Raw genomic sequence first — 287,516 nt, 5'->3', positions numbered from 1 at the left:
AGGAGGGAGCAGATCCTGCGCGGAGCCGTTGCTTTGTTCAGCAGATAAAGTACTCCGCCGGTACCGTGTGTACCCCGGTGCGAGCGAGCGGCCGGCTACTTTCTGCAAGTGATGGATGGGGATTTAGATGCCGTTTTGTTGTAGCAGCGCTGAAAAGGCGCCGAGTCGTTTGCTGTCCACCCTAGGCTGGGGAGAGGAGCTGAGCCAGGAAATCTTAATGTTCTTCTGGGTGCTAATTCCAACTCTTAATCAAGATCTGATTATCAAAAAGGAAGGCAGGACGTAAAAATGCTATAAAGATTGAAAATTGTTCACTCTCGCCCATAATTCACGCTGCAAATGTGTCCATTATGACATCCAGTAGAGCAGGAGAATTGTGATGTTGTTGCAAGATTCTGTGCAGCGGACTCCTGCCAATTCTGGCGAATAACCTGGGTCCGTGGGCTAGCTCTGTGACACGGGGGTACTCTCGTTCTCTTTCTGCTTCCTCAGAAACACGGGATAGCTGAGGAACAGTAAAAGCTAATTAAAAATAGTTAATAGGTCAATCACACTCGGTCTTATATTTATCTAATGCGGAACAGTGATTCTTTAGTGAAGTAGCTTTGAGGTATTACCGGAGCCAAGAAAATGAATCAGACGTTTAATGGAGATGTGGAAACGGAAATTTCTTGTAAGACTACAAAACTGTAAGCCAATAATACACTAAAATATAATTAAATTATCATTAAAATTCCACGCACGAAACGCCACTCTCTGTGTCCTCTCTCACTGGGCGACAAAACCGAGGCAAAGCCGGCCAGAAAACGTTTCGGGAGCCGGCACTTTTGGTACCGCTCAGCGGCTCGTCTGCAGCCTTGCCCCGGCGCGCCCGGCTCCGGCGGCAGCCCAAGCGAAAGGCGTCGCTGCGTGGTGACCGGGCTGCGGACCCCCGCAGTGAAATGTCCCCGGGGGCTGCTCCGGCACCCCCAGGAGACCTTCTCCTTTGCCTCTTTTGGCCTGAACGGCCCCCCGAGGGCTGGCCCTGGGAGCTGGTGGGGGGCTCAGGGGGCAATGCGGCGGTGGTGCCGCACAGCTCGGGAGGCGCCGTGCTCGGGTGCAGACCTCCGGGGAGCACCGTACGCTGCACGGACACCCCCGTTTCTTTCTTACCACGGGGGCAGCAAGCGTTCGGGCTTCCCGAAGGACAGCCCTCCCTGCCTCCACTCCGTGCCGAGGACAGCCGGGGGGCTTGGTGGAGACGCCGGCCTCAGAGTGACACCGCTCTGCGTTACTCGCTCAGCCCGACTGCGCCGGGGTCGGTTCTGTGGGCAGCACTCTCACGCTGCCAGCCGGGGACAGATCCTGAGACCTGTGCCCTCCCCGGTGCTCCGCGTCACTCCTGAGGACGCGTCGCTGTCGCTTTGCTGTTGTGGCGCCGTGCTCCCCGCATCGCGGCCGGAGCAGTGCTCCCATTTGTGCCGAAGCGCATCCAGAATAACCGAGGCAGGAATCTGCACCGGGGGCTGAGGTTTTGGTGAGACCTAGAGGAAGCGAAACCTGCTCCTTGCCATTTGCGACAAGCGTGCAAGGAGCGTCCCGGGGGGGGTCCTTCATGGCCGCCGCTGCCTCAGTGTTTCTTTTCTTAAACGCGGTGCAGAAATATTTTCCATATCCTGAGTCGGGCAAAATGTTTTTCTCCTTTCTGGAGCGTGGAAGATGTTTGGTGCTGCAGTAGAATAGTTACTTTTACTTTTTGTTTCTTATCGTTGGTCCGGACTGACCCCTGCTGGGGGAAAGCCAGGAAGCTAGGATTAAAAGAGAAGCCGTGTCCTCAGTCCGCAGCGTACGAAGGGTTTCTCGGCACTTTCCTGTTTGTGTGCTCCTGCCTGGTGCCACTGGGCAGCGCCGGTAGCCGGTAGGCGCTGCGGGGTACACAGAAAACTTCTTCCCCTTGGTGGGCTTGCAGGCGCCAGGGCCCGTCCTCTCCGTTCACTGAAAGAAGAGGGCGTAGCCAGGGGCTGCTGCTGGCTGTGCCCACATTGGCCCATGGCATGGTCACATCGGAGTGACCCGCTCCGCATCCAGGTGGCATTGGGGACCCTAATGGGGATGGGGTGCACACAGAGGGTTAGGCCCAGACACTGGGGCTCGGCTGGAGCAGTGCTCTGGATTGGTGATTGTGCCTGGTCCTCATTTACCATCTGGCCCCCTAAAAGCAAGCCAAAGTGGGAGCAAAGCCTCAGTACAAACAATGGTTTTGTAAATTTATTATGAAAAACAGTTATGTATTAACAAAAAAGTAAATAAATAAATAAATAAATACTGTATTGGTACCGGCCTAGGAAACCACTGCAGAAACCTGCGGGTAACAGTCATGCAGACTCATATGCATCGTGGAACACGTGTATAAGAGCCCTGGTATTCGGCCTCTGCCATTTCTCTTTGTTCAGGTGCTATGTTCCCAAGTTAACTTTGGTCACTTTGCATTGCAGTTCATTGTGCAGAAGGTCCAGTCACAGGGCAAGCATGCATGCGAGGCACAGGTAGAGGATGGAGGCACCAACACAGGCCCTGCAGGAGGCACCGGGTGTCCCCCTGCAGGCCAGCCACCCCCCAGGCATGTTCCCCACCACCACGCCACACGGGTCTGGACACAGCTCCAGAGTTCATGTCTGTGCTGCCTCCATGCAGATTACCAGGTACGCGTCAGGGCAAAAACTAATGTCTGACTGTACTTTGGATTCACGTTAACAACAAAACTATATGGAAATTTGACTGGCGTTGCTGGAGCTTTTGTGCAGTTTGTTTCACTCTGTGAGGAAAATGAGTGTACAGTAGGCCGTCTCTGGGCATCGATCTTTACACAGCCCCCATGGAAATCAGCAGAGAGAGCTCTGCTTAGAAATTGTTGGCACAGGGTTGTCCGGTGTCAGGGAACTGGAAATCGTTAAATTGATGACCTAAATTGGGACGGGGGAATGGGGGGGGGGGGGGGGGGAGGGGGAGGGCGGGAGAAAGCAGCAGCAGCAGCTATCGTTATGTGCATATTTTTATGATTTTTAGAAAATCATATTTCAGCATTTTCCATCACATCAAAGGCTGATGGAGCTGCATTGATTAGAACATTCAAACTAAATCAAAAAGAAAATTACTCGCAGCAGCAGACTCTGTAACGTTACTTTTGTGTGTGTTGTTTTTTGTTGTCTTTTAAGAAAAGATTGTGCTTCCTTCGTTAAGCAGCACCAGCTGCTTCCAGTGGCGGGAGGACACCCCCCGGCTCCATGGGGCCGGTGGAGCTGCAGGGCTGCTGCCCCGTCCTTGTTCTCGCAGCTCCACCTAGCGAGCTTTCACCAGCCGCTCTGCTCTTGGCTCGTGTGGTTCCGTCTCTGGTTTTCCAAGTTCAGAGTCCTGCGTTTTCACTGCCTTTAATGTGTGCTGCGCACGGACTTCTCTGGTGAAGCTTTTACTTCCCCCTCGGTGTTATAAATCATCTCTGGTCTGGAGGTGAGCTGTGAGAGCCGGCTCCTGACCGCCTGTGGTCGTTAGAGGTCCCAGGGTGCTTTTTGCAACAATAACGTAGTTAATTCTTCTGCCTGGCCATGCTCCAGCTCCGGCACCCCCCTGCCTCTCTTCCCACCCTGTTCGGCTCCCATCGGGCCACATCTTTACTGGAGTGCAGCAATTTTACCCCAGAAAGGCTACTGTAAAGGGGATATGTTACATCACGGGATGTTGTACACGGTGCATCGTGTGGGCATCTACTACTATCTCTGTACCCTGCATGCAAGGGAGGATTTAAGGGAGGATGCAGCCCTATTGGTGTAACCCTGCATAAGGTGGTTCTCCTGCCCTGTGCCAGCAGGAGCTGCTGTGCCACAAGGCAAGGGGCAAGAGCTCTTGCTCCTGGCCAGGGCAGGGGTGGCAGGGGTGCAGCATCGCTTCCCCAAGCCTTACTGGAGTTGCAGGAGGCAGCTGCTGCCCTCATCCCTGTGACATGGGGCACCATCCAGCCCTGCAGACCCCGGGGCACCCTATCAGCCCCAATGGCTGCATCTACGTTTGTTATGGAGGCCAGATCTGTGCTGCAGATGTGTGATGGGGAAGGCAGAGGGAACACTGGGGGGCTTGGGAGCTGCCAACAGAGACAGGGAGACGGATGTTCTGATTGCTCTGTAATAAGACAGATCTTAGCAGAGAAGGGTTGTTCCGTGTTTTGTGTTTTCTCCTGTACTAAAAAGCCTGTTGCCAGAAGGAGCACTTTCCTACCCCACCTCAGTTTGCAGTGGCATTGCCAACAGTTCTTGGGATACAATATGCTTCTGTGCCCTGCCGCGCAGAGAAATCTGCTATTTGGTACACATTTGTTGGTGACCTCTACTGGCTCCTGCTTCTCTTCACCTTCATCCTTTCCTTCTCATTTCTCATCACCACTGGTGTCAGTAGCAGTCATGTTCTGCAGATGGCACGAGCTGCTCACCATACCCACGGTATCTGCACACAGGTTATCGATGCCTTCCTGTTGTGAGATAGCTTCTGCCACTGACAACTTTGGTTAGCTCTCATGGTGGCGTGAGGGATGCCATACAGAAAGCACCTTCTGAGTGTGTGGGTACAGCAGCTGGCTGAAAGAGTCTTCTCGTGCTGGCAACTGGTGGGTCTCAGGTGGTGCCTTTACTTTGCAATTGCATGGAAAAAACCCTGCATCGGAGAGTTCATGAGCTGGAAAGTACAGTTCTGGACTCATTCTCTTGTCTGGGCTCTGCAGTGCAGGCTGCAGGTATGTGGGCAGCTGTCCTGCATGACAGCAGAAGTGGTAGGAAGCCATTTGGCATGGTGGCCCTCCATCCATATCCAGCTCTCACTCTTCCTGCCTGAGGACCAGCTGTGTTGGCCAGGGCCCCTGAGGGAGCTGGAAAAGTTTGGGGGCAGAGCCAGTGCTGCCCCAGGGCAGCCTGCACCCCATCCTTTGGAGGGGGCCCACTCCTCCTCCCCCCTCAGCTTGGAGCAAGGCCTGATCGGTGCCTGCTTCCCCGGCCCGCTTTGCAGGTGGAGCGCCCTGCAGAAGCTGTGTTCAGGATAGAGCGCTTTCCCACAAATGCCTCTCCAGAAGATAAGGCAAAGAGGTAGACAGCTTGCAGCCAGTTGTCCCTGCATGCTGGTGACTTGTGGGGCATAGAAGTGGGGTCAGGAGCAGGAGTGCTGTGGTGTCATGATGACATAAGTCATTAGTCAGGATTTGCTGAGGGGCTTTCTACCCCAATCCTGGCAACTCAACACAGAAGAGCCCTCAGGTCTCTGTCTTTGTAGTTTGCATTCTGTTTTCATGGCTGTTTGGGGTGAGGCGCTTCTCTCAGTCCATACCCTCCTAGTAAACAGCTCAGGGTCCTATATAGTGTGGTTCCATTTCACAGGGTCTGGAGAAAGGTGACAAAGATAGCAAAGGCGTAACTGGTTAATAATTGCTAGTGTTTTTTTATGACTATGCCATTGGAAGATTACTGCCAGGAAACTCCCAGAAGTGCGTGTGTAGGAGCACTGTTGTGAAGCACAGAATGTGCATAGATCTGAGAACTGCCACAGCAAAATGGCAGCAAACCAGGACTTTATAGGGCCGCCTTTCCAGATCAGGAGTTTTTGTCATTTTTTTATCATTTGCCTTAGTTGCATCCTGCTGACTGCTTGCCACTTATAATATACACTCTGAGCATGCCATAAGGTTCTCTCTGTCCCTGAGATAAGGTAGTAAGATGATATTGCTGGCAAAAGAGGGTGATATTTCACAAACTGCTGAAAATGAATGCTGATACACCTCCTCATACCCTGCATCAACCTTTCCTTTCCTTTTCAACTGAAAAGTAATAGGGTGGGCAGTACTGAAGTTCAAATAAATGAGATGGCGTAAAGCTTTGGGAAAGGAGGATGAGAAGGACAGGACAAAATCAAGTGCCAGAGAGCACAGACAAGCACGAGCTGTGCTTGGTGCTCTGCAAATCCAGCAAACGGTAACCAGTTCATGTGGAAGTGCCGTGCTGGCCAGAGGGCGGGAGAAGCTGCTGCCAAAACTGTAGAACTGCTTTTCCCTTGGTGTAAGAAAGAGGCAAAACACTGCTGGAACCAGGGCCTCAGCTGCTACCCGGCACGGGAGGCAGCGTGTCTGCTGCAACCAGAAGTGGTGCCGGCTGCTCGCCACGTGCTGAGAGAGGCTGTGCCTCCAGTGCTTGGCTACACAAAGAGAAGCTGCGTGCCTGGGCAGAGGCTGAGAAGATGTAGGTGGCCTACCAAAAACACATCGAGTGAACTTTCTCCAAAGGCTTCAGGCTGAACTCAGCAGCAAACAGCTCTTTCCATCCGTGCTACATTTCATGGGCCAGCTCCTCTGGCAGGTATCTGTGGGCTGTGCCCCAAGTCCCTTCCCGACCAGCCCACGACTGCCCACAACAGTCTCCCCGGTCTCCACCCGGCTGCAGCTCCTTCACACTGCTCCCCATCACCTCACTCCTGTCTTTCCTCTTCTCTGTTTGCAGGAGGCAGCCCTGCCAGCAGTGCAGCGAGCCCAGGGCAGCATTCCCAGCTGGTAAATCACAGTATTCCAGACAGATGTTTGCATTAAAAGACCAAATCCGCATGGATCATGCAGCCTGCAGTGCACGTGACGTCACACAGGAAGGGAATGTTGCAAACACATGGCATGTTCAGGTGGCCGCAGCAAGCACATTCAAGAATTAATCTCCTAGGAAAACAGCAGCAGCTTGCCAGACACCCACCACGTCTGAAGCATTGTTTGGGAGCAAGAAATAGCATCCCAGGGATTATGGTATCGAGGAGAGATCAAGAATACCCATGTAATTGTGCAGTGCTCCGCCACCTGGACCAAACAGAAGGCCACAGCAGGTAAAGGTGTCAGCAGACAGATTTTGCATGGTGGTCAACAGGCACTGTTTCTCAGACTTTGATGCTCAATTTGGAAATACTGTGGCCAGTTTGTTCCATTCTGTTATGTTTTTGTTTGTTTGTTTGTTTGGCATACAAGTGTCCTACTTTATAAAGTTCAAGTGTGCAAGCACCAAGCAAGTAACTCAGTCACAAATACTGGGGACTATGATGCTTTTATGTCACACTAGCAAACGTAAAATGTTACTAGGCATGTTAGCTAAACCCAAAAGAACAATGTGGTGCTGTCAGTGGATTTAAATTACTCAAATATGGACAATTCTATTCAGGAGGCCTTGGCAAAATGTCGCTGTCTGTCGACAAACATTCATGACAGCATTAGAGCTCATACTGCATTAATTCAGAGGAAAGAAAAAGACTCTTGTTTTGTGTTGGTTTTGGAGGAGGTGGATTCACCTGAGAGCACATAGGTTGTGTAACAGCCAGCTTCTGACCTGGAATTCGGCTTCCAGCACTTCCTGAGCACCCCGGCACAGGTGCAGCACTCCCACCCGCGATCCCCAGCCCCATGGTTTGGTCCTTGGTCGCGTCAGGGGAGCGCGTGGCAGCAGTGGCTGTGGCCTTGTGGTTCGGAGATCAAATGCTTAGCAGAATCGGAGGCTGGTGTGTGAAATGCTGCTCTCCGCATTTCTCTAGCTTAGGGGTATCTCTCTGTAATGATCTAGGAATAGGGCAAGATTGTAAATTGTAAAAGCATCTTACAGTACTGTTCAAAATTACTGTGACCTGGGGGGATACCGTGCTGTTTGCCAACATTGTCTGACATAGCTGTCGATGCTGTATCAACATTTTCCACGTCCCATGTTCTATGCATAAGTAGGAATGTATCTCAGAAAGACAAAAGCTGCAAACAACTTCCGTTTCCAAGACTGCCAGCGATAGGGCTCCCTTGTGTGAAGCATGCAGATGCATAGATGTTAAAAGCAGGCACTCTGAGCCCAGCGACTTCTGTTCCTCAGCCTCATGGCCAGCTGGGGATGGGTTTGCTCAGGCTGCTTTCGCTGCAGCAGGAAGGGAGCTGATCTGCTCCACTTCTCTCCTGCAACAGGGGCTCGCTGATGGTGTGCAGAGGATACAGCAGCCCCGTGCCAGCTTTGCTTTCTGCTGGGTGCCCGAGCACGGCTTACGCACGTGTTTCAGCACAGGGCTTATACAAGTGTTTTGATGCAGGGACTTGAGCGTTGTGCCTGCCTGCAGAGAACTCCCCCTTCTGCGTACGGGACGAGGTGCACGGTGGGGAGCCGCGTGGTATGGGTGAGCGGGGCAGGCATGGCCCACAAAGGGCCTAAACATTTGGGAAACATTCACATTCCAGGTAAAGCGGGTAATTACCCCAGGGGAACCTGAGCAGCAGGGTGTTGCTTGGCGCTTCCCGCCCGACCAGTCCAACCAGCTGTGACTCAGAGCACCCAAGGGCTCCGGGAATGCACACAGGGCAGCAGGAGAGGCTCTGCTCCCAGCCTGCTCTCACAGCCCCAGCCCCATGGGGCTCCTGGGGCCCAAGGCCGTGCCGTGGTATAGCCTGACAGCCTCGACAGTGCTCCCTCAGCCCCGCACACCAGGCACTCCGTGGGTGAAGGTGTATGGGACCTGCATGGGCACCCGGTTCGGAGGTAAGCGGGGCCAGGCTCTGCCTGCTCCCTGCGGCACCTGCTCTGTGTCCCTAATTCCCCGGCCCGTCGTGGCCCTGCCCATGGGACTGCTCACGCCCTCACCCCACTGTCACCAGTTGCTCAGGTGCTCCCTCTCTTCCTTCTCCCAAAGCGCCCTGACTCATCTCGCCCTCGCGCTGACAGACTGAGTGCCTGGCCTTCTCCCTCTCGGGGCCCACCTCTTGGCGCTGCTTCCCCTCGCTATCCCAGCTTCTCCTCCCCCGGCCCTTTCCCTGCCGCTCAGGGCCGAGGGGGACACCGCCATCCCCCCGGGTACCACCCACAGGCCGATCGCTGCCGGGCCGCAGGGAGGCGCGGCCCCGCGCGTTGCTCGGTGCCGCGCCCCGCTCCGTCCCGCTCCGCCCAGCGGCGGGGCCGCGCCGGGCCGGGCCGGGCCGGGCGCACCTGGGTGAGGCAGCGGGACGCGAACGGTGCTGGACGGGGTCCCCGCGCCGGGCTCCCCCGCTCCCCGACATGGCGGCCCGGCGGCGGCGGTGGCGGGCGGCCCCCGAAGAGGACGGCAAGGAGGAGGAGGAGGAGAAGGAGGAAGGCAGCGACCAGGTGAGGGCGCGGCGGGGCCGTTGGGGCCGGCCCGTGCCATGGTAACGGCCGCCGGGGCGGGGGGGAGCGCAGGCAGCAGCCGGGTGTTGTGGGTGGTGTGTCCCTCAGGGCCCTGGCGCTGCTCGGCCACCTCGGCAGAAGCCGTGCCTCGGCCATTCCAGAGCCAGCCCCCAAAAAAGGGCTCTGCTGCTGTATCGGAAGCAAGAATACTTGTTAAACACCAACGCAATCGCTCCCAAATGTGTACTTGCTGAAGGCACTGCCAGTGCTGTTGGACACGGACAGCCCCTTCCAGGCCAGGAGGCTCCTTGGTGTGTCGGTCCGGCACCCTCTGGGTGTCTGCTCGAGATGTTGCACAGAGCTGCCACGGCCACGGCCTCGGGGCTGCAGCATGGCTCGCGGGTGACAGTGAGGATTTATTTTCTGTATTAAGCTGTCTGTAGTGCCCTTGGCCGGCTGGAAAGATAAGCCAGCTTTCTGTGCTGAGTATTCTATAGGTCGCACTTTGGGTCTCTTTTAAATAAGAGGACTTGGGTAAAGTGTACAGTAGGGGATCTGATGGGAAGTATTTGGACATCAGGACTCACAGATGCCTCACTATACATATCCATAGATGCTTTTCTGTCTGTTCTGCCTCTCACTTCTTTCCGACATGTGAATAGTGAGTTTTCCTTTGGCTGTGTGCAGATCACTGGTTTTGCATTGCAATTGCATGTTTGGGCCCAAAACTCGCACCTTCCTCTGCAGCTGCTCAGGATAGCTGCGATGCAGTCCATTTCCACTGGTTCCTACATCACAGCTGAGAAACATGACCCTTTCCCACACTTAAAACAGAGCAGAAAACTTCGATGTCTCCTTCCGCATGGAAACTGCTCAGTACTTATGCAACTGTTGCTGAGCCGATTCATTCAGTATTCCAGATAGGTAAAAGGGACATGCTTGAAAGCACCTTGTTTGCCAAGGTAGAGAAGTGCTTTGTGTTTGCGCAAGAGCTCCAAGAACTCTGAGTATGTCGGGAGGTTTTTTATCTCTTGGACTTTTAGTTGCTGTTTTCAGTAAGCTGATACTGTTCTTGTTATGCTTACTAGGTCCAGAGATGCTCATTTCCTCGTGAATTTAAGTAAACTTCTTTGGTTTTGTATGAACATGGTGTGCCCTTTGTGAAGCTTCTTCCTGATGTCCCAGGCTCCACATGGCTGTGTCCTCAGCTGCTCACAACCCTGCCAAGCTGATGGCTGCAGAATTCCTGTTGGCCTGCTTTTGCCCTGTGGATCTTGGCGATTTCATGAGTTTGTTGTTGCTTTGTGTTGTGCTACAGTGTGCAGGAGAGATCTCGAGGTCTTTCCTGTCCTATTTGCTGCCGCGTGCCTGGCATGCTTTTACTAACAATGTCAACATACCTTCATGAGTACTCTGCTGCCCAGAGACACAATTTGCTGTTAAAATACTTGGAGTTGCATGAAAATCCTGATGGCAGTGTTGGTTAGAGTGGAACATTAGAGTCTGTCACAAATAACTTCAGTTTGTTTGGCAGTGTTGGAAGAACCAGAAAAATTTACCTATGTTACTTTCACAGATAACCAAAGGGCTGAATATTTCCAAAACTGTAACTTTGTGGAAGTGGTGGTGAATGAGAACTGCTGTAGGTAGAAAAGGATGTGAAGGTTTAAGTCTGTGATTACATGTGAACAATTCTGAAGCTGTTTTTTTTTGTGTTTTTTTTTTTTTTTTTGGGGGGGTGGTGGTGGTACATTTTTTAACAGCTTGGAAAACAAGGTTTTGTCATTCAGGATCTTCTGATACTTTGATAGCCTGATTTCAGAGGAAGGTATCAAGGTACATCTCATTAAATATGCTCCAAGGTGCTCTCACTGAACTATTGACTTCAGTGTAACACGTGAGGTAGAGACTGCTGGAGAAGAAAACTAAAATAACCCTTATACTGGTAAAATAACAATAACTAAATTATTTTGCTTTAACATTTTTTCCCCCCACGTAAGTTGTTGGAAAATGTCTGTCTTGATTTCCTCTTAACATAGGTGATGGTGTATTGTCTGAGGAAAACGTATTAGCAGTCTACCTGTGAGTTTGTTACTGTGTCCTGGAAAAAATCCAGTACTAACAGAATATTGCAAATGCCTTAGTAACAAGAACAATTTTTGTGCATGGTTTGCTCAGCACGTGATAATTGCAGTGAAGAATGTGTGGTATGGAATGGCAATTAAAATATGTTCTTTTAGAGGATGATATGCTGACAGATCTGGGGTTTTTATGCATGACACATGGCTGTATTTTTGTAGGTGCTGGAAAGCAAGCAGAAATCCATGTGGAAGCTTAATTCCTGGTCAGACCTCCTGCTGGGGAGGCACAGTCTCCTGACTGTTTGAGGCCCTCCTTTTTAAGGCCAACTATTTGTAAAATTATTTAGCCAAATTAGCTTAAGGATGGAAGGCTTGCCTTTTTTTTAGGAACATGACGTCAAAACAAACCCCTACAACTAAACACACCTTCATTTTGGGGTAGCTGACGAATTCTGGAAACCGATGAGGATTGTAGTGTCAGTTACATGTGTTTGTTATGTGCTGAGCTTGTGGTAGCGACCAAGGAACTGTCAGGTTTGCCTTCTTCCCTGTACTCATCAGGCCTGCATCATCTCAGCCTTGTTGGTCTTGTCCTTTTTAAGCTGATCAGATGGGTTCTTTGGAAGGAGCATGAGCCTTCAAATGAAGAGAAGCGTAAGGTGTCTTAGTCATTAACAGAGTGCAACTTGGGCTGGTTTTGCTTAACCCTGGCAAAATGTGCAAATGGGTACCCACAGCATGAAAACCATAGCTTTTCATCTGTCATCCCTCACACATAGAGGCTGTTACAGTGTGTTCTGCTTGGCCTAATCCCAGACCTAGTGAATGGAAGGAAGAGGTGCTGGGTTTTATACTGAGCTCCAAAACTGCATCTACAAGGTCAAACTGAAATTGCAAGACTGATGTAGATTTTTTTTTTCCTTTGTGAGGGCTTTTGTAGTGATTACGTTAGCATTTACTGCTGCAGTGATTGTTGTTATTCCTGGCTGTAAACTGAAATGTTTATAATCGATCATATAACTAAGAAAACAAATAATAAGAGCTTGTCCACCAGTGATGGGGTTATTACAGGACTTTTTATGCTAGAGATGACAATTAGTTAGCTTTTAGTCAACAGCTTCCTCTTTGGCCTCTGACTTGGCAAATTAAAAGCCTTATTCAGGAAATGTTTGTGGCTATTATAGCATGAAATGGAAAATCAAGTGCTCAGGGTCATTGTTGAGGTAAGGTGCAGAGGTAAGTCTAAGATACAGTTCATGGTTTATCCCCCACTAGTTGTTTTAGCAAATGAAAGCTAAAAAAATGGCAAACAGATGCAGCCATATAAAGCTTGAAGTCTGCATCAGCCCAAGTCCTTGTAGCAGCAGCAAACTACTGTGAAATACATCTCAGGTGAACACAGGAAGACTCCTTCTTTAAGGGGTTCGGGTGCTCTGAGAAATACCACAACTGAGGTGCTAGAATTGAGAAATCTAAAAAATTGGTTCTCATTAGGAGCATAAGTGAAAATTGTATTACATGTCAGAGGAATAAAACTAAGCATATGTATTTTGACTGTTTAAACAGCAATGGAGTATGGAACCATGTGCAGCAATACTGAAAGCCTGACATGCATCAAAAGACTTGGGGTTTTCCTTAGTTCTCCATGATTAACGGAGAGAACACCTCTGCTATGCACAAGCAAGGATTAATATTAAAGACTCTAAGTCGTGATCTTAGGGCCAGGATTACTGCCCATTATCTGCAGTCAAGTAGTGTCCTCTAGCTCTGTACAAATAGCTTTTTGTACTCAGGTGCAGATTGTAGTGGTTGGAATGTGACTTTGCAAAAGGCCTGTGGCTTTTTTTTTTCTTTTTTTTCTTTTTTTTCTCATAATGTCTGTAGTTGATTTCCTAAGGAATAGTACTACAGCACTGGAAGAAAACATCTGAATACTAAGGCTACAAGCACATGAATCCCTGTTTGGTTACTTGCATTTTCGACAGCCTCCCTGAGGCCTGGGCCACACTTGCAGTACACTGATGCCCATTAATTACAGGCCACGTCCGGGTGCTGGGCTTGCCAGGTAGGCCGGGGCCACGCCTGCAGCACCCTGGCCAGCTCCTGCCACCACCCAGCTGTGGGCCAGGCCCCTGAGCCCACCAGGCCCCCGACCCAAACCTCTCCTGGTTCAGCCTGCTGCTGGGCAAACTTTGGGACACAGCCTTGGTCATGGACGCTGGGGGTTGGCAGGCCTTGTCTTTTTGGTGTAGGTCACTCCCAGAGGTCGTCAGCTGTTGAGGCTGTGATTACGTTCAAGCCCAGCTTCCCAAAGGCCAGCAGATTAAGAGGAAAGGCTGAAGGCTATAAAGAGAGTAACCCTGCAATGGCTTGGACTGTAGACCTTATTAGTTTTGTGGTGTTTTAATGTGGGGTTGGAGGTATGTTTGCTCTCTTCCAAAATGCCAAAAATATTCAAAACTTGGGAAGAAAATAATAGTATTAAGGACAAGTTGGAAACAAAAGCTGACCTGTTTGTGGAAATAGGTTGAGGATAAACAAGCAAAGAAAACAGCCCACAGGGATCTGGGATCAGGAGGCTGGAAAGAGAGAAAGAGTTAGAAACCGCAGTACAGCACTGGTGGAAAAGGTTTCGAGTACAGTTCATAGAATCACAGAATATCCCGAGTTGGAAGGGACCCATAAGGATCATTGAATCCAACTTCTGGCTCCATCCAGGTCTACCCAAAAATTCAGATCGTATGACTAAGTGCACAGTCCAAACACTTCTTGAACTCCGACAGGCTTGGTGCCGTGACTACATCCCTGGGGAGACATCCCACAATGATGTCAGCCAGCTCTCTAAGCACCCTGGGATGAATCCCATCCGGACCCATAGACTTGTATGGATCCAGGTGGAGCGGCAAATCCCACATACATTCAGGGTCGGTTGGGCATTTATCATTCCCACGGTCATGGTCCCCCAGCTTAGGGCACCCAGGGTCCTGAAGCACATCGTCAGCGTTGAAGACGGAGGCAAAGAAGGCATTAAACGTCTCTGCTTTGCCTAAGTCCTTGTCTGTGAAGTGACCTTCCCCATCAAGTAGCGGACCTATGTTTTCTCTGGTCCTCCTTTTTCTATTCACATATTTAAAAGGTCACTTTTTATTGTCTCCCACAGACCTGGCCAGCTTCACTTCCAATTGGGCTTTGGCCGCACAAATTTTCTCCCTACAAACACGAACAGCATCCCTGTATTCCTTCCATGTTGCCTGACCCTGCTTCCAGCAGCTGTACACTTTCTTTTTCTGCCTAAGCTCCAGAAGAAGATCCCTGGTCAGCCAAGTTGCTTCATGGTCCCCAGAGCCGTTAGGAGCTGATGAAGCTGGGTATGTAGGTTGGGCTGGAGGCTGTTTGGGATGGTGAGGAGTTGAGGCAAGCCCAGGAGGTCATGAGGAAGCCCAGCCCTTGCCAAAGCCAGATGCAGAGCCAGAGACAGCTCTGCTGCTCCCTGCTGTGCCACGGCTGAGCAGCCTTCCAACTGCTTAGAGTTAAGCATTTGGTCACATAAGGATGAAGTAAATTAGCACGTTTAGTAAATTCTACTGAGGGGAGAAAAAAAATGTTGCCAGTTCACTCTCACTGTTGGTGAGAATTTGTACACTAGACTGCCTATTTTGCTCTTTGCTATGCTGAAAGTTCAGTCTAGGTGTTTTCCTGAGTGGTCATGAGTGAATGGTGAAGAAACAACGTCATGCTGGGGTCATACCAAGAGATTATTCTGAATAATACTGTGTCCATAGCATATCTGGTCACTTTATAGTTTGTTCTTGGATCATGTATTTTCAAGCTGGAGGGATCAAGTCCCCCACATAGACATATATGAGACTGTCACAGCAACCTCTTCTTGCTCTGGAATGGGACTGTTTTGTCAGGTACTCCATTTAGTTTCTTCATGCAACACGACCAGAAGAGCCTTGACCTTCTTCCATAGAAGATGAGTTGAAATGAAGGTGAGGGAGTATGTTAGAGAGTTGGGGATTTTTGTTAAACCCATATTTTATGTCACTTGTGGTATTGCTGAGAACATAGATCCTTATGCTTATGTAGGTGGGTAGAAAGAGTGCTGAGGGTGTGAAGTGCCCTTGCACATGGCAGGTCATGTTACAGCATCTGAATACTGGCCTTAGAAGACATGTCAATACAGTATTTACATGTCATATTTACATGTCAATACAGCGTTACTGCAGTATTTACAGTTTGAGTACTACATCATAGTTGTCTTGGCTTGAGGAACTGATAATTCCTGCATCACCTTATAAGACATAAGCTTGTGACTAAATACTGTTTTATGAAATAACTAATATTATTGCATGTTGAGTTCGTTTAGTTTGTTTTGCCTTTTTTTTTTTTTTTGTGGACATAGGAACCAGATTTGATTGAAAGACTTGATGATTTGGATCTCACAAATGATTTAGATGTTCCGGATGTTCCTCCATCAATAGACAGCACTCCAGAAATCCTCAGAAGGGCTTTGTCAGGCTTGTCTGCCAGGTATAGTAAAACAAACAAGCTCTCATATTTGAGAGCTGCTGACTAAAATTATTACTGATTGTATTGAGGTTTTAATTTTTGTTTGATCTACATGAAAATTAAAGGCTAAATTTTTATTTGATATCATGATTGATATGTTTATGCTTCAGCCCGTTTAGTGTATTTTTTTTTTTGCATAGGACCTGAAGATTGCCCATGTGAGTATTTCTAAATGAATTGCCACAGTGTTTAGCTACAGTTTAGATAAACATTTGTGGTGGTTCAGTCTACGTATCCACAGATAACAAGATCAACAGATATTCCTTTACCTGGCAAAACAGTGGCTTTGCTAACACAGGCAGTCAGCAATCCCCTGGTTTTGTCTGCCAGTCCTCAAAGACTTCTATGCTTTTTTCCTGGCAGCCTTTCTTTCATGGGTAAGCCTTTACATGGCTGGTTCCCCATGGCTCCTGCTGTGAAATGCTCCCTGGGGATCATGATGTATTTTCACAGCACCTTTAAGGAGGGGCTGATGCATTAGATGGCAAATGAAGGCATTTTGTGGGGAGGAGAGGGATGAGGGAAGAGGAAAGATGGCTCACTTGGCTTTCTTTATTGTGTCCCCTCGTGAGGTGGCCAGCTGCTTGGTTCTGTGTTTCTTGCTATGTGTCTTATTAAGCAAGATGCCTGGTCTTCCTGCTGATTCCCATCTACTTGAGTCTTTGGTTAGGGAAGGAAGTGGTCATTATATTCAATTCTAACTGGTTACTTTTTATTCTCTTTTTTCTTGACAGGTGGAAGAACTGGTGGATTCGTGGAATTCTAACTCTAGCTATGATTTCTGTGTTTTTTCTGATAATATACATGGGATCTTTCATGCTGATGCTTCTGGTAAGTTTGTTTAAAATCTTCTATTGTGCAAGAGTTACTTCATCTCCTTGTCATGCATAAGAAATAGGTGGAAGTCAAGTGCAGACATTACAGAAAGAGCATTTTGTCTCTTAATTCGATAAATAGAAGTATTCTTGAAAAATTGGAAGAGTTCTCAATTGGACCTTGTGGATGAAGGCCTTCTCAGCTACTTAAATTAGGTAGGAATTAAACAAACAAGTTGAACAGTTCTTTACATTGAAGCTTATGAGATTAATCTCATCCATTTGCTTGGCTCGTTCCCACTACCTTCTCATACCCTCTTTAAGACTTGTTTGAAATACACAGAAGGAGAGTTCCATTTTTCAGGCTGAGTAAAGCAGGCAGCTCTTGTCTGCTGGCAGGGCCTGGCTCTAAAAGACTTTCCTCACTCATGCTCTGTTAATTCCTTGCTTCTCTCCAGGGCTTTCTAGGGTTTATCCATAGAATGGAGATAGGTGCCTGTCCAAGGTGCAGAGATAAAATGTTTTTCTAGGTCATGAATTGAACAAATATCATCATAACATTCATACACACTGCATACTACCTCTTTCCATCATTTTTATGGCTGGTATTCTCAGTGAGTAATGGTTTAACTATTTTTTCCAGTCATGACAAGCAACAAGCAGGGATGTGGCGTCTAAAACACTGAAATTAATGCTTGTGAGTAGCTGCTTTGATTTTTCACTAAATTTGCAAAATAGTCTAAATCTTTTTTTTTTTTTTTCCATGCCTACTCTGAAACACTCTTGGACAGTAATGTCTTGAGATACTGGAATGCTTGTTCACCAGTATTATGGCCTGTATTAGAGTCCCTGTCTAAGTGAGTCTAGTTTGTATTTCCTGTTGTCAGAAGAATGACACAACAAGCTTGTAATTCACAGTTTCATTGGTGGACGATGTCTTTGAGTGTATGAAAAAACAACAAAACAAAGCTTCATTACAGTGTAGGTCATTGTAGAGGCATTTTTTTCACATCCTTTTTTTAGTATAACACTTCCAGAATGAGAACTGGAGCACAAAGGAACTAATCAATTTGCAATTCAATTTGGTGTATTCATAGTATGCTCCAAGATTGCAGTCATGGGCAAAGCTGCCGGGAGATGAACCAAAAAGCTAGTATAGAATTAATATAGAACTCTTCCTTTTGACTATAAAACAAAACTCAGGATGGTTCTCTAATATAGTCAACTGTTTCTCAATTTGACATTTGTTGCCATGTAAAAAGGAATGGAGGAATAAAACAGTTCTGCTCGTGAATGATTTTATTTCACTGGAATCACATAACTTAAATTGTCATAACTTTTGTTGTGCCAAAACCAAATCTTAATACTGGGATGGAAAATGTTTGGAGACTTGTGGGCAGGGAAGTCCAGCTAAGATGGGAAGAGAAGCCGTAAGACTTGTCTCAGAGGTTGGGAACATACTTTACATTTGTCTGGAGGTAACAAGCACAAGTTTCCATGCCTTCATCCCCAAATGTCCTTTTCCACTTTAAGGCGCAATCCTTTACTGTTGCTGTTGTGTGTAGCATTTGGGTTTATAATGTAGACAAATCAGAAGAGAGAGCATGAGATGGACAGACGTCAAAGTTAACTCGCTAAGGTGGTGTAATACCCTATAGGCTGTGGTTACGTGTTGAGCAAGGTGAAATGTGTTCATGAGTGCATGTGCTAAGAGAAATCCTGCAAAGCCTGGTGTGATGACGTGCATGGTTGGTGTGGGTAGGTTCATCCTCCAACCTCTGCACAGGATTACTGCTGACCCATGTTTGGAAATATGTGGTATTGGGGCAAGGTGATCTCCTTGGTGACTACGGCTTAGGCGAACTGGTCGAGACCTTCAGAGCCCATCAGCTCACAGGACACACTTACAGACTTGCACAGACAAGCACAACACTGGTGAGATGACAAACAATATGGAGGCTGTGCAGGGTGTGACGTTTGGACCTGCGCTAGGTGAGCAGTGCCTCTTCTCGTCAGTGCTAATTAGCAGCACATACTTACCCTTAATGAGGCTCTTGCAAATGGAAGACCTGGCTGTCCAAGTTGTGTTGCAGAATCCATTTTTTTTTCCACTGGACTTTGAAAATTTTGCTTAAATTGAAAAATAAAATGTAACCAAAAGTAGTAGGAGAGCCTGCTCTTTACAGGAAACGATTTTTACTTCCTGCTGCCAAAGTGCTTTGGTGAGGAAAAGTCAGGAGCTTTCCCTTATTTCTGGAGGGATTTCTTGCAGCTAGCCCAGTGTGCCTTTTCTCAACAACTGTACTTTCCTGTGTTCTTGCTTGGAAGCTGCCTCCTTTCTGTATGGAATTTGAATTCAGAATAATTTTTTCCCCTTAATGCAGGTTGCAGTACTCCGCACAGCCTTCAAGAAACAACTATAGTGTATCTACATAGCTTTTTTCTTTTCATTTTAGGTCTTGAGCATCCAAGTGAAGTGTTTCCATGAGATCATTACTATAGGTTACAGAGTCTATCACTCCTATGATTTACCATGGTTTAGATCCCTCAGCTGGTGAGTAGCAAACAAGACCATCAATAAGCAGAGATTTGAAATTTAAGTCTTTCCGTTCTTTGTATCCTGTCGTGGTGCAAGGATAGCTTTGTAGATTGTGTGCACATGGAAAACTTGACATCGGTTTCTACTACAGGATTTCTCTAACTGTGTGCATGCGTGTATACTTGAAGTCAGAACTGAGCATCTGAAAGCTACCTAAAAATGTGCATAGCCAAATAATCACATGATCGGTATTATCTGAACAGCTTTGGCTTTTTTTTGCATTTACCTTCGTGTAAGAAAATAACCGAATAGGTACTTTGAAGTGTTCCTTTTCACGCATAAGTAACTAAAATCATCATGTACAAGTTGTAAATCCTCATTCGTTTTGCATTTAATCGCAATCACAGGAGTGAATAAATAAAGAGGTGTCGAGGGATCTTTTGATAGCCAGAAGATATAATTAATGTTACTGGCAAATCCCAGATAGTTGTGACAATGCCCTGCTTATGCAGGGCTCTGTAGGGCCGGGGAAATGATCTCTACTTCTGAGTTCTGGGAGGAGAGATGAAGGCTTTTGATCAGAGGGAGCGTTATGGGAAGATATTGGGCACGTGGTGTCTCTAAGGTTCTTGAGGACATGATTGTTCAGACCTAACCTATTTTATTTTTCTGTTTGTTTGTTCAATTAATTGAAGTGATCCAAGGTACTCCCTGCCTCTTGTCACATTGCTTCTTCACTTTTAGAAGCAATTTTACTGTGAAATATCAATTTGTTCTGTCAGCTCTCTGTACAAGCTAGTTGATTCTCTTTGCTCAGTCCTGGGTTATCAGCAGGACTTGTCTATCGTCTGTATTATTCTGTGGCTTCTGGATCTATCGCTGCAGCAGAATCAGGTATGAATGACTGCGGTCCTGCCAAAATTCTTAGAGGATGTGCACTGTACCGCTTTGTCTGCTTTGGCATTTAACCACAGTCACCTGCATACATGGAGCTCAAAATAAACTTTTCTGTTGCCACGCTAGTTAAAATCAAAGTTCTGTTCAGTTGAATATTTTGGTGCTGAGACTACATATTAGGCCATTTCAGTGAGGTAGGAGAATCTCGTTATTAATCGGAACTTCAACTGTCAGGCGTAGTTAGAGATGTGAAGCCTTGCAGTTAGATTGAACATCAATGAGGGGGAGAAAATGAGTACTGATTTTCATAAACACATGCAGAGATCCAGCACATCTTGAATCACAAGTTTTTAGTTTCTCTGGCTGACTTCGATAAAAAGCTGAAGAGTGCAATGCCTGGCAGGGTGCATCTCATTCAGGTTTTGGATTTCCTATTTATCAGTTTTTTTTTGGAGTGCTGCCTTGGCGTTTGAGGATCCTTTCATGGCTTTCCTCTAGCAAGCTAAGTAACTGGAGTCATATTAAAACTTGTAACAGAATTATTTGCATGCTAGCTGTCATGACTGAAAAGAACCTTTCTTCTCTTGAAAAATCTTTCAAAAAGAGATATCTGAAGGTGACGTTTCACCTCTGTCAAACTGGGGGTTTGGATGTACTCCCTCCAGTTAGCTTTGAAAAAGTTGTAGAATGGCTGCATTAGTAGTTTGTTGATAGAATTTAACCCCATAAGATTATTGTTTGGGGAAGAAAGCCAAAAGGTGAAGGGCACAGCAGGGTGGAGTAGAAGATGCAGCTATAATGCTTTAAGGCGAGAATCTTCAGGCCAGATGACAAATGTCATGTTGGATTCTGATCCCCAAGTTCACTGCAGGTGAAAACTGTCCCATGAACTCAGAAGTTTTGTTCCTCAAGTAATTCTCCTCTCCCCTTCTCTGTGGCAGAAATCATTTTTATAACACAGGAAAAGAATATACCCAATTGCTTTTCCAATTATAGACGATGCAAGATACTTGTTCTGTACTTTGAGAATATCTCAAAAGGACTTGCCCAAGTGTGGAGCACAAGTAGTTCTGTATGAAAGGATTTCTGCAACATCTGTTTTTCTAGTGTGGTTGCTGTAGAAGAAATAAACAAAAAAGCTTGCTAAAAGTGAAAGACTGGAATTGTACTTGCATTTTGTTTCCATTGTGAACCTTTTCCACTTTCCACTTTTCGAGTTTTCTTTTTGTGTGTCAGGTGGGGGGGAGATTTTTTTGTTTGTTTGTTTGTTTGTTTTTAATGAATGACACAACTGTGTATTACCTTGTTAAAGTAACAGCTGCCTCTTGTCTGTTTCAGGTACTTTTTGCTGTGTGTCAACTACTTTTTTTACGGGGAAACTGTGGCTGATTACTTTGGTACATTTGTTCAGAGAAGAGAACAGCTTCAGTTCCTAATTCGTTACCACAGGTTTATATCTTTTGCACTCTATCTGGCAGGTAAGTGAAGGAAATGGCAGAAATGGAAGAACAGTGTGCTGCATTTGTTTCTGTGCTTGTTTGTTTTGCTATGTTTTTAAGAAAAAGCTTCTTAGCTTTTTCTACTCTGTTACTCTTTTTCTGGTGCTGTTGGAGGAAATTTACACTTTTATCATCAAAATATGAGTATAAATTTTGCATTCACCTAGAAGAAGGTAGTAGTCTAAAAAACAGTTGATGATTGTTGGAAGGTTGAGCTAATAGTACTCGTTAAGAGTCAACGTGAATTAATTTTGATGGCAGAAGTATTTGGGTTCAGTACCTGAATGTATCAAGAGTATTTTGTCAGTTTGTGGAAACGGCTTATATGTGTCATTACTGTGATGGGTTAATGCTTTATTGTGTAAGTGTTCTGCCAGGGCTTCAGCAATAAGGTGTGCGATTATATTGTAAAGTGCTTATTCAAAAGGCCTCAGACTTTATTTTGTCTGTGAGATACTCTTTTGCTTGCCTCATGGATAAATTTTCCTCCCAGTCCAGGGAAACAGTTCTTTAACAGCCTCCTTCCTGTCTCTGTGAACAAGTAAATGCAGTCCATGCTGCTTTCAGGAACGCAGTATTAATGTTACTTTAGCCTTAAAAGTAATCAGCTGAAGACTCAGGTTGACCTAAGAGATGGGGAAACTGCCACACTGCAAGTATTTGTAAAATAGATGAAGAAACCTGATCTTCATAAAGAACATTGTCTACTGCTACTGCTTTGTAAACCAGACAAAAATTCTACTCCATGCTTAGATCACAAACTAGCAACCAGCCTTGCAAGACAAGACCTGACCTTTTCCAGCCAGCTTCTCCCCGAGGGACCTAACACAACTAATGCTCATGGCTGCTGAAAGGACAAGGAGGGGGAGAGCAGGCAGCAGCCACGTACCCAGTGGGAGGCCAGGGGTCCTGCGGGTGGCCACCAGTCTCTCTCCTGCAGGGCGCTGTCGTAGGGAAGGCCGGGACCCCGCATGCCCCCCGAGCTGAGGGGCAATACGTCTTCCTGGAATCTGCTCTCTCTAGCACCCATGCCTCAAGGTGCTGTTGCCTGCAGCTGTGTGCCTCTCTGGGGTAGGGGTGGTGAGCTGGTGTTCACCTTCAGGTTATTTCCTGTTTGTCATTCAAATCAAGTTTGTTGGCCTGGCTTTGGGGACCTTTTAAAGGCGATGGTCTCGTCCGCTAAAATTGATGTCCATGATGTGACCTTGTAAGTAATGAAATGGATGCTTCCTACTGATGTCAATTAAATCTTCTGCTCTAATGAGAAGAATTCTCTACCTGTGGTTACCAAACAGAAGTAGGTGCTCCAAACAGGCAGGTTGGAGACTGCTTCAAGGGAAGAGAATTATTGGTGTATGGTGGTTCAGTGTAATTACACATTCAGTAGTACAAACTACGCTTGCTTTGTTTTACAGGCTTCTGCATGTTTGTTTTGAGCTTAGTGAAGAAACACTACCGTCTGCAGTTTTACATGGTGTGTATTACCCGCTTTGCCCTGGTCAGTTGTGTACATATATCACTAGAAAGGGTCATGTCCTTATGTTCATAAAATACCTTGGAAGGTGGGGGTGTGCAACCAAGTGATGTTGGGCTGTTGGGTGTCTCTACCTATACCTTGGGGCTTCTTATCGTCTCACAAAGCAGTCTCTCACTGTATAAGAGCTGCGATTTGCGAGGCCCTGTACACACTGTGACACTGCTCCTGTAGTGGCAGGTGGACAAGGGAGAGGCTCCCGCTGAGTGCGTGCACCTTCCATGCAGGTTGGAAGCCAGACACATTCGGCACGGGGTGGGACATGGTTCTGGTGTCTCGAGCACCTCTTTGTAGAGGCTCTGTTGCAGTGCTAGGAAGGAAACCTGACCTGAACACCTGCACAGGAGATGGATTCTGTGACACTTAACAGTGGTTCTGGCCCTGTGCTGTGCCCCAATAGATCATTCTTGTCCTGTAAGAAACCAGTGTTTCTGACTCCCAAATTTGATTAAAAATAGGAATGATCAGAAGCAACAGTAAAACAGTAATGCAGTATGACTTGTCTTTAAAGAACTTGAGTGGTCAGGGTGTTGCGCAACCTTAAAGATTACTTAAAGGTCAGTGGCTACAGTTAACCCCTTTGTTTCTACAGGGCCTTAGGTGACACTTTACCACTGCGGGTCCCTCATTTTGGACTAGAACTTAGCTGAGCAGTATAGCATTAAAAAATAACAAAAGTTATACTCAGAAAGGATTTACCCTATTTGTGGGAGAAGTTGCTTCACTGGGGGGAGATGCAGCTTTTTTGGGGGAGGTGGTTTTGCTTTTGTAATCAGCAAAGCACGTATCTTTGAATTGGCACAAGGTAATTATATTTATTTTCCCCGATATCCCTCTCTTCCTTCCCCTCCTTGCCTCCCCCCCCGGCCCTCCCCGGAAAAGGGAGGGCGAACAAATGTAGTCAGTCATTTAACATTGTGATTGTCCAGAAAGCATTAAGGTGTGACTACAGAAGAATTTCAGTAGAACAGAGGGAACCTTTTTTTGAGGGGGGAACAGGGGACGGACAGTTTGGACTGAAGAGGAGTAGCCATTTGGTTTGACTTGGTTTTCCAATTCCACTGTATGATTAATACATGTTTTGCTGCAGAGATGCTTTAGTTAACTAGCAGGTAATATTTTCAGGAAGCTTGAGTCAGTTCTTGCACCTGCTTTCAGACTCTTCAGGTTTCTTAACTGCAAGTAGATGCTGGCTGCCATAGGAAAACACACCTGATAAGGAAATTTAAAGAAGTAGGACATCCTGAGTATTAACTAGCACAGCCATTGTGTGCTTGAGTTCAGTGTTGCCTGGAAAAATGACCAGGTCTTGATCTGTGAGTGTTTGGAAAGCAATATGTAATGTAGAAGCTTTAATAGTAGACTGTTTGGAAACCACTTTACTGCATACTGCTGCTACAGAATAAACACTAGGTACACAGAGTAGTGTTGGTGAAATTGACAGTTGAAATGGCCATGCCCATAAAAATTAACACTTAGTTTTCACTAATCCTGAGAAATTCCATCTTTCCTAAGAGGACTGGTATTCTATCATGATATCCACATCTGTGTAACATGACTCTTTCATGAGTTCTTCATTGCCATTTTATTGTTACAGTTCTAACTTGTCTTTTATGTATGTGTACGCAGAATATCACATTGCTTATGTTTCTTTGCTGCTTTCATGCTGAAGGTATAAGTCTCACTAAATTGGATGTTAAACTGCACATTCAAAAATTCCAGGTAAAGGAAAGTGATGGGGAAACCTTTTAAAGTTTCGGTCCTTGCTTCTGAAAGCCAGCTAACTTGTGATGTACTGTATGCATGCATCTCTTGCCTTACCGCTAGAGCTGGTCTACTTGTGAGCTTCTCAGGGCTCCTCTAGCTGACGTGCCAGTATTGATGGAGGTGTACTGATCAGTGTTTTCACTAACTGTTGTGTTGTTGCATTGTTAACAGTTCGCATGGACTCATGTCACTTTGCTGATCACTGTAACTCAATCTCATCTAGTCATCCAAAATCTCTTTGAAGGCATGATCTGGTAAGGGAAAAGTAACAAACTAATTTGTAACTCTATTGCATTGAAAGGTTGGCTCTGTTACATAGCAGATCTAGTTAGGGAATAACCATGAGAGCAGTTGAAGCTGCACCGAGTAAGGAGCATCCATGCTTAGTTGGAGGGGGAGTCGGAGGTGGTGGGAGCAGTGACGTAAAGGGTACAGGGCAGTGGGCAGAAACCCCTTAAGCTTGATAGGCAGCCACAAGTATGGTAGTTTCAAACGACTGCTTCATTTATGTGCAAGGATCAGGGTTAATCCCAAGTATGGTCAACTATCTCCCATGGCATTTGGTGAAGACAGGAACATGCAGCAGTTCCTTTTCAGCTGCTTGGGAGCTTCAGATTCCACAGTCCTACTGAAATGGGACCATTTAATTTGGAAGATCAAATCTGGTTTCAGGAGTCCAGCTTGAGACCTTCTTTCCAGAAGGTTTCAAGGACATGAAATCCTCAGAGGTTAAAAACAACACACTGGGGATTTTTAAAAGTAACTCGAAATGTGTTCTCTTCTGTTTTTAGCGAGCAAGCAGAATAGTTCCAGCAAGTGAAGTGGCAGGTATCGGTGGTCTTAAACCACGTCTTGTCCGTATGAAATTCAGGTGAAATGATAGCAAAGACTACCCTTTCTTGCTAACTAATGGTAGTCTCCAAGACCAAGATGTATATTGAGAAAGGGAGAAGTGTTTTTCTTAATTTTGTATGTACAGGTAAAGTCAGTTGACCTAAAAAAAAAAAATAAAATCCTCCAGAATGTAAATCTTGACTGTTGTTTGGTTGTCCTAATGCCTCACTTCCCACTACGTATTAAATTCTGATGATGCAGTTAAACTTGATGACTTTAAAACTTCTCCCTTAACGAGATGTCATGTTTTTGCACCCTACACCTCTTTAGGGAGAGTGTAAATTGCGAGTTGAGACAGAAAGAAGAACATGGAAGGTAGTGTGTACTTCAAAGGACATAATACTGCATGTGTTCCTTGTTCTTTTCTCGACAAGGAAGATCATTACAGAAAAGACATGCTCACAGTTAAAAAGAAAAAAAAAGCCTTTGACAGAGTTTGTATGAACAAATTCTTTTCATGCTGAACTTGCACGTATGTAAAACACTGAACCTAGTTTTTGAGCTACCTGCCTATTTCTTATTAGCATTTCTGCTACTATTGCACCAGACAATTTGGCAGATGGTCACAGAATCTGACTCCAATCTTATTAATACATTTCTGCTTTGAAAAGGGAAAAAGAGGTTAACACGTTTTAGTAGCAAATTCAGATGATGTTTACATGCAGAGACCACTTAAAAAGCTAACACAGGCTGCTGCAAACTGACAAGAGCAAGAAAAGGAAAATATTTTTTCTTTTTTTAAATGTAGGTATCATTGAACTTTATAAGGGATTTGCTTGCTTTGATGTTACCAGTAACATTAACATGTTTATTTCTGTTGATTTCTTTTTAAGTGGTACTAGTCTTCAAGTCTGATAGAAAAAGCCAACCTGTTGACATTTTAAGCTTGTGCTAAAATGAAATTATAAATTGAACTACCGTGGATCTCTACCAGTCTGTATTGGCTGAACACGAACATCAGTATAGCTCAATATGTTGCTTATGGGGGAACTAGGTGAACATATAATGAAACATAATTGTTTCTAAATATTAGATAAAAATTCCCAACCAAAAATGCTGCTGTGTCGATTAAAAGTTATTTCTGTTCTCTCTTTAGGTTCAGGAACCTTCTACCCCCTCCCCCTTCTGAAACTTTCTGTGCATCTTTCTCTAGGTTTCTGGTGCCCATTTCAAGTGTGATCTGCAATGATATTGCCGCTTACATCTTTGGATTCTTCTTTGGCAGAACTCCATTAATTAAGGTATGTACTTGACTCAGTAACAGGTTCTTACAGTTCACAGCATTTTTGATACTTGTTCAAAATTATGTTTATAGAGGTCAGTAGTTTCAGCTGTACTGCATGTTAGACATTTGCTAGAAAACATCATTTATCTGGTTTCTAGGGATTTTTAAGTGCAAAGTGGGATTACTGTGAATGTAATATCAATGTAGTATGATAAAGTTGCAGTCTGTTACATTGTTAACTGTTGCTGCTTTATTTTTGGATTGCACATGCAGGTTAAACTGCATACTTCTTCAAAAACTGTTGCTTGAAATAAGGCTTTATGTAATGTATACCTGTTCCTCATCTGGTCTCATTAACGTAGCATTGAGAAGGGCTTAAGCAGTAATCTTCCAATTTTGGTAGTATTTGCAAGACCCTATGGAAAGATACGAATTTTTATTTTCATGTCCTTGCAATGTTAACTTTGGTGTATTTGGTTGGATTTGATAATAAACTGCTCCCAAATAGGAAGCCTGATGGAATTTGATGAAGAAAACAGCTTGCTATGCTGGTCTCTCTATGCTTGCATTTAGATGCTGTGTTTTTTTGCCCATCTTAAGTAGGGAGCAAGCATCTCCCAAGGACTGTCCAACCTTGGCACATTCCCTGACTGCCCCGGGACAGCTGCTGGCTCTGCTTTTCCATCTACAGTGCTCAGAGATTGCAGCCAGTGACATTCAGTGTTTGACACTTGCACATGCTCACAAGTAGGAGCTTATTGCAAGCAAGGTCCAGGTGTTTTTTTTAAAAAAAGAAGTTCAGTGATGCAATTGATGCAGCTCGCTCTCTCTCTTGTGCCTAGCTGTCTCCCAAAAAGACCTGGGAAGGGTTCATTGGAGGTGGCATCTCCACAGTTGTATTTGGATTTATTGTAAGTAACAACACAACTTTTCTTGCATAGGTTCATATGGAATAGCTCAGTAAATAGAATCATTCAGGTTGGAGAAGACCTTCAAGATCATCACATCCAACCTCACCTACTGGATCCCATCACTAAGCCTTCTTCCCTAGTACCACATCCATACAGCTCTGAAATATCCCCAGGGATGGGGACCCCACCACTTCCTTGGGCAGCCCATTCCAGGGCTTGACCACCCTCTCTGTGAAGAAATTCTTCCTAATGTCCAATTTAAACCTCTCCAGTGCAACTTGAGGCTGTTGCCTTGCATCCTAACACATAATGTCATTTCTCCTGACAGAATGCCCATGGGTTTAGACGGGTGCTTTACGCCAATGGTATGCATAGAAGAAAGCAGCAACATAAAATAATTGCTTTTATATGTAACCTATCAACAAGATCAGTGGAACTTGTAGGTGCACAACTCTGCAGTACCAGTAGTTCAAGACTGAATGGAGAAGTGAACTCTAAAGAAATAATGAGTAGTTAACGCTTGGGAATATTACAGTGCAGAAATATGCACTAGATACGAGCCTGAGAGATAGGAAAAGAAAAACAAGATGGGAAATGGTTGCTAAGGGCATTGAAGGTCGGCATCTGCCTCCCTTGTTGAGGCATTCTCCAACCTAAAAAGAGGGCTGATTTTACTCCATTAACATTTACTCCATTTACTCCAAGATAATAAAGCCTTCAATTACAGTATGATTTTTGACTGTATCGACTAATGCATATTTGACGAGTTGTTCTTCTGCTTTCCAGTTTTCCTATTTCTTGGCTCAGCATCAGTACTTTGTCTGCCCAGTGGAATATAAGAGTGAAATAAATAGATTTGTGACAGAGTGTGAACCTTTGGAGCTCTTCCAGATGAAGAAGTATTCGGTGCCACTATTGCTTCGGTCTGTGTTGGGATGGGTAAGAAAAAAAAATCAAGGTTTTAATTAAAATCAGAATTATAATTCCCAGCTTGAAAATTTTTATAAAAACTTTTTAGAAAAGTACATGAACGTGGGTAGGTCTTGAGGGATAAGAACTGAATTGACACTGTGAGCTTCTCTTGCTCGCATGGGGAGGAGGTCATCAGGGAAAGGCATTGCTGAAGCCACACGAGGAAACATCTCTGTGTCCTCATTGCCAGTATTTGTGCAGAAAGTGGACGATGCTGTTCACTGTACTGCATGTCACTCAGGTAAGCTGTTAGGATCTTGTGGAAAATTGGCAAAGGCCTGAGTTAGCAGTAAGGTTGAGTACTTGCATTAGTAGAACTTGATTCCATTTGCAGTGAGTGTGCAGCTGCAGTTAGGATAGGACTTGTGCTTGTAACGGAGTCGCCAACCCTTTTCTGTGCATGCAGCCTGCACGTTCTGGCAAGAGACACATTGAATCTTCACCTGACAGGATCTGAACCATCACTCCTCCTGCTGGGGAAAGCACTGCTGCCTGAGTCACATGCATGGGGGGGACTCTCACAGGTACAGACCCGATAGAAATGCATGCGGACTGTTTTTCATATCTACATATATAAAAATTTGTCACCTATACAAATAAATGATTCATTATATAGTTATTTCTATGTACACACACAGCCACCTCCTCACCCACTCACAGACAGATATCCCCACATGGAGGGGCACACACTTCTATACAGACACATGCATCTATACACCCACAGACCCCCACATGCAGCTCCACCCATCCAGACATATACAGATCTACCACGCACAACCAGATGCCTATCCATGTGCATAAACGTGTGCACATACATACACATGCATCCCCCAGATATAAATACACTCACCTCACGTATATATACTTATGCAAATACATGCACAGATGCACACCCATGCCCATACACACACATACACCCACATGCACACACTTAGCAGCATATATATACATCTATACAGACACATGTGCATGCCCACACATGTGCACAGATGCACACCCCCCATGCACATTTATCTTTCCTTGAAGGCAAAGAGGAGGTGACTGCGATGAACACAGAACAGGAACGGCTGGCACATGCCTTCTGCATCACTCCCCTGCTCTGCTGCCTCAGCACAGAGAGCAAGTAGACAGTGCTGAGCAAGACACTGGGTTTTGCTTACTTTTACATGGGTAGAACACGTAGTGAGAAAAGTTCACAGGTAACAGGAAGGCAGAAACGGGAAATTATTGCTGCTGTCTGCAAAAACTGAGGACTGCAAATAATTAATGGCTGCAGGTGGTACTTAAAAAAAGGCAAGACTGCATCTGGAAGGAGTTCTGATATATTCATGCTGAATGAGTATACCATTGCTTCAGGAACTGTGGCGTTGATGGCAAATGTAAAAAGTTTTCGTTTGTTTGTTTGTTTTTGCATAAAGTCAGTGTGTAGTCTGGATTGAGAGAAGTCTCATTCTGTCCAGGTGCATGTGTCGATCTGCTCGAGGGTAGGAAGGCTCTGCAGGAGGATCTGGATAGGCTGGACCGATGGGCTGAGGCCAACTGTATGAAGTTCAACAAGGCCAAGTGCCGGGTCCTGCACTTGGGGCACAACAACCCCAAGCAGAGCTACGGGCTGGGAGATGAGTGGTTGGAAAGCTGCCTGGCAGAGAAGGACCTGGGAGTATTGGTAGATAGTCAGCTGAATATGAGCCAGCAGTGTGCTCAGGTGGCCAAGAAGGCCAACAGCATCCTGGCTTGTATAAGAAGCAGTGTGGCCAGCAGGTCTAGGGAAGTGATTGTCCCCCTGTACTCGGCTCTGGTGAGGCCACACCTCGAGTACTGTGTTCAGTTTTGGGCCCCTCACTACAAGAAGGACATGGAGGTGCTGTAGAGAGTCCAGAGAAGGGCAATGAAGCTGGTGAGGGGTCTGGAGAACAAGTCTTATGAGGAGCGGCTGAGGGAGCTGGGGTTGTTTAGCCTGGAGAAGAGGAGGCTCAGGGACAACCTTATTGCTCTCTATAGGTACCTTAAAGGAGGCTGTAGTGAGGTAGGGATTGGTCTATTCTCCGATGTGCCTGGTGACAGGATGAGGGGGAATGGGCTAAAGTTGCACCAGGGGAGGTTTAGGTTGGATATTAGGAGGAATTTCTTTACTGAAAGGGTTGTTAGGCATTGGAATGGGCTGCCCAGGGAAGTGGTTGAGTCACCATCCCTGGAGGTCTTTAAATTTAACGTTTAGATTTAGAGCTTAGTGATATGGTTTAGTGAAGGACTTGTTAGTGTTAGGTCAGAGGTTGGACTCGGTGATCTTGGAGGTCTCTTCCAACCTAGACGATTCTGTGATTCAGTTTCATTATACATTTTGGTAAGGGAGGAGAAGGGAACAGTTAGCTCTGCGATAGTCTGGTAGGGAGATGTCAATTAGCCCCTAAAGTAGATGCAAGTCTGCACTTTGCGAGTAGTATTGCTAATCTGTAAGAGGCCTTTTGAGAACAGAATTGGTTTTAGCAATACTTACAGGAAGTCAAAATCATTCCAGAAGGTAGTCAGTGTTGCTTGTAATGCAGATTGGAAATGTAAGGTTCAGGGATTTTCAGCTCCAGGCGGTGTATATTGAGAATTGCCAGGTGAGGTGTGCTCAAGGTTGCAGCCTGTGCCATTGACTTGAAAGGGCCCAAAACGAAATTGCAAAATAAAATAAAATAAAATAAATGCTTACCTTGATTATCATCTTTGGCAATGAGTACCTGTTCTCCTTCCTGATAATTAAGTCTCTTATCCCTAAAAACTGTAATAGATCAAAAGAAATTTCAAGTCTGTGGACGGAATGAGGGGGACAATAGATAGTTAAATGTAAAACAAAAACATTAACAGAGGTTAAACTTTTATCTCCCATTATTGCCCTACGTACGCACGGTGCTAGTATTGCAGACTTGAGCAAAATTCCTGTCTGTCTCGTGAGAGCACTTGAAAGGAGCAACTGTGACAGTTGAATGGCATGACAGTGACCAGTGCCTGGGGAGCACTGGGTCACCTGGTCTTCAGAAACATCGTTGGATTAGTGGAAAGCTCCTTTCTTTATAGGAAATGGAGCTGGAAAAGCAGAGTTGGGGAAGATTAGGCTGGGGAAGATAACATTCCTTATGATTAACTAAGGGCTTGGCTGAAAAGTATTATTTTGTATTAGGAAAGGGTGAAGCTTTGTGGAAATTTACTCTGTACCAGCCCAATTGTCAAATACTTGAGCTGAAACATGCCTAGAATGAAACATAATGAAATATCTTGCTTATTATTTTTCACGTAGGAAACGGTGAATATGTACCCATTCCAGATGCACAGCATTGCCCTGTCAACATTTGCATCCCTAATTGGGCCATTTGGAGGATTCTTCGCCAGTGGATTTAAAAGAGCTTTCAAAATCAAGGTGCGTCATCACTTCTGTAAGCTGGCTGTGTTTTGGTTGTCTCTTTGAATGAGAGTGCTTGTTCTGTTGGTTGTTTTTGTTTGTTTGTTTGTTTCATTTATTGAGTGCAGTACCTAGTCTTTCTAGGAAGATCTTTGAGCTGTTTTTTAGCATCAGTAGCAGCACTTTGTTTTATCAGATATAGGTATATTGTTCCCGTTTCTTTTTTATTTTATTTTTGCATTGCGGTTGATAATTACTCTTCTCAGTCATGCTGCTAAAGTGATTGGGATGAACAAGATGTGAGATAATTACACTTGACACGTGTAGCAACCTGTAGATAACTGCTGACAGCAGTTTGCCCTTCAAATTATGGCTGGCTGTGTTTTACCAACAGAGTCTGTGCTGTATGCAGATGCTGACGTGTCAGGCTCACCTGGGCATGAGTGTCAGGCTGCTTTTGCCAATGCAGCGCTGCCTTGTACAAGAACGTGTACTGGCAAATGATGTGATGTGCTAACCTCTGTTTATTGCAAGGTGTGTGCTGTCGCTTGTGGCAGTAGTGTCCCTGGCTGGCATTAAGTGCAGCTGGAGTATGGGAAGAGGGCAGCCCCAAATTTTCTCCTGACCTCCTTTATGTCTTGGTAGGACTGCTGTAATTCTTAACTTGTTGCTTGTTGCTCTTGTTCCCTGTGTCCACTGGTTTTGGCATGTGCTTTGCACAGAAGCATACAAATAAACCTCTGTTTGTGCTGAACTCCCATACATGTGTTTGTACTCGATCCTTTTCCTTACGTTGGTCCAAGCAGCTTGTCCAGCAGTTCGCTGGCTACAGCCTTGCGCTCTGTCATGTCTGTTAGCCACAGCAGCAAGGGAACACTGGTGTGAAGAAGGGCTTTTTTGGGGGAAAATGATACTTCTGAAAAGCAGCAGTTTCAGTACAACACACTGCAGCCAAAGGGCCATCATAGGGACAGGGATATTGTGTGGTTGTTATTAAAGGCGGCACGTGCATGCAGTCCATGCCTGCTGGAGCAGCACAAGCACAGGGCTTGTATCTATTGCTGGCAGCCAGCTCACCTGACAAAGGTCCAGAAGTGAGCATGAATGACACCAAGGGTGTGTGAGGGCACTTGACTAATAATAAAGCCGTTGTACAGACAAGGTCGGGTAACACAAAGCTGGTGTACTGACTATTGTTTTCATCCAAGTATTATTATTATTTTTCATACAAGTGATTTATTAATGACAAGGCTTTGTGATGCTGTTCAATGTATTTGTATTGCTTGTGCGCATCACGGCTTTTAATTAACGTTACCAAGAAGCCAGTGACAAAACTAGCAGGTGAATGGGCCGCACAACTTGTGAAGCCAGTGGGAGACAGTGGAAAGAGTTCTCAAGTTACCACTTGGCTGGAAGCAAGTAGATACTCCTTGGAAGTAAGTGCTTCAGTACCAGCTGCCAGTAGACAGTGCAAGAAAAGCCTTAAAGAGGAAAATCAGACCCTGAAGAGGCAAGAAACGACAACCATTAGCTTGAGATGGTTGCCTCAAAATGGAATCAAGTATGTGTAGACTTGAATGCTACATCTTGCTTCCTTTTTTTTTTTTTTTTTTGTCTCATCCCTTGACAAACCTTTGCAGTTAAAAACTTCTTTAGCAAGGAGGCTCTTTCTAACTTTATGCTCAATGCAGTAAAACCATAGCTTAATTATGGCCTTAAAACACTGCTGTGAAGTGACGCTTGATGAGTGTGTTTCATCTGAATCAGTTAACATGATTTTTTTTCTCCCTGTCCTTCACACCCAAAAGGATTTTGCAGACACAATCCCTGGGCACGGTGGCATAATGGATCGCTTTGATTGTCAGTATTTGATGGCCACTTTTGTTCACGTCTACATCACCAGTTTCATAAGGTATTGAATTTTTGAAAATCAAAATACATACACTTGGATAGGAGCAGTACTGCTGTGTTGCAGTCTGAGTTGTGTTCTGCACCATTATAATAGCAGAGTTTGTTCCTAAATCTGTTCTATGCAATGACTTCAAATACAGAACCATTAAGAATGCACATTTGTGTGCACGTGTAAGATTAGTGTAATGTTCAAGCTATGCCCAGGGTGTTAACAGTGACGTGTGTAACCCAAGTACCAACAAGTTTTTGTGTTGCAGCCTTGTACAAGTTCTGCTGGAATTTACTGATAGGGTGGTATCAGGATGGGGTTCTGGCAGGAGGGTTGTTTGCTGTAACATCTGCTTACTGTTTTTTGCTTCCTGAAGAGCCTCTATATTGAGGATGCAGTTTTTCCCACAAGCTTCAGTATTTCTCAGTGGCTGGACTTGAGGTTTTCTGTTGGAGAGGCTATCTTTTTACTGTGGGTAAAAAGAGTAGATGACTTATTAAAAACATTGCTCATCATCTCACACCAGCTTTCAAGAAGAAATTGTGGGAATGACAATTGTATTGAAATCGTTTTAGTTCCCAGGGAAAGGATAACCAAGGTAAGGGACTGGAGGTAGCCAAACTCATACATGCCCTTAGTTTTGTAAATACATTTGAGTAAATAATCATGAGATAACTAAGTTACAGATTCTTTGCCTCATGTTTGGTCCATTGTAAAAGTACACTGTAAATAAGTGGCTGAAAATGGGGCTGATGTGTTCCTGTCATTTAGAGGAGTATAGTTTATTTGGTGGGTTTCTTTCCTGACTTGGACCATTTTCCTTTTAGTTGGTAGTATACAGCTTATCTAGCAATGGATATTAAACTAAAAAAGACCTTTTGATGAAGAATGTGAATACAGTAAGAAAGAATAAATCAGCCAATCTTCTTTGTCATAAACCTTCTTAATATCCCCATTTGACAGAACATACAAGCAATGCTTTTCTCTTTTTGTTCGTATTCGGCTAAGGAGAGTGCTTTCCCAGTGATGCTTGGCCATGCATCCTGAGGGGATGGTTAGAGCAGAAAATATCCATACTTTAGTATCCCCCCAAAAAACGGGAAGGCATTGCTTGTGCAGCAGGGGGAAAATGGAAGGCTATCTAAAAGCTTCTTTAGAGCTGCTGCTCATCAGAAAAACTTTTCATTGACAGAGGTCCAAATCCCAGCAAACTACTGAAGCAGCTGTTGGTCCTTCAGCCAGAGCAACAACTAAATGTGTATAAAACCCTGAAATCTCATCTTGTTGAAAAAGGGATCCTGCAGCCATCTTTGAGAGGATAGTCTGTCAAAATGAAGCACAATGTGAAAACTCTGTTTAGAAGCTGTCTGTGGAAAAGCACTATAAATGTGCACAAAGATGGTACCTGAAGGAAGAATACTTCATGGTCTGGAAGAGGTGAATGCTTCTTTCCTGAAAGGAACATGAATGCTGTGACTTTCTATGAGGAAACAGAAGATCTGTTACTCCTAAAATAATTAAACAGCTTGCAAAGTAACAGTACTTATGTTATGTATTTTATTTCCTGCAGTGGATGGTAGCAGGCCTTTCTCAGCACCCAGCCTGACAAGATTTGTATTTTAAAAAGCTAACCTTCCTTTTTAAATTGTCCTGGATGAGAACAGTAAGACCACACTCAAAATAAGCTATATATCCAGCAAATTTTATTGAAAATTTTAAAATCACTGGTTGTTTTTGATGACTTCTTTAATATTTTATGCTTTAGCAATACTTTTTTAGTGTTAAGTGGTTGCTGAAGTGAAAACATAGGTGAGGCTGGCAGTCGATCATTTATCTAGCCAGGTGCTGAAGTCACAATTGGCCAGAAAATACACGTTTGCCTGTTCAAAACAGTCCTTACAGACTGCACTATGAGGCTTCCTGTATTTACTAAGTCACTACGAAGGTTAAACTTAACTGTGTTTTTAACTAATCAGCTTTCGTATGAAACTGTTTCATCCTTTCAAAAGGGAAGTATCTTTACTGAAGTACAGCTGAGCTGATTGGGCTGCAGAGCTGCTTTTTTTTTTTTTTTAATGAATGTTATGGATTATAAACAAGTGTGTACATCCAGGACTAACAGTTACCGAACAATGGAATCCTTTAACCGTTTAAACAGAGTGAGATGAATTTGGAGTTTAAGATCTTGGTTTCTAGAGGATCGTCTGTGTCTGAAGACATAATTTCAAGCCTTACTCCTTGTGCCTCTTTACTACTGTGTAGAATGGGGATTTTTTTCTCTTTTAAAAGCACTTTGAAGTCCTGTTTTATTAATATGTTACTGAGTGAAGACAGAAACTTTTATCTCATGGATGTGCATGGTGCAAGACAGGATGCATGGTTATTCTTTTGCATGTTACTATTTACCAAGAATCTTCAAGCAAGCCTGGGCAACACCATAGGAATTTGAATGGAGAATTTTTAAAGGAAGCAGTTATTCTGTAGACTTGATGGGACAGATGAGGAAAGCTGATACTCTGCATTTCTCAGTCCTAGTTGTTTCCTAACTTATTTTATCACATGATAAGTCTTAATGCAAATTAATTTTTTTTGAGACAATGAAAATGATTCCTTTATAAACAAAAAGCACAAATGCCAATTTGGTTTTGGTATACTGTAATTTGATTCAATATAATTTTTCAACCAACTGTAAATAAGTTTCTAATGCAGTGAACATACTAATGCTACATGTGTCTGTATGTGTGTGTATATATATATAGCATTAATAGATGTGTGTATATAAATATATATTAAAGGTGAAAAATTTTAATGGTTGGTGGTGCCTGAGAATAAAATCATGGAGAAAATAACTAGGATTCATGATAGGCTCTATCTATAATTTTGAGACTGGTTCTGTTGAATACAATGCATATGAATCCATCGCACGCTCTGTTTTGCACTTAGGCCACAGCACCATGTGTACAGCACGTGTGTGGAGAAGCACTCCTGCACGTGGCTATGAAATGGAAATCTGGCTCCAGAGTAATCCCTGCTGATGTCAGGTGTCTGACAGAAGTAATTTTTTTATGGCACTTCCTACAGTTGACCTGGGGGCAGCAGGACTATGTTGAAGGAACACTCTGAAACAGGTCGGCTCTTAAAAATGTTGTAAGCTGCTTGTCCATCAATGGCCAAGTCGCTTGGGCTGTTAATTGGAAGGGACTGCATTTTGTACCTTCCCCCAGAAGGGAAGCATAGCCGGAGGTTAAAAGATGGCACAGCCAGGAAGAATAACATGTGGAAAGGTGCTTGAAAAAGAAGGGAGAGATAAAGGGTGTGTGCATCAGTGAGGATGACCCAAGTAGCATACCTTGAAAATAAACTTGTCAATGAGACTTTGGTTGTGCACGGGGCTCTCGGAGTTGCTTATGAAAAAAGCACAGCCTTATTGGAGCCGGTATATCTTTATCCTGTGTTTAAATAGTAAAATAAAAAAACAGAGAGAATATATATTGAAAGGTATTTGTTGTTTCTAAAACTTGAACTTTCTAGTGTAATTTTATAGCATGTATAATAAGGAAGTTAAATTGATTTGAGCATTTAATACAACAGACCATTTGAAAGCTATCTTTTTGCACAGTAGAAGGTACAACACAACAATTCTGCTGTTCAGTATTAAAATGAAGAAGGGATCACTTCTGAACTCATTCATCACTTTTTGTAGAAAGAATAATAGCATTCTGCTGGCTTAGGCTTTGTAAATACAACTCAGCAGGAACTGTCACTGTGAAGTGATAACTACATTTGCTTGCTACGAAACATGTTTATCCCAGTTGTTACTTTTGCTAGTCCAAGCACTACAACGTGATCAACAGGACAGTTTAACTTTTGCACCAGTGATTCTTTTCTCCTGTACTTCTGTTACAAGTTGCTGTAATTACCTATTGAGCAAAAAAATGTATATTTGTAAATACTGTAAATGTTTTGAGCATATAATGTCTGTTTTAGTTTGTTGAATCTTTCATTGAAGCAGGCATTGTAAAAATAAAACTGGAATACAAATCTTCTCATGTTGTATTGTTTCATTGGTTTCTATGCAGAGCAGGTAGCAATCTCTTAACAAAAATGTATTCTTCCTTGCAGTTGCGTTCTCAACAATGAAGGCAGCAAACAATTTCCTATTTATTTGTCTTCAAGACTTGGGGCTGTCCTAGGCAATTACTGCAGGCACTTTCTATGATGCACCTCTTGCCCAAGCACATGCCAACTTGCCGTCTCTTCCCACAGGTACCCAGTTTAATGCAGCGTCCTTTCCTCCCAAGCATGTGACATGCAAGGCACGCTCCTGCCTGGCTACTGCGGTGAGCTGTACCTGACAAAAGGGGAACATGATGCTGTCACTGCTCTCTAGGCTCACTTTCCTCAACGTAGGAAACATTGCTGCCTTTGGTCTCTGAAGGCTACTAGTGAGATGCTGGAAGAGGCCGCCACAGGCAACGAGGACAGATACTGGCTCCCTTGGTCCCCCTCCCTGCAGTTTCCAAACACTAGTAGAGGCCACTGGCTCAGCTGGAGAAAAGACACAGCAGGGATGGGCCACGTGCTGCTCGATGGGCAAGCTGTGCTGGCCCGAGCACAGTGTGACATCTTCCAGTCTGTGCTCCAGCACCATGTCACTGGGCAAGGCTGCTCTGGGCAGCCACCATGCCTTTCTGGCTCTGCTCCCAGCTCCTGAAAATAAATGGGAGAGAACGGAGGGTGCAGCAGCAGGAGGACTACAGATCATTTCCAGGGAGGACTTGGATAGCTCTGTCCACTCCGCAACATTCTGCTTTGGCAAATACAAACAGTGTTGCAGTTTCTTGGGTGGCAGGGCTTGTGAAATTGTCCTGTTTTGAATCCCCCTTCCCATGTGTTACTCCCTGTGTGGCTGGAACATGCTGCTGAGCTTGCACAGTGTGTGAGGATGAGGGGATGGCAGCTGGTGGTTGTCATTCTGTTGTCTTGTTGCTGCCTTTTTCAGTCCTGGATCCAAGGCCTTTCACCTGCAGACTCACCATGTGTCCATGAGTGCCTTCTCCCACATGGAGGGGACGACAGGGGCTTCAGTTCAGAGGGGCACAGCTCTGTTTCCATCCACAGTCTGAGCTTGATCCAGCCCCTCTTTGTCTTTAGTCTGTCCTGCCTCCACTGCAGGTGGTCCCTGGAAGCATCTCTCCCCCTCCCCCCCACTGTCTGAATGTTGTTCTTGTCTGTTACTTGCACAGAAAAAAAATGAAATTTTTACCTTTGACAGACAGAAACCTTTCAAGAAAGTGTGTGCGCGCTCACAGAACAAAGGTGACTTGGCTCACAATGATGGCCAAGCTGGTTAGTACAGGTTTTTGAGTCATAGAATACCCTGAGTTAGAAGGGCCCCACATGGATTATCCATGTCCTGAAAGAGATGAACTGAAATCGGTTCTGCCTGAGGCACTAGCTGAGTTCCACCAAAACAGTACTCAGTGCTGGCCTGCTCCTCGAGAGGACAAGGTTCAAGATGCTGAATGGACACTTGAAATTGTGCTACATGGAGGCAGATGAGAGGAGTTGCTTGCAGGGACAGCAGCACAGCAAAGCAGCCTGACAGAACAGGTAATCCTTTTTTGTGCATTTTTGGCAGGAGGAATTAATTGTTTTTTTGTCTGTTTGTTTGTTTTCATTTTGACCTGTGTTGTCCTGACACAACAATAAGCCTTATTTCACACAGTCTCTTTATCCAGATTAAACAAGAACCTGCAAAAAGTTAAGGTACAATTGCTTTTTCTCAGTTATAAAATAGAAATTCAATTCCATGTTTTAGCCATTTCAAACTGTACAAACTTAGATATAGTCCTGTAGCTGACAAGATTCCAGAAGCAGGCTGCAATGTTGGTGACACCCACAGAGGCATGCTGCTGAACACCACAGGAACTGTGATCTGTTCGCCGCCCAGATTGCACCCTGCATTCTGAATACTGGTACTTGTTAGGCAAAGTTCTGCAACACATCTTGCTCTCTAAAGGAACAGGTGAGAAAATCTCCTAATATTAGAGTTTATTTAGGACTTTGACAAGAACAGACACAGCCCTTGCAAGGGAATATGAAAAGGCAACATATTCTCATAGGGAAATAAAACTGTGAAACATCAGCCCAGTTTAAGTACCAGCAATTTGCTTACACATAATGTTCTGCAGTCATCTGAAGGGAGAAAAAACAACAACAACAACACTTGTGACTTGGTTTTATCTTGCCAACTTGCAGCTCTTTGCTGTGCAGTTCTCATAGCACCAAGACTCAAGCAGCCCAGAACTCCTGCGGGAGCCTGGCCACACTCACTCCAGCTGCGAGACTCGCAGAACGCCACTGCCAGCACAGGCACAGCTGCTCCCGCACCCTTCTCCTCCACCCTGGTTCTCAAAGCAGGCAAGGCAGCCTGAGGCTGGGTACCCAGCCCCTCAGGGGCAAGAGCAGGGGGCCCAGACCTCACTGTCAAGGTCCACAGCTGCCACCACCATCTCTCACATTTGTCCACTTGTTTGCTTTTCCCCTCCTAAGGGGCACAAGGGAAAGATGTGGGTTTGCAGCAGCAGTTTGCTGACTTCAATGGCCACTGCTGTCAGGGAAAGCAGCCAGGCCACCACTCAGATGTGACCCTGTTTTGAACTAATCCCACCTGCAGCTCTTAGAATAAGAGGGCACATTTTTCATTTCTGCTGTTAGCACTCTGCTCTTTGATCACAGGAAAAGAAATACTTGTGATATCTGGCAAGCGTTGAGCACACCTTTAAAGAAAACACAGTGAGAGCTCTAATTGCCCAATCATGGCTTTTATTAACCACCTAACGATGGCTAATCACTGGGGCTTGTTTGTATTTGAAGGGTGTGTGTGACTTCATGCACTTTAACCTCATTTCTGGTGTGACAAACTGTCATACCCAGCAAATATATGATAGCGCAACATACTGAGAAGCAATTGCCATCAGACTCTGTACCATGCTGTGTCCAGCTTCACTGAAACGTTTCAGAGCCTGACTATAAAGTCAGAAGAAAATTCTGTTAAAAAAATTGTAGGCAAGGTCCTCTCTTACTGCCAGTGACTAAGATGAAGGCAAGGCTCTGCTCAGTTGTCTCATATTTGTTTTGAAGATGAAAATCGAGATGAAATGCAGCATATCTGCATTTAATCAGTGCCTAATTGTGCACTACCTTTTCTTTATGCAGCATCATTCAGGCTATCACACCCCTGCACAGCTTGAACTAGAAGCTTTAGTTTACCTCACCTACCAAGTTGCAATCTGAGCCACATAGACAATTTGTCACATCCACATGGCTGAGGATGAGCTGAAAGCTATGGAAGGCTAGAAGAGCACTCAGCGTTCCTTACATACCTGCTCTGGTCATATACTTTTGTTGCTGTCTGGCTACAGTCACTATTGGGCACACAACAGCTGAATCCTTGGTCAGCATAAGTACAGCCATCTTTATCGCTTACCTTCCTTCCGCTGTCTAACTGTTCCTCATTTTTAGGCTCAGTTCATAAGACTCAAACATCCACAGCAGGGGCAGATTAAATAAATGTCTGTCACTTCCAAGCAACTCTGCCTTGTGGACCTATCTGCACAACTTTGTGGCCACCACTCTGTCTGCAATATATGTACAGCTTTCATTAACTGTTGCTTATTTGTTTGTCTGTTTTAACAAAACAAACCATCCCATCAAAAGAAATATTTTTTTTTCTTCTTCTGTAAGCATTTTAGGCAGTATCCATGCAGAGCAGCTGGACCCAGAATCATGTTTGGGCTCTGTACAGCATTCTCAGCAGGACCACGTGTGCCATTAGCAATCCTTTGTTATTTGTAAGGCAATGTGCTGCTGGGTAGCCCACTGAGCTGCTCACAGACCTCACCTGTGTAATGTCCCAGCAGATCATTTGCAGATCTTGGTTCAGTCTTCCAAGGCAAGAAGTTTCCAAAGAGGAAAATATCTGTGGTCAGGTGCACTTACCAGGGACTTGGGGAGACCACACAGTTGAGTGTGCTTGTTTACAATGTGATGGTGAAGATGAGCAGATCACCAACCATGCAAATGACACATGCACAGTAGAGGGGAGCAACCTAAAAAGTTGGAAAAGTTATTTAGGACAGGGAGCCACACTAAAGCAGGATGTAGGTGGCCTATAACCGTGTCTCTTGCTCTTTTCCTGAGGTACAGTGGGATTGCAAGTTAGCTGGGGGTAGTATTTGTAGTGGTACTGTTTTTTTCTTTTTTTCTTGTTTGTTTAAGAAAATGACACCTGCAGCAGAATGTCTGGTTTCTAGCTGCAGGAGTAGAATATGCAGGGTGCACAAAATAAGCCTTCTGCTTTACTCAACTTGTTTGGGGTGTCCAGTCTGCTCTGAAGCACAATACTACAAGAGACATGCAGAATGTGTTCTTTACAGGGAATTAGGATGATGTGAGGAAGATTTAAAGCTGAAGTCTAGAGAAGCTTGTCAGAGAGCCTGATAAGGTCATAAGAGCCTGCCCGGGGAAGATAGGGCTTGACAGTGGGAACTGAAGTAAGACTTTTGTAAAGGGCTATTACAAAGAGGAGGGTATGAGATGAGCAGGGTTGTAATTAGTTAGGACAAGAATGCCATGTCAGTTCAACAGTAAGTCACAGCTTGAGCAAACCCTCAGCTAGCCTAGAACATGAAAGCAGATGCAGAGAGGCAGCTGCGGGTGGGCAGGCAGTATGAGAGAGGAGCCTCGTGCTCCCACCAGTTCCCTTGCAAATGACACAGCAGGAGGGACCTGCCTCTTGTGTGGCACACCTCACTGCCCAGCCAGCAGCCGCCTTGTCACAGGTATGGCACAAGTCATGCTGCTAGCAGAAGAGGTAGTGCAAACAGAGTAGCCTAAAAGATGCTTTATTGCACTGAGGCCACCTGAAGTGTCAGTAGCCAAAAACAAGAAGCTGTTCAGTGTCAGGGTATAGCATGGAAAATCCATGTTGAGGACTGGGAACTCCAAGGACTGGGACTCTGTGCCCCAGGGTGGCCTTAGCAAGATGGTGAAGCTGCCTGCTGATCTGTGCTGAAGACAGTTACAGCCTCTTCCCTCAGGCTGTCTTAGATTATGATAGACCCAATGTATGTGAGGGGTGGGGGGCTTAAAAATAGAGGCGGTAAGATTGAACCAGTCTGCAACAGAACTTCATGTTATCATTTTCTTTCTGTGAGTTTGGGCTCTCATTTTCTTTGGGGCTTCAGGAAAAACACAAGAAAACAAGGTACGAGAAAATCATGCAGATTTCTAGAAACACTTACTCGGTGACACAAAATAATCCAGTAAAAGCCACTCAGCAGTTTTGAGCATTATGATCTTCTTCCCTGATCTGAAAAGAGGTGACACTGACAATCTGTGCATTAGCAGGTATCACAAGACTGACATTTCTGTCACTACTTCACTCTCTCGTCCTCACCCCCTTCTCCATGGTATGTGCCTGAGACATTGACTGCCAGCAGAAGGATCCTAGGCCAATGTCTGCTATCAGTGCTGTGCATGACCTGCTCGTTGTGTGGCATGCTTTTGATCCAAAGAACTGGGCAGAACAAGTTTCACACAGCTGTTCTTATTTTTATTTTTTTAACTGTAACTTTTTGTACTTGCTTACAAGTACATGCAAGGAAAGCGGCAAAAAGAATGGCAACAAGGGATGGCCTGAGAGGACTCACCCATTTAGCTACCCCTGTTCTCCAAAAACATCAGCCTGTGGTGTAAACTCTGTGGTAAATCCTACAGAAATCACGTTTTTGTCTGGTGCTCAGACACGAGTGCTAACGCTTCCCTTATTTCTTTGTCATGCCTGCATACAACCCTAGTGAATACAGGGCACCTGCATGCGTCTGCTCACCAGGCTGGGGAGCCCAGGTCTGTGGAGGGAGAGCAGTAAGGGCACACAGTTCCTAGCCTTTTTTTTTTTTTTGTCAGGAAAATATCATCTATTTCCTCCAAAAAAGCCCTTCAGAGTGTTGGGTTTGTGCCCATGACACGTGGGGCACACTGCTCCTTATGGGCAAGCCTAATTAGGCTTCTCTGTGTGCTTGTGGTGGCTTATTTACAAGCCCTATAGCATTGAGAAGCTTCACTGAGCATTGCTTTTGGTGATTTACATTTGAGTGAAGCTGTTTTCAAAATTGGATTTGAATTGGATTTGAAATTGGATTTGAATAGGATTTGAACAGTTGTTTCCTGGAGAGAAGACATGCAAATGAAGTCAAGTAAGCACCTAGGGCAGAGCTTCTGGCAGGGACGTGCTCCACCTCGGGCCTGTTGGCATTTGTGAGGTCAGCAGGCACTTCTGCTCCATCCGTGTGGGCAGCAGCAGGTGCCTGGGCTGGGCTGTGATGCGGTGGAGGACCTCACCTGTGAGCAACAGCTGCTGGGGAGGGGAAGAGCTTTGGGAGCTGCCAGATTGTCAAAACACTGGGGATGGTGGCATTTGGAGCTTAAAAATAAATAAGTAAATAAATAAATAAATAAATAAATAAATAAAGGTCTCACATTAATCAAGTGTACTTCCAGGAGTGTGTTCAGCATTCTCCCTTCAAAAGAAATGCTTTATAAACTTGCTGCTGGATCAAATACATGCTGTAACTTTTATTTCAAGACCTGACCTGGAAAATCTGCAAACATTATATAAATTATATAATTATATACATTTCTTTTGCAACAATCAATGTCTTGAAACCAGATGCTAGAGCAGAGATAGAGAGGGAAAAAAAACTTGGATTGATGGTGTAGGGTATGTGCCTTTGTAACACTGGATCTTCTCTTCTTTGAACCACTGTTTATGCAGTTTCCCTATAAACTTTTTTCTACCTTTTTTTTTTTTTCCAAACCAGAAGCACCTGGAAAGCTGTTGCATTGCAATCAAGCTCAGGAAATCAGAACACATAAAAAAGAGGCTGCTCAAGGACACTGCCCTAAGCAGAGCTGTAGGCCACCTGGGCTAGAGGGCCTACATCCATGCCTGTGAGGCTTGCTGGGCTGCAGCACAGCACCTCTATAGGAGCTGTTGTGGGAGTGTGGCTCCTCCACTGCTTGCTCCCTAAGAGCAACCTTCCTGTGCAAGGGTGGCTGAATGGTGGTGGGATACCTTGTTGAGGACCATCAAGCAGTGACATGGATGATAGCCAGAAAGGACAGCTTCTTCCAGATGAAGTTGTGCTTTGGTGGACTCTAACTTTCACTGGGGAGAAGCCCCTTGAGAGAAGAAATATCTTCAGGAATGCCAGGATTACCATCAGGTAATTTCCAAAATACATGTAGGAACTAGGTGCTTGAGAAAGGGGAGCTGGCTAAGGCAGTTCCAGATATTCTCATTTTAGAGATGCCCTACATTTCTAGACTCTTTACCTTGGGACACAATACAGTGGTTTTTGCCACTCCAACTTACAAATCTGTTGTGGTACCTGCTGATGATGAGAGAGAAGACTCCTGTCTGTTTAGAGCCAAGCAGGGATCATTATTTTCTTAAGTCATGGGAGAGGAGCAGCAATGCAGCTATCACTTCCTTTTCACTCTGGCACACAGGGGTTAGAGCAGCAGGTCTCCTTACTGTTGGACAGGCTGCTTCTGTACTGTGTCGGGAGCGAGACCCTCGTCATCTTCCACAGGGGCTGTTTGTAGCAGAAATCCTCTGGTCAGAGATGCAGGGAGAAGGAAATTGGACATCTAATTAGTCCACAAGCCAAGGCATTCCACTCCAAAGGTCTGCGTGTCAGTCTCAGCTCCCAGTGCCATTTCTGTGTAGAGAGTCCCTCCCCAAAGCAAACAGGTTTTCTTCCTCGTTTCTGGGGAAAGCTGGCATCAGCAGAGCGTGCAGCAGAACCTGTGTGCCCAGGACCTCCAGAGGAGAGGATGTGCAAGGCCTGGTAGGCATGTTCGATGTGTTTGGGATGAGGGCAGAGCTGAATGCTGATCCTTGGGCTGCTGGGGGAACCCAGGTGTTGAGTATTCCCAGACACAGAAGCTGATGATGCTGGGGAGCTTTAATGTGAAGGTCTGTAGGCATTTATCTTCTCAAAAACCTTTGGGGTTAGTTCGAGGCCAAGTGGGAATCCTGGAGAACACAGATCTGAATTTATACATTTAAAGCCCTGTCAACCTTTCTGCTTATCTGAGAAAAAGCAACTGGGAAGATACTTTGAGAACCTGGCTTTTCAAACATGCAACAGAGGCTGCTAACTTGAGCTTGCACGTTAACTTAATCTGGCTTAATCTAAAACATCAAGTAGATCTCCAAGCCTTCAGTTGAGCTTGATGGCTTTTCTTTTAAGTGTTTTTATATCTTGATGGTTGAGCAAAGTGGCTGAATTGCCACCATACAAGCAATAGAACTTATAGGCTAAATGCACACAGTAAATAGGAAAAAAAGTTTTACTGTATGGGCTCCAAATGATCTACAGAGTGATTCTTGTACAACTTTTCCCAAGAGTGAACGACTTTCCTCCTCCCTGCAAAGATGCATTTCTGAAAAAGTTTCAAACTAGCTAATTTCAGATTTAAGCAAAAATAGGAAGACAGTTTACTGAAGGGAATGGAGGTAAGGGGGAAGCATTTCCTTCAGCTTGCATCTATCCTAACCTCTTCTAATAGCAAATGTACTTTAAAGAGCAGAAAGTAAACTTGCCCTTCCCCTGCTCTGTCGTGAACTGACAAAATCTAGTCATTATGCAGCCAGTGTAACTTGACATTACAGAAGTATATATTTATAGACATTTCATATCCCAAGACAAACACAACTGATTTGTGTAAAAGAAGCCAGGAGTCTGACTCTGAGTAGGAGCTCTCAAGCCTAAGAATGTAGCTGGCTGGGACACAAGTCTCTGCTCTAGTCATAAAACCAGAAGATCATTGCTAACGCAAGAAAGTAGTGGTAGATAACCCTACCTCTGCTAGAGTGGCACCGACACCAGTGCTAAGCTGTAGGTGTCAGCATATTTGACCTCACTTTAAAATGAGGATGATTCCCTCCAATGCTTTGGCTGGAAATGAACCTGTTACTGGTCTCCTATGTTCTTGTAAACAACTTGTCAGTGTCAAGGCTATCATACTAAACTCATCTAATGTAGACTGAATATAATCCCGCCCCCTTATGGCTTTTAAACAGAGACAGAAAGAGAACAGACAAAAAATAGCTTGTCCTATGCTGCTGCTTATGAGCATTTTTCAGCAGAGACTTGCATATAGCTTTCCAACACTACTACCTGTTGATGCAGATGGAGTTGCCTATAGCCACCAAATTAAAAACTGTAAATCTCTAGGATAAAGCTTTAAATGCTTTTTTATTTACGGTCTGTAGCAACTCACATAGCACAAGTTCAGAGTAAAGCATTTGTCAGAATCAGACAAGGTCCTTTTGTGTACCTCATGTCTGCTTTTGAATTAGTATAGATATTTGGCATGTTTTTAACACAAGGATGATTTATTCACAATGGCACAATAACACTAATTTCAGACAAATTTTTCTAGTTTGTGCTTGTTTGGTTTGGTTGGGTTTTGTGGCTGGAGCATCTATATACCTCTAGCATGTGGAAGAGGTCCCAGCTGCCTGATAATTTGAATTCTCCTAGGCTAAAAATTTTGAAAGCCTCCTTTTACGAGAGATTTAATTGAGAGCAATCTTGTCCATTCTTTACCACTCCTGCCCCTTCTCCCTTCGGAAGGTCCAATTACAACTAAAAAATAAAAAAGGAATATTGGCCAAGAAATGTTATGTTTTTTCTAATTGTCTCACTTAAGAATTAGCTGTTTTTAACTGTGCTGTAGCCAGAAATTACTTTGAATGTATACACTTACTCCTATGCTTGAAGCCTTCACTAGGTAAGAGATGATGCTCTGTTGTAGCTCTGGTGCCCAAGTGTAACTGCTGACTGTAGACCCAGTCTGCACTAAGTTCCATTGTGACAGTGAAGAAAAGAAAAATAAAAAAAAATTGCTACTGCCATTAACTTATCGCTGTTACACTAGTAGCAAGCTCCAGCAAACAGTGATCGTGAATCACCAGCATCAGGGGTGAAAAACAGCAAAACTAAGTTTTTGCTACATTCTCAGGTTTAAGGACTTGCAGTCACTGGGGTTGTAAGCGTGACTAGCCATAAGCAAAACCAGAGGGAAGCTGCAGTGATTTTGTTTTCCTCCATTGCCAGATGAAGGTATCTGGAATGTGCAGATGTTGAAAGCCTAAGGAAAGCAAGTTTTAAGAGGTAGGAAGCCAGTGTAATTGAGCTATATTTCTTTAAACATGTAGTCCTTGACACAGGCAGGCTAAGTCCATTACATTGCAATGGTGTGGTAGGCTTCACTGGAAGCAGCATCAAGTTGTGATTTGCTCTTGTTCTTTGGTGTCAGATGATAAACACCACATCAGTACACCAAAAGAGAAATAGTTTAAACATAATTAACTTGAGCTAACACTGAAACTCCTGGGAACAGGATGCTATTAAATGTTCAGAGATTTTTAACTTGCATTTATCAGGGATATGATAATACTGTTTGAATGAAGGCTTCTTAATTAAACTTGACCTAGGTGACAATACAGTTGGGTTATTAATACTATTCGCTTGAACTGTGGTTCTAATATACTTTGAGTGGAGACTGCCTAAACTATTGCTTTTCTAAGGGTTAATATAGCCACTAATTTTTATAAATGCTGTACAACTTTTCTATTGCTTGATTCTGATTCTCACATTCCTGTTCCAGTAATTATTTTCTCTTTTTTAGAAAAATGCATTATAAATCAAGTGTATTGGTATCTTTCACGTCTATCTAACCATATAAGGATTATTTTATACTCATATGCCTTTTACATATAGCTTGTGAGGATAGCTTTTTTTTTTTTAATTACATTTAAAAACACATACTGTTGCAAAAATCCCTGTTTCTAAGCTTCTCAGCAAGGTAAAGAAAACTGAGAAATGACACTTCAACCCGGATCATGAGACAGTAACACCTGAATACAATATTTTAAGAGAGAATTATTGCCTGGGTTAGCAAATTGGATACATTTTGATAGTTGAAATTAAACCTACTTCTGTTTGTCTGCCTGTTCTGCCTGCTCCTGCTGCCTTTAGAATAGGGCCTTTCCTTCAGAGACCAGAAGGAAGGAGTGGATGGAGTTTGGTTGTGCAGCTGCCTCCAGAAGCAGCTACTTGCTGCTTCAGAGCAGACATCCATGACCTCCTCTTATTTGTGGTCAGGTCCCCTCTAGAAAACTGTCTGTAACATGCAGCCCTAATGCAGGATCTGCCTGTTCAGTTGTGAAACAGTGAAGAAATACTTATTGTGGTTCAAAGGGCATTATAAAAAAGCCTCAAAATGGAAGCCTGTAGCAAGAAGATGGTTTTATCTTACAATTTCTTCCTGGATGTTAGTTTCTGGAGGTGGTGCTCAGGGGTTGGAGCTGCTCTGAAGCAGCCCAGGGGATGGTTTTGCAGAGTGCATGCACCTAGTGGCCCCCAAGAGACATGTGCACCTGATCCAACACCCTGAGGCCTGCCCTGCAGCAGCCTTTCCTGGCATCAGGGCTGTTCTCTTCTGGGGGGGTGGGGCTAAGGACAGGTGCTTGCAAGGAGGCCCTCCAGGGCCACCAGAGGACTGCAGCCTCCCTGCTTGTGTAATTGGAGGCTACAGAAGGCCAGATGGGAAGGGGGAAAACCCATGTGCACTTGTCTGAGCTTCTCAGAAGCCTGTTCGGGAAAGGCTGCTTTTCCTATATTACAGCCAGTGGAAGGAAAAAAGCTAAGTCCCAGAAAGAAAGCAGCAAGCTGGACAGCATGCTTGGCCCTAGTCTGCTGTGCTGTCTTAAAAGATTAAACCCTGACCTTGAAGCAACTCTGTGGTGCTTTGGCATATAAGGTCCACAGAGTCTGTTCTCAGAAAAATGCTTAACTATTAGGGGATGAAACAACACCCAAGTCCTTCTGAAGAAGTCAGCTAAGACTCTATTCAAGACATGAGAGTACAATACTTAAATTAGCTAGGTTCACAACCCAAAAAAAGGAAACGAGGGAAAGATGATACATTGCCAGAATTAGCTGTTTACCATGCCAAGTACATTTCAAATGTATGACTCGTCTAGGTGCAACAACTTGAAATTCAAGTAATCTATTCAGTTCTCACATGTTTTTCACAAGAGGATGTAAATATTCTGCAAATTTGGGCAGAACTACTTTCTCAACTGGCTATTTTTGCTGTAGATCAAGCTAAAAATAGCTGTTGGTATATTTAGGGAGGGTGCATGAGAGATGGAACAGCAAATGAATGTGGTTGTACAAAACAGACAACTTGGAGATCTGTTACACTGATTTGTACTGTTCCTGTGTATCAGTTGGCTGTGCTAGGCCCGAGGAACAAACCCACAACATTGCCATAGGTGTTTGACCTATTCAAACACAGCAATGACACTCTTCAGGCCACTTCAATTTTTTCTAAACTTATAAAACATTCTCCCTTCCAAAAAGCTATGTGTTCCTCACCAGACCAAGCTCTTCCCATCCAATGCTTTCCTGTGCAACCTACCTCAAAAAATGCCCTTTTCCAGACTCTCAGATGCAATGTCTATTGTTCCAAATCACTGTTCCTGTGCAGAAAAGTCTGTGAGATAGACAGGTGGTGGTGGCTGTGGCAGGGCACTCTGAACTCTGTGGCACCTGTATGAGCCTGGGTCTCTTCAGCGGGTGGCTGAGGAGAGGCTCCCCCGATGCGGTGCATTAGATGGCTGCTCTTGCCAGGTGGACAGGGCAGGCTGCTCTGAAGACACCTGGAGGGTTATCAGGCAAGGTCAGAGAAGCGAAATGGTCTGGGAGAAGGCAGAAAAGCGGGCTCTGACTATGAAGCTGAAACCAAGTAGGTTTGTGCAATCTAAGCAAGATGAGCCATTTAACATCATGGCTGGTGCGGATAAGGTGCTGAGGTGCTGCCTGGGTTGATGGCAATGTTTCAGTGTGCTGAGGGTACAGTGTGGCCACGCTGGCATCATCCTGGAGCTTGTGAAAAAGTCATGTTCTGAAGGCTGCTTTATGTGTGGCTGCTACTGGCAACAGGACATCTGGGAACCATGTGAAAACTGTAAGATGGTGGAAATGTGGTACGTGCAAATAATGTGAATTGCTCTGTAAGCCTCTACAAACAGAGATGAAAACTCCTACATGGTAGAGATCATCCCTGCGTGTCTCAGTAAGGAGTTGAGCATTACAGTGCAAGCCAGTGCTTAAACTAATGCAAAAAATATCAACGTTATTTCTGGAGAGATCGAGTCACCTTCCAATTTTAGGTAAATTTGATCAGGGGTTTGTACAGGAGAGAAAAGGAGATGGAATGGCATTGGCAGGTCACAAAACACAATTCCATACATCAGGTACAACTATACCATAAGGTCCTGTTGACACTGAAATCTCGCCTTGAATTTAGAAGCTGTTTGACTGCTGGAAAATTGACAGTGGCATATGATTGCTTCCTCAGTATTACAAGGTATGCGAGCCAACATGAGTTGAGTTCTGTTATGTCTTTCCCTCTATTTTAAGACAGTCACAGAGGGAAAGACAAAACCTGTAAATTACAAGTATACTGATTTTTGGGGGGAATTAAGCTTCCAATTTAAAGTTGCATTGTTCATGTTCCCCATGTTAGTCTAATACTAACATTGTACCATGACTTTGGTCCTTAGTATAAATTCTGCTGTGAGTTGAGTATTTACTTTAGTTTTGCTTTGTGCTTGTTTTTCTAGTAGAATCTGGTTCAAGGTATTGGACCAATGCTTAAACCTGTAATCAGGTGTTTGAGAAGGAGCTGTGACGCCCAGGTGAGAGGAAATTAGAAGATAAGCATCTATAACTAGCTAGCTTGGATAGTGGAGTTGAAGACCAACACGTTACCCTGTGGTCCTTATTGCCGAGTGAAAATGATTCTTGAAAATGCTGGATAATTACTGCAACAGCTGTATCTGCACATGTTACTTCTTACCTTTTCTGCTTTGATGCGAAGAGCTGAGCAGGTCAGACCTCTTTGCCTAAAAAGATTGTTTTTTTAGCGGGGAATAAATAATTTCCTTGCAGCACCTTTCTTTAGCTGACATGGCAATAGCACAGCAGAAACATTGTCCTTACAGGTCCACATCAGTAACCTTTAGAAGCAATTGGATGTGATGTTCATTACTTTCCTTATAGATAATACTCCTTTGCCTCCTTTACTTCCTGTGTCTCCTCGAAACTGTAACCTCTTTGACTTGTGTTCTGAATACTTCCATTAGGCACCTAAGAGAGGTTTGTTTTTAAGCTCTGTTGGCCACTTCGCTTCCCAGTTACCAAAACGCAGATCTTAGAGGAATTGCTCTTAGCTTGGTTTTGACAGTCAGCAATTTTTCCTGTTGATGACTTGACAAGTGTACACTGCCATGCCTTTCTAATTGGTGCCTGAAAACGGAAATTAAGTAAGTTGCGGGGCTTGTGGTTTCCTCTCTTTGGAGAGAACAAGAGGAAATGATGAAGAGAAAGATCATTTGTTGAGAGTCAAGATTTACCCTTCAAATGAGGCAACACCAGCAGGAGGAGCTTGTGGGAAGAACCTGTTTTTCAGATTTCATTTGATCTTTTGAGAGAAAAAGGTTGGTTCATGCAGTGACATGGAACATCTAATAAAACTCAGGACTATTTTCCTGTCAGAGGTCCCTCAAATTCTGAAGAGTTTTACAGTGAGTTTCTTGCTACTGATAATATACAAAATTATATGGTCTTTTGAGGAAGAAAGGATTGCATGATGGAAGAGGAGGAGAAAGGCAAACATGTGGTGATTGACATGGGAACCACTGTGTGCTTTTTGATCATTTGATTTTAAAAAAAATGCATGGAAAATGTTGTCTTTCCAGACAAGTCTTATTTTCAGAAACATTATGAATTAGCAATAAAAAAGCCATGTGTTGGCTACAGAATAAAATCAGGAGTGCATGTACATCTGGCCAGGCAGCATTCAAACCCCCTCACTCATCAGAGTTGCATGGCTGTTTTGATCAGCCAAGTGAATCAAGCCTTAGTTTTTTCTCTGCTTCGGAGTATAGTATTGTAAACTTTGTGACTGAGATCATGTGTTTATTTTCAAACCCCTACATTTTACATAGGACAGTTGTGATCAGGTGTTTAGAAAAGAACTAATTGTTTTAGGTGGTATTTTTGTATAGAAAATATAAAGAATAAGCCTTAGGAAGCTGGGACCCAAGCACTGATCTGGGGACAGTTATGCATGCCACTAAGACATGTAATTGTGTGTGGTTTCTTCAAGAAGTGCTGGGTAAATATTGATTTCACTTACCAAAAAACTTTTTACCAAAAGCGAGTTGACCTGTTTGTCAGAATGGTGAAACTGTATCAAGCCGAGAGTGACTTGCTTCCTCTTGCAACTGAAGATATCATTTTTGCATATTTAAAGGAACATATCCATCAACAACGTCTGTCTGTATGTTAACATAATTATCAGTCTGCATAACTTAATGAAAAGTTAAATCATATATGGAAACTGCAACACAAATTATCATTAAATCTGTTACCCAGCCCTGCAATGGAGGTTGTGTGAGTACTCTGAGAGATGATTGCATACTGGTAGCTAGAATGTTCAGGGAAACTAATTGGGGTCGTAATGAAATCCCATGGAATTTTGGAAGCAGGGCCCAGAGGATATCAAATAGAGCCATTTGAAAAGTACCAAGAAATCTGCGTTTACAAATAGCACAGTGTTTTGTTGTTCATGAGATCACACAAATATACTGCTGACTGTAGCTTATATGTATTAAAATTTCACCTTTCTAGACACTGGATACTATATCTACATTTAAACTTGGTATTTTTAGGAGTCTATATATTGAGAAAGTGGGAAGAGTGTTTAAGTAGAGATGTGGATCCTGTACAGTGGACTGAAGCCTTCTCATGAATCCTGTATGCACTCTACTCACCTTTCACATGGATTCCCTTAGCCACCTAGCTATCTGCTACATAAAATGATCATCTACTGGTGCAATAATCAAAGGCTCAGATACCAAGGCATCCCTCTGGATCACCTATCAAAGGTGATAACTTTTTTTTTCTACTTGGAGACTGAAAACATACAGAAAATAACTTCTGTTTGAAAGGAAATGCTCTTTCAAGACTGCAACTTGAAGGGAGATTGACAGTGCAGTTTGCAGTTAACAAGGCTGCCACAGGCACTGACAAGATTTTTCATTGTTGTCTAAAACTATCTTTATATGACATGGCTAATAATATTAGAAAAGCTTCAAGTTCTGTGATTTGTTCACGGACAGGGAACTGCCAAAGAAATTACTGCTTCTCTACAGGAAGCTATGTATGCATCTAAAAGATCCAGACTTTGTCTACGTATCCACAAGCAATTCTGATGGTGTTGACAGAAAGCAACTTCTTTGTTCTTCCAATGCTGCGTTAGTAATAGGAGGACCTGGCTCCATTTTTAATAAAAACTTAATTTTATAGGAACAAATGTGTATGCAATGGCTGTAAATAACCTGTGGCTAGAAATTAAATTGGAAGAAGTTTTGAAACATGGAAAAAGTTTTGAAACATCCTTAAGCAGTCACATCAACCTTCGCGTAGCTCACCAAGAATCCTTTTATTTTGTATAGAATTTTGGTAATTCAGCTAAAGGGTTAACTTGGCTTGTTATTTCCAAAGGGTATAGTAAATAATATTGAGTAAAAAGTATTTTTTTAAATAACATATTGTGGGAGTGTGGCCATGGGGATCGACAAGCCCCATGGTTGGTGATAACATCAGGCTCTTAACAATGAGGCCGTGAGGAATGTAAAGAGTTTAGAGGGAACGAAGAAGGGTGATTCAGGAGATGCCTTGCTGTCTCGGACTGCTTGTTCTCCAGCCGTTAAGACATGGAAGTCGCTGAGTGTTTGCTGTTGCCAGGCAAAGTTGTTGACCAATGAATACTTAGTGGAAAAGTACTGCTGTAGAGCGAATGGTATAAGAAGGGAGCCTGTCCTCAATAGAAGAGTTGAAGTTATGTCATCAATAAAGGAGTAGCAGTTACTGATCCTAAAGAACCCTGGTCTCCGTGTGGTCTTTGCGCATCAACATATTCCTGGTCACTTAGCTATCCACTCTTTGCAAGCTTTAAAAACAGTCACCGTGTGATGTAGGAAATGAGCGTGTTCTAAAAGTGTTCTGTCTCAGGATTTTATGCACACTGTTAGCAAAATTCTGCTGTGTAGAACAGCCAGTGAGAAACAGCCTGTGGTGGTCTCACTGCAAACGATCAATTGCCCGTAATAACAGTGAGGAGTCTGTATGGACTTGGCTAATAGGCGTCAACTAGTGGTCTGCAGTTAGGCATAACAAAAACTGGTGATGTCAGAAGTTGTTTGATTGCACCAATTCCTCACTTCAAGAGAGATGGTAAGCACTGAGTTCTGATAAATTGGATGCTTTAGTTGAAGTAGCAGAGCACATTTTAAGGCAGGCGTTACAAGAAAGACCCTTTAGTTATAGTTTTAGAAATAGCTTTTCTGAGCTTGTAAATATTCCTTCTCTTTGTTATGCAAAGGTGTATATACTAAATGCTTTGGAAGACTCTTCGTCAGGCTGCAGGGTCTGTAGATTACTCAGCACACTTGAAGGCATTCTAGCAGTAGAGCATCTTCCTGGGAAATAGATGATGGTGTGGGAGCTTGTTTATGGGGAAGAGTGGATTGCATGCCTGTGGTTTTGTGACTGCTTTGTTCCAAAAATGACACATTTTTAAGAAATAAATTATGTAACTTACCTCACTTGGTTGTCTTCCAGTGGGAAGCTGACTTGCAGGCTGGAATTTTCCTGAGCCCTGGTCAAGGAAGAAAAAAAATGTAAGTTCATAGAAAGAGCATCTTTATCTCTGCTACTTCTAGAATTGAAAAGTGTATGTTTTTGTATTTGATCAGTCACTTCAATCTCCCTGAACTGCCATTATGGTTTTCTGTGAAAGCTGACAAAAATAAAAATATCACAGACGAAAATAACATTCCCTCATGCTAAGTGTGTAACGTCTCAGTATGTATTTGGCACATCCTTTGAGGCTGTATCAACAACAGTCAGAAACAGGCTGGTGTAAGAGCCAAACCATAAAAATGAACAGTTTAGGTGCCTTGTCCTGTGTCTTCCAGGACCTCTGACATGTACTGACTGAAAGAGATTCCACAATGCTCATAAAGTAAAACAATCATTGCACAGCTTCTAGTACGTACTGTCAAGGTCAAAGTCAGTTCTGCTAAACAAGCAAACTAAAACAAAAACCCACATGAAATTCTTGTTCTGTTGAAATTTGTCACAAAACCTGATAGTGAAGAGCAGATTTTTGTTTTTTTTTCAAATGTAATGTACTGTTTCTAAGTCTCTTCTGATGCACAGCAGTAAAAGGTGTACATAAGGCATTTGTGGTATAAAAGAGCATCATGCAATCTTTTGGTGTGAAAATGAACATCTAGCTGAAAACTGTGTATGTTCTTGGGCCCAAGGGACGTTGTCTCTGATTATTCTTGCTAAAATCTCCTGCCTTAAAGACTACATTAATACTTAATGATATTTCTCTTTTGGGCAGACCATCATACAGTATATTTTTCAACCTCTATGTTATGACATTTGGTGTATGCCTTAACAAGAAAGTCTTTGCTATGCTGCACAGAATGGTAACACCTTTTAATAACAAAAAGAAAACCTGAGGTCTGTAGGACCAACACAGCAGTGTTTATAGGATTGCAAGTGATGCATACCATGAAGACAAACTTCACTTTTCCCCGAGGCACCAGGTGGCAGCATTTTCCTTCACACAGTGTGATCTCATCCTCTCAGATTCGCTCTTTCTGGGATCATCACCCTTTGAGGCTGTGGAAGCCACAAAGACCTCCACGGAACCAGATATTATCTATAATCACCTGCTTTCATTGTAGCTATGGGGCCACATTGATGTGGCCTGAAAACAATACAGACCTTTTGGCTGTGCAGGCCTGACAGTCAATAGGAATCAGAAGCATACATGCACTTTAAAAATAACATACAGTAAATCTGTTTCCAAGCTCTACATTTTGCATACCTTCAGAATATTAAGTAGCATTCATGTTGATTTCCTTTTAGCTACCAGCTCTTTCCCATACACATGCATGTACAATGTAATTCTTATGTTCTTTTCTATCAATGCTGTATTCTTCAAATTTTCCAATAATGTTTTCATTGTACACCAGTTATGCATCACTATGCTCGTAAATTCTGTAGCAAACCCTCCCCGGTAATCTGAGGCAGGAGCTGAGGAGGAATTGCTGTAGTTCAGAACTTTGCAACCTATGCTTGCTTCTACAGTTACAGACATGGAGTGAAGTTTTGTGGGATGGGAATTCTTTAGTCACACAGTCCGTGGTTCTCCTTTTTCCCTTCATCCCCATGTTTTTGCTTATAAATCTAATGCTGCCTTTGCAGTGTGTTTTTGTCATAGAAGAAAAATCATTAAGGTCAACTGTAACAAGTTGTACTCATAAGTCACCAACCTTGAACTATGAACCTGTAGCACCATGTGTATTCACTTGAGCTGTATGACTCTAAACCTTCAACAGACAATAGAAAAGAAAGGGTATTTATCCAAAAAGGGGATGGATTGTAGAGGCCCAGAGGTTAAGGGAGGAGTAGCCCTGTTTTTTCATTAGTCTGCTGTCACTCCTTGGGGTTGCTGGTGTATCTGCTGTGATTAGTAAGTCTGCTAGTGCTTTACAAATGCTATGAGCTCAACAGTAGACTGTGTGCAGATTGTTTAATTTATGGACTTCTGACAAGCAGCCAATCATTTTTCTAAAGAACATACGCAACAAGGGATTTTTTACTTTTACAAATTTCAGCCAAATTCAGTATGAGTGTCATAGGACAGGGCCTGGATGGTAGACCATCTGCAACTCCACCCTTTCTCTTCTTAGTTAATACCAAAATTATCTATAAACAGAAAGGAGGGAGGGAGGAGCATTTCTCAAAGCTAGTCATGAGAACCCTGTATGATGAACACATTAAGCCGCGTAATCTGGAAATCAGTCCTAGATTCTTCTGTTAAAATATTCTAACAAAAGGGTGAAATTCCCTCAGTATTCGTGTACTTTGTCACGCCAATTTCCTTCCAGTTCTGGATTTGCCTGTCCATTGGTTTCAGCTAATATATGTCAACAAGACAGATTTAACTTGGCTGCCCAAGATGTACAAAATAAATGCAATACAACGACGTTGGAATCTCACTTGAAAGCTGAGCAGAATTTCGTCACTTAAAGATGACTGTACACGTATGACCTCTAATAAAGAGGAAAATGACCTTCTAATAAAGGAGGAAAATTAAATACCTCTCTACAGTTCATAATGATTAATGGAAACCCTTGCACACAGTTGCTTTGCAAAATGGAAAAATAAATACTTTTTGTCTAATTATACCACTGTAATTACTAGCACCTTCTCAGAGAAAGGAAAGCAGTTAGCCAAGATGAGCTTTGTGAGAGGAGAGGAGATACTGAGAAGGTTTACAAAAAAAAAGTCTGATATCACTCAGCATGGATTATTACAGCTTGCCATTATTTATTTTGGAATTGTGACAATTGACCAAAACATAAGGACTATAAATAGAAATGCAAGTAATATTAAGTACATGAGAAGAAAAAAGTGATATAATTTGGCACGCAGCGAATCTTTTATCTGGCATACAGCTGTCTTTGCAACTCCCATTGCTCTTTTGGAGTATTTTTTGTGACTTCCCACTAAGGTACCTCTGCTGGTAGAGACTTAGGAACAGCACCATCTTTGTGAGCTTTGTTTCTTACTCAGTGGAGCTGGCTAAGATAGATGGTGTTAATCCTTTACATATGAAAGATGCAAGTATCCTCCTACACATACATTAGAGAGATTTGTTTGTTTTGTGATGGGTAAGCGCTATATATTGTTCACAGGCTCTATCTTGCATAGTAAGTGAAATTACTGTCGAAACAAGCTGATTAAATCTGTGATTTCCCCTTGCTGCAGTCCAGAATGAAGATATACTCAAGGGGGGAAATAGTCTGGCAGTATGCATAGTATATTAGCTTAAAGATTTTCATGGCACACTAATGAAGGAGATTTTTTTTTTTTTTAAGGCTTGTAAGGAAACATCCATGTTGTTTCCATGTACTGAGATACTGTCCTTGGAAGTATTGTAGTAGCAACACTGCCAACTTTCAGCTTGGCCTTCCCTCAAGGCAGGGGAATGGGGTTGGTCTGACATTTGATAGAATATAACTAGATATAGGGACACTTTTCCTTGTGTGTGTATATGATGCATGCCATATATGGGGAGCATCCTCAAAATGCATGCCCTGCAAACAAAACCTTAGTGTTAGATTTTGATCCTCATTTTCCATTCCTATTCTGTAACATTTATCATATGGCATTAGCTAACCCTATTTTTCAAGGAAAGCAGTGACAGTTACTAATTGTATAGAATGTGGGAAAACGAGGCTGAAGAGAACAGTTGCATAGAGAGAAAAGTGGTTGGGGAAGAGGTTAAAAAGATGTTCCCCAAAAGTGGGGAGAAGAAGGCATTTAGTTAGCAGGGACAAAACATGATATACATGGTATAACCCCCTCACCTCCCCTTTTTTTCCTAGGAACTGAACAATAACAAGTGTCTAAGAGTTTCTGCCACTAGGACTTACTGATATACTATGCTTAATTTCTCTCAGTGCTTATTGTTTGTTGGTTAGCTTGAGCCAAGCCCATACAGGCATTGCAAAGAACCAGTGGTTTCTGTTCCAACCCAAATCATTAGCCCAGGCAGGTGTCCTGAGTTGACCTAAATTTTGCTCCTGTCAACACAATGAATTTAGGGTTGTCCAAATACACCTTTACCAAGTAAAGGCAGAATTGTATAGGCAAGGAGGTTATTAATTTCTTCTTGCTTACTTTGTTTATCAGTTCGGGGAAGTGGTTTTCGTTTTGTTTCTTTGTTTAGGATAATACTTATATCTTCAGTGAGCGCAGGTTTTGTCTCCTTAGGAGCTGAATTACAGCTTGCCTCATCTCGGACATCCATGAGTCTTAAACATAGACCTCCTGTACGTAGACAGAAATGGGATGATTTCCACTGGACAGCAGTGAGTGAAAATGTTAAGTGGAATTGTATTTTTTATGTTACTTGTTAGAAAAGGAAGATGGGGTAAATGGTGTTTACTCAATCAGTCCTCAGGTATAACAGAGTACCCAGTTCCACTTAAGTCATGATAGCAGAGGTAAGAGGCAATTCTCCTGGTTCCTTGTGATTGTTTACCCATAAACCGCAAAGGTCTGTGGTGGTTGGCGTGTTATTTCTTGCTGCTTTTAACCCTGGAGCTAGATTCACCAAGCTGCTACTTAATCCCTTCTGTGAGGACTCCAAGATGAGGCCACTAAGATGATCAGAGGGCTGGAGCACCTCTCCTATGAAGAAAGGTTGAGGGAACTGGGCTTATTTAGCTTGGAGAAGGCTCTGGGGAGACCTCATTGCGGCTTTCCAGTACTTGAAGGGAGTGGATGAACAGGAGGGGGAATGCCTGTTTACATGTGTTGATAGTGATAGGACAAGGGGGAATGGTTTTAAACTAAGATGGGGAGATTTAGGTTAGAAATTAGGAGAAAGTTTTTCACTCAGAGGGTGGTGAGGCACTGGAACAGGTTGCCCAGAGAGGTTGTGGATGCCCCATCCCTGGAGGCATTCAAGGCCAGGCTGGATGTGGCTCTGGACAGCCTGCTCTAATGGTTGGCAACCCTGTCCAGAGCAGGGGGGTTGAAACTAGATGATCTTTAAGGTCCTTTTCAACCCAACTTTTCAATTGTCCTTTTAAACGGACAATTTGTCTAGCTGGCACAAAGGAGTCCTTCAGCTCAAGGGATTTAACCAAACTTCTGGCTTAATTAGGAAAAGATTAACTATGTCTATGTTTAAACATCTGAATCATATGGATAAAATATTTCCTCTGTTGCACTGCTCAAATGTACAATCCCTTTTGTGTACCACAGCAGGGACACTCAGCGGACCTTCACTCAGTGGACATACGACCAAAGACTAAGGGAAAGCGCCTCAGCCCCAAATAAAAGTGGACTTCTTTCTGTCTTATGTTTACCTGTTTACTTCTCTTCAGGTGACATGCAGGCTCCTCCCTTGAGGCAGGCGCCTCTCCTCTATACGTCAGGCTGCTGGGCGCCGGTAACGGGCAGAGGAGGGCGGGGGCAGCCCTGAGGAGAGGGGGAAGAAGAAAGGCACAAGGAGCGGCGGGTGTCTGCCAGGAGGAGCAGGATTTTTGTCTGAGGAGGGGGGAGGCACATAACTCTCCGCCTGACTCCACGGGACCCTGAAACTGCTAAAAGTCAAACTAATAGCCCACAAGTACATTGAAAAAAAACAACTGCAACCCAGAGAGAGCGCGGGGACAGCGTCAGGGCGGTGCGTTGCCGCCCAGCCGAGGGAAGAGGGGGCGGCGGGCTGCTCCGTGAGGCGTCGCTCCCTCCGCCCGCCATTACCGAACCCCCCTGCTGGGCCGGTCCGGCCGGGGCAAACCCAACCACGGGAGCGGCGGCGGCCGCAGCCAGCCAGAAGGAGGAGGAGGAGCTGAGGGCGGGAGGGAGGAGGCAGCGCTGGCAGCCGTGCGGGGAGGGGGCACTCGGTGCCGTGGAGAAGGAGAAGGACTAAGATGGCCACCAGCCGCCACGGGGAGCGGCCCCGCTCCCTCCCCGCCTTGCTCGGCCCGGCCCGGTCTTGATGGGGCCGCGACGACCCCGGCCCCAGTACGCTGCAGCGGTGCCTCCCGCCGGAGCCCGCCTGGGCCTCAGCGGGGGAGCCGCCCTCTGGGCCCGGCCCGCGGCCCTTCGCGCCGCGCCGTGAGCGAGATCAGCTGCGGAGACAAGAGGAGGGGCTGCCCGCTGCTCCCTCCCCGCCCCGGCGGGCAGGGCCGGGCCTCCCGGAGCCCCCCGCCGCCCGGTGAGTGCCTGCCGCTGCCCGGGCCCCGCCGCTTTGTTGTGCCGCCGCCGGCCCCTCCGGGGGCTCCCCGCCACCTGCCGGCTCATTCGGCCCGGCCGCAGGCCGTGGCGGCCGCCCGCTCCCCGGGGATGCCGGGGCGCAGGTAGCCTCGGCCCCCGATTGTTGCCGCTGCGCGGGCTGTGCCCCCTGCTCCCAGCCCCCGGCCCCTTTTCGTTTCATTTTTATTGTCGTGTTCCCTGCCCGCTGGGCTGAGGGAGGCGCGCGGGGGTCTCCGGCGGGGCACCGGCCTGCGGGGCCCTGAAGGGAGCTCGACGGCGGCGCCGGGCCGCTCCGGCGGCCTTTGTTGTGCCGGGGGGCGGCGGGCCTTCCCCCTCGTTTTATTTTAATTTATTTATCTGAAGGCCGTCTCTGACCCCTGCACCGGGGTGCGACAGTCGGAGCCCCCAGCGGCCGGCTGTGGGTACCGGGGGCCTGTGAGGGGCTGAGGGGCCGGCTGTCCTCCTGAGCGTGGCGTTTGTTCACCCCTCAGGGAGATCCGCATAGTTGGTGAGGTTTGCCTGGAGCCCGCTTGGTAACTTTGGGTGCCGAGTCCCCGCATGGTGTTCACCTTGAAAGATTAGGACTGTGGTTTCCTGCTGTGGTTGTGGGTGACAGTGTAGAGAGAGGCAGATGTAGATAAAAAACAGCGCGGAGAGCTAAATGTGTTTCTTTTGACCTGTAGTTTATGAATGGCCCAAATGCAATGTTTTGGTTAATGAGAAAGACTCCCAAGGATTCTGCTGGGGACCTGTTTGTTCTGGGCTTTTTTTTTACTGATTGAGTTTTGGTTATTTGTCATTGTAAGATTCTGACGAGGTATCTGCATACTAGAAGATTAATTTTTACATGGAAAATGGTAGGTTTCCTCTTAGGAGAAGTCAATTTTGCACATTGCATTAAATAGGAATGATTGGCTAACTTGTAAACTCTGCTATAGCTGTGTCACCACATGCCCGTGCATGTCCCTGTGCCCATTAGAAGTGTGCGACAGACCTCCCTAGTGACAGTTTCCAAAAAGTGGTGGTTGGAGAGAGTTCATCACCTAAGCTGCCCCATAGCAGCTGTACAGCTATGTGAGGTTTCTGCATTCACGGCCTCCTATGAATCTAGGCTGGTTCTGCAGAAAGCCAACATGATGGCATCTGTGGCACTTTTTGGTGATGTGCCAGATAATGCAAGCAGTGGTACCTTGAGGTTGATTATGTGTAGAGACTGTACAGTTTGCGTGAACTGGTGTTTCTGCGGTATTTCTCGCATCCTATGTAATTCTGGTAGACTTGTAGCATTAGAAAATATGAAACGGGTTTATTGCTACCTGAATTGGCCAATTGCCATAAGACAAGTAACTCCTTACTTATGTTTTTAGGCTACAGACAGGTATGTTTATAAATGCAAATACTTTGTGGAATTCCTGGCTTTCGTACTAGAAATGTACAGCTGTGTTAATACAGCATTTTGCTTAGTGTTCCTGATAAAGAAGTGCTGGTAATCTAATTTTGGGTGCAGATTTGGACCAGGAGTGGGAATCTCTGCACTCCTGTGCTGTGGATCTGTTTAGTTCCATTAGAGCCAGCTCTGCAATACTGGATAATGTTGATAGTAAAATATTTGGGGTAGAAGAATGCCGGAAATACCTAAGGTGCTAGAGCAGACTATCTGTCAGTGAATGGTGTTCCATAGTTTGGTATGTCTTGGCCAGAAGCTGGACCTGTTTGTTTGCTTTTCCCAGTTGCCACTTTTAGCTGATAAGCCTGGAGTAAAAGTGTTGTGTGGTTTGGGTTATATGGCTACAGTTACATTGCAGTTCTTAGTAAGCTGGTGACATACTCAACTCAAATTGAAGCAAGGTCAGCATAGTGGTGCTGTGATACTTAGTATCTTCAGCACACATTTAAAAATGTATTACAGCATTTCTGTCTCAAGGTTTAAGTGAGAGTTCATCTTTCTAGGAGACTGTTTACTCTCTTGCAGCTTTGCACATCAAGATCAGCCACTCTAGAGTATTGTGTTGTATCACTACTGTGGAAAGGAAGCACTCTCGTCTCTTGCTTTGAGAACACCAATGAGAAGGTACTAATAAAAAAAAAATCTTAATATTTTCAACCTGGAAATAACAAATGTAACTTAGGAAGCTGCGTTATGTTGTTTCATCTTGCTGCCTGTATCAGCTGAGAAGGTACCCTAACATCCTTCTGGGTAGGTATGAAAGCCTGGCTGTTTAGCTCTGTGTTACTGGAGCGCAACTGTCAGAAATAGCATACGCGGCAAACTTGTCTTGGGGATGCACGGATGCGTGTTGTTATTGGAAGACTTTAGCAACTTATTTCACATCTGCAAGCCTCCCTTTAACTATTTCCTAGTTTTCTGCAAGGGTAAAAATTCTGAGATGCTTACTGTGCAGAGAACATGATGAGCGTGGGTTAGATGTTCTGCTTACTGTTTGAAATGCTCAGGACTGTCATGAGACTTCAGTAATTTTGGAGATCCAGCTGTGTTTCACCTCCCGGACATTGACATTAAGTGTTTTGTAGGGTTGGCTCACGGGGTTTTACTTGAGTTTCTGAAGGTACGCTAAGCAGAGTTTTGCAAAGAAAAGCCAGTAGTGTGTCCCTTGTTGTAAAATTCCTGCAGGGCTAATGTGCAGACGCTGATGAGCAGTTTTTTTCCTGTTTGTAAGTGATTTGAAGTTCCTATTGCAAAATACTGGAAATATTGGCTCAGCACTGGCCTCTGACTTACAGGACTTCCTGCTCTAAGGAAGTCTTATATCATTTGTCCAAAATAAACATATTTTTGAGAGGAGGAGGGGGGATTACTGTTTACTGTGAGAAACTGTCTATCTTGTTCTTAATGTACCTCCCAGTGCTCACCTTTCTGACAATTAGAACTGTTGAAGCGTCTTTTTACAATGTTATCATAACAAAATTTGCATTTTGCAATGGCAAATTGAACCTGTTATTGGTCCATAGTACAGCTTCCATGTATGTGTGTGGGGAAGAAAATTGATTTCTGCACAGCTTTATAATAAAGCTTTTAATTTCACCAGTTTGCTCATTTTTTTCTAATTTTTTTTTCTTTTTTATTTTTTTGGGTTGTTGCTAACAGCAGTAGTAAAGCATTTGAAATGTCCGGCTTGTGACAAATACTTACAGTGTTCATTGCTTTGAATTGTTGGCAATGCTGATTTTTTTACAGAAAATACTTGCTTTCAGAAAATATATTCTGAAGGAACTACAACTTTGGTCATAACTAAACCTTTGCATATCACACTCGTGTAGGACTGGCGCATCTCCTTGAAGAGGCTTCATTAACTTTGTACTCTGTTTTGCAGTTTTCATCTTGAAATAAATATTTGCACTCTTGTATCGCTACTTGACTTCTTTTTGACATTTTATGTCCTGTTGCTTGGCCATTCACACCTTGTTCAGTAGGATAATACATGACATAATTATAAGGCTCCTATAAATACTTGTCTGTGGGGCAACTGATTAAAACAATATAGATGGCGCCGTTTCCTGCATTCCTGTTTGACTCTGTGCAAAAGCATCTGGTGCCATATGAAATTCTACATGAAATTCTGCTAGCCACTTGTCTCTCTTTATCTGTAGTCATCGGTGTGGGCTTGAGAGCAGCATCTTGGCTCAGGTGGTAGTGCAGGGATGACCCCACAAACTTTGCAAGACTGGATACGCTTTGGGTGGCCAGGTCTTTCACGCATGTGTCTGGCAAAGACCCTATGTTTTGCTTTGCAGTACGTCAAGCTTTTGCTTGTTGGTTGTGTCCCCTGTTCTCCTGTGGTGTTACAGCTCAGTGTGTACACCACCTTTCTTGACACTTGCGGATAATGGAGTACATGCAGGCTGTCTGCGGTTGGGTCACCTGTCAGATGAGGGGGACAATGATTTAAGCGAAGCTAGAAGATCTGTAGTGTAGTTGTTGCATATCTTTCTTGATCTGTAATCTAAATTATACTGTATCAGAGCTTTAGAGGTGAAGGATGAATGGCAAATAGCGTATAAAAACTGTTGGGTTAGTACTGTAACATTTTCTGATTAGAAATGTTATTTAAACCTGTTGTGTTTTAGAGTCGTGTAATAAAAAAGAATTTTTTACGAGTGGTGAAAGGGGAATGACCTTCATGTGCACGTGGACTACGATTGGATTATCTGAAGCGTTAAACCACATAACCGTGAGCTGCAGGAGCTGGGCTTTTCTGCTTGGTCTTTGACCTAGCCAAGGGGTACTGGAGGGCTGTTGGACATTGCGTCCCTCCCAGCTCAGTGTGCCTCCTATTCCTGAGGGCTCTGGTTAATCAGAAGCCTCCCTCTAGAAGCTGCTAGAAAAGTGGACTCAATGACGGCAGCTGGTGGGGAGGCTGCACCTTCGCTCAGGTGTTGCTCTCCATCAGGGAAGGGGCTCACACTGATGGGGTTTGTGGCCCACACCCTGGCTTGCAGAAGAGGGGCAAAGCTCAGCTTTGTCCAGTGCCTGCTGAGAAGGAAGAACAGGTCTCACTCCTTTTTCTATGGAATTTGCTCAATATTGTCTGGGAGATGTGGTTTTGTGTTTGTTGTTTTTCCTCAAGTCTTTTGTGACTGATGGTTTCATACACATCTTGTTTTCTGTCACAGACAGCATTGGGGCAAAATTTCCTGATTTCTGTTCTGAGTAGAAGTGTGTAATTTTTATTTATTTATTTATTTATTTAAATTGTGCTGGTGTTCTTGGAGTCTTGATAACAGCAGGGAACCTTTTTTTTAATTTTTTTTTCCCAACATGTCAAGCAACGTTGAGTGTGGAAGTAGGACTGTCCATATTGAGATTTGGAGGGGAAAAAAGCTTGGCATTTAGGTGAAATTGGATTGCTCCCATGTGAGCTACACATCATCTTTTAGGTTCTTTTAAGGGAAAATAGCTTTGGTTGTTTTTTTAGTTTTGGCGTTTCATCAATGTCCTGTGCAGGATTTCTGCCTGTCTTATGCATGTGACTACAAATGTTCTTGTCATATTGCAGAGTAGGAACAAATTGCAGAACTTGCTGTCGCATGTGTAAAAAGGGTCTTTCTGATGTTTTGAAAGCAACAGTGTGCTGTTGTGCTTGGAAAGAGTAAATGCATACAAGAAATGAACGATGGGTTAATTCTGAGTGGTATGAAAGCACATTGCTTTAAATTTGGGGGTAAACATTAAGGAATATAGAAGCAAGGTATGACATGAATGCATCTCAATTACGGCAACGAGACATGCATGTATAGTTCTTGTACTTCTGCAAATATTGTTATTTAAATGCCATGCATCTTATTACAACACAACAAGGAAAAAGCTCTGAGCAGAGTGTCTAACTTAGTGTGTAGACAATAATAAATTTGAAAACAAGTCAAAGAAGTGGATTTTCCAGATATTCTTATTTCATCTCTTTCTCACTTGCTCTAGAGAAACTACATATGACGCTAGAAGTATCTAAGAGTCCAACTCTTTCAGATTGGATGAGTATATAGCAGTTGTATGCCTAACTTAAGGTTCTTATTTCAATTGTTCTACTAATACTAATTTAGAGAAGTCAGACCCTTTAGAGCTTTCTTTTGCTTAATTTTTTCCCAGCAACTTACTAGAATAATTCCATAGCTGGTGGAAGAAGTTGTTCCCTTTCTTGAATCATCCATTTCCTCTCCAATGGACATAGCAGCTTTTGTTTTGCATCTGTCTGAAGCTTTGTGGTGAAAGGTTTCAGAGCAGGGGGAGAATTACCAATATCAGTGCTTAATTCAAAGCTGCTGTGACAAATTAGCCAATGTATAAAGGCAAAACCTTCAGCACTGATCATTTTGTAGTAAAGTCTCAGGTACATGTCTAGCAGTGGAATAGATTCCTGCATCATTCTCTGATGTTTTTTAGGGTTCTTTGCTTTTGGGAAAGTGACTGGAGTAAGAACGTGGATCAGGAGCTCTTGAGCAAAATGTTTTCTGGCTTCATCTTGCACTGCAGGCAGTGGTATCACAATACATTAAGTATTAGAGGGTACAACTTATTTTTTATCCCTGGGTAGTTCTACCTGGATTGTCTTGTTGTTATATCTCTTCCAATATCGCTTTGCCAGATGGACTGTGGGTGCAAATGAATCATGCTTTATGTTCTTAAATTTCCAGATGTATTATTTTTCCAGTGAAGTCGTTACAAATCTTGTTATAATTCAAAGCAGATTAAATTGGTTTGTGTGAAGCAGTAGCTGGCGGTGTGTTTCTGAAGAAGGTGGGCTGAATTTGAACGCCACTGTGAGAAATAGATGTTGCTTGCTGCCCTCAGCTCTTTCCAAGAACCAAAATGTAAGCTAACAGATGAGCTGTATTAGAAGGGAGGGAGTTGGTACAGCAGGAGTTTTCTAAAGTTTGTGCTTGGTTACTTGGCACCGTAAGTGTATCCCTTACTTAAGTAAGCTGACATTGTGGAAAGAGGAAGAAAATTTGCCGGGCTAAGAGAATGCTCAGGGTGTCCAGAAATGACATGGTATTAAAAAAAGAAAAAAAAATGTAAAAAACAAACAACAACAACAAAAAAGAACACATACCTAGAGACTGCATGTGCTTTTCAATCAAAAAGAAGACAAAATATCGACTTGTCTTGGTAGGAGAAATTTATAAGAAGAGATTTCGAGTGCTTGGATGATGGAAAATGCCAGAAGGGAGAAGGACTGTTTAGAATACCTGAAGGGGGTACAGCTAAGATAAATCAAGTAGAAGTGTGCTTGGCAGAATCCGTCTCTGTTCCTGTCTGAGATTTTTTTAGACTGGTTTGCAGTACTGCTGTTTGAGTTGTTCATAGTAGGTGTTCTGTACTGCGCTGGTGGAAGCTCTTTTTGCTTTTGGCTTTATTCAGAGAGTCTTTCAGTGGCCATGCTGGTTTACACCGCTCCTGCACCCTGAGTGCAGAAAACTGGCGAGGGCGATTGTTACTGTATCATGCTCAGAAGTTATCCTTATTTTTTGCAGAAATGAAACAAAGCGGATGTCTGAGGATAGCCAGGAGAGTAATGGGAATAAGGAGCTGGGAATTTTCAGTTCCCTCAGGCTGCATACTGTAAGCCCGGTTATCTGTTCAAGTTGTCTTACTGTTGAACCAGGGCCTCACTGTTCTGACAGTGGAATAATCTTATAAGACCTTTCTTCTTCCCCTGTTTGTTTTAGTGCCAAAACCTGTTGAAACTTGATGGAATGGGAGAGGGTGGGCTTTAGTGTTCTGACTTGGGAACAGGAAAAAAGACGGCTTTCACTGCAAGCTGATAATAATAGAACAGCCACTCTCTACTGTTTCTGCACCAAGACTCACCTCCGTACCATTCAGAGTGCCACTTGTGGTCTTAGGCCTCCTCTCTGCAACTGTGTTCTTGCCAGGAGTTATTTATTTCTAATGGCATTTTATGGAGGTCCTCAGGTCTTCATTAGAGAGCCAGGGATGAGATCAAGGCCCTGCTTTGTATTTGCATGAGTGCACGCAGTATAGAATGTACTGCATGGTAGAATGATAAACAAAGCACATGGAGTGCATTTCTTAATGTAAAAGTTTAGCCTTTTGATGTCCTCTGGTTTGCTAACCTAAGAGTTGGTACGTCGTGGTGCAGACCCTAAGTTGTGAGATTTGCTTAAGCAGTGGCTTTTAAAGCATCGCAAACATGGAATAAGTTACTTTCCTTTTTGTCTTTTGAGACTTGAGCATGCAGTTTGCAAGTTTTCCCCGCAACCCTGAGGGCTAAAACAGATTTGGTATATTCTCATGGCAAAATGCTGTTGGGCTGTGGCACTTATGAGATTTAGAAGGATATGGTCAGAGCTGGCAATGGTCTTGTTACCACTGGTTTCCCATCTGAGAAAGTAACGGAGAAGTGAAATTCATTTTATTGGGGAGTTTCTTTGGGTTTGCAGAAGAAAGTGTGTATCTTTGAACAGACAAAAGTAAACAGTCTTTATAAACAGTGACATGGAATAGGCGTATAAATAGTTTAGGTAATGTATCACAGTTTAAATGCTTGTACTTGAGTCAGTAGTTCTGCAGTGAGCTACCACAGAAACGTAAAAACCAAGTGGATATGATCTAAGAGGATGCTAATTTGCTTGTTAATTAGCTTTGCAAAAGTTTCTTTTCACAGCTCTGAGTGGTGGAGGATAAGGTAGTGAAGAATGTTTAATTTAGGATTTCAGCGGGTCATGAGGTAACCAGGGAGTCTCTTTCCTAGCTTTTCAGTGTTACAGAGTTGAAAAGTAGAGCGGCAAGGCTTGTTACTCTGACCATAGTAACTTTTGGAGACAGAAATATTTTGCTTTCAGTTTCTTACCAGGAACGTAACCATGTTTCTAGCGGTGTTGGATCAGGGTTAAAAAGAAAACTATTTCCTTGCTGTCTGTTAGAAATCCTTTGCAATTTCACTGGGGATACCTCCACACTTAAGGAGAAAGAAGTCTGGATATGCTTGTGTTAGAACTGGATTTCCTTGTTCTTTTGCCTAGGCTCTTGGTGTGAATTATCAGAGCCTAGTGGTCAGTTAAACCACCGACAGCTATAACCCAATTTTATTTCAGTGAAACACGTGTATATGTATGTGCATCAAATGCACACAATGATCTGATTTTTTTTTTTTAATGAAAGCAGAGGAGGTGTATGTATTTACAAATCACATCCTTGGAAGAACACTTTCAATCAAACTGTGTGTGTCTTTAAATTGTTTTTCTTTTTAAAATGAGATCTGGACAGCATTTCATCACAATAGTTGATGTTTCTCTTGTAGCTCGGATTTGGCATACAACATAGCAAGATGAGGCCTTAGCTTCCTGTGGCACAGGCAGAACCAATTTGAAAGATGAAGGCTGTCCTCGTCTTTCCCGCCCATGCTCTCTTACATCATTGCCTAGAAAAGTGGAGGAATGAGGCTGAACTTGCAGCCTGTGGGTTTCTATAAGGACAAACATTTCAAATGAAAAAGATAAAAGCCAGTAACAGTACAACACACAAGAATGAGCTTATCTCAATTGTTTAAAAAAAAAAAAAAAGTGGTAGTACCTTTAGTAGCTGTTCATTTTGAGAGGATTTCAGATCAGGTCTGTCCCCTTGCTTTATGCTGAGGGTTGTGGTGGAGAAGTGGAGACACTTAAGTGGAGACCTGCTTGTGGTCTGCCTTTTGTAGCAGTCTGCTCTGAATGCTGCCTTTGAGTAGGAAGGAGGGGAAATTCCCATGCCTCAAACAGTTCAGGGTCCCTGTTGATGAACGTGTTTTTTTGCTTTGGGTTCATTTTCCAGTAGCTCCATGTTAGGTTACCACAGAAGTTAACCTGCCTGTGAAACTATTATGATAAAGGACCCAATGTTGTGTCCAAAACCAGAAAGTATCCCTTGTTCTCTAGTTCTACGTAGTCTATGAGAGAAGGGATGTTGCTTTTAGGAGCTTTATTGAAAAAGTGTCTGCACGGCTGTTTCTGTGCATAGTAGTACTAAGTGGCACCAGATTCTGCTCCAGTTTGACACTGTTTCTTTGTGTGTGTGAAGAGAGAGAGGGATGTAGGCAGTTTTTGTATTGTTATTTCTCTTTCACAGGTGGCCTTTATAAAGTTGTCCTTAAAAGTGTGTTTAAAGAGGTACAGTGAACTTCTTGCTGCCTCCAAAAATGCACTTAGAGATAATATTTTGTCTTGGGCATTGTCCAAAATGCATGACAAACCACTATTTTTTTTAAGAGTCCTATTTTCTCTTTTAATCTAAAATTTATTTTGCTCCGTTGTTCTGAGAGGATCTCTGCAGTATCTCTGGGTATCAGGAATGTGGTGAAGGGTTTATTCTGGCATCAGCAATGGGGTAAGATTTTCCCTCAACAGACTAAGCTCTGCTGTGTTTGAATGCTGGTCTTTATTATGTGCTTGGATGAAGGGCTTGACTTCATCGCATTTTACCTGTGGCAGCTTCCACGCACTAGACAAATTTTGACTGGGAGGCGTAGTCCTGCTTGGAGCAGGCTGTTTGCTGGGGTATTGTAGCTGAGCTTTTAGGGACTGCCGGCCCCACTCTTTAGAGCTAGTGAGAAGTGACGGTGGTGGTGGGTGTGAGGGAAACTTTTTCTTTGTTTTAAGTAGCAGATGAAGATGGGGATCTTTCAGGTGGACTGCAAAGGTCTTTGGCAGTTAGGTGTGTGTGTGGGGGTCACTTGTTTTTTCATACTTTTTTTTAAAATGATAGTAAAGGTAGCAAGACACTTTGTTGTTTGATGGGTTTCGGAATACCGGATGTTGTACTGTAACTGTATGTCATCGTGGGACCTATGACTGATCTATGGTTAGCCTTGTGCTGCGGCTGCTCTTCAGAAAGCTCTGTCTTGACAGTGAGAGCGAGCAAGTAGCTGTGTGGTGTCTGTGACACCCCAGCCCTGGCTAAGGTAAGCCTCACTGTAAGCTAGCACAGCATATGAAGGGCTCGTACCTCTGAGGGGGAAGGAGGTTGCCTTTGTGAATTTAAGCAAATAAACTATAAACTATGTGTCCTTTGACCCTTTTACTTTGCTCAGGGTTTACGCTCATAGGGATGAGCATGTAGTTAATCGGTAAGGGGGCGGAGGCTCAATCAGGAACTCTTGGACTTGACTGAAAGTTGAATATTAACTTCAAAAATAGGAATAGGAACATGGGTCAGAATTCATACCTGCTTGTTGAAGCATTCAATTGCATTTGGCAAAATCAGTCTCTGAATAACCCAGGTTTCTAGAAGAGCTCTATTGCTCAGGATTTATGGGTGATCTTGGTAGCTCGGAAGATAAAAAAGCACAGTTGGTACACAGCAGCATTTCCGTGTTCATATATGAAAACTATTCTCCAGCACTTTCTGTAGACAAATAGCTTTTTTTCCTGGTCTACATGAATAGAAAATGGAGGCCTGAGAAAGACCTTTATTCTTTGTCTGTTCATTTCCCACTAATACAAGTATTGCTACCATTTACATATACTGGGCAAGAGGGGTTTGTGTACAGATACACTGAAAAATTTTGTAAAATTGTCCTTTTTGTTCTTTCTCTTGTGTTAATGACTATTGACATGGCCACGACCAGTTTGCTAGTTAACAAGTAAAATCTAGCAATCAAAAGTAAAAATGGTAGAAAAAATCCTTTCTCATGATGCCCCCCACCCCCCCTTTCCATTTCTTTGGTTATTTATGATTAAGTATTTTTGTAGGAACTGAACAAAAATGCAGAGTGGCAAGCAAATGCTAAGGCTGTAGGATTCTCTTTTCATGTCTGTCAGTTGATTGTAACTCTGAGCACTTGGTTAAAAATGCAGTTTACTGTTTCCCTCCAACTCTCTCATCAAGTACTGTCAGAATAAAGCTTAGACAGACTGAAGTGTCAATAGAGAAGAACGGCATTGCTTTAGTGCTCAGAAACATACTTTTCCAGGCTTTGCACGTCAAGGAAATAATACAGTATGGTATGCTGTTAGTCTGACAGTGGCCACTAGCAGGTGGTTCACAGGATCGAGGAAGGACAGCTTTTGTGGCTGATAAATGAAATTGTTTGTCCGCAGGGGAAGCTGCTGCCTAAGCAACCTGTCTCCTCAACACATGAGGATTTATAGTTGTTTTTAAAGCTGTTGATTGGAGGTATGGCAGCATTCATTGTGTCCAGTAAAAGAGTAATGCTTTTCCCTAATGATAGCAAACTCTGCAAAAGCGGTAGTGAGTTTCATTACACATGTTTATTCTGATTTATCCTTCCTGCTTTCCATTTTCAGTGTCTCCCTCTTCTATTTATGAACTGGCAATCTATGGCAGGATACATCTGTACGTGATTTTGTGTGTTGTGTTAATGCCACTTCAGTCTGTCTCTTACAGAGACATCCTGGTTGTCTCTTCTTCCCTTTTTTTTTTTTTTTTTATTTCTGTGCTCAAGTATTCTGATGTCAGTAAGATTCTCATTCTTCTCTATACTGTTTGTAATGAATCTTCCTGAGATAGGATTCCCAAAATGTAACAGTATTTTAAACAGGGCTGGGAAGAAGAAGATGGCTAAATTTCAGGGTTGGCGGCTGGCTCATGCTAAAAATAGAATGCTGTCTCAAAATATATCCTACTTAATAGCTTATTCTTATTTTCTGCTGTTTGTTGTGCAAGGCCTCAATCTACATCTCGAAGTCTTAGGTCTGCGTCTTGAAGAATAATTAGCTCAGCGTAAGTTACATGTTTTTCAATAAAATGACTTGGAAAAGGGAGATGGGAAGGGACCAAGAACATGTTAAGTTCCAGAGAAGGAGGAAAAATGTGTAGTGGAGCAGTATCATTGAAATGTATGACATCTTTTCATTCTGTGTATTGTCATTTCCTAGATGAAAACAACTGGCGTATGAAGGATCTGGCACTTCAGTGGTTTTGGGATCATTGTAATAGTTTTCATAGCAAGAAATCTTTCCACATAAACAGTAAGACATCACTGCACTGCTTCCAACGTCTTTCAGTGGAATCCAAGTGTCTTTTTTAGGATGTAGCGCGCTTAGTTACTCTGTGCTAGGGAGAAGCCTTGCGTGGCGAGTGGTATGTTCTCTGGCTGATCATCACTCTCCTAAGGATCTTATTCCGAGACTGACAGTGAGTTTGCTTACCTTCCACGGCTTGTAATAGCACTCTCCGACACGTTTGAGAGCCCTGTGCTATATGGGTATGGTCTGCACACAGAGAAGCTACCCCAGCCTCTTTTGAACTTTGTTTTGGCCTTCAATAATAAACCTTCCTTTCAACGATTTAAAAAAAAATCTTAAAAAATAATTAAAAAAAAAATCAAAAAGCAACACCCCCCACACCTACCACATTTAAGTGATAGGTAGTCGTTATTTGTGTTTTACGTGCCCTCTTCAGCTTGGCATCTTGTATAAGGCGTGACCTTCAGGTGTCTGAGAAGCCTGCCAGCGCTGTGGTGCTCAGGGTAACATTTCTTGCCTGCTCTGAGTCCCCCTCAGGCGCCCCTTGGGGACACCTCCTGCCGTATCCAAGGCCACGTCACTCGCCTTGGTTGTCCTGTTGTAGTTGGCATTTGATGCTGGCTGACCCCTTCTTTCTGCTCTGGTTCTTCACCCTCAGCCGTGAACTTGGCTGTGCTAAAATGTAGGATACTAGAAGGTGCCTTGTTAACCAAGAAACCCCAATAACTTTATCAGTTTGCAGCCAGTTACCACTTGTTTTTCCTGTGTATTCATCCAGGTAACTCAGTGTACTGCATGAGTTATTGTCTTCTCCTAGTTTATTGTTTGCATTAGCTTATTGACCTGATGTGCCTTTCATGTGATTGAAGGGAAGCTGCTGAGCTGAAGATGGCAGTTTAATGATGCCGAGCAGGGCATACCAGCTTGAGTAGTCAATGAGCACACCCATGGTAGGAGACCAAGTTTGTCTCAAGCCAAAAAATTTAATGATGTGGATGAGATAGCAAATAAAAATGTCTTCAAGAAAGAAGTCTGTAAAATCTAAGTTAAAACAGCTTGTCTAAGCAATAATATTGTAGTCACCTACAACTTTGTCTCAAAAAGGTTGACGTTTCCTAAGTTGCTACATGGCAGGCAAGGACTCCAGGTATTTGTTAGTATTTGGAAATTTAAGCACAACAGACAGTTGTGGAATATGAGGTCCCCTTAGTACTGAAACAAAGCGTTTCTCTTCCACTCTGCTCATTGTGTTGTCGCCAAGGCAGGGAGCTGGCAGTGGGAGAAGAGCGGTGCCATTTGTGCAGGAGCAGCTCTTGGAAGGCTGTTTACAGAGACTGTGCCAGTGCCCTGAGAGCCAAAGAAAACGGTGTTGCGATTTCATGCAATATTCCTTTTTTTTTTTTTCTCACCCCATTTCACTCTAGAAAATAGTAGTAGTTGGCCCCATTTGGACTTGCACAGAGCTTTTGCCTCCTGCTATTTCATCAGAGGAAAATGCTTTGGAATTGGGGAAGGGGATGTTTGTTGTACACCTCTGATGTTCCTCAGTCAGCCTGAGTTATTTCTCCTGCTCTTGTTTCCTCTGTTCATCTCACTGGTCAGTGATGTCCTGCCCCTTGTTCCCTTCTTCCCAGTCCTTCTTGGGCACATATTGCTGGATTGTAGAGTAACTGTTCTCTCTGATAGAGGAGCAGGTGCTGTCTGAACACGCACTCTACTACATCGACGTTATTTTAAGCTGTTCAGTTGCTTCCCAGTGGTGTGCCGGCATGTCTGGACAGGCAGGGCAAAAGGGACTGTGTCAGCTTGCCAAGAGGAAGAGAAGTCAGCCTCTGCCTCACAGTTAATGTTTTTCTTGTGGCATGTGCCCCTCAAGTCTGCCATGTGTGGTACTGTTTGTCCTGGGAATGCTTGAAATAAAGCAAAAGCATTTTTTTACTTCCATTTTTTGTTTTGTTCAGATATTCTGCTCTTTCAAAAAGCTTAGCTCACAATAGGGGAATCAAGCAAGGGAGAGAGTGTGTTTGTGTGCTTCTGTCTTGGTTTGTCAGGGAGTTCATTTGTCTTTCCTGCTGTTTTTTTTTTTTTGTCTGTTTTTGTCATAATCTCAATTGTATGGCCTTCCTGATCTGCCCTTAAAAGAAATATTTTTTTCAAAACTTCTGTGGACTTTCTAGATGTCTGTTGGTGATACAGTATATTGGGCTTCAGTTTTAAAGCAAATGGACTAGATTAATGCCAAAATATTGGTTGGAACAAGATTGCTGTGGAGATATTTCTTTGGTCTCCTCCTGGAAATGCTTCAGAGGAGGGGAGAAACCACTGACAACAGCATGGGGGTGATGGGCTGAGCCCCTGCTCAATGCTCTTTACCACTCCCAGCCCCACCTTTTTAATATGGACATTTTGTTAATTATCACTAGACAGCAAAGCGAAAATACAGTGAGCATTAGGTTCTTTTTGTTCTGAATTGTTTCTGATGATTTGTGTTTATCCAACTGTGGGATAGCATTGACGTTATAAATAATACATTTTTTCTAAAACTGAACTCTTTTGCCCTTAGATTTATTTCAGAGTATATGCATGGAAAAGTAAATTGTCATCAGTATAATAGTTACAGACGAAAAGAATTTGGATCGACTCCCTTTTGCCCATAGGTTGGATGATCAGTAAGTTCAAGAAGTTCACTTTTATACTAGGTAGATAAGTCCTGATTTTGTTTCTTTGGGTTACTTGCTTAAATCATTGTAATGGGGATGATGTAAGAATGAAAGACATCGAGGCCCTGGAGCATGCCCAGAGAAAGGCAACAAAACTGTTGAGGGGTCTGGAGCACAAGTCTTATGAGGAGTGGCTGAGGGAGCTGGGATATAGTCTGGAGAAGAGGAGGCTCAGGGGAGACCTCATTGCACTCTACAACTTCCTGAAGGGAGGTTGTGATGAGGAGGGGGTCAGGCTTTCTTCCAGATAACTAATGATAGGACTTGAGGAAATGGCCACAAGTTGCGCCTGGGGAGATTTAGATTAGATATCAGGAAAAACTTTTTCTCTCAAAGAGCGGTCAGGTGCTGGAACGGCCTGCCCAGGGAGGTGGTGGTGTCATCGCCCCTCGTAGTGTTCAAGAAGCGCCTGGACAAGGTGCTACGAGATATGATTTAGTAGCTTAGTGGGTAGTATTGGTGACAGGAGGACGGTTGGACTAGATGATCCTGTCGGTCCTTTCCAACCTTGTGTTTCTATGATTCTGTGAAAGTTTTATGTTTGTTTATTTTGTTGGGCAGGGGAGTAATGGTTGAGCCTTGACAAGTTTTGGAAATAATACATTCATGTTTGTGGTGTTCTTAGGCCAAAACAAAGTAAGCTTTGGGATTTCCTAGAATATGCTACTGAGAAAGCTGGCAAAAGCCTTTCAGTGGTTTAAAGGGGAAAAAAGCATTTTTTCATCTCTCCTTCATTGCTTTATGCTAGTGCCACTTTATTTTTGGGGACCTCTTTCTGTGCTAAACTTTAGGGTTACAAAGCAAGAAGAATTGGAATTGAACATGTGCGTTTGAGCTTCTAGTGATTTAAGTAGATGAGTTTTCTGGACCTGTGCATCCTCAAACTTGTAGTCTGTCTTCTCCTTCATGTCTTCCAGATGTTTCTCCTTTTATTCTTCTGGATACATAACTTGCCATCTCAAATTTATCTTCCTTCTATGTAATTGATAATGGCTGTGCTTACAATTACTCTGCATTTTTTTCTCTCCTCTCTGGTTTGCTCCTTTCTCTCTATCCCCTTCACAGAAGGAGATTTTTAATTGACTTGGGAACCTTTTTAGGACACAGAACAGGTCTTGACTATATTTTTAAAGTCTAAGGACAAATTAACCTTATATTTAAAAAGCAGTAACACCAGTGGCTTAGGAGGGGCTTTGTGGTGAGTTTAAGTTAGTTTTCTGCCCATTATTCGTTTAAAAATGGTAGTTGAAGAGTTGTGGGATTTAATATCTGATAGTGGGTTACTGAGTTTAAAGAAACAGCTCATAAACTAAACCAGACAGGGCATGCATCATCTCATCTAGCCTAGAGTACCTAGTTGTCCAAAATCAAGACAGATGTTGAGGATGGCCCTATAGCGCTGGGAAGAAGTAATGGCATTCTGCACGTACTCAAAACCAGCATCTAAGGGAATGGCAATCAAGATCGTAGTTGCATAGGGCTGTTGAGTTGGAAATTATCAACTACAGAACAACCCTTGACACCTAAAAAGTGAGTCATTTAAGTTAATGGTCTTTCAGATGTGTACTCTTATTAGTAAGCTGTGTATTTTCATATAAACTATTTTCCTGTGGGTTAGGAAGTGGGTAATGCAACAATACTGAAAGCTTAGCTGTGAGATTTTCGACTGACTTGTTTTTTCATGTTCAGGTAACTGTCTCGTAAGTGAATTTATGAAGCGTGTCAGCTTTTGAGCATTGGAGTCCTAGAGCACTACTGCTCCGGGTGCTCCCACCCCCCCCCCCCCCCCAAAAAAAAAAAAAAAGAAAGAAAGAAAGAGGAGCAAGAGAAGACAGAGCTTATCAGATCTTCCTGTTTTTGTCCACATTTTATCATGCTTCAGATGGCACTAGCTGTTCCAGTGGCACTAGTGTTAGTGCACGGAACTGTTTTAAGAGTGGGCTGGAGCTGCTTTGCTCTTCACATGTGTGGAACGGCTGCCCTGGCTGCTGCCTAAGTCCTGGAAGTGGGAAGTGTCCGAGGTGTTTGCCAGGAGGGGAGCGAGGGGACTGCAGATCCTGTTGGTGCAAGGGGCACTGGGTGCAGAACAGGTCTTTAACCAAAATTCCAAGTTGTTCTGGAAGCATTAGGGAAGATAAGTGGCTTATTTAATTCACAGCCAAGATATTATAGGTAAAGCTATGCTGCTTTGTAGTGTATTCATGATAAGAGGCTTTAAGGATTGGTTTGTTGCCAGCTGCAGCAATCCACTATATGAAGAAAAAGCCAAGTTCTAAGTGAGCTACTCCCTGCTATGGTGCTGGTTGCTGCTGAAATGTCTCCAAGGCATGGTCACTGCCTCTGAAACTGTAGCTGGTCAGGATAGTCTGCACCAGGTGTAGCAGCAACAACCAGAGAGTTGCGTGGCAGAGAGGTGGCTTGCTTTTTGCTGCTGTGTCCGTTACATGAAGTTAGGAGACGCTTTGGGAGGGGAGAGAACTTGCAGACTACTAGTTACCTTGTAATGGAATTATTTTGGTAGACACACTCAGCTTTGATGTGCAGGCTGTTGGGTCAGAGAAGGAGCTGCTGAGCTACCTCCTGTGAGCACCAGTCCCCATCTTCTCCAGCTCCTATTCGGGGCTGCTACACAAGGTCAGGTGCCATGCATGAGCGCCTTGCAGAGCACTCCCAGGAACGGGACCGAGCCCTTTCTGTACTGTGAGCAGTGCAGTGAGCCGTCGGGAGAGTGGGGTTGGAGGGAAGTGAGGGAGAGCCTTTCCCTGAGGATTCGCTGAAGCAAAATAAGGACAGTCCAGCCAAACAGACCATCATAGTACACCACTGACTCACCTCGAGCAAACAAGTTTAAGTTGATTTGTGTTCTGGAAGTGCAGAGAGGAAGATTTACAGGCATGGCTTGTAGTCGACAGCCATATGTTTAGAGAGGCCTTAGCTTAACTTCCATTTCTCCTTACTTGGTGATGAAGTGAAAGTGGAGTGAATGTGGAGATGGTTTGGCTGGAAGCGGGGTGTTCTCTGTAATCAGCATAGTCTCTGGGCAGTTGGCATGCTGGCAGTCCTTCTTCCTTTTACGTGTCATCCTGTGTCTCCCAAAGAGCCTGTCCGTGTCTGCTCTTTTGAGACGAGCTTGAATAGCATCTCTACCACTTTCCTGATGCCTGTGATTCTTGCTGGTAGTCATCCTTGCTGAACAGAGGCTGTTGCCTGGGGTTTTAGCGATGAGCAGACTAGCAAATGATTGTGCTCTCTTTGCACAGTCAGAGAATTCTGCAATATTAGGGCACAAACTAGAAGATAACAACAGGACATGAAATGGCTGAGAAAACCTCCTCAGCATCTTTGTCGTGGGTTTTTACTTTTTCTGAAGTGCCGTGGGGTCTCTGAGTTATATCTGGATGGCTCTCAGGGTTTGGCAGCAATGACACCTATTCTCATATCCAAAGAAGTTCAAGAATATCGCTGCATCATGTCTTTGCTGACTCTGCAATGCAGCAGTGTTGGGCTGTGAGCCCAAACCACAGTGGTAAGATGTAAACCTTCTGACCCAGAAGTAGGAAGAACCAAATGGACAAGACTGAGAGGAGAGGATAGATGATCATAGAGAAATGCAGATTTTGGAAGGGGAGATAAAACTTGTATTCTTTTGGTCCCAGTCCTTAACAAGAGACCAGTAATTAGGCCAGAATTATCTTCATTGATTTAGTGCTGGCAAGCTAAAAGTCTACTGCCTTTTAATCAGCATGCAGCATATTCAGGGTCTTTCACACTTGAGGCAAACCTCTCTTTCATTCTGTGTGTAGTGCCACAGTGTACAGGTCTGTACAACACACAATCAGTCAGGAAAACCTCTGCTCTGGTCATTTTTTGGCGATGTGTGCTTCCTCTTAAGCTGTTTCATCTCTGTTATGAACATTTTGCCACTTGTGCTGTAAGTATCTGCACAATATCCACCTATGGAACAACAGGTGTGTTAACGTTTGGGATTTTTCAGAAGCTTGATTCCAGTGCAAATGTCACAATAGGCACAGAATTCACAGAGTTCTGTGGTGACAGGGCAGGTCTTGTTCCATGCAGCCTAGCCTTGCATACAGCTTTCTGCAGCATGAACGTGTCTTGCAAGAGTAGGGCTAGAAAAGCCAGTGGTAAATTCTTGTGGCTTGGCAGTGGCATTAGGAGATGTTTTTAGGGAAAAGGAGGTATTTTTAGTAAGGAGTAACATGGAATTTAATGGTTTATGCTCAAGTAAGCTAAAAAAATAGCATTTGAAACTACAGAGGCCCCTATCTTGAGTAGTATTTAACATGTGGTAATTGATTTATTTGGCACTGCGCACTGAAAGGATTTATTGGTTGCTTATTTGTTTCCCTAATAAGAAGAGGGGTGGACATTGTATAACTTCTCAGGCAGCACGGATTATGCAACTGGTCCTGTTATTGTGGAGCCCAAGTCCTTCCTACTCCCTGGGCACCAGCTGCTTGTGTTCTGGCTGCGCCTTGTGTTTTTTTCTTTGCTTTAATCATCATCATCTCCCCCCGTAGCCTAGTGCTTTGGTGAACTCGTTATGTTCTTGCTTGTGTTGCTGTTTCCAGCTCTCCCCAGTGTCAGTGACAGTGTCTCATTTGGGTTTATTCTTCAGTTCAGTATGCTGCAAAATGCAACTGCCCTTGCATATTATTCAAACTACAAAATGTATAGAGAAATTTATTTTTTCATGAGAGACAGAATCGCTTGATACTTTATAGAAATATTTAAAATAAATAAATAAAGGCATTTGCTTTGATCCAAGTCAAGTTTTACTGCAAACGGCCTTTGCCTAAGCAAAGGTCAAAAGTTACGACTTCCTGTTTTCATGAAATTAAAATGAAGTAAATAGCTGTTTGTTTTTTTTTTTTTAATCCTTCAGAGGATGAGCCTGGGAGATAATTTGATTTTCAACATCTCTCTCCCCTGCCCCACTTCAGAACACCAAACAATGTACAGTAGTACTGTGCATAAGATGTGGCAGTTGTAAATCTCATGCTTTTACAGCTGGGTGATCACACTGCGGTGTAATAAAGGCAATGCAACCATTGCAGTACAATAACATGCTAAGTGAATTGAGAAGGTGCTGTAAATCTCACCCTATTTGCACTTGATTTTCAGTTCACAGTTTTATGTCATACTGCTTCTGTTTTGAGGTTGCGCAGAGTTGGAGTGCCCATGGGTGGGTTGTGTTGGTCTGTGATGAGTGCTGGGACACGTGCCCGTACGGTGTGGGCTGGTGGGACCAGAGGCCCTTGTAACCCATCGTGCCAGACTCCACTTACAGACCAACAGAGCATGTATGGTCCCGATAGGGGAGAAAAAATGGTACATCTGTGATAGCGCTTGAGTTGCTATATTTCTATAGCAAATGTGATCCATATCAGTCATAAATCACCTCTAGCACTTAATGTCCTAGGCCAGGGAGTAATTTGGGCGTAAAGGCTTTAAAGACATTTTTGAGATGGCAAGTGTTTTGCTAAGGAGTTACGTAGACTGCTCAGGGTGTGTTTTATTGCTCAGTGTCTGTACCATGGATGAGTATTTGAGTAGATGACAAATTGTCTTAGGATTTGCACAAGTGCTGCCACTCAGGGAATGGTGGTCCTCTTGGCCTGAGCTGTCTTGTTGGAATTGCTGAAAGTATGATTCAGTCTGCTTTAGAGATACCCTATGTACAGAAGACATTCTCTTTTGAGACTGCAAGATTCGATGTGTGACGTCCATTCAATCCTTTCCACTTGTACTTCCACCCCCAAATCTCTCATGGCAGAAACATCAGTTTCAGCTTTCTATCTTTTGCTTCTCAAGAAGGGTCTTGTTCAGCTGTGTGAGTTCAATCCATTTTTTATGGCCATGTGTCACTTGAATATTCCATTATTTCTGTAGTTGTTGAAGACTGTGTTGGAACTCGCACCTCAACCCCACAATTCCGGCACCATAAGTCCAGTTGTATTATTGTTATAAAATTTATTTAATTTGAAACAGTAATGGAAGGAATTTTAAAATCAGTCTTTAACTTACTTGATGGCTCATAAAGACCTGCTACAAAGTGTGGTCTTATGGTCCTGTACAAAGCATCTTTGTGGCAAATTTGTTTATACGGTGTTTACAGCTAACAAAAACTCCTGAAGGACAGTGAAATGGAAGTTGGTATGTGTGGTTTCATTTGGACTAGAGATGCATGTCAGATATACTTTAAAATAAAATAGTTCAGAAACTTGCATAAGAACCTCACTGAAATAAAAAGTAATATTTTTTCCATTAAAATTTCAAGTTGAGTGACTTAAAAGGAGTCTCTGTCTGTCTTGTCTGTGGCAAGAGGAAAGGATGATTATTTGAAACAAGATGTTGCGATAGGGTTTGTTTTGTGCCTCCATGTGTCTGCTTTTACCTGTGGTTCTTGGTAATGCTCCCCAGTAAGGATTTAACCACTATACAGCAGTTTTAATGAATACAACAAAGCATGCATAATTTTGAGAGCGCAACTCTTTGGTCATGGTGGTGTACTTCATGAGGTCTGATATGGAATAGTAACTTAGTTTTTTCCTTTTTATACTGAGTCCAAAATAGTCAGCAGTTGAGACAGAAATCTTAGAAGTTGAGCAATTCAGGAGGAAGTGGCTTCTTGGTTGCCTTGGAGAATGGATTTTTTTTTTTTTGTTCTTTAAATCTGTTGGTTTCTTTTCCAAGCTGTAATTGTCAAAATCTTTGCTTTTTCCCGACCCTTAGTGTGCTGTTGAGTTTGATTATTAGAGGTTTTATTTTCTGTTGAAGGCAATTAAAAGGGTATTTGTACACGGCCTTCTGACAAGTTGCAGGTAAGGATTAGCACCGATTTTGGGGTGTAAGGGACATTGGAAATGAAGAGCAGGTTATTCCATGCTCAGTAATCTTTATTGATCGGTCTGTCATGGAGTGTGGTTCAAATTTGGTACATAACTAACTACAAAGAACATATCCATAATGTTAATTATCTTAAAAGAGGGACTGAACTAAAGTATTAATCCATTGCATCTTCACTCTTGTAAATCTCACTCGTATTACCAGTTAAGTAGACATTAGAATAATTTTTTATCAGAGTAGTACTTAATCATGCTACTTAAAGCTGGTTTCCACTTCATATATGATCAAGAACAAAACCAAAGTGGTGATGTTTCATTGCAAAAGAGACAAAGAATTTTTTTTCATTTGTTAAATACTGCAGATGGGTAGTAGAGAAGGAAATTGTTAAAGAAGGAAAAGGATTGGGGCTCACAGATTAAGGAGGAACAGATTCTCCAAAATACATTTCATGGATGTTGAGTAAGAATACATTAAGGGGAAGGAACTGTATCGCCAAGTCAGCTGCTGCATTCCTCTCCTGAAGAGTTAGTTGTTCCCTCTCCTTCCATCAGCAAAAAAAAAAAAAAAAAAAAAAAAAAAAAAAAGAAATAATGCAGAGGGGAGTCCCCCAGCCAACCAAAGCAAAACTTCAGGCCCAAACTTGAAGTTCACACATACACAAACCCCCTAACTGCAAATCCTGTAATGACTAATTAAGATGTTGTTACTCTGTGTCTGTGTTAACAGGGAGAACTGTATAACAGTGGAAATGTTGAGCTGTTGTTGAACAGTGGAAAGTCGAACTGTTCATCTGCTGGTACATTTCTCTTAACATTTCTCTTGGTGATGACCATGCAGACCTCTCAAGTAGTGAGGTTAGTGGATGTCGGAAGAGAGATAGCAATTCCAGGTTGGAAGGTAATGTTTTCTTGACTTGGGTCGTTCAGTGCTGTTATTTTTTTTCTGTATGTCAAAATGTACCTATTTGAAACCATTTGTGTCTGAAATGTACTTCCTGCTGAATCTCTTTTTAGAGATCTTGTGTTTTGAAGCAAAGATTTTAATTCACCCATATTTTGTTATGCCATACATGTCTGAAATCTTGGCAGAACATGTTTTCTTGGTATGGAATATATGCTTTAACAGAAATAAAATATTGGAAACTAAATGTTATCTGCGTTCTTGTGCTTTGCACTTTTTAGGATTGCTAGGCAATATATATTGAGTTACACAGAGAACAGGGGAATAAAAATGGGTATTTTTTTACTGGTCTGAATCTGATCCAAGGTAATAATGATCAGAAATGTGCGTTATAACTTGGGCAAGGAATCTCTCTTTTATAACAGCTCAGAGGAAATGGGAGAAGGCCGCCAGTGAATGAAATGAGGAACATGAGGAACGGAGGGCTTGTCAGGGGGAGGCAGTAAGGAAAGTTGGTTTGAAATTTGAATATGAATTTAATGTCATGAGATCCACTGTGTGGAGACTCTTTTATAAATGCACATGGTTAAAATTTAGTTGCAGTGCCTGAACAAATCAAAGCCCAGCATCTCAGCTTTCTTTTGGGCTGTCCCAATTGGGAAGTGAAGTACTTCTCAGAAATTTAGACTACCACATTCAGACGACTGAGTGCTACTTTGCATAAAAGAAGGAAGAAGCACGTTGTACAGAAATTCTATAGAATTTCTGTAGATGACTTTCAGAGCAACTCCACATAGACTCTTACTTGGCTTTAGGCCTTGATTGGTGGTACCTTAATTTCCTTCGGTTGAAGGAAAAGGCAAAATAAATACAAAATAAAGTGAGTGCCAGTAATGAGTAGCATGGGTAGATCTGACTCTCCCCAAAAGGCAGTAGGAGTCTTATGCTCAACTTGAGGGTTGCTAAGTGAAAAGACGACCTTCTCCCTTGGACGCTCCTCTGATTTTACACTGTAGGCTCAGGCAGTCACTGGAGTATTTAGTATTGCTTCAGTGTGGCAATGCTTGTTGGGAAACTGAAGCCTTGTGTAGCTGCACAAGTGCTTTTGAAACCAAAGCTGACGATTTCTGGTGTAGCGTGTGGTAGAACAAGTAAGTAAACCTTTATTTTTAGGATTTATGTGTATCATCACCCTCGGCTTGCTCAGTTGCAGCCATTTCTACACCTAGTTCTGTGAAGCAATGTTGAACAGTAGCGTATACATGAACATTTACATATGTGATGATGAGTGGTCAGGCTGTTCATTGCCTTGACTCTGAGCTGGCAAAACTAGCAAAACAAGGTGTGACCTTCCAAGAAGAGTAGCATTTTATTTAGCAGCGAGGAAACAACTTATTGAATATATGCACTTAAAAGCTTCTAGTCTAAACAACTTTTAAGGGCATATATTCCAAGAAGCTTCTAGTCTAAGGTCACTGACCAGAAAGGCCTGTCTCGCAGACCAGCAACCCAGCCTCCTCTGCAAAGCTATTCCTTCTCCCCAGGATCACCTGGGTAAGGGCTGTGTGGCACCAAACCAACTGCTCCATACTGTGACTGATGTGAAGCCTTATTCTGGACTTTTGGGTGAGGATGCTGATTACAGGATGCCTGTAGGTTAGTGCTGCTGGCCTGGAAGCACAGCTGCCTTTCCATTATCTATGGGGCAGTTGATCCCCATTGCAGATGGACAGAAACACACATTCACAAATGTAAGAGCTAACGTTATGAAAGGTCAGCTCTTGCCTCTCTTCCCTTAGGAAAATGTTTCCTCAAGCACAGTGCCATGCAGTGTCTGTTGTCACGGGCACCTCACCAGGACAGCTGCTTTGGGGCAGTACCCGGAACTTGACCTGATTCTGGGTGTGACCACTGAGATGCTGCTGTGCCACAGTCTCCACGTTTCTTGTTCAGGAGGGGCTGCTAGTACAGGGCAAGATGTCGCCCCCACACCGGTGTCACACGTTTCGATGTTGTGCAGAAAAACCTGTCGGGGGACTGATGTGCTGCCAGGCACAGCAGCTGGAATGGCTCTTGAAGAACTTGCTTGAATCTTCTGGGGCTGCATGCAAGTCAAGTGTAAAAAACCCTCCTAGGCAGGGGATCTGCATGCTTGGAGTGCCTGTCCTCTGCCCTTTGTGTCCTGCCATATGTTCTCTTTGTTTTCCTCTTCATGTCTGCCATTTACTGCAGACCTATGTCAGCTGGTCTGGCCCCCAAGCACCTGTCTGGGTAGAAAAATGTCTACTGGTAGAAAGATTGGTTATGGTTCCTCCTAAAAACTGACAGAATGGGTAGGAAGCTGAAGGCTATTATCACAGCTGGAAGAAATTATGAAGCTGAGAGATTTTGAAAACAGGGCAATAAGTCAAATGACTTTGCACCTTGAATTCCAGACTCAGGGAATGAGACCCACTATCTACATAGCAGTGGGGAAGAGACAATCTCAAAATGGTTCAAGTTAACCAACCTTGGCAGGTCCATGGTCACAGCTCCTGCTTGTGGCTGGGCCAGCTGTGCGAGGGGACCGGGTTGTGCAGGGCATTGCAACCTCCGAGGCTGGAGACAGCACTGCTTTGCAGGGCCGCATCCTCATGAAGAGAGTTTCTCCTTACACTCAGTTTTAACCTCTTTTCAAATAATGCCTGTTGTCTCTCGTTCTCCCACCATGTGTTGCAGTGAAAAGCGTAGCTCCATCTTTGGTTTGCCAGCAGCCTGGGGCTTTTTAATATAGGTCAGCCTTCAGTCCTGTTAGGAGATGGTAACTGTGTGATTAATTAAAAGTAAATAAAAACTAATATGAGTTTGCAATGAATGGCTGGGATGGTATAGCGATATATTGATTACATTATGTAATATAACACCACTGAGTGTAACTATATTGAGCAAACTAGCATGTTGACACTAATTAAGAGGGAAAATCTTTATTTACGTTTGTGTGTACTATTTGGAGCAACTTAAACACTTATTACTAAAACAAAGAAAAACTTCCCCACTTTGATCCAAGGCATTTTAATATAGCACTTAAAATTGTGTTACCACTGTTCAAATACCATCAAGTTAGTTTCTGAAATCCAAAGGCCTGCCAGAGCATCTGTCCTCAGGGGAGACACCTGACCTTTGGATTTCAGAAATTTAGATACCAGCAATTCAGATAACCAGGGTTTGTCTCTGTATCCACAAGGCTTATATATAAATTCCTGTAGAGAGCTAAGGGATTAGTAAGGCATTAGCTTTCTGAAATAAAGAGAGAATCCCTCCCTACTTCACTAGTCTGTTTCAGATTTGATGAAGGAAAATGTTAGCACGTTGAAGATTTATCTTATTCTTTCATACACAAGATAATAACACAGACTTGCTATTTGAATGTATATTTGATTGATCTAATTAAGGACCTGTCTACGGATATCTGGTCAACTCCCAGTATGTACGTCACTAATCTTTATTTCAGAAGAGATGACCACTGCAGAAAGCTTGACTGTCCTTAGCCTCTGGGAGAGACACAGGGATAGATGAGAGGCACTTGACTGAAGCTGCACCGAAGTAAATTATAACTAGGGCCAAAATGAACAGCGTGAGGCTAGTAAAACGCTGGAGCATGCATCTCGGAGAGGTAGCACATCTTGGAGATGCTCAGAACTCACCTGGACATGGCTCTGAGCACCCTGATCTAAGCTGACCTGTATGAGGGTTAAACCATATGACCTTCATAGATGCCTTCCAACCTATATTGTTCTGTACTTAAGCATAAAAAATATCCAATATTTCCATAATATGAATCAGTGCTCTAACTTTAAGACCTAATTACTGAATTTGAAAACCTCTTCATAAAAAGATAATGCTTACTTAATGCATTGTAATTAATTTTATTTTAATGTTACAAGTGATGTGCAAGTCAGTTGAACATGTCTATATAGGGAGCATCTGGTGGTGATTTTTTAAATACTGACAGATTCTGCATTATTTATTCAAGAAGCACATTTCTTGTTAATAAGAGCAGAAGACAGTTGATGAGTGCTGGTGGATAAATGCATCCTTGGCAGAGTTTTGTAAATTGGGGATCAAACACAGTACATGAAAATATTCTGAAGACAACTTGAAATTAATTTCAATAACTTATTTAAATGTACAAGTTTTTGATGGTTCATTTTGAGGGGAAATTAGCATTTATTTCCGTTTGGATCAGTGTGTAAAAGTAGATATTATCAAAGCATGTAAATTTAATTAGGAAGTAATTAAAGAGCAATGGAACTTAAAGTGTACACTAAAATTTTCTTGTTTCTTTTTTCCAGTGTAATTTTGGCCTTGGCTTATCATAAATGCTCAACTTAGGAAGCGTTTCTTCTTTCCAGTGGCACAGAAATGAGGAACTGCATCAGATCTTCCTGACTCTTCCAAATGACTGTGCTAATACTGAAGCTAGACTCGAGGTCTCCAACAGAACTTGCTTATGTTGAACAAGACTGGGTTTGCTTCCTTGACTTTAATCATCTTGCTTTAAAAAACAATCTGAGTTGATGGTGCTGAACTGCTTGTCAAGTCTACCTTGTGCCAAACTGCTCAAGTTTTTCTGCCTCTGTGTATAGGATGCTTCTAGAGGAGACATCAACACAGCTGCAATTCAGCAGTTTCTGTAAGGCAATGGCTCCTTTTAGTGAACTCATTGGCACTTCACATTTATCTTTGCAGGGCTTTAGAGTGTTGAGACGAATCTAGCTGAAGCAAAACCTGTAGAAGGCTAGAATTTTTCTGGTAAGACATGACTGTTGTTGCAAAGGCATAGAAGGTCACAGTGCCTGTCTGGCTGCAAGAATACCATCTCGAGAGAGTTCTGTATTTTAATGGCTTTTAGCTCTTGGGTGGCTTCAGTGGCAAGGAGCGATGCTTAGCAGTTGTATCTAGTAAGGTAGCTGTAATCATTGGTTGTTATGACTCCTTTTGTTGGAGTCCTCCTGTCTGCGTGGAGTTTGGAGGTGTCTGTGTTTTGAGGGCTGGCACTGGGTTTGGCATGTTGACGCAGGGTGGAATATCTTGCTTTTTTTCCCCTTCTAGAAACCATCAGTTGTTGGCAATGTAGTCATACAGCAGAGGCATTGGTAACGTAGATTACTACATTTAAGATCTTCCCCCTACACCCACAGAAAGCAGTGTTTTAGGTGGTGGTGGTTAGCTGAGGGGTGTAGGGTTGTTGCCTGCCCCAGCTGGTATCATTTTTGTTGTATTCCCCACTTTCTGAGCTGTGTTATGCTTGCTTTTGGAAAGAGCAAGTGTAACACCAAGCTATGGAGGCATGTTCTCTTTTAAGTTGAAGATGAATAGAGTAATTTTGGGTAAGAAATGTTTAACCAGTCTGTGGTGACAAATGTCAATAGACTCCTGTGACACTTTTGCTGTTTCCTGATGTGAACCTGTAGGCTGGACCTGCGAGAAGTTGAACTGTTTGCCTTGATGCATTTTCCTCCTTCAGCGTGGAAGATAGTTTCCTGACGCAACTGGGTAGTGAGTCTACCAGGGGAGGTGCCCCTCTGGACCTTCTGTTCACAGAGAAGGACTGCTGGGAGATGTGGTGGTCAGGAGCTGTCTTGGGCAGAGTGACCACGAAATGGTAGAGTTCCCTATTCTTGGCGAAGTCAGGAGGGTGACCAGTAAAACCGCTGTCTTGGACTTCCAGAGGGCAGACTTTGAGGTATTCAGGACAGTGGTTGACAGAGTCCCTTGGGAGGCAGTCCAGAAGGGCAGAGGAGTCCAGGAAGGCTGGGCACTCTTCAGATCATAAAGGGTCAGGAGCAGTCTGTCCCCACATGCCCAAAGATGAGCCGGCGTGGAAGCAGACAGGCCTGGCTGAACAGAGAGTTGTGGCTAGAGCTTTGGAAAAAAAAGAGGGTTTACGATCTTTGGAAAAGAGGGCAGGCCACTCAGAAGGATTATAAGGATGTTGTAAGGATGAGTAGGGACAAAATTAGAAAGGCCAATGCTCATCTGGAGTTCAATCTGGCTACTGCTGTTAAAGATAACAAAAAATGTTTTTATAAATACATCAGCACCAAAAGGAGGACTAAGGAGAATCTCCATCCTTTACTGGATGCAGAGGGAAACTTAGTTAAGAGAGATGAGGAAAAGGCTGAGGTGCTTAATGCCTTCTTTGCCTCAGTCTTTAGCAGCAAAACCAGTTGTTCTCTGGATACCCAGCCCCCTGAGCTGATGGAAGGGGGTGGGGAGCAGGATGTTGCCCTCACAATTCACGAGGAAATGGTTGGCGACCTGCTACAGCACTTGGATGTACGCAAGTCAATGGGGCCGGATGGGATCCACCTGAGGGTACTGAGAGAACTGGCGGAGGAGCTGGCCAAGCTGCTTTCCATCATTTATCGGCAGTCCTGGCTATCAGGGGAGGTCCCAGTCGACTGGTGGCTAGCAAACGTGATGCCCATCTACAAGAAGGGTCGGAGGGTAGACCCAGGGAACTATAGGCCTGTTAGTTTGACTTCAGTGCCAGGGAAGCTCATAGAGCAGATTATCTTGAGTGTCATCACGCGGCACTTGCAGGGCAACCAGGAGATCAGGCCCAGTCAGCATGGGTTTATGAAAGGCAGGTCCTGCTTGACGAACCTGATCTCTTCTTCTATGACAAAGTGGCGCGGTTGGTGGATGAGAGAAAGGCTGTGGATGTGGTTTACCTTGACTTCAGTAAGGCTTTTGACACTGTTTCCCACAGCATTCTCCTCAAAAAATTGGCTGCCCTTGGCTTGGACTGGCATACGCTTCGTTGGGTTAGAAACTGGCTGGGTAGCCGGGCCCAAAGAGTTGTGGTGAATGGAGATAAATCCAGTTGGAGGCCGGTCACTAGTGGAGTCCCCCCAGGGCTCAGTACTGGGGCCAGTTCTCTTCAATATCTTCATCGATGGTCTGGAGGAGGGGACCAAATGCACCCTCAGTAAGTTTGTAGACAGCAGACACCAAGTTAGGTGCACATGTTGATCTGCTCGAGGGTAGGAAGGCTCTGCAGGAGGATCTGGATAGGCTGGACCGATGGGCTGAGGCCAACTGTATGAAGTTCAACAAGGCCAAGTGCCGGGTCCTGCACTTGGGGCACAACAACCCCGAGCAGAGCTACAGGCTGGGAGATGAGTGGTTGGAAAGCTGCCTGGCAGAGAAGGACCTGGGAGTATTGGTAGATAGTCAGCTGAATATGAGCCAGCAGTGTGCTCAGGTGGCCAAGAAGGCCAACAGCATCCTGGCTTGCATAAGAAGCAGTGTGGCCAGCAGGGCTGGGGAAGTGATTGTCCCCCTGTACTCGGCTCTGGTGAGGCCGCACCTCGAGTACTGTGTTCAGTTTTGGGCCCCTCACTACAGGAAGGACATGGAGGTGCTGGAGTGTGTCCAGAGAAGGGCAACAAAGCTGATGAGGGGTCTGGCAAACAAGTCTTATGAGGAGCGGCTGAGGGAGGTAGGATTGTTCAGCCTGGAAAAGAGAAGGCTCGGGGTGACCTTATCGCACTCTACAGGTACCTTAAAGGAGGCTGTAGCAAGGTGGGGGTTGGTCTATTCTCCCACATGCCTGGTGACAGGACAGGGGGGAATGGGCTAAAGTTGTGGCAGGGGAGGTTTAGGTTGGATATTAGGAAGAACTTCTTTACTGAAAGGGTTGTTAGGCATTGGAATGGGCTGCCCAGGGAAGTGGTTGAGTCACCATCCCTGGAGGTCTTTAAAAGACATTTAGATTTAGAGCTTAGTGATATGGTTTAGTGAAGGACTTGTTAGTGTTAGGTCATAGGTTGGACTCGGTGGTCTTGGAAGTCTCTTCCAACCTAGGTGATTCTGTGATTCAGAGATCTTTTTTGAGCAGGGGAAGCTTAATGGAGTCTTAGTTTGGAAGTATGTATTCATTTGGAAGTATGGCTAGAGTGCAAACACTTGGGTTTAAAAACAAAAAGCCAAACACTGTAGTAATACCTAGGTACTTTCTTTTCCTGACAGAGGTTGGTTTAGCAGCAGTAGTGAATAAAAAAAACGTGAAGAAAGAGGGCTTTGGAGGGAGCCAGGGACTGAACTGTTCTGTTATTTATCTAACACAGCTGACCTTCTTATGGGCTTTTAAGGTCTATTCTTTCCCAGAGGGAAATATCTGAAACTTTCAACTTAATCCTGCTATTAAAATAAACGTAGCTGGAGTTACATAGGGAAGGTGATGTTCACATTCATATCCCTTCTCTCAAATTCTGTGTACAGCACAAAAATATTGTTACGTAATTTATTTCTCATCGTTAAAGAAGTTGAGAATTAGGATACTGGCTCTGGCTGGCAGCGCACGGTCCTGACCTCTCGCCTCATCTGACTGAAGATGCACTTTACATTGTGGTGCATCTGAAAGTGTGCCAGTGGTCCACCATGTGAAGGAGTGAGTGCTGAATGTGCATATCCGCTATAATGGGCAAGTTGGATTTACATCAGATGTGATCCCTGTCTTCACTTTGGTTTCTTCCAGTCAGAAGCAGATCTTTATCTCTGTCGGACAAGGAGTACTAGCACTCAAGTGCTATATTTAATTTCTATCAGCAGCTGATTTAGGCTTCAATATCAATGCCTTGTTAAGCTTTTGCTGAAACACTTTGTTTATGTGTAATAAAACATTTCTCTGACGTAACATGTAAGTCATTTGTGTAACTTGGCAGAACATGGAAATAGGCAGAAAAAGACTGTTGAGATCTGAATCAGTTTCTCTTGAGTGCCTGTAGTGTGTAACAGAAGAAATTTGATGCTTTCTTAGTTTTATATTGTATGGTACGTAACCACTTGATAAACTAAACCTACCTTTTCCACAGAGAAAGATTCACAAAATATCTTAAGTGAGGGGAATGCAGCTAAGCTGGAAACCTGTGTGGTGTTTGTATTTATTTATTTGTTTTAGAAGTGAGAGGGAAACATGAGTGGATTTTGTGGTGTTATTTGCTCCATTTACTTCTTTCCAGGAACCAAATGATTTGAGATTGCTGAGATTTTTTATTCAGATCTTTTTGTGGGATATCTGGTGAGGGAAGCAAGCAAATTGTATTTTATTTGTGAAACTTCAGAAATAGTGTCTAGAAAGCACTGAGATGTTTAGTCTAAATAAAAATAGAAACACAACTAAAACTCGGGGTAGAATATTTAGTGGGGTGCCAGAGCACAAATGTTTTGTGTCTCAGCAAGCCAAGTACTTAAATGAACAAGGAGAAGGAAGTAGTGGCTGCTTAGAGAAATTATCCAAATCAGAAATTGACTCTGTATCATGAAAAATGGGTTTATGCTTATCGCCATCAATTCTGGAGAGCAATGTTTGGAAGTGCAGCAGTTCAAGTTCAATTTTCTATACACCTTGCTTTAACAAAAGGTAAGATGTTTGTAACAAAAATTGCGTTTACTGTAATGCATGCTGACCCGACGTATTGCCTGGTTTAAATAAATAAATAAATTTATTCCTCTGCTGCAGGTGGGGGGAATAATCCTGCATAATAATTGTAATCCTACATAATGTGTAATAATCCTTCATAATAATTCAGACTATATATATAAACTCTTCAAGGAATGCCCATAGATCAGGACTCTTCTGAAAAATAAAATACCTGTTAAATTTGGTGATAATAACTGTGAAGTGTCGGTTGTGGTTTTATCAGTTATGCTCAAGCTGGCCACCCTAATATTATGTTTTGGCAAGACAGTTGAAAATGTGTTAACCCTTTGAACTTAAAGGAAGCACTTCAGTGCAGCAGGGAGCTCTATGTAAGGCTGGTGTGGGAGTGGAGGTGTTTTTAGTGACTCAAGCTTTTTTTCTGAATGGAACTTCATGTCTGGAAAACAATGGACATGCTTGCTGCCAGGGTTCAGTGGTGGGTCATGAAAATTAAGTGGCTGAGAGTCAGGACATAGTTATGGGGCTTCTCAGTTGTCTTGGTGTCTGCTGACTCACACGCTGCGTATGTGTACATAAGTGCAGATGTGTTCTGGTGGATGAGGCATCATTAAGGTATTTGTTTTGCACAGCAGGTGGAGACGTGGTGGCACTTGGCAATACCCTTTGCTCGTCACTTAGTTTTTCATGATGTAATGGCTATTTATACAATTCTGAAATAGTTATGAGAAGGCACCTAGTGCCAAATGGCTACCTTGGTTGTTTGCTATGCTCCTCTGCCCTTTTGGGTTTCAGCAACCTCTGGGACACCTGGGGTCTGCAGCTGAGCAGGCTGCTGGCTGGAAAGCGAGGTGCCGCCTGTCTGCTCACCGCCTGCCTAGCAGGACACAGCCTGGAGCAGCCTGAGTTCACCTTCCTGTCCTGCGCCCCAGCTGTGGAGGAGGGTGCATGGGATGGTCGACAGGGAGAGCAACCGTGCTGCCCCTGGTGTGCCCACTATGTGGTCAGAGGTGGTGTGCTCCACATGTGGGGTCAGGAGGGTGAGCACAGGCCTCTTGGCTGAGTGCCCTAACTATCTGGTAAGACAGGTCAGCTTGGGTCTTGCCTGTTTGGAGAACACACATCCTTCAAAAACAAAGAGGATAGGTTTTCTTTTCTGCACTTGATGTGCCATTAGATTTCCCAGAGGTGTTCATCCTTTGCAGAGGTGGTTTCATCAAGTGGGAAGTAACCAAGTTCGGCCATGCTGTTGAGACTGGAAAGAAATGGTTCTAATTTCTCAGAATTTGCAGCATGGTTCCTGTCCAAGCGTAGTACAGTTGGAGGACCCGTTCGGACTCTGCTCTCCATGTTGTGGGATGCTTCTGAGCCTGCTGCATCATTTCGGTGGGGAAGCGAGGAGCCTGATGTGGCTTGAACTCTGCTAGGCACTTGCAGAGCATCACTGTTTGTGACTAGGAGGCTGAAAAACGAGCTCTTCAGTTACTTGGCTTAGTTACCTTTCATCTGCTGATGTCACCATTCTGGCATACTCAAGGTTGAAAAGTTTCTGAGCCACCTTGCTCCTCTTCTTTTGTTGTTGTTGTAAAATACATGGGGTGTACACCCAGTACGTTGGCTTTGGACACATTTTTGGTAATTCTGCTGATGACAACAGAGAGAATTTGAGCTTGGCCAGTGCTCAAAATGAATTGATGTAATTAAAGGAGGAGTGGTTTACTTTTGGCACTGAGGAAGGCATTTAGCTCTTGTAAACAACGTTTACACAGCCTCTCCTGCCCCATTCTAATGAGTTTTGGGACTGCAGGTCAGAGCAGTTTCATTTTGTGATGAACTGTTTCTCAAGCCATTCTGGCCCTGATGAACTTATACTATGGAAGCAGGGTGAGTGTAGGGGAGTCAAGATTTAAAGAGAGAAAATATTCCATGTGTACGAGGGAAATATTCATAAACTGGGCAGCTTGGTTCTCACAGACCCAGTTGGAAGACTGGTTCCCTAGTGCTCTCACAAGATTTCTTCTTATTTCTGTTACACCAAGTAAGCAATGCATATGGAAGGGGGGTAGAAGCTGTCTCCATGCTTTCACTTCCTAACAGTGTTTTTTTCTTTTTTTAAATAAACTTAAGCTGGAGGAATTGCTGATACTGTCCTTTGATTTCTGCTCAAATAAGCTTGTGGTTTTTGAGTACTAGTAGTATAACTGGTCATTTGAGATTTGCCGATATAGTAAGTGTTAATTAAAGCTGGCCTAATTGTAGTCTGGTCTGATTTGGAGCCAATACAGGAGATTTGCTTTGTCTGTATTTCAAAATCCGTGGTTTTGAACCTAAGAGGTTATTTGTGATTATACTAAAGTTCTTGAGAGCGAAATGCAGTTGAAGGTGTAATAGAAACTGCAGTGAAGTATCTGTGCTGAGATTTATTGCTGACCCAGTCCCAGTAACTGTTCCTGTGACAAAAGGGCCAATTGTTTATACTGCTAGTTTAAATACTTACATGGTTCTGTGGAGGTAAAAATAAAATTGCTCGCCTTATTTCTTGCATGCCAGAGTTTTGCAGTCCAATTTCTAGGTTCACACTTGATGCGCACGCACTGTTTGGTGCAGGCTGTCGAGTTGATGTTTCTCCTACAAACAGTTGCAAGATGGTGACATATAAGTGAGCGGTGGCATGACAGGTAGAAGGAAAAGAGGGAGGCCTTCCCTCTTTTAACAAGGCCAGGATACTGTTGGGTGGTTCTGTGGATGTCCAATTCTCCCTGGGCCTGGTGTGAGCCTGGCCTTTGGCACTGGCGAAGAAGCATCCGAGAGAACTGCGTGGACCAGGGGCATGGATGCAGTAATGCACATGAGGCCAGGTTCTGCAGTATCTGCTGGCCTTAGTTTATCAGGAGAGCACGTAGAAGCAGCAGACGTGACAGCTGGGTTGAAAGGATGGCATCCGCTTTGCATATTCACACCCTGATTTCTGGGAGGTTTGAGCATTGCAGAGGCTGGGTGTTTGGAAAGCCACAGGGTACTTGCTTTGAGCTGAACTGTGTTGGAGAAATGTGGATAGTATTTAATGTAGTTCATAGTCCATAACAGAAAAAGGTTATGTCAAACAGCAGCTGTTTTGCTGGAGCTGACCTCCTGAAATGGTAACTGTAAGTGGCTGCCCTGTGGCTGTGAACAGGAGATGCAGATGATCTGAAGCCGTGAGGATGCTGTTGAGCGTGCTTGTTGGGTGAGCGCGTGCAGTGCCTGAAATGCATCCCACTGGAAATTAAACTCATAAGCTTGGCTTCCTGTTCGGTGGGTGGTTGCCACTATCTTTTCCTAATCTGTTCTTCCACTTTCCTAGATTAAAGTACGAGTGCCCTTTTGAAAGCTAGGCTTTACTCAGCAAGCAAGGGCTTCAAGTCTTACCTGGAAATAAACCCAGTTCAAAAACTCCCAAGAGTCCCAAGTGGTGCTCCCTTCCCATCCTAGGAGTAGCAGGGGTTTTATGGGCATGGAGGATTAAGTTAGAAGAGAACTGACTGGTTTGGCTGTCGATGCTGAACTCTTGGGCCTGCTAGCAAGTTAATTTAGTTTTTGGATGCATACAAGTGTTGTAACAAAACATGTAGTTATTAAGCATTACAAGATTTCTTCAAGCAAGGAGTCACATTAATGCCACCTCTCTTGCAAAGCCTTTCTAAGGTACAGTGATAGTGTGCTTGCTTCTTCTGACTTCTGTTTTTTCCCCTATAATCTTCCCTGTTATTTTTACTATACAAAATAAAATTCACAACATAGATTTTTTTAAAAATTATTATTATTATTATCAAGTTTTCCTTGTTGATTTAGGATATGTCTGTATTGTATATTATATCATAATGTAGAAACACCTGTGCTACTGATGCCAAACATGGCAGATTAGGAATCACAGGTGAAATAAGTTTGCTATCACATAGCTAGTTAACCAAGGCACAGGTACCTAGCTATTTGCCAGGTGCAACAGCAAATAAAGCTATATTTGCTGCCTCTATCAACTGACTTGGGCTAGCTGGAGCATCTCAATGTGATTGCTTGCTGGAACCACACAGGAAGGAGTTGAGACTCTCTGTCCATTGCTGGTTTGTGTGCACCCACTTGTAAAATCCAAGATTACCCAATAAGCATTTTATAACTCTGCAAAATGAGGCAGAAAAACTAGGAAAGGCAAGGGAAAGTCAGTCGAGTTCAGTAGTGTCACATATGCTCAGTTTAGTTCCTGTTCCCTTCCTATAATGATGAGGAATCACCTAGTTGCTCAGAAGGGTGCTCTTGCTGATCAGTGGCTGTTGCATTACTTACTGGCCTTGTTATTGACAGGAACTCTTTCAGCAGTTTGTGTGCTTTGAATGTCTCAGATGAAACTGGGATGATAACGCTTGTGTCAGTTTTTTGTTTGCTATAGTTTCTTTTCCAGGAGTTACTTAAACATTTCTTAGCTTTGTGAAACTGCAGTTGTTCGAGGAGCAACTAATCTTTGATTTCAAAATGGCAGAGCTCTGATTTCTTTGGCATATTTGTATTCTAACCTGTTTTCATCTTACTTTCTCTAGTGAACAAAGAGCTTTGGTGTTGAAGAGAAACCTCAGAAAGGAATGGGCGCTGTTCTCCTGAAGCTGTTTGCCCTGATCCCAGAAATGCTGTAGAGGTTAGTGATGGCAATGTTTAAGTGCTTCCATGAAAATTGGCTTTAGATTTGTAATTGTCACACTCTTCAACATGTTCTGTATGAACCAATTTATTTTGCCTGTCATAGAAACAGAGTTAATATAGGCATAATTTGAATGCTGATGGTTTAAAGTTGCTCTACTCAATCAAAATTAAGGTTTTTGTTGATTTGTGTAGAAGTCTTTGCATGTGTTTGGTTGATGTGAGTTGCTTGATGTTTGTTGTAGCACAGTAAGTCAGGCACTGTCTGAAACCTAGGTATATTTAGCTGAGTGAGTTAGATGGCCTCTTTTTCCCATGTCCTTTTTCATTTATGGTACTTTGCTGTCCTTTAGTAATTACAGAAAGCATTGAAACCTACTATTGAATGGAGGTGGTCATTAACTTAAAAATGATGCATTTTAATTTGAGGATTCTGGAAATCACAGAGATGCACACATGGAAGTCAAGGAATTTTCTTCTTGTGTCAGAGCAGAAGGCAGGTACCATGCAGTGGGCAGCTTCTCCTGCCTGCTTGCCAGGGCTGCCTCCTTCCATTTGTGCTGTGCAATACAGCTCAAGCAGTTTGTTTCGACTCCTGAAGCCGTGGGCACACTGCTGCTGCAGCCTTGCTTCTCCTTTTGCATTTCTGCATGCACGGTCCAGAACCCAGACTGCTGCCCAGCGGCTGCTGGAGGGTCAGGAAGGATGGAACCAGGGGAGAGAAGCACTGCGTGGGGTGGTCATGGTACGTGTGTTTCTTTGTTTTGCTGAGGATGTATGTGTGAGGGGAAAAAATGATTTAAGCATCCTTTTTGCTAGGTTGCTGTAGAAGTTGTCAGGGCTTCCCTCAGCATCTTATGCCTTTTTGCCCATAGGATGTTGACCTAACGTTTGTTGATTGGCAGTAGTTCACTTTGTCACAGAACAAAAACATAACACCAGGGAGGAATGATTGTATTGTTACAGAGCTTTCATAGAATAAGATAGAAAACGTGGAGGTTGCTATTTGGGATGGGGACGGAGAAGTCTGGCATGCTGCTTTGTCCTAACCTCCCAGTGATGGAAAGGGACGTTTGCATGCCATGCTTCTGCATACGCAGCACATGTTGCACAGTTGTCAGTTTTTGCTGAAAGATGGATTTACTGATTGCCTTTGAGGTAAGCAGCAATATTTCACATTGCATCAATAATTTTTGCTACTGATGGATTAATGCCTGAAAGACCATTTGGCGCGTTCCTGTCTATTGGTGCTGCCATAATCTTTTATGGATGTGAAGTGCAGCTAGGGGATAATTATCTCTATTGAGGTTAATCCCATGGAGATGATGCTCTCTGGTTCTGTAATCCCTGCTGGTCTGTTTGTCATTTTGGAATATGTCTCTCTCTGGTATCCTTACAAAAGTTTTCCTAGCAAAACTGCAAATTAAGTTAGACTGCAGACACCTTGTGCGCTAGAGGGACAATTGGAAGAGTGAGGATGCTGTGCATGATCTGTGCCACATCTTGTGTCCCCAGTAGAAGGTATGGGAGGAGCTACTATTGATAAGCAATAGTCTGTGCAGGGTGAGCTTTAGGCAGTCCCTGGGTAAGTCTTTATGTCCAGTTAGTTAAAACGATCTGGAAGCACAGTGAACCTAGCTTGAGAGTTTTTGTGGTTTCATTATAACACAAAAATCTGCCTGGGAGAAATCGCTAAGGCATGTTGCTGTAGGTGCAGCAATAACTATTCCAAGTTCTATGAGGCCAAACTCTGACGTGTGGCAATTTTTCCACGTGAAATAACAACAAAACATGGTATAACATCTCACTGTATTGCAGTTTTAGATTGAGAGTTTGTTAGAAATCATGTTCGTTCTTTGGCGTTGCTAAGAGGTCACCTGTAGGAGAAGGAAAAAGAAAAAGGAAAAAAAAGCCATCAACTCTACTACTTGTGTGACAGGTGACAGAAGTGCCAGCAAGGGACTGCAGCTCTCTGCTTTGTGCCATAGCCCTCTTCTCCTGATCCATAATAATCCAAGTACCTCCTGTGGCACAGATGGATATCCAGTGACTGGAAGAGTGTTTTCAGGAAGCTGTGGCTTTAGTGCTAATTTACTTTCTGTACCTGAGGTTATTACTGGAGGAATGAGCAGGTAAAGTGGGGAGACATTACGTGAGTAAACATATTGATATGTGCATTTCTCTGGGAAATAATAACACCTGAATTAATAATTTTTTTATTAAAAAGTGCAAAAATTGTCAGTGTTAGTCTGAACCAGCTACTGCATAGTTTTTGATGCTGTGCATACAAGTAGTATTGCAAGCTGGAATATTAAATCCATAAATAAATATAGAAAATTGAAATCAAAACAATAAATTACACGCCATCTTACTTGTTTTATTTTTTCCAAAATAAATTAGTTTATTTTAACTGACATTTCAGTAACTTTCCTTTACTTGGGGATGAGGAAAAGGGGAGGCAATGCCGCCTTACAGATGGGCTTGCAGGCTGTGGCGCACGGTTCTCATCTGTGGCGCCACTTTCCCGGCCAGGCATGCTGTCCTTCTGCCCTCGCGCGGTTCCTCTTGCTGCTGCCTGTGCTCCCGAAGGCGGCCGCGACAGGATGGAGGCCGGCGGGGAAGCTCGTCCCTGCAGCGCGGGTCATGTGGCAGCGGAGCCCTGCGCTTGCAGGCGGGTGTCACCCAGCTGGGAGCTGTCGCGGCAGGCGCCAGCGCGGGGAGCGCGCTCGGGCGGCTGGCAGCACAGGGGACTCGCGGGGGGGCCACAGCAGAGCATCCTGTCCCCTGCACCTTATGCCTTCGGAGGAGAGGATCCCAAAGCTGAGATGCTTGCGCACAGTGTGAAGAAGTCCAGGTAGGGGAAGACTGAACAAATACAAGCTACTGGTGTTTCTTGGCATTAACACCCCCCCCACACACACACCCCATCCCCAGCTAACATGTAATTACATGAAGTGCTGCTGGTAAGCTTTATCTCTTGTTGCCAGTCTCTTCTGGAGTTGTTCGTACTCGTATAAAGAGAAACTGAAGTGAACTACAAGCTGAGATCCAGTCCAAGTACAGTGATGCATATTTAACTAGCTGTGCATAATTTTTAGCTGTTTAGGCTGTTGACTGTCTAGAAGTAAGTGGAAAACAGGTAAATTAGACCTGGTGTTCTATCTCAGAAAGAAAATACTGTCTTTTAGTTGGTCACATGAAGAGTTTTCAAAATGCAGCTAATACAAGCTGCTGTTCTCAAGTGCAGTAGTCCTGCTGTGAGGCATTTGTAATCAGCTTCTGTTGGACACTTAGAAATGAAACAATGTTGGAGAAAAACATAATATTACAATAGTAACTTGTCTGTCTCTGCTTGCTGTAGGCTTGCTTTTTTCTTTGTTTAAGAGAATCTCACTCTTTTGGGATTCTTAGCTGTCCTATTTTATCTTGTGGTGTATTTCTTAAACTTTTCTCAAGAAAGCATTTATTTACTGTGAAATGCAACTCCAATTTTGGCACTATTGCTAACCAGGAGAAGAACATGGGGAAAGGAGAGGATAAGAAAAACAGCGTTGAAAGTAGTTATGGTAAATAGTATGTATACCAACCCATTAGTACTGGCATAAAGAAGTTAGATAAGCAGGGATTTTTTGAGAATATGTTGCTGCTTTCTCCCTGTATGAGAGAGACCGACTTTACTGCCCAAGAATATCTATGCCCCCTTCCGCCATTTAGGCAGTCTGCAAGTGAATACCAGAAACCAATTTCAGCAGTGCTAAGTACTCGAATGAAGAACTGCGGAGAACCTGAAGAATGCATTTACTTGAGCAATTAGTATTGCTTTACGGGTCTGCAGTTTTAATCTGCTTTGCAGATTATTTAATTACTTGTAGCTGTTTAATCACTTAGGTGGCACTTAGACATGTGGCGGACTGGAGTCTTGTGGCTCCGATGTGGTACCCTAGCTCAGAAGAGCCGTGTGCTGCAATGTGCACATATTTTAAGAATCTTCATCACCATCATCATATAAATTTCTGTATCATACAGTGATCATCCTTTTAAAGGAAGGACAATGTGGTCTTCAGATTACATTTTTTTTAAGGAACATGATATCATGGACTGATAAGACTTTGGATCACTTCGTGCTTTATTAGAGTCCAGACCTCTTGGGGAGGTCGTCATGAACAGAAGATGGTATAGCATCTCACATGCCTTACTATGTGAAAAGCCATCTGCAATTGCATTTTTCTTTTGGTTTGGTTTTGTTATTTTGGTAGGTTATTTTGGTTTGTTTTACTTTTCTGGATTGGCATTTCCATTGTAATTTGCAAAGATAGAGAGATGGGTAATGCTAATATTATCCTAATGTTTATTCAGTGGAGAAAAGCTGATAGATGCAATAAAGCAGATAGATGGCAATAAAAGGTACATACCAGTTCTTCCCTTGTAATTTATGAGAATTTGCCAGTAATCGTAGACTGTTGGGAAAAAAAAAGAAAAAAAAAAGTTGTTAATTTCTGCCAGGGGAGGTTTAGGTTGGATATTAGGAAAAACTTCTTTACTGAAAGGGTTGTTAGGCATTGGAATGGGCTGCCCAGGGAAGTGGTTGAGTCACCATCCCTGAAGGTCTTTAAAAGACGTTTAGATTTAGAGCTTAGTGATATGGTTTAGTGGAGGACTTGTTAGTATTGGGTCATAGGTTGGACTTGGTGATCTTGGAGGTCTCTTCCAACCTAGATGATTCTGTGATTCTGTGATTTCCATCCCAGCGCTGCTCTGTGAGCCTGGCAGCCCTCCTACAGGCTCAACCTGTCAGTCAGGGAGCAGCAGCAGCTCTGGCAAGTTTGTGAGGAGTCCGAGCTGCTTTCTGTAAGGAAAGACTTGCCACCTGTTGTTTGGTCTTTGCTCCTCACTCCACAAGAGGCTTCAGAAATGGGTCTGACCACGCAGCTTAAGAGAAGCTGTGGTCGTTCACCTTTGTTTAGTTCCTATCACTTCAGAAATAACCAAGTGTTTGTGACCAGGATTTTAATGCTGATTTTGGGAGGGCTGAGGGTTTGTCTCCCTCTCCCTGATGCTCTGCTCTTTCTGATGAACGTTTTCTGACTGTATTGTAGGAGAGAGTTGAATTGTGTTGCATCAGTCATGCACGTGCCAGTAGGACAACTTTATTGCATCTCTCATCCAGGTTATTAGACACAGGCAGCTTTATCAAGGCAGGTTTCACAGGCAGCAGGCTTCCACTTGGTGTTCCTTCATGTGCAAATTTCCTAAAGGCAGAAAAAAAATGTTCTTTGGGAATGTAAAATCCTGTTCATGTGGCTGGGGACAGTTGATGCTTTAGGTTGCTCTTGGGGGGACAGAAAACAGAAAAATTCGCCCACTTTGTGTAATAGCCTCCTCTGCTTAAAACATCTGGCGGCCTTTTCAGTGAAATATAACCACAGGACGGATACATACACTGTTGTGATTACTGAACAGGCTGTATGGGGCCACCATGTTTAGAATATGGCCTCATTGCTTAGCTGTAACAGCCTGCCCTTTGTTCACAGTTCACAGGTTTCCTTCACCATCTCCCTCTGTTGCTTGCAAAGTCAAGTAGGCTAGAATATTCATCCCCGTTCCTAATAACGGCTCTTTGTTGATTCTGGTAGAATAACTTTTCAGGGAAGGCTTTGCTACTTCACTCGTTGTGGAGCATGGCTTTTGCATTAGCAGTAAACATTTTTCATTTGTGCCTTGGTTGATGTCTGGATGCTAACCAAGCACAGTTTTCTCTTCAAACTTTAGGTTGTTTTGCCTTCATGGTTTTTTTCATTGTTGCTGTTCTGTTCTCCCGCTCTGCCACCCCTTCTCAAGGGCTTCTTAGCAGCATTTCGTCTCCTGATCGACACGCCTGAGTCATTGCCATGCAGTTCAGGTTGGCAAAGTAAAATTTCAGTTCTGCTCTATTCCCGACAGGCTGTAACTGGCATTCTGTTTGTCCAGTTAATGCAAATCAGTTTATTCACTGCTTTGGAAAACAAAACAGAAGAAACAAGCGTTCAAAGATGCTCAAGGTATTTTACTATGGAATGTGGAGAGAGCTCATTAATTAAAACTTGCCCTCCAAAAATATTGAGGAAACAAATAGTCCATTCAGTGTTAGTTTTATTTTTTTAGCAGTTGTTACTGATCATTATAATATACTGATTATTATAATATTTAGTACACTTTCCCTGACACTGCATAGCTTTGAGTTTATCACCACTGGCTATCTTCTTAATGGGAGCACTAATAGTATGCATTACTAATTTAAGCAGTTTAGTCATTGTTTTATATGCTTTAGGTGTCATGTCCTGATACTGAACAATCTATTCATTCCTCCAGTTCAGATTGTTTTTTTTTTTAGCTGAGATGCCAATGTTTCTGAGATGTTTCAATTCCTTGAGCATAGACTCACAACCAGAATGTTGTTTCAGTAGTTGCTTTTCCAGAGTTTCTCACCTGTAGATGAGAAACTACAGAGGCAGTACAGAGGTTCGTAGTATAATTCAAGATTGTTTTTATTTTGTCTTGCCATCAAGCTGGTGTGGCTGGGGATCAACACTAATTGCTAACACCAATCTGATAAATTCTAGTTTCCAGAAGCTATCTGCATTAATCATCTGCCCATACGAGATGACTGAAAACATAAGTTTTTACTCTTTTAGCCTGAAACTTTACCTTATTTGGAATGATTTTAATATTAAATGAGTGTTCCAAAAAGGAAGTGGCAGTAGAGAAACATCTATTTTTGTCATTATCTTTTGTGCCTGTGCTCCTGCCAGCTTGCACTTGCTCTGCCTGCCAGGATTTTTGTGTTGTATAGATTTCTGTTGCTTCAGTTACTAAGTTTCTTTCTCAAACAATGTCCTTTGCTCTCCTTGAAGGGCCTGAGGACTTCTGCACAGGGCACTAGTTCTGACTTGGTTGAACTAAGCCAGGGTTGGCTTTCCTTCCTGAGACTGTACTGTAACCCGAAGGTCAGAGGAGTGGAAAAAGTGCCACAGGAGTCTTTGCACAAGCATGGGCAAGCAGCTTCATCGAGCCTGGATGTCAGTGGGCCAACTGAACATGCTAACACTGGTCTCTCCTGTAAGGATAATACCTGTACAGAGCCCATACTTTGATCTTTATTATAATCGATGACTAGTGTTAATGATTTTTTTTTTTTCTTGGAGTAACCATTCCTCATCTCCTAAAGCAGACAGGCTTCTCTTAGATGTGTGGAGTTTCATTTGGTCCTCGGCCCTGCAGTGGCAATCGTGGTGTTTTTTTTAAAAAAAAAATAATAAAAAAATCCATAAATGGTTTAAAAACTTTTTTCCATTTTTTTCCTTAGGAAATGCCCTAGAGCAACCAGCTTGTGGCATGGAATTTCAGGCTTCCTTCATGGCTAGCAAATCCTAACTGATCATGGCAATCAAATCTGGTGTTACATGCAGATAAACTGCTTAGAGACTTCACTCTGAAATTTGCAAATGAAACTGTGTAGGACCTGGCAGTTACATGACGATTTCAGGTAGTCTTAGAGCTTGGCTGTATTTCTTGGTCTTGTTTTGTGAAGAGATGAGAGACTGTGTCTGTCGAAAATGCCTCGAAGATGAGATTTTTCTGTACCTCTTTTTGCTTGTTGATGTACTATTTATTATGTGCCATTTGGCTTCTGAAATGTGACAATTACTTGTGCTATGTTCCTGACCTTTTTCAAAAACCATTTTTAAACCAATATTGGATGCACCTATTCAAGTGTTCACTATAGCTGAGTAAGTTCCTTTTCTCTTGGAGGCAGGTGTGGTAGTTCAGGAGGAAGTGAAAAATGATATTTCATTTGAGTTGAAAAGGATGTAGAGTAAACAGTGCAAAGGAAGACATGCTAAATGATGTGTTGTTAGTCTAAGCAGCCTGTGTATGAACTTAGCAGCAGTTTGTTCAGTGGGCTTTTGCAATCCTTTAGCCTGATTATTAATTCATTACTGAGAAGAAAAACAGGCGTCCTAAGTCTTGTTAGAAGCTTGTTGGAGAAGCAGCAGCACTAAGAATTGTGCCTATGCTGGTTACAGATCCGAGAGTAGGAAGTCAGCTGTAAGCGTATCAGCATCCAGCCCAAGCCAGGTTCCTTTTGTTAGGCTCATGTTACAGTTGTGCTCCTGTTAGGGAAGGAAAGCACGCATGCTTACTTGCTCATGCATGCTCTCTTCTTGCTCTGTGTAGGATGGCCTTTCATGCCCTTCCTCCTTTATGAAACAAGGAGTTTTATTTGTCATCCCCAGATGTCCATCAACATCCCATGTTTTCATTACATCCCTTGCCTCTGAGTGTGCTTCACTCATCTCTCAGGTTAGGTAATGGTGGTCCAGCCCTCTTGCAATTCAAACCAAGATGAAGAAGTTTCTGAAGTCACAGTGTTGAAATGGGTAGTGGGTCTGCACTTCAGATCCTGACGTTCATGTGCAGAAATAGCAGCAAAGACAACTGAGGCAAACAGAGCTGTGGTGTGGAGTCAGAACCATACGGTGTTTTCAGCTGCGGTAACATTTAATACTTTGCTCAATGAGGATTTATGTTTTGGGGTGGTGAACAAAAAGTTTGTAGCTTGGAAATAGTTTATTAAATTTCTGGAATTCATTTGGTGTTTGTGTTTATTAATTAAGAACAAGAATACACAGTGATAAGGCAGTCTTCCTGGGCATAAGCTTGCACTTGTGTCTCATGGAAGAGGAGGAAAAAAATGTGCTTTTTTTCTTCTGCTCTATGCAGGGAAAAAAAGAGTACTTGACTTTCTTATTAGAACAAAATGAGGTATAAAAACACAACTAAATTTAATTTTCATTTAAAATAATGCTAAAACAAACAAACAAGAAAGCAAAAACCACCAGACTAATAACCATGCATTTTTATTCTTAGTGAGACAGCTTTCCCCCATCCCTGCAGGCTAGGTCAGAAGTATCACTGTTATTTACAGTGAACATAAAACATTAACCTTCAAGAGGGTACAAACCACAGGAAATCTATTCTCTCAGCACTTGCTATTATGTATCATTATCATTAATAATTTGTGGGAAATGGACCCAGAAAGAGCATTGATAGTCTGTGTTTAGTATCTGTCTTTCTTACTGACCAGTTGTATCAAGTTCTTCATGGTGTCTGTTGAAGTGCTGAGAATTTTTGTGTTCAGCGATGTCAAGGCATAAAGGCTGGACTGGCTATAAAAATAGCGTTTTTAATGTTGCAAGTAACAAAGGAATTGTATCTTTAAATACTCATCTGAGCTTCCTTCAGGGAACAGAAAACTGCATTTAATTCTCTAGTTTGGTCACTACCCATGAACTGAAATGATCTCTTTCACCTGCAGAAAAAGAACAGTGTTTCCTCAGGTTGGACTCAGCACCTAATATGCTCTTTTACATAAATGTCAACTTTCTCATGATAACATAATGTTGCAGGAGGTACATTTTAAAATACTTAAGTACAAAGGGGAAAAAAAAGAAACAACAAATCCTGAAATGATAGTGTGTTCTTGCAAATCCGTGCCTGAACTGTTCCTTAATTAATAATACTTTACAGTATAAAAAAAGTTTTATACTTTACAATATAAAAAACTGGAGCAGGGTTTGAGGGTGTTTTTCTTTTAGGAGGATTTCTCAATAAAAAAGTTGCTCTTGTAATCACATGACTAGTTGATTAACAAGAGAGAAGCTTAGTGAAGGAATGAGCATGTTTATTACTGGGTTGGCACTCTGGCTTTGTGCCAAGTCCTGTTTTGCAGGCATCAGGTGAATGCATGCCAGTCCAGGCCACTTGGGGAGAGTTGATGACCCCCTTATCAACAACACAGTTTTCTTGTGCATTATTTTCCTTGTGGTGTCCTAACTTGGTCTGGGGGGCGGAGAAGGGGGAAGTAGTTCTGTTCCTTATTTCCCCTCTTGCTAGTGTTTTTTGATGTAAAGAAGGTTTATTATTCCAATTTAGTTTCTAGGGAAAGAATGAATGTGTACCAAGCCTATAACACCTCTTCACTGTTTCTTTCAAAGGCCAAAAAAGGTCATTTTTAATAGTGTATGTAACAGTGTATGTATTCATCTTCGGAACGTTAATATCAACTGTGCTGGTAGGCAACCTTAAAATGAGGAAAGGAGTAGCAGGTGGAGCGTGGAGGGAAATAATAGGTATGGAAATGACGGATCATAATGGATTTCTGTGATGGTTGGCAGCAAGACTTATCTTCAGCTTCTCCTCCTCGAGATAGATCATGTGAATTTATGTGGGCCTCCCATTATAATCTATAAAGAAATCAATTGATTTCTGTTATGCTTTCAAGCTACTGATGTAATACCACTATAAAGCTTGGAGAAACGTTTGTGACTGTAATTACAAAGCAGATAATTACCTAGCTGCTTATTTAAATAACACCCTTTTGGAACTATGTTGTGGTTTAGCCCGGCTGGCAGCCAAACACCACACAGCCGTTCGCTCACCCTCCCCCCTCCCTCTCCGGGATGGGGGAGAGAAACGGGAAAGTGAAGCCTGTGAGTTGAGATAACGACAGTTTATTAAGACAGGAAAAATAATAATAATAATAATAATAATAATAATAATAGTAATAATGTGTACAAAATAAGTGATGCACAATGCAATTGCTCACCACCCGTTGACCGATGCCCAGCCTATCCCCGAGCAGCCGCGCCCCCACCCCGGCTAGCCACCCCTATATATTGTTCAGCATGACGTCAGATGGTATGGAATACCCCTTTGGCCAGTTTGGGTCAGCTGTCCTGGGTCTGTCCCCTCCCAGCTCCTGCTGCACCCCCAGCCTGCTCGCTAGCAGGACAGAGCGAGAAGCTGAAAAGTCCTTGGCTTGGTGTAAGCATTGCTCTACAACAATTAAAACATCAGCATGTTATCAGCGCTCTTCTCATCCTAATCCAAAACATAGCACCCTGCCAGCTACTAGGAGGAAAATTAACTCTGTCCTACCTGAAACCAGGACAAACTAGATGCGTAGCTGGGACCTGTAGTAACTACTGTGAAAATAAGTCTGCATCTCATGCAGCTTTTGTCTACTTTGTTCCTTCACAAATGTTTTGATAGCTCTAATAGTGGTACCCGTACATTATCATACACTGGCTCCTGTTCATGATCCTGCATATCTGTGTGTACTGGTTTTCTTACAGTGTCGGTCTTCATGCTTTGGAAGTCGTTGATGGCTTATGTAGCCTACTAGTCTACTGCTTGTCCAACAGTTTCTGCTAACAGTAGAAAACACTGAAAAACTATTTTGAATGATACAAGGTATCTCTTGCATTAACTCGAGTGAAGCTTCTTGAGACCGTCATGAGCTCATCTTGTACGATTCCCATATACATTTAAAAGAGAAAAGTGAAGAACATCATGAATGGGCTTACATGAGAGCTTCTCAGATGTGTCAGTCCTGCTTTGCTCGTGTGAAAACATGCTGCCATCTCACAGCCAATGGCAGAAAATGAAGGTTCAAGTATTCTCAGGCTGGGGTGTTACTGCACACTTGATTTCTCCTCACGGAAGAGTTTTCTAGCATTGGGAGAAAACAGGTGGTTTACAAGAACAGTACTTTTATTGTTGTGTTTTCTGTGCATATTAGAAATCTGCTGATCAGGTTTCTTATTTTGGCCCACAGAGAGCATGATGCTATGTACATGCAATAGTATTTTAGCTCGAGTGACAAAAGATCTGTATAGTGGGTTGAACTGTTTCAAATCCTCCTGATTAAACCATCTGCCCATTAATGTGATGCTGAGTGATGAAGCCTCTGCTTTTTTGGTTTGTTCTTTCAAAATTAGCTTCAACTTGTTACTCATGGGTAAGGAAGTCAAAGACTTGACAGCCAGACTGTCAAACTCAATGGCTCTCTGCGAGCAGAGCATCTGCTTGGGGAACTCGTTGGGGCCGTGTAGTGAAGAGTATGGCTGTACAGCACCAGGCTTGCTGGAAGATGCCGTCAGGATGGAGAGGGGATGCTGTAGAGAGCTGCTGCTCCTGAGAACGAACTCCTGTCCTCCTCCTGTTTGTGCCTGTTACATCCAGGGTGTCCGGTTTTGGGGACAGACCCTGACAGGGAGAAGGATGTGAGCTGGTCTCTGAGGGACGCAACACGAGCAGGCAGAAGGGTTCAAAGATTACAGGATTAGCCGCTCCACCAGGTTCCTTCGACTAGACAGCCTAATGATTAAGGCACCACCAATTTCAGTGTAAGGTATCCATTGATTGAGGAATTTAGGAAAAGTTTTGGTTTCCTCATTTTTAATTGCGTGAATCTTCCTGACCCGAAGCCTGTTAATTGTACTATTTCATAGGGATAATACAGTACGACAGCCAGCTCCATCTCATTTCTCTTGAAATGGGAAAAGTCAATGCACATTTCCAGCATGGGCTGATGGTTGGTGGCTTGAATATTAGAGAAGTTTAACTTTTTTTTTAGTGTTTCCTAAGCTGTATTTTGTTTTGTAGTACAATGTTTGTCGTCAGTTCTTGATTTGTTTATTTTATGTTTTTCCTTTGAGTAAAACACTGTTTTATGAACACATTGCAGAAGGGTATTTCATCTGGGTTTAGAGAAATAATTTATTTCTTTTTGTTAATACTTCTTATCAGTGATTAATTATCCTGAGTATTAAAAGCGCTATCTTTGTTTGTAATTGGTTTTTTTTTCCTGGCTTTTTTTCCAACTGCTCTCTCTTCTTATGACTTGATCTCTGAGTTTAATAGTTCTTTAGTAATTGGTCTTTTCCCTCCACTACTCTAATCACAGTACCTCTGCTGTCATCACTTCTCCTTTTCATAATTGACCCTTCAAAGTAAACTCTCTTTTCGATAATTTCAGTAGATCAAGTTCTTGACATTTCTCACCATATGGCATTTTCTACCCTTGAATAATTTTTATAGCTCTTATTGACCTTCTTCAGTTTTCAATGGTCTTTAAGCGTCAAGAGGTAGATGCTATAATTCCCTTGAGCCTTTCATTGTTGGTCTCCATAATTTAATGTATGGTCATGAAACTTTCTTCCTATTCTCCTTTACTCCTTCCCTTACTTGAATCTAAGTGTGGCAATAGGCCCTTTTGCCGCAGTGCCCAGTGGGATACATACAAGTCTGTCCATTTACCTGCTCTGAACCTCTCAATTCTTTTCTGAGTTCCTTGTTTGCAGTCTTCAGTCTCACATTCAGAAGACTCAGTCCCTGTTGTTTTGAAGAATGGTACAGGGTTACATAGAGATGCTACGTTATATCAGTGGGATGTTTCAAAACAAGCTGCTTGTGCTCCAGGAGTGAGAAGACAGGAGTTTTCCTGCAAACCAGACAGCTGAGCTGTGAGATCAACGATAGTTCCATAGGACAGCTGTGTCTATTTACTGTGCAGAAGCTGGGGCAAAAAATGAAGCATGTGTTTGTATCGATACAACTGATATCCAAGAGTGTTGGAATGTCTTGTTCTATTACATTTAGAAGTACAGAAATGAGACTAATTTTTAGAGTTATTTTGAGTACTTTGCAATATCTAGATAATGTTTCCATAAATGTTGTGGAATGAGCATCAAAGAATCACAGAAGTGATTCTAATAAACTGTACCAAAGCATTTTGCCATGTTTTAAGAGCAATCAATTGTGCTTTGCACTGAAGAGTCTTGGACATTTTCCTGTTGGAATTTGTCAGCTTGAAATCTTCTAGGCACACACTAATCGATTCCTAGCATATAGAATTATCTAACAGTGTTACCTTCAGCATGGTACTTTGTACTGAGGGGATGCTATTTGCTTAAAGGCTTTGATGGAGCTATGTCTGAATCTGCTGTGCTAAGCGAGTTTGTTTTCCTTTCTGAACAGGATACAAGGGAGTTTCCACAAGTCAGTCAAAATGAATATGGTGAAGAGGATCATGGGCCGGCCTCGGCAGGAGGAGTGTAGCCCCCAGGATAACGCGCTGGGGTTAATGCATCTGCGCCGCCTCTTCACAGAGCTTTGTCATCCTCCACGGCATATGACCCAGAAAGAACAGGAGGAAAAACTGTACATGATGTTGCCAGTGTTCAACAGGGTAAGCTAGAGAACCTGTGAGAGGTGTTTGCTTTATTGGAACTGACTGCTCTTATTTTGTATTCCCAAGACCTTCAGTTCTAGCATAGTAGAAGTTACTGTTGGCATCCTGTAACTTGGTTCACCTTTTCTTCATGTAGTGTTGTGCAAGTGGATGAACCCATCAAAGGATATTTCCTTCTATTTTCACTTTTCTGAGATGAAATCCACAGTAAGATGTAGACTGTCAGAGCGTTTTTCTGCAGAGCTTGCAGTTTTGATAGTCATTTCTTGGCTGTGGAGAACAGAGTACCCCGTGAGACCTTTTTCAGGTTGAAGTTGTCTGCTGCTGCAGTCTTTTCTCCTCTTTTAGCTGTGATTTCCATCCTGAAGTTACTTGTAGCAAGTTTATACCCATTTGTTTGTGTGCCAACACTGTCCTTGACTCTAAATAACTCTTTCCCCTTCTTGACATTTATTGCACTGATACATATTTAGAGATAACAATCATAATATCTTAATAATAATAATAATCTCATAATGTCAGACTTGGTTTTGCTAGTCTATGCAAGCTGAACAATTTTTATCTCCTCTCGTGATAAATTCTCTATTCTGATTGTCCTTGTAGCCTTTTCCCTACATGTGGAGGCTGATTTGCTGTACTTGAGCAAGGGGGATTTTCAGGGGAGAAGTAATAGCTGCATGAACATTGACATTCATTTTTCACTACCCCCTAGTGCTCATGCACTGAGAAATTGTTTGGAGGCAGGGCTGTGGCCACTCGCACTGGCATTAATGGGAGCTAAATCTTCTTGACACATTATATCACTCAGTTGCTCTGCCACTTCAGTGAGCATAACAACTTCAGTGGTGGTTTTAGGCTCTTGAAAGAGCAGTAAATATATGAACATAGATTTCTTTTTTTTCCTGCTGTGACCTGAACGCTTGCTTCTCAAGCTCCTCTTGTATGATGACGTTGTGGTTGTATATGCTACTGTGGAGAACTGGGATCATGGATAAAGGCAAAAACTTGCCTGGGAAACCAATTCAGCTTTCTTTTCCAAGGTTTACGTTCTGTTGAACGTATGGCTTTTGGTGGTGTAGCACATTGAACCGTTTACAAGTTGTGTAGAAAAAGCAATTCTAGTTAAGGCATAGTACTAATAGGATTTTCAGACTACTAGACAGCATGATACAGTGAATAAATCCCCTAAATGTCATTCTGTTGCCCTAAGGTCTTATTCCTGGTTCTGCTGGTAACCTGTTGTGCTTGTCAGGGAGAAAGAAGTAAGCTCGATTTGCCTGCTTTCTCCTTAATTTATCTGCTTGGCTTATATGCCCTTTAGTCATGGACTTTTTTTTACTTTGTGTGTGGTTTTTTTTTTTTTTTTTTTTTTTTTTTTACAAATTATCACTGTGGAGTTAAGGCTCTTGGCTTGAGAACATGAATGCTACTTGGACGCTGTTATACTGGGAATTCTCCATCTGGTGGTTACAGGTGGCTGATAATTCTGAAAAGGAGCATACCCGCTGTATGCGCTGCAGTGCTCTGTGGTAATCTTCGGGTGCAGGTGGTGTTCTTTCCTTGCCCCGGTAGCAATTAGTTGAAGTTTCTGTAGCACTTTAGTTGTAGAAATCACAATGGGTGATAGAGCTGGGTTTGTGGGAAACTAGTGCAGCAAGCCAGCACAAATAGTGCAGAGCAATCTTTCCTTAGACGTTGATTAGACTTGAGATGAAAACAAGTTAAGTTTTTAATTTGTTCTGTATTACTACACTTTTTTTCTACCCTTAATACCAGTTTCTGGGTTTGTTGAAATTCTTTGTCCCTCTTCTTGACCCTGTTGAATCTTAATTACAGTTGTCTTATGTCTTCGTACTGTTTGTTCTTGCTCACTGTTGGTCATTCAGCTTTGTTATCAAGCATTCTGGATAAAAAAGAAATCATTACCTGCAAGTCTTATTTCTACTCAAAATCAGCTCTTGCCTAACTAGTCTCAGATACCATTTAGATTTCTTTGATGGCTTCTGCTGTTCTGATCTGTAGGAGGACATTCTGGTTAATCTTTTCCCCCAGGTCCCGTTTTACCCCTGTTTTTTCATAGTTTTTCCTTCCCCAAATTACCTGTGCCTGTCCTCCACTGTTTACATCACCAAATTTTGTTGATGGGCTCTTAGTTCTCTAAATCCTAGACAGCCTGTTGTTCCCTTCTTGCCTCAGGTGAACTTCATGCTGAAGATGTGTGTTCCTCTGTAGGAATATGTTGCTTTTGGATCCTAGCTTTAACTTAAACACCATCCTCAAACTCTCACTATTTTTAATCTCTGACCTTCTAGGAGCTGTCCTTCTTGGCACAAATATAAGCTCATCAGACATTGTCACTTCATTTTCCAACTAACGTAAATTCTGAATCTTAGTTTGGCGTGATGGTGGAAGCTCATATATTTGTGCTCAATCACTCCCTTACTCTACATTCACTGATAACCATAATCAGTTGTGAACAGTTAGTGTAGCACAAACAAAAATGATTTCTCTTGGTCAGTCAAATTTCATCTGTCCCTATTACTTGGGTGTTTTTTCCTTGCCTTTCGTACAAATGCTTAGTTGTCTTCTTGTGTTCAAGAGGTTGAGGAATTGCAATGTCATTGTGTATTTTGACTTCCAGTTTCCAGGTTTCCTGTTTTAGGTTCCTAGTTAATGCTACCTTCTTCTTTTGAGACTTACACATCAGATCTGTGGTGGCTTTCTTGGCTTATATAGCCTCGTGTTTTGTGGAGTGTCAGCTGTCTGTGGTATGAATTGTGTTGGAATGATCCTGCTAGCCTAGCTACTCACAAGACACGTTAAGGCAAGCTCTGAAGTTGATCGGGAAAAAGCAGCAGAAGGGGAGAAATATTTCTTTCTCTCACAAGTCTTAGATAATAACATGTTTAGTGGAAGAGCTGGTAAGCATTGATTCACACTAAATTCTGAGATGGCTTTCCTGTGAGACCCACTTGTGTTGAAAGGAAACAGTAAAACGTTGCCAGACATTGCTTTCTTAAAACATTCTTGTTTCTCAAAGATATTCCTTAGCTGCAAACATTTAAAGTTAACAGTTAATAAGTTGATTTGAATTCAGCGCCTGAATCCCTCAGTTACTTTGCTTAGTAGTGATCCATTTTCTTCTAATAGGTTTAAGTGAGATGGAGTACTTCTTGTGTTATTACCTTAAGCTGAGTCTATGATGCTGATTTTTACTGAATGTAGTAGAGTGTTAGGGTGACCAAAGTTCATGTGCTTCCTATAGGCATCCAAATGGCCAGCAGCAGGCAGCTAATTAAATATCCATATTGTCCTGGAGTTTTCGATGCTTTTTTTTCCTTGCCATCTAAGCTTGCTTTATCTGTCTGTGTGTCTATCTACTTATTTATTTGGCAGAGAAGGTTGAAGGTTTGTGTGGAATACAGTTCTATCTGATTATTTTGAGGATTATTAATCAGTAAATCCAGAGGAGCTAGATCACTCTTCTGTTTATAGATACAGTATGTCTCAAACATGCTTGCTAGTTCTGTTTATGAATGGGTACATAGTTCGATTTCTCATTCTTCAGGAAGGCTTGTGAGATGTCAAATCACCAAACAATGAAAAACTAAATGAGTACATAATTCAGAAAATACTTGTCTTCTGTTGTTCTCTATTTGAGTATTCAGAAGACTCCTTTTGGAGTTCTGCATGCATGTGAACAATGTTCTCGGAAGCAGCTTGGCAGTGTCATACATTGCGGTACCAGTGTTGTACTAAAGCTTTTGCAGTACATGAAAAAAATGGACAGAAGAATGGAGAGGCTATGTATTCTAATGTAGAATAAGTGGCCTCTGAATAAGGTAAACAGTTTAGTTTTTCTTCGAAGAACCATGCTTTTGGTGGTTAAAAAGATGACTCACTGGTAAAATGCTTCATATCCTATTCTGTGTTTTTACTGCCTTTAATCAAAGACTATACCAATATACAGTGCAGATGCTTCAGTGCAACTGTGAGCTCTGTGCTTTTCCTGTGATCTGCTGACTACCTAGTGAAGCTTAGGGTAGGTCATGGGCCTATAAGCGCCTGTTTCTGTGGTCTGAGTATGAGAGCTTGGAAGAGAAACTGATAGCAGCCGACGCATGCTCCAGTCTGGCTAGTCTTGGCTAGGTTATAGCAGTGAACATGCATGCCTTGGGGTCTCTGCACTTCTCATAGCCTATACAAGCAAGTCTTGTGAAAGGTACAGGAACTCTGTGGATTGCCTCCATGGGGAATGTTGCTTCCTCTGTAATTGCAGTGAGCAGTAGGTTTCTTGGCCTGAAACAGCCATCTACCTCTAGCCTCTGGGCTCCCATTGGCCTTTTTCATTGATAATGCCAATTGAATTTTCCTGAGTGAGAAACACTTTGGTTTCTGGTGAAAACTATTTTTACAGTGAGGAAAGCGACTGTTTATTTTTATGTTTCTGGCTCTGTTTCAACATGGCTTTGAAATGCAAGTAGGCAGGAAAAATATTTTTGTCTGCTCAATAATGTGCCAGAGCAACTAACACTAAAGAAGAGAGTAAGAAGTAAAATTTAGACAAAGGTCATTCTATCTTCTAGCTTCTTACAATTTTGTTTCAGTAATTTGGTGGTTCCAAAGTAATTCAGTGATGCAGTTACCTTGCTTCCCTGTTGGCTCTAATGTTGTGTATGTTCCTGGAGGTCTTTAGACTAAGTGACCTCTATCAAGTGTGTCAGCAGCACAGCTGCAACAGTAGCACTGGATGGTGCAGAGAAAGAGGAGGACAGGGTGAAGCAGTTTATGAGTCCTAATCTACTGTTGTAGATTGCATTCCTTTTCTGAGAGGTATGAATAACGTATTAATAAAAAAAGTTTATTTTAAAAAAATTGTTATCCAGTACACATCCTGGCTTATCAGTGATGCTCCTGCAGGATATGCAATTAGCCACAAAGGGGAAAAAAAGTTAGCAGACAGAAGTGTTGAGGTTATTCAGGTGCTCAGGAGGCTATTCTTTTTCAGCAATGATACAAGTGTTAATAACTGAATTTGGATTGCATGTTTCTTTCAATAATTAATATCTAACATCATGATAATGTCTAACATCATTTACCGAGACCATTTTAGTGAGAGGACTACCTCAGGTGAGCAGAGACTCCTTTTTGCGTGCTGTCTTGCATGAGAAGTGAATTACCTCGACAACTATCCAATTCTTTTCAAGATCACATCACATTCTATAACTTAGCGCAATACCATAGAGGTAACTAATTTCTCTCTGTTAAATGTGATTCAGTAAATGATTTAGTCATCAAATCAATACTTAATGATGAAGAGTAAGTTGGTAGAATGGAGTGACAATCAAAAAAAAAAGGTTAACTTCTGCTGTTATGTTAAAGGAGAATCTCAAGAAAGGAGAATAGGGTCATGTGAAGGCTCTGACCTGTGAGGCTTCCTGGTATAGTCCATTTATCAAGGAAAACTTAACAGAGAAGTTCTGCTGCCTAGTTCCTTTTGGAATGTTTCATGCTCTGTACTTGCAGTTCACCCCATAGGATGTTTTGGTCCAGCAAATAGTAAAACATTTGCTTTTAAAAAACAAAAGTCATGTGGGAGCATTTACTGTGCAATCTAGTCCTTAGTCGATTACATGCAATCTCAGTCTTTTCAACTCTTGGGGTTTTTTGTCATGCAAGAAAATTCACAGCTCTCTTTTCCTCCTTTACTCATCAGATCTTTCATCCCTGTAAGTTGACATAATTTCCATTATAAATATATTTTTACAACGTGCACTGTGGGAAACGGTACATGGATGAATAATGCAGCAGGAAAACAAAAATGTGATCTCAGTAGTGATACTGCTTGTCTGCAGGGGAACGAGGTGCTGGTGGTAGCTTATAGTGAACCACTTAATTGGGACAATTTTTTTTAATTGATCTGTTTTCCTCTTGTTTTAGGTGTTTGGAAATGCTCCTCCAAGTACAATGACAGAAAAATTTTCTGATCTCCTGCAGTTTACTACTCAAGTGTCACGACTGATGGTGACTGAGATTCGACGGAGAGCATCAAATAAATCCACAGGTATTGCATGGGGCACAAGTTTGAGGTTTGTGTAATGTCCATTGTGAATTGCACATTGGTCAGAATATGATGTGCTGCTATCCACAAAAACTGTGCATACACTCAAATTGAGCTCTTCACATTGACCATGCGTTCTTTTGCTTTGGTCTGAGAGAGAGAAGTAGGCAGCTAGAGTTTTCCTGCCCGGAGTTTGGAATGTTAAGTTCCACAATAGGACAACACGCCAAAGACCGAGAGGAGTGAGCAAACTTGAATCCCGTACTAGTAGGAAACAGAAGAGCATGTGGACAGCTGCTGTAGCTTGCATGAGGTGCCTCCTGGTGCTGTTTCATCCCTCAGATATTTAAATGTGCAGTTTTGGAACCTTAACATAAGCTGTAGGCCTAGAAGAGAATAAGAAAATGTGGAAGTACAGTGAGCCACACATGAGCACCAGCACCCCCAGTGCTAGGAAAATGTTTCTAAGCCCCTCTTTCACCCGTTTATTAAATGGCAGGGGTAGATTTGGTTCTGTGTTGAACCCTGACCACTTGCTGGGAGCTGTGTGACAGAGGGCAATGAGGTGAGGAGGCATGTTGCTGTAGGCTTTCCTCTTTGTCTCTCTTTTTTGAGCATTATTACGTGGAAAGAGGAGAGGTCTTTGGAGCAGTATAAAGTTTTTGCCTGCTAGATGATTTTAAATTCTCTACTGGCTTCTCAGTGTGGATTTAGATAAGGAAATAGTGAGCTAGAAAAGGTTGTGCTAACTATTATGCTTGAAGTCAAGAGTCACAAATTGTTTTATTTTTTTTTCCATTTTAAGTGGAGAGACTAACAGGGAAACATTCCAGATGGCTAATAGATTAAAGTAGACGAAACCTGTGCTTTATGGGGGAACAAGAGCACACAGTCTTGGGGTATTTAGGGGAAATGAATGTCCAGCAGGCAAAATGGTGGTGTTGGTTTGAACTTGTTTTTCCTGGGGAACATCTGTTGTGCCTGCCAGTTGCATTCTGCTAAGAATGGCCATTTTGGGATAGTTAGTACTTAAATCATATCTCTACCTAGTTTCTCCAAGGCAGCCCAATTTTAATCCTTGCAGTCTCAGATGTTCGAGGTAAATTTTCTTGTTGTTGAGTTTGGGGATTTTTTCCTTTTTTTTATTTTTGTTATTTTACTTCCCCCACAAGGAAACTTAACCACAGTGACTTAAAAAGATAGTTTGATACTTCTATAAGATTTTATACAATGAGTACCAATGGCTTTATTAGAAGGAAAGCAGTAATTTTTCTGAGGTTGTCAGGATTGCTATTACTTCAATCAATAAAACTATTTTAGCTTTAGTGTTGCTCCATGTACTGAGGTTGTGTTGTGATTCTTAGCCAGACCAGGGAGTTGCATTTTGCTCTCTGTAAACATCGAGTTAACAGGCTGTTAACATTCATTGTTGGTGCACTTCTGTGATAAACTGTCCAGAGCTAGACAAATGTTCCCTACAGTATTCAAAAGCAGAAAACCTAGGGGGTTTAGAGTACTTTTTATGTTAGAGATGAAATAATTGTGCTTACACTATCATTTTGTTTGGTAGGAAAAGGGCATTCTCAATAGGTATCTCAATAGCTAGGGTAGGTAATTACATCTCCTAGAAAGTTTTCATAAGTGAAAAAATTCACTAGCAGCTCTATGCAGGAAATGTCTCTGTTGGTAGCCAAGTGCAAATTCCTGATGGTGTCAAGTGCCCTGTTTAAGTAAATGAAATTACCAAACCTGTTTTTGAGAGACAAGATTTCCCTACAATCATTATTAAAAGCGACCTTCCCTTTTAGTTAACAAAAGACAAGAAATTTAAACCAGTTTGCTTTTTATCTCTGAAGAGGTAAATGCCATTGGCAGCACTTTACAGAGGGGAATGTGATATTATATGTTACCTGTTTTTTTTCTGACTGCTTGATAATGGAGCACAGCACAATTTTTTTTATCGGGCCTTTTAATATTTATGCTAGCAGCTATGTGAATGCCTGCCATCGTGGACACGTCTTAGTTGTTCCTGACAAACTGTAGTGGTTTTCTTAGAACAGCATTAGATGATCCAGTAGAAACTGTGCCATCACCCTATCTTAAAGAGTCTCTTAATATTGCCATTGTAATGTTCAACTACAGTTTCAACTGTACTGTTTCTCTAGTGCAAATGTAACCTTGCAGTAAGAAAAATGAAGAAATTAAAATTGATAGATTATCTTCCACATCGAGGTGTTTGCTGTACAACAGTGATGGCTTGCAGGTGACTTGAGTAGTGTCCCTGTGAGGATACATGAATGGTTTCCTTTGCCTTGTCATACCGGGCCTGTTTTGTAAAATGGTGAGATTACAATTGAGATAGTTGTCTCTGTTTTGTTGAGGGTTTTAACTGCCAGATTTTCAACAACTACATGCTATTTCATGTTTGAATTAATCAAAAGATCATGATGGTGCTGTGCTAGAATGGATAGTCAAACTCATCTGTTTCTAACTTAGTCTCTTCTGCAATAAGCCGTAGTTTTGGGATCGAGTACATCTGGCTCTCAGCTGAAAAAGACAGACTGCTTAAACAAGGTGCAGAGACTGTTGCAATCTTGGTAGAATAAATGTGTCTGCTAATGGCTACTTCGACTACTGATGCTGGCAAGGAAGCAACACTTTATTTTTCTTTTTACATTTTACAAAACACATACCTTGGATGGAAGTGGTTCCTCTTCGCCCTTGCTGCAAGTTAAAATAAGTACAGAACTTGTGTATTGCATATATTTCAGCTGCATGCTCTAGTGTATTTGGCCCATCGTAGTTTATGACCAGGGCAAAAATGAGCACATGGCAGCGCAAATCGGCTGGGGCCATCTCTCTGTTAGAGATGTCAGGACTTGGTGCGAGCTGGAGGTGTACAGCGGGGTTGGTGCTGGGTCCCCTCCATCCCCTGCGTGGAGGTGGCTGTGCGTGGGCTGGGCAGAGCTGCTCCCTGCGGCATGGGCTGAGTGGCCGGGCACTTCTCGGGTTCTCGTCTCAGTGGGTGCCTGAACCTGCTACCCGAGAGATTCTAGATACTGACATGTTTATCATGGCATAGAGCTGTAATCCCCAGCTCAAATCGTGAATCTGGGAAACATGGTGCAATGTTCCTGACTGCCATCAGTTGTGGATGCTCAGACACACAGCAGGAAACGGGGCGAGTATAAGAGTGCACCATACTCTTCGACTCATAACAGCTGCTCATGTTTCAGCACAGGAAGGTGTGCAGACACGGGATTTGATACCTTGGAATGGTTGCTGCATGTTTCCTAAAACTGGTTTCTGAGTCAGTCCTATATTGTCTGCATCTGAAATATACCAAAATACATACTGAGAACTCCTGTTATTTAATGTGTCCAGGGAATATAAACGTTTGGTTGTCACAGGATGATTCCTGGACTGAAGAGAAATCCTGGAGTCTGAGAAGTGCTTCCCCTGTCAGAATGTAAGTGGTTGTGGGGAAAACCTGTGAAACGTGTGCAGAAGGGTGTAAAATAGAAGAATGAGAAAAGAAAAGGGTTCATCGTAGGGCTGGAACACTTCAACCCTCTGTTAAGGACAATTTCAAAAGTTTTTGGTTTTTTTAATGATTCAGTATGCATACTGCTCTGTGTACAACACTGGTTTAGGCAGCTTTTAAATTCAATTTTGTTTTGTCTTACTTTCTTCGTATTAGTCAAAGTTTCATTCCATATTTGGAACGCTCTATGTGAATCTGTCATAATATTTACTATGTCATGCTAAATTTGCTTATTTCACCATGCCTCTAGACTGTTCAAATAATCCTCCTTCCCTTCAGAAGTAACTTTTTCATGTATTATTTATACTGTGTGATTGTTATTCTTTTTCCCCCCTCTATTTTAATTATACTGCTTAGCCAGTGAAAAATATTTTAACCTCTTTAGCCATTTCTCTAACAAATGTGCTTAAAGTCTACCATTATCTCAGTTAAAAAAAAAAAACACATTGGGAGTCCAATCTGATAACATTCATCATCATAACATTTAACCATTGCAGAAAAACACGTCAGTGGTTTATATTCAGCCTCTGGCGATGTCTGCCTTTATTTTTCATTTTTAAATTCCATTAATTTATAAACTATGCTTTTATTTTGTATTTTTATTGCAGTTAACCTCTATCCCTATTAGCAGAGCTATTTTCACATTTATTTTAATTTGGCAAATGTTAGAAGATTTATTTCTTTGTGTGTTGTGTCGTTCGAGTGCATCTTGCATTTGGTAGAAGATAAACACGGTAGTTTAAGAAAGCTCATCTTGTACAAGTGGCCTTTCATGCTCCTCCTACATGGGAGTCTGAAATTTTCCTGATAGCATTATTTGTAGTGTCTGCCTCTTTGAAGAGTTGGGGATGTTTATCACTGAAGAACAGTGGAGCTGGGGGCTGCTTTCTGACTTTGTGATATGTTAGGTAATTGTGTATAGAGAGGAGAGGAGGTTAGAAGTGATCTAGCCTGTTGTGGCCACGTATATTTTCTTCGCTGTAATTTCTTTTCCCTTGCCCTGTAGGAGACTTATCTTCACACAGCTATTCTATTTTGAATTTAGTGAAGTGGCTCCAAAGGGGAAGCAGAGTCTGATCAGTTAGCGTTGAGGAGTGATTCTTGACCAATGGCTGCTGAATCTTGTTACTTTCTATTAACCTGGAATTAATCTTAGATGCTATTTATCAGATCTTATGTGAGGCAAATGTAGTGCCATACAGTGCCTTTCCAAGACATCCTAGAAAGCTTGTTCTTTTATCAGCTGGTTTAGTGAGACTAAATACTGGCACAGTTGAGTTGTTTATCTTTTGCTCAGCAGTCCTCCTGTTCTGTAACATGGCAAAGGCATCAGTCCCTTCGTATCTGCTGTTTGTGATGACAGCACTGCTCCTGATCGAACAAAGGCATCTTTCCAGTTTGGTTTTGGTAGGTATTTCTTTTACTAGCATGGCAATTGAAACTATTAATTTCCTCTATCTCCAGGTATCTGTCTGTGTTTCCAGATGTTCTCCATGCATGGTAGCTGAGACTTCTTGGAGGCTTGTGTAGAGAAGGGGTCCACAAAATGTCCCCTGCCCACACGCACACATGTTTTTTGGTATATACACGGATGTCTTTCCCAGCAGTCTTACCTGGGCTTTTGCCCATAATATCCTACTTAAGGTAACAATAGGCTGCATAGAAGTACAATGACACGATTCTGTCTACTGTAGTAGAATATCTAACTAAATGCTGAATTAGTCCTTACTGCTATTTTTATAGGCAGTAACGTTGCCTGTAATGCAGTGCTGCTTTATGCTAATGATCTGAATATATCTGTTATATCCTGTAGCTTTCCGTTTGCTGTTTTTCTGAAGTCCAGGACACAAAGCATCTCTGCTACCTCTTCTGTATGAAGTTTCTTCTGCTGTTGTGTTGTACAAAGCCTCTCTTCCTTATTTACAGAGTCAGCGTTGAAAAATCTTAGTACTGCACTAGCCATGTTACATGTGCACGCTTGCAGACTTGTTAAGACAGATGTATACAGATATTACCTTATAGTTCTTTGTCTCTTTGCTCCTTTGCTGTTTTTAATAGTTATCTCATCCAGATGCTGGATTTCATCGTTGCTTCTGCAGAAGGTGAAGGACTAAGGACATCTGGGCCAGTCACAGAGGATGTTATATCGAAAGGATTTCTTGAGCACTTGAAAACAAGGAAAAATTCCAAAAAATTAAATAAGGCTAGTGCTTACAACAAAAATGAATGGTAGTGCTATCAAATTTGCTCAGAGCAGATGACAAGAGAATTCCTTCCTGCACTCAAAATGCCGTCTGTGTTTTAGGTAGTGCTTAATTAAGACCGACAGTTTTGAAGCACCTATTTATAGTGTTTGACTGCTATGCCACTGAGGATGCCAGCAGCATGACAACACTTTCAGAAGCATGCACTTAACCTCTCAGTCTCGCTTTAAAAGATACCAAAAGAGCCCACAAGCCATGGTGGTTTGTGAAAACCATGCCCTAAGGAGGCTGTTTGTACCCTGTTTGTGTTATATCAGTCTCTAAGCAGAGACTGGTGGCCTAGCTCTATCTGTATTCAGGTCAAAAGAGAACAGGTAGAAAAGGAATGGGTCTCACATGGTTCCTGGTCAGATCTGGTGAGGCACTGCCATTGCAGAAGCAGCATGTGCTTTGGGCACAGTTGACCCTGAGAATTTTGGAAAGTGGCTTTTGTCATTAATTCTGGCATCTTCGGTAAACCTTAGATGTGGGAAATATAGCTGTGGCACCTCCAGTGCGCTTTCTAAGTTTGTCTGTTTGTACCCAACTATCCAGCCAATTTTGTGGACTGACTGTTTTAGAAAACAAACCGCTTCTCCAGGCAGTACTGCAGGTTGGCACGTTGGGCAGCTAGTGCGTCTGCATTTCTGCGATACAGTTCTGAAGGCTGAAATAACAAGATGGAGCAAGTCTAGGCTGGTTTTATTTTGGTCAGTCCCATGCAGAGGATTTACTAGGTGCCTCCTCTTACTTTATACCAGACTTAAAAAACCCAGTGGTTTGTACAAAAAAAAAAAAAAGTAAGCCAGTAAGGCTGCAAAACAAACTTGGAAAATAGCCATTACAAACATGAAACAAGTGTTCATTTTTGCCTTCAATCACTCTTTCACTGTGTATCCTTCTAGGAACATGATTATAGAAGTGTTTTTTTTTTTTCAAGAGTTTAGGGAAAAATACATGTTATTTGCACCAAAAGGAAATGAAACCGATGCCAGTACAGTTGATGTTAAATCCTTCCGAATGAGACATCAGTTAGACTTTCTGCTGTAAAAGAGGAAATCACAGAGGACTAAGGGTTGGAAGGAACCTCAGGGGTCTCTCGCCCCCTGCTGCTCGCAGCCAGGCCAGCTGTTAGAAGGGGTTGGGCTGTGCAGGCCTCCATCCGGTCAGGCCTTGAAAACCTCCAAGGGTAGAGACAGCACAGCCTTGCAGGGCCCTGTCCCAGTGCCAGGCTGTATGCAGCAGGGAAGAGGCTCCGTAGGGCAGCCTGAGCCTCTCCCATTTTGGCTGAAGCCACGTGTCTCCTGCTGTGAAGGGCCTAGTTGCAGGTTTTCCATAGCTTCCCTGTTGGGTGATGCTGGGGCTGTCCCTTTTCCTGCTGAACTAGCCCCAGTTTCTCAGCCTCTCCTCACAGGGCCTGTGCTCCAGTTTTCGTGTCTTGGTGGCCCTCTGCTGAGCAAGCTCCTGCTTGTCCTTGTCTTTCCCGTGTTGGGTCCTGGTGATTGATACAAGTGCTTCTGTTAATAGAAGTGTTTCTTCACACATTGGTTATCATTCCATCAATTCACTGATGAATGTAGTGGCTGATGGCTTTGGTCCTGAAAGGTATTAGCCTCTTTTGTGTAACAACAATTGTAGAAGCCTTTTAGGACCAGCTAGTTCATAAGCTTGCAAATGTGATTCTTCAGAAAATGATCTCTGAAGTGTAGTCCATGTTCAAAGTTTGATAAGTATTTTGCCATACAAAATGTATTTACATTAGGAGAAACTCATGCACAGGTCTATTCTGGGAAATCTACGGCAGACGAAGCAGACAAAACAAGATGAAAAATGGGTGGTTCTTCAATTGCAGATTTATTTCTTCTTTTGTAATTCCATTGTCATCACTCTTTTAAGCAATATTATGTACCTTCTTTTTCTGTTGTGATTGACACAGAAAGCATTGAAGATGATTGATGTGGAGTTATTAATGAAAAATGATTTTAAATTTTCTTTAAGCATTATGGGCAGTCCTTATGGCGGGCATTACAGATACCTTAACGTGTATTTAGACAGCAGTGTGTTAGGATTTCATTTTTTCTTCATTTTTATTCGTGTTTGTAGTTTGTACATTTTTATTGGTGTTGATAATTTATTTAATAGGCGGAATACTTATTTTTGGCTTTCATTGATATGGAAAGGTTGCTGATTCTGAAAGTGGTCCCATCGACATAAGAATCAGCCATAAGTTTTTAGCATTTTCATCTTATTAAAAAAAAAAAAAAAAGTAAGATGGGGATGTGGTAATTGTTGGTCTTAGTCTTATTTTTCGTTTTTGTTCCTGTTTTTATTCCTTCTGTTATTCTACATCTTCCCTTCAGTCCTTTCCTATTATCCTCCATACTGTTGTTTCAGTGCAGTTTTTTTCCAGAAATTGAATATAATATTTTCTCACCAAACCCCCGAAGTGGTGCTGACTTAAGACACTTGGAATAGAGTACATTGTGTTGGTAAAGCCAAAACACTTAAAGAAAAGTTGCTGCATGCTGTTGCACAACCTGTCTAGTGGTTTACAAGATGATACCAAAAAATGTACTTTTTGCAGCCTTGTAACTGTCAAAGCCAAGTGCGTGTGGAAGAATGAAATGTGTGTCAGGAGACTATAGGCCTGAACCCAGTCCTTTTATTTTTTATTTATTTATTTTTCCCTTCTCCAAGCAGTGCTGCAGAGCTGATTTCTTGTTTAGTATATGGACTGTTGACAAGATGTTTTGCATACTGCAGACGTTAAAATTGAATTTCTATTTCTTTTTGCCCACTACAGAGGCTGCAAGTCGTGCCATTGTCCAGTTTCTGGAGGTCAATCAAAGTGAAGAAGCCAGTAGAGGTTGGATGCTGCTCACCACAATTAATTTATTAGCTTCATCAGGACAGGTTAGTCTTAAACATCATGGCTTAAAAAAAGTTTTGGGGTTGAAGATGGAAGAACCACAGTCATGAACTCTGAGAACACACTAAAATATGTTCTAACTACCTTCTGCTTTCTGTGCTAAGGCCCTGTTCTGTTACACTGCCACAGAACTTCTGCTTTAGCTCCTTGTGGTTTCAGTTGCCTAAAAATCATTCTTTTGGAACATGAATTTAGAATGTTCTTTTGAATTACACAAGCAATTGTTACTGTTCCCCAAAGGCTTCTGGTGCATGCTGCTGCTTAGCCTCTGAGGTATGTGTCACATGCAGCTCCTAAATCACTCAGTTTCAATACTTGGGCTCCCCATTTATGTAGGAGGCATTGCTGGAAAACGAAGACAATGGCAGTGACAAGTGGGTGATATTATGAACATTTACTGCTTCTGTTTTTGGTTCCCCCCTGCCTGCATCGGAGAGCCGATCTGTGGCGATGTACTGGACAGCTGTGTGGTTTATTCTTTCTGCTCTGATCTGCCATTATAATTCAGCACGTCATCTTATATGCATTTAGTATGTCACCAGCCTCCACTCCAATTTGTCTTTTCTTCCCACTGATGCTTTCATATTTTCTTTTGCTATGCTCCTTATGCCTACTTGTACCTTCTTGCTATGCGAGTGCATGAATTGACTGACTGTCCTCCCACTCCCATTTCTACTGTTGCAAAGAATAGATGGTTAATGAGGGCTTCGCTGAAGGTTTTGTAATTAACTTGTAAGTTTCTATTGACAAGGACGATCAGTTTTTGTTTTTGTCATGTGCAGTGACTGCTCCTAACTGTGGCTGCTAGATGCTATTGTCATGTAAATAAATGATGATGCTATTTTAAGATCACTATTTAGGTAGGCGTTCAGAAATAGATGGTGAATCTGTATTGCCATGTGGACAGCTTGGAAAGATATTAAAAGAAAATGCCAGCATTTGAGTCAACTTGATTACAGGAGTGTGACTTTTTAAGTATAGTAATATGCTGAACTGTGTTTTTTGCTGTGTTATTTTCTTTCTCCCCAGAAAACTGTGGACTGCATGACTACAATGTCTGTGCCTTCCACACTCGTTAAATGTCTATATCTTTTTTTTGACCTTCCACATGTGCCTGAGGTAGTTGGAGGAGCACAGAATGAGCTACCTCTTGCAGAGCGCCGAGCACTACTACAGAAAGTCTTTGTACAGGTAAGCAAGGTAAAATAGGACATAGAACTTGCAAAAAGAGTGGAGGTGCTTCAAGTTGAGGAATCTCCAGAAATCGCTCTTCCTTGATTCTTCGCAAACTGCTATCTTAGAGTAAGATGGATTTTCTTACAAGCACAGTTGAAGTTGAATTCCCATTTCTCCTGTGATTTTTTTTGTCCTCAGCAAGAATCTCCTCCACAAAAATAAATAGAACTCTTCCGTGCAGCTGCTTAAAATGAGCAACACATTGGCTATTACTCTGCTTTAATCTAACTGATGTTAGTGTTTGGTATCTTTGGCCATTATTGATAGAAATAGACATAGTAAAAATGATTAGTACCGTTAATAATCTGTGAGTTATTGTAATGTGTAATTATTTTCTTTTAATTATGGAATATACCATACATTTTGAAATGAGTAATTTAAATATGGGAATGAACCATCTTAGCTTGCATTTCCTCTTAGAGTTATCCCTCAGACTTTTTTCCAGATGTTTTCCCTTCAATTCGCCAGGGAGACCAAGGACTCCTGCTTTCTGAAGCTTCCAGTGGAGTTCTTGTGAAGGAATTTCCATATGTTCTTGTGACTAAACTGTTAGAAGGAGCCAAGAGTTACTTTTAGAAAGGGGTCGACAGTCATGCTGCCAGTTTCCAGGTGCAAACTGGAAGTGTCTGTGTAGCAGACATCTGATGAAAGTTACCAGTTACAGTTCCCCACAATATGCTGTTTCTCTGCTCTTTTTTGTCCCTCATTGAGGGCCATCAGGAGGTGCTCTCAAATGAGTTAGCTGGAGCAGGTGAGGTTTCACATAGCTCCCAGGCTCTGCTTTTACTTTGATTTAACTTCTAAATGTCCTCTAGATGTAGGCAACTTTACGAAATATTCTTACGGCTTTCTGGGAGGGAGCCTCAGCTTCCCGCAGGAGATAGAAAATGGACTTTTGTGCTGGTTGGGCCAGGTGATATTTAAGGTCTCTTCCAACCTTAATGATTCTATGACATCAAGTGTCTTCAGAACACATACAGAAGGGAGCACAGTGTAGCAGCTTTGGCTGCGTAACTGCATTTTTTCCTGATTAAGGTAACTTGGCAGTTCAAATTCAGGTGACAGACATTCAGGTAGTGCTATAGCATTGCTGTAGCATTTCCTGCTATGCTTTTTTGGCTGTTTTTATTTGGCCAAGAAGGTATGGCTGTTTATCTGCCAATAACTCATCGATTAGCTTACCTGCAAGAGGAAGGAGTATAACAGTTTTCTTCTCATAGCCATTGCCCTGCTGCAGGATTTAAACCTCTGAATCAGTGAAAAATAAGGTTCTGGAAGAAAGGAATATCCTGGTACCCAAACAAGCATGCCGTGTCAGCGTGAGAGATTTATTTGAACTCTTCTGCTAATGCTTTTCTAGTCATTTTTAACTGAATCAAGACCTGAAATAGCCATGTGTTGAGTAAGTTTGTATGCAATTTAAAGTTGAGAAACAATATACAGAGGGATATACATTGCTGATCTTAACGTCCATGCCAAATGGAAGGAAGTTTTGGGTTTTGCTAAGTCTAGTCAGAAACACCAATACCAATAGCAGGATATTAATATTGGATGTTTAATGACTTTCTGTTTCAGATCTTAGTAAAACTGTGCAGTTATGTGTCCCCCGCAGAAGAACTGGCTCAAAAGGATGATCTGCAGCTTTTATTCAGTGCAATAACTTCATGGTGCCCTCCCTATAATCTGCCTTGGAGGAAGAGTGCAGGGGAAGTACTGATGACCATATCGCGTCATGGCCTTAGTGTCAATGTAGTGAAATACATTCATGGTACGTTTCTTTATCCAGTATTATTTATTATTTTTTCTTTGATTATTCTTGTAGTTATGAAATAGGCATGAAAGTAACAGATCAAGGAAAACTTACAGGCTCTTTGGCTATGTAAGTGTTTACATGCATGTAAGATTTCAGAGCACTTGTGTTTGCAGTTGAGTCTGCTTCATCCACATGTCAATTTGACACTGAACAACAGTGCTTCCCATAATGTTTTGCTGTAGAGCTTACAACGACAAAAAGGATGTGCTTTCTCTCTAATTCTTGCTATTGTTTGGGCATCTTCAGTAAATACTTATATTGAAAAGCAGTCATTGGGCAGATGGATAGGTCTGTCATTTTTGCTGCTAGCAGTAAATCCTTAAGGGGAAGATGTTTCTTCCTGTCTTGTTTGAAATAGCAGCAGCAGTCCCTTGCAGTGGCAAGGTAAGCTAGCAGTGCCTCGTGTACGGCTGCTCGTTTAGGTAATGCTCTGGCTGGCAATTCAAGTGTTGGGACATATGAGGAAGCCACGGGAAGAGGAACCAGCTCCATGTGTTGTTCTGGTGCGTTTTGAGCTATCCAGAAGCCCACATAGTAGGCTTCTGCAATAGCCCTGTAGTAAATACTGGTGTGTTATGCTAACCAGGGAGAGCTAATCTGGAAGACTGCAGAGATAATGTTCTTTCTCGCAGACATTTGCTTCTCCAGGAAGAGACCAGGTCAGATCGATACACAGTCAACATATTCAACAAGAGCAAAACCTGGGTAATGCAGGTAGTAGGAAATACTCAAGGGAGCTTGGTGTGTGGGCACAGCAGCACCCGAGCATGAACCCCCACGTGCTTACTGATGGAGTATTGGAGCAGCCTGCCTGTGCCCTGCCCCATGATCCAGCCCAGCTTCCCTGCAAGGTTCCCAACCCAAGGCTGTTGTCCCTATAGCCTTCTGCCTTGGATCGGCCGTGCCCCAGTCCTTTGCCCAGGAGAGGCTGTCTCTAAGTACTGGTGCCACCAGTGCGGCAGCTACCAACGGACTGAAGCAGCCAGACTCATTTGGGTTCACTGTTGAGACAAATAGTATCCTGTTTGGGGCATGGAAACTGAAGGTGGTGAGAGGTTTTGGAAGATAACTTAAGGAATGCTTTACTTAAGATATATCTTTACAAGGATATGTTCATCATTTGCATAGGTAGGGCTACTGCCATGCGGGTTAGTGGTTAAAGGATTTGTGAAAACAAAGCAAGATTACAACTGTTGTCAGCGAGGATAGTATCCATGGAAAGAGCTTTGTGAAGAAATATGTTATTGAAAATACTGGTGTTGCAGCTATTTAAAGCTGTGTGTGTGTTTAGGCATTTAGAATTTGACGTGTGAAATTTGGTATAATATATTTCTGATGTATTTAGGGCTTTCAGATTGTAGCACCATCTAAATGCATAAAGTCCTTTTTAAAATGGAATGATTATTTAAATGAGCTAACAGCCGTATTACAAATTTTAGGGGTACAGCATTATTGGTGACAGAAAAAAAAAAAAGGAACCAAACCACTATTTCCCCACACCCTGGAAAGCAAGTTTTTACAAAGTTCCGCAAAACTTTTTTTTGTCATTTTATGAAATATGGCACCCTGCCTCCACATACTTGGCAGAAAATTTTAGTCTGTGGATTTTCTTGCCCTAGCAGCATCTTTCTAATTCCAGTAAGAAAGAAGTGAATGTACAGCATCTCTTAGAAGCACAAAATAGGCATCAGTTAAATACTTTCAAATTGGATTTTAAGGGTGATGGTTATTTTACATATGTCTGTACCAGCCTTCTGATGACTTTATAATGAAGGTGTACATATATATATTTGAGAAGGTTATAAAGTGCAACAAATAAAATAACCCAGTCCTGACTCTGTCATTTGATGTATGGCAGCTGCTACCATTGTCGCTTCCTATTGCTTTGGTCCACAAAGACATGGGGTGGCATATCAAAAGATACTCTAAATTCTTTATAATTTAAATAAGTGAAAATCTTAAAAACCACTCAGCATGACCCCTCACTTCTTGATAAAAATGAACCTGACTTAAGAGATGGTAATGTGCAGGGAGGTTTGTTTCGTACTCAAGAAAAAAATTAAGGCTTTTTATCCCATTCAAAGGAACATCCTTTCATTATCTCATGTTTTGACCTGAACTTCTGGGACCTTTTGTAATTGACCTAACTGGAGATACTTGCACTTCTCTGGCAAATGTTGGAAATCTATAAGAGGTCATTTAAGGGAGTGTCTTTGAAACAGGGTTGTATCCTGAAATCTGAGTTTAGATTTGGGAAGGCTTTTTGGAATGTAGCAGTGGACCGTGGGAGAGATGCAGAATGAGACAAGCTGCCTCCTTTTCCTCAGCAAGCAAGTATGCCAGCCAAGGAATCGCTAACAAGAGCAGCAATAGGAAATCATCATGTCAAGTCTTCTGTGTCGAGTTTTACCTAACACCAGTACCATAGTATAATTCAGTGCTTTCTATAACTTTGTTTTTCAGTATGGAATAGGATGCTTTAGAGTTACTCTAGCAGTTCATATTTGTCTTTTTATTCTGCTGATTTTCCTGATTTAACCTTACAGATTAAAAAAAAAATAATTGTCTTGTCAGTCTCCTTCTTTCCAGAGGTAAAGATTATCTAATGGAGAAAAAGAATCATTTAATGTCAGTAAAATCCTAAATTCCTCAATCACATTTCTTTTCAGAAAAAGAATGTTTGTCCACGTGTGTTCAGAATATGCAGCAGTCTGACGACCTTTCTCCCCTTGAAATAGTTGAGATGTTTGCTGGGCTTTCCTGTTTTCTCAAAGATTCCAGTGATGTGTCGCAAACGCTATTGGATGATTTTAGGATATGGCAAGGATACAACTTCCTCTGTGATCTCCTCCTCAGGTATGCAAAAGTACTTGAAGGGATGTGGACAGATGATTGAGCTTTTTCCGAAAAGAGTTCCTATTAAAGAATGGGTCAATAGATTTGACTGAATAAATGATTATAGATTGCTATGCAAGGAAGACATTAGGACCAAAACATAAAATGATGTGCTTCCCTCCTGTTGTGAAACTACATTGTTTAGCTTCTTATTCATTGGTACTGGTTTATTACTAAATCTTTTTGTATGTTGTAGGAAAGCAGGTGTTTAAAACAACTGGTACTATTTTTTTTAAGAATTCACAAAAGTATTGTTTGACTGCAGCTGATGGGTTTGGTTTTGTTTCCTTTTTGTTTAAACAAATTGAAAGTACTGAAAAATCATAAACGTCGTTTGTCCATGCTACTTGGTGTTGAAGAGACCATTTTGTATGTAAGCAGAAGAGACCATTTTGTCCATCACAGAGTGCTGGAGAGAACTCCCACATTACTAGGGTATCAGTGTGTATATGCATTTTTTTAATTTGATTTTTTTTATGAAAGGGACTGCTAACCTGCTAATACATGACAGAATATAGTGATGCCTGCCAAAAGTAAATGTTGAAGTACAACCCATGATTTAATTTTTTTCATGAAGAACATGTCACTTATTCTTTCACAGTGAGAAAATTAGTATGTTTGCTGCATTACTTGTGCAAAATCTAAGATATGTCCTGATTTTTTTCTGAAGTTCTGAAGATGCATGCATTGCTGTTGATATATGCATGTGTGTTTTTCAAATGCAAGACACAGATACCAGCTTTGAAATGAAAGATGAGTGTGCGCCTTATCATGTACTGGGGTCAAAGATGATGAGATGCAGTGCTGTAATAGCCATAACTGAGATGAGCTCCCATTGCTAACTGGTTTTCTGGCCATTCATTTTGGATGCTAGGTTGCTAGCTTTTGGTACCCAAATATTAGAACTTAATCTTCTTTGAGATGTTATGTTTCTGTTGTGTTTTTTTTTTTTTTAACGGTTACCGGACATAGACATGGCATGTGAAATTCTCAGTAACAGTTAAAATGATTCATAACTTACCTTCTGTGCCAAAATTGCTATAATACATGCTATGTTATTTTTCTTCTAGTATAAATGGTTATTTTGAGTATGAATTATAATACTTGGAACACATCAGTACATATCATAAACTTGGTTGTCTTCCAGAAACTGACAGCAAGAGGTTAGGTAGAATTTGGGGAACATGCTGTCATTGAAAATGAAATCACTAAGCACAGCAGTGATACTCTGTACATCACATGTTTTAAGCAGACTTTCTTGTGAGTTTGCTCACCCTTTCAGCCAAAGAATGGGGATTCCCTGACAGTGGTATGAGAAGCGTAGGGGTGTGTGTCTCTGAAAAAGGAGAGCACAATCACACAGCACGTCGGTTCGTCATTTGACATCATTACAGGATTAAAGCACAGAAATGCCTTATCCTCACTTGTTTGAGAGCTCATTGCTAAGAACCTCACAAGAACACTTGGGAGAAGGTGAACGAGGCACAGCAATGCGTGTTGTATTTGTTAGCAATCTGTGTATTGTAGAGGAGATGGAAGATGGTTCAAAACACTTGTTTTTTAAGTTGTGATTTGAAAATGAAATTCACCATAGTTTTGTTTCAAAAAAGCAATCTCAGAGAAGCCTGGGCATTGTTCAGTGATCATCAATAGTGCTGCGTTCTCCCTGGATGTGTTGTGGCTCAGAACTAATGACAGAGACTTCTTCAGGTATGCAGTACATTTCCAAGATGCTGGAAGTCCAGCCACAATGAAGAAAGGCTTGGGAGCTGGTAATACGGAATAACTTGTGAAGATGGTGACTTAATAAGAATCTGCCAGAGACCTGTGAGGAACAAATGAGAGAGCATATGTTTTCAGCTCGGTGATGTGAAAGTGCAGGGTGTACAGAGGATTCATGGAATAGAAATAGATGAGCCAAGTACTTCTGTAAGGTTCAACCATACGTCTCACTGTGGGGAAGGTGCAGGATGCAGAATGAGTTGCTTCGAAAGGCTCTCATTGTCATTGATCAAAGAAGAAAAACACATCTTGCATTGCGTGAGCAAATAGGAGATTGTGGTCCCTGGCTATCTCCTGAGATCTGTGGAGACTAAGAACTAGTATGCAATTAGATGTGTTTTAACTGTGGGGGAATTTCCAGCTCGGAAGCAGTTGTATAAAATTGGGCGTTCTGTTCAGTTGGTTTCCAGCTGTGCTGTGCAGGCTGATGTGTTGGTGGAGAACAGCCTGCAATGTTCCTGTCACTAGCCCCAGCTGCCGCTTGCTGCCCTCCCTGGCCCAGGGACGTGTGAACAGTTGATGTGGATGGAAGAGAAAAATCTGGGTTTCTCTGGGTTGGGGTGGAGCACGTGTTGGCCTGCCAAGGAAAAGGAGGATAGTTTGTTTTACTAGCCTGTTTTAGGGTCTATTGTGACTGAATTGCTAGCAGTGAATGCTGACGAGGATCAGATGTTACAGTTCCTATCCTGTTGCATTCAGAGAGGAGGGTCTGTATTTCTGAAGAAGATATTTTGTTGTGCTGTTCTAGGCTTTATGTTTCTAGTCAGATACCACTTTGTTAACGCAAAATATGAACTATGAAAGTGGCACATGTAGTCTAGGAGGTTAAGTGCAGATTTATTTAATGGCAGACTAAGTATTTTCCTGTAAGCTTCATGTTTGTAAGAGGAATGTTATGGTAATTTTTAATATCTATGCTTCTTTTTAGCAGATTTTGGGGTTAACAGCAAGATTTATGAAGTTAATGTCTACAGGAAATAAGTGCTAAGTCCTATTAAGGACTGACTTAATAGTATGAAATGTTAATGGAGAACATGTACTGCCAGTACAGGGCACTAAAAGCATGTGCTTGAAGTTAAAGAAAAATGGAAGAGATCTCTGATTAAAGTCATTCAAGTTGAAATAAACTTTTGCTAACGTGAGCTATTTGTTTTCTTTAGGTTAGAACAGGCAAAAGAGGCTGAATCTAAGGATGCTTTGAAGGACTTAGTTAATTTGATTACTTCCTTAACAACATATGGTGTTAATGAATTGAAGCCAGCCGGTGTTACCACTGGAGTACCTTTCTTACTACCTGGATTTGCAGTGCCACAGCCTGCGGGCAAAGGTGAGTGTTCATTCTCTCCCTCCATGTATTTTTTTTAAATATAAGAGAAACTGTATACCACAAATACCATTCGTAATTGAGTATAGGTTCTTTTACTAAGATTGCATATCAAATATGCTTGTCCTAGATGTCCTTCTTCTTTGGGGTTGGTACTCACAGAAGCACGCGAACAAATTTTAACTTTGAGGACTGTAGGGCAAGTCACACATCTCTCACTGCAAAGCTCATAGCTTCTATGTGGACATTTTAAAAAAGAATATCAGTGTGGAAAGATGCAGTGAATTGATTTATGGTGTTTTAGGATGATCTTATAAAATAGATGTGGAAGGCTGATGCACTGCGTTGGTGGTGCGTTTTGTTTCGTTTTTGTTTTCCTTCACGCGGATGGGCCTTATGTTAGCTCTTATCAGCTCGGGCAAGTGTATCTTATGAGTTGTAATATGTTGTTTGAGCAGCAGTGAGTATTCAGTGGTATAATCTGTGGTGTTACTTGCAGCCACAGTGAATTCTGATGAGGAGGTAAGGTTGACTAAGTCTGAAGAGGAAAAGGTTTCTATAAAAAACAAATTAGGATTCTAGACACTTAAAATTCCATTTGATTTTGTAGGTAAATAAGGACTTTGGGATTAAGCAGGTGACTGTGTAGAGCGAGCTTGTTGCTTGGGCTTCTTTGGGGTTTTAATAACACTGGAGGCACTTGTAAAGTTCTTGTGATAGAATTAGCTTTATAGATTTATATCCTAATGGATTTGCTTTCACTGTTTCTTTCTCATATCACAGTTACTTGGACAATCACTTCCTTTCTCTGGTATTGAGCAAGTTCATTGTTTATGGGAACTGTTTTCCCTTTGTGCTAAACAGAGGAAGAAGATAATAGTTATAGAGTTGAATTTGTCCATGTTCTAACTTACTGATTTTTGCCTAAGCTAATCAGCTTTCTGATACAGTAGCATGAGATAACCACCATCTCTTGCATTTTCAAAATAAAATCTTTTTATTTCATTTGCTGGTATTTGTCCTGACATCTAGTAGTTCCTTTTACTTGCTTTTTCATTCTATTGACAAGTTGTTTTTCTTTGGAGAGCGTATTAGCACGTTTTCTTAATTGATTTTATTTAAATTTTTTTAGGTTTTGAACTCTGTAGAGGTGGTGAAGATTTGGTTTCTTCAGGGGTCCTTGTAACATTCAAAGACAGGCAATCAAGCAGGTTAATGCATTGAAAGAACTGTTTATACTTAATTAGAACATACCTAGTTGTATCGGTCACTGCCTCTGTTCCTGTCATATTTGTTGAGCTCTATATCCACTTTCCGACATCTTTCATTTCTAAGAATGCGTGCAAAAAGACTGCTTTTAGAAACAAATGAATGTGATCTGCAATTTAACATTAGTATTCTCCCAGTAAGTGAAATTTTTGCATGTAGCTCTTCAAGGAAGTTTCCTGTTGCTTTCTGGAGGAATACAGCAGGGAAAGCAGTGAAGCTAGACACTGGCATAATTGAATTTTCTTTTAAATTGGACAACTTAGTTTACAAAAAAGAAATAAGGTAGTATTCCACAGAACATGTGCAACAAATTGGGATTCTTCTCTTGCGAAAGGTTTTTGATTTATGCTAATTGTTTGATTTTAGCTTGATTGAAAATGAGGTTTAATTGTTGGAAGTTTTTTTATAACTTTTTAAAGGGTGTTTGTCATGAGGTGTTTCTTGTATAATGGGATTGGTTTACTATGAGTTGTATCGTTCTTGCAAAAGTTGGAAAAGTTACCTTTGCAGCATCTTTCTAGTAGAATATATGCTCTGCTTACTGAAAAAATAAGGGAATCCAGGGAACATTCGTAAGTGATGCCTTCTTGGGCTACATGAATGAGATTTTATTGATCTTAAGTGTACTTAGGAGAAGTTTGATCCATCTTTTAAAGATGTGAGGTCTTTATGTTCTAATAATATGGCTGCTTTGTGCTTCACAACTTCTTCCATTTGTTTTAATTTCTGAATTAACAGTACTTGACTTTGCCAAAGTTTTCTTATCCCAGGCCTGATTGCCACGGCCACCCTCACACCATCGCCTGATACCAGTATGATTATTCACATAAAAATTTCTAATCCAGAACTGAGCAAGAGCATGCTCTCTCTTGAAGGAAGGCCTCTGCTGGCCTTCCAAAGCCCTGTAAAATTTCTCTGCGAGGAGCACCCCTCCTTTTTCTCATACAAGATGTCCAATGAGCGGAAGGAACAGGATTGCTCAGAGGCTGTGCGTGCTGTTTAGCTTTGAACCCAGCTGATAAGACTGTTGTTGCTTATTGCTCTGCTTAATGAGGGTCATCAGATGTATGTTCTTCCAAACTTAGCCTGCCTAATACTTGTGAAGGGCATAGTGGCCTTCCATATTATGGAATACAGAATGCTTGACTATTGCTGTAATGCGTTTTCTTACGGACCATGTAGATGATGTGCAGGCTTTAATTTTTCTCTATGACTGGATCCTGTTGCACATACTAAAAATAGGTCAATTTTCTCATCTATTTGAAAGAATTGATCGTTCATTTAGCTGCATGTGTAAACAGTTTCAGAGATGAAGATGTCATATAAGAAAGAACAGTAGATCATAGGATTTGCAATATAATTGCTTAAACAAATGCTTTTATAGAGAGTCCATTTTAATTTTAAAAAAGGTAACATTCTTAATCACGCTTATTAGAGCGCATGGATCGTTATTAGTGACTGTGCTCATTGTTTATGACAATTCAGAACTTTCATTTTCATTTTTTCCTCCCATCCCACTTTGTTTCCTAATTCAGGTCACAGCGTGAGGAATATCCAAGCGTTTTCCGTCCTTCAGAATGCGTTTTTGAAAGCAAAAACTAGCTATCTAGCACAAATTATTCTCGATGCCATCACAAATATTTATATGGCTGACAATGCCAATTACTTCATTTTGGAATCACAGCACACATTGTCTCAGTTTGCAGAGAAAATTTCTAAGCTTCCAGAAGTACAGACCAAATACTTCGAGATGCTGGAGTTTGTTGTCTTCAGCTTGAACTACATACCCTGTAAAGAACTGATCAGTGTGAGCATCCTTTTAAAATCCAGCACTTCTTATCACTGTAGCATCATAGCCATGAAGACACTCCTGAAATTCACCCGTCACGACTACATCTTTAAAGATGTCTTCAGGGAGGTGGGGCTTTTGGAGGTGATGGTAAATCTTCTTCATAAATATGCAGCCCTTCTGAAAGATCCCACTCAGGCTCTGAATGATCAAGGTAGAGTGTGTGCTTCCAATTTACTACTGCATGTCTCTTGGGGATGGTGGAGGCTAGCGATTAAGAGAAAAAAGCAATAAAGTTTGAACACATATCATAAGGGCAGAGTTCTACTGGGGACTGCTGTGCCATCTTGAAAACACACTGGGATTCCCTCTTTCTTTATGTCCTGCAAGAAGCTTGAGGCACAATCTTTAATGAAAGATACTGTGCAAATGCAAAATCATTAGAAGTTTATAATTTCCTTCTTAAATGATTTTTTAATGTATTTTTTCCTAATATTTATGTTATTTTACATCAAAAGAAAAAATGAAGGAACAATACATAGACTACCTGCTTTGCTCCTGTGCACCAAGTTGTCCCTCTCAAAAAAATGTACTTAGACATTTCAGAAGTGCACCTAAAAGTGCTATCAAGCATGTATCTGTGCTCTTGTTAGGAGTTTGTTTCCAAGTTTAAAAAAATAAATATATAAAACTTCTTTTTATACTTTGGGTCTACATTTTTGTAAGAGCGTTACCAAAAAAAAAAAGGCACCAAAATCAGCCACCACCAACAAAAAACTGGCATTCTCATGTCCAGAATTTGACATCTGAGATAAGCCATGTAGTTGTTTAGTCTGCAAAGCAAGCACTGCCAAGTGCAAGCCATATGTGCATAGGTATGCTTTTTTATATTCTTTACTCAAACAGGAATAGAGTTAACATGTATCAGTGACATTTTTTTAATTGTAGTTGTTGGCTGTTTCACCTGGGTTTATTGTATGAAGCTTTGCTGATGATTTGTAGCTGTTAATTAGAGCTAGAAAGCTGTGCTGCCAGCAGCTATGTTGGAAAACACAGTTTCTCAAGTGCTTCTTAATAAATGGATCAAGATGTCATCTGGTTAAGGTGCTACCTGGGGTGGACATTGCCTTTGTGTTGTTGCTTGCTGCTTATTAGTCATTTAAATTTTTTTTTTTATTTTCTGGACTGTTACAATGTGTTTAAAATACTGTGCGCCAACTTGGTTCATCTGTTATACCTGTCAAATTGTAAGCACATTTGAAGTAATTATGTAGATGTAGTTCCGTGTTGGTGTGTAGAATTTCTCTTTGCAGGTACTCAGTACAGAACAAGACAGATCCTTTTAGTCTTCAGTGATTGTAGCTTGAAGTGACAACAGTTGGGGATATGAAACTACACATATAGCTGCAGTGTCAGCCACTCAGCTCACACTGCTCAAAAGCTTCTGTTAAAATTATACTTTTTATAAAGGGCATTTTCAAACAATCTGTAATTAAGCTTTCCCATGGATGCACATGTAGACTAAATATAACTTGTTTTGAAATTTGGTTAGTCTGTGTTTTCTTTGGGGAAACAAAGAAAATGAAAGCATTGGTAGAAAAAAATGAAGCAACATCTTAAAGAGTGATTATTACTATGTCTTTGGCTTATGAAATTATTTTTAGGGGATTCAAGAAACTGTTCATTTGAGGACCAAAAGCAGCAGGCTTTGTTGGTTATGGAGACCCTGACGGTACTATTACAAGGATCAAACACTAATGCAGGTAAGTGGAGATGCTACTGGCAAATCATATATAAAAATGTTACTGAGAACTTTGCGTACAGGCAAAAGAGTCTTCATTTTCTATCTTCAGGCAGTTAATCACACTGAAATATTCTTTTTCTCTTGCAAAGTTCTTTCTGTAAGAGAATCAGTAGCATAAGCTGGAGTGCATAAAATAAAGGAGTTTCAGATGGTTGTTTGTTTTTTTTTTTTAATTAAGGTTTTTGGGAATTCTTTACTTGAACCCCCCCCCCCCCACCATTTCTCCCCAAACAATACTATAATAATTTGTGGTAGGGCTTGTAACACAGTTATGTTATGTGACAATGTTATGTGGACTGAAATCAGATTAAAAATGTGTGCCATTGTTAATGGAAGATGGCTTTTCCTTTTTTAGAGGTATATTTGCTCTAAAAGTCGGTATATATAAATAGGGCTCAATTGTAAGCGTCCTTCTCTAAATGAGGTAGATTTATATTAGTTTGTGCCTTATTTCATTATCCAACACATGGTAACATTGACATAGACAATGTGTCTATCTCATATTAGTACAAGCTGTCTCTTAGAACTTAAAAAGTTATAAATGTATATATGTGTATACATATATATATATACACATATATATACATATATATATATAAAGAAAGAAAGTGATAGGTGTTCTTAAAACCTTTTACTCTGTTGTACTAGAGGAAGAAGAAAAGGAGAAGAGGTAGGGAAGGGACACCACCCTGAGGAACCAGTTTCTGGCCTTGGAGGCAATGAGACATCCTTCTTTCATCAGTTTATTTTTTCTTTTTCTCAGTTCTGGCAGCTGTTTCCTACCTCTTGGTTTTGTTTGTTTCCTACCTCTTGGTTTTGTTTGTTTCCTACCTCTTGGTTTTGTTTGTTTCCTACCTCTTGGTTTTGTTTGTTTCCTACCTCTTGGTTTTGTTTGTTTTCATTCAAGTAGGAGAGATGAGAATCCATGACAAGTGTTCAAGAACAAAATCGTGAAAACTGTCCAGCTCAGTTGACAACTGTTTAACGATAGCTCCTGGTCTAATGGCAGAAAGCTTTTAATTTTTTTCTTACTGCTTTTGCTTGGGAAAAATATTTTCTTTAAATACAGGCCCAGTGTTCAATCACTGCTAGACAAGCAGGACTACTTTGCTGAACAAACTTCTGTAACAAATGAGGTTTTGTTCTTATTTGTAAACTTTTCTCCCACAATGTTCTTCCTTATGTAGATGAGTTCATTTATACTTGTGTGTGATTTTTCTGAATAACCACAGCTGTGAAAGCAGTCCAGTTGATCATAATAGAGAACTGATGGGTGAATGAATATTTCTCAAGGTAAAGTAATATTTACAATAAGGTATTGCTTTAAAATGGAATACAAATGAAAAAAGTAATAGGGAATCAGCAGGGAGTCGGTCCAACCATTTGGTCCATCTTTAAGCCTTAGTTGGTGTCTTTCACATTTTAAGAGATTGTCTCTGCTACCCTGAGCCTTCTGAAGGAGTTTTGTCCTGCCTTTGGCAAGTTATGTGCTTTGTGTCTGCTATGCTTTGTTTCTTAAATCCAACAAGATGGTCATTGAAAGCATAGTGGCTTGCTAAAAAATAAAAAACAATCCCATTGAGTTGATGGCTTGCTCTTTCTTAACTCAAGGGAGTGTTTGAGCAGGGAGATGTTCTCAAGTGCATCAGAGCTTATGTGAAGGGATCGATCTGTACCTGTAATCCACAGTAGACCATTGAGGGCTTTGCTCCAGATTAAGAAGGAGGTGCTGGGGAAAAGTCTTGTGTTTTAAGAAAAAGCAAGGGAGAATTGGCTTTGTCTCTTCCTCTCCTTTTTTAGGGAAGTGTGGAAAGGTACTTGTGTTAATCTGAAGCCTATGGTCTTTTTCCAGCAATGAAACAAGAAAGCAGGTTAAGAGTAAAAATGTGCTCCTGTACAAAATAGCATGCTCAGACATACAATGACTTTACTGAGGAAACTATCCATGATTTGTTTATATCACTTGCTAGCTAATCTAGAGCTTGTATCAGAATATAGCAGCTGTTATTTGTGACCTACAGGAAAAAAAGGTTTTCACAGTTTTTCTCTTCCCATCTTTATTTATAATTTTCCTGTTTTGTGGGAGAGTACATGTGCATTGAAAAGCTCCTTCTTCTAGCTTTTGACTAATGCAATTCCAGCAGATAATGGTTTTTTTTGTTTGTTTTATGGGTAAAAATGCTTGCATACCTTAATTCTGTGTCATTATTCAAATCCTTCAGAGGAGTTGAAATCTTACTAGGGCAGGACAAGAGTGACTGTAATCAGTGCAAGCAAGTGAAAAACATTTCCTCTGTCTGCTGCAGTCCAGGAACTGAGTGCCAACATGTCTGATATGGTTAGTGGTTGAGATTCAGAGTAGACCAGTAACTGCATGTTAGTATACTCTGGAGAAGTGAAAATCCTGTCTGGGTATATTTTGAATGAGTTATCCAAGTTTAACAAAATTAGCAATATTGCTTTTGGAAGGGCTTGAAGTCATATAGTCTAGCTCAGTGCAGAGGCTGACCATCTGCATGTAGGTCATTCTGAGCAGATCTTTGGAGTAGCTATTGAAAAACCTACCCAGAAGGTTTTTATACAGTGTTCCTACCTCAATGGTCCTAGTGATTTATCACTTGTCGATGTTCTTCCTCACAGACAATGCATTCTCTGTTGTAAGTTAAGCTGAAATCTGTCATCTATCCTATTGTTGATGCTCTTGGAGGGCAGCAGCAGATCACTAATATATTTAAAATGGTCACGTGTAGGTTGGATGACTTACATTCTCTTGCTATGTCTCAGGTGCAATATGCATCCTTCTTAATATCCTGTGGTATTAATTTGCATTTTTCTTCCTGTGCAATATTTAGACTTGATTGTCTTGTCATATGTTTGTAATCCTCTGAAACCTCCAGTGTAGTCTAAGCCATTTCACCGCTGCACTTGTTTTCAAGTTCTGCCGAGCTTGTGGTTTGAGATCACTTTTAGAGATGGCTTTGGCATTCCGTCCACTGAGCATTTACGTCTGCAAGCTTGGCTTTGTCCACACACTTGATAAGTGTGCTCTTTAATCCGTCAGCAAAGGCATTTTTCACAACACTCAAGATAACCCCCAGTGGCTTGTCCTTTGTCAAATCAGAAAGGCATAGCGGAGAAGCAGACATAACTCTGAGCTGATGTTTCAATTAGTTATACGTTTAGTCTGTCATGGTTGCATTTAGGCTATTTTGTTGGGTTGTTTGTAAGAATGCTGTGGATAACACTACCAGAAGCATTCCTGAAGCTGAGATACATTGCATAGGCTGCTTCCCTTTTATCCACTGAGCTAGTTATCCTGTCAAGGGGGAGGAAAAAAACCAATACTGTTGATTTAGTTTATAACTTTTCAATGGTGATTGAAGAAACAGGCTAATTAGGCTGAAATAAGAAGGTTCCAGGGAGAAATTAGTATAGATGACAGGTGAATCATGTGAATCCATTATACACTTTGGCATTTATTGCTCAGCTTTGGTTTTCCCATGACAGAAAAGGCAGAATTAGAAAACAATCAGAAAGGAGTGGTGCGAAGGGAAGGTTACGTATGGGAGCTTCCACATAAGGAAAGTTTAAAACAAAACAAAAAAACAGGATTGTTTAATTTCTAAAGGTGAACGAGAGGAGGTGGTGTAAATATGTGATAACATCTTTGAAGGACTGGAACTGCCTTGTAATTCATAAGTGGCAGGTCTCTCTTTCCTGTTAAGCAGCCGTGCTGACCTCACCTGGGAAGTTGAAAGCAAACATCAGTTCTTCTTTGCTACTTCTCGGTATTGAGTTCAACTCCAAGTGTCCACTAGAGAAGTGAAAGAAAGTGCATGAAACAGGTCAGAGGTGTGGTATGGCACCACAGATGTTGTTTCTAAGGACCACAGAGTTCAAAAGCCACATTTCAATCAGTAGCTCCAAGTTCAGGAGTATGATAGAGCTGTACAGGAGAAACAGGTAAGAAACCATTTCTCAGAAAAGTTGTGTTTGTTGTTAGTGTAGTATGATGGGAACATGAGCACAGTGGTAATGTATCCAGAGGTCGGCAGAGGTTTTAGGTCAGCACGCATGGTCACACAAACAGGCTTTACTGAGCCTTGTGCTGTTTCATCCCATACTCAAAGCCTCAAAGCTTAGTTTCTGGCTTTAAACTCAGTTTGTCTCTTAAGGTTTCTTGAATATTCAATAACTAATGAGAGGAATTCATATGAGGAATTTAGGTGTCCCCAGACCCAGACAGATTAACAGGGTGGTCAGAAATCCAGACTGAGAGTGGGGGAATTACGAAATGTTACCTCGCTATTTGTGAATCATAAATAGTCCTGGGTTGGAAGGGACCTCTAGGGGTCGTCAAGTCCAACTCCTGCTGGAGTTATCTTCTGAAGAGACCACAGGAGATGCTGCAGTTGCCCTGTGGAGGGGTGCCACCAACTTCACTGCCTCAGGGTTTGAGGTCTCTACTTCTGCCATGTCCAAGTTGGTATCTCATCCAAAGAACGTAAGAGAAAGCAGGAGGCAGAAACTTGGAAATGGATTGTGGAAATTGGTGTATATACATTAGAGTGAATGTCTTGACTAGCTTGTTAATAGTTCTTGTCATTTAAACTGCCCTCGTAATTTACAGTCACAAAGAAAATGATCTATTTTGATGCCATAATGTAGCACCGATCCATTTGCTTACTCTGTTCTTACCTTATGTAATTACACAGGCCACTACTCTTGCTGTTGATGCTGTGCTAAATACATGCTATATGTTCTGTAAACATTTCCATTTCTTGTTTATTATGTTTTCAGGATGAATTTTCAATTAATATTGCATGTGTTCTTCTGCATATCCAGTAAACTTGAGAATAATGATTTGTTTAAGCTCTATCGCTCCCGAGATGGATCATGGCAGAAGAAAACTTCTGTACTGTCCTTCAATCCCTGTAGATAGAGTGAATCGGTGCTCAGTCAGTGGTCGTAGCTTGGCTGCTCTTTTCCAGAAGCCGTTACATTTTGGCAATGAACCAAATGTAATACAAACACGATCCTTAAGCAAAATAACCAATAGTCTTCCTTAAAGATACAGATTTTGTTGCATTTTTATGTTCTTTCTGTCCGGGAGTCTTCGAACTCTAGCACAAAAAGAATAACGTTTGTTGGAGTAATAGGATCGGTGAGGAGGTTGTTAGAACGGGGACAAGTGGGGACCACGGTGGGCTTGGGATTTGGTTGGGTGCTGAACCCACTATTCACCTGCTCCATGTTTTGGGCTGAGGCCAACTGTATGAAGTTCAACAAGGCCAAGTGCCGGGTCCTGCACTTGGGGCACAACAACCCCGAGCAGAGCTACAGGCTGGGAGATGAGTGGTTGGAAAGCTGCCTGGCAGAGAAGAACCTGGGAGTATTGGTAGATAGTCAGCTGAATATGAGCCAGCAGTGTGCTCAGGTGGCCAAGAAGGCCAACAGCATCCTGGCTTGCATAAGAAGCAGCGTGGCCAGCAGGGCTGGGGAAGTGATTGTCCCCCTGTACTCGGCTCTGGTGAGGCCGCACCTCGAGTACTGTGTTCAGTTTTGGGCCCCTCACTACAAGAAGGACATGGAGGTGCTCGAGCGAGTCCAGAGAAGGGCAACGAAGCTGGTGAGGGGTCTGGAGAACAAGTCTTATGAGGAGCGGCTGAGGGAGCTGGGATTGTTCGGCCTGGAGAAGAGGATGCTCTGGGGCAACCTTATCGCTCTCTATAGGTACCTTAAAGGAGGCTGTAGCAAGGTGGGGATTGGTCTATTCTCCCATGTGCCTGGTGACAGGACAGGGGGGAATGGGCTAAAGTTGCGGCAGGGGAGGTTTAGGTTGGATATTAGGCAGAACTTCTTTACTGAAAGGGTTGTTAGGCATTGGAATGGGCTGCCCAGGGAAGTGGTTGAGTCACCATCCCTGGAGGTCTTTAAAAGACATTTAGATTTAGAGTTTAGTGATATGGTTTAGTGAAGGACTTGTTAGTGTTAGGTCAGAGGTTGGTACTTGGTGATCTTGGAGGTCTCTTCCAACCTAGATAATTCTGTGATTCTGTAACTGTACCCTTGTTTTCAGCACCTTTAGTGAAAAATACTGCAAGAAGAGTATCATTGCAGTTCTGTTTTGTTTAGCCTGAGAGGCAAACAGCAGTAAAAGTTGTTAAACATCTGTATGACTAAAACCCTGTCAATCAATCTAAGAAGTAAAACTAAATGCCTTTCATGTTTTCTCTGTTGTTATTTGTTACTGACTGTATTTTTTGTTGTTGTTACTTGTGCTCCTATCCTTATGCCACTCCCATCCTTACCCCCAATCTGCATAGGTATTTTCAGGGAGTTTGGTGGTGCGAGATGTGTGCACAACATTGTGAAGTATCCCCAATGTCGACAGCACGCACTGATGATCATTCAGCAGTTGGTGTTATCGCCTAGTGGAGAAGATGATATGGGCACTTTGTTGGGACTGATGCACTCTGCTCCACCTACGGAACTGCAGCTGAAAACAGACATCTTAAGGGTAAATGAACTATTGCTTAGGACTTTTACTCCTAAGCCACTAATTCACTTCTTTTTAAAAAGAATACACTGAGAAGGGGATTTAATTGGATGGATGGATGGATGGTTGGGTGGATGGTATTGAGCTACTGAAGTTATGGAGTTCAAATTAGTACATTTGATGCATTTTTTTGGTTTCCATCCATCCATTGCAGTTTTCAGAATCACAGAGATTAAAGCTAGTGAATGAATTTGTGATTTTAGTACTAATCACTTGTAATCAGCCTTAGGAAATGGGGTTCTCCGGTTATGATGATCTTCCCTGACAGGGTATTGTTCAGTTAAATACATTGAGAATACATGGGGAAAAAAGCAAGCGTGTAATACACAAGTGTTTTTTCAGCACTAGCTTGTGTTTTCTTGAGGCAGACCTGCTTTTTTATACCACAGTGCATTAGTTCTAAATATTTAATGAGTCAATATAAATGTTAATCATAGTAACCGCAGCAGAAGATAATTGTATATGGGGGGACGGGGGACAAAAACAAAACTAGCAAAACACTTGCTTTTAAGCAAAACAGTGGAAACATTGGAAAGGAAGACTGGGAGTGGAGGAAGGGAAGACTTCTTTCTTACACTTTATTTTTTTGGTTGCTAATGTAGACCCACAATTTCTTCTCAAAATAGCTAATGCTATTTTTAAAATTAACATATTATGGTATGAGGGTAGAAAAACTATGGCAAGTAGTAATAAGTAAATGAGTTTTACTGGAGAGAACTCACACATTTAAGTTCATCTCTGTTACAAGGAGCTGCAATATTTCTCTAGCTGATGAGCAGCCTAATACTATTCTAAAAGAGAAAAAGGAAAGGTAATAAAACGAGTCATTTTACATGTTTTGTATATCAGTGTCTTCACTAATTTTTAAGTATGTCTCATTCATTATACTTAAGGGCAGAGAAAAATTACTGTAGTTCCCAGTGGATTTAAGGTAGTATGTCAAGGTTCCTGACTCTTTGTCTGACCTGTTGTTGTTTTTGCCTGCCGTCTGTCCTGTGTTCAGAAGCTTTGGTGATGGAACTGACAGCCCAGAAGGGTGCAGTGATATGACCCTAACTATTATCCAGGTTTGGCAGGGAAAATGAGATAATGCCCTCAAAGGAGTGAAAAACAGTCTGTTTCACTACTCCTCAAAACAGCATGATTCTGAAGAAATAACACACTGGGTCGTGGAAGACTTATTATTTTTCTAGCCTAGTTTCTTGTACCAGTGATGGTTTTCTACTGTCTGTGATCCTTTATGGAAAGGATTTTTTTTGGTATTCATTACTCACATGTGGGTCGAACTTCCCGTGACAACTGGCTTGTTTTGGTTGGGTGGGATTTGTACCTGCCTCCATTCAGCCTGGTTTCACAGAGATATTTATATTATTCTGTGATACTTTTTTTATTATTATTATTCTACATTCACGCATACTGTGGCCTTGTGTTCATTCAGCCAGTAACATTTTCTACATATTTGTTTCCCTCTCAGGTTATTTTTGATTGACTGCTCTTTTAAAGCTATGTTTCATTCAGCCCAAAGATTTATGGGTTTCATTGTAGAGAAAGGCTGAAACTAAGAATTTTTGTGCTTTTTTTTTTTTGCTAAATCTTTGCTGTTGTGTTATGTTTGACTGCCTGTAGTACCTAGTCCAGGTGCTTATACTTTATATATTTTTACAACCTATGTTAGTGTTCTCCAAGGTTTTAAGTGGTTTGATTTCTCGTAGCTACAGGCAGTAGTTTTCCCGCTCTTGTTTCAAATTGTTTGTGAAGTATGATGGCGGAGCAGATGCCTCTCTAACAGCTGTATTCTCTTAGTGGTAAGGCAGAGAATTACTTGGCGATTTTGGGTCCATTATAGATGTAGTCAAGCCTTTTTTGTTGGCTGGATCATTTACATCCTTAGTATCTAATTTCTAAATTAGGGCTAATGCTTTGCTTCTTCCTCCAATCTCTGTCTTTCTGTTTTGTAACCTCTTGATGACATGGACTCTTACAAAGATCTCTGGAGACTTGATGCGTTACCGAATTCTGACAAATACTAACAATTTTGCTTGTATCTCAAAATAAAACATTCCTGTCTTTTTTTCAAGCTATTAGTAATGCTGCAGGTTTTTTTTTCTTCTTTGTTTTGATGGTTTGTTTTGTCCGTAGGCCCTACTCTCCGTGCTAAGAGAGAGCCACCGCACAAGAACTGTTTTTAGAAAAGTTGGTGGATTTGTGTATGTCACGTCTCTGCTTGTTGCTATGGAAAAATCTTTGTGCTCACCGCCGAAGAATGGCTGGGAGAAAGTAAACCAGAATCAAGTGTTTGAACTGCTCCACACTGTGTTCTGCACATTGACTGCAGCAATGCGCTACGAGCCAGCCAACTCTCATTTCTTCAAAACAGAGATCCAGTATGAAAAACTGGCAGATGCTGTTCGCTTGCTTGGCTGCTTCTCAGACTCAAGAAAAATAAGTCCATTGAATGTCTTTCCTTCAAATACACAACTATTTCAAAGACTATTGGAGGATGACCTAATATCCCTGGATTCTGTCTCACCTATGTTAAGACACTGCAGCAAACTTTTTATTTACCTCTACAAGGTAGCAACAGATTCTTTTGACAGGTATGACCTTTGCTGTTTTTTCCCTGGTATTCCCCTAAATAGTTTCCTTCAAATGTCTTCATTGCAAGCTTTTATATACCCATCTTAATCTATTTCTTTGTTCCTTTACTCCAGTGAGAGGAATAAGGTGTCTGCATCTGACCAAATATTGACTTAGCTTGCTGGTGTTCTCAAGGGTATGCAATATTCCCTCTGATGTTGAATGTTTTTGTTATGATAGCAATTAAAATATAGATGTCAGTTTGTGATTATATTTGCTGAGTTTAAGCAGCCCATTGGTTGATAGGCAGACTACTTGGTTGCTCTGTCATATAGAACGACTGGAACTTTATGCATTTATTAAGTCAAATGAAAAATAGGTTGTTGAACATGACACCTTAACTTATTGTTTGCTTTGATATATGGGACTGGAAAATAAGTCACTGGATAATATGATGAATTTACTTTGTTTTAGATGGATAGGCATGTTCTACAAAGCTCTACCTAGCCTGAAATTGTTTTAAAAATGTAATGGGAGACAGTCCTAGAGTTAAGCAGGTAGAATTTAGTGACACCTGACATAAGGAATGAAAAGTAATGCATGTCTTTTAGGTTGATTCAAAAATGACAACAAAGTGTATTGAAGCACGTGTTTAAGATTTGCTTGTCTGAAGGTAATTCTCACTTAAGATACAAGGTACTAAGAAGTAGAATACAGACATAGGCTTTATATGTGGGGCCTTGTAGGTTCTGCACCCCAGCTAATTAATGAACATAACTCTATTTTCTCAAAGATGTGCCATTGCATTTAGAATCAAACCAAGGATCTGATTTTCCAAGCATGGCAGGTGTGAATGTGTATGGTGAAATTCTAGTAGATCTGCAGGTTGGTCAGGCTTTCTTCAAGTAGGTGACTAGTAACATACCAAAATCATGGTTTTGTTTATGAAAAATTTGCTTCCAAAGTATCAAATCATCTTTTGTAGTTTAAAAAAAGACAAAACAACAGTGACAAAAACAAAACAAAGAAACCACCAACCAAATAAATAAATGAATTTCTTATTCTCATTTTGAAAGATTATTAAAACATTCAGTTTGAGGGAGGAAAACGTGTATTAAGAATGTGTTGCACATGCTTTAGTAAATTGTAATACTGGCTAACAGTAGAGTATGAGGATTCAATGGGGTAAGTAAATCCCATAGTGCTTGGGCATAAGCTACATCGTTAATTTCCTTTTTTACTTTTGCTGTCATCTTCAGTGACTGCTTTTTCCCTTCTTCAATTTTCTGATGCTCAGTTCTTGTGAAGTTCATGTTGATTTTATCTCTTAACCACATTGATCGTACTTGCTCAGGCTTTACTTTTCCTTCATTTCCGCTGTCTGATGTAAAAATGTTCTGTTCTGCTAGCGTGATTGTGTTGATAAACTCTGCGAATACTGACCAAGTGCTGCAGGGTCATGCCACGCAGCAAGGATATGCTTTGCATGTCCGCGTGTTCACCTGGTGCATGTCGCTCAGTAGCGTCCTCTGTCATCCGTGTTCTTTCTGAAGAACAGATCCTAGAAAAGACTTCATTGGTGATGGTTGTGGAAAACTAACAAGCTTTTGGCCTCTGGTTTCTTCTCTAACCTCTCTGTCCTACCCCTGTCCGTTTTGTCTGTAGTCGTGCAGAACAGATCCCTCCTTGCCTGACAAATGAGACTTCTCTCCCCTCTCCCTGGGGTACGCCAGCTTTGTCCAGGAAAAGGTACCGAACCTTTTAAGATCAGTTGATCTCAGTTCTGGTTTCTCACTGTTGTTTCTTCATTTTCTTTTTTCTCTGAAGTGGCTATTATTTATGAGGTGTGTTTTCACTTTTATATTTACTGGGTAAAATAAACATAAAGGTATGTTTCATAGCAAATTGTAGGTAGTGATGCCAATACATGACATCCAAATATCTCCATACACTTGAATCACTTGGAGTTAAGCTCCTGTTTGAAAACCAACAAGGTCTGCATAAGAAGTGGTCTAAGGGAGGTATAAATGACACTATCAGGAGCAGCTCGAAGAAGTTCAGACAAGGCTAGTCGATCAAGTAATACAGCAGGATTTCTTTTCCCCTGACTAATTTTTTTCAGGAAGAGGTACTTTCAGTCCGAAGGTTGATGGCTTGTTAGGGTGGTCATTCATAACAGTCAGATGGGCTTTTTACCTTGTCTAGTGCTTCCTTTCCCTCCCTAAAGGGGTGATATGAGTAATGTATAAGCATGGGTAAATGAATTTTTTTGCAGTCGGTGCTGACACATTGGTGGATAACATTTGATCAACAGTTTGGCAGAATTTTGAGAGTTCTTTTCTCTGCTTGGGGAAATGCTTTTGAATTGTTTTCCCTGTTTTTATGCAAGTACTTCTTATATGGAAAACTACATAGGGAAGTTAGTGTATTTTAAAATGCTGTGCAAAACATGCACTTAATAATGTTTGCTTTTAGGTTATGCCTTTTGGCTATATTGCTGACAGAAAAACAAATTGTCTGGTTGTGATGGGTATCCCCTTCCCAGTTCATTGTATGCAGTGTTGAAAGGCAGGCAGTTTGAGGTGAGGACCATCTGCTTTTTTGTGAATCATAGTGAGTATCAACTTGGAGTTTTATTCGGATCTCCCTGTACTGCTGTATTATAGTTTCCAAGTGTATTTAATGAGGTTGATGTGATAGTGATGGTTAGGACATGTACAAGTAAAATTTATGCTTAAAAGTAGATGGAAGTTTGTTCTTACAGAGCATCTTGGAGTGGGATTTCATTAGACTGAAGAGCTTTGCTAAATACAAGCAGGTTTTTGAATTGTATCCTGTAAATTGTGTGTTGAGGCTCTCAAGGTGATGTTGTAAAGAGGCAACAGTTTTCTTGTTCAGATGTGGGTGGGAAGATTTTTGCTCAAGTACTGCTGCTAGGATGCATGAAAAAAATGGCCCATATTTCCATCTCGGCATTAAGTAAGTGAAAAGGGTTAAGATGCTTTCTGTGAGCGATAGTAGTGACAAGTTGTTCTGCTCTTCTTAATCACATTTAAGTTTCAAAGGGAAAACCAAGACTACTTCTACCTACCTGGTATTTCAAGCACTAAGTCTGCTAGAGAAGTTTGTTTGAAACATTAGTGGAAGAGAGTTTGTGGAAATACTTGGGAAAATTGATTTGGACAGATACATTTTTTTTTTCTTAAACCTGTCATACTATTCCGTGTGCAATGCAAGTGTTAGCTAAAGGAGTTAAGCATCAGAAATTTCATCTTGAAAAATGCGCTTTGTAACAAGTGCTCTTGGGTTGTTCCAGTAGGCAAATTTCTGTAGAGCTGTCAATAATCTTTATGACGGAGATGCTATTGTTGAAACTCTCTTCATCCAGCCCATTTTCTGGACAGTACAGGAAGATTGTGCTGTGTTAACTAGCATCCCATCTTAAGCTAAGCTAACCAGTGCTTCTGGCTTTAAATCCACATGGTGTTGCTGTTTCTTGTTGGTTTGTGTGGTCAAGAGGCAGCCATCAAAATGTTCAGGACAGAACTGTACTTGCAGCCATCCCCACACCCATTGTGTCCTGTTTTTGTCAGGGGAAAAAAAAAAAGGGTTTCCTGTTGTGAAGTGCCTAATGGCTGGGCACAGAGTCTGAGTGTTGTTTCTGCTGAAGTTACATCTCCATCACTGAGAGCAGGAAGGACAAAATGGTTCTCTTCGCTGATGTGATAGACAGGAGACCCTTTTTTAGCTGGATTCACTTTCTGAAAACATGGCAAGCAGTACTTGATTCTCAATTAAACTGTTGCATAAGATGTATGTTTTCCTTCTTAGAAATAAGTATATATGATAAATACTTGGTCTATATATACAATAAAGAAGATTGGTATAAAACGAGATTGTTATAACAGTTGTTGGAAGGCTAAAAACACATGGGCTGCTGGCAGGATTGTGCACCAAGACAAACTTGGTTCCTGTAGGTTAGTTTGAGGCTGCCTACAATTGTTTGCTGGTGTCTTTTATAAGTATTTGTTAAAGAAAACGGGGATTACTGTGTTGCAAGCTGAATCCCTTCCAGAGAACAGGAAGGGTGGTAGCTTCTGTGTGCTGCCACTGCAACTAGGATGAAAACAAGGAAGAGATTAGGCAACTTTTATGTTCTGTAGGCTGCATAGCACCTAGGGAACAGATGACTCCGGAGGGCACTTGATCGCAGTAAATTGAGAGTCCTCCAGGTTGTCTTTGGGGAAACACTTCCAATGGGTTTGAGAAGAAGAAGGTGCTTGGGATGTTGACCTGAGGGAAGGGGAGCGAGAGGAATAATGTCTGCATACCAGTCTAACTTCACAGCAGCTGTTGAAGAATAAAATAAAATGCAAAGCTGGTAGTACATGGGGGTTGTAATGGTGATTTGTTTTTCTGTCCTGCAGGCACGCATATCATTCTGTTTCAACGCCTCCTGTTTGCCCTCAGAAAAACATACCTGATGTGAAACTCCAGACAGGTTCCACGTCTGTGCAAAGCTCTGACGTAGTTGTTATCCACCCTGGTGCTATGCTTGCAATGCTGGATCTCCTGGTCTCTGTTGGATCAACTACACACCCAGAGGTAGGGAAAAAATCTGCTTTCTTCAGCTTTGAGAGAGACTAGGTTAAAGGATGGCTACAGAAAGTAGAAAAGAGGTGGTGTAAACTTAATTCATGCCAAGAAGCTAATATGTTTCACAGAATTATCAATTATGTAGTTGATTATATAGGAAGAGGTCTGATACAAATCATTTTCTTGTGTTAGCTTGGATTCGCTTATTTCTTTCAAATGCCTGGCAAAGATGTATAAGTTCAAAAATATTGTCTGAAATGGCTGTCAGATATGCTTCCAAGCATTGTGATGAGTTCTTGTTTGCCCTAATGTGTAGTACATGGAGGACGTGGGGTTGGACATTATAGCTCGGTACATACGATCTGTTTGAAATATCTGGAATAAGTTCTGTCTCTGAATGGTACTACCTGCTTTGTACAATTCCCAATCCCAAACCCCTACTGGTAGTTTGTATGTGAGGGATTTGTTGCAAGTTTTTAGCAAAAAACTTACTTTAATGTTTTATATTTGAGATGACTTCCCTGAAGAACGCTTTTTTTAAAAAAAAAAAAAAAAAAAAAACTTTGACAAGTTTACAAGAATTTGCAAGGCCTTTTATGTTGTCCTCTACTGGTGATGAGCATGGAGGTTTTGTGTATTCAGGGTTTTAATTTGGCTGTTATGTAGCGTGTACCTTGTTTTCTAGAGATAATAATGCTGATAGGTTAGTAGAAATAGCTTCTCTGTCAGAAAAATAATTTAGTGCACTTTAAGCAGATTCTAAACTGACTCTCTTCTCTTGGGGAAAGCAGAGGTTAGAGTAACCATCAGTAGCCTTTTTTTTTTTTCTTCACAAGGGCCGTGGTAGTCCTTCATATCACTGATTTTTTTTTCTCTTCAGAAAAAGAAAATGATGGAAGGGTTCATCGCTCCTGCAAGATGCACATGCATCTAAGGACAGGATGTTTTGTGTATCAATTGCTTAAGGGTAGTTTTCCTTTAATTATGATGCATAAGGGCTTCCTTCTATTTGTCTTTTCTTTTTGTGTCCTCTCAACTTGCTATGCTTTTTCCTTTTTTTCAGCATGCGCTGGACCTCCAGCTAGCAGTGGCCAATATCCTGCAATCTCTCGTGCATACAGAGAGAAACCAGCAAGTCATGTGCGAAGCCGGGCTCCATGCACGACTTCTACAAAGATGCAGCGCCGCTCTGGCTGATGAGGACCATTTGCTGCATCCCCCGCTTCAGAGGATGTTTGAAAGACTGTCTTCCCAGGCCCTGCAGCCGATGGTGCTGAGGTCAGAAAGATGCCATTGAAGTCCCGCAGAGCTGAGCCCTTGTGCCTGCATTGTGGCTGGCTGGCTGTAAATAGCTTGGATTGTTAGAGAGCATAAACGACCTTGTGTGGTAGTGATGGCACAGAATCCTGTTTTATATTTCCTTAAATACACTGTCTCGCTTCTGTTAATTGCCATGTAACCCTGGAGATGTTGGGCACCAGGGGAAGGAGGAGTGTGGTGGTGGGGAAATATGTTTATTTTTTTCCACAGAGGTTGCACTGAACTTCTGTAATTCTTTCCTTCCTGCAAATAACGAGTAGCTATCCAAAATGCAGTTCCTGGCCAGGTTGTTAGGAGGAGGAAACACGATGAATGTAAAACGACACTGCCATAGAAGGGAATTGATTCCTAGATTCTGTGCAGTGTTAAATATCTCAGATAACAAAAGTTTCAGGCTAGCTGTTTGATTTGGCCCTTTACTTTGTGTGAAGGGAATGTAGGATTGCTATAGAAGAAATGTCTGGAAAAATCAAGCCTTTGTAGCAAGAGTTGGGCTTGCTGCCTTCCTCTTCAACTTTGGTAGCGCTGTCTGGCCTTACTTGGGACAAACTCTGTTGTGAAGTAACATTTTCTGAGAACAGACAAAGGATAAGTAAAAGAAGTGGCTTTAGGTTAATAATTTGCATAAATTGTAATGATGCGTAGTGATGCATAGCTTTGAAAAGTTCATCTTTTAAAAAATTTATAAACATTTTAAAAACATCTTGGATGTTTTTACATCTGTGCTGCTTCTAGAGAAGCACATTTGAAAAGTTTGTCGTGAGCGTATTTGGAACCCTTTGATAAGTACACATGCAGCATTATGATACTTTGAATTGCTTGCTGGATCTCAACTGGCATAAGGAAGGGTTTAATTTTATAATCTCCTGGGGGCTGCTAAGTGGCTGACTTATAGCCAGAACAACTTGTCTGTTCCCTTCAGTGACATCTTGTGGCACTGGAAACCATCCTGCAGTGAGCATGCGTGTTGTAAGTCTCATCGCAGGGACTTCATCTTCCCCAAACCATAGATATGGGTAATACAGATAACTGTAGATACAGACATTAGAGAAATACATAAACGCAGATGTTGGTAGCTGTGAAACTATCCTCTACCTAAAACGGGACAGATGGGTTAATCAATGCACAGGTCTCTTTCTCACGTCAGCCTGTGGCCTGTCCTTATAGGTGAGCTCAGCTTGCTGGGTGTGCAACAGGGAGCATCCTGATGCTCACCCCTAAGAATGCGGTAGCCTTATTGCCAAGAAATTGCGTGCTTTGTTCAACTATTGAAATAATGGCAATGAAATAATCCTTGAAATAAGGGCAACTTTTGATAGTATGTCTTCAAAATTTGAATTGTTCCAAATGGATCAAGTGTGTTTATTGGAATTATTCATTACTTTATTCATCTTCTTGATTAAAAATCTATTTAATACAAGTAATTGTCATCTTCTTGTTTGAGTGGCATTTTATTTGGTTTGGTGACGTTCTGGGTTAAAATCTTTACAATACGATTTGTAATTTTTTTAATCCTCTTTCCTAGGGAATTTTTATGCTTGGGAAATCCTTTAAATTGCGGCGCTTGGGACAAAAAGCTGTTGAAGCAGTACCGAGTGCACAAACCAAGCTCACTGAGTTTTGAACCGGAAATGAGAAGTAAGTGCTGAAGTACTAGAAATTTGTGTAATCATCAATCATATCCCTCAATTGCATACTTACATAAAAAAGAAAAAGAAGAAAAAAAGCATAGATAAACATGCAGAAGGACCTCACTTTGCCCCAGCCTTGTGTGAATGTGAAATCAACAGGACAGTTAGATTAGAATTAAACATGGAGGGACCATGGTAATTTATTTCATACACATCCAGTGAGGTAATGATAATTTCTGGTTTTACGAATGTTAACTATTAAATATGAAGCACTTGTTTACTGGGAAGGTGATGGAGTTCTGGTACAAGTTGTTAGGTTGCCCAGAGAGGTTGTGGAGTTCCCCTCCTTCCAGATACTCAAAAGCTGCCTGGATGTGCTCCTGGGTTAAGTACTCTAGGTGGCCCTGCTTGAGCAGATTCTGTGATTCCATGATAGTAGATTGCTTTTAGGTCTTTAGTAAATGCCGAGATGGTAGTTATTTAACAGTAAAACGAAAAAATATTCTCAGATGCTTTTATGTGCACATCATTTCATGACATCTGTGTAGTCTCTCTCACAGCTACAGCGAAGTGGCAGATAAAGTAACTGAAACTGCTACATGCAAGCGCCACTGTGGTGATTTTTGCTAGGTTCTAGAACTTGAATCACCATTAGCATCACTAGTAATGAGAAAGAAATACGGAGAGTTTAAAACTAACCCAGCAAAAAAAAACATGGCAGAATCTCAATTTCATAATTATTTCTCAAAAAGAGGTAAAAGTTGGATTGGGGGCATCCACTCTGAATTATTTAAAATTCAGCAATTTCCTTTTTTAACCATTCAGTATTTTTTCATAACAGATATTTACGTTTTCCCTCATTGCTCGTTTTCAATATGCTTACTTTCCTAATGTATTAAAATTTAGATATTTAATATTATGTGGTAACCATGTTACATTTTACGTGTGTGGTAAAATAAAGGTTTTAATGAAAAAGAACAGTCACACCATCCTTGGGAAAAAAAAAAAATTAAAAAAATCAGCTTTGGTTTTAGTCATGTTTAGTCATGGGTGCTTAATGCCTTCTTTGTGGTGCTTAATGCCTTCTTTGCCTCAGTCTTTAGCAGCAAGACCAGTTGTTCTCTAGATACCCAGCACCCTGAGCTAGTGGAAGGGGATGGGGAGCAGAATGTGGCCCTCATAATCCATGAGGAAATGGTTGGCGACCTGCTACAGCACTTGGATGTGCGCAAGTCGATGGGGCCGGATGGGATCCACCCGAGGGAACTGAGAGAACTGGCAGAAGAGCTGGCCAAGCCGCTTTCCATCATTTATCAGCAATCCTGGCTATCAGGGGAGGTCCCAGTCGACTGGTGGCTAGCAAACGTGACGCCCATCTACAAGAAGGGCTGGAGGGTGGACCCAGGAAACTATAGGCCTGTCAGTCTGACTTCGGTGCCAGGGAAGCTCATGGAGCAGATTATCTTGAGTGTCGTCGCGCGGCACTTGCAGGGCAACCAGGAGATCAGGCCCAGTCAGCATGGGTTTATGAAAGGCAGGTCCTGCTTGACGAACCTGATCTCCTTCTATGACAAAGTGACAAGCTTAGTGGATGAGGGAAAGGCTGTGTATGTGGTCTACCTTGACTTCAGTAAGGCTTTTGACACTGTTTCCCACAACATTCTCCTCAAGAAACTGGCTGCCCTTGGCTTGGACTGGCGTACGCATCATTGGGTTAAAACCTGGCTGGATAGCCGGGCCCAAAGAGTTGTGGTGAATGGAGTCAAATCCAGTTGGAGGCCGGTCACTAGTGGCGTCCCCCAGGGCTCAGTACTGGGGCCAGTTCTCTTCAATATCTTTATCGATGATCTGGATGACGGGATCGAGTGCACCCTCAGTAAATTTGCAGACAACACCAAGTTAGTTGCGTGGGTCGATCTGCTCAAGGGTAGGAAGGCTCTGCAGGAGGATCTGGATAGGCTGGACCGATGGGCTGAGGCCAACTGTATGAAGTTCAACAAGGCCAAGTGCCGGGTCCTGCACTTGGGGCACAACAACCCCAAGCAGCGCTACAGGCTGGGAGATGAGTGGTTGGAAAGCTGCCTGGCAGAGAAGGACCTGGGAGTATTGGTAGATAGTCAGCTGAATATGAGCCAGCAGTGTGCTCAGGTGGCCAACAGCATCCTGGCTTGCATAAGAAGCAGCGTGGCCAGCAGGGCTGGGGAAGTGATTGTCCCCCTGTACTCGGCTCTGGTGAGGCCGCACCTCGAGTACTGTGTTCAGTTTTGGGCCCCTCACTGCAAGAAGGGCATGGAGGTGCTCGAGCGAGTCCAGAGAAGGGCAACGAAGCTGGTGAGGGGTCTGGCGAACAAGTCTTATGAGGAGCGGCTGAGGGAGCTGGGATTGTTCGGCCTGGAGAAGAGGATGCTCTGGGGCAACCTTATCGCTCTCTATAGGTACCTTAAAGGAGGCTGTAGCAAGGTGGGGATTGGTCTATTCTCCCATGTGCCTGGTGACAGGATGAGGGGGAATGGGCTGAAGTTGCGGCAGGGGAGGTTTAGGTTGGATATTAGGAAGAACTTCTTTACCAAAAGGGTGTTAGGCATTGGAATGGGCTGCCCAGGGAAGTGGTTGAGTCACCATCCCTGGAGGTCTTTAAAAGACATTTAGATTTAGAGTTTAGTGATATGGTTTAGTGAAGGACTTGTTAGTGTTAGGTCAGAGGTTGGACTTGGTGATCTTGGAGGTCTCTTCCAACCAAGACGATTCTGTGATTCTATGTAGTTAACTTTGAGAGAATGTATTAACAATGTATTTTGACAGGATACTCCACAGGCATTGTTAGATCATAGATAGATGCACATATACTGTGAAAATGTTCATTACACCTTTGTGGGGTTTCCTGTCACTATCCGTCATATAGAATACCTCATACAGCAATGGCTCATCAGCTACAATTATCACACTAGAATAATTACATCTGTTTTCCAGATACTAAATGAATCAGCCTGGTAAACTGTCCTGAATGTCTGTAATGGGCTGTTTGAGTTGAATATCAGTGGATTGCTCTGGCCAGTCTGATCCCCTCTTTCACACTTGCTCTTCCCTCTTATTATCCATCTGTTGTAAAGCTTGGGAGCAGCTACTCATGTAGTAGAGGAAAGACACAGTGGGTGGTAGTACTAGGAGAATATTGCTAAGTCTCCAAAGCGTGTGATGTTTATTTTTAGATATTGGCTTGTTGCATCATACGGCCAGTCATAAAGCATTGTTAAAACTATTTTAATTGAAATGTTTGAATTATTTGTAAGGAACTAGCAAGTGTCCTGGATGGTGCTAAGCTAGAAGCATTCAATACCTTCCCTCCACTGTGTATACAACCCTGATACTTTCTTTTCTATCTCTGAGGTAGAAAAATGTGACTGTATTCCTCCAGTGTGTGTGATGTCATCAGGTTAGGTATATTGGAAAAGAGACGAGTGAGATTCAGATTGTCTCTACGTCAGCCCTGCATTTCTGTATTTCTGTTTAGCAGGGTATTTTTACAGCGCAGGGGAGGAGTAAATGGTGAAAACTGAAAATGTGAGCTGGAAAAGTTACTAACCCAGGGGAGGGAAGGCAAAGCTAGCTTTCTGGATATACCAGCAGTTACTGTGTTAAATTACTAGGCAGAGCTTTTTGAGCCTGCCTGCTTATTCTGAGCTCCGATACTTTGAGTTTAGAGCTGCTGCATCTGACCAACACAAGGCAGAGGTTTTCCTGTTCGTTAGGCCACGTAACAGGAATGCTTCCAAGGCCTGCGGAAGGAATGCTTTCCAGTGCGAAGTAATGAGGTGGGTTGTTGGCTCGGTTTCTGGCATTACCGCTGACTTGCTGTGCTGTCCTGCGCATGAGATGTTCCTCTCTTGATGTCAGCTGAATGTTTTCATAACAAGATCAGTGCTTCCCAACTCCCAATCTCCTAACCAAGAGGCTGAACCAGTTGACTGACATCGATTGTTCAGCTGTTGCACTGGAAGCAGTTCCTGAACAGTCCCAGTCAATGGCCTGTGAATGCCTCCTTTTTGCAACATCTTGTTTCTTGGCTTCTTACTGTAGATAGCATGGTTACCTCAATGGAAGGTCTGGGTTCGGACAGCGTCTTCTGTTTGCACGAAGACAGCCACTATCGGATAAGCAAGAGCCTGCTCAAGCCGGCAGAAGGTAGCACAGTGCCCCTGACGAGAGTCAAGTGCCTGGTGTCCATGACAACCCCACATGACATCAGGCTTCATGGATCATCCCTTACTCCTGCCTTCATCGAATTCGACACCTCTCTCGAGGGGTTCGGGTAAGGTAACGCGTGCCTCTCAAGGAGCAGAGGGCACAGTGCCATGTTTCATTACCTTCTTCTTTCATGCTAATTTTTAAAGGACTATTCTCAACTATTCTCAAACTGGAAACAAAACGATTCTTTAAAGAAAAGACAGGAATACTTGATGATGCATAAACTTCCATTCTGTCATTAATGACTTCAAGCCAATACTTGCTTGCCATGTGTGCAAGTGTAAGCCCATATATATGTAAATGTTGATAGTACCGTCTTGGATCTGGATTTTGTGCGCCTTTTATAATGGATGATAACATACCCTTGTACACAGTAGCTGCTAGAATTTCCATCCAATGTCTGAATGGCCCAGGTGCTCTGAAACCTGCTTAAAATTGCTGAAGAACTTGGAAATGAGGAAGTAGGAAAAGCAGATAGATATGTCATGTAGAAACTATGTTGAGTCCCAATAACTGGAAAAAATTGTTAATTAACTGGAGGTGTAGCCTGAATATAACACTTATTAACTCCTTCTATATTGTAGCACCTGGTGTCACCAATGTCTTGCTTTTTCTACCATGATTTAACTCAACTGTTCAGAAGATTAAAACATCACACCTTTGTCAGCATATATTTAAGCCAAATATTTTCCAAAATGGCATAGAAGAAAAAAATGAAAATCCTCATTCTGTCCCACGCTAAGCACTAAATATCTCCAGAATTGCTGTTGAAATTCAGGCTGAGATTATGAGAAGACAGGTATTCCTTAACTGCCTGTGACCTCATCCATAGATGGGCAGAAAAGAATTGGAAAAACAGTATCTCAGAGTTCAGTGTTGTCAGGTGCACTCAAGTCAGATGGTTGAGGATGAAATCCTGAATGATAAGTAATTGTTCTGAATTGCTCAGAAGCTTGGTTAAAAGAGAAAACATCTTGACTAGAATATTTTTGTGAAAGATGTTTTTAGTTGTACAAACAAACAATAATGGAAGATGGTGTGAAGCCCAAAAGCATAACAAATTCTAATATGAGAAGCTCCTCAACTTTTTCACTTTAGTCTGTTTTTATGATAATTCTGGGAAAAGGTAGAAATCATCTGTTTTCCAGGACTGTTCTACAGTTTCATAGAACCAGCAGCAGCACCATCTGACAAAATTATTTCTCTTGTCATTTTCTTCCCAGACCTAGTATTTAGGTTACTCTTTTTCTTGTGTCTTTTTCTGTTCTGATATGGCCTTTGACAGAACCAGTTGCTTCTGAGTGCTGAAGTTCCAGTTTATTAGGGACGACTGGTGTGAGAGCATAGACTAGCCTGGGTATTTTGGGACTCCAGTGCTCTGCCTTCCTTTTGGAGCTTTGTGTAGTGGAGAAGTATATACGTTTTGTAACCAACTCCATATCTGGTGTAGTTAGGGACTGACTTAACTTTGAAAACAAATGTTGGTCAAAGCTCTGCTCTATTTGCTCAAAAAGAGAGAAACTTTTTCTCCTAAGAACAAATTGAATTAGGCTTGCAAAATTAATTGCCACTGTGATTGCTCTGGGAGATTTGTAGCTGCTGCTTGCACACCCAGAAGTAACCCACATAAGGCACCTGCTACCCCTTGTAATTTCACTGGGTCACCTATGAAGGATGCCCTAATCAATCAAAAGATGTAAACGTATTTTGGTCTGCTTTCAAGTCCCCAGGGTGGTTCATGAACTCAACAGAGTTGACAGTTGTTTGATGGACCTCTGCAATGCTTGTAATGCCAATGATGGTAGGGGATTTGCCCTGCAAATGACGTTTTCAGGGATGAAGGAACAAGTGTATGATGAGAACTGTAATCAAGATGAGGATAGCTGTGACCAGAACAATGGACTGAGAGTATATGTAACAAAGTGGTGATTCCCATGGGATTTCACTTCACCACGGGTAGGCTGATCAGGGAAACCCTCTGGGCTCATAAAATCCTCTGGTATCTGGGGGAGTAACTCCTTATATCTGTTCCCATTGTGTCTGCAGCAGTGGTGGCTCTTGTAAGGACTATACTTAGCTAGTTCTGCAAAACAGGGCCTCACTGTGAGAGTAAACGTACTTGCAATAAGGACACCATACTAGACATCTCCCAAATCCTTTGAATCTTTGACTAACTGAGTTTTTCAGAGAAAGCAGAACATCTCGAAGGCTGCAAAGAGAGTTATGGTTCCACAGGACGAAACATTTTATGCTATGGAGCAGCATAAGCATAAGTCTTTGTGCCTTTGCACCAAAGACACATGCTGCCAAAAGTCTCTGTACTGAAGATAATTTTACCTCACAAGGAGAAATCTTGAGGAGTCATTTCCACATAAATTCAAGGAGAGTGATAATATGCTTATGGTATGTTTTTCTAGGCTGTATTTTGTTTGTATTAAACTCTGGTTATACTGACTTTGATAAACTCTAGTTTGTTGCTCATCTTGTATTTAACAGCTGCCTGTTCTTGCCAAGTTTGGCTCCCCATAATGCACCTACCAATAACGCTGTCACAACAGGACTTATTGATGGTGCAGTTGTCAGTGGTATCGGAACTGGTAAGTATTCAAGTCTTGTTACTGTTAGCAGTATTTTCTATCTGATGATGTTTAGTTCTCTTTTATTTCTTTATAAGACAAGAAGTGATGTTATGGTGTTGGATGTTGCACATTAATAGTTGAGACCTTTGTGTATCTTGATGTTTCTGTTGCTGTCAATTTTGCCCTTGAGTGAATGAAAAGTAATGTAAAATACAAATGTATGATGACTTGAAAATACAAGGCTTTGAGCAGGAGGTCAAATTGTTAGAAAGAGGAGTATGTGGCCAGTTCTCCTTTGCTTTTGGTCTCGTGTTTTCATGCGCTTGTGTGTAAAGAATCTGGTTGTGTTAAAAACAAGTTGAGGTACCAGTGTTTAAGTGGTCAGAGCAGAAGAAACATGGGATGGGTTGTAATGCTGTCCTTGTGGCTTAGTTCTGCTGAACTCTTTACTGAATTTATTACAGATGTAGTTACATACGTTATGGTATGCTGTGGCGCTAACTGAACATGATCAATTAATTGAAATAAGTGTTAAGTATTTAGAACAAAGCTAAAGTTTCACTGCAGTAAGGTGGAATTAGTGTTAAACAGTAATTGATCTCTGCGAGTTCTTCGTTGTTCTGTGGGAGCTCCCCTAGAAACAAAAAGGGGTCAGGTGGATGTGGGAGAGAGATGTTCATCAAGGAATGCTGGGTGGGTCTAATTGAGTCACACCTATCTCATCATGATATTAACCCTCTCTTAGGGTCTGACCTATTTCCCCTTTTTTTTGGTCTAGGAAACTGAAACTTGGGCGTTCTGAACAAGTGCAGCTTTAGACTTGATTTTTGTCTTTAGAGTAGGTGGGAACAGTATGCAATTCTTGATTTACTTCATTTTGAAAGAAACCCCTCTGAGTGAGCTTGATGTGATTTTTTTTTTTGTCCAGGCTTCACTCAGAAAAAGAAGTAACATTGAATTCCACGAAGGAAAAAACTTGAGAAGTTGTAACTGGTATCAGCTGAGGGACTGAACTGTTTGTTGTGGAAAAAAGGATTAGGAACACGTAGGTGTCCTTAGTAGTAGCTACTCCAACTAAATAATGAGTTTTCCTTTTTGTTCTTAGGTGAACGATTTTTCCCACCGCCGTCTGGTTTAAGCTACTCAACTTGGTTTTGCATTGAACATTTTAGTACGCCTCCTAATAACCATCCTGTCAGACTTCTTACTGTAGTGCGGCGTGCAAATTCCTCGGAGCAGCATTATGTGTGCCTTGCCATTGTCCTCTCAGCAAAAGACCGATCACTAATTGTTTCAACTAAAGAAGAATTACTTCAGAATTATGGTAAGAGTTGTGTTGTGTCATCTGTTAATCCTGACAATATTAGGATTGCTTGATTTCTAGACTAAATGAAAGTCTAGCGTGTAGAAATTGTGTGAGATAGAACTTGCAGCTTGACTAGCTTCACTGGCCAGCTATTTGAAGGCAATCGGTCATTTGCTTTAAGTTTTAATGCTGTGATCAGTTTGCAGAAAGACTTGGTAGGTTCAATTGTCATCTGAGATGGACTGAAATTACATGAAGTGCTATGAAGAGCAAAGCAAAGCTGGTGAGGCCACTGAATTTTCTAGGGAGAGCTATCAAGTGTGATCAGGGGCTTCAGGTTCAGCCATCTCCTTTGTCCTGCCTTGTACTTATTCAGAGCTCCCAAACCAAATGTTCAGTTTTGACGGGTCATGACTGTGGAGGAGCCGAGGGGAGAGGAGAAGCCTCCTGTGCGTTTTAGGCTTAACTCTTTACCAGACCAATACACTTCATCTGTTCTTTCCTGTTGAGTAACAGTTAGTAATAAAGATTTTTCTTGACAACTGTAATTTGTCCAAAAACCTAAGCAGGCTGTTATAGAATATTCCTGTCATGATCAACAGACATGGACATTATTTCTCCTCTTCTAAGTAGAAGCTCCAAGTCATTGCTCAAAACCTTAAACTTGAGCTGAAGACCCATTTTACAAGGGAATAACTAAAACTATACATTAGCAAGATAGCGATAGCTTCTCTTTCTCAGAAAAAAAAAAACAACGAATTCTTAAAAGAAAGAATTAAATAGTTTTACATTCATATTAATTGCTTTAGCCTGCATTGGAGCAGTAAATTGTATGTTTTTAGTTTGTAAGCCCATATGCCTAACTCTTGAAAAGAGATTGGGTTTGAAGAGCTTTTGTCGTAGAAGATCTGAAGGTCTCTGACTACAGAGACTCCTTTTTAGTTGAAAGGGGTACTATGTTGTGGTGGGCTGCTGCACTGTCACAGTTAGTAGCAGTTGGTGATATACTGTCAAGTCCTGAGACGGTCAGTACCTGAAGAACTGAGATAACAGGCCCACCAGCATGCGGGATCAAAAGTGCTGACAGTCTGTTGTGAGAATAAAGCGAGCGTTTTTAAGGATTCTTTTTGTGAACAACAATTGCGCTTGAAGGTGTTTGGCTGAAGAAAAATAAATTGAGGAAAGATTATTTTTGTATCTGAAAGTTAGTTCTAAGTACTCTGCTCTTACCGTTTTCCTTGTGCTATTTATAAAGAAACAAGTGTCCTCCCGGTAGGCTCTATTACTGAAGTAAGAGGATTAGTGGATTCTTTTCCTTCAACATGAAAGCATGAAGAGAGATCTGAAGAACTCCTGCTTTCTGTTTTGTTCTGTTGAAGTGTTCCCTAGTGTAGAAATTTCAAGCTTTGGCTTTTTTCTTTTTTTTTTTTTTGGCTTTCAAGTAGAGTGTGGGTGATTCTGGTTTGTAATGGAGAAAATAACGAACCTGAGTGCTGCAAGTTAATCATGTCTTCTGGTGTGAAATCAAAGGATGCGTTTTAGAGAAATTTAAAAATTGTGTATGGAGAACTAAAGTGTGTTGAAATATTCAGAAGGCAGTTCAGCAGCCATTAGTGAAGAAAGACATGGGAAACAGTGAAGAGTATAGGTAGGTGAATAATTAGTGATGGGTGGTCAGTAATGTGGGATGTGCAGCCCCTGCTGGGACACTGGGAATGGGCTCCTTTGGCTGAAAGGCAGGCATCCCTCTCTGACCCATCCTGCTGTCAGTGCACAGGTAGGTGATTGAGCCGATGGAGCAGTGGGTGCACATCACCTTGCCCCACAGCAGAAGCTGCTCTCCTCAGGTCGGCTGCTCTATGGCCCAGGCACCACTGATGGGACTGTTAAGCAAAGTCCAGGGAGTGGCCTCTGTGGGAAGAGGCCAGGGCTGCCCCATGCCAGCCGTATATGGTCACAGCTGCCTCCATGGTGTCCCCACTGCAGGACAGCTGATCAAATTAGCCAGGCTGATGGTACCTCCCAGAAAACACATGTAAAAAAAGGCAAAAGACTTCATGGAGTGAGGGGTAAGGAAAAGTAATGGTGAGAAACAGCCCTGCAGACACTAAGGTTGGAGCAGGAGGGTGCTCCGGGGTCTAGAGCACAGGTTCCTCTGCAGTCCCTGGAGAGGAACACATGGAGGAAGCCATGGTGGAGCTGGGAAATATGTGAAGAGGAAGTACAAGAAGTATGGGTATCTTTCTCTCTACAGTGTGAGTTAGGTGAAAAATAGCTTTGAAGGTTTAGAGTGGTATGTTATCTCCCGCAAACTACTTTTGTAATTTTTTTCTCTAAAAAGGGGATGAAACATTGTGACTTAAATGGTAGCATTAGAAAGTTAGTAAAAACATAAGTAAAGGAATTACATGTAGAATTTCAATGGGAAGGTAGAAGAGGAGAAGTAAAATATAATTGTCAAAAGTATAGAAGTATCCTGAGAAAATATAGGAGGAAAAAAACAAACAAAACCAACAGAACCAGCAAAAACCATGCTGTTGATACCAGCAAAACTATACTTGTCGGCTTATATGCAAGTATTTGGAGAAGTTCAGCCTGTTGAACTGTGATAAGGTGCTCTGAATGGTTTTTCAAAAATTAATTCTTTTAGTTCTTGTATTTGAAAATTTAAAGGCAATATTTAAAAGATTATTCCTATCTTGTTAACTGTGTTGATTCATATGATTTTAATTGTATTTGTGTGACTTTGTTATGTATGTACTTCCTGAAATTTTGGCTTTAACATGTCACTGTAGATTTTTTTGAATTAAGTCTGACGACATAAAAACCTTGAAACAGACTAATGACATTTCTGCTGTTGCTCACTAAGTGGTACTTTCCCTTTAGTTGATGACTTCAGTGAAGAATCATCATTTTACGAAATTCTTCCTTGTTGTGCCCGTTTTCGCTGTGGTGAGCTCATTGCAGAAGGCCAGTGGCATCACCTACTTCTGGTCATGAGTAAAGGCATGCTAAAGAACAGCACAGCTGCGCTCTACCTTGATGGACAGCTTGTTAACACTGTTAAGGTAAAATAAATCCTGACATTATCGTTTTTACTGGTTGGAGTGATCGCGTCTCTGTGCATATATATTTGTGTACAAAACAAGAGGAGCCTTGCAAAAAACAATCTTTGCTCGCTACACAGCTTTGACCCAGCCCTAGTCCTGTTAACAGGGCAACATAATGAACACTTGATACTGGATGAGCAATGCAGTGCTCAGGGCAAGCAGGCATGGTGCATTGCATGTGAAGCAAGTGTGGCATGGCTATGCTGACGACTAGGTTAGAACAATAACAAAAAGCTAAAAAGGACATATTCCAGGACCACCTAGTAGATACGTAACTTTCAAATGAGGGGGAGGTTACAAAGTAAGAGACATTTTTAAATTTCTCCTTGTTGTTCCTTTCCCAACCATCTTGCAACCCCAGAAATAGCATGTCATTATCACGTGATTGCCACTGAGATGTTTAATGTTGTTACTAGTTGAATGTGGATGAAATATAGTTGTACAGGTCAATGTTTCGTTATTAGCTGGAACAAACTAGGAGGCCACATCCAGAAATCATGCAATAGCACTGGTCCTCTCCACTAGACGCTCTGTATTCGTGACCTGTTACTGATAACGAAAAGAGCGTTTGGCACCTGGCCTAGGCACTACGGAGGGAGTAAGCTAATCCTGTGATGGGGTGCAAATTAGTTAGCTTGGCATGCTGTTATACATAGAATGATACTTTGCCTTGCAAATTTTGCCTTTTAGTATACCTCAATATAGCATTATATTAATTGCTCAATAGAGCATTATATTAACTTGTTAGGCTACTTGCTATAGTATGCTAATTATATCTTTATATAACTACATTCAATAGCTGGTAATAGAATTTTAACATGGTAGATAGAAAATGCCCGTACAATTCTTGCTGCCATTATATATATGCCAGCATCTTATCCATACATACATTTTATCCATGTTTGTCAGACAGCAGTTAGACAATCTTATTGATTTGAATTCATCACGTATCCACTTGACAACAAAACAGTGTTAGTTAACAGTCTGAGGCATATTTTCACAAGCTGAAGGAGGAGGGGGAAAGGACACAAGGTTTTGAGGTAGTAGTACTGGTTTTCAAAAAAAAAAAAAACAACAGTGACAGTCAGAAAGGACCATGGTTTTAGAAGCATGATGCAGCCTCATTGTTCAGCGTTTTTAAGCACGGAACTCGCACATTCTCATCCGGTATTTCTATACACACCTTCATATTTGAAAGCCACTTAACTTCTGATCTTTGCATTTACCTTCTGGATAATGCTCTTCACTAACTTTTACCATATTGTCAGGCTACTATGCATTACATACCAGTCATTTTTATGTCCTCGGTTTGCAAATTGCTTGCCTGAATTTCTAATCTGTCTGCTATCTTTTGATGGTACCCCAGCACTCTCAGTAAATTCACTAAGATTTTCTGTATTTTTATCCCTTACAGCTTCACTATATTCACAGCAGTCCTAGTGGCTCTGGTTCTGCTAATCCTCCTGTAGTCAGCACTGTCTATGCCTATATTGGTACACCACCCGCACAGCGCCAGCTCTCTTCATTGGTGTGGCGTTTGGGCCCTACACATTTCCTGGAGGAAGTTTTGCCTGCCCCAGGTGTTAGCACCATTTATGAGCTGGGACCAAATTATGTTGGAAGCTTTCAAGCAGTATACATACCATGTAAGTACAATTCCAGTGGTAACATGTAACTTGATCCAACTTAGTTGAGTCTTTTGCATGCATATTGACAGAAGAAGTGAGAAAAAAGAATATGCAGTAGCAGAGAGGCAAAGCTGTTCGTGTGAAGAAGATTAGCTGTTGTTGAAGGGGATGATATAAATCCAAATTACCATCGTAACATACTTTTCTGGTGGTTCTGATACTGAGGTATGATAGAAGTGCTGGTATTCCTCTCTTGGGTTTTAAACTAGTTAGAAAACTTAAACGCTGTTATTATTCATGCTGTATATTGTATTTATCTGTAGAAAGTGAAATTGGAAAGGCATTTGAACTTGTCAGTTTTTATTGATAGCACTCATGCTTATTTACAAATCTGCCATTTGTTCTGTGCTTTAAACACAGCTGTCTTGAAATAGAATTGTTTGTAGGGCCTAGATCAGTCAATTGAGGGACGAGGGGAAAAAAAGAAACAGGAGGGATTATAGTGCATCAGATAGTTTTAAATCACGTATTGGAAAAAATTCTGGGTGATTTCATTACAGTAAGTATTCTTGTTTGAAATTTAAGGGGTTGTAATGCGAAAAGGTATGGAAATGTGCAACTGGGGCAATGGATTCTTGAATGCCTCTGGTAAGATGAGCTGTCACAAGCAAGATTTTCCTGTTCTGTAGTGTTCCCTGTCTTTCTGTGCAGTTTACATTTTCTCCTCACCAATATCAGTATACATTTATTGCATACATTTATGCATTTACATATCAGTATTATACATTTACATATCAGTATACATTTATGTACATACAGACATTCATTGCTTTATGTAGCTATTACTAGACCTTTAACGGAGACATAGAAAAGGGGAACATATCAAGTTGTCTTGTACTTGGGTCGTGTTTCCCTGTGAGTACCTCCATGCTTTCTAGCTCTTCCAGTGAGAAACCATCACCAACTCAAGGAAGGAAGCAAGCAGTGAGCGCAGAGTGCTAAGAAACAAAGTATGTCAAGAGAACACACAGTTGTAGCTTTCATGGTGAATGTTTTCCTCAGAGAGGTGATGGAAAAAAACTGCAAGTATAAATACTGTTGAGGCAGCGAAAGACCAAAGTATCCAGGACAAGTAGATGGTTCTCCTTGCACATCCTGAATCAGAAAGTGTGGGGAATGGCATTACGTGTGCAGATTTGTCTTGTGCTGGCTTTTTTGACAGATAGTCAAACCTAGCAAGTAAGTCTGGGTTTACTTATCTGCTAGTCATTTACTATTTCTCCTGGAATGCACATTGGATCTGTGCAAGTTGTAATTAGCAAACCATATCACTAAGCTCTACATCTAAACGTCTTTTAAAGACCTCCAGGGATGGTGACTGAACCCACTTCCCTGGGCAGCCCATTCCAATGCCTAACAACCCTTTCAGTAAAGACGTTTTTCCTAATATCCAACCTAAATCTTCCCTGGCACAACTGTAGCCCATTCCCCCTTGTCCTATCACTGGGCATGTGGGACAATAAACCAAAGGAGCCTCCTTTAAGGTACCTGTAGAGAGCGATAAGGTTACCCCTGAGCCTCCTCTTCTCCAGGCTAAACAACCCCAGCTCCCTCAGCCGCTCCTCATAAGACTTGTTCTCCAGACCCCTCATCAGCTTTGTTGCCCTTCTCTGGACACACTCCAGCACCTCGATGTCCTTCCTGTAGTGAGAGGCCCAAAACTGAACACAGTACTCGAGGTGTGGCCTCACCAGAGCCGAGTACAGGGAGACAATCACTTCCCTAGTCCTGCTGGCCACACTGTTTCTGATACAAGCCAGGATGCTCTTGGCCTTCCTGGCCACCTGAGCACACTGCTGGCTCATGTTCAGCTGACTATCTACCAATACTCCCAGGTCCTTCTCTGCCAGGAAGCTTTGTGCAGCTAACAACATGTGCACCTAACTTGGTGTCTGTCGTCTGCAAACTTACTGAGGGTGCATTTGATCCCCTCATCCAGATCACTGATAAAGATACTGAAGAGAACTGGCCCCAGTACTGAGCCCTGGGGGATACCATTAGTGACTGGCTTCCAGCTCCATTCACCACAACTCTTTGGGCCCGGCTACCCAGCCAGTTTCTAACCCAACAAAGCGTATGCCAGTCCAAGCCAAGGGCAGCCAGTTTCTTGAGGAGAATGCTGTGGGAAACGGTGTCAAAAGCCTTACTGAAGTCAAGGTAGACCACATACACAGCCTTTCCCTCGTCCACTAAGCACATCACTTTGTCATAGAAGGAGATCAGGTTCGTCAAGCAGGACCTGCCTTTCATAAACCCATGCTGACTGGGCCTGATCGCCTGGTTGCCCTGCAAGTGCCGCGTGATGACACTCAAGATAATCTGCTCCATGAGCTTCCCTGGCACCGAAGTCAGACTGACAGGCCTATAGTTTCCTGGGTCCACCCTCCAGCCCTTCTTGTAGATGGGCGTCACGTTTGCTAGCCACCAGTCGACTGGGACCTCCCCTGATAGCCAGGATTGCTGATAAATGATGGAAAGCGGCTTGGCCAGCTCTTCTGCCAGTTCTCTCAGTTCCCTCGGGTGGATCCCATCCGGCCCCATCAACTTGCGCACATCCAAGTGCTGTAGCAGGTCGCCAACCATTTCCTCGTGGATTATGAGGGCCATGTTCTGCTCCTTGTCCCCTTTCCAAGGAAATTATATCTGACTTCCCCATTGCTTGTGCTGTACTTGTTTCAGAAGTTCTGTCCCCTATTTCAGTAAGCAACATTGCTGTCTTCTGAGAATTTCTTCTGTGTTTAAGAAGTGAAAAAGCCAATACTCTTCTGGCCTTGTAAAGAGCCCTCAAAGAGCAGTTAGTTCAGGAGAATACGTTATTTCCTTTGTTTGCTGAAATGCAGTAATTTTCTCAGGGCATCCCTGTGAGCAGAAGATTTTATTAGGATTTCATTTATGGGGAAACTGAGACATCTGAAATTCGCTCAAGTGAGACTTAACAGAGACGTGATACGTATTGAACAAATTGTGTAGACCCCCATCTTTGTCACTTATTTCGGTGTTAGGTGAGGAAACTTCACGCTTTTTCAATTTTGTTAATATATTTCACTGGTGTTGGAGACGCCTTTTGACTTGGAATGATGATGTAGAAGCAAATCTCTTCGTGAAGCTTTCTGGTGCTATGTCATATGCACATGCACTAAGTATTGTAGACCACCGTTGCGTGTAGTATTTGTAATGCCTCACAAGAAGCCTTCAGTATGGGAGCAGCAGATTTAAAAAAAAAAAAAAAAAGGAAAAAAAAATATAGGGTTATACCTCTCTGCAGTGCCTGATCCTTTTGATCTTTATTCACTCTTGCATCTCTTGTACCATTTTCTATATGCCATTTGCTTAGCAAATCATTGTATAAAGCCTGTTGTCACACACACAGATGCAGATGGACCAAATAATATCATGTTTATTGAGTAGTCCCTTTGCCATTCTTCAGGTGGAAGTGAAAGTGAACAGCCCTTAGGCTGGACACTAACTGAGAATAGGAGTAATGTTGCCAAAAATTCAGATGAGGAAGAGCTGTGTCTTTTATTGCTTGGCCAAGCCACAAGCTGCCAGTTGCCATTAAGTGTTAATATAGAAGACCTTATTGAAAGGAAAAGTTTGTTTTTTGTTGTCTTTTAACTCTAATAGTAGACTTGAACACCATCAAGTTAGTTTTGCCTGTGGTGAACAAATACACAAAAGCAGTATCAAATCTCAGAGGTCTATAAAAGCTCTTTTCTGTGCCTGTTCTGAAATGTAACTTCTAAATTTTATTGTTAAAACTGAAAAGAAAATCAGTGCCTTTTTTAAAATGAGTTTTTATTCTGTCTTTAAGGCAAAGATTCCAAATGTGAGGGAAACAACCCATCTCCGGTATCTTTAGTACCAGAAGAGAAGGTCTCTTTTGGTCTCTATGCTCTCTCGGTTTCTTCATTTACAGTTGCAAAAATAAGGAAAGTTTACAACAAGTTGGATAGTAAAGCCATTGCTAAACAGGTACGTTGGAAAATGAGTTGGTTGGTGTATGACTTTTCAAGTCAGTTTACTCGTTGAAACTAGGAAAAGTGATGTACTTGTCAGAGTTGACTACAACGACTTGAATCTTTAAAAAGAAGGTGGGGGGAGTGGTGAGATTATAGATGTATTCCTGTTCTTCAAATTACTAGTAGTGATGTAGTTTGTCTTCTTTTGGAGGTGTTATGTCTTTTCAATGTAGATAGCAGTTACTAAGATGATATAATTGAACAATACTTAACTGAACTACAGTTGCAGATGAACAAAACTGATAGCTTAGTCTTTTGACTGTGATTCAGTTTTGGAAATCTGTGTATTGGTTTATATTTTTCGTCTAAGTGAGGGACCATCTGTTGGGATTTTTTTTGAAATTAGATTAATCATCCTTAAACTCTGGAGATTGCAGATTTCACTGTAGAGGATGTACTAATGACTACAGCATAGTTTTATTTTGTGTTACTCACTATCACAGGAAGAAAATAGGTTGAGTTCAGGCTCATACAGGAAAAAATCTTCCCTTCATCCTCCTTTTTTTCCTTATTCCTTAAAGCTGGCAATTTCTTCTCATGAAAATGCCACACCTGTGAAGCTGGTACATAACTCAGCAGGGCACTTGAACGGACCTGCACGTTCCATTGGTGCAGCTTTGATAGGATATTTGGGTGAGTTGAGTATTTGAGAATTATTAGGTTTAAACATCATTAAGTACTTGTCAGTAAGAACTTAGTACCAGAAGATGAATCATGTAAATGATCAATGTGATTTTTATGGTACATTGTTAAATTGATTTTACATTTTTATACTTTATTGACGTACCGTTCATCTTTTTTCTTTTTACTGATACGGGATGCTTGTTTCTGTTTATGTAAGTACTGTTGGGGAAATGCACTTAATTGATTTTAGTTCATAAATTATTTTTCAATGCAAAATTTCCATCACCGCTTCTTCTGAGGTGTCATAATACACATAGTGATATTGTTTTAATAAATCAAGTGGGGTAGACTGCAAATTACTTGCATGAACTCCCAATTAATTTCTACAAGAATAAGACTTGATTTTAATTAATTAATTTTCACTGCCTGTGCTCAGGAGTAAGAACATTTGTCCCCAAGCCTGTTGCCACTATACTGCAGTACATTGGTGGAGCTGCTGCTATTTTAGGACTTGTAGCCATGGCTTCAGATGTAGAAGGATTGTATGCAGCTGTGAAGGCCTTAGTCTGCGTGGTAAAAAGCAATCCGCTAGCCAGCAAAGAAATGGAAAGAATCAGAGGTTATCAGGTATGTAAGAAATGTCTTTAAACAGACCAGGCTAATTGAATTTCAGTTTCTGTACTCTCAAGTCCCATTGGAATTATTTGTGTCATGGTAACCTGAGTTTCTGCTCTTAAGTTTTCTGAGCTCTCAGCTCAGAACATAGATGAGTTATTTGGGATAGCTTTCAAGGAACAGAGTGGAAAGTTTTCTAGGCAGCTGTGTTTATTGAACTGCTGTGCTGAATCTGATTCTGCATTAATAGCAAGGAAGAGCACAACTTAGTGGTACTACCCTGTTAATGTGAGTCCACAACTCCAAGCCTCTGGAGCTTCTGTCTCAGTGGTCTGCCAGCAAGAGAGAAGGATTTGGACACATCAAGGAAACCAAACAAGCAGACTCCTAGAATTGTTATTTTGAGGAGATCGCATAGACTTCATAATTAGTGGTGGTGTTCACTTGCCAACTTAACACTTGTTAAATCTCCATTGGGGTGGAGAAAGTACAATCAGTTATGCAAAAGGATTATTCAACTGACTTGAAAAAGGTGTTCACATGACCAATGAACTTTGTTTCTCATGAGGATGACGTTATTGAAACTGAAAATTTGGCATGTGGTTTAGGCAGCATATTTACAAACCTTGTAATGCTAATGGCTACTTATAGTAATGTTGAAACTTAATATTCCGTTTAGCCTGTTGTGGACCTTGACTTTGAACAAAAAAATCTAGACAGTGTTTCTTGCACGATAAATGATCTGTGGATCATCACACAATTTATATTCTGTTTCTGTTGACCTCAGGAAATAGCACAGTTTAGGAAAGAGTCATGGAAAATTGTATGTTTTTTACTTGTTGTTTCAAAGCGGATGGTGAAGCTGAGCTGAGCAAGCCAGCATTCAGCTCATGCCATTGGCTTTGACGAGTAGCAAGGATCTGAGTTTTGTTCTGTTTTGTTTTTCTGGTGTGTCACTTAATGGGACAGAAAGTTGGGGTTATTCAGATCTATCTGGTGATGGATACTTTTCTTCAGTGACAGAGTACCTCTCATTTGTATTTATGGTACTCCAGAGGTACAGACTGGTCTATTGAAGACTACCATATCCGCATGTGTCTTGCTTTCCAGGAACACACATGTGAGCATGTATCACATGCTGCCTTAAGCTGTGGGTGACTACCAGAGAGCTGAGAGGTGCATGTGCCTAACTATCAGGGCCTAGATACCATCTGCAGTTTAGAACAGAAACTTTCTCATAAGCTGGAGGGGATCCTGGGTACACTCTTGTTCTAATAGGCTGTAATGCCTTTTTCAAGCTTTTTCACCAAAAATTTCAAGCATCAGAGGTAATTTATGGGCCTTCTCAAAAGAGATGCAGCCATTCCACCCATGCTTCATTATGCGTAGATTACGTGCTTGCATTTTCATAGGGTAATAGTTCCATATCTGTTTATTTGTTCAAGTTGCTGGCAATGCTGTTAAAGAAGAAACGATCCCTTCTGAACAGTCACATACTTCATCTCACCTTTTCCTTGGTGGGAACTGTTGACAGTGGGCATGAGACCTCCATTATTCCTAACTCTATTGCCTTCCAGGATCTGCTCTGTGATTTTGAGGTATGTGAAGCTACACAGAGAAGTCTTCATGATACTGGCTAATGAGTACTTGAGTAAACTGACAACACACCTTAAATACTGAGCAACAGCAGATGAGGTTGTTATCCTGCAAATTTACTATTCTGTATATTGTACAGAATAGCAGCTCAGCAGCAAGATTATTGGTAATTTTTCTTGCTGAAATGGCTTGAGTCATTCTACAAGCCATTAATGGGTACCAAGCGTGGTCATGTTTTTTGTTGTTCTAGATGATGATTTTTAGTTTTCTATTCCACAGTAATTTCCTTTAACTAGTGTGTTCTACTGCAGTAGATACATTAAGGTGTGAAAGATGCACTGAAATTAACAGTAGGAGGTAGATTTTTCAATGCACATGGGAATCACTTCATCATGTGTCTCCTGCAATGTTAATAATAAGGTAGATAAAAATCTGCTTTCACAGCTTATTGAAATATTGAAGTGTTCTTGTTTTAAACTGGGGAAAGTAGACAAGTTCAGAATTAAATGCTAATTTAAAAGAGACTGATTGACAGCGTTAAACAATGCAGAGAACTCACCATTTGGTGTTTGTCCCTTTTTTTATCATCTGTATCTGACCCAGACTGAGTAAAACTGTTGTGATTCTCATACACTTCAAATAAATAAAAGATCCAACTACAAGATATGACGCACATCCATTTTTCACAAATGGCTCTAAAACGCGGGATTATTTATTTTACTGTTTTTATATATATGCATTTGAGTATGTAAAAGCAGTCCTGGAGTCTTTAAAGTGTCCTCCCTCTGAAAAAATGCCTGCCACTTAATATAGCCTTCATGTTAACAAAATCAAATGGCCTTGTTAACTTCGAGAGTTTAGAGGACTTGAACACAACTGAAACAACTATCGCCAAGATTGGTAATACACTACAGTTACAGCATAAAAATCAGGAAATGAAAACTGCTCAAGTTTCTTCTTTTTTTTGATGAAGAGTATTGAAACTAGAAATAAGTTCATGCTCTGTTTAAACATTAATTCTTCAGTATTAAAAAACTATTTTTAAACAAATCTCTTAAATAACAACGGTTTCTTTGTGCTTGCTATTAATGAGCACAAGTAAATGTACATCTGATAGAAGTCATTACATGTACCTGATCTAATATTTGTGGTAGAGGTGTTAAGTTGGATGAACAGTTTAGGAGAGAGAACACACACACATTAAGGCAAGTGATACGTCTGTGATTCATTAGGAAGAAACTTTTGAGAAGCCTCAGGAAGTCACACTTTCTGACTTGGGTTTTTATAATTCCCATTTTTTAAATTTATGTATTCAGAAAGCAGTGACCCAAACATTTCATTAAAATTGGGTAAATTAGGTGTTCTTAATCTTATGCTAAGCATGGTAAAGGAAAGATTGTTCTGATCATTTTAGATAAGATTTAAAGAACAGCAAAAGCAAGGAAACTTTCAGACCATCTTACGCACCTGAACACAAATATTAATTATACTTTCTTCAATAGCAAGCCAATTTTAAGATTTGAAATTATAACTTGGAGTTTTCTGACTTGACGTATTTTATTACTACTTTTGAATAATAGTTTGGGGTGGTTTTTTTTTTTTTTTTTTTTTTTTTTTTTGCTAGTGGATATAAATTGTTGAAAATGCTGTGCAGAAATTTCTGGGTAAAGGTTAAAATGGGTGAAACAAAACACCACATGGAACAAAGATCAGGGAGCGCCTTGAGTTCAGTGCTGGCAGAAGATAAGCAAAGATTCTCTTTGTGAAATTGACTCAGCCAAATCATCATGTTGGTCCCATTCAGCATTTCACATCAGCACTGTAAATCCTGAATAATTCCTTTGGAGTCAGTGGAATTGTACCACCTCTTTAAAGAAGAATTCCGGAAAGCGATGAACGTTTTTGTCTATAACTCTAACATTCTACTGTGATAAATTTAGAGAGACTATCAATGGGTACCAATATGTGTTTCTTTAGTCTTTGCTAGTATGTTGAACAGATAAGTGAATTTGAAGAAGGAACAATTGAGAGGCGTGCAATCAGGCCAGGTAAACAGTAACATAGGCAACAAGTTTTACTCTATTCAAGCTTTTCATAACTTTTGCTGTATGAAGCTCGAATGTCAGTTCTGAATCTTGAAATGAATTTGTGTACCAAACTTACGGTTGTTTATTCTTTATTTCAGGTCTGGCTTCACGCACCCTATGAGCTTCATCTGTCATTATTTGAGCACTTCATCGAACTTCTCACAGAGTCCAGGTATAAGTTGATGCCAGTGTACTGGTGAGGCTTCCAGGATTAGGTAATATTTACAGGGAGCTCTAGTTTTAAACTGACACCTCCTTTCCTTCCTTCCTTCCTTCCTTCAGTGAAGCAGCGAAGAACGCTAAGTTAATGAGGGAATTCCAACTCATCCCAAGACTGCTCTTGACTCTTCGAGATACATCTCTGTCCCAGCCTACTATTGCTGCAATTAGTAATGTGCTGAGCTTTTTGCTTCAAGGCTTTCCCAGCAGCTACGACTTGCTCAGGTAGCCCACACCTATATTAATTCTGGCTTATGTGTTTTTATTATGTTGCTGACCTTGGTCGAAAGTACTTAGCGACAATACTATTGTGGAGTAACTAATGTCAAATGTTTATGTACTGAATATTTTCTTTTAAGTGACTGAGTGCATAGGTATAATAGTTTTGGTAATGCCTTGATTTCTGTATTAAATTTAGTTTATATCTCAACAGGTACAACTGAATGATTAAACTGGTGTAGTGTTTTTCAGGCAGGTAGCATTGGTGCCGTATTCTTGGTCCATTGTTGGTGTGACATACTGAGCACTTTTAAACACCATTGATTTTTATTTCAGGTGGAGTATGAGAATACTTCAGTTAAAATGCAGTTTTGATTACTCTCTCTCACGAAAGGCTAATTTAAAGATTGTTTTTCTGAATGATGACTACAGAAAAATATTTAAGATTGTCAGTTATGGTACTATTACTTATGACTGAAGGTTACATTAATAGTTGCAACTCATACACACAGGAGTATTTGAAGTCCTTTTAAACAAGTTAAACTCATTGATAACTTTATTTTTTCATCTCCTGTTTGATTATAATGGAAATGAATAAAATATTGCCAGGCTTAGATATTCCTTGTGTATGAATGGTCATAACTTCAGATTCTTATGTTAAGTACAATTAAAAGTTTTGAACGCATCATAGAGTAATTCAAGAATAAACAGTGTAGATGTCGTGCTTCTCTTCCAATGGAATAGATTCTACAATATAAATCTGAGTATTCTGACATAACTACTTCTGCTTCCTGGAAATAAAAATGAAAAATGTTTTACAGCTTGAGATAAGTTACAGTAACTAAGGACTTTTTGAGGATTTTTCCAGAAGAAAGAGGAATGTATTCAGTTTCCTTTCTTTTCATAGTATATCATCATCTTGTTCTTGAAAACCATGACCTTGTTATATCACCTGAAGCTGTAGACGTGAATGTTATACCAGATGAATGATTTTGGGGGATGTAATACTTGTTCAGCTGTAAAAGTTGGAGAACAATGTTTTGTTCTGTTCTTTAATTTGTGGTGTTCATTTTACTAGGACTTGGAGGTATCTCCACGTTTGCTCTCTTGAATCTCAGAGTTGTCCAAGTCCTGTAACTGCAGACTTGTCTGCCAAGATTCCATTAATTACTGTACATTACTTCACTTTTGGGCAAGTAACTTTAGATTGAGGCTATTTTTATCAGCCTTTAGATGTTGGAAAGTTGATGCTTTTGGATAATGCCCTTTCACTAGCATTGTGATTTTACATTAGATGGAAATTATTGATGGACGTGAGTTCATCTGTCATATCAATGCATGATGTTATTTCTGTGTGTGTCAAGGTTTGGACAGTTCATCTCTTCCACTTTACCTACGTTTGCAGTCTGTGAGAAGTTTGTAGTCATGGAAATAAACAATGAAGAAAAGCTTGACAGCGGTAAGTCATTGCATGCCTTAGAAGCAGTAGAAGAGAAATAGTTTATGATCTCTTCTGTACTTATACTTAAAATGTACAACAGTATCATTAGCAGTAATGTATTATAGTTATAATATGGCTGCCAGGTTAACTGTGGAACTTGAGATTTGCATATTGCATGCAAAGCAGTGCACTCTTATTTTGTTTTCCTTCACTTAATACTGAATGTTGTCCTTCTGCTTCACCCACTTGTTCTTTCCTATCAGTTGTGCATCTCAGCTTTGTTATGGGGAGGGAAAAAAAGAAAAGAGAATGATTTGCTAGGTGCATCTGCCAGGTGCACCCTCCATGTGTGGAGAAATGGGAAAAATAATTCACGCAGTGTAAGGTGTCTTTTTTCCTCCTTATATATAAGTCTGTGTGTGTATATATATATATCCATACTTCAAGAGTATTTGTGTTCATTTTTTGAGAACATTTCTACCCTTGTTCTTTAAGGAAAAGAAGCTGATACAGTTGTGGATTTGATTAGTCTCCCCTAGTCCAAATGATTTAACCCAGCAGTGGATTTGAACCAAATAACTCAAGTGGGTGCGCTAAGATGCTAAGTTTCTGCATCTCTTGGGATGCAGGTAGACGGGGACCAGTGAGAGGGACAGGGTTTCTGTTGCACAGTTAGCTTGATTCATCTTGTTTCCTGAAGAACAAGGTTAGGTGATCTGCACATTTATCAGTCTCACATGTCTCTCTTCTTTCTGAACACTTTCTCTCGTTGCAGTCTCGGAGATGATGAAATTCCAACTTTTTCAGTAAAAAACAGTGTCTTGGGTATAGTAGAGAGATCGAAATTCATGTTCCATCTGCAGGCTGGCCATATTTGTTTTTCTAAGCTAACCAGAGCTTGTGCTGCTTTTTGCCTACCAGGGACACTGGAGAACCATGGGGAGAAAGGCACACTGTGTCAGGAGTGCTAAGGGAAGCTTGAGGCAGAGGACGGTAGATTTATAGGTTACTGGTCTTGATCAGTTATGCTGTATTGCTGCCTTTGAAGATGCTTTGTTTTCTTGTCTGTGACTTAGGCACAGATCTCTGGCCCAGTATGTGTCCATTTATCTGTCTTCCTTTTTTGCATGTCTCCGCTCGAGTTGTAATTTTTTTTTAACATTGTGGAAAACCTGCTCCTCCTTAGATAAAGTAAGGTACTAATAGAGGGATTCAAAAAATAGCTGTGAAGTTAACCTTGAGTTGTGTGTATTAGCACATTTTGGAACAAGAATGTTGTTTGACTGATAAGGGGTTTCGGGTTCTGACTTGATTGAAAAGGAAATTAATTGTTCTTCCATTTCTTACATTTTGCATAAGCTGGAAAATGTTAGCTTTATTTTATTTAAAATTCTTTTTTTTTTTTTAAATTTTATCCCAGATTGCATAATGTTTAGCTAACTGTTTGGGGTTTTTATGAATCCCCTTTTTTTCCACACCCTTTCCTTTGACAGGTTGTTTTTATGCATCTGCCTGCCAGGAACCAACTGGCTTAGCTAATGTGGACTGCCTCAGTTTAGATAACTGTCTGTACTATCCTTCTGCCCATCTTTCAAATCGACCAAAAGCTGTGTGACGATAATGGGGCACCAAACATTCCTCAGCAGTGTGCGCCAGGTCAAGCATAGCAGGCTGTCCACAATAGAGCATGGCTTTTTCTTGACCTGAGTAGGAACAGATTGAGTTTACTTGTGTATGGAATTTATGAATAGCATTTAAATGGTTGGAGTTCTAAAAAAAAAAAAAAAAAAAAAAATTTTGCTTAATTCTTTTTTTTTAATTCACACTAATTTTACTTAATTCTTTTTGTACTTGATGTCTAGGAACAGATGATGATTTTGGAGGACTTGTTTCAGCTAATCTTATTCTCCTGCGGAACAGGCTTTTAGATATCCTCCTGAAACTTCTATATACATCTAAAGAGAAGACAGCTGTTAATTTGCAGTAAGTACAAAAAACTTTAGATCTAGAAAGGATTATTTATTATGTTTTTAATTTCAAAGGAGAGAATTATACAGTCCACACTATTCACTAGTTAAATTGTGTAATTTCATAGGAACTGTTGAAGCATTTACACAGATTTTCTTTCCCCCTTTATTAGGGCTTGTGAAGAACTGGTCAAGACCCTGGGTTTTGATTGGATTATGATGTTCATGGAAGAACATCTGCATTCCACCACGGTCACAGCTGCCATGCGAATTCTTGTGGTCCTGTTGAGTAATCAGTCCATCCTTATTAAATTTAAGGAAGGTCTCAGTGGTGGAGGCTGGCTTGATCAGACGGATTCAGTCTTGACCAATAAGATTGGTACTGTGCTAGGTACAGTATGAAAACTCTCAGATGGATACATCCTTTCTGTTACTGTTGCCTCTGCTCTGATCAGATGATGTTGCCCTTCGTTTTTCTTAGAATTAAGAGTTAGATATGCTAAGCAAAAGAGAGCAGTTCTACACAACTGCCCTTCACCTGACATTGCACAGATATTGTTATAGTTCAGTCTTAGCTTTTTGTCTGCACAAAGCCTACGTAGCTGAACTGCAATTGGTTTCGTGTTACCATCAGTGTTACTTAAGTCCAATGGGCAGGCACATATGAGCTAAATGCTAAGGCAGCATAGCATCACAAGTGTTGTTGCAAGGTGCTACACTCAAACCAATTAAGAAAAATGTAATTGTTACATTAGTCATAGTATCATGCAGTGTTAAATCTGTGCTGCTTTGTCTAGTGAATTCTGTGCCAATAGATATACCAGTTGGGATTTGTGCTACCTTGGGAATTTGTGTGTGCAAAGCATTATCTCAGTCCTTCGTTTCCTCTGCTTAGCTTGCTCTTGTGATTTCTTGGGCTCATGTTTTCCCCCTTGACCCTTATTAAAGGTTTTCTTTGTGGATTCTTAGGGCATTGTTTATCCAGGTTATTAGACCTTTGCAGGAATTCAGTCTCTTTGCAGTGGTTTCCCATAATATATCTCTCAGGGTATTAAGCAATATATCATGACTCTTCGCATCAATAATGAACTACAAAAGTTTCGGCAATCAGAGTTTTTTATGAAACCGTATTATGTGTGCAAAGATGTATTGTTAACATACTGTAGCAGCTGTTGTTTAGCTACTGGTTCAGATCTTAAATCTTACAAATTCTTCACAGTTTGCATGCACATGTCTTAAAATTTTAAACCCACTGATATTTTAGGACACTGACTTTTTTATTTTTTATTCAAGATTTGTTTCAAATGTCCCATAACATAATTTTCTTCAGTCCACAGAGTCTTTCTAAATCAGATGTGCAATCACAGTTGGAGAGCATATGTAGTAGTCCTTTTTGGTTTTGTATTATAATATCAATGTACCTGATGCCAGGCTAGGCTGTGATGAACAAGATAATTCTAAAACTGTATCTCATCAAATGGCAATGATTTATCTGATTACCTAATTTTCATACTCTGTATTTTTTTTTATTGCCTTGCAAAATGTTGGCTCTGAGACTTCACCTGAAACCGTTTGAGAGCCATTTTTGTTTAAGCTTACTGATAGAGTTAGTGTGGCTTCGTGGCAAGGATTTAATTTGTATATATTCTTTTAAATAGTCAGTTTCTGCTGAGAACCATCTCTGTATTAGAGCCTCACAAAAACAGCCTGACCAACCTTATCTCTGGCAACATCAGAAAAAAAATGTGACGGTCTGCATTGACCCAGAGACTGAGTTACCTTCCTGCCTCTGTGCTTACTGCAAAATGAGCGCTTCTGCACTCTCTGTGTGATGTTCAAAGGGAAAATGAAATGACTGAGTACAAAAGGGTCACAAAAGGTGTTTTGTGTTTCTGGCAACACTTAAGATAAAAATAAGAGCATTTGATGCTTCATACTGGTTCATCAGTAACAAAGCAGCTAAAGCAAGATCCCTGTGAAGCATGCATGGAAATCATTTAGCAGCCCATTTACTTAAATCAGCTGTGGGATTGCTGGTTGTTAACATAACTGAACTACTCAATTCCCGAGATTAAGGTGTGATTTTTCTCTCAGCTAGTGAAATAACTTTTTTTCAGATCTTTCAGTATTTTTCAGATATTTCAGTATCTTAAAAGTCTTGAGTTTCTGGTAGCAGTCAGAAAATGAATCTGTGTGTGTCTGGAACAGCATTAAGCAGTCTTCATGGTGCAGGGTTATCTATGTGGTGTGGTACTGGAAGGCAATTTTTTCCTGTTGTAGTAATTAAATAATTAGATACCTGAAGTGACTTGCATAGTATGTGTGTGATAACCAGTATGCAAGTTTTCCCTTGTTACAATGTTAGATTTATGTGGAGGTACCCTCTTGAGCTCAATACTTGATTTAAGGATGAGTTTCGCAGGTATTTCTCTATTAACATTGTTGGCTTTTTGTCTTTTTATTTCAGGGTTCAATGTTGGCAGGAGCGCTGGTGGCAGATCGACAGTCCGGGAGATTAACCGGGATGCGTGTCATTTCCCGGGCTTTCCTGTCCTGCAGTCCCTTCTCCCTAAGCACACTAATGTACCTGCACTCTACTTCCTCCTCATGGCCCTTTTCCTGCAGCAGCCAGTCACTGAACTGCCTGAAAACCTGCAGGTCAGTGCACCTGTCGTCAGCAGCCAATGTAATCAGGGGTCTCAGGTAGGGATTATCTAGTAAGATGTAAGTGTAATTCTGTCTGCCATCCAAGAAAATTACGGATTAACACCCCCAGTCCCCAGCAGCTGACGCAGAAGTTCGTACAGCTTGTTTTGTGCTGCTCTGTGCGGGAGTGGGAGGACAAGATATGGTGGGAGTATGTGGAAGCCAGCCTGGTATGTCATAGATTAAGCTAGTTTCTTTCTGGTCTGGTCTGGAGCCAGGATGAGATTGAAGGGACCATTTATTTATTAAGAGCAGGGAGTTGCTGTATTAAAGAGCATTCATGAGGTTACAGAAAAATACAAGGTACTTATTTCAGAAAAGTTTAAGGGAGACATCTTAGTTCTCAGTGGAAAAATAAAAGTGTATTAGCATTCTGTGTAGGTTGATTTTGAACTTGTTTTAATTATATGTAAATAAATAGCCTTCAACAGAAACCTAGGAAGCCTTAGTGTAGTCTTTTATGGAGAAAAGCCACGCTCCAGGTTGACGGTGTACCTGTTTAGAACAGATACTAACAGTGCTAACATCTGTTTTTTGGTGGTAACGGGAAGGTGAAAATTACAGACCAGAAAGTATTCTGCCTGCTTATTTTCTCAAGAGGAACTAGACAGCACAGGCAACACTGTGCTGTGGGAAAGTAGAGTCATGAAGCTCATCTTCTGCTTACAGAGTTGAAGTACAGCAATGCTAAATTGAAATCAAATGCAGCTACCTAAAATATATAGCAGTAGAGCTGTTAATGCTAGGGATTGGGCAGTTTTTCCTTTCTTACTTATTTTTAATGACTTTTTTGTTGTTGTTTAATTACTGGAAAATACAGCATAGTGTATTTGTTTCATTCATGTTTTTCCTGTGGAACACCATGTGGGTTTTGTTACTAGATGTGCCAAAGGAAAGTGTTGATGGTGCAGCGTTTGTGCTGACAGGTCACTTCTTGTTTCAGAAGACTTAAATACCTTGAGAAGGTGAGAGCTGCAGTTACGTTTGTCCATGGAAAGGAATTTTCTTCAGTGCTTCATGACACATGATCTCCCCATAAAGTTGTAGGGGCTGAATTTTTTCACATCCTCTAACCTTTATTGTTTAGACACTGTCAAATGAATGCATTATAGATGTAATAAAAAGCAGTATCAAATTGCACTGCAGAAAGTGTTTGTCTTTTCTCTTTCACCCTTTACAGTTTGATTTAGACTCTATTTGGACATTTATATTTGGAGTTCCTGCCTCGTGTGGCACCATTACCTCTTCAGTACATAGTGTTTGCACAGAAGCTGCCTTCTTGTTGTTGGGAATGCTGAGGAGTATGCTGAATTCTGTAAGAATAAAAATTTTGTACATATTTCTATATATGGAATTGCTTGGGTCTGCCATGTGGTCGGTCAGAAGCCAAATTAGAAACGTGAATTTTTTGTTAGTGTCATAACCAACCCATCTGGGAGTTACTCGTAATATATGCATAAAAAAAAAAAACATTGTAATGAGGTTATTCTTATCTTATTTTGTTTTTCATTATCTGTGGAAATATTACTGACCATAAAATTAGCACTGCTTTTCATAAAAAGGCTAAGCTTTACATTTTGTTGCAAGTAAAGCAAAACAAGAGATCAGAAGGATAAAAATGTTTGGCAGAGATGACTGAATTACTTTCCTGATTAACATCACAGGGGAACATTTGAGACTCACTATCCCATCTGCTCAAAGCAATGCGAGATGCTGATTTTTTGCGCTTGAGAAGTCCCCTGACTATTAATAGCCACATGCGGGAGGAAATGAACTAACTGTCAGAAAAATGTGTGTTCTTTTCATTTTTGAATCTAGTGTCAATGTAGTCAAAGTTGGTTTCTCAGTAGGAAAATTTTGTATTATGTGGGAGCTAGAGCATTGATTTGCTGAAAAAGATCTCGTGAAATGTTTCCCAAGTAGTACCTGTTTAGATGTTATCTGCTTGGTCATCACATGTTTGTGAAACCCTCTGGGAAGCATTGACTACTTGCTGCTCACGTGTTGACGTATCCAGGTGTGACCAGTACACATACCTAGAAAGCACATCTAATGACGTGCTGGGGGTACACATTGCTGTTGCCACTTGTTCTGTCTCCTGCTGGCAACCTGTTCTGTCATTTTTGGCCCTCCACTTTGCAGATGCTCTTGACCTGCTCAGAGACATGCTGTCTCTTGCCCTGCTGTGTTGTTCTGTACCAGCTGATATATGTTTAGATGTGCTATCGGGTTTTTGTTTGATACAATTCAGATCATGCTTAGCAACGTATTGAGTCATCACCTTAGAACACATGTTCTTAGCCACATAGATGTGTTCAGTCTCCTGCTCATGACATTCTTGAACACATGCTTAGGCACAGGTTACTGTCAAGTTTTGGGCTGCATTGAGTTTATCACATTTAGTCATGTTTGATTACATTTCTTCATGTGGTAGCAACCTGTTCTGGCCTGTTTCATTACATTTTGCGTGTCACATTTGTCATTCACTTCTGCTTCTTATGATTTCATGACATGGTGACATGTCTGACAGGCTTGGACACGTGTTCTTGAAAAGTGGTTTGCATGGTTCCTGCAAGCTGATGTGTTAAAAACTGTGTATGTATGCTTGGTTGCATGCTGTCAGGTGTTCATCATACAGTGATGTCCCCAGACAAGTGTTTTGTCACGGTTAGCAACTCATTTGTCACATGTTGGTTAGATGCTCAGGCATATAGTCTGTTGCATGTTTGATCAGACATCACTTCAGGTGTCTGAACAGCATGTCTTCAGTCATGTCTTCTAGACAGCTGTTTGGCCATGTGTTGTGACACATGCTTTGGCATGTTTGACATGTTCTGGTTTTGGACACTGATATGTGACTGAGCAGGCAACCAGATACATTTCTGCTCGCTTTGAACAAGCACTTGACCATGTTTGATCACATTTCGTCCTATCTCTGATGCTGTGTCTAACTGCATGTTTGACAATGTGTTTGGCATACTTGATCCTACCAGTCATCCTCCCATGTCTCTTTCCTGAAATGAGCATTCTTCAATTAATGTCATCTGTGTTAACATGCTATTTGTTTTTCAACCCAGCCTTGGCAGTCTGAGGAAGAAGGCTCTTGGCTTCGAGAATATCCTGTCACCTTGATGCAGTTCTTTCGCTATTTGTATCACAATGTGCCGGACCTTGTTTCCTTATGGATGAGCCCAGAGTTCCTGTGTGCACTGGCAGCAACTGTGTTTCCTTTCAACATACGACCTTACTCTGAGATGGTAGGAAATGCAGTGAGTTTTTTTTTCCTTTCTTTTCCCTTGGATACTATTTTTGAAGATGGATCAATTAATAGTCATGTGAAGATAAAGCTCTAGTTGCCATGCAGAAAAGGGTGGTCTTAAAGGCTGGGCTGGAAATTTTGTACTTGGGTTTTGAAACTGAGAGGGGTGCATGCTCAACTGTTGCTGCACAATGATACCTGAAACTTCATTTTAGAGGGAATGTACACCATTTCTTTTTTTCTAGTAGGCCAGTTTTTTCACATACAGGAATCAAATTAGCTCAGATTTACAGAAGGAAAAAGAGTCAGCTTGTCTTTCTCCTCTCTATTTTGGAGGATGCAATAAAATTGAAAACTGCTTTCTCCTCCTACTTCTGTTGGGGGCTTAACCAATAAAAATATTTCTGTCTGACCTGTAACTGCTGAGTTCAAGCTAGGAGAAGGGTGTGAGTTCATCTTTGATTGCATTGCCACCTTAAGCAGAACTATTACAGATTATTAATTTACGTATACTTTAAGTGTTATTGAAAAGTGCTGCTGTTTCTAGACCATGAAAGGGAAAGAAATAAACTGTTATTGTTAGCTGGCATCTAAAAGTAATCCATGCACTAAGAGCATGGAAGGATAGCTTACTGGTTAGCAAATGCTATAACTAGGGAAGATAATGATAAAATACTGTAGAAAATATTTATTGCTGAAATACTATCTTTTCTATTATGAATAGAAACAGATGATCAGTTTTTACAGATATATGTTGAAGAGTCTTGTAAGGTTGTTGATTTTTGCATTTGAAGTAGATGATAGTTCTTGGAGGAAAAAAAAAAGTGCCATTTTCAAGCTTGTAATGCTGACTTGGCATTGACCTGTGTAAAGAATTTGGAACAGTCTTGCATATCTCCAAGTAGTTTAGTCCTTTCAGTACTAAGTGCACAGGTGAAACTTCGTCTGCCTGACAACTTGAACTCTTCACTATTTGAAGGCTCTTCCGACTCCAAATCTTTTTGCTTCTCCAGCATTTCTGTCTACCCAAATGAGGTAGACTATTCAATTCTGTATGAAATAGATGCTAACTATAGCAACAAAACACGTTAACCTAAGTTCAGCTTTGAGAGAAAATTCTTGACCGATCTTCCAGCCTTTCTCAGATGTGCCATTAAATCCAGAAAGCCTACATTTTTGGGTTTTTCTTCATTTCTTGGGAATTTTCTCATTCTGAAGTAGACAAAAATTCAGAACATTTGGTTACTTCATATGGAAGCTGGTGATGCAATAAGTCTTTTTCAGGGAAGTCATTGTCTCCTCTTGTATTTGGAGGAAGGCATTATCTAAAAATACTTTCTCCTTTTAATTTCTTTTGGACTCGATCACCTTCAGTACTGGGAAAGTAGCTTTTACCGATTATTGCACTCTGATGAAGGTACTGCATTAAAAAAAGGGTGAGTTTGCTTTTGCTACTCTATCACACAAACTTGATAGCCTTTTTCAGTTGGCTTCTATCGTGGTTTTTTGTTCACTGCTTTAGCTGCTAACTTTTTCAGAACTTCTGATTTTTTGCTATGAGAATCTGTATTCTTGCATAGAAATTAAAAATTGCTCCAGAAGTTCTTGTTGGTAAGTATCTCCCACGTGATATGCGATCTCTGGTTCAGGTAACTCATGTGAGCTTTTACTGATTTCTTTTTTCCTCGTCAATCAGCAACTAGAATTTGGATGTTTTGCATGTTGTATATTGGGCACCCGATGCTGAACCTGATGATAATCTTGCTGAAAAAGGCTTATTAGGAAACCAAATATGAAGTGAATAGCCATAGAAAGACATGTAAAGGATAGAAGAGCAAAATGACTGCTGCTAATCTGTTCAGCTCTGGAGTTTTGACATGTTGTTTTTCTCAGGTCACTGATCTTGATGATGAAGTTGGGTCCCCAGCTGAAGAGTTCAAAGCCTTTGCAGCTGATTCTGGCATGAACAGGAGCCAGTCAGAATACTGCAATGTTGGCACCAAGACGTACCTAACTAACCATCCTGCCAAGAAGTTTGTGTTTGACTTCATGCGGGTGCTGATAATTGATAACTTATGTCTCACACCAGCCAGCAAACAGACTCCACTGGTAGATCTTTTGCTAGAGGTAAAACTGATTTTTATGATTTGAACTTAGTGTAACCCTTTTTTCTCCTCAATATTTCTGTTTACCTTCACCTTATCATTCAGTAGAATCTTAAAAACAGTCATGAAGTAAGAGTTTTAGAAAATTGGAACACTCTTGGCTCATAAATAACAGTTTGCTTGCTGTTGTTAATACTTTGGAAAACCTAAGAAAGTAAACACCAGAGGTGTGTGTGTGTTTGTTTGTTTTTCTCAGCCTCCCTTTCAGAATGCTTTCTGGACTTTTTTTCTTCCTCCTGGCATTTGCATGTGTTAGTGACAACCTGAAATGATTGAGCAGACAATCTGTGTGACATTTGTGTTTTTTTTTCTTGCTGCACTGTGTTCTTCCCTCCACACGAGTCCTACTATCAGTTATGTTTGTGGACTCCTTAGTTTTCATTTGGATAGTCAAATGGCTCTGTTAGTTGCCGCACATGTAACTGAGTACGCTGTGTCAAGGTTTTGTTTGTATTTTGTGCTCTCTTTGGAGCTCTTGTTTTGTCATCTTAGTCAATAACTCCATTTGTCTGGAAATGCAGGAAGTGGGTTGCAACAGTCGATGTTCAACAGTGCAGCATGAGAAGTTGCAGCTTTCCTCAAGTTTTATTCTTGCAGAGTATGATTCATTTGTTATACTTCCATTAGCCTGTGACAGCTGTATTGGTTTTGCTCAAAATATAAAATCCCTACCAATCCCTAAAGAAATATTAAGGACTCAGTTTTATTTGTGTTAGATAAAAACAGGTGCCAGGACGTCTGGTGCCATATGCTAAAAAAATTCACGGAGTTGCTACATAATCTTGCTGTTAAACTCTGTTACATTTGGTGACACGTGTGGAAAGCAGCACGCTCTGAATGCTTAGGCAGGCAATGAGGAGTTCAACTGCTGCTTAACTGCACTACTGTATCCACACCTTCTTCAGACTGTGTCTTTTGAAATGTTCAGTTCACATCAGTCCATGTTCTCCTATGACTTAGTTCTTTGTTATGCTGCTGTGTCTCCCTGATTTCTTCCATAGCTGCAGGAATTTTGGAGCATGCTTATACATAATCTTAAAAGTTCCTGAGGTAGCTAGATGTCTCTTTGCTGTCACAAAGCTAAATAAATAAATAAACTTTCAAGAGATGCATTTTTACATGGACATCAGGAAGCATATTTGAGGCCATGGTCATTCTATTGCAGTTGCTTTGCTGCTATTTTAATCTGTTACAGTTTGTCAATGTTAGTTACTGGTCTAGATGGGCAGAAAATAAATATACGGGGTATAAATTGGAGTAATGCTCACTGTAAGACTGCATACAGCTGATGTATACCTGATGTCCATCCCTAAGTTTTTAGATAGAGCCAAGACTTCTTACTGGAGACAAATTACTGTGGAAAAGTAAATGATAGTTCATGAGACTTAAGAAAAACAAAAATTCACCTATAACACCTCCTCTTCCTTTTTGCTCCCTCAGAGATACTCATTTTTTCACTGTGTTTCTTGAATCAGGCTTCCCCTGAAAGATCAACACGAACACAGCAGAAGGAGTTTCAGACGTATGTTTTGGATAGCGTGATGGACCACTTACTTGCAGCTGATGTTTTATTGGGTAATATAGCAATGCTTAATTATCAGTCCCTCTGACTTGAGGGAAAGTTTTCGATATAGATATTAATTTTAATTTTTCTTTATTAATTACCTAATTTGTTAGAAATTTAGTGCCTTCATATTTTTTGTTCTGCCCTTTTCTTTCCTTTGATGTGTAAATGGTACTGCTGTAATTACGTATTCCCTCTCGGTCTCAATTGTGCCAAAGCTATAAAACAGAAGTTTCTAAAAGAAACTGCATTGGGTGAATCTTTTGGATGTAGAAACCTGACAAATTTCAGTCCTGTCAGAAAGAAATACAACTGAGTCTTGTTATCCCAGAATTACCTATCTTGTCCTTCTTGCCTTGGCAGATGATCTGGAGCTTTTGTCAATTTCTTATGGCTGGGACATAGGTTTTTAAAAGTTACCTTAGTTTTCTTTTCTTCCTTTTGTAGAAGCAGCCCAGAAAAATCATCTGGGATTAGTACTCTATTGAACCACCTACCAAAGAAATGCTCAGGAAGAGTTTGAAAAGCTTTTAAGCTGGATGTCAGTAGGATGGGCTGTCCCAGCAGAGCATGGGTATAGATGGTTGTGAGGTGGCCTGTTGGAGTATCTTTGCTCAGGTGCCTGCTTTGATTTCATGGTGGCCTGCTGGACTTGCCAGGAGCTATCAGTCTGCTCTGTATTCGTCCTAGAAGTCCTTGTTAGTACTTTATGTACACCAGGAGCACAATTTTGGTTTTCCTGGGTGTTCCTTCTTCAGAGTTTTGGCTGGCTTCTTCCATGTATGATGCAATCAGCCACTTTGTGTGCAAGTAGTGCCAGAAATTAATAAATCTAAGTGAACCTCAGGCAAAATCAGTACCCGTTGCTTTTCTGTGAGAAATAATCTGGAGCAGACTTTTCTGGCATCCTTCTGTGAAAGCAGTAATTCAAACAGTGATTCTCAAGTTGTGAATTGAGTGTACTCGCACACAAAGTACAGTTTACCTTGAATAGAGTCTCAGGTGATGTTTTAGTCCTCTGTCAGATGTGAATCCAGAAAAGAAACTTAGAGAGTGTTGATGGTTAATATACCTCTCCAAACGGTAAACAAGGGCCTGTAGCAATATCCACAGAGATTTTTGTATTTCACCTTGGTTTGCACAAGATCTTATTAGTTTCAGTAAGCAGATTGGGTTTTAATTCTATGTCAGATATTTTCCTTTTAGATAGCTGCAAAAAGTTAGGTAAGTGTAAAGCTGCGCCATGTATTTTCTAGGGTTGCTGTGGGTGTTTGGTGTGTGCCCTGCCCCTCTTGTTTTGGCCTTTTCACTGTCAATTTCCAGTGATTACTTACCATCAAAGTTCAGCATAGGTAAGTGACAGCCACAAATACAGGCTGTGCAGGGAATGGATTGAAAGCAGCCTTGAGGAGAAGGAGCTGGAAATGTTGGTTGACAAGAAGCTCAACATGACCCGGCAATGTGAGCTTGCAGCCCAGAAAGTCACCCATACCCTGGGCTGCACCAAAAGCAGCTTGGCCAGCAGGGCGAGGGAGGTGATTCTTTCCCTCTGCTCTTCTCTTGTGAGACCCCACCTGGAGTGGTACTATGGTCAGCTTTGGGGACCCAGCACAAGAAGGACATGGATGTATTAGAAAGAGTCCAGAGGAGGCCACAGAGATTATCAAGGGCCTAGGGCACCTTTCCTAGTAAAGACAGGCTGAGGGAATTGGGGTTGTTCACCCTGGAGAGGAGAAGGCTCGAGGGAGACCTTATAGCATCCTCCCAGTGTCTAAAGGGGACTACAGAAAAGCTCTTATAGTCTCCTTTCATCAAGGAGTGTAGTGATAGGACAACATGTAACAGCTTTAAACTAAAAGAGGGTAGATTTAGATTATATATAAGGAAGAAAGTCTTTACTCTGAGGGTGGTGAGGCACTGAAAGAGGCTGTCCAGAGAAGCTGTGGGTGCCCCATCCCTCTAAGTGTCGAAGGCTGGGGTGGATGGGGCTTTGAGCACCCTGGTCCAGTGTAAGGTGTCTCTTCCCATGGCAGTGGGATTGGAACTAGATCATCTTAAAGGTCTCTTCCAGCCCAAACCATTCTATGGTTCTATGACAAGGCTTTAGCTTTTTGACTAGGCTTTAGCTTGACTATCTGACTCTTTTCTTCTCTTTTACAGAATTAGAAAACATAGACTAATGCCAATATACTTATATATTTCTTTTTAATGAAGAAACTTTATTTTGCTGTTACATAGGTGAAGATGCATCTCTGCCTATAACAAGTGGAGGAAGCTACCAAGTGCTGGTGAACAATGTGTTTTATTTTACACAGCGTGTGGTAGATAAGCTTTGGCAGGGCATGTTCAACAAAGAATCCAAACTTCTTGTGGAATTCATAATCCAACTCATTGCACAGGTAACAGTGTTCTCCTATGAGCCTACTAGAAAAAACATTTTCACAATTTACGTTAAAATCCATGGAGTGATGTCACTAAGCAGCCTGTGTACTACTTGGATGGCGCCTTTTGCTAATTGTGCAGCCTGGGTAGCTAACACTCCAAGATTGTAATTGTTCATGTGCTGGTGGCCTGTCTTTGGTTAGCTCATAAGTATGCCTTTTTTTTCTTCTCTTTCACTTTTTAATGAGCATTCCTAGCGTATCTTGTCAGCGTGGAATGCTTTATTATGGGGCAGTTGAGTTAAAACTGCTTTTGGATGAAATTATTATTTTTCTTAAATGCCCGGAAAGCTTCCTAAATTGACCTCAGGAGATTTTTGGAAAGCTTCCTCATGGTCTTTTATTGGAGACTGTTGAAGACTTCTGCTGCTCAAAGTGAGAGAAAATGAAAATAGGCCGATTATTATGGATGTTCAAATTTTAAGTGCATCAGCATCTATTAGTGTCAATTTGGCCCTTGAAATCCCTGGAATTGACACTACCTATTTTGAAAAAACAGCGTGGACCCAACTTGTGCAAAGATTATCTGCCTGTACATTTTTTCAGCTAACATTTGATGATGTGTGGTTTTTTTTGTTTGTTGTGTTTCTATTAGTCAAAAAGAAGATCTCAGGGACTATCACTAGATGCTATTTATCACTGCCTGAACAGGACCATCTTGTATCAGTTCTCAAGAGCCCACAAAACTGTTCCTCAGCAAGTGGCTCTCCTTGATTCTCTGAGGGTCCTTACTGTGAACAGAAACTTAATTTTGGGACCTGGAAATCATGATCAAGAGTTCATCAGCTGCCTAGCTCACTGTTTGATTAACCTGCATGTGGGAAGGTAAGTCTCTCAGACAGAAGTTTATTCCAGAACCAGGGCCGTGACATAAAAATCACCTGTTCCCTCTCAGCTCTGACACCTTGCAAATAAGTCAGCGAATTCCTGACAACAGTTTATAACTTTCAAGTCCATGAAATGCAAGCAAGCTCTAGTGATTCATTTTGAAATAAAATGAAAAAAGTTTGAAGAGCCTGAGTTTAGAGAACAGTCTTACCGCCTTTTACACAGGTATTTTACAATACTAACACAAGTGCTGATCAACCATTATATTACTATGCTTTGACAGTGTGAAATATTTTTTAAGTAGAAAGAAGCTCTAGTGTGAAGTAATTAATAGTTAAAGGGATCAGTCACTAGACTTAGGGTCTATTGAGTATGTGTTCAGTATCTTAGTAATTGGATGTATTCGAATAAGTGAAGAATTAAATTGGATGGACATGACAAATGCTGGTAACACCTGCTTGTCTGCATTGCTACAAAAGCCTGACTGGCATTTTCATTTTTCTTTCCAAAAAGTTGTAGGACTTAGGTTTTATCCCAAGACACTTGGGAAACATGATCCACAAAAACTCTAATGTTTGCCATTCATGGCTTTGGCCACACTGGTGTTTCCTGAAATATTTCTGCTTCCTCCAGCAACATTAGTGTCCACGTCATGTCCTTTTTGAAAAACCTTCAGTTTGACTTGTGACTGCAGATCATCAGAAATCAAGTGGACAGAAATGAAGATAATTGCTGTAGCAGTACACGTTAATCTTTGTAGCGCTTTTATTTGTTTCTGGTGGTTGTTCATTCACTGTGTATTTGTAGCAATGTTGATGGGTTTGGACTGGAAGCAGAAGCCAGGATGACTACTTGGCACATTATGATCCCCTCTGATATAGAGCCAGATGGAGTCTACAATCAAGATGTCAGTGAAGGTAATCTGAGTGATGAATCCACAGATGTCTGCTAATGCTGCTGCTTTATTGTCATCAGTAGTCTTTTACCCTAGTTATACTTTGGGCAGGAGAGTGCGTGTGTGTATAAACACTAAAAACAAACAAAACACTTGAAACACCAAAACAGATACATTCAAAATAAGCTACTGTTTTGTTAATACAGCAAGTGGACTTCATTTTTTTTACTGGACGTGAACTAGAATTAGACTCCTTTATGTGTACTGAATTGAATGCAATGTAAATGGATCCTTTTAAGTGTGTGCCATGCTTCTCTATCTGACAAATCTTACAGGAGCATAGTTAAGACATAACTGTTATAAGATGTTGAATTATTACTCACTGGAACCATTAGGATTTTCCTCTCAAGGGAAACTTATGAACTGGCTGGTAGAAGAAAGGATTGTGGTTTTGCTCTTCTTATATGTATACATTTAATATTTACATACGTGTCTATCAGTGTATACAGATATAAAAAATACTTGTGTGATTTGTGTTTGGAATTGTATGTTTTTATATAGACTGTATATATCTGTAAGATTCTTATCAATCTAGTGTTGTTAATGTACGCATGGGTATGGGAGAAGAATTGCAACTAATTGGAGCCGGTGTTTCAGATTCACAGGGGAAAGAATTTCAAAATTAACTTCTAGATGTGTACGAATAGTGTACAAATGATAAAAAAAGACAGGCTGTTAAAATGCATTTCACAAGTCCTACAAGAAAGGAAGAATGTGGAGTGTAATTGCTTAATCTATTCATTTTGCTACTATAAAAATACAAATTAAATCGGCAGCTTAGAAAACTTGCTGTTTATGGTCTTGTATTTATGCAGGTCGCCAGCTTCTTTTAAAAGCTATAAACAGAGTGTGGACAGAGTTGATTCACAGTAAAAAACAGGTGTTAGAAGAAGTTTTCAAAGTGATGCTACCTGTCAATGATCGTGGCCAAGTGGATATAACTGTTGCAAGAACTTTAATTGAGGAAGCAAGTTTAAAGTGTTGGCAAAATCATTTGGGTAAGTGCAACTGAGGATTTATCTGTCCCAGATGTTAGATTTTCCCAAAGGGAACCACGTGCATTTTTTTACAGTATGGACTTACCTTTTGTGTATTGGTAAATAACCTGTTATAGCTGAACATCTCTGATTCAGAAATGGTACCGGGTATGGGATATACTTACTCTGCCATACGCAGGGCCTGTAGTCAATGGTTTTGCTGATCTCAGCAGCTTCCTGTGTTTGTGTGTGAGCATGTACCAAATAGCATCCTGTGAATTACAGTGGCAGAGGACTGTTTTATTTAGCACCTTTTCATGAGCACTTGCCTTGTGGTGACCTATTAGACCTTACTGAGATTTGGATGTGCCAGACAGGAAGGGAACCCATCTTGAGCATGTCCGGGTGCAGCCTACAAAGTCTCCCCATGGTTGATGAAATTGGAAATGTGCGACCGAACATCATTTCAACGGCAGCAGCGATACTCAGACTTTTCCTTGGCAGTGAAGTCTGTTCAACATAGGAAGCAGCTTTACAGGGAAAGGACCTGGTGGACAAGTTAAGCTCAAGTTAGCTGTGTACCTGTATTAATAAAGGCCAACTGTTGTTGGAATGATTAGTATGAATTCAGACAGCAGATACTCAAAGTTCATCTAAAATTGAGTGGATATAGTCCTTTTACAATGGAATGGTTCTGAAGTAATTTGCTGGAAATACAATACAGCTCAGAGGAAGCAGTCTAGGAGGTTCCTGGAGAGCGTGGAAGATAGCTTCCTGACGGAGCTGGTTAGTGAGCCTACCAGAGGAGTTGCCCCACTAGACCTTCTGTTCACAAACAGAGAGATGTGGTGGTCAGGAGCTGTCCTGGGCAGAGTGACCACGAAATGGTAGAGTTCCCTATTCTTGGAAAAGTCAGGAGGGGGATCAGTAAAACTGCTGTCTTGGACTTCCAGAGGGCAGGCTTTGAGCTGTTCAGGGCAGTGGTTGGCAGAGTCCCTTGAGAGGCAGTTCTGAAGGGCAGAGTAAGTCCAGGAAGGCTAGGCACTCTTCAAGAAGGAAATCTTAAAGGCTCAGGAGCAGTCTATCCCCATGTGCCCAAAGACGAGCCGGCGCGTAAGACAACCAGCCTGGCTGAACAGAGAGCTGTAGCTAGAGCTCAGGAAGAAAAAGAGGGTTTGGAAAAGAGGGCAAGCCACTCAGAAGGACAATAAGGATGTTGTAAGGATGAGTAGGGACAAAATTAGAAAGGCCAAAGCTCATCTGGAGCTTAATCTGGCTACTGCTGTTAAAGATAACAAAAAATGTTTTTATAAATACATGAACGTGAAAAGGAGGACTAAGGAGAATCTCTATCCTTTACTGGATGCAGAGGGAAACTTAGTGACAAGAGATGAGGAAAAGGCTGAGGTGCTTAATGCCTTCTTTGCCTCAGTCTTTAGCAGCAAAACCAGTTGTTCTCTGGATACCCAGTACCCTGAGCTGGTGGAAGGGGATGGGGAGCAGAATGTGGCCCTCACTATCCACGAGGAAATGGTTGGCGACCTGCTACAGCACTTGGATGTACGCAAGTCAATGGGGCCGGATGGGATCCACCCGAGGGAACTGAGAGAACTGGCAGAAGAGCTGGCCAAGCCGCTTTCCATCATTTATCAGCAATCCTGGCTATCAGGGGAGGTCCCAGTCGACTGGTGGCTAGCAAACGTGACGCCCATCTACAAGAAGGGCTGGAGGGTGGACCCAGGAAACTATAGGCCTGTCAGTCTGACTTCAGTGCCAGGGAAGCTCATGGAGCAGATTATCTTGAGTGTCATCACGCGGCACTTGCAGGGCAACCAGGCGATCAGGCCCAGTCAGCATGGGTTTATGAAAGGCAGGTCCTGCTTGACGAACCTGATCTCCTTCTATGACAAAGTGATGTGCTTAGTGGACGAGGGAAAGGCTGTGTATGTGGTCTACCTTGACTTCAGTAAGGCTTTTGACACCGTTTCCCACAACATTCTCCTCAAGAAACTGGCTGCCCTTGGCTTGGACTGGCATACGCTTCGTTGGGTTAAAAGCTGGCTGGGTAGCCAGGCCCAAAGAGTTGTGGTGAATGGAGTCAAATCCAGTTGGAGGCCGGTCACTAGTGGCGTCCCCCAGGGCTCAGTACTGGGGCCAGTCCTCTTCAATATCTTTATCGATGATCTGGATGACGGGATCGAGTGCACCCTCAGTAAGTTTGCAGATGACAGACACCAAGTTAGGTGCACATGTTGATCTGCTCGAGGGTAGGAAGGCTCTGCAGGAGGATCTGGATAGGCTGGACCGATGGGGACCACGGTGGGCTTGGGATTTGGTTGGGTGCTGAACCCGCTATTCACCCGCTCCATGTTTTGGGCTGAGGCCAACTGTATGAAGTTCAACAAGACCAAGTGCCGGGTCCTGCACTTGGGGCACAACAACCCCAAGCAGCGCTACAGGCTGGGAGATGAGTGGTTAGAAAGCTGCCTGGCAGAGAAGGACCTGGGAGTATTGGTAGATAGTCAGCTGAACATGAGCCAGCAGTGTGCTCAGGTGGCCAGGAAGGCCAAGAGCATCCTGGCTTGTATCAGAAACAGTGTGGCCAGCAGGACTAGGGAAGTGATTGTCTCCCTGTACTCGGCTCTGGTGAGGCCACACCTCGAGTACTGTGTTCAGTTTTGGGCCTCTCACTACAGGAAGGACATGGAGGTGCTGGAGTGTGTCCAGAGAAGGGCAATGAAGCTGGTGAGGGGTCTGGAGAACAAGTCTTATGAGGAGCGGCTGAGGGAGCTGGGGTTGTTTAGCCTGGAGAAGAGGAGGCTCAGGGGTAACCTTATCGCTCTCTACAGGTAACTTGAAGGAGGCTCCTTTGGTCTATTCTCCCACGTGCCCAGTGATAGGACAAGGGGGAATGGGCTACAGTTGTGCCAGGGAAGATTTAGGTTGGATATTAGGAAAAACGTCTTTACTGAAAGTGTTAGGCATTGGAATGGGCTGCCCAGGGAAGTGGGTTCAGTCACCATCCCTGGAGGTCTTTAAAAGATGTTTAGATGTAGAGCTTAGGGATATGGTTTAGTGGAGAACTTGTTAGTGTTAGGTCATAGGTTGGACTAGGTGATCTTGGAGGTCTCTTCCAACCTAGATGATTCTGTAGTTGAGGTTAATCTGGATATACAGAAAGCGTTGTTGGAAATATACAGCAATTGTTTTTGTGGTCCGTGTACTTCTAGATATGCTTTGTCCCTGGCTGAATTTTGCTTGCGTTTCCGCTATCTAGCTAATAGTCGGTATTTAAACAAAAATAATAAATAAAGTGTTTTGAGCAGAGTCGAGGATCTTTGGAGAATATATTGGTTTAAGAAAGTAGTAGTGGATTTAAAAGAAGAAAATAATGGAAGCATGTTTTTTTTAAATCAAATTTAATGGATATACAGTGAGGTCCATTAGATGAGTATCGGGAGAACATGAAAATGCTGAGAGCTGAACTAATCTGTGATTTTTACTAAAGTTTTAAAGTAAGCATGCTAGTGTTTCTGGACTTGACAATCAATTGGGATGGCTGTATGTTCACAAAAAGGTGCACTAGCCCACCTAACTTCTCTCAAAATGACATACTTGTGCTGACAGACTAGATAGCAGGGTCATGATGCAGCCCCTTTTTGGGTGTAGAGGGGCACAATGATGACATGCTCGACTGGGTTACTTTTCATTTGTCTGCCATTTATAACACATGGAATAGATTTCTTTATTTTGTAACTTTTGAAAGAAACTGTTTCGTCTGACATTGTCTCCCTTCTTTTGACTGCTCTCTTGGTCTTTAAGGGATGTAACTCAGCAATATGGAAATTGGTTGGAGTGTGGAGGGGAGGGGAGGTGACAACTTTGTTCTACGTACCGATTTTTCACTTATTCAGATGAGGACAGCACTCACAGCTGTTAGACCCTGGTTTTGATAATCAGTGAAAGGTATCATAAATCTGCTCCTCATGTTTCCTTTCAAAATAATAATAAAAAAAAAAATCCCGAATTTCTCTTGGGTATCTTTCCTTCAAAACCAAAACTGAAAAAAAAAACCCACACACCACAACCACAAGAAAAAAAGAAACAACCAAAAAAAACAATGAAAAAGGTTGCTCTGTTTAGTGAAACGGCAATGAGAATCAGAACAGACAGGAAAAAAAAAAAAAAAACAAAACACAACGTAAGATCTTTGTTTTTCAGCCCATGAGAAGAAGTGCATCAGTAGAGGGGAGGCTTTGGTTCCGACCACACAGTCCAAACTTTCACGAGTTAGCAGTGGGTTTGGCCTCTCTAAACTAACTGGTTCCAGGAGAAACCGGAAGGAAAGCGGGCTCAATAAACACAATCTTTCTACACAGGTAATGTCACTCGGTAAAATGCAATCTAAAATCCAGCATCGTATGTTCAGAGATTATGGTAAATATTGCAATATAAATGATCTTTCAGGGTGTCAGGTAAGATCTTGTGCTTGTTTCTTTTCATTGTTGAATATTGAGACTGAGCATTCTCACTTCTGCGTGTCCTAATCCAGCAAGCACAGCTGCTTATCTTTAACATTAAAAGGAGAGTTAAGGTTTTATATATCTGTAATGCTTTACTGCTTTGCTAGTCTGGGTCCTAATTCAGTTTGCCACACCACTTTGTAATGGAAGCCAAGATAGATGCTTGTCCTTTTTCACATCCTACTGCCAAGATGATGTGTTTGGTTTTTTGTTTTTTTTTTTGAAAGTCCTTATAAGCATATTTTATGTATCATGACTATAAACAAATACTGCTTTTCCCTATTTTTATTGTACTACAGAGAAGAGCTCAGCAAAACATTATGTGGTGGTGAAATTGTACATTTGCTTTTCAAACCTGCTTGTGTTTTAAAAAAAAAAAAAAAAAGACTAGAGGGTTAAAGCTGTGTGATTTCTGTCAGAAAGTACTTGGTAGGGCATTGTAAGGAGTTAATATACAATACTTTGGGCATTGAAAACAAAGGAAAGACGGGTCTGAAAGTTTTGTAGGATGGAGTTCTTACTGTAATTAGCACTTGGAACAGCAGGGAGACTTTAGGTCATGGAGAGCATGTGTATTCCTGCCAGAAAGAAATGTGTAACTGCTATTGATTCATCAGGAGTTATTAGTGTCCTGTGTAAGTTGAAAAATAGCTTGCCTTTTCACTTACTGGTCTGAAAATCATGCAGTGGACTTGATACAATAAAGAATTCTCAGTGTTATCAGTCCTTTTTCTGGTGAACACATGAAAATGAAAAGGAAGAAACCCAAAAACTGAGCTGACAGGAATGGTTGTTAGGCATATCAGCAAGGGAGCAGGGTGTGAAAACAGGTATGTGTCAGTACGGAATGATAGCTGTAAGGGTTTCCGTCAAATTGGGCAGCATCCACAAAATATTACCTGGAAATGGAGAAAAGTAGTAATTTTTGTCATCTAGTGCCTCTCTTTAGCTGTTTGAGAATTTTCTGAACCATTAATCATGTGCTTTCAATATTTGCCAAATGTTTGCCAGTTTATCTTAAATAATGTCCCTGTACGTGAGTTTGCTGCCTTAAAAGCAACCAGCAACCAAACAAAATAAAACAAAAAACGTAAAACACCCTTAAAAATATTTTTGCATGCAGTAGTTTGAAATTAATCCAGAATATATTTTAGGAAACTAGTCTTTTTGAACAAGTTAGCAAGGTGATGGATTCATGGGCTTTCCATTCAAACAAAGCCTAAGCCTGCTTTTATAAACTCTGATTCTGTCTGTCTCCTTATCTTCTGTTAGGAAATTTCCCAGTGGATGTTTACTCACATTGCAGTGGTTCGGGACCTGGTTGATATGCAGTATAAGGAATATCAGGAGGTATGGTTCAGAGGACTACCTGAAACTGATATTTTTGACATGTTAGGCTGTACAGATCCTGTTTCTCAGTATGTGGCTTATAAAATACTAGGAGGTTGGTGATTAAATGCTTAAATGTATAGATGCTATTGTTATTTTAGGGGTGTTTCTTTAATGCAGTCAAATAAAGCTAATTTTGATTTCATTGCAGCAGTAGTACCTAAGTTAAATCTTAAGTTTTTCATATACTGTTTTAAAAAGCCTGCATGCTCTAGCATGTTTCCATCTTTTTTTTTATTCAAAAGAGTACTTAGGCTTCTTGAAAAAAAATAGCAGAAGACACAGGAAAGCATTGTGTACAAATGCTACATTTATAGTAGTACAAACAAAGTTTTACGGTACCTTTTTCAAATTATTATGCGGCGATAGAAAGATGATGCTCTGTGCCTTCTAGAACAAAATCATTGCACCCTGCATTTTCTTTCAAGCATCCCCACAGTCCTTTGGTTCAAAATATTTGCTGAGATGTGTTCTAAAAGTCTAAGAAATCAGCTTCCCAGAAGTTCAAGTTATTGAAAGTGACTAGCAAAAATCCACCAGATAAGCTTTGCTTTGTTCAGTTTCCCTCTTCTGTTCAAATGTAGGCAGGAAAAGCATCTGAAGTTATCTTTTTTCAATTCCTAAAATCCCGTTTCAAAATCAGTGTATTAATGTCGCATTTTTTTTCATATTTGCTGTTTACAAATGCATTCAATTATAGGTAAAAACCAAAAGCAGAGTTCATTTGTTGTTTTTTTCCTCTTATGCTTAGAAGAATACAATGTGAATCTTGCTTTTATAGTAGCTGAGACTGGAAAGCGCGTTAGGGTGCATAATAAAATGCTACTGTAGTTTTCAGTTGCAAGGTTTTCTGTAATGTAGTGAAAATGACTTTGCTCGCATCAGATGCAGGCTTAAAAACATCACTGTTAATGCATATGGAAATATCTTTGTATTCAGCGTCAGCAGAATGCATTAAAATATGTGACAGAAGAGTGGTCTCAAATCGAGTATGAGTTACTACGAGAGCGAGGTCTGTGGGGTCCCCCCATCGGTTCCCATCTTGACAAGTGGATGTTGGAGATGACTGAGGGTCCCTGTAGAATGAGGAAGAAGATGGTTCGAAATGACATGTTTTATATTCAGTATCCCTACATGCCTGAAGCTGAACAAGAAACAAACTTTCTGGTAAGTAATTCAGCATTTCATTATGAGTAATTTCATTCCCAGTTGTAAAATCCACTTTAAAAAAAAAAAAAAAAGTTTCTCTTAAGCCTATTTTACTCTGTTGGTTTACCAACATGCCTGTTAGCCCTAAATGGTTGGTAAGGTCCAGTTATTCTTTGTAGTATATTTCGTGGTGGGACTGACCTGCTCACCACTCAAAACTGAGTGAATTGGAAAGCTCTACTGGTTCCAGCATGAGATGTGGTGTGTATGCATTAGCCAAGCGAGCATGCCGGTGAACACCAGAAGCGTCTTCATGAGCACCAAGAGGCTATGAAATGCCATACCTATGGATGGGAGGTTTCAATCAGAGTTCTTGGCGTAGTGCTACATAACAGTTGAAACAGATCTGAAAAAAAGCAAAAACCAAATAGGCCTACTGGCCTTCATTTGGATGTACTTCTTTCACTGATAATCTGTGAATATGAACATTGGCTACTTGGGCAGAAATGTATGTGGCCTTGGAAAGCTTGGCAGTTCGTTTCTCTTTGCTTTGGAACAGCATCTTGAGGAAATGGAGCAGTCTTTGTGTCTTTTAGGCATGCATGTATGTATGCATGCAGGATTTTTTTTTCCTTAAATCAAGAATAAAAGCCATGGTACTTAAGAAGCACAAACAAAAGAATACTGTACAGCCAACTTTACACCACTAGGTGTATTTGTCTACTTGTTATGACACAGAATAGTTTTAGCAACAGTTAAGTTCACAGAAAGCGGAGAACATATGCCTTCTTCTAAAAGTGTTCTTTTTCTGATGTGTATACTTAATGACCTGTTTTCAGTCTGACCTCTCAAGTAGACTTCCTGAGACATCTGATGATGGCATTCCTCAAAAGGTAAAGAAACACACACTGAGAGAATGTAAAATAATCACAACTTTTACAGCTGCTCCTGCATGTTGGGCAATCTTAATGACTGCTTCTACATTTGGCTTTCAACTTGCTCTTTCAGTATTTCCAGGCCTGAAGGTGGTGTTTTCCGTATTCACATTAGAAGATGTTACTGTGCTCTCCTCAGCTTTCACCTAATACAACTTTCTGTAGATCTTAACTTTTTTGCTGCACACTAACAGGCTGTGTTGGACTGTGCTGTCACTGTTCTCACTGTGTTCAGAGTTGTGGCTTGGGGTCTGAACTAATGGTCTACAGAACATGTTTAGTAATGGGCAAAGTGATCATTGGGAAGCACTGCTAGGAAAATGGATGTTGTTTGCAAAGGGGACCTGGTGAGCAGGGGTTTTTCCCCTTTCTATTCATAATGGTCTGAAAGAGGCCTATTTTTGTTAGCACCACATTTGTTAACCCAATTTTGTCGTTCCTGATCGTCTTCATTTTTATTATTAATGATATGTACGCAGTTGTTTCAAAATACGAATCCTACCTTAGAAGTACCAGATCTGTTAGGAACTGACTGCCCTGCAAGCATTTCTCTCTTACGATGCTTCTCTATGAAATTACAGTTAGTCTTGCCCATCACTAAGTATAGTGCACAATGTGCATTCACTGATTTGAATTACATTCAGCAATGAACTAATACACATAAATGAAAGTAATTGCTATATAGAAAATCAAATATAATTTGTTACTGATTTCTTCATGTTAGCAGTGCTAGTTTGGATTTTTCTTTGTAGAATTTACGTTACTACAGAGGTGTTAAAGGGTGAAGACTTACTGGAGCCCAACTCGGCAAATCAGATCACAGTGCTATACATCTTGGATTTCTGGGGCAGGCAATTTGACCTGAAATAAGGAATCTCCATGTTGCTGCTCTTAATTGCTTAGTCATCCCAAACATCTACTTGTAATAAAGCTGTTTTGTTTTTATGGGTCACTTAGTTTCCTGCTACATCATCACACAGATGGACAGCAACAAAAAAAGAACATCACATTTTATGTATTTGCAGTTACAACTGCAGAATTGAACGAGGAAAAGTCTTAATTGAAACAGCAACTAATATTCTGCAGTTGCACATAATTTAAAGCATTTATCTGAATTTATAATATTCCATTATTATCTCAATCTAATTTGAAGAATCATGGGGTATATTGCTACAAAGTAACAATTTGTTTTTGTGTTGGAGAGCTGAACATGTTCACAAACTGAGCTTTCTAGAGTTAGGGTGTTGGCGTTAAATAGTACTCAGAGAAGATTTTTAACTGAAGTATAACAATAATGGGTTTTCTTCTGTCCAGGTGCATCAGTTTGTTTTAATTTTGGAAAAGTTCTTGGCTGTGTAATTGCTCTTATCCCCATCTGTCTCTCCAGTGATGTTGCTGACCTTGTCCTCATTTACTGGTTACTTTGATTTCTAATATTAATTCTATAATCAAAAGAGGAATGTAAGAATTAACCTGCTAAAAGAAAGCCAACAACACACCATCACCATAGTGAAACATATCATAATCCATTGTGCTTATCCAAAGATATAAATGATGCTTGATGAATTACTTCACTTAAAATAATCCTCTTGTGCCAGTTGCCTGCCTGCAGGCCTTCAAAATCTGTATTAAAAAAAAAAAAAGAAACAACTGAATTAATTAAGAATTTTTGAGCCTTCAAAACAAGTCTCTGGCTGCTTTTAGTTCATATCAACCTCCACTTATTTTCATCTTGTCTTGAGGAAAATTTTTACTCAAACTACACTTAGCAATGAATTTGGCTGTCTAATGAATGAACTGTAGGGAGTGATGAAAGGTTGTGAAATGGCCATTTGATCTATCAATCTTAGAGCAAAAGTATCCCAGCAGTCTTTTGTGACAGTTCATAACATACTGACCACACTTAATACGTCTCCGTGTTGTAGGCTTAGCAGCAGGTATTTCTGCAAACCCATCATTACTTCAGTGGTTCAAAAGCTCCCTTGCAAATTAGATGATTTATTGGATCTAATGAAGAGTCTCTGTTTTTGTATGTTTTGTTGTATATCTGCACACGCACAAAGCACTTAGTGGGCATGCCCTGTGCTGCACACAGTGTTCCTGAAACTTGTTTACTGAAGCAAGCGAGGAGTTGACTGACTAAGCGATTGTGTTCAATTATTTCTAAGAAACCTGCTCGCTACCGAAGGGCTATAAGTTATGACAGTAAGGAGTACTACATGCGCCTGGCTTCTGGAAACCCTGCAATCTTCCAGGACACCATAGAAGAAAATACAGTGGGTGAAACCACTCAGCAGGAGCCAGAACACGGAGAGGACACAATTGCAAGAGTCAAAGGTTAGATCATTTCTTTTGTCCCAAACTATTCTCTTTAAATTTATCTGCCTTTCTATCTTCTCTTGCATTCATGTTGGAATAAACATAAGGATCTTGTGGAACTCTATTTTCTGTCTTAGCATTGGATCAGCAGTTTTAAACTTCAAAAGGTTTTGCACAGCGAATTTTTGTGTTTTTTTTTATTCATCTTTGTTCTTCTTTTCCAGGCCTAGTGAAGCCTCCCCTGAAACGATCTCGCTCTGCTCCTGATGGAGGAGATGATGAGAACCAGGAGCAATCACAAGATCAAGTTGTTGAGGGGAGTTCAATTGATGAAGAGGAGAAGACTGACAATACAACTTTGCTTCGACTTCTTGAAGAAGGAGAGAAGGTACTGTGTACTGCAAACAGACTAAGCACTTACTGTATTGGAATTTCTGCCCTGCATGTAGCAAGCACAAATAAACACCCTAAATAGCTTCCCTGATCTAAAGCTGCACCTGCTTAATATTCCATTAGCTTCTTCTTGCAGCATCCTTGAAACCAAATGTGTACTTGAGTTCAAAGAGGTCCTGAGCCCAAAACCCATGTACTGGAAACGTTCCTGCTTTGCTTCTGCCTGCTATGGAGAATTCAACCTGTCGTAGAACTGAAGTTGCAAGCTATCCTGTGATTGGATTATTACACTGTCAACCTAATGAGACCCCGTAAAGGAAATATACGTTGAACATGTAAATACTGTACATGATAGACTTTCTAAGTAATTCTTGTAATCATTAGAATGAAAAATTTTGACAGTGAATGTTTTATCCCGAGGAACTGTGTTCAAAGGCTGTTCTGGTTATTCAGTGTTTCAGACTGTCTGTCTGAAGTATACCACTAAATAGATTTGGGATCAAGGTTGAAAGGGCTCTAGGTTGCAAAATACACCCAAGAAGCAAAGCGAGAGTGGACAAGTCAGTAAACATAGAAATCTATACTATATGACGGAGGCTTTATTTAAACTGCCTTTGAAATCAGTGGTCACAAAGGTGATTTCCATCTTCAATTAACAGGAAAAATAGTAGAATTTTTGCTGTATCCACAAGTAATAAAGCACTGTTTAGGCTTTTTTATAACAAAGCAATGGTCTGAGTCTGAGCTTGCTGACCTGCTTTTTGCTCACCGCATGTTTTTCGTTTCAGATTCAGCATATGTACCGCTGTGCTCGGGTTCAGGGCCTTGACACTAGCGAAGGGCTTCTTCTCTTTGGGAAAGAGCACTTCTATGTGATTGATGGATTTACCATGACCGCCACCAGAGAAATACGGGATATTGAGACACTGCCTCCAAAGTGAGTGGTTTAATAAAGAGTTTCATCAGTCTTTAGTAGGTGAACAACATGTATTTAATGAGATTCTTTTGAGTCAACTACAAAAACATGTCAGATTGTGGAAGATCTCGGGAGCAGATTCTTCTGTTGCTCACAAAATGCAAAATGTGGTGTGTGGTGTATCATGAAATAAGTTTTTTCAATAGCTGGACTCTCACAAAGATGAAAAAAATATTTTTTATAATTCATGTTCTTTTAAATCACTTTCCTGTATATGCTCCACCTACAGGATGCATGAGCCTATCATACCTAGGGGAGCAAGGCAAGGTCCAAGTCAACTCAAAAGAACGTGCAGCATTTTTGCCTATGAAGATATCAAGGAAGTACATAAAAGGAGATATCTTTTGCAGGTAACTTGGACACAGTATTTAGATTGAGGTGCCAACTTTGGAATTTTAACAAAGTAAAATAGGTATCAGATGCGTATTTGGCAAGCGAAAGCTGTTTGTTGTGTTGAAATTGAAGAGATTAAGCCTAGCATCTGATCTGAACCATGTTTGGCTTGCTATAGTTTATTGTGTGAATTAGTGAATTGTAGCATTCTGAAAAGAGAACGGTTGGCCGCACTAAGCAGTGTGTGTTGCAATAAGTTTGAATCATGTGTCACTTGGTGTGACTAAACTGGCCTACTTCTGACCTTCAGAGGTGACAAGCAAAGGTGTTAGTGGTGACATATGTTTGTCTTGTTTGTTTTCAGCCAATTGCAATTGAAGTTTTCTCAGGGGATGGACGGAACTATCTTCTGGCTTTCCAGAAGGGGGTTAGAAATAAAGTTTATCAAAGGTATTGTAAAATAACTTAAGTTACAATATTTAATCTGAATATTTGCAATTATTTGTTTTGAGCAATATTTGGAACTACAGTGATCTGACAATGAGAAGTAGGTTGCAAGTAGTGTGAGACACTGCATAATCCTGTAGCAAACTTAATACTGCAGAGAAGAGCCACTTGGAAGCGCTAATGTCTGCACGCCAAACTTGATGTACGTGATTAGTTTGAGATACATGACTCAGTGAATGTGGGTTTAGAGAGAAAAGGGCTATTCCAATTTTTCTGAAGATGTTATGTAGCTGCTCAAAATTAGGCCACTAATTGTACCAAATGTGTTCTAAGTATGAGACAAACCTAGAACAGACACGCTAACCTTAAACTCCATTTAACTGTTGATGCAGGTTTTTGGCTGTGGTGCCATCTCTAACTGACAGTTCGGAGTCAGTGTCCGGACAGAGGCCAAACACCAGTGTAGAACAAGGGTAAGCAATACCATTCCTTACCAGTTTTTTGGCTTAATGGTTTCCAATACACGATGTTTACGTTAGGGTCCAGTTGCCCTGGGGAGTATTGCAACCTCTGTTTAAAACTGGGCATTACCAAATAAATAAGAAAACAGTGATTTTATGTTCCAGCTACTTTTAACGTTTTAGTATCACTGGCGGCATTGGTATATCTTCCTACAAATAAATACATGTTACCAGGATTAATGTTGTTGGTATACAGGTACGTTCTGAAAGGAACTGGAGTACCAAGACCATTTGGCTTGTCCAAGTTTTTAAACATATTTTCCTCAGCAGCAGCCCATCAGTTTTATTTGTATGTGCACTGAAATGCATGGATAATGTGCATTATTATGTCAGTCTGTGTTCAGAAACAAAATAAGTACTACTAATGCAAAAAGGAACTGTCTGATTTGTTTAAATGTAAAAATTTACAAGTTTTAATCTTTACACTTTGAATTGTCTTGTAAAGATTTAACACAGGTCTTATTGGTAAGTTAGAAAATGTACTTCATTCTTCTTCCTGTTAGGTCTGGATTGCTTAGCACTTTAGTGGGAGAAAAATCTGTTACCCAAAGATGGGAAGTAAGTATAAATTCTTTTTATATTAAATTGCACTTTTTGTAGCGATACATAAGTAATGCATATAAGTTGCATACTCTTGCTAGAACAACTGGAATATACTGCTTTAGAAAATGTATCTCTGTATTGTAATGGGTTATATTTCATGATATCATCATCATCAAATAGTAAATGGTTCTACCGTAGAAGTGTAAGCTTAGAGTAGGCATTGTAACATTGAAATAAGTTTCATATATTTGGAGAGAGCTGAACATCTTGAAAGTCTGGCAGCTTAGTTGATTATTACCAAGCGGACTGTTCAACACTGTTATGTCTTCCTTCAGAGAGGAGAAATCAGTAACTTCCAGTACCTGATGCACTTAAACACTCTGGCAGGCAGATCATATAATGATCTTATGCAGTACCCTGTCTTTCCCTGGATCCTCGCAGACTATGATTCAGAGGTAAATAAAATATCTTGTCAACTTAGTAGTAATCTTTTACGCATTTGATGCTTGTAAATACTACAGCTGGCTTGCACTGCCTTGGTAAAACAGTCTTATCCGTATTTGTAGTCTTTAGATTTTATCTGTTTTACAATGTCCAGCCCACGCTATGAGTGAGTAGGATATTAGAGGTGCTTAGCTGTCCCATGCAGGCGGGTCCTTGCCCATCCTCATTTTACAGCTATTGGGCTGTGCACAGGTGCATAGCATGTTCTAAGGCAATTGCTTCTCCTTCATGTAACAATGTGCAAGACTGCAGTGGTTCCTGTAAGTCTGCAGTAGTTTTCTGCACTGTATCCTGAAGGATGTCATGCCTATAGAGAAAGCATTCATTTTTTAAATAGAATTGGTGTTCATTTTATTTTAAAAGGAATTGGACCTTACAAATCCCAGGACATTCAGAAACCTGGCCAAGCCCATGGGAGCTCAAACAGAAGACCGGTTAGCCCAGTACAAAAAACGATACAAAGACTGGGAAGATCCCAATGGTAAGCAACGATATATCCTGCAGGAAAAAGAGAGGGGCAAGTGCCTGCCATGTGATGGGAGGGAGTCATGGATTTTTGTTATAAGGGTCAAGAGTTCTGGATTTGGATATACAGAGCTCTACCATGTGGGTGTTGTTTTTTTTGTGTGTGTGACTTTGCTTCAATTTAATACTTGTTTCTAAGGGGTGGTGACGATGGTATGTTTGTTGTTGTCCCATTGTTGTTTTTATAAAAATCTGAACAGCATGTTTTTATATGCAAAATTGAAGAGAAAACAGTTGTATATTGAGAACAGTTCAACCTTGTCTAAATGTTAGATATGGGCAAGTACATACTAAGCATGCAGTCAGTTGTCTCCTTGACTAATGTTTGAATGCTGCTATAAGACAATAAATTGTACAGAGGATTATGAGTACTTTTGCATTATCAGGGCTCTAGCTTTTTCATTCCTTAGTTTAATGAATATTTTTCTGTTAAGGAAGCATCTTTTTCTTTGCTACCCACCCCCCAAAAGAAATACATGTACTGTTATGTTCTTAAGTTTGTAATGCTTCCAAGTGATAAGCAATTGAGTTGCGTATTCTCCATTTAGAGTTTCCTTATCTATTGAAAATAAAACTTGTGAGTTTGTCAAAACAGCTATGATATGCGATAGTTATTTTTCTGCACTTTTATACGCAGCACAAGCTTGTTTAACTACTGTGATGCTGTTCTGCATCAAATAATAGCAGGTGGCTAAGACGGTCATTTTCAGAAATGAATCGTGTTCTATGTGTATTTATGCAGATTTTTTTGCCAGGAAATTAAGACAGTGAAAGCTCTACAAATTCTGTAGCCAACAATTCTGAGATGTATTTCTGACTGAGCCTTTAATTCCAGAGCAACCAAAAAGAAATCACTGTAGCTGTGTTGTAACATTTGAAGTATTTAAAATAAAAAATGAGTAACCATGCAGTCTTGCTGGACAGAAGCTCATTGAATTAAAGCTACTGCACTGCAGCTAAAACTTAAGTGGTGGCCGTGACAAAACACAGGGTTTTCAATTTCCCAAGAATGAAAATTAAAAATGCCAATTTTAAATGTGTCTGAGGTCACAGAGTAAATACAATGCATCACTAGTTAGTGCTGTCACCAGTAACTGTTGTCACCTAACTTCTGTTACTTAACTTCTTTATTTCTTCTATGTTGATGATTTTTAATTTTTGGCAGGTGAAACTCCAGCTTATCATTACGGGACCCACTATTCATCTGCCATGATAGTGGCTTCTTATCTTGTCCGGATGGAGCCTTTTACACAGATTTTTTTACGGCTACAGGTAGGAAACAAGGTCTTGTACTTTTTGTTGCTTTCCTGCTGTACATTTGAGACCTACATGAAAAATGTGATCAGTCTGCTTTGTTCTCATCAAATATGTTAGAAAAAATATCTTGAGTGATCACAGGTAGGATAGGTCCAAAAACCTTCAGGATGTTTGATGTTTATTTGTAATAGGTGTAATGGAATTCACCTTTCGTCATGGAGTTCAAACATTTAGAAAAATGTATGGAACAAAATAGCTCCAGACAAAAAACAAAGCAGGTTTTATTGTAAAGACAAATACACTTCTCATTGTGCTTTATTTGTCTGCCATTGAAAGAATCTTATGCCAGTTCTTCAGTTTACTGTGGAGGTGTTGAAAGATGCTTATTTGAAACCTATACTTCTATCCCAAGATGCAATTCAGTACTGAGTGTTAAAATAAACCAAAATTTGCAGAGCCTGGCATCTTTTGGCAGTTTGACAGGTAACTGGGCTCAAAACATTATGTTTCCAATATTTTCCTGGACAGAAGCCACCAGGCAAAATATATACATATATATTTTTTTTCTTTGGGACAGTGTTTCGCCAGAAGAGACTAAACTTTGAAGTAGAACTAGGTGTCTCTCTTCTTAAAATTTGGTAGATCTCTGTCTTCATACTTTGTGTACTATTATTGTGTTCCACAGCATAAAGTAATGCAGCAGTTAAAATTCTTTGTGTTACAGGAAGAAACATGCTATGTTTTATGATGTATTTATTAGGCAGAGTATGTTCTGGTTTGCCTTCTCTCAGCACAGCAAATTTGTCCAAGCTACTCTGATGATCGGTTGCTTCTTGCTTTGTCCCACAGGGTGGTCACTTTGACCTAGCTGACCGAATGTTTCACAGTGTCCGGGAGGCCTGGTATTCAGCGTCAAAGCACAACATGGCAGACGTGAAGGAGCTCATCCCGGAATTTTTCTACCTCCCTGAGTTCCTGCTCAATTCCAACAATTTTGACCTAGGTAGGCCAAAACACTCCCTGACAAAAGTCCCTCTCGTTTTTCCTATGAGAAGATTATGTTAAAATCTTGATCATTTATTTTAAGACATACTTTACTTTCACATATGTAAAATAGACCAAACATGGTCTATTATTCACAGATTTCATCCATTAAAGAAAATAAAAGACTCAACAGCAGTTTGAAATAACTGCTTGGAGTGTGGGTGACAGATAATAACAAGAATCTAAGAAACTAATTCTAAACCTCTGCTTTAACTAAGTGAAGCTTACAAAGCTGCAAAAGAGATCAACGGTGCACTGCAGAGCACTCACCAGTAAAGAATACATCTCTGCTAAGTGAATCTCTTAAGTCTTGCAGTGTATTATGGTGGTAATGGAAATAATATAATGCTAGGTTTAAAAGCCTTAAGAAAGAGTTCAAAATTTAAGAAGTGCTAAACATAGCTATCATATCAAAAAGACCTTTCTCAGTTTAACTAAAGATTTTTATTACCCCAAAAAATATTTATAACCTTTTTTTCAGGGCTTTGAAAGTTAGAGCATTGAGAAATGTACTCTGCCTTACTCTTAATTTTCTTTATGCCATTTTTAGGCTTTGGGAAATCTGTTTGATAGCATTCACTTTAGGACTTCCTCTTAAAGTGTTTCCAAAGCTTTTGTTGAAATGTGGCACTTGACTTCTGTGGCAGTAACTATTTAACAAGTCAAGTTTCACAGACATTGTCCATAGGAGATAAATATTCATTACAGTGTATGTCACTCTTATCAGCAGCTTTAAGCTTCTCTCAGCTCTGTGCTGTGAATCTAATAGCAATAAGAAAGATGAATTGGGTGGTGTGTTTCAATAGCCTCAAATCCTTAATTCAAAATGTTGTTAGAGATTGGAAGTGCAAATGTACAAAAACAAAAGCAAAAAAAAAAAAAAAAGGAAAGACAAAACACATCTCCCAAGTATTCTTCAGACAGAAAGGTGTGGCCATTACCATTAAATATTGAGGTCTTGTTCATTTAGTTCTATATCTGCTAATTTTAGGTGGATACATCTGATTACTAGAAGTTCTTCTATCAACGTTTAGAACAACAGTAGGACAAGCTTTGTTCTGAACTACTGTAAAAATAAAAACCTCCATGAGACTTCAGTTTGTGTTACTTCATAATTATTCCAGTCCCCTTCCACTCCCTTTCTCCCAAACAGAGATAAGAAAACATTCAAAGCCTGATTAGATTATGCAAGGAATGTTTCTGTTGGGCCAATGTACTACTTGTGCACCTGTGTAAACCTGGAAGCTTGCCGGTGTTCCTCTGAGCAAGTACAAAATGTGGGATTGTCTCTCAGTGACAAATGACAACACAAGAATATGAGTGGGAAGTTGTAAGGAGTAAGGTTTCAGTAATTGAAACATGCCACCATTTAATATTCTGGGTGGGAAGGGATCTCTCTAGGATCCTGATGAATGTGTGTGTCCAGGACATGCCCAGAGGAATGACCACCATCCTTGGGTGTAAAGTTTGTGGCAGCTTGGCAGGGTCAGTGTATGAGTATTCAGCCTGTACTGTCATAGTGTAGCCATTCCCATGGGTAAAACAACAATGTCATTGTTTAATGCAGATTGTTTCTATTGCGAAGAAAAATTTGGAGCCAAAGAGCTGCTCCACCAAGTCTTCCCAGTACAGTTTGCTGTTAAGCTGTCTCGTACCAGGATTTATTTGCCTTTAAAATAAACCCAGTTGACGTGTCTGCTGCTGTATACACACTAAACAGATGCCAAGTACAGAATATTTTTCCTCTCTAAAATCCAGTCTGTCATGTTTATTCATGTTTACCTCATGAAACAATTGCTAACATGCAAGTCAAAAAAAGATCAGCATTGAGCCTTGGTGCAGTGATTGCTGTAGCCACCAGGTGGACAGCTTCTTGGGCATCAACTTTCAGTAGCTGAGCTGGCTGCTTTTGTGCAAGCTAAATCAACAGCTTGGGGCTCAGATTGTGTAGTGGAAGACCACAAGATTGGCTGTTTTCATGATCTTTTGCATGCTACAGTAGGTCTTTCCTATGGCAGGGAGAGGAAATAAGAAATGTACATAACTAGAAATATTAAGACAAGAAGTCGTGTTCAAAGAACACTTCATTAGGAAATGTAAAGGTTTTGAGTTCAGACTTCTATGTTGTGAAGCTGTAAGAAAACTGAGTAATCTAATCAACTCCCCAAGCTAGAAAAATTGTTTGCTTTGCATACTCTGAGACAGTATTGTCAACTTCAAAAGCCTTTGCAAGGAATATTTGAGTTCTTCATTTTCTACTCTTGCTGACTATCACGCATGAATAACCAAGTCAGAATTTTTCAAGTTTTACTGCCTTAAATTAGATAGTATTTAAAATAAAAGTCTGAAAGGCATTTCTTTATAAAGGAAAGGTGTTAGATTTTGTTGTTGTTAATTAACTGTTGCTATTGCTATGTGGTTTCAGTGCTTGTCTCCAAATCTTTGTTTGTTTGTTTCTTTTTTTACAGGTTGCAAACAAAATGGCACTAAACTTGGAGATGTAATACTTCCCCCGTGGGCAAAAGGAGACCCTCGTGAATTTATCAGAGTTCATCGGGAGGTAATTTGAGTTTTAATAATGGAAGTAGAAAATGTCAGTTGTGACATTAAACTGTGAATGAAACCTGGCTTGATTCATGCAGTCACAGCTACCAGCCAGTCCACGTGTTCTGGGTTGACGGCTATTTGTTACAAATGGCTGCAGAGCTGGTGTTTACTCCCCTTCATTTTTTGCTAGAGAGTAAGATGAGACAAGAGGTGCTTCAGCTTTAACAAAAAAAAATAGAGAATATATCAATGTATTCTGCTTCTTTCTTTATGGCAGGTGTAGTGTACTTGACTGATGACTGACATGGCTAGTTTTAATGCATGCATTTTGAATTTCAGGCTCTGGAATGTGACTTTGTGAGTGCACATCTGCATGAGTGGATTGACTTGATCTTTGGCTATAAACAGCAAGGTCCTGCGGCAGTCGAAGCTGTAAATGTCTTTCATCATCTCTTCTATGAGGGGCAAGTGGACATATACAACATCAATGATCCGTTAAAAGAGACAGCTACTATAGGATTCATTAATAACTTCGGACAGATACCAAAGCAGGTACATACACCATTTGCAGAATTTCTATTTGCAAGATGATGCTCGAGTTGAAATACATTTAAGAGAAAAGGAGGAGCGAAACTTCCTGGAAGTGTATGTCCATAAATCTTCTTCCAGGGATGTTGAATCATTTGCATCTCCAAAACAGATACAATTAAGATAAATTTTGAGCTTTGCTCATGAGATGGAAATGTCTTTTTTCTATTTTGCACTGTCAAAATAAAGGTGAAATGAATTATAGTTCAATAAAAAAAAAAAGGCATGGGAAAAATGAGTACGTTGCTGCTGTGAAGCATACCACTTAATGTCGGGGGGAACAATGAAAACGACATTTTAAGGTAAAGTCTGGTGTTTAGGTATTTCAACATATCCCGTAATAAAATAATTTCTGTACATAATTTTTTTTAAAGCAGCTCTAGGAGATATTGGGTTTGACCACATCTTTTATTCAGAGAATTTGTTGAAAAAATACTCAGTACTTCCTCTACAAGGATTGACACTTAAAGGTCCTGTACTATTCATGCATAGATTTATCTTTTATGTGCAGTTTTAAAGTTTGAGTACTCTTTAAGAGAGATTACACTAAATTAGTATACTTAATGAAGTGTTACTTTGAGTTTTTAGTTTTTTGGGGAGGATTTTTTTTTCCCTTGAATTAGATGTTGCTGTAGGGTTTTTTGTTTATTTGTCTTTTATCATTCAGTTAATATTTTTCATGTCTTGAGTTGATTTTTCCAATCCTTGATCGGGTGGAAACTACAGATACCTTCAACAATTCACTGGGAACACAAATGCAGGTTTGGAGCTCTAGACTGTAGCAGAAGCACATGGTTTCACAGGAGCCACAAGATATATCAGAACAGGCAATGTGGCAAAAATAAACAGCACAGTAGTGATAAGAGTGACGAGGGCAAATGTTAGGGTGTTAAACGAGAACTTGATTTTGACCAATTCACTTGAAATTATTGGAGGAAACCTGCAACAGAATTTGATATCATCTTATGAATCACTTTTGGCATCCTTGCTTGCTTTACATCATCTGCTTTTGCAGCTGGAGGTAGTTTTAAAAATAATTTGCTCATTATACCCTAATTGTTTTTTGTATTATTTGGTGAAGTCTCATCAAAATGTTTACTATAAATTATTAATGAACACTGAATAGTGGTGAGTCCATGAACACTGAGGACAGTTAAGTAGAATTTACTGATCTGTAGAATTTTGATAAGGTGAATGGGACACTACTGATCTTTTTATGATGGTGCTCTTGCAAACCTGTAATTTTTGATCACAAGTAATTTTTTGATGAATTTTAGCTCTTTAAAAAACCACACCCTCCAAAGCGTGTTAGAAGCCGACTGAATGGAGAGGTTGCAGGAACCTCTGTACCCCCTGGTTCCACAAGTGACAAGATTTTTTTCCATCATTTAGACAACCTACGACCATCTCTTGCACCAGTGAAAGGTAAAACACAAAACCACAACACTTATTTCTGTTTCTTTCACAGAGCTTTCAGAGTTTCAACGAGAGAGTGTTTTTCCATATTTTGTTTAGTTTTAACTTTTATTCATAATACTTGTAAATTTGAGAGAAAGAAATTTAAAATACCCTAATGGTCTAAGATTGTTATTACTTAGCTTAAACTATACTTGGAAAGTGCCAAATCTGTGCCAATTGGGTGTAACTTCTTAAAAGACACAGATAAAATGGGGCCTAAGCACCTCTTTCAAGTTTTAATGTGGACAAAAAGTGTTTGAAGCAAATTGCAAAGGTGTCTGAAGGATATTCAGAGTACTTTGTTTCTGGGCCAGCAGAGGCTTCACTGTTTGTTATTTGCTACAGCAGAAGGATTGTTTTTCTCAGTGCCAAGAAATACTGAGAATGTTGGCAGGAAAGGATGTTGTTGGTTGCTGCAGTGAAACCAAAAAAGTGGGTTTTGACCTCATGTGATATTGCAGTGAACAAAAGTTAATTGTCCATGAGGCAGGTAAATCTATGCAGTGTTTTATGTCATAGTTGTTTAAATGAATGTGTGTATGGTGTAAAAAGGAAAGGACGTACCATTACACAGAACGTAGCAGGGCTATACTTGAGGACAGGAAACAGGAAGTCATTAATCTATATTTGCAAAATTAGATAAATAGGTAAGTAGCTAGGAATGTAGACTGTGGGAATATTTGTCCAAGATCATGGAATCATCCAGGCTGGAAAAGACCTCTAAGATCACCTAGTCCAACCTCTAACCTAGCACTGACAAGTCACCCACTAAACCATGCTACTAAGTTCTATATCTACATGTCTCTCAAAGACCTCCCGGGATGGTGACTCAACCACTTCCCTGGGCAGCCTTCTCTAGTGCCACACAACCCTTTTAGTAAGGAAGTATCTCCTAATATCCAATGTAAACCACCCCTGGTGTGCAACCTGAGGCCATTTCCCCCCTATCTCATCCCTTGGTGGTTGAGAGGAGAGCCCGGTCCCTGTCTCACTATGGCATCCTTTAAGGTAATGGTAAAGTACCATAAGGTCTTCCTTGAGCCTTCTTTTATCCAAGCTAATCAACCCCAGCCCCCTCAGCTGCTTCTCATAAGACTTACTCTCTAGACCCTTCACCATCTTCGTTACCCTTCTTGGGACACGCTCCAGCACCTCAATGTCCTTCTTGTAGTGAGGGGCCCAAAATGATGTTGGCATCAATACCAAAAAAAAAAAAAAAAAAGTAATATTTTAATTGTGCTGAAAATGGTGCAATCATTTCTAATGAGAAATGTCAGAGAGATAATATCTGTGCCATGTTAAGCTTGAAGGACACGTCATGCAGCATTGAAGGTGGGACCAGAGCAATTGTATAATCTCTGGCTTTTGCAGAGCATCAGGTATTTAATGGGATCAGACAGTTTCTGTCTTTGCATTCAGTAAAAGATAACTGCATCTTCTTTTCTAGAGCTCAAGGAGCCTGTGGGACAGATCGTGTGTACTGATAAAGGCATTCTGGCAGTAGAACAGAATAAGGTTCTCATCCCACCTACATGGAATAAAACTTTTGCATGGGGCTATGCAGACCTAAGCTGTAGACTGGGTACCTACGAGTCAGACAAGGTTTGTCATCTGAAATTGGTTTTAGTGCTGAAAGCAATCAACTATTCAATAGTGAAAGAAATCCAAGAATGGAAACTTAGTTTGCATGTCAATGAAATAATATTTGCTTGTACTGTGTATGTTTTATTGCCCCCATCTGGTCGTCATCATGAGAACATGAGCAGAATGACATAAGCTAATTCATAATAATTTTTAACAAGCCTGAGAAAAAAAATGAATTAAAGAATGCCAGTAAAATTCACCTCTTGTGTTCTCTCAGGAGCCATCTTATGGCTGAAGCTGGAATTACTTCTGTTTGTGGAAAATGTAAAAGGGGCAGCAATGATATCTTAGTTACTTAATGGTCCAGCATTCAGGGTGGCACTTGGGCTTTTATTTTTTCCTACCAAATTCCAATTCTGTGAGTAATTCTTTGTTTTCTTTATTTCCAGGCAGTAATTGTTTATGAATGTTTGTCAGAATGGGGTCAGATACTGTGTGCCATTTGTCCCAACCCCAAACTAGTTATCACTGGGGGAACAAGCACAGCTGTGTGCGTGTGGGAAATGGGCATCTCCAAAGAAAAAGCTAAAGCCCTCACACTAAAACAGGTAAAGTACAATGAAGATGCCTGTTAGGCAAACTATGTTCCAAGATCCAAGGAAGTATGAAAGGAGTATTGCTTGCTCAGTAAGCTTTGGAACAGTGAATCAAGTAGACCTTTGGAAATCTAAGTAGTCAAGGTACCGATCTGCATTGAAAATTGGCAAACTGTGTCTTCAGAATTGCATTAGTTTGAGGATAGTTGACCGCTATGAGCTTTTTGGAGAAGCAGGAAATTGGGTAGCAATGTTAACAACAGTATAAAGATGTATTTTGTGTGAAATAATCTGTGTTATTGTAGTGCTGCTCCCATCTGAAAACTGTCAGGGATGGCAGTGAAGGAGACTGTCTCAACTATTCATTTTCCTTTTTCTAAGTACTTCTGTCTTTTCTTTTGGAGTTGTTATGTTTAAATTATATTTTTGGTCAAAACTTTGCGCTTTCTGACAGTAATATGGTGTTTGTGGAGCATAGTATACTTGTTCAGGATAGCCTTATATTGTTGCTTCTTTGTTAATTCAAGACATCATCTTTTTATACAACAAACAAGCACACCACCACCAAAAAAAAATAATCTCAAAGTATTCTAGAAGCTGTGTGTCATTGTTGTAGGTAGTCAGATTATAAGTGCTATTGTTCCTGGTAGCATCTTAATAATAGGATTTTTTTTTCCTAGTGGAAAGCTTCAGCTCAAACTAATCAGAAGAAATTTAGAGAATTTTTAACTAACTTCCCAACAGTGGTCTCCAACAATGACTGTTCAAAGCTGTGTTTCTAAAGCTGTTTGCTTATGAGTGCTGCAAGATAAAACACCATAACCTGAGTTTCAGGGTAGTGTAATCAAGTTGCTTTGCTTTCATCTTCTTGCAGCAGTGGGGTCAGAGTAAATGCAAGACCAGTCACTGCAGCTTATCTGATGACTTGTAACTCGATAAATGTGAAAAATCCAACTGTATTCCAGACTCCTGTTTCAATGGTTAGTTGAGGCCTAAAATCTAAAAGATGGGTCTTCTCAAAGCAGCTGCTTGTAACTTTCCCCTCCTTGCAATTAACCTTGACTTTTTGATTGTAATTTTCTCTTCTCTTCCTTCATCTTCTCTCAAACATCAACAGATGTTTAAATAGGAGCCATTTGATATTTACAATGAATTCCTGTTTTCAGAAAATGACTCCTATTCATTTCAATTATGGAAGTAGTTGCATCTAAATACTTCCAGTCTCAGTCCAGCTGGATCTTCTGATAGGTTATTGATGTTTACTTTGCCTGAATCTCTTCAGGTTTAATGTAGTCATTCTTGTGCTCTCTCCTGATTGCACTACGTTCCTCCTGGTTTTTGTTTTGCAGGCATTACTGGGTCATACTGACACTGTCACATGCTTAACAGCATCGCTAGCTTATCACATAATTGTGAGTGGATCACGGGATCGCACCTGCATCATTTGGGATTTGAATAAACTCTCATTTCTAACGCAGCTTCGAGGTCACAGGGCTCCAGTTTCAGCACTCTGTATAAATGAATTAACGGTAAGAAACAAGCACCATTCACCCAAGCGTGGTGGGAGCAATAGGCAAGAGTCAGAAATTATTAAACTGAAGAAAAGCAGACTAGGCTCTTCCGTTAATGTGGGGAAACTTGATAACTCACATTAAAATGAATGATCTGGTTTAGGGAATAATCTTCATCTTTTGTCCAGAGGAGCACATGGTTTTGTTCCATGCAGAGCGACTTGAGCTCAGCAGAGCTTATTAACAGTGCTGGCAGCAGTGTAACCAATGCAGTGTTCAGAGTGGTTTGTCAAACCTGCCACGGGAGCTAGGAGAGTACTATATGTGACCTTGGTTGATTTCTGCTCTCTTAGGCTTAATTTAAAGGAAGCAGAAGGTGCATTAGATGAAGCTGTGGTGACAATTATAGCGGAAACAGACATATCCTAAGAGCTCCTCTCCCTGAAACTCCTATAAGTTACATCTTGCCATTTATCCAGTGTCCATGAGCATCAAAACATTTGCCTGAGATGAAACCTTTCTTAGTTGGTCCATCTGGTCCAGATGGACCATGTTTCATCTGGAGCAATCCAGTGGCTGAAATCTAGATAAAATGGTGCTGAAATGCTAAGAGGGGGGGTAGCAAGAGGTACAGTTTATTAGCTGCTCGTTGTTGCTGTAGTGTTGCCAGTGTGGTGAACCACAGCTACCATTTCCCTTTTGCACTAGTTGAAGTTGGGCCTTCTTTTGCTCTTTTTCCAATAGAGAAACAAATTAAATTAAAGGCAGTGTGCATCAGTGAAAAAGAGTGAAGGCACCATGAGCTGGGTCATTTAATTGGGAATGGCAAGTACTTAAAATATACTGTTGGCTGCTTCTGCTGTGAAAAGTGGAGGAATTGGTCTATTCATTATATGCTGTAAATACAATGGACTGGTTGTAACTAGGTCTGCTTTTGTATGAACAGTTTTTAAAAATGCATATCATTCTCAAGGTTTTTTTAGGTGGTCAAACTCAGGAACTACTGAAAAGTTCCTGGTGAGATGCTTAAAAAATTCGGCTTATGTTTTTGCTCAATTAAAACCCAAGATTTGTATTGAAATATGAAGGTGTTACTTGTCTTTTTAGGGGGATATCGTATCATGTGCTGGCACTTATATCCATGTATGGAGTATTAATGGCAGCCCTACCGCAAGCGTGAACACTTTCACTGGTCGAAGCCAGCAAATCACGTGTTGCTTTGTGTCAGAGATGAATGAGTGGGATACCCAGAATGTCATAGTGACAGGACATTCAGATGGAGTTGTCAGGGTAGGTACCAGGAATCACTGTTTGGAAAAATAAATTTATGCCTTTGTAATAGGTAAGTCATGTCTATCCAAGACAGGGTCTTGGCTAGTATCAAAAGCAGTCCTCCTATACTGGTATGCTCCACCTGTACAGTTCATGCACATGCGTAGATGTCTTCCTATACCCCCTTGAAAACAGGACTTAAAATGGAGATGTGACCTGCCTGTCGTGCTAGCAGTGTTTGGTTGCCATAATCCCTCTTAACTCTAGAAGTAGCTGGGAAGAACTCTTAAGAGTTCGGTATGTGTCAGTTGCCTTATCCCATGTCCCTCCAGTTCTGGCGGATGGAGTTTTTGCAAGTACCAGAAACACCAGCTCCAGAGCCTGCAGAGGTGCTGGAAATGCAAGAGGATTGTCAGGAAGCACAAATAGGTACGTCTCCTACCCACAGTTTGGTATTTGCTTCTTAACTGATCTCTTCTATATATAGGTAAAATCCTATGCAGTGCAGAACAGATGATAGATGTTCTTTGCTCAGTGGAGAATATATGTCCTTTGGGCATAACAGAGCATCTGAGTTTTCATTCACCACCTTTGTTATGGTAGTTTCGTATTGAAATGAGTAAGGAAAATCATGGCCATCACGCCCTTTATTTTTTTTTTTTTGGGGGGGGGGGGGGGGTGGGAAGTAAGGTCCTTTCTCGGGTTATTTCTCTGTCAGCGAACCCAGTGGATGTATGTTGCCATTGTCTCAAAGTTATATATTTCTTTATCCTGAAATAAAATGATAGCACAACAGCAGAGTTAAGATCTACTAATAGAACATTGTGTTGTTTAGACAAGCAATGCCTACCATAACATGTTCTGTGGGCTTAAGAACTTGATCTGTGCTTTATGGGCATTGGTTTAACTCATCTTTCTCTTTTCCTCTTCATGTTGAAGATATGATCTGGATGTGGATCCTATGATACTCATCAGTAATTGTTATATAAATAAAGCTCAGATTTTCAGTGTTGCTGGGAATATCAGCATCTGGGGCAGTTGCGTTTTTACAAGCAAAGCTTGTTGTTAACGTGTATGCATGATGGTTTTCGGTCAACCCGAGTCTCTCTATTGATATTTACTTGTGTAAAGTTTCCTTAGTAGCAGGAGGACTTTTTTTTTCCTAACTTAAGTAGTTTTGAAAGTTTTGCTCATTTTTTCTTTCATAGTGTACCTTAGAAGAACTATTGTAGGAACTACCTACAGCTAAGGAATGCTGTTTTCTGACAGACTGGTGCAAAAAAATGATGAGCAGCATAGTGATTCCTCCTGGTATTTACAATGGTGGGAGACTGATCTCTTGCAAAGGCTATGAGATTTCAGCATGTGGTTTCCCTCTAGTCATGCTGTGGTGGCACCTGTTGGGTTGTCTGTAGTGGAGCAGCAGAAAAGGATAAAAGCTCACTTTATAAGCAGTCCTGCTAACAACATCCTCTCTCCTGTTGCATGAATCCAGGGCAGGAAGCCCACGAAGAGGACAGCAGCGACTCCGACGCAGATGATCCGTGCATCGACCAGGACGTGAAAGCTCAGGAGAGCCAGAGTCAACCAGGCAGCACCAGCCACAGACCTAGGTCATCATCAAACAGAGTGGCAGCAGCATGGTCAGCAGACAGCGGCTCTGATGACTCCAGGCGTTGGTCAGACCAGCTCAGCTTGGATGAGAAAGATGGCTTTATCTTTGTGAATTATTCTGAGGGACAAGGAAAAATGCATCCCCATGCTCAGGTTAACCACCCGCACCCCAGCTATGCTGAAGCACGGCACTATAGCAAGCTTAAACCAGGTAAAACAAATTGGGCATGCTTCCTTGGTCAGAAAAGCATACTGTCAGCATTGACCTAAAAGGCAATGTCTCTGCAGCTTTGAGCAGTGTTGGCTGATAAATTACAAAAGGATCAATGAAGAGGAAAGTTTGTTTACTGAGGTTGCATTTTGTTTGATTTCTTTTTTCCCCTGCGAAACTCTGGTGGATTTGCCCTGGCTGGCAGCTAAGCTGCTCACTCACCATCCTTGCAGCAGGATGGGGGGAGAGAATAGTAAGAGCAAAAGCAAAGAAATTCATGGGTCAAGCTATGGATAGTCTAATAAGTAAAGTAAAGAGGAAGAAAAAACAGAACAAGTGGTGCAAAGGCACTCGCCACCTCCACAAGAAGACTGATGCCTGACCAGTCCCAGAGCAAATGGCTGCTTTACTAAAAAATGCCCTCCCCTCAGTTCTGTTGCTGAGCATGATGTTATCTGACATGCAGTATCCCTTTGGTCCATTGGGGTCAGCTGCTGAGTGTTTATTCCCTCCCAGCTTCTTGCATACCCCTAAAGTATTTGCTGGTGGGAGGAGGAAGAATGGGGGAAAAAAGAGAAAACCTTGGCACTGTGCAAATACTGCTCAGCAGTAGCCAAAACACTGGTGTGTCTTCAGTGCTATTTTAGTCACATAACCGAAGCACAGCATGATATGGGCTGCTATGAAAAAAGATGAACCACAGTCAGAAATCTTAATCTTGGCTATTGCAGGGAAAACACTCTGTCCTGTCAGGCTTTGTTGCTGGGTTTCACTGTATATGTCACTGTTCTCTGCAACTACCAGCTGGACATGGGGAAATGCGAGGTTGTTGGGTTTGTATTGTGTTCTCTCCTTTTGTGCATGCATCAAGGAGCAGCTGTTTTCCCTCAGTGAAACTTGAGTCTCAGAGAGTTGTCAGGCTCTGGAGAGAGAAAGATTTTTCCTTTCTACAAAGTCACGTGTCTGGTTATGTTGGGGAGGTAGGAGGTAACAAAAATGAGAATAAGCAAATTTGCTTTTTCACCTTCTACTTCCTGCTCACTTCTAGGATACAGATGGGAGCGTCAGCTAGTGTTTAGGAGCAAACTAACTATGCACACAGCGTTTGATCGCAAAGACAATGCACATCCAGCGGAAATCACCGCACTCGGCATCTCTAAGTGAGTATCTCACAAAAGATTACCTGGCGCATTTTTTTGGCATTGTCGGGAGATGTAGTATGAAGCAGACAGCATTCTTGGCATAATGCTGTTCTACAGCTCTTTAGGTTAGAGCAGTAGTTGATATCTTGGTCGTAAAATGTCATTTAATATTCAGACATCTAAAATCAGCCATTGATGTCTGTGTATTACTGAGCCCTAGTTGTCAAGGGAATGCTTTTCTTTTTTCTTGCAGGGATCACAGCAGAATTCTTATTGGTGATGGTCGTGGCAGAGTATTCAGCTGGTCTGTGAGCGATCAGCCAGGCCGATCTGCAGCTGATCACTGGGTGAAGGACGAGGGGGGAGACAGCTGTTCTGGCTGCGCTGTCCGGTTTTCACTCACTGAGAGGCGTCACCACTGCAGGAACTGTGGACAGCTCTTCTGCCAAAAGTAAGCCAGCTACAAGTCTCTTGTAGACTCTTTCTCATATAGAATTTTAGACTGGTTGAAGTTATTGCATACCACCAAACTCTGCTAACAGACTGACATTTTCCACTCCCTTACCAAAACAGAACTGATGAATAAAAACCATCAGTGCTGTGAAATTTCCAGGGAGGAGATGGTAAAGGCAGATAAGTCCCTTTATAAAAAACAGTTAAGATTTCAGAGCTGACAACAGGTGTCAACTGAGAATGAAATCTGGTGCCAATTTTGAAAGTTCCCTGTCGCCCATCTGGGAAAACAAAGTCTTGAACTCTAGGCATAATATCTTAGCAAAGGAAAAAAAAAAAGCTTCTTTTTCAGCAAATAGCTCATCTTGTCAGTTTACAAGCAACACAGTCAAAATGCAAACAATGCACAAGACTGTAAGGATGCTGATTTCAGTAGCATGCAGCCTCAGACAGCAAAGCATATGACACAGGATGTACATGAGCTCCCCCTAGCCAGGAGCAGAGGTGGGAGTCTCTTTTCTGGTCCAGGGGGTTGGAGACAGTACTTAAGGTTTCATCTATGTAGCCGTACTTAGTCTAAACTAGTAAGGATGATTGTTTTGAAGCTACCTCATGTGCAGAGTCATATAATTGATGCTGTGGTGACCATACAAGTTAAATCCTGCTTCTGCCAGGCTGCGTTATATTTCTCTGTCATAATTTGTTTGGATGGTGTTCTGGTGTTTGAAGTCAAGATGATAATTTTTTTTTCAACCAGGAAAAAAATGGTCTGGCTGGGAGAGGACCAGAGCTCACAGCAATGTTTTCCTCTACAGGTGCAGTCGGTTTCAGTCCGAAATCAAGCGTCTGAAGATTTCATCACCAGTCAGAGTCTGCCAGAACTGTTTCTACAACTTGCAGCACGAGCGGGGTGTGGAGGAGGGGCCCAGGAATTGATAGGGTATTGGCAAAGGGAGAGCCTGTCCAGCCCCACAGTCACTCCAAGAACTCATGAGAGTACTGTGCTGTGATCAGAAGGGATTAGAATATTGTCTGTTTACACTTAAGGTTATACTGCTTTTTAAGCACTGAAAGTATAAGGGATCACTGAATTGATTTGTTTTGATGGAAGGTATATGATGAGGTTAACGGCATATTTAAGTGAGAGCAAGGTCCAGTAAGACATAGTTGATTACTTCAAATACAATAGAATTGTCAACCTCTAACTCTCTGTTGACGTGGTATAAAGGAAATCCTCACTTATCCTAAACACCAGTTCTTGTCTTGTTTTTGTAGAGCTAGTCATCTTTACCGGGGGAGGGGGGAGGGGAAGGCTTTTTAGAAGATAGTTGTAAATCTGCCTTCTTCGCAAGCAACTGTGTATATTGTAAATAGATATAATGGCCTTTTTATCTAAATATGAACTTAACTGCCTGTTACACGGGACTTCAGATTAACCACTATACTTTGCGTGGCATCTTTATCTCATCTATCAACTTAAATATGAATGTTTAAATAACGAAAACCAGAAAACTCAAAGGCATTATGTGTATTTCGGTTAAAAATCCAGTCCGTGCATGTTGTTTCTTTCCGTTGCCCACAATATCTTTATTTAAAAAAAAAGGCTATTCATGGGATTACATGGATTTTTTCAAAAGAAAACAAAAATTTTGAAAATAGTACTTGGAATATTTTATTCTAGCTGTAAGATAACCAAGAACTAAAATTGTGCACTTCGGTTGCATTTTATACCAAACTGTTTACCACCTCAGTGTTGTTCATATTTAACAAGGCCTCTTTTATACATATGTCAGAGCTGAAGTTTTGTTAATGACTTAATGTTCATTAGCAGCTGATTCATGCAGTGCAAGAACCAGCTTTTACCTTATTTAAACGAATAGCAATTGGCTTGCAGGTACAGAATTAATTTCTTGTGCATAGAATTTAACCTCGTGTCCCGTAGCTTATTTGCAAAAAAATGTTTGGAACAACATAGTTGTTGCTCTGAAACGGGTTAGCGCTGGTCCTGTCAGAAATGCTTCTCAAAGTTATCTTCATGTGTCAGCAAACGGCATGAACTTGAGGACAGCGGTAGATTTCCATTACCATTTTTTAAGTTCTAATATGAATTGAATTTCAGGGTTTGTTTGTTTGTTTGTTTTTTACTACTCCATCACTTGTTTTGCACTACATGTGGGATGAAGTAGAGACACGGACATCCACTGAGATTGGAACACATGCATCAGATAGGCCCATGGACTACTCTCCAAAGAAGGTCTTGACAGTGGGTTTTGTTTTTTGTTTTGTTTCTTTAATGTATGTGTATATATTTTGTAAATGAGTCACAAACTGATATAGATCTAGATACATTGGCAGTGGGTTCTTCTAAATAACAGTAAGGATATGACCCAAGCCAACAGAAGACAGGTGGCCCCTCAATGTCATTGAGTGTCTTTGCTACAGATGGTGAGATTGTCCTGCACTGGAGTGAATTGGGTGGACTCTGGTCCCTGGACTGCAGGTGGTTAATGCTGTTGTTGGAATTGCAGCATGGAAAATATGGGATCCTCTGTGATAGCACGAGCAACTTCCAGAGGGCTGCCAATGCCAAGGGGGCATACCTGTCTTCTCTTGACTGGGGCTTCTAGGGGGGAATAATTTGTTAATCCTGACCACTTACTCTTTAACCTGGTATCACACGTTTATGCACTGAAGGTTAAATATGTATTTTGATACAAGTTTGTTTATTATGTATGTGCTGGTCTGTAAAATGAGATAAATTACTGTTTTGGTGTGTATACTAGGTCCCCAAATGAACAGAAAGACTACTCAGCAGTGTGCAAGGGCTCTAGAGTAAACACAGGTTTGATTAAATGAGCTGACCCAAATAGATCCTTTTGGATCTGGACTGTGAGGATGATGTAGCTACGTTGCATGGCTCCCTTGGCAGATTTATTGTTAAAACCGGAAGGGGGGGAAGTCCTCAAATGTGCGTGGAGTGTTTGAATGTCTGTATCCAGATGTTCTCTCTAACGTTGCCTTGACCCTTCCCAAAATGATGCAAAACCAGCATAGTTCAGAAGATAGGCTGGTGGCCTACACTTTCTCTGTTGGAAGAAAAGGCTATTTTAACAACCACTAAATGCCTTTGAGTACTCAGAGATTCCCTCTCCTTGCCTTCAGTTTTCAAATCAAAACCAAATTTAAGGAAGAATTCATTTCCACAGACTGGAGCTTTTACAGCCACATTATTAAACCCTAATAAAAGCAGGGCTACTGTGACAGTAACCCTGATATACTCTAAACATGGAAAGAAAAATCTGACAGATAGTATTAGTGCAGGCTCGTGAAGATCATGGGCTGGGGTGGCGATGTGGTTGATGGTGTTCGACCACGTAGGCACGTTGAACGGGTGTTGATCTGGGTGTTTTACATTTGTCAGCATGCTAAAATCAAGGTCTTTATGCCTTGCAAAGTCTGTAACATAGAGTTTAGTCCAAATTTGCGTTTTGCAAACTGATAACCACAGTCTTCTGACTTAATTCTTTGGTTGAGCTGTTCCAAATACACATTCTCACAAGTAAGAGGTGTGGAAGGGAAAAAAAAACACCTGCTGGTATTCCCTCTGGCAACTGGTGCTGTGGGCAACCAATATGTTCACTTGAGAGCGTTTTTTCTTTTCAAGGTTCTAATGCAAATACTTGCTTTGTTTTCCATGTAAAAATTTGTTGTGCAAAAATATACTCATGTACACTAACATCAGTAGACTGTAATCTCTGCAAGTACCTCACACGTCTTCTCCTGCCTTGTTCTTTGTAGGATATTTACTCATGTACTCTTAACATTCATATGTAGTGTGCAACTGTAATGTCACGCTTATGAGAGGGGTTGGCTGCCTCCACCCACAGTCATCAATTCAATAGCAAAACACTTTAGATAAGTTATTTTGCACTTTCTTATGTATAAAATTGGTAGATACTTATATTTGCTTTGTATCATTTAAAGACTTCGTTTCAGTAAATGAACTGTGTATAAAATATTTATGCAGTTAAAACTGTTTTTAGAAAGTATTTTTAATTTCAGCAAGTTTGGTTACTTGTTGCATGACTATTAACAGAGCTGACTTTTTGTGTCAGTGCAATGTATATTTTTTTTGTCCTGTTATTAACTTGTAAGCCCTAGTTAAATGACCATTTATTTGTACAGCATCAGGAGTAAATTGAAGATAACTGGCTAAGACTGGAGTGTGGAATTTTGTACTATATTGTAGAATCCAATATCTGTTTTTTGGTGGTTACGTAAAAGGCCTGACGATTTACTATCTAGTGTGCAATCTGTGATATCTGAATGTTCATTGTATATTTGTCTCCAATGCAAAAAGGTAGAGTAACACAATTACAATACATGATTAAATACAATAGTTCAGGTACTTAAGTATTTTTTTCATTTCAAATAAATACCTGCTATTTACCACCAAAAAGCTGTTTTGCATTTGTTGTAAAGAAGCAACATTTGCAGCTGAATAAACATTTTTAAATTGGGAGCGGTAATTGATGAGTACCGTGTTTCTTTATCCTCGGAAAGAGTAAATTGCTACCATTTGATACAGTTTTGTTTTCTGAACACTGGTACCTTCATTTGCAATGATGCAGTGTTGAAATTGTGAATCTCTGTATAATTGGTTTTGGTTTACGAGTGTCATTGTAGTTTGTGAAGCCAGCAGAATTTGACAGTGTTTAGAAGAATAGACAGTACTGATACAGAGAAGGCAGACAGTAAAGAATGATTAAAGTCGAGCTCCATGATGACGTGGCAAGAGGAGGAAGTATTAAAAACTTAAATCCTCTTCCCCATGGAGAGGACAACTGCTAAAGCAGAACTTGACCTTATCTGTTGAGATACAGATTCAGATCCCCAAATATATATATTTACTAATTCTTCAACCCATTTTTATACTATTTTCTGACTTGGTAATGCTAAAGAAGGTGGGTTTTCACTGTGGTAGTTACTTACATAGCAATGCTGGCTGCTAACATTTTTTCTCTAATTAAAAACCAGGCTTTGATGCAGTTGGACCTACCGCGTTCCTTGGCTGATTAACACTAGAACTCACGCTGCATTCTTGGTATTTATCAGTAAGTGTATTATTTGGCTGTAAAAGTCATTTCTACTGATGCTTTTAACTGTCTGTGGTTACTGCATTAAATGTGAATTGATTTCATGAAGGCTCGGTGGAGTGGGGGGGGAGTGTTTAGAGTGTATTTGTGTGCTCTTGGGTACTGGTTCTTTTGGGGTCGCTGCCCTCTCCATGGAGGGTGAGATGCCCTCCTACCCTTAGTTCCAGGATGGTCTGTGTGGCAGAACCTCTCGCTGTACGATATTTAAATCTTTCTTTCTCACTGGCAAAAATGAGCTCTCTTCATAGATCGGTGCCACATTAAGTTAGCAAACCCGTGCTTAATTTCATTTTGACTGATGCAAAGAACTTGCAGTTAGTTGCACAAATAATTTTTAGAGCTTTTCTCCTGTCTTCCAGACATACGTTCCCACCAACTCAATCTTTATAGCTAGTCTCTCATGGGTTCTTTTGGCGATAGTCTCTGTTTTGTTTGTTGCTGTTGGAGTTGAATTCTTTTGAAAGCTTTTACTGATGGCTGTGTGATAACTTGGTGGAACCCTGCTGATAAGGTGAGGCTTTGAGTGCTGAAAGTCTTTGTCTTGAACCTGGCTGGCTGAATGTCTCTGCCTGCTTCTCTCAGTAGTGCAGTGGAGTAAATGGTGGTAGGAGTGAGAGGTAACACTGGAGCACAGCCACACAGCTGTCTAATTTGTAGTCTTCTCTGTGTGAATACTGCTATTTGAACTGGCTACAGAATCTGATGTCAAAGTAAATTAAAAATAAGAAGAAAGCCTTGAGAAAGGTTCAGTGCATTATAATAGATAGTTTTTACATGTTCCCTTTCTAGCTGTGGGAAAGAAGTGTTGTGTGAAATCTGTTGTAAAATTTTTTTTGACCTTAAACTGAAACTGATAAGATGCACCGGACTGAAAAGTTAGTGAAGAAATCAAGCTCCTCTAATAAAAATTCAGTAGCTACTTCTGCAGTTTCTTGCCTAAAAAAGGGTCCTCATAACTCTAACTTCAGTGGTAGGGCTGAGCAACACCTAAGGATAAATGAAGGTGGGCTAACACCTGCTTTGGAAGGTCCTTATTAGTGCAAGGAAATGCAGCAGGCCTTCCTCTGTGACTGGGGGGATTAGCATTCCTTTGCACTTGCCTGCAGTCAACTGGAAGGGGTTAGTCTGAGCCGTGCCCATTCAATTAATAACTTAATTTCTATTTCCCTTGGCACTTCAGCTCATTGTTGTGGACAGGCTGCTAGTGTATGCTGAACAGCCAGTGGGTAGGGGACTGAACCAAGCGGTGTCCTTCCAGTGGGATGCAGATTTGCATTACTGCTGGGATCGAGGCATGGTGAGTTGCAGTCCTGCTGATGCTGGGCAGCCCATAAAATCCTCATGAGGACGATCACTAGTCTGATCATCCATCAGCAGGTGCCTTTAAGGCTGCTTGTGTAGGACATAAACCCAAAGGGAGTTCAAGTGCAGTCTCTTGGTCTTCCTAGAAGTGTCAAGCCAGAAAGTGGAGTTTGGCTGTTTATTTACAGAGAGCACTTTGTCTTTCACAGAACTTACAGAAAATACACATTTTTTTTATTACGTGCTTGTGGCGTCTTTTTTTTCTTTTTCCTTCTTAGCCAGAAAAGGACAGAGGCAATGCGGGTGGTCACTTGTGTTTACTGCGGAGTGCACTGTACATTATTTCTGGAGGGTTAGGGTCTCAGCCCTGTCTTTGCCTGTGCTGGGTATGCCTCAGAGGGCATGTGGTTCGGGCAAGGGCAGCTCTGCTCACACCCACCCACAGACCTAGGGGAGACTTCACCACGGGGCTTACCACGCTCCCTAGCTTCTGGTGGGGGCCTCCAGTGGCTTTCATGGAAAGCAAGCACGTAGCTATGTGTAACAGGCTTTTATTTTTCTTTTTTCAAGAAAGAAGAAAGTGAAAAACGTTTTTCAAAGGGAATCGAGGTTTGCAATGGACAACATCCACTGTCCTAATAGTTGAAAACTTTGCATTTATCTGGTAAACTGTCAAGGTCCTGTTGAGGCATAGTCTGAAGAGAGGGAAAGCATGTGCAGGTTGCGTTTAAGTTCTTCCCTCTCTCAGCTTGGGCAGTGATGCTGCTCCCCCTCCTGCTGAAGGGTCCCTTTTCTCCATTTTCAGGTCAGCCTCCTGCTGCCAGGGCTGCACTATCTCCTGTCCCTGCTGGTCCCAGGCTGTGTGTAACGCCACCAAAGGTGGAGTGGGAAAGCAGGGCTTTACTACTGGGCTCCTGTTGCATGAAGCTCACGGGAAGTTTGGTCTGTAAATGCTGTGGGCTTTGAATGTATTGTTTTTTTTCTCCTAACTGCAGTGAAATTCATTTCAGGTTGCTCTGGTCAGCTTACAGTAAAGAGCAGAGAAAGGTCTGCAAGTGGTAAAAGCAAATTGAGTTTGAGCATGGGCCAGAACACTGGCCAGGTAGCTGTTAGTTCAGCCAGCTTTCTGTCTTCCAGGGCCGCCTGGTCCTGTCAAAAACCAGCTGTAGTCATGTGTTGGTGACCAGGGAGAGGAAATGAAGGATGCTGATGTTGACTGCTACTGTGCATGGGGAAGGGTTTGACAAAGCCAACCCCAGTCTGGTTTCAAAGCGAGTGGGAATCATAGAGTATCCCAAGATGGAAGGGACCCATAAGGATCATCGAGTCTAACTCCTGGCACCACACAGGTCTACCCAAAATTTTAGACCATGTGACTAAGTGCACAGTCCAAACACTTCTTAAACTCCGACAGGCTTGTTGCAGTGACTACTTCCCTGGGGACCCTGTTCCAGTGTGCAACCACCCTCTCAGTGAAGAATCTCTTCCTGATGTCTAGCCTAAACCTCCCCTGCCTCAGCTTGACACCATTTCCGTGGGTCCTGTCACTGGTGATTAAGGAGAATAGATCGGCGCCTGCCCCTCCACTCCCCCTCGTGAGGAAGCTGTAGAAGGGAAGGTTTCCTGTCTTTACCCCACCAGAGCACACTGGCCCATGGTGTGAGCTCCTCACTCATACCCAGAAGGGAGCCTCTTTAAAGGCCATCTGTTGCCAGGCCTTTACACTGAAGCTTTTTAATAACATCTGGATGAGCTGCTGCCTTGCATATTCCATGAATTGGAGATTCAGGTAGATTTTACTTGATGAAGAACACAAGCTCAAAGGCTTTGTGCAGTCTCTTTCTCTTTGTTTGATACAATTTAAGTGACCTGTATTTTTAATTGATTTTACGTGTAATGTCCAAGGAGATTGTGGTCTTGCATCTTCCTTAACTGGAACTGGCTTACGTTTCTAAGCAACACAAGCCTATGTTTTAGCTGGTAGCTAATACTGTGGGGTTTTTGTTTGTTTCCTTTTTCAAATAAGCAGAGATAAGGTCAGAATTGTGGAATAATTAGGAGCAGGAATAGGGTGCAAGTTTTGTGGCAGAAATGTTCTTGTTAGAAATTTGCATTGGTGCTAAATGGCGAAGAGCTATTTCATACATTCACAGCTAATTAGTAGGGTGTATGTGTTTAAAAAGAAACAAGAACAAACTAACATTAGGAGCCTCTCTGGCTATCCAGAGAGCCTATTCTACATTTTTTTTGCAAATTTTTAAAATTTTATTTTTTAAATTTTTGCAAAATCCCATCCCTTTAAGTTTCTTAAAATAGTCCCCTTGGAAGTCATGTTGGTTTCTTAAGTTGCTTCTTGCATTAGAAATGCTGTTACTAATGTTGATCACACTGCAAGAACAGTCTGAGAAGTCCAAAGGTAAAGAGGAAGCTACTGGATAAGCTGAAGGTGCTCTGGCACCTGCAACCATACACCTCAAAGCTTTAGTCTGGGATTCAGCAATGCAAGTTCACGATGGTATGGAGGAGATGGCTTAAGTTGGATTTTTCATTGTGTCAAGCAGGTTTCAGTATAACCAAAACCACTCTTAGGATGCAGAAAGAAATGGATACTACTCTTTTCAGAAAATTTTGTTATTAATTTTTGCCCTTACAGCTAGAGTAGTGTTAAAAATGATTGTGACTGTATGATGCGGAGAGGTGACAAGTAGCTGTTTTGGCAAGAGGGGTACTGTCTGGGTGAGAAGGATAGCTGCTGGGACAGAAATAGACGTGGCAAGTTGTCTTGGAGTCCAGTGATTCTCTTAGAGCCTCATCTTTCATTCCTCGGGGGGGGGGGGGGGGAAGGCACCAAGACCTATTTTGCTTAAATCAGTTCTCTTCTGGGATGCAAAGGCAGAAGGGTGGAAGGAGCCTTATCCATCCAAGCAGCACGTCCATGTGGGGAGCAGTGATGTCGTTCTTGCTGTGTCTGGGGGCTTGAGGGGTACTGGGGGTGGGGGTGGGGGGCAGGCTTAGGGAGACTGGCTTGTGGCATGGGTCAAGCAGACCTGCAGGGCAACATCCTGTGTGGCACAGGGGGCAGGCAGCTCTGGGGCTGTGGTGTACAAAAGCCCTGCTAAGGACGCAATAGGAAAGCCACAGCCTTCTGTGCACTCTCCATTGTAAACCTGGGTCCGTGAGAATAGTGTCTTGCAAGATTCAGGGCAGCTCAAATGCTGGTGTTAGAGCTACAAAATCTTCAACAGACATCCAGCAGGCCAGTGTCCAGTTCTCCAGCACAAGGTCACAGTTGGTGAGAGACATGATAGCTCGCTGCAATCATGCCTGCCTTGAGCTCCATTGCAGCTCTGTGGGGCACAGGGACCTCCCAGGGGCAGGGATTCAGTTCAGGGGAGGGCTGCAGGGTGGTTAAAGTGCTGCACAACAGGTGACACGTCCTCTGGGGGAGCATAGGTTACAAATGCAAATATTGATGTATTTCTGTGCTTGCACACAGAGCAAGGCTCTTGCCCAACAGCAGTGAGGAAACCCATGTGTCATCAGCCACAACCCCCTGTGCAGGTGGACTGTGGGGGGTACGTTGATGCAGGCTGCCCTCTGCTCCTGTGAAAAGCTTCCAGCCCTTCCCAGTGGCCCAGCTTCTCTGAGTGCTCCATGCCAGAGCAAGCACTGCTTTTTGCTCTCCCACTACTATCTTGGTGAGGTTGGGCAGGGAACTGCTGTGGTGCTGCTGGGACACAGCCACCTCCCTCCTCTCCAGATGGCGTAAATTAACCAGCAGGTCACAAGGACACTCATTATGGGACAAATGCTCTGATTACAGACTAACCTGGCAGCCATTTCCCGACTACTTCAAAAGGGCAGGCATGAGGAAAGGGCAAAACTGTCCGGCAGGTTTCTCAACACCCTGTCTAAGCTCCAAAAATTTACTTACTTGGAGCAGTGATTATAAGACCCTTACTACCATGTGTTTGTGTTATGGTTTAACCCAGCCAGCAGCTCAGCACCACATAGCCATTCGCTCACCCTCCCCCGACCCTCTCTGGGATGGGGGAGAGAATCAGAAAGAAATGAAAACCTGTGGGTTGAGCTAAAGACAGTTTATTACAAGAGAAAAGAAAGGAAAATGATAATAATTATAATGATAACGATAAGTACTATTACTACTAACATGTACAAAACAAGTGATGCACAATGCAATTGCTCACCACCCCCTGATTGATGCCCAGCCTATCCCTGAGCAGCCGGTCCCCCCCCCATCCCTGCCAGCCCCCCATATTAATTGTTCAGCGTGACCCCATATGGTACGGAATAGCCCTTCGGCCAGTTTGGGTCGTCTGTCCCCTCCCAGCTCCTGCTGCACCCCCCCAGCCTGCCCGCTGGCAGGACAATGTGAGAAGCTGAAAAGTCCTTGGCTTACTGTAAGCACTGTTCTGCAGCAATTTAAACATCAGTGTGATATCAACATTATTTTCATCCCAAATCCCAAACAGAGCACCATACCAGCTACTAGGAGGAAAATTAACTATCTTAGCCGAAACCAGGACGGTTTGATACGTGCATGCATCTTAAGAGCTGATAAGCTCTTGACTGAGATGGGAAGTGGAATGGCAACAAAGGATGAGAAAAAGACTCTCATTAGTCCTAAAAAGAAGAGCCAGGCACTGCCATAGCAAGGTGTTATGACTTGAGGCTGCTCCTTCAAAGGAGAAAAGAGTAAAGGTAGGTTTGAGTTCAGCTGTAAAAGCAGTAAATGTTAAAAATAATAGTTGTCACAGACTTACTTCTGTGGATGAGATAAAACACTTGGCTGTTATTTTCTCTTTTATCATTTCTTTTAGGGTAACTGAAAAGTTGTGAATTGATGCGGAAGCCAAATGATATTCTTGTGTGGAGGGGGCCCAAGTTGTTTGTTTCCACTGTGTCACAAGATGAAATGCTCTCCACAGCAACTAGCTTTCCAGGTTTACAAAAGGAAATGTTTTAGTGCAAACTTTTTTTTTTTTTTTTTAAGAGAGAGGGCTTTTTGATTTCTTGTTGTTGTAATATAGCAAAATGTAAGACAAAAATAGCAAGTCAGAACATGTGGCCCTGACAAAGCAAAGCCGGCAGAGGATGCTGACAGCACAGAGATGAGTACTTCGCACTGGCTGTTGCTGGCTGAATGCCTTTGTAGGCATAGCCTTGCTTATCAAAAGCTTTTTATGGCAGAGGTTAAGGCTTGGGGCTATCATGACAGTCACAACAGAGCTTGAAAAACAAAACAAATAGTTGGCAGTGTGTGGTGGGGAAAAGAAAATTACATTTGTGGTGATATAACTCTAGAAGCCAATTCTTGCTTGAAAAAGATCTTTAAATAATTCCAGTACAGCCTTATCTGCCCCACTGTACATTTGAGTATATGAGTCACAAATTTGAAGACACATGTCGTTTAAAAAAAAAAAATCAAATAATGAAGGAGTTGGGGGAAGGAAAATTAGTATTTCAATAAAATGAAGAAGTAGATTAATTATGGACAATGATTACACCAAACATAAACATCAAACCTCAGGAATTACAGACAGTAAGACAGTCCTAAGGCAAACTGTGAAATGAACATCTGCAATTGTACTTGTCTGTAGAAAGTTATGACACATGCCACTGCCCAAGCATTTGACGTGCTGGGTAAGGGGGAACTCCAATGGGTATTTGTGCATTGAGAACAGCAGCTTCAAAATCAAGCTGGGGAGTTGCTACAATGTATGTTCATCTGGTTGGGTAAGTGAACAATGGACCTATAAATGCATAAGTGATCTTACTTAACAGAAATTAATATTATATCAGTTTAACTTCTATCTGTTTCGTGCTACTGCCTTAGTTAGAAACCCCAATGCCTTTGACCACAGCACATATGCCTGGTGAGACAGAAAAGGTCATCTGATACCCCAATTCGTGTAGAATCCTGTGGTGAGTCTCAGCTCCTCAGAATTTTCATTTCCCCGAACACGTAGAAAGCAGTAATGTCTAATTTCTCTCACATCCCCACTCTCAACCACAAACAATGTTTCATGGTTATTCACCATCCCTGAGCTTTTCAAACAAAACGGGACTAGTCGTTAAGAGGGCACTGTATTAAACAAGCTGTTATAGCTCACCCTCATTTCTATTTCTTGCACTACTGTCACCTTCCAGACAGACCTGCTCTCCTCTATCGTGGCTGCAAATGAGGTTCTACCGTAGCAAGTTCCCTCCATGAAGCATGAAACCTCACTTCCTGGGTTGTGGAGAGACCAGGCTGCAACTCCAGTTGCAATCTGAACAGCTCTCCTAGTAAATCCTCCAGCAACAGGCCTCCTGTGCCTTCCAAGTCTTCACAATAAAACAAGTAACAAGCTGGACAACATTTTTTGCCTTTCCATACCAGCAGCCCACCCTCCGGCAGTACCTGTAGTAGCACAGAAGTAGCACTGTTCCAGGAGGAGTGTTCAGGCAAGAAAATAATGCTTACTAGATAGATCTCATGGAGTTCAGAATCCAGCTCAAAAAAGGCAGGAAAAAAAATGCTGTGGTTTGCTCAGTAGGTAACCTTTAATGTTCAGTTGAGCTTGCAATTTAAGAAAAAATAATAATTCTTTTCATTGATACAACAGTTGAACATGAAAGAGAGCTAGAGAGGAAATTGAGATTCTGTTGAATTTCATTCAAAATTTAAGATACACGTAGATCCTGCAATAATAAACCCCTTTGATAGGCAACTACTGTTGTAGACAGTAGATAATTAGCTTTTTGTTGTAGACAATTAGCTTTTATTCCCTCAGGTTAAAAGGAACCCTCTACTAGGCAAGATAATTTTGCATGTTCTTGTGGCTTCAATCTGATCACTTGTAGAGCTGCTGTAAGCAGCAGGAGGCCTGCTGACTAGGGAGGAAAAAAAAAATAGAAGCACACCTTCATTAGAGCAGATCAGTACGTATCTCTGGTGGGGGACCCTGTGCTGAGAGGTTCCTTTGCTGGGTATTATCCAGGGTGCTGCTAATTTGATCCCCTGGTACCATAACAAGACAGTTGTGTTTACCATGACGCAACTTTATTCTTCCAACTTCCATAGTCCGTGCAAGGGATTTTCAGTGCCATACACTGAGTCCCACTGAAGGCATTGGCGAAGCCCACTCAGTTTATGTGCTATCGGTGCCCAAACACCCCAAAACTAAAATGTAAATGGGACTATTTGAATGACTCTTCAGTAAGAAGTGTCAAATGACTGAAGAACCCATCACCCAGGACACTGCAGGTTTTGCCTGATTTCTTTGAAAAAAAAACAAGGTTTGGCACAGTTGCCATTTAAATCCTAAGGGAGTTTACTGTCATGGTTGCAGGAAAAGGCAAGGCTGTTGTTGAGGAGAAAGATCCTGGTAGTGGAGTGTCTGTACAAAATGATGCTTCTGACTGGCACTTAAGAGTCTGGCAGTGCACAGCATGAAGTCAGAAATCCCCACAAACCAGTGTGAAGGCTCCTCTGTGCTTAATGGAGAGAGGAATGGGCAGACTACTGTGCCACTTGGCAAAGAGTTTCATCTTAATTGGTAGTTTGTTTACTTTAGAATGAGATACAGAAAACTAGAGGGAACAGGCGGGGAATAACCTGTGCATAAGAAATGCATCTTTGTAGTCTTTTGTCAGTTGCTCATTAACTTTTGCGTAGAGCAAAACAGCTAGTATCTGTTAGATACATGTGCTAATTGATTTGTGAAATTCACTGGTAGCTATACAAAGTGCCTGTTGTTTTTCACATGCTGGTAAGCTTTCACCTTCAATGTGTTTTAGTGGTTCAACAGGTAGATTGCACTGTATGCTAAAATCTTTATTCCCATACGCTTTCAGTCACTACGTTTCAGTGTTGGGAGATGCCCCTTCGCAGCAGGATGTAACTCTGAAATTAGCTCTGCTTTGAGCAGGAGGCTGCACTAGATGACACTGAAAATTCCTTTGTAGCCAAAGTTTTCCTGTGGTTGTATAAAGGCAGTAATATCTAATCACCTCATATTTTGGAAAGCTTTGTCTTATCCCTTCCTTTCAATAATACAGAAGCAGTTACGGATGGATCTTTCCTCTGAGAATGACAACCAGTCTGTTAGAGGAAATAAAAGCACAACAACTTCCGTTATCTATGAATTTTTCTACCAGATAGGGATAAAACAAAAAATGCCCCCAAATCTCCAGTTAGTGTAAAAATGATTTCATTTTACATATAGGTCAATGCTTGAAAGTTATTTTAACTGCCAGGCCATTCCTCAGAGCACCTGCTCTTCATTTGCAGTGTTACTCATTACCAGCCTGCATTTGATACTATGCATTCAGTTTGGCAAGTATCCAGTACTGCTCAAAAAAACATGTACTTGTCACAAACACCCCCAGCGCCCTTGATATCTTCTGTCTGGATAGTGGCGTTCGACACCAAATGTGTCGATGGGGCTTGTCCAAACCCCTACGCCGCTGCTCATGCCTGTCCGACACTTGACACCGAAGCTGCCCCTGCAGCAACTCCCTCTGCAGAGCTGACTCTAACCCTTCCTCTGCCCAGAGTAAGATGGCTATGTGCTGTGGTTAACCCTTAGCCGAGAGCTATTGCGCTTGCTATTTCAGCAGGTCAGTTTCTCAGTGGGAGTCAGCTGTTCAGGTTGCAGTGCAAATGGGTCATAACCACATTGCCAGCACAGCTCTCCAAACCTCTGGTAGGTGTTTCCTCTCTGCAAGTGCTCAGGATCAGGAGAGGCTGCCTCTTGCTGGTTTTACTACAAAAGGCTGTGGCGATTTTCAAACCTATCACAGGCTGGGAACTAGAAGTTCTCAATCAAAAGTGACATTTTGCCTCAAGTAAACAAGGCTGAGTCCAGGATCAAACCTGTTGATCTCAGGTGAAGACTGAACCCCAGTGCTGGGGCAATTCTGGGGAGAGAGAAGGGATTATAATTGTAAACCAATGACACATTCATTCAAGATGCCTGGGCAACAGCAACAAATACAACAGAGATTTACAAATACTGATTCATGAGTTCTTTATACTTATGAACCAAATATTGACACTATATATACCATATAATACACCAAGCAATGGGACAAAATGAGCATACTCTCTAAACACAGAGAATTAATGCTGTCAGTACAACGCTGAGCTCTGCAGGGTGCTCCTAGGCCTGCAGCTAGAGCCGAGAAGATGTGGAATGACTATCAGTGCTGTAACCCTGGGTCTGGAAAGGGCTAAAAATAATGAAGATGCCTATGTCACACTCAAAAACAAGAATCAGACCAGGCATCTCAGAAATATTTTTCCTTGTTGTAACGTGGTTTAGTATCAGGCAGTTTCTCTCACTTCTGTTCATTTTGGTTGGCTGGTTTGTTTGGTATGTAAAATTGCATGGTTGGAAACAGCTAAAAACTACTGTTGCAAATGTGGGAAGAGCCTGATTTTCCTCTGCCCTTATTTTCTTACAGCAGGGTGATTCAGAGGCCACAGGAACTGCACGCCTGATTTGGAGCAGAGGAAGAACGAGCTCTGACGGAGGCATGCTGGGACAACTCTTCACCTGCTGCCAACACACTGACGTGTCACCTGCAGTCTTGTCACAGCAGCGAGCTGAGCTGGCTCAGGGCTCTGGCCATTGGTGCCTTGCTGGACACGGACTCCCAACACAAAGGGAAGTAGATACATTTCCTTTAAGTACAAAACTACCTTTTGGTGTCCCAGTATTGGACACCCACTAGAAACAAAACCCCCAAACTTACAAAAATTACTGTAGTACGTTATTAAAATGCTCACTCATTTCTCTAGCTTTCTTGCTTTGAGCATTTTACATCTCTCTGTATACCATAAGGAGACCCAGGACATCCTGACTAACTGAAAAAAAACTTCAGCAGAGGGCAGGAAAATGCTCATATATTTATGAAGAAATAATAAACAAACTCCTTTCTTAGACATCCAAAGAATCTTGAATAGAAAACTCTTTGAAATGTTTCTTTTTTCTTAGGGGGAAAAAAAAGGAGAACATAAAAAAAATAAAAGGACATTGAAATTGATCGGAGTCTCGGCAATTCAAAAAATGTGCTGCTTTTTCCCTCCTACATGCTTCTGTTAAGCCACTGACACACCAAAGACAATGCAGTGCAAGGGGCTGCTGCATGGTGCACACAGGTGGTCCAGGCTTTGGACCCAACAGAGAGATGTTCCTCTCTGTCCAACAGTACATGGCTCTAGCCTGCTCTGTCTCTTGGGAGCTGAAGGATGACAGATAACAGCAGTGAGAGCCTAAAATCCTGCAAAGCAGCACTGTCTTAGGATGTTGTTCAGGTACACTGAATGCCACTGGCACCAGAATATAACCACAGGCTAATTGCTTCTGAAACTTCCCCCTTGTATTTCACCTGCTTCTCCTGGAAACACAGGGAGTTTTGGGTGGCTGCATGGCAGAGGAAAACAACAAAACCTCTTTTTGTCTCACTAGGAAAACTGTGCGCTTGTTCCCCTGTGGATTAATGTACAAAGAAGATGGCACATGGCTCAGTCTCAGACTTTCACAGCTGCCAGGTAACTAAGAGTCCTAGGTAATACAGGTTGGTATGAAACAAATGTGCAATAGCTCCAGCCTCAGGTGGAGGCCTAGAGACTTGTCTACGTGAACCAAGTGGTGTGAAGAGCTGCTGGGAATAGAAACCCAAAGAAATAGCTGCCTCAATGCCGATCTGAATAAACGAGCATAGTAAAATGCAATCAACTGCAAGCAGTAATGGGACATTACGCACTAAGGGAGCGGTGGCATCTTCCTTAACACTGGCAGCAGGGGAGATGAACAAGACATTCAGCCAGCTTATGAACAGATGGGTGCTCTCTTGTAGCACACTGTGTCCAGATTATTGCAGGAAAAGATAGCTGTGGCAGGACTTCATGCCCACCTCCCACTGGAGGCAAAACTGCGGCTGAAGGAGAAGTTGATCTCGCCGTTTTTATACTTTCCCCATGCTCCAAAAGGCACTATGACAACCGTGCTGTTGTCCTCAGTGCCAAATTGCATTGCCTGAGAGAAGAAACAAGTTGTCAGCATCATCATCTTGCTTAGAAAGGGAAACAAGTATCTGACGCCACATGGGACAGCATGCTCTGAGACCTGACACTTCCTTGCTTCTTCCCAGTTCTAATGCTGCAGGCTCTTGTTTACCTCAGAGCTTTTCATGGGATATGCCACCATCCAGAACCCTAGTGAGAAACTGATCATTTCTGTCTGTGCTGATGACATTCAGCACTGCAGTAAACTGCAGTTACTGTCCAGCACAGTTCTGTGGCTCATGAACTAAGTGCATCAATTGAAATGTCCGTATGTTCCCAGCAAGGATGTGGCAAGACCCTGGGAAGGAAAGGCCAGACAACTAGACTACTGGCCATGTAAGCCAGAATAGTTCAATTCACTGTTGAATACATGGTTGTGTTTTTTTCTTTGAAATACAAAAAGAAAAAAACAACAAGTGCACTGAGAGTAAACAACCGTTTCTTCATGGCTTAGTTTTCTGCCTTTGTCTTTGTCATGTGCTGAAAAGGACCCACCGGAGCACACTGAGCACCTGCACAGTCTGTGTCACCAGTCAGCTGCATTACCTCTGCAGCAGCGCTTTGGTGCTTCGAGAAACCCTGGCATTACCTGCTCAGTAACAACATGGGCAGCTTCAGCGGGATCGTGGCACTGATTAATAAAGTCACAGATCTCCTGACTGTTCACCATGAAGTTAATACCATCTGTAGTAAGGACCAGGAAGCTGTCATCTGCATGATGCAACTGAAATAAAGGCACAAAGTATGCACAACAGTAGAGCGAGTGCTGCAAGGTAAAACCGTTGCCTTGATTTTTTTGGTTGATTTTGTTTGTTTAGTTGTTTTTTTTGCATTTGTTTTTGTTTTTTACCTTCTGTTGCAAAGCAATTTTTGTGGGAGTTCTGCCTGTTCTTTGTGCATGAGAACTAACTGTTCTAAGAAGCAGCCCTCTGGATACACTGAGGCCAAAAGACCAATGCTATATACATTGCCCAGTAAACAAAATGCTTCCTTAAACTAAGGATTTCAGTGAAGACACATTAAGTGCTGCGGTCATCTCCCAAGCCCCTCAAGCCAGTGCTTTGTGTTGGACTGGGAGCAAATGAACACAAAGTTCCTCAGGCCCCAGGAGGGGCATTGGGGAAAAATATGAAACAATATGACCTAAGACGAGAGCCTTGTTTTTCTCTTCATGCAAATGTGAATGCAACTGTGCTGAATACCTGGTTGTTAACCAGGTAGGTTGTTAACCTGTTTTCTGGACAATTGTAGAGCTATGTTAAGATGCATGTAACTGCCCTTCCCTCCTCCTCTCCTCCCAGGTGTACAACCCTCTACATATTGCGCTGTTCTCAGTGACGGCTTTGTATCAGTATTATCCTCAAAATTAGGTATCTGACTGCAAGCTGCAAACCATTTGACACCTTGGTATTTCAGTAATGGATATCACATGTGGTCTTTCTTCACTTATCCTATATTATACTGTGATAACTGGGATTTAGAAGTTAACCTGGTTCTTGGTTGAATTTACTACTGGGTCCAGATTGTCTTCTGCCTTTAAGTGTTAATCTGAAATAATTTAATTAGAATGGGTCTTGCATTACTTCACCACTAAAAAAAAATCAAAGATTGGTTCCACCTGTGTACACTGAGTGGTTACCACCACATGCTTTAAATACCTATGTTGCCCCTTAGTCCAAATGTTGCTGTCCTTGTTAACCAGGCCTTCTTTTACCTGAACCCTTTTTGTTTCTGGCTGGGCTATCACGCCACTGTTCTTAAGATCCAAATCTCCTATGCTCCGCGTCATTGCAAGTCTACCATTCACGTGTGGTTGTCCCAAACTGTTCCAGGCAACGAAGCCACCAGACTTCCTAATCCTGTCCAGAGGTACAAAAGAGAAAGCAAATGTGAGTTACTGATTCAGACTGAGTTACTGATTCCCCCTGTCTGTTAGCTGCAGTTTCTGCCACTCTCTGTTCATGCAGGATGGGATACTGAGGACCTGAGCGGAGAGATTGAGAGTTGTTTTTTGCTGTTTGAAGGGTTCCACAGAAGGAATGAGAAGGCTGAGTCCTGACCTGATAACTACAGTAGTACGTTCTTCGGGTCTTGGCTTTCACTTGGCACTCTTGGACAAGTCTTTGAACTGTGTGGTCATGGCTCGGTACCCAGTCCTAGCCATGCTGATCTTACTGCTGTGACAGTTTTTGTTCGCATAGGACTTTACAAATCCCCAGTCCCCTAAATGGAAGCAAATGACGTAATAGAGGCTGTGCCACTTTTTCTTTAGCTTGGAGTGTTATGTTCATCTCCAGTCTTTTTCCCAGGTCCAACCTGGCAGCAGCACAGACTGACCGAAGCCCTTCCCCAAGAAGCCACAATATCAGCCACCAGGTACCTTTCCTTCTCCTCCTTCCTTTCTGGCGTATGGTCAATAGTGAGTTTCATAGCCTTTCCTTTTCGACACAGTAGGGCACGGCTGTCTCCCACACTTGCCACAACCAACTGAATACCATCCTGGAGCAGGGCCACTGTCGCAGTGGTCCCAGAGTTCATCAAAGTTGCTACAAATATCATATCAGAGAGAGACAGGGGTTTTAACACTGCCTTAAAGCATGGGAGCATTTACAAGACAGTAACAGTGCCAATTGGTTAAACCAAAGACTTGTGCTCTACGTTACCAGTAAGTAACTGCTTTTATGTTTAAACTAAAGCTATATATCTATTAAAAATATAGTGAGTAAACATGCATATAGGACTTAGGTAGGGGAGAGAGAGAGGAAGTGGAAAAGATAAGTATTTCTGTGCAACAACATGGCTCCATGTAAAGAGGTCTAGTGGAGTAAAAGCAGTATAAGATGCAGAGGCTTCTTTTCAGCCTGTAGCAAATCGATTTTACTTTCCACTGGTTCTTCTCAAGATACAGGATTATTGTCTTTATCCCTGGGCACAGTGACTGCATGGGTAGCCCACCATAAAGCTGACAGTTCTCTCCTTCTGCCAGGTGGTGAAGTGGGCAACTGAGTAATTGTGATTGTAGCTGCATGTTGTTCAACAGAAGAGAACCTCCAGATCATTCCCTTACTGCAGTCTGTAGGGTTCTCCAGTTGCTGTCAGAATTAATAATCTACTTCTAGTTACCCCAGGTTTGACAGGAGACAAAGGGTTCAGCCAGCAGGCACTGGCTTTTTTGAGAAAGGGACTCAGCTCTCTTCAGACCACACAGATTTGTCAGAGGTCGCAGTGCTAAGGCAGAGCTGGATTCTGCTTTCCTTACATTGGAAACAAGTGTGGTCACCTGGCAGTGGTGATTGCCTCTGGGCAATCTACCCTCAGCACAGGTGGGATTACTTGGATTTTTGCTGCCTAGAGGGCAAGCCAGAGCTCTAGCTACTGTCTTCCTCTTCTGATAGGGCAAGGGAGTGATCTTATCTGTGTTTAGAGACCTGGTTGGATTAACTGTTGAATGCAAACCTTCTTGTTGCAACTTCTAAAAAAAATTCAGGGGTGGGGATGTGGGAGGGAACATGCTTAAACAAGAAAATACCAGTCTGCCTAATTTCAGAATAGATGTGAGGTTTTATCTGTGGTGAAGGAAATGCCAAAAGAACTGCCTAGCTCTCATTTTGGACTTCGATATTTTTTGAAGGGAAGTGCACCTTTGCAGCTAGTATCACATGCAACACTGGCTAGGGAGAGCTGCCTGGAAAACACTACGTCCTGCTGATTTGAGCTCTTCAAGTAAAACACCTGGCTGGGAACAGCAATTGCTACAAATTCACAGCCAATGCAGATCCCTTTGGAAAGTCCTCTGTAGGCCTATTGCAGTCTGGGGTTTTCTAGAAATTGGTTTTAAAAGCTAGCCCATTGCACAGAGAACTTTTGTGTTAATTTAGGAATGAAAATCCCCAGTTTATATTCCTACTTTCACATGAGTAATGGTTGAAGGTGTTCCCACCACTGCTTCTGTAGAACTCAGCAGCAACCACATGCACTCCTCCTGTCCCTGGCCCTGCAGCACTGGCCCCCAGGGTGGTGGCATGGACCTGAGACAGGACTGTACAAGGCCCTGAGAGATGCATGGAGCCTTGTTGTACGGTGAAACCAGAGAGCTTGTGAAACAAAACAACCTCTCAAAACCAACTAAACTAAGCTTGGGTTATTATTTAAAACAGGTATTATTACTGCTGCGATGGCTTGGTTAACCAACTTAAGCAACAAGTCGATGGGAAACATCCACCATGGTAGTATAGGACACATCTTGGACTACGTTACAGTTGCGATGTGGAATACTGTATTCAAAACCATGTAGATGCCTGTAGCCTCTGAGTATGCAGGTCAGCACTGACATCTTGCTTCTAATTGGAAGCAAGGACTAGTCTGGTACAGGCTCACTTTGAGACATGTTATGAAAATAAGGTAATAACAAGTAGCAGTGTCATCAGAAATTTTAGTAGAGCCAGTAAAATACCTGTTTTAGCCAACAGCTAAAAGAAGTGACATGAAGAACCTACGTTAAACGACCTTGTTTATTTCACAGAAAATAGATTTTATATAGACATCAAAATTAATGCTGCTAGTCTCCCATCTCATTGCTTGTTTTGGAACTATGCTGACAAACACATATGGTATCAGAAAAGGTTACCATCCGTAGTCATTCATTCATGATTGACTGCAAACATTTGGTCATTCAGGTGAATCTGCATCTTTACAGTGCCAACTATCAAAGCCAAAAGAGCTGCTATCAGGAAGCAGAGGGATGGTACTTGAGAGCCATCGAAGATACCATACAGAACTGCAGTAATGGTCATAGAGACTCGTTCCTTAGAAATGCGTATGAGTTAAATGGCTCTTCGAGAAAAATAAATGCCACTCGTGCTCACTTGTCTGGGACCGATTCATGGTCTGAGTAAGGTTGGAAGAATGTGGATCTAATAATTAGACTAAAAGGATTATGTGATCTCTTGCACATTTCCAAAACAAAAGAGTGAGGATGGGGTAATGTTTCTAATGCTTTACTATGACTACTGCTAGGTTATTTAATAACACAAAAATATATTGCATCAGCATGTCTACTGGTTTTTAAAATTAAAGAGTTCATCTTGTTTACCTAACAATATCGCTATAAAACTAAGATTTTTCAATAGGTTCTTAACACTCACTGGACATTTTTTACTGCAAGTCATCTCAACTAATGTGACAAAGAGGATGTGTGAACCTTCCAGTAGTCCAGGCTAGGAACCGCCAGACTCCTTCACCTGGGACAAAATTAAGCAGATCTCTCTTTCCACTGAAGCCCAGCATATAGTGTCCAGGGCCTCCAGTTCTAGAGCTGCTGACCAGGTACAGTGTCTGCCACAAATAACATGTACACAGAGGCAAATAGGAAATTGACCCAGGGACTTTGTTCAAACAAAATAAACCTGCAACACTGGAGATGAAAGAATAAGGGCTGCAAAACAGGGGAGGGGAGTCACTTTGGGTTTACCCACAGCTGTCTTTTGCAGGGTATACAGGAAGTCCTGATGAGCTGTGTGAAGTCCAGTTTGGCCGTATTTGAGACTTACACATACATTTTGTCTAGGGACGGGAATTGCCGCCATTCTTGCTTTGTCACTAAAACTGTGTGACAAAACCAGTTGTTCTTGAGTCCAAATAAAAGCTACTTTTTTTTTTTTTTGGCGGGGGGGGATGTTGGTAAGTAACCAATCACAAAGTCAACCAAACAAATACATTGGTTTGAGATGTAGCTGTCTCATGTATGATAACAGCAGCCACTCTATAGAAAATTTTCAGAATAAAATATGGCCCAATCTGTTTTCTCAAGGTAGTTTTCTAATTAAAATAAATATCAAACAAAAATGGAGAGTTCAAACCAGTGCCAACTGAAATGGAGCCATTTTAATGAAGGGCGCTGAATGACTCATTCTGACCTTTGGCCAAAATGCAGAGAAATACCCCTGTAATATTGTAATTTGCATCTTCTACCTTGATTAGGTAAGAGTTTGAGCCCTCGGGTAAAAAAGCTGTCTTTGTGTTGTTGATATTACAAAATACTTAAGTAAAATTTCTGCAGCTCTCCCTTTTCATCAGTGTTGCAGGTTAACATATTCAAAGAAAGAATAATCATGTGCTTGAATGATAATTTAAAAAAAAAAAACTACTTTTTAAATTTAATTATTTTTAAGACTTTTGCTGTTTACTCAGCACATTAAGTTGCAGGAGTGCCTTTCAAATATAGACACATCAGATAATACCTGTCTAAGTTTTATTAAGATGGCTATTCCAGAAGTGAGTGGCAATGTGATTAGAGTTGGATGCACTGAATGTGGAGGTCAATGGAAAGCATGCCTGCCTGTTGTTTTCTTTGCTTGGGGGATTGTGCCTGCAGTCAACAGAAGCAGTAGCAGTACCTTATAGGACCGTATTAGGCCAGTACAGGGTTTGTTTCCCATTTCTCCAGAATGATGTTCTAATTGCCTTAAGCACATGATTCACTTGTTTATTTCTGTCCCTGCTCAGGAAAGCTATTCAGCTTTTACGTTTAGGTTTTTACTACCAGTCAAAAATAACAGAAAACTCTGTCCATCTCTGTTAGTGGTTGTCCCATGGATAATGATATGTTTGTTCATTGTGAACTCTCTTTACTGCGTACTGTATGTTAGATAAGCAGGGATTTAACAGTGACTGGATATATTTGAATGTCTGGAAGTGAAATAAAGGGAGTTTCCAATAAGATATCAAACACCGTGTTTCAAGGCTCAGGCACATCTCTGAGCTCTTAATTATGAGAAATGATTTATGTGGGGGACAGCTTATCATTGATCTGCCAGAGGGAGTTCCTTATGCTTTTGTCTAAAACTGTTGGAGGGGATAATGGAAGGGTCTGCAGGTCAGTATAGCAGTCCAGCTGCACGAGTTAACCTGCATGCCAGGTACAGCAGCAGTATCAGAACACATATGTACACCTGTATTTTTTATTGAAAGCTCCAAGAAAGTATTATTGTACATATTTTCCAATTATAATTGCAAATAACTACAAGCAGCAGTTCGTGAAGACAGAGCTAAGTTTTCTGATAATGCACGTCTCTAGTCCTGTTACATGTGTACCATATGTTCTTTTTCCCCCCTAAATATTATTATAAACATTGTGCTAGCCAAAATCCATGCAATTTTGGCTCTAGGGGTTTGTCCTGGGAGTCATGGTCCTTGAAACAGCCAGGCACACATTAGATGTTTTCAAAGCAGAGTAAAGATCATGACCATGTGCTGTATCTTTCACAGATGCAGTGAAAAGGAGTGTACGAACCCTCGCAAAAGGAGTGTACGAACCCTCGCAGGCTTATCAATGGGAACAAGACTAAGCTATTTTTTGCACTTGATGAGCTCTGGCAGAGATTCAAAAAGAGGTCAGTCTTGACGAGCATCCAGCGTATCCCAGATACCTGGTGTTATGCAACCAACCACCATTTTCAAAAAACTTGGGCAATGCTCTTGAATATCACTTCTAGAATAGCCACAGTTATTCAGAATTTTTGCCAGCAAACTGAATCAGTTTGGAATTAGTCTTCTAACAAGGATACATGCAAAGCATTGAATCTCATGTAACTTTAAAAACAGAAGCAGCAACAAAAACATAAGCACCAAATAGTCATCAGAGTATTGAACTTTTTATGAAGATAAACAAAAAGCATGCCTTGTTCAGAAATCTGCACTTGTCTGTGCACAGTGCTGCTCCACTCTTTCCCTTATAGCTTGATTTCCAGCTGGGCAACCATCTGAGAGCACTGGGCACTTCCAGATCCTGCTGGCTCCTGTGAGAGCATGCAGGCATTCAGTCTACCTAAGAAATGCTGAGTACTTCGCAGAACATGGCCACAGCGGATGTTAAATGATTGCTTTTCCCCTTTATATTTTTGGACCTCAAACTTTTTTTAATAAAGAGGGTTTGTTTGGTGTCTTGATAGCTGTTACATAAATTTGCTGGCATTTGCGTTGTTTCAGTAAGGGGCCCTACTCAGTGAGTTAAATGGTATGATAAAATGCAACAAGTAGTTCCAAAATGCTCGGTTTGCTGCACAACTTGTTTGTCAAATATTTTCATTGTTCAGTTCTTCAAGTCTCAAATACAAAATGCTATAATCAGAAACTGTGTTCAGAACAACAAAGTATAGTATACTCAGTATGGTTGCCAAACATCCTTGTCAAGGAGTTGCTCTGAAACTTGACAATGGTCACAGAAATGAGGAAAACCAAGAGCTGTCTTAATAACAAAGGGCCGGGGTGGAGTACAAATAAAACTAATTACCATGTTACTAAAAACAAAAAGTCCCGATCCAGTGAAGCACATTAGCTTGTATTCAGATGTTTTCTTGAAAATGGGCTTCTAATATAATGTATTTGCAAGGAAACTCTTGGATGCAAAAGCTTATTGGCTCTACTGATAAGCCTCTCATTAGCTCTGTGAAAGCTGACTTAATAGGTCAAAATCATTTGGGATTCTTTACCACATTTTTTTTTTAATAATAGAGGTTGTCTTGACTATAAAATAGAATATAATGGAGAAAATAACTTGACAGATGAAATTCTGCCCTTTTTAAGGGCTGCGTTTCAGAACCTGAGACTTCTTTTCCTGGTACGTTAGCCTGCATCAGGTAAGAGGAAGGGGGTACTTCCCTCACAGTGCTGCAACAGCCAGCCTTCCTGCCCTGCCAGTAATTGTTTAGGTCTACATAGGTCTGTGTAGAACTTTAAGTGCAGGAAACCACTCCAATAATAGAATGTTTTCACTGATTTCTTAAAGAAGTAGCCCAAAAACATGGTATAACTTCAGTCCCTAAAGGACTTGTTGATTTAATGTCTTTCTTGGACAGAAAACTTTTCCCATTTATGCTCCTGTAGAACCACCTGCTGTATCACCAGCATCTGCAGCAGCTCTCTGCGACACTTTGTTGTTGTTGTTGGTTTTTGGTTGGTTGGTTTGGATGTTTGTTTTTTTTTTTTTTTACACAGTGGGCAAACTAACTCTTGAAATAGTATTTTATTTTAGAGGAAACTCCTGTGACAGAAATGGGACAACGACCTTCCCAAATTACTCCCGATAAACCCCAGGAGCTTTAACTGGAACTTCAGATGTGTATAGTCTCTAGGCGTATACAGGCGAACTTGGTGAACAGCCAGGAATAAGAAATCTAAAAGGGCTAGTGCTGGCTTTACCACAGCCAACCTTGTTTTCCTCTTGACTGCTGTTTTCCCTTTCATACTCAGCTACTCTGTTGATTCTCTCTGTGCAGAAGCAGTACTGGTTGTATTAATTGTGGCTTACATTCCTCCTTGACTGCAACGGCCAAGTCAGAAAGGGGAACTTTTGACAGCGTTCCTTTCAACTCAAGGGAATAACAGCTCTTCAACAGGGGAAAAAAAATATATGAAAAAAAATTATCACCCAGGAAAGTTATATTGCTTGCTAATTTAAATCACTCCTTGCTAACTTGAGAAATGCTTTTCTGGACAGAATCATAGTAACAAAAATTTAATGAAGATTATACCGAAACTCAGACTAATAACTTCCCCAGTAAATTTGACCTAGACTTCTTATAGCTTGTTCATTTTTAGGCAGGTAAAGCATAATTGTTTCATTTGCAGTAAGTGAATAGAGCAAAAAGCTATGTTAAATAAAACTGTTTTCAAGAGGTTTTCAGGATGTCTTAGTACAAAACTATTGAGCAGGTAAGAAAATCCTCTTTCCCCACACCTATAAGAGAATATTTTTTACCTACCGTCAGCAGACAGATGAGCATGCCTTTCATATGCATTGTTTATCTCTAGAAAAGCATTGTTCAAAACGTTTTCCAAGTTTTCCTCCTGAGCAAGAAATTCTCTGGAAACAAAAAAAAAATAAACTTTTTTATGAGAAATATTCACCTTAACCAATCTCTTCTGTAGACTTATTTCCTCCCTGATTAATGCTGGATTACACTGAAAAGGTAATACTGTTTTATTAACGACTTACGCTGGAAGAACCATCTTGTAATTTTGTAAATAGATCGAGTGCTTCTTCCAACACCCACGCATGTGACACGGAGCTCCAGAGGAGCATCAACAAGCCGTGTAGGTCAGCAATCGCAGTGCCCCCCACCTGACAAGGGACAATTCACATGCACTGTGTTTCCAGCCCTTTCCTGGAAGGTGTGTACAATCACATTCTCTTTTCTTGTCTTTGCAGGCTTGTTCCATGGGGCAGGGAGTGCACAGAGAAGTACTCGATGCCATGTCTGTTGTTAAGGGGAGTGTTCACTATCCGGTGTTCCTGCAGCCCCTTTCGGACTAACTGGCTGTATAACCAAGGATGACTAGCGGCAGTGTATCACCCACAGTTCCCTTTTGGCCCTAAAGAAGGAAGCTCTACGGTAAGTCATTTGCCACATGTTCACACGACCCACACTTACTTGATATATTTTTCCATGTTCTTAGCACAGAAGTCTGCTGCCGCCACACCGCCATGTCCATCGTAAACTGCAAAGTACAGGACATCCTCTGTCAGCTGAGCATAATCAAAGCGGTCTTCGTTTTCCTTCCGCTTGCCAATATGGCTAGCACAGCCCACGTTGCTCAGGCTGACTTTGGGAATTGGCGTCCCATACTTTATGCTTGGTGGGAGGAGAATAGGTTCATCAATGCGATTGTCCCAGATGCCAAAGGTGTCCCATGTGGCGGGTCGCCCACTCCCATCTGGATCGAAGCGGGACGCACGGCGTTCAGAGGTGGAACTGTAGCACTCAACTGTTGGACGCTTCTCGTCTTGCAAGAGGCGGGACGTCAGCAGGGCTCTCCGTACTTGATACCCTCTGTTTCTTACCAAATGGATTAAAGCAGCTGTTGACATAACTTGTCTTCACAGAGAATCGTAGGAACGAACAAACGTTCAGCAATAAAAGACAGCGGCTGGAATGTCTAAGAACAAAGAGAGAATCCATCAAGAAGGAAGCAGCACAGGAAGGGGGATTTTCAGTTACATCATTCAGGAAACAATTTCACAGTCAGAGGCCGCTAATCATGCATTGCACTAGCACTGCCTAGAAGAGACTACAGAACAATCTGCATGACTCATCGAGAAACAATCCTACACAGATCAGCCAACAACATCTACAGTTCTAATGAGGAATGCTGCAGATAAATCGAGGTAAGGAATCTCCACTAGCCACCTCCATCACAATAGCCTGTATTTTCAGAGGTAGCTAGGGTTGTGATGGAGCTAGTGAGAGTGATAATGACTTTGTTCCAAGAGCTGACTTCCTGCATAAGAGACATGACATTCCGTTCTGTCTCATTTCATTAGTACTTGCATTTTACTTGTCAAAACAGACTTGGGAAGTGAATTGTGATTTTCATTTTTTTTTCAGGCCAGGAACAACCACTAAGAGTGTATCCATAGACACGCACAATTACTCACTTGAACGTCACAAAGTGGAGCCCATGCAGCTTTGAGCTGTTCTGTCTGGCCTGATGTTCTCTACTTAGACCCAACCCTGAAATGGGATCCCTTGGGTAACAAGGAGACCAAGTTCTTCCACTGACTTTTTTTTGGATGTCTTTTCTGGTCCAGCTGTATTAAACACACCAGCTGGCTCACCACAGCTAAAAACTGATTAATGCTTATTCATCTAGGATGCTGAAAAATACAGAGATCAGCTTATTTAACCATTTGCAGAATAATGCTTAACATGATGAAAGTCAAGCTGGGGTGCATTTGGTAATAAGTCCATGTTGTTGCACCAGATAAGTTTGAACTGGACCACCAGATCCCTGAAACTAAGCGTGCTAGGTTTTCAGCAAGGAATTGCTCTTGTTATTGCTAGATGTTTGTGGGTGTGTTGGGTAGTTGCCGAGAGCAGAATTGCAAGTGAAAGATGTTCTATACTGTAATTAAGGGATTAAAAATAAACAGGCTTGTGATGAATGCCAATGCATCAAGTGGCACAAATATCTGATGTAATCCAGCAGCAAAGCAATACATGTACCCCAGAAACAGTTATTCAGGGCTGGAGCAGCCTGCTGTTGTATTCCAGACAGCAATCGCAATTGCAGCTGTGGTTTTGAAATAGCGGTTTAAACTATTTTTTTAAACGCTGCACAAAATGTATGTGCTTGCAGAAATGTTCAGTCAAAGGTAGGTTTGTAAGCAGTTGCTTTATTAGAAGATGGCTGTGACGTGAGCTTTCTGCAGGCCTACAGTAAACCTGTCATTCACAGCTCAAAGCATATAGTTCTGGATGCCTCTTGGTTTATCTTGAATACACTTCTTTATGTGAGGAAATATGTGTTTACTCATCACTTACAGCATAACAGTTCACTCAATAAATATCAGACAAGCTGGGAATCAATATTATTGTAACAGATTAAATTGGCCCTGGCTACCAGCTGAGTGCAACTGACCAATGTCAAATTTTGAGTGATCTTCCGTTTTATTCCTGGATGTCTGCAATATCTCACCCTTATTTCACTATACTCGTGGGTGCTTAATAACTGATTTACTTTCTTGACTTTTTCTTTTCTGCTGCCCTTGACTCACAGCAACAGTATGTTAACATCCTATGGTGAAGCATAGTACGACAAAATTCAAGGCCTGCCAACTTAGGAAACCCACGATCAGATTCACTTCTGTCAGCCTGAAAGGAGAACGTGAAAAGCTAGCTATATTTAGACTTCCCAGCATCCACAGCATGAATTGGAAGATTATTCCAAAATATGGAGCTGATTAATGTATTTGTTTCCATCAAACAGATCTCTCAGAAGCCCTTTTTCTCTAGGCAAGTACAAACAGCAATGGCTGTTTGGCTTTTCAACTGTCTCTGCAAGCAAGGAATAGGAAACCGAGCCATAACTGCCATGATGTAAATAGTTAGGCTTTCAGCTGGACGGAGCACAGTCTGTACTTTCCTAGCGGATAGGCTGCCAAACACTGAGCAAGCCTATCAGGGACAAACAAGATGAAAGCATTGTGAAAGGCAGCGCTGGTGCTACAGTCCAAGTGCATGTGGGAGGGCTGTAGATGCTCCATCTGATCCTGATAGTCTGCACCTATTTAACCTACAAAAATAGTCATTATAGGTAGCTAAGAACATGCAGTAATTGCAGTTAATGATTAAGCCATAGTTCAAACTGTATGGTGCCCCCTTGGCAGGGTGGCCGCTTCACGGCAGATGGAAAGTCTCCATACCGAGGGGGGGGGAACCACCGCAAGCCAAGAAGAAAGAATGCATGCCTGGCTCCCCGCTGAACTGAATACGTGCAAACCAGAACGCGAACCCCTCAACACGCCCAAGCGGCTGAACAAGGTGAGCTTCCCCTGCCGCCCCCCACCGAGCCGCGCCTCACCGCTCTCCTCCTCCTCCCGTGCCCGGCAGCCGGCGGCAACGAGCAACGCCTCCGCCAGACACCTCAGGACGCAGGGTGCTGCTCCCGGCCGTCTTCCCCGAGGCCGCCGGGCCGAGCAGCCCGGCCCCTCGCCGGCCCCAATGGCAGCGGCAGCTGTGGCCGAGCCCCCCCACCGCCCACACCCCGCCTGTGTCAGCGCCGGGCGCCCGGCCCAGGCAGGGCTGTGAGCAGCTGAAGGAGACCCGAATAGAAGAAGGACGGGAAGGGAGAAAGCGTGTCGTTTTGGTGTCCTTTGAGTGCCTGGCTCTCACTCCAGTACGCTGTGTTCCTGCAGGGGGTGTGGCATCCCTGGCGTGCTGCTAATGCAGAAGGAAGGCGTGCTGGGCCGGGATGGTGGTGCTACAGCTTCAGCAGGCGCCCAGGCTGCGGTCTGCTCTCAGTGCTGTCCTCTAACACGGTTTTCCTTCCTAGGGGAAGACGCGTCAGCTGCGCATCAGCCACCGTAGGACTCGCCTCCGTCCATCTTGGACAGCTTGCTTCTGTTCTGGTAAAGCTCAGAAATAAAATCCTACGTCTAAACACCATATAGGTTCTGGGAAGGTCAGATTAAAAAACACGATTTAGACAGCAGTTTATTAAAGCAAAGGTCACGTTTCTGTACGTAGTAATCCCATCTTTTCTGAAAAGATCACTAGTAAGCAAATGGTTGTTTTGCCTACTTGAAACTTTAAATGGCTTTTGATTTTTCAGGCAGCTTATTTGGAAACCGAAGTAGATTATTGCTGTGCTTTTCTGCCCTATTCTTACCTACAGGATAAAGCAAGTTAGGATAGGATCCTCCTAGCTGCTTGCATTCTGCTTTTGGCATTCTCCATTCATAGCGTGTGAGTGGTGTAAGCTGAATTTGCCCTGCAACTTGGTACACTTGTGAAGCATTAGAAGTTAGGGGCTGCAGTGCTTGAAAATAGTGCTGTATGTGGATCAGTTTCATGGCATGAGGCATGCACGTTGAAAAGCCACACTGCTTGGCTTGCACACAGTGCCTTGCTGTCCCGCAGCTGTGGGCACACAGGAAGCTTGCTGTTACCTGCCATGCTTGCCACTGCAGTGGGGTGCGGGGCTTTTTTCTTCCTCAGGCTCCAATGCGCCCCAGCTCAAAGGGAAAGAAAGTGATTGTAAATGGCAGTTGCTTTTATAGAGCTATCAAGTGTGGCTCTTAACTGAGCACAGCTTTTATTCCTTTCTGGTCCTTGACCTGTGGCATCTGGGCATTGGATATCTTACCCTCCACTCTCCTACTGAATGTTTAGGATCAGCAGGAATATAAAGTTCTGAGTGGGGTTACTGGTGGAGAATCATTTGCAGAGTCATTAATGCAAAGAAGCACCACTTCAGCCCTACTCCGCTGCTTTACAGTTATTTATTTTTTCTGGTTTAGATTGCTGTTCCTATTTGCCATGGACATCTGGGATTTAAGTCCACTTCAGCAGAACGGACTTGAGGATCTTAAAAGGAATGTTATTCAGGTGAAAAACACTTCACAGCGAGGGCGTTCCCCTAGCATTTGACACCATCTGGCTGCGAGCCTGACTGGAAGCCCAGGTCACACTGGCATCTTGGGGTTAGACCGCTCCCTCCCTGCACCTGGCTGCAAGGTCCAAGCTTGTTCTTGCTGCTGCAGACACAGGAGTAACTTTCTCCTGACAACACCTCTCTGTTACCTGACCAGTTGATTGCTGTAAAGCTTCTGTGTGAGGCCTCTCTCTGAAAGCGTTGAGAGGCAGACCTAGCAAAATTCGTGAAAGCTGCCTGCCATGGCCTCTGCGAGTATGGTGCTTGTCATGGGGACTTCCTTCACTCTGCCCTGGCTCGCAGGAGGTCTGGCTTTCTGCATTGTTTCTGCATGTCCTACCAGTAGATGCCTAAAGAAAATAAAATCAGAGGGTTGCTTTGAGAGAGAGGCAGCTTCTCTGGCTTCTGGCCTGAGCTAAAATTGGATCAAGTATTCAAGAGGGGAGAAGAGGGAGTGCAAGCACCCATGTCTCTGAGAGTTGCTATGTCTGAAATAGCCCACAGGTGTCGACCTTCAGAGCTGGGCTGCTCTGATGGGTGGTAAAGTGAGGTAGTTCCCAACAAGCATCCTTAAGGAATTTAGAGCATTCTGATAATGTATGTCTATAGGTAAGCCTGTTGTCAGTAGTGGTAAGAATAGCTTCTTGCTTGACAATGATTTACTTTAAGTCTCAAGAAAAAGACTTCTCTAGCACTCACACGGAAAAAAGAGAGTGTGCGCTTTTTGACAGTGGTTGTTGTTGGTCCTCAGTATGTGTGGCTTGGAAGGCGGACTTGTGCAGATATCACCTCATGTGTTACCCAGTCCTTACTGTACCTAATAGCAGTTTTTACTTTCTGTTGATGGTGTTCTCATATTTGCTTAGTCATTGTTAATACAGCCACTGCCTGGTATTATGTAAAGGGCTCCTGCTTCATCCAAAGAGCAAATAATGTGATAATGGACATGCAGCATTATAAACCTATGTCTCTTCTTTTAGCCAAAACCTGAGACAAGATTCAAGTTCAAATATGTGTTTGCAAAAATAAAAAATGTCGCAGAAAACCTCTGACATTTACCTTCTGTAGTGAGCCTGTTAAAATAACTGGGAATTTGGAGTGCCGAGTTATTGCTGTGATTCTGCACTTGTATACTGTGTGCTGTTGCTATCTTCTGCTATTAAAAAAAAAAAGAAAAAAAAAATCAGGATCAATTTTGTGCATGAATCAGATGCTAGTCCCTGGGAATGGCATGGACAACAGGGACCAGCAGCTGCGTGCACAGTGGAGGAACGATGCCGATAACAGCCAGAACTGGGTCTACCTCTGAGAGAATATTTATTTGTAATTGCAGTTGTTTTCTGATTAAGGTAAGATGCATAAACTGATTGTTTTGTCAGCTGAATTGCAACTAATAAGCTCATTTTCCACGCTATCAGAGGTACGAATCAGTGAACCTAAAGCTCCATCATCGGTGAGGTAATGCAGGGCTGTCACCAAGTCCTTGCTTTAATTGCTAGTGTCTTGAAAACAGCTTTATCTTTGCTTCTCATCTGCAAAGTGGGGGCTGGATGGGGAGCAGCTTTAAAGGTGACCTTGTTATAATGGGAAAAATACAGAAATAGTCTGCTAAAACACTGACAGAGATGTCTGATAGCATGGAAAGCCTGGCCTGGGAACCAGCAGCATCCTTGAAAAGTGCAACATGGCATCTCTGAAATGCAGCTGAGGTACCTAAAAATTCTGGGTAGTGGTGTCCTATGCCCCCTGTGTTATAAAAAGTACTTGCTTTCTACACAACATGGAGCCTCGCCCCCTCCTCCCCTCCCAAAAACAAACAAAACAAAACAAACAAAACCACCTCCATGTGCATGAACTCTTTAATGAGATCTAGACAAGACTGGGATGCTTGTTGGGGGTGCCTGTCAGACTCGAGACTTGGTGGAGCAGACCATCTGTAAAGTTAGACTTAAGAGAGACTGTTATCAACTGGCCCCACCGTTGGGATTGGTTTGGTGAGTGCCCTACCAGTACTATGTTGAGATATATAAATATGTGCGTATATGTGAGTAATTGTGTTTGTTGCTTTACTAATAGTAGTTTTGTGGTAACCTGTAATACTAAAATATATACTTGTTGCTACTATTGAAATACATATTTGCCTTCTGGTAGTACCTTGGAGTAACTTGATGTACACCTGTAGTTTTAATAGTAAGTATACTTGCTTTACTAATAGTAATTTGTAGTAATTGTAATAAAGGCATTTAAGAAATAAAACATCTGCATCCTTGTGCATTACAGACTCCTATGAACCCGCTGTCATGATCTTTATGTACCCACAGGCCATGTAACCTTGCAGGTCATGACATGGCAAGGGGACTTGAAGTGCCAGTGGGTGGGTTTTGAGGGCGATCTCACAAAGGGCTGTGATGCAGCGTCGGGCAGCAGAGGCTGGGCTAGCTCACGAGGGGAAGTGCCAGTCCATGAGCAGTGTAAGGCTGGGCTCACGTAATCCCATGCGTTCGCAGCATCATGTGTAGCTAGCATGAAGCCTTGCGCAAGTGTGAAGGTGTCTGCCTTGCCAGATGTCCGTTCTCTTCACGAACAGAAGAAACTCAGACACAGCAGCCCTCGACTGCTCTGACAGGCCATTGTGCCGGCATTTGTGCCCTGGTACCCACCGAGGCACAACTACTCCAGCCTGCTGCGGCTGGCTGGACAACCCTTCCTGTTAGAAAGGAATAGTTTCACCTGGGAAATTGTGACAGAAAGAATAAACTGCTCTCAATCTAATGGGCGTCAGTGAGCCACGAGCAAGCTGGTGATGGATTCAGCATTGCTCCCTGCATGGTGCCCAATACAATGGTCTTCCAGGCCTTCAAGGTGTTGTGGTAATTGTGGTACTAAATAACACTGCTTGTTCATGGGCAAATTAATTCCTGACAATGTTCTGAAGGTAGAAATACATGGGAAGGGCTGGGTCACATCACCAAGACTATGGAAACATTTTCAGAAAAGTGAGTTTAATTTTCACATGTGTGTTGAGTCTCAGGTCCAAATTCCCTACTGATGCAAGGGAGCTGAAATTAGTAAAACTCCATCCCCTTGTCTCACCAGTAAGTTGACCGTGTTTCTGCTTTTTCACCTAATCCCTTCACTGCAGACAAACCGGTGAAGATATGGCCAGTGTTTGAAGGAAAAAGCCCATGGAGTTGACATAACGAGAGAATACTGAGAGGAAAGAAATAACATTTGGCTTGGTTTCCTTCAGGGAATGTAGGTACCTCGGTTACACAGTGAGATGGTGTCATGCTGTGCTTACTCCACCTGCGCCTGTTCACCTGAGGAGGGAAGACCTTGATGATATTTAGGAATAGTATTTAAATACAGGCAAGGCACAGGGGCTGATAATTCAAAAGCCAGTTTGGTGGAGAGGTGGATACAGGGTAGTAAATACTGATGAAAATAAAAATGAAGACGTGCGTTCTGCGGTTTAGCTCAACTGTGAGGAGGGGGCAGAGCGGGCCTGGTTCTGCCCCAGTCCCGCGGGCACATGGAGCTCAGAAACCTGACTGCGACGGGGCGGGGCAACGTAAAGGAGCGCAGCGCCCAGGGGGATGCTGGGAGGTGTAGTCCTCGGGGAGGGACTCAGTTCCAGGTCGGCCGTGTTGACGCGTGGGGCATGCCGGGTGATTAGTTTTGCAAGCAGCACTCCCCGGGCGCAGAGCTCGTTTCAGGGGCAGGCGGCGGAGCGCTGTTCCCGGCAGGCGTGTTCCGCTGCTCCTACTGTATCCGCTCGCTGGAGCGCGGGCCGCTGCGTGTTCCTTGGTTACTTGTTTGTTAGCCACAACATTAAGACCGGGAACCGTGCCTGCCGGTCTACCTCCGCGCATGCACAGAGCCGCCCGGCTCGGCAAGGGAGAGGTGGCACCGCTTGGCTCTCTGCTGCCACCTGCTGGCCGAGCGGCGGCATTGCGGGCAGAAAGGAGCGGTGCGCTGCTGCGTGCTTCCACCTGATGGCGAAAAGGCGGAACTGCAGGCGGAGGATCGCAGCGTCGCCCTCTGGCGCCACCTCCTGGCAAAAAAAAAGCGGTACTGCAGGTGGAGGGGAGGAGCGCATGCACGGCTGCTCCGAGTCGCTTTCTACTGCTGCCTGCTGGTGACTGCTAAGTACTGCATGCAGAAAGGTAGGGGCACAATCCGTTTTCTGCCGCCACCTCATGGTGAAAAAGCGGTACTGGCAGGCGGAGCGAGTGGCGCGTCGCCCTCAGCGGCCCCCTGGTGGCCAATGTTCGGTACTGCATGACAAGACACGAGGTGTGCGCAGTAGCGGCAGAGCACATTCTATCGCCGTTGGCTGGACAAAGAGGAAAACTGCAGGCGGAGAGGCTGGGAAGAGAACGCCCCCGGTGTAACGGAGCAGATCCGGGGCTAGAGCTGAGCGGTTAGACTCGGAGGACTGGGGGAACAGCACGGGCTGGGGAGTGCAAATGAGTCAGCCGGCTGGGCGCGTCATGCCCCGCAGCATGCCGGGAGTTGTGGTCCTTGGGCTCCCGGCTTCCGGTCGGCCGCAATGTCTTCCGGGGCATGTCGGGAAATGTAGTTCTGCATCACCACTCAGCTTCCAAGCCGGGAGCTGCACGGAGACAGGTAGGAAGGGCGGCTGCTTCCTCCGTGTCAATGGAGCGGGGTGCCTCTTCTTGCCGCTTACGTGTGGTTTTCCGCGTGGTTCCCGCTGCTTCCGTTACCGAGAAAACAGTTCGGGAAGCCGCGCCTATATTCCACGCATGCGCAGAGTCAGCCGGCGGAAAAGCGGTACTGCTGGCGGAAAGCCAGAGCGCGTTTGCAATGGCGGCGCGTCACCGTCTGCTGTCACCTGCTGGCGGAAGACGCGGAACGGCAGGTCGAGCCGTGTCATGCATGCGCAGAGGCGCGCGTCGTCCCTCTGCCGCTGCCTGCTGGTGAAAACGTGGTACTGCAGGCTGCGCGGTGCCGCGCATGCGGTCTTGAGCCGCGCTGCCTTCTGCCGCCACCTTTGACGAAAAAGCGGTACCGCAGGTTGAGCGGCGCCGCGCATGCGTGGTAGCGCCAGCGCCGCCGGCATCCGCCTTAGTACCCCTGCGTGCGGCAAAATGGCGGCGCCCTGCTCCGAAGCTGAAGTGCTGGAACGAGTTTGGTGGTTGGGGCCGCCCCGGGACGGCGCGCGGGGTGAGGCGGCAGGCGGTCGGCTGTTCCAGGGCAGTTGCCCTTGTGTCGGGCGGGGGGCACACCGCGCCGTGCCAGATCCATGCTCCGCGGGGCTGTGGGGTCTGGCGGCGGCGAGCCCAGCTGAAAAGGGGTGGGGGAGGGACGGAGGGAGAGCGAGGAGAGCAGAGGAGAGGCGGGGAACGGCACAGGGGGGGGCGTTCCGGAGTCCTCACGGGGTCAGGTGGGCTGCTCCGTCCCGAGGCATGCTGGGAGCTGTGGTCCTGCGTGGCCAGGCGGCCGCCTCGGTCGCTGCGCAGCGACTGACCCCGTCATCACTGTCGCTTTGGCCCACGTAAGGCGTGTCACACCCCGGTGTGTTCTCCGGGGGGGTGACAGCTCAGCCTCCGGATCCTTACCGAGGAGGAAGCCGGGGGAGAGAGCGAGCAAGAAGCGCCTGAACCGTGAAATCGTCCCGGCAGCACCCAGAGCGGGAGCTGCAGTGAGTGTCCTGCTGCCTGGCCCCTTTCTTAACCTGTCCCGTGGAACGGTGGAGAACAGGATGGCGGGGGGCGGAGGGGGGGCCGCTGCTCGGGGAGGGCTGGGCATCAGTCAGCAGGTGGTAAGCAATAGCATCATGCATCACTTGCTTTGCAACGTTCCCTCATCATCGTTGTTATGATTTCCCTGCCTTCTTTGTCCTATTAAACTGTCTTTATCCGAACCCACGAGCTTTGACTATTTTTTCTTCCTGAGTCTCCCACGGTGGGGAGAAAAGCACCACTCAGCCATTCGCTCTGGCCACCTGCCAGGTTAAGCTGGAACGAGAACGCAGATGGGAAAGAGTAGAATGCACGCTTCCTCGTTTGGCTTTCAAAAGGAAACGGACTAACAAGTTACTCTAGCTAACGGTTTGGGGTTGGTTGGGCAAGTTCTCCTGACTTTGGGAACTTGTCAGGACTACCGGTCTTCTCTTTCTAATGTTATTTTTCATAATACTCACCGCAAACCGTTGCCGAATTTGAAAAAGTTACAGGGAGGTCGCCTGTGACGTCTTTGCGTCTCTCTGGAAAGGGCGATGCGTTGCACAGAGGTGCGACTCTTTTTCTGTAATCTCTCGTCAAAACTTTCCGGGTAAACGGATCCTTCAGGCCGTTGGGTACGGACAACCTGCAGGGTTGTCTGCCATTCCCACAATAGGGATAGCTGCAGAGAGGGTACTGAGCGGGAAGGAGAACCGAGCGGCAGCTAATGTCGCCGTTGAGAGCACCGTGGGATGGGAGCAGCCGGGGACAGGATGCGGAAGGAGAACTCGATGAGAAGGAGCTGCTCTGGAAGGTGGAGGCGGGCAGCGAACCGAGAGGACCAAAGTCAGCAGGGGAAGGTGGGATCGGGGAGGTGGGGGGATGTTAGGAATGTTAAGAGAGGAGGAGCAGCCGACAGGAGCGACTTTTCCCTTTCCTGCGGAGGCAGATGATGATGGAAAACCTGCCCCGAGGAAACACTTGCCATTTCCCATTCAGGCTGTAAAGCCACGCGTGTGTCTTCCTGAGAATGGCTGCACGAGCGTGGCGTCGCAGGCCGTGAGCTGCTTGGGCAGGGATCTCTCCGTGCGGGGCGGCGAGTCCCCGGGAAAGCCATCGTCTGGCGGAAGAAAGCCCGGGGGGAACTTCTCAGAGGTAAGAAGCCTTGAAATGTACGGGGACCCCTAACTCGTGCACCGAGCGTGCGGGACAAACGTCCGTGGCACGAAGATCGAGGACGACTTCTCAGAGGTGAGCAGCTTTCTTTTGTTCCCCCGTCCTCTCAGGAGCCCTCCTTACGCTCTTTGCGCACGCTTGAGGCCCACAACGCTCATTTTCTCCTCTACTTAGCATTCCTAGTCCCTGCCGTGGGGAATAATTGCCTCAGGTGACCTGAAAATTAAACTGATATTCCCATTTTAAAGAAAAGGTACAGTGCTGAAGAAGCTTCCAGGGTGGAGTGTAGCTGCTCTGCATAAAAGATCCCGAGGCCTCCAACCTTAGATGTTGATCACACTGGGGGAACCTGGCGTGCTGACTCTAAGAGGAACAGCAGTACGGAGTGTAGAGCGGAGCAGAGGCGCCGTGGCTAAGCTCTGTGACAAGACGGGAACTCGGTTGTTCTTGTGCATAACCGAGACTGATTTCCAGCGGAATAACAGTGCTATTAATGGGGTGCTCTCTTTTTGAGCAATTCCAGCCTCCGGAGGAGGTTTTCTTGTTCCTCTTGCAATATGCAATGAGAGAGGACCAAGCACACCTGGACCTTCTTAACAACAACAAAAAAAAAAGGGCAACACAGGGGCAATCTCTGCCCTAAGTTGCGTAAACGCATAAAGCTGTGAGTGGCGTGTTTTTTTTTTTTTTTTTTTTTTTTTTGTGGCTCGCACATCAGCGCTGCTCCAGGAAGCCCTGCCTGCCGCTCTCGCCTAGGAAGGAGGAGCCCGGCGGAGCCGCAGGACCCCCGCCCGCGGCAAAATGGCGGCGCCCTTCTCCGGAGCAGGAGCCGGGCCGGGCCCAGGACACGACGGGACGGGACACCGAGGCACAGTGCCGCAACGAGGTTGGTGGTCGGTGCCAGCCCGGGAAAGAACGGGACGGGGCAGGGTGGGCGGTCGGGGTGCCACGCGGTCGGTGGCTTCTGTGGAAAAGGCCCTTCTGCGGGGCGGGGGCGGCGCCGGACCAGACCAGACCGGGCGTGCTACCGGGTCTGCACTGCGCAGGGCTTCGGGGGGCTGGGAGAGAGCGGGGCGGAGCGGTGGGAGGTGGCGGGGAGGGGGGGAGAAAGGGTGGCGGGGGGGAGCAGTTGTGTGTGCTTGGCAGACTCTGCTCTGGGTTGGATGGACTGCTCTGTCCCGAGGCATGCTGTAGTTCTCTGGTGCTGGGCAGCCACGTGGGCTCCGCGGCGTGCGGCCGGTCTTTCCCCGAGCCGGGGCCAGGCTGTGCGCGCCGGGAGGCGCAGGTTGCCGCTGGCTGCGAGTGCGGTTGCCGGCGGTGAGGCGAGCGAGAGCCTTCTGGGGTGCGTCCCCGGAGCGTCGGGCCGGGAGGGGTGGGGGCTGCGGCGGCCGGGCACGGGTCCTTGCTGCGCTTGATCATTGGACTGCGCCTCGGAGGTTTTCCTCTCCCTGTGTTCTGACAACCGGTTCTCTCCTTTTTCTGCGGTTCACCAGGGCAGAAGCAGCTCCCTGCCGGTAGGACCCCTGTGGGTTTTGTTGCCGAGCGAAGGTGGCGCACCGGGTAAACCGAGGAAAGCTGCAGCTGGCGTGCTGCAGTCGCCTGCAGGTTTCCCAGGAGAAAGAGCAACCCGACTGTCCAGGTAAGTCGTAGCGATCTTCGGGTGAAATCGAGGCGTGACGGGGATTTTGTTGGCTCTTTCAGATAGCTGTTCCTACCGAAGATCCCATCGGTTACAAAAGGTAGTGGTAACCTTGCAGTTTCTACATTCTGTAGTGTCTGTAGCAAAATATACTGGCAGATAAATAAATGAGCAGGTACACATACATGTGACTCTATAGCTGAGATTAAATAACGTGCAGTTTTTTCTGTGTTTTATCTTTCAAAGCACATTGTTGCCGAGTGCCTGAGCTTGTTGCCGAGAGCCTGAGCTTTTTGCTCATGTTACCAAGGAAAGGAATGGCTGTGCTTCTCCCCCCCTCTTTTTTTCTTTTTTTTTTTCTCTCCTCTTCTCCCTCAGTGATGGGGACTCGAAATGTTTTTCTCAGATGTCCACGTGAAAATTAAAAAAAAAAAATGCTGATGCTGAACGCTGACAGAATTGGGTGACTTTTTCAAGGTAGAGAGCAAATAACGTGGAAATTTCTAGTACGTTAGTGTTACTCTGTTAACAAAACTGACGTACTAGCTGCTTGCTGTTCCTAGTTTTTTGGTTTGGTTTGGTTTTGGTTTTCTTTTCAGTAGTCTCCCCAGAGGCCTTTGTGGACAAAACTTTGTCCCGCTTCAGCTTTAAGAATCATCCTAGAAATAATGAACAAGTGCTTGCAGGGCTTTCCAGAATTCTAGTTGTGGTTGGTCAAGAAAGACTTGGGAGGCAATTCCTTTCATGGAATCGTTGAGTGGTTTGGGTTGGAAGGGACATTTAAAGATTATCTAGTCCATCCCCCTTGCCTCGATCAGTGGCATCTTTCACTAGGTCAGATTGCTCAAAGCCCCATCCAGCCCAGCTTTGAGCACCTCCAGTAATGGGGCCTCCACAATTTCTCTGGGCAGCCCGTACCAGTGTCTTACTACCCTCATTGTGAAGAATTTCTTCCTTTTGTTCGATCTAGATCTATCCCCTTTCAGTTCATAGCTGTTGCCTTGCCCTGTCACTACAGGCCCTGGTAAAAAGTCCTTGCCTGTCTTTTTTGGGAGTCCGTTATACGTGTTTAAAGGTAGTAATGAGGTCTCCCCAGAGCCTTCTCTTCTCCGGGCCAAAGTCTGACAGAGCACTGCTGCTGGCTTGCAGGTTAGTGCCGAGCTACCAGAAGGAGGTTTTTATGTACTTTTCCACTTCCTTCAAAGGGAAGTTGAAGCACAGACAAGCTGACTGAGAACACTCCAAAGTGGTGGACGTGAGACTTTTTGTAGGACTCCAGCTCTTTTCCCCTGTGAGCGGAAGGAAAGCTTGTTCGGACACAGGTATCTACCACAGAGGGATGCAGCTCTCTCGTTACCACTTTTGCTGACTCCTGAAGCGATCCTCTGCGCTGGTCCGATATCCCTGCCTGTCTGTGGCAAAAGAGTTTGTCCCTCAGATTGCAGAAGCAGCATTGTGGAATTTAGGTTTTGGTAGGTATTGAGATTGTACCCCTGAAATCTCATCTATCTCAAGATACTACCTGTCCTTGCAAACCTTGCTTCTCTGAAATCCAAGTCATTGTCCTTACCCCAGTAATACTGAAGGGAGAAATGCTCCATTGAGAAGTTATCAGAAAGACAGAATCTGTTTTGGCAAGCCTCCCTCCCTTGGAATCCGTGGATTCCTTAACCTGGCCCTGGCATGAGTATTTGAAGACAAATGCTATCCAAGAAAGAAAAATTATTTTCTCTCTCATTTATCATTCTGTAATAGTTTCAGCTGACTTTGGTGACAGCATAATAGCGAAAGTGATTTCACTCTCTACCAAATAAAAACATAAATTGCTTCTTTTGACTGTCTTGAAAGAATGGTACTAATAATAAATAGGTGGGAAGACCAGAACTGTTGCATTTCTAGAATTTTAGGTGGCCTGAGAAACACACAGCATGCACTAGGGTAGCAGCACAAAAGTATCTCAAAAACGGGCTTCTGCAAACAGAAGGACCTTTGGGAGGTCACTGACATTTGGTCAGAGTGGGCTGACTGAGCCATCATTCTGCCTTCGTAATATTTCATAGCAGTTTTGCGATATTGCATGTCTTCAGCTTAAGGAAGACTTTTCTTCCAGGGATTTTCCCTACTGCTTTTACTTCAAACATTACCAGGAAACAAAGTTGGAAGTTCTCACTTGTCCCCTCAAGGCTAGGAGCTGGTTACCCAGCAAGATGCTTGCTTGAGGCACGGGCTCACCAGCTGATTAAATAACTGTCCTGGGGCAGGAGCGTGTGGGACAAAATACTGCAGACAGCACAATCCACGCGTTTGGTTGCTTAATGCCACTGAGCTATGCTTTCGTAGCAGGAATGTGTCAGAAGTAGCAGTAATCCAGGGAAATGATGCAAACCTGGAGGTAAGTAGTCAGCTTTGTGAGCAGGGAGTGCTGGCATGGCCCTGCTCCTCTGACTACACCTGTGTGAATCAAGTAGGGGAAGTGAGTATGGATGTGGTATTTCAGCCCTTTCAGGGAGCTGAACATCACCTGAAAAGATGATGACATCCCTGCCCTGAAGGACCTGCCCACTGCAGTCTGTAGCATTGTGTGCATTTGTAGCTTGATGGGCCTGAGAGTAGGGGACCGTGGGATGCTGGGGCTGGGATTTGATTTGGGGGTTCCTGCCACAGCCCCACGAGCTTATGTTTTAAGTTTAAGCTTGGAAATAAAGGGGGAGTGAGGGAAGAAAAAAAGCAAAGCCTTGCAGAGCGTCAGCTCCACCGAGGAATGAATAACAGTGTTTGCTTCTGGAAGAACTTCCCACTGCAGAGGACGGATGGAGCGGACCCCAAAAGGTAGATGGGGTTGTGTGAGAGCTGGTGATACTGCCAGCAGGACTCCACAGCTGACGATAGACATCGTTGGTTTTGATGTCCATCACAACGGAAAATGCTCGTTTCATTCAATTTGGGGAAGTCGTATGAAACTCGCAGACAGAAACAATATCAGTGAGACTCTGTTATGCAGTCATGGTGAAAGCTTAGCATAGCGAAGACACAGTGTGTATTAGGTAAGGTGTAAAATGGAGTCACACCTCCCAGAAATCCCAGTTTGTGGTCTTTAAGCTTTTTTTTTTGGCCGGGGGGGGAGGGGGGAGGGGGAGAGAGATGAATATTACCCACCAGAAAGGTGACCAAATCCATGCCTAAAAAGGTCAGCTGCTAAAAGCTTTTATAAATGATCTTTGCACTGCAAGTTTCAGTTTTCATGAAGCCAAGTTGAGATAAATCCAAAAAGTTCTATGGGTTTAAAAGAACGCTTACTAAAATATTCTTGTCATTCACAATAATAATGGAGTGAGTGAACTTGTTCCACGCAGTGACCTTACTTTTTTTTTTTTGTATTCCAGCAAACTGTTTACTATGCCAGGAGCGTAGGTATGGTTTTGTGTAGCATTGTCATTCTGCTCCACCACTCTGATATCTAACAAAGTAATACTTTCTGGATGTTGTCTACGAATTCTTTCCTTCCTTACATAGGAGGTTGATGCACATATTGCCTAGTTTGTCATAGAGCATCGCTGAAGTGCTGTTTTATTTGTATTTGTGAAGACAGCAGAATGAAAGACAGCAGCTCGGTGACTCCCACCGAGATGGTCATTAGGATAAAACAGTGAAGTTTCTAGCATATATTAAAAAGCCTGGAGGAATTAGCATAGCTTGCAGGAAAGCGTGCTGGAAAGAGATGATATTTGAGAGCAAGCGTGAAAATGTTGTCTTTTTACCAAGAATGATGAGAACTGATGTGTCCGCCCTGTGTTTGGATAGGTGAGTGAGTGAAGAGGAGCTGAACATAGAGTTTGCAGGGGAATTGGGAAATGAATGAGATAATTTAACCTCTTTTCCATGCAAGCATGTGTTGGTTTTTTTTTTTAATCCCATACTTTTGTTATTATCCAGAATTTTTAATATAACTCTCTATTTTAACTGGTTCGGTTTTATGGATATCAGCTAACTATAAAAAGAACTAAGATCCTGAAGTGTCCTTGGAGCCGCTAACTCTACCTCTTTATCTGTTCCCTAAGAAGATGCCCCGGATTTAAAGATGTGTATTAAATGAAGTATGAGAAGAAACAGCTTCTTCCGACACTTGTGCTCCTTTTCTTCAGCTCATGCAGAAGGCTGACAGCCTGTCTCACTCTCATCAGTGCTATCCCACCAGCTCCTTTAGGAGCTCAGCACCACGTTTGGCCTGTTCTGATCTCCCCAATCTCCTCATTTCTGTGCTGCAACACCACCATCCATAAGAAGTCAGGTAGGATCTGAAGACCTTTGACATTGCTGAAGAATCAAACCTTAGCTGTCAGTTTTAGCCCTTTGTATTCCAGATGTTTGTTTTGCTGGATGATGGTTTCATTTTTGATTTTGTAATATGTTCTTTGTAGATGTTATTTTAAGCAGACAAGTAGGTAGCCTCCTTCTTTCAGTGGAATTATGCAGGTTTTAGCTGAGCTTTGCACATCTGAGCAATTGCCCAGTGGTTGTTCTAGTCTTGACGCATCTCTAAAACCTTTGTCTGCCTCGCCCCTCCTCTTTGTGTATTAAGATGCCCATTTGTGCAAAAAATATGTACACTGTGCATAAGATGCCCAGCGGTTATGGGGCATTTTCAGCGTTTCACAGATAAGGCTCCATGTTTACTTAATCACTTAAGTGTAGTCCTGGCTTTAAGCGTAGGTGTAGCTAATGATTGTTACTCAAGTGGTTATAAAGTTTAAAATGTTTGGTTTTATATAAATATATATATACACATATATACACATATGTATATATATATATAATGAAACTGAGTCTGTGGAGTAAAAGACTTATCTGCTTGTTGCATATATTCATCTATCAGCAGACTCTGTATATGCAAGCTGATCCAAACAGGGTACCAAGCTGTGCCTTTTTTGTCGCCTGGAATATGCAATCTGTGCACCTCAGGTGTACCTGGTCTATTGACTATCTCTTATATTGTGCCACCTCGTTAATATCAGTGGATGTACCCAGCACCACCTTGGGGCTACACATAACGTGGAAATTTCTAGTATGTTAATGTCACTCTGTTAACAAAGCTGACGTACTAGCCGCTTGCTGTTTCTACTTTTTTTGTTTGTTTTTCTTTTCAGTAGTCTCCCCAAAAGTTTTTGTGGACACGTGTATCTTTGTTCTTCCAGGATTTGTTTGTCAGGAAAGACGACCATGAAATCCGAGGGCTGTGGACAACCATCTACCAGATGGTTGTTGCAGATGCCTTTGGTCATGTTATTTGTCCTTTTAGCATGCCCTTTCCTTTATCTTGAGTTGAATTTTTTTGCAGCGCTACGTTTGCAGTGGTAACATTGCTGCCGAAGTGTTTTTGATTAAAAACGATCTTAACTGTAATAGTGAATTCACCGAGTGTGGCTTTGTATAATGACTCCCACGATCATAACATTTTTTTTTCCTTTGTCACAGAGAGGAGAAAAGCTCTTTCCAGCGAGATGGAGAAGGAATTAATTATACCTCTGCCTCATCCTGTGAGACCAGAAGACATGGAGTAACTGTAAGCTGCGATTCTCAGGAGACACTAAGAGTCTTGGGTTCCTTCTCTGCCTGCCTCCCAAGGCCTCAGGGATGAGAAATCTTAGGCTTTATGTTTTTCCCTATGAAATACTGTCGTGTTAAGGGGCATAGCTGACTAACTGTTACGGGTCTGGTCGGATTCAGGTTACTGAACTATCACGGTCACGGATTCACCAATAACGTAGCACATCCTTGATCTAGTCGCATTCAATGAGAACTATCACGGCTAGGAACAATGCAATGAAGGGCAGTTTATTACAGCAACCAGGGACACAGGTTCTTTGGATTGCCGGAGATAAATTCACTGTCTGCAAAAGCAAGCGAGCATGCATGAAATACACAGGTACTCGTCCTGGCTATTAATGCGTTAAAAGGCACAAAGGCTCTAGAGATTTCTAAGTTTCCATGGAGACACCTGCTACAGCCAAGTGTTCAAATCTTACCCCACAACATCCCAATGCAAGGGGAAGAGAGGCTCAGCCCGTCGACTGATCCCAGAAGTCAGAAAGGTATCCTTCGTGATGGTATCTTCCCTAACATCCCCTTTCACTTAAGCCAGTTTACATTGTCCGCTGATCTATTCTCTTTAGTGACCAGTGATAGGACCCGCAGGAATGGTGTCGAGCTGCGGCAGGAGAGGTTCAGGCTGGACATCAGGAAGAGGTTTTTCACTGAGAGGGTTGTCGCGCACTGGAACAGTCTCCCCAGGAAAGTAGTCACTGCACCAAGCCTGTCGGAGTTTAAGAAGCGTTTGGACTGTGCACTTAGTCACACGGTCTGAATTTTTGGGGTGACCTGTGTGGTGCCAGGAGTTGGACTTGATGATCCATGTGGGTCCCTTCCAACTCGGGATATTCTATGATTCTATGATTATTTTCTGTCCTTGTAGGTGGAGCTTGAGTGACTCTAGTCAGGCACATCTTGGTTATGATTGGTAAAAAGTTATCTCGCTTTTGTTTAAAGGAGAAATTCAGAGCGCATGCTCAGTGAGGGGTGGTCGCACCTTGGAGGCACGGAGCTTTTGGGATGGAGGTGTGTTTTGATATTATAATGATGACATAATGAGCAAAAGTTCAGTAGAGTACAGAGTTTTTTCAAAAACATGACAGGTCGTTGGCTCAGGGTAGCAAACGTGCAGCTTATCGGTCTCGGTGTGCACAAGAGCATCGGGTCCGCATCTCATCACAGAGCCTATCTGTGGCGTCTCCACTCCGCTCTACGCTCTGTACTGTTCCTTAGAGTCAGCACACCAAGTTCCCCTAGTGCGATAGCATGTGAAGTTGGAGGCCTAGGGAACGCTTAGGTAGCGCAGCTACCCTCCACCCTGAAAGCTTCTTCAATGCTGTACATTTTCTTTAAAATGTGAATATTAGTTTAATTTGCCTACTTACTTCAGGCAATTATTCCACAAGTACCAAAAGTGATACTGAGAAGCCTAATTCCAGCATCTCTGTTGGTAATAATAGCTTCATACTTCTGTGCTTATCCTCGTAGCTTTTCCTTTCGCATACTGGAAAGGCAGAGACTGTTCAACAGAGTCATCCCTGATCCAAAACTCTGATTTCATCCCAAACCAACACTCTCTGATGTCAGTAAGAGTAAAATTGGTATTACTCTTGGTCATCCTGGTCGTCGCAGTTGTGCCTCTGTTGGGCTCTCTGTCCAACCCTGTCGATCACCCCTGTCCTGCTGCTTGCCCCCTGGGTGGTTTTTCTGGCCCTCTGCCCCGCTGGCTGTCCGTCCACCCAGTTCCTCTCTTGCTGCTTGTGTCCCGCTTGTGCCGTTTTCCTTTGTTTTTTTTTCTCCTTCTGTGCATCACAGCCCATTTCCGCAGGAGGCAACCGTTCCCCATGGGATGAACGCTGAGAGGGATGGACAGACCTGCTTGATGCCTGAGCCCTGCAGCCCCCCAGGGGAAGGGGAGAACGTCCGGGCAGGGAGTTCCACCGCAGTCTCCCTGCCAGGAGTCCTGCGCAAGAGTTTAATAAAGTTCGCTTTCTGGCTTGTGCTGCCCTCTGTGTTTGTGGCCACTGTAAGTGGCCGTGTTGCCGGGTGCAGGTTCCTGGGTGTGGAGGGGGCAGGGGCTGGGGGGGGTTGGCCCCGTGTTCGTTGTCCGTGGGGGAGCTGATGGATACAGACAAGCGATCTGGGTGTGGGGGCCACCCTGCTGGGGAGGCTGCAGGCTGGGGGGGGAGTAAGGGCAGCAATGGTGGGGGGAGGCCTGTGCTGTCTTTGCTCCCTGGGCCAGGTGTGCTGGGGCTGGTTGGCTCGGAGGGAGTGATTGGTGAGCGTGACCTGGGTTGCGGCTGCTGCGGAGGAGCAGGTGAGGGAGGGACTGGGGTCCCTGGTGAGGGGGAGGGAAGGGTGTTGGGGAGGCTGGGTCCTGCGGGATCGGCGGCTGGGGTAGGGAAAGCTGCGGGGGGTAGGCGGCAGGTCAGAAAGCACAGATTTGGCTCTGGGGCAATGGCTAGGAGCATCTTGCCCCAGAGCATGCCGGGAGTTGTGGTCTTTGGGCGCCGGGCTTCCGGTCGGCCATGTTGGTTTCCAGAGCACGCTGGGAACTGTAGTTTCACGTTGCCGCTCGGCACAGGGCCATTTAGGATGGGCAGTTACTTCCTCCGCGCCAGTGGAGCGGGGTGCCTTTTCTTGCCGTTTTCGTGTGGTGTTCCACGCGGCTCCCACCGCTTCCCTTAACGAGCAGACGGCCTGGGAAGCTGTGCCTGCCGTTCTGCTTCTGCCCATGCACGGAGCAGGCTGGCGCGGCGGCGCCTGGTGCCACCTGGTGGCCGAACAGCGAGCGGTGCTGTAGGCGAAGAGGCGCTGCAGAGACGCGTCGCTCTCTGCTCCCTCCTGCTGGCGAAAGGGGGGTACTGCAGGCGGAGGAGATGCGCATGCGCTGTAGCAGTTGCCAAGCTTCGTGCCCCGCAGCATGCCGGGAGTTGTGGTCTTTGGGCTCCGAGCTTCCTGTCGGCCACTTTGGCTTCTGCGGTATGCTGGGAAATGTCGTTCCACGTTGCTGCTCGGCTTCCAAGCCGGGAGCAACACGGAGACAGGTAGGAAGGGCAGTTGTTTCCTCCGCACCAGTGGACCGGGGTGCCTCTTTTTGCCGCTTCCGTGTGGTTTTCCGTGCGGATCCCACTGCTTCTGTTAACGAGAAAACGTTTTGAGAAGCCGTGCCTGCTTCCACGCATGCGTGGAGTCAGCTGGCGAAAAAGCAGTACCTCCGGCGAGGGGCCGGCGTGCATGCGCTGTAGTGGTGTGTCGCCCTATGCCGCCACCTGCTGCTGGAAACGTGACACTGCAGGCGGAGCGGCTGGGTCAGGGAAAGCCCCGGGCGGGGGTTGGGGAGGGGCGTCGGGCTGCAGGTCAGGGAGCCGGGGGCTGGCTCCGGGGCATCCGCAGCGTCAGGTGACCTGAGGGTCTTGCCCCACAGCATGCTGGGAGTCGTGGTCTTCGGGTTTTGAGCTTCCTGTCGGCCATGTTGGTGTCCATGGCATGCCGGGAAATGTAGTGTTTCACATTCCTGTTCAGCTTCCTAGCTGGGAAGGGCACGTTTCTCAGGGCACTTATTTCCTCCCCGAGATGACGTGGGGTGCGTTTTTCTGCCGTTTTCATCTGTGGTTTTCCACGCGGTTCGCACTGTTTCCATTATTGAGAAAACGGTTTGGGAAGCTGTGTCTGCCGTTCTCAGGATGAGGGCGGTAGCGCCCTCTGCCACCACCTGCTGGCGAAAAAAATCAGTAACGCAGGCGGAGCCATGTAGGACTTCTCAGAGGTAAGAAGCCTTCAATGTATGGGGACCCCTAAACTTGTGTGCCAAGCCCGCAAGACAAATGTCCGTGGCACGAAGATCAAGGACGACTTCTCAGAGGTAAGCAGCTTTCCCTTTGTTTCCCCATCCTCTCAGGCACCCTCTTTACGATGTTTGTACACACTTCAGGCTCACAACACTCATTTTCTCCTCTATTTAGTATTCCTAGTCCCCGCATAACCCCCCTCCCCCTGCCCCACACACTTTCCAAGGACCTATGTTCTCTTCTCAGGTCCCTCCTGAGGTCCTACAGGTCTTTTAAATCTGCTTAGTGTCCTTTCCAGCCTGTACTGTGCCACTATTTTTTTCCCTGCTCCTTTTGAGAATGTTTGTACCCTTCTCAGATCTCGATTGGGTTGGCTTTTTGGACCCATCTGCATAGTCTTTTGTTTTTTAGATAGTCTACTAAGGTATGTTACTTCTCCTGTGAGTTATTTTACTACATTGAATTGCTTTTTTGTGGTTTGTAATCTGTTACACTCCTAGATTATTTCTACCTATGTAAAGAAAGGTTTCAGCTAATTACAGTCAAAAACAGCTTTAGTTACCTACTTGCTCATATTGTCATTTCAATAATCAGAACTGAAGCAAAAGCACAGGAATTGTTGCTTTTAGTAACACTCCACACACCATTGAGCTAAGGCAAATAAAAAATGCAGCTGCTGCTCCTCCTGCTCTCTTTATCCCTTCCTGTGCTTTGCCCCTCCTCTTTCCCAGGTGATTCGGACAGGGTGCCAGGGTGGGGCCTAATGGTATATGAGCAGCAGGTGTCCTATATGAGAGCTCATTCTGCCTGAGCTGCTCTTTGGGGGTAAGTGCTTTGTTCTTCCTTCAGTCAGTTGCAGGGTTTTTTTTTTTGGGTGGGTCAGAGTCTATGGGTTGATGTGTTTCCAAGTTGAAACAGATAAGTACATCTATTTAAGGTAATGTCTAGTAGGCTCATTTAAAGTAAATTAATCTATATTAGTAGTAGGTGCCTGTATTGCATGCGGCTCTTCTTCAGGTGAGTAATTCTTATAGCAATTCTTATAGTATAAGTAATTCTTTTCCTGTGTTTTGTTCATGGTGTTTGTAGCATGCCTCTTTATGTGTGTGTTTGGCCTGGAGCTGTCCTGCCTGGCAATTAGCGATGGTAGCTAACGTGGTGGTCCATCAGTGCAATAATACATATAATACATAATACAATACAGACCTGACTCTTTTGGGTCTATTTCTTCTGGTCTGTCTCTGGGTGAATACTCAAGCTCTGGGCAGCTGGCACAGAGTCTTTTTTTCTTTTTTCCAGCAGTAGGTAAACCTTAGGAGGAACCAGTCAAAGGAAACAGCACTTTCTGGAACTGTCAAGTTCTTGTTCGGCAACTCGGTGACTGGTTTGATCTACTTTTCAGATGTAGAGGCAAGCGGACTGTTGTCTTGAAATGATAAAATTAAAAACATGAAGTTTGTCAAATGTGGCAGTGCCTGTTTACAGTCTGTTTATTGCTTTTGCCAGTGGTAGATAACACTTACAAGGAATCGGTCAAAGGAAAGAGTACCTTCTGGAACTGTGAAGCTCTGCATTGGCAACTCAGTGACTGGCTTGACCTACTGTCCAGCTCCAGAGGGAGGCAAACCCATGTTTTGAAATAAAAAAAAAAAAAAAAATTATGGCACCACTCTATGGCACCCAGAGGACCGCTGCTCTGTGGTGCCCAGAGGGCCACCACTCTGCGTGGCAGTTAAAAGAATCTGATTTAGAGATGGAGAGCAGCAGAAGTAAAGCAGCTGGGAAGAGACAGGTATTGCAGTAGGTAGGCTGTGGTTATGAGGTGCCTCAGGACGTGCTTTTCGTCTTGTTTCTGCTGTTCCCTTGTGCAGTCTTGGAGAGGTGAATCCCCCATGTCCTGGAGTGGTGCAAAAAGGTGAGAGAGTTGGTCGCCCGGTCAGTTTCCTTCACCAAAGGTGAGGCAAGTCTTTCAAGAAAAAGCCCGGTTGCCTGTGCTGCGCTCTGCATGGTGTTGACCTAAGCCAGACCAAAAACAGAGCTGCTGTTCCTCCTGCTCTTACTTCCTCTCATGTATGGCTCCTCCCCTTTCCCAGGTGATTGGGTTTGGGTGGTGGGCGGGGCCAAATGGTATATGAGCCCCAGGCAAGGCATGAGGGAGCTCATTGTGCCTGGGCTGCTCTTAGGGGTAAGTGCTTTGTTTTTCCTTCTGTCAGTTGCAGGGTTCTTTAGGTGGGTTGGAGTCTATGGACTGATGCGTACCGGTCTCTACTTGGAAACACACACCTTTTTGAGGTAGGGGCTAGAAGGATCTGTTAGAGGAGAGCAATCTGTGTAGTAGGAGTAGGTGCCTTTATTGCATGCAGCTCTTCTTCAGGGGATTGAAATTGTTAGAGCATGTTTAGGGCTAGGATGGTAATGTTATCTTGTGTGTTGTAGGTCCCTGAGGATTTTCACAGATTGATGGGGCTTGTTGTGAGTCTTGGCCTGTATGTCAACTATTATCCAAGTTCCAAGTGTGGTGGTAAAGTGATGGAGCAGGGTTTAGGAGAACTGGATCCTGGAAGCTCCCTGTGCAAGCATGTATCTGAAAAGAGCAGCAGTAGGCAGGTAAGGTGGAGTCTTTTTCAGGGTGAGGGACGCTTTGTTATATTTCTGGAGCTTTTGCCTGCGGTTTGGCTGGCTGTAGAGTCTTTAGAGCTTGCAGCCTTCTAGATGTGAAGTGCTTGGAATTCACGTACTAGAGGTATGTTTAGGAGGGGTTGCTGGCTGACTTGTGTTTGGGAAATGGTGGGGTACGGTTCCTGTTTTTGGGGTTCTATTTTAATCTGTAGATATATCAAGGCATTTGCGTAACTGTCCAGAGGATTGACAAAGAGCCTCAGTATGCATGGCAAGGGCCTTGACTGCATAAGGGCAGTCTAAGGAAGAGGCTGAGCAGGGTCACCTTTTTCAGCTGTAAAGGATAAGTCTGTGATTCCCCCTGCTGGGGCTGCTGTGCATTCATGGCCTTTGTGGACCTGAGGGTGTTTTTTCTTTTCTGGCTCGTGGTCTCTGTGCTTGAGACCTCTGCAAGGAGCTGTACTGTTTGCGTGTCCATCATGGGCATGACCTTCTCTTTGTTTCTTGTAGGCCAGGTCATGGGCATGGACTAAGCTGGAAACTGGAAAGAGACACGAGGGTGAGTGGATGGCAGTGTGGGCCCTGAGTTGGTGGGTGGATTGTGTTAGTCTGTTTGGTCTGTCGGGCAGGCTTTGCAAGCACTTGGGACAGCATTGTGCATCTCCTGCCGCGTTGCTGAGGGGCGTCAGGGGGTCCAGTTCCTGAAATGCTGACCCATCAGCATAGGCTTTTGGTTTTCAGATAGCCTACTCAAGTGTGTGATTTTTGCTGTGAGTGATGTTATTTCATGGAATTGATTTTTCTGTTTTGGTGTGTAATCTGTGATGCTCCTAGATTTTTCTTCCTATGTGAAAGAAAAGTTTAATGCCAGCTGAAAAAGATGAGTTACTTGCTTGGTCATACTGTCCTCTCAATATTCAAAGCTGAAGCAAAAGCCTGGGGATTGTTGCTTCTAGAAACACCCCAGTTCTCTTGTCTGCACTCTCTGCATGGTGTTGAGCTAAAAACCAGATAAAAAAAAAAAAAACCACAGCTGGTGCTTGTCCTGCTGCCTGTCTACTTTGTTGTTTTTTGCCCCTCCCCTTTCCCAGGTGATTGGGTTTGGGTGGTGGGCGGGGCCAAATGGTATATGAGCCCCAGGCAAGGCATGAGGGAGCTCATTGTGCCTGGGCTGCTCTTAGGGGTAAGTGCTTTGTTTTTCCTTCTGTCAGTTGCAGGGTTCTTTAGGTGGGTCGGAGTCTCTGGATTTCTAGATTGTAAGTGCTTGGAATTCACTTGATAGAGGGATATTTAGCAGAGGTTGTTGGCTCGCTCCTTTTTGGGATGGTGGGGTCCACTTCTGTTTTGGGGTTATATTTTAATCTCTAGGTGCATCAAACCACTCGTGTGACTCTCCAGAGGACTAAAAAGAGCTTGATTACACACTGCAAGAGGCTTGACCACAGGTGCAGTATTACCAAGAGACTGAGCAGGGTCATATCATTTTTCATCTGTAAAGGGTAGGTCTGTGATTACCCCTGCTGGGGCTGCTGTGTGTGCATGGCTTTTTGGTGTTTGTGGAGCTCAGTTGTTTTTTTTGTGTGTATGTTCCTACTTTTTTTTGAAGGGCAAATAGTGTGTGTGCTGAGTGTGGTTGGCAAGAGGAGGTGGGGAGCTGTTCAGGACTGGTAGGTTTGGTTTCTAGGAGCGTGCGGCATCCTTCCTGAAGTGCGATGTGACTGACTGTTGGGCGGGAATGTTCCAGCTCGTGTGTCTTAATGTAGCTTGTGTAGTGTGTTTTGTGTGGCCTAGGGCAGAGTTGGTGCGGAGCTGTGAGTGAAGAATCTGTTAGAGCTGGTGAGCAGCTGAAGTAAAGGAGCTGGTAAGAGAGGTATTGCAGCAGGTACGCTGTGGTTGTGAGGTGCCTCAGTATGGGTGACCTGTTTGGTGAGAAACTGGAGCTGATTGATACGGCGGTGCACTAAGGGTTGAGAAGAAGGTTACTCAGAGGCATAGAGTGGTAACCAGGCTAGAAGAAGAGAAAGTGGGAACCAATAAGGAGGAGTTGTTAGGCTCGGACGGCCTATAGAGGGCTATGCGTGATCAAAAGGAATGCACCAATCAGAAGTCTGTAACTGTTTGCCAGCCATGTGCAGCGTGTGTAGGGGCCCAGAAAAACTATATAAGATCTGGCATTGGAACAATAAAGTTTCTCCATTTCTCGACTATCTTGGAGTCTGTGTTGTCATTCCCTTCAAATAGTGACCCCAACGTGATAAGGGGTAGAGCAGTGCTGTATGAGCGTCCGGAGGGAACCCAGCCGAATGAATCAAGCTTGCAGCTGGACTGCAGCTTCAACCGTGGGACATCACCTGAAGGACAGGTGAGCAGCTGGGCATTCACAATGGGAGCCAGTATCTCAGCAGCAGAAGAGGCAATAGTAAAATTATTAACGCAATTATTAATAAAAAGGGGTGTAAAATATGACCCATTTAAAATAAAGCTACTATCGAAGTTTTTGCAAAAACAAGGGGTCCCCTTGACGGTCTCAGCTGTGTTCGATGTAAAGACTTGGGAACAAGGGGGGAGAAAGTGTGGGAGGCAGCATCAAGTGGGGATACAAACGCTGCTGGGCTGCGGGCCCTCACCTTGCTCCTCCCCACTGCCGGAGGGCAGCGCCATGGCGGTGGGCAGGGTCCGGCACCAGTGGCAGTCCCCGGAGCAAGGCAGGAGCTCACTGGAGAGGAAGAGCCCTGGCTCGCCGGACTGCAGAGCTGACAAGTTAAGACCACCTTCATCAAGCCCTTCCAGTATTATTCACCGGACTTCCTCGTTGGACACACTTGCTGCTCCCTATCTTGCTGGACAGTGGCCTCGTGATAATCATGGCCAAGCTGTTCCATGTATGAGAGACAAAGCCACTCAGACTGAAAGTGCCTGGGCTGAATAATATTTAGAAAAGAAGAGAGGCTCACACAAACGTTCAGCATCGTGGGGCAATCAAATGGTTTTGCAAGATGTCTTTTGTATGAAAAGGTGTATTTTATAACAAAGACTTTTGTGGTGTGTAGCAGATAGTGTTTAAAAGACACTCTTCTGGTGACAATTCTCTCCCCCCTTTCCCCACACACTTTTTTTAGGAGGGAAGTTTCTTTCTACTTGGCTGTTTTACAGCTACTGGGACCAAAGGATTGCTGAAGTATTTCGGCAGTCTCAAATTATGTGACCTTGCTGAACAGCCTCAGCCCTAAACAAAAGGGCTGTCCTTTCCTTGCTTGATGTGGTAGTCCTGTAGCAACAAATTTAAGTACTTGAGACAGTAAAAGATAATGATTATTTTGTTTATCGCGTTTGTTGCAATTATAATAGTTACACCATGCCTGCTGCAATGATTGCAAAAAAAAATGATTAATTGTTCGTTGCACACAATTCCCCTTGTAGAAACAAAAAAGGGGGAATTATGTCACCGTTCGGTGACAAACTGGAGCTGAATGATATGGTGATGCACTAAGGGTTAAGAAGAAGGTTACTCAGAGGCATAGAGTGGTAACCAGGCTAGAAGAAGAGAAAGTGGGAACCAATAAGGAGGAGTTGTTAGGCTCGGACGGGCCTATAGAGGCTATGCTGTGATCAAAAGGAATGCATCAATCAGAAGTCTGTAACTGTTTGCCAGCCATGTGCAGCGTGTGTAGGGGCTCAGAAAAACTATATAAGATCTGGCATTGGGACAATAAAGGGTCTCCATTTCTCGACTATCTTGGAGTCTGTGTCGTCATTCCCTTCACCTCAGGGTGTGCTTTTCTCTTGTCTCTGCGGGTGCCTAGTGCAGTCTTGGACAGGGAAATCCCCATGTCACGGAGCAGTGAGGGAAGGTGAGAGTGTTGTCAGCGAGGTCATCCCTTATCGGAAGCAAAGGGAAAGACAGTTCAGGTGCTTCCCTCTGAGGGTCTGAGGTGAGGCTGTTTGGGCCAGAGGAGTGGTGTGGCAGGTGGTTGCTTGCAAGCACAGTGGTCATTTTGTCCTTTTGTGTTGCCAGGTGGCATGGGTGATGCTGTCTACTCCTTTTGAGCTTGGATCTAATTTCCAGGTACAGAGGCAAGTGGACTGCTGTTTTAAAAGGATAAAATGAAATATGGAGTCACTTCTGTTGTTGAGGGATGGGTGCTAATGCTGGCAGCTGAATGTTTATCTTCTGTGTTTTTCTTTGTTCAGGCGGAAACGCAGTGTGCGATACGGAATGTCATGACCCGAGCTGCCTCTGGAGTGACTCTGGTGGGCGATGAAGAGATGCAGCAGTTGCTTTTGGGGTGCGGTTGTCACTGCAGTTACTTTACTACATCAAATAGAGTAAAATTCCAGTTTGCCTTTTCGAGGTGCTGTAAGTGGCTAAAGAGACCAGATGGAAGCATCTGCTCTGTGGGGTAGGTAAGCTGCTGAGGTAAAGGAGGGGATGAGAGTAACTGACCTACGGGTGCTGTGGCTTTTGCTGCTGTGGTTGCTTTCTCTTCTGTTTATCAGGTGCCACAGGCAAGGTGGACTGTGATAGTCTTTAGAATCGGAGCAAAGCAGGTCACTTGAATGCTGCCTGGTTCCTGAGAAAGGGGTTGTAGAGGAGAGAAGCTTTCAATATTGAAAGCTTCTCTCCTCTACAACCCCTTTCTCAGGAACCAGGCAGCATTCAAGTGACCTGCTTTGCTCCGATTCTAAAGACTATCACAGTCCACCTTGCCTGTGGCACCTGATAAACAGAAGAGAAAGCAACCACAGCAGCAAAAGCCACAGCACCCGTAGGTCAGTTACTCTCATCCCCTCCTTTACCTCAGCAGCTTACCTACCCCACAGAGCAGATGCTTCCATCTGGTCTCTTTAGCCACTTACAGCACCTCGAAAAGGCAAACTGGAATTTTACTCTATTTGATGTAGTAAAGTAACTGCAGTGACAACCGCACCCCAAAAGCAACTGCTGCATCTCTTCATCGCCCACCAGGTCACTCCAGAGGCAGCTCGGGTCATGACATTCCGTATCGCACACTGCGTTTCCGCCTGAACAAAGAAAAACACAGAAGATAAACATTCAGCTGCCAGCATTAGCACCCATCCCTCAACAACAGAAGTGACTCCATATTTCATTTTATCCTTTTAAAACAGCAGTCCACTTGCCTCTGTACCTGGAAATTAGATCCAAGCTCAAAAGGAGTAGACAGCATCACCCATGCCACCTGGCAACACAAAAGGACAAAATGACCACTGTGCTTGCAAGCAACCACCTGCCACACCACTCCTCTGGCCCAAACAGCCTCACCTCAGACCCTCAGAGGGAAGCACCTGAATGTCTTTCCCTTTGCTTCCGATAAGGGATGACCTCGCTGACAACACTCTCACCTTCCCTCACTGCTCCGTGACACGGGGATTTCCCCGTCCAAGACTGCACTAGGCACCCGCAGAGACAA

At 42.4% G+C, this 287,516-nt stretch overlaps 4 protein-coding genes across 5 annotated transcripts; 3 read left to right on the top strand and 1 right to left on the bottom strand.

Annotated features, from left to right (window-relative positions):
• The first annotated feature begins 8,998 nt into the window (after positions 1 to 8,998).
• Positions 8,999 to 35,674, top strand: CDS1 (CDP-diacylglycerol synthase 1). The gene is made up of 13 exons (XM_035539492.2): positions 8,999 to 9,146; positions 15,633 to 15,760; positions 16,534 to 16,630; positions 19,071 to 19,168; positions 21,389 to 21,528; positions 22,965 to 23,023; positions 25,022 to 25,104; positions 26,898 to 26,985; positions 27,812 to 27,880; positions 28,667 to 28,819; positions 32,136 to 32,255; positions 34,046 to 34,149; positions 35,330 to 35,674. The coding sequence occupies exons 1-13, from the start codon at positions 9,060 to 9,062 to the stop codon at positions 35,457 to 35,459; spliced, it is 1,356 nt and encodes a 451-aa protein (XP_035395385.1). The 5' UTR covers positions 8,999 to 9,059; the 3' UTR covers positions 35,460 to 35,674.
• Positions 35,675 to 61,849: 26,175 nt separating this feature from the next.
• WDFY3 (WD repeat and FYVE domain containing 3) lies at positions 61,850 to 245,187 on the top strand. Of its 2 annotated transcripts, XM_050710491.1 has the most exons (68): positions 61,850 to 62,172; positions 99,137 to 99,231; positions 113,094 to 113,304; positions 119,248 to 119,371; positions 127,959 to 128,068; positions 129,114 to 129,275; positions 130,896 to 131,088; positions 133,803 to 133,989; positions 136,971 to 137,137; positions 139,939 to 140,406; positions 141,857 to 141,955; positions 148,323 to 148,516; positions 150,695 to 151,152; positions 155,560 to 155,737; positions 156,792 to 157,006; positions 158,574 to 158,686; positions 162,757 to 162,988; positions 165,421 to 165,521; positions 166,609 to 166,827; positions 169,696 to 169,877; positions 171,334 to 171,565; positions 175,419 to 175,579; positions 176,148 to 176,259; positions 176,687 to 176,877; positions 178,311 to 178,463; positions 180,647 to 180,720; positions 180,831 to 180,992; positions 182,351 to 182,445; positions 184,290 to 184,410; positions 184,568 to 184,785; positions 186,862 to 187,097; positions 188,281 to 188,415; positions 190,178 to 190,357; positions 192,253 to 192,486; positions 194,000 to 194,099; positions 196,327 to 196,487; positions 197,125 to 197,354; positions 198,165 to 198,274; positions 199,128 to 199,310; positions 203,511 to 203,668; positions 205,085 to 205,162; positions 206,141 to 206,368; positions 207,190 to 207,243; positions 209,454 to 209,622; positions 209,829 to 209,992; positions 210,786 to 210,934; positions 211,203 to 211,323; positions 211,671 to 211,756; positions 212,146 to 212,226; positions 212,778 to 212,832; positions 213,153 to 213,272; positions 213,685 to 213,802; positions 215,012 to 215,118; positions 215,953 to 216,106; positions 218,616 to 218,707; positions 219,034 to 219,246; positions 220,560 to 220,707; positions 222,188 to 222,342; positions 222,774 to 222,932; positions 224,270 to 224,449; positions 225,539 to 225,721; positions 226,036 to 226,132; positions 227,199 to 227,528; positions 228,577 to 228,688; positions 228,924 to 229,121; positions 229,939 to 231,386; positions 234,161 to 234,237; positions 245,053 to 245,187. In XM_050710491.1, the coding sequence occupies exons 3-66, from the start codon at positions 113,125 to 113,127 to the stop codon at positions 230,057 to 230,059; spliced, it is 10,500 nt and encodes a 3,499-aa protein (XP_050566448.1). In that variant the 5' UTR covers positions 61,850 to 62,172; positions 99,137 to 99,231; positions 113,094 to 113,124; the 3' UTR covers positions 230,060 to 231,386; positions 234,161 to 234,237; positions 245,053 to 245,187. The 2 variants fall into 2 exon arrangements, with proteins under 2 accessions (XP_050566448.1, XP_035395410.1); XM_035539517.2 differs by lacking the exons at positions 234,161 to 234,237; positions 245,053 to 245,187 and having other exon boundaries at positions 186,862 to 187,052; positions 229,939 to 233,652.
• Positions 244,595 to 260,315, bottom strand: PPM1K (protein phosphatase, Mg2+/Mn2+ dependent 1K). The gene is made up of 7 exons (XM_035539539.2): positions 260,018 to 260,315; positions 257,089 to 257,593; positions 256,420 to 256,520; positions 249,039 to 249,204; positions 248,373 to 248,517; positions 247,248 to 247,382; positions 244,595 to 246,629 (listed from the first exon to the last, which is right to left on the bottom strand). The coding sequence occupies exons 2-7, from the start codon at positions 257,523 to 257,525 to the stop codon at positions 246,498 to 246,500; spliced, it is 1,116 nt and encodes a 371-aa protein (XP_035395432.1). The 5' UTR covers positions 257,526 to 257,593; positions 260,018 to 260,315; the 3' UTR covers positions 244,595 to 246,497.
• A 7,843-nt stretch (positions 260,316 to 268,158) lies between these two features.
• LOC118245832 (uncharacterized) lies at positions 268,159 to 277,678 on the top strand. Its single transcript, XM_050710359.1, has 5 exons — positions 268,159 to 268,431; positions 269,665 to 269,769; positions 269,946 to 270,091; positions 274,234 to 274,379; positions 275,564 to 277,678. Exons 1-5 carry the CDS (start codon positions 268,159 to 268,161, stop codon positions 275,647 to 275,649), a joined length of 756 nt encoding a protein of 251 aa, XP_050566316.1. The 3' UTR covers positions 275,650 to 277,678.
• The last annotated feature ends 9,838 nt before the right edge of the window (positions 277,679 to 287,516 follow it).

Source organism: Cygnus atratus, chromosome 4 (genome assembly GCF_013377495.2).
Source record: "Cygnus atratus isolate AKBS03 ecotype Queensland, Australia chromosome 4, CAtr_DNAZoo_HiC_assembly, whole genome shotgun sequence".
NCBI lineage: Eukaryota > Metazoa > Chordata > Aves > Anseriformes > Anatidae > Cygnus > Cygnus atratus.
The sequence above is the reverse complement of the archived record's forward strand: the minus strand, read 5'-3'. Positions and strand labels throughout refer to the sequence as shown.

What these genes read in the sequence shown, in the direction of transcription:
- CDS1 (XM_035539492.2), top strand. Translation starts at nt 9,060, where the DNA reads ATGGCGGCCCGGCGGCGGCGGTGGCGGGCGGCCCCCGAAGAGGACGGC. An exon ending in CAGTTGTATTTGGATTTATT is followed by an intron (nt 27,881 to 28,666) that starts GTAAGTAACAAC and finishes TCTGCTTTCCAG; the next exon opens with TTTTCCTATTTCTTGGCTCA. An exon ending in TACATCACCAGTTTCATAAG is followed by an intron (nt 34,150 to 35,329) that starts GTATTGAATTTT and finishes TTTCATTGACAG; the next exon opens with AGGTCCAAATCCCAGCAAAC.
- WDFY3 (XM_050710491.1), top strand. Translation starts at nt 113,125, where the DNA reads ATGAATATGGTGAAGAGGATCATGGGCCGGCCTCGGCAGGAGGAGTGT. An exon ending in GTAAAGCCATTGCTAAACAG is followed by an intron (nt 175,580 to 176,147) that starts GTACGTTGGAAA and finishes TATTCCTTAAAG; the next exon opens with CTGGCAATTTCTTCTCATGA. An exon ending in CTATAGCAAGCTTAAACCAG is followed by an intron (nt 227,529 to 228,576) that starts GTAAAACAAATT and finishes GCTCACTTCTAG; the next exon opens with GATACAGATGGGAGCGTCAG.
- PPM1K (XM_035539539.2), bottom strand. Translation starts at nt 257,525, where the DNA reads ATGTCAACAGCTGCTTTAATCCATTTGGTAAGAAACAGAGGGTATCAA. An exon ending in AGGAAGGAGGAGAAGGAAAG is followed by an intron (nt 248,518 to 249,038) that starts GTACCTGGTGGC and finishes ACCTCTGGACAG; the next exon opens with GATTAGGAAGTCTGGTGGCT. An exon ending in CCCATGTTGTTACTGAGCAG is followed by an intron (nt 246,630 to 247,247) that starts GTAATGCCAGGG and finishes TTCTTCTCTCAG; the next exon opens with GCAATGCAATTTGGCACTGA.
- LOC118245832 (XM_050710359.1), top strand. Translation starts at nt 268,159, where the DNA reads ATGTTAGGAATGTTAAGAGAGGAGGAGCAGCCGACAGGAGCGACTTTT. An exon ending in TGCGAGTGCGGTTGCCGGCG is followed by an intron (nt 269,770 to 269,945) that starts GTGAGGCGAGCG and finishes GCGGTTCACCAG; the next exon opens with GGCAGAAGCAGCTCCCTGCC. An exon ending in CACCATCCATAAGAAGTCAG is followed by an intron (nt 274,380 to 275,563) that starts GTAGGATCTGAA and finishes CCTTTGTCACAG; the next exon opens with AGAGGAGAAAAGCTCTTTCC.